Source organism: Cynocephalus volans, chromosome 1, assembly GCF_027409185.1.
Source record: "Cynocephalus volans isolate mCynVol1 chromosome 1, mCynVol1.pri, whole genome shotgun sequence".
Classification (NCBI taxonomy): domain Eukaryota; kingdom Metazoa; phylum Chordata; class Mammalia; order Dermoptera; family Cynocephalidae; genus Cynocephalus; species Cynocephalus volans.
The window spans coordinates 226676570-226964927 of NC_084460.1; the positions used below are offsets into that span (position 1 = coordinate 226676570).

At 39.4% G+C, this 288358-nt stretch overlaps 1 protein-coding gene and 1 non-coding gene across 4 annotated transcripts; both read right to left on the reverse strand.

Moving 5' to 3' along the window:
- Nucleotides 1-46997: 46997 nt before the first annotated feature.
- ACVR1 (activin A receptor type 1) lies at nucleotides 46998-164314 on the reverse strand. 3 transcript variants are annotated; one of them, XM_063087628.1, is made up of 11 exons: nucleotides 163835-164314; nucleotides 113263-113373; nucleotides 94431-94504; nucleotides 77380-77643; nucleotides 74992-75203; nucleotides 71567-71666; nucleotides 67893-68039; nucleotides 62133-62408; nucleotides 58096-58293; nucleotides 48913-49043; nucleotides 46998-48117 (listed from the first exon to the last, which is right to left on the reverse strand). In XM_063087628.1, exons 3-11 carry the CDS (start codon nucleotides 94495-94497, stop codon nucleotides 47983-47985), a joined length of 1530 nt encoding a protein of 509 aa, XP_062943698.1. In that variant the 5' UTR covers nucleotides 94498-94504; nucleotides 113263-113373; nucleotides 163835-164314; the 3' UTR covers nucleotides 46998-47982. The 3 variants fall into 3 exon arrangements, with proteins under 3 accessions (XP_062943698.1, XP_062943695.1, XP_062943690.1); XM_063087625.1 differs by having other exon boundaries at nucleotides 113201-113373; XM_063087620.1 differs by having other exon boundaries at nucleotides 113085-113373.
- Nucleotides 164315-260593: 96279 nt separating this feature from the next.
- LOC134365529 (U6 spliceosomal RNA) lies at nucleotides 260594-260696 on the reverse strand. Its single transcript, XR_010022117.1, has one exon. It is a non-coding gene; the product is annotated as a U6 spliceosomal RNA (small nuclear RNA).
- Nucleotides 260697-288358: the final 27662 nt, after the last annotated feature.

Here is a 288358-nt window from a genome sequence, read left to right on the forward strand (position 1 = left end):
GGGCTATGAAAAATTATTACATTGTATAATGTTAAATACACAAATATCCTGATTTAAGCATCACATACTGCACACAGGTATTGATAGTCAATTTGGTACCCCACAGATCTGTACAATCAACTATGTTTCAATAAAAATAAATAAAGAAAGAAAGAAACAAACTCAGGCTACCAAAGTCTTGCAGATTGAACTTCAGTAAGTGCAATTCCCTATGCTTCTGAATCTCCAGGAGAAAAAAAGCACAAATGCACAGAAAATCTTGGGAAACATGAAAAAAAAAAAAAAAAAAAGAAAAGAAAGAAAAAAAGAACCCAGAAAGAATTCTAAAGTCCTGTTGAACATACAAGTTTTCACTCTCTTCAACAGCACATTATCATTGTGAGTGCCATATTTGTTAATGGTAATAATTGGAGCTGGGTTCCCAAGTAGTAACATATTCTTATGAGTGGGGTTGTTGATGATGGGAAATACCTAGAAGATGGGATGGATAATTTATATATGTGTAATATCCCCAAATCCAGCCCTCCACTCTTTTGACTCTGTCAAAGTCAGTCAATCTGAAACTAAATGGGACAGACAAATTGAATTTGCTTATTGGCATAAATTAAGCTAAAATGAATTATTCCAGGTCAGTAACAACATTTGTTATTCCTCCCTTCTCAGTGCACCTTTTCACTGAGAAACTGCTCTCCCCTTATCCCATGTGATTAGGCCTGGTCAATCACCCTCTGTCCATCATGATTGGTCTACAAAGTAGGCAGTCAAAGTCCCTCCCAAACACTTCCTGTATATGGATGTTAAGGCTGAAGTTTCTCTAATCTTCTGAAATGGAAATCTGTATGGGCCACACAAGACTCCGGTTGACCATAATTCTTACCATGTGCAAAAATGCACCTAAAAATCAAGCCAACATATAGGGAAGAAGAGCCAAGAGTAAAGAAATTCCTGCTGACATTATCTGAGTATCTAGGTCCATTTGTACCTGAGCCATTCTACCAATGACCTTGTCAACCACATGGGTCAATAGAATTTTTCTTTTTTTGCTTGAAGTAGTTTAAGATGGGTTTCTATCACCAGAAGAAACCTGATTAATACAAACATATATAAAATATATATTATAGATATGAACTATGATTTTGAAATTTGGGAAACCAAAACTTTACATTAAAATATACTAATTGAAGCTACCATTGTATTCCAACTTGCTGCATCTAATCTACTCCCCAGAGTTCTTACTACCCAAGACCTAAGGATGAGTTAAAAAGTAAGAGCAAGAATAATTTTAATTAATTCCTCCTCCAGTTTGGTGGCTCCACCTGCCTCTTGAATGAAGTCTTCCTACCTCCTCTATATCATTCCTAAAGCCATTAACATCCCTACCACTAACGCAGCATGTACCTTCCTACTTGATACTTGTAGTTACATATAATGTCTTTCTCCCTGACTAACTTGTAAGACTCTCAAGGAAAAGGACTCCATTTCTCAAGAGCATTTTCTTGAGATTTTCTGAGTTGTCTCAGGAAGTATTGATTTTCCATAGCAGATTACTTTCGTGGCTTATTGTGATTCTGGAGTCTCATTAGACACAGCAACGGCAGAGCGATTACTAAAACAAATTCTGGGGAAAAAATAGTTTGCTGCTGTTGAATTCTGTAGACTCAGCTTCTTCCTACTGAGCACACTCCCTCATTAAGTATTCTGGGTAATTATTCATTTATTTACTTCTGTGCTATAAAGCTAGAATAACTTTGGAAAATGGAGCATTCTGGTGAATGGCTTATGGCTCACCTGAAATTCCTTCCCGTTATACTCTCATCGGTAAGACCTTTTCTAAAATGTTTAAGATTCCATTTCACTAAGTAAAGATAAAACGTAATCTAATGTTTGTTTGATACAATGTATTTTGATGTAGAATGTGGCCCCACATTTCCTCAGCCCCAGGATACATACTGGAATATTTATTTTTATTTTAACTAAATTCCTGACAGGGCTGTTACCTTTGAGCTTGTTTCTTTCACCTTAGAAGCTAAGTTCAGTGGGGGAAAATATCATTATCAGTTGAAAGATTTGTAGTTCTACTATACTTTGTTCGGATGGAGTAAAAATTCATGAATGAGGTTTTCTTTTATATGCTATACTAACCATACAGTCTTTTGTAGCCCCTCGGTAAGCCAGGGTTGCTATATTAAAACTCACAAAGCTATTATGGTATACACACATTGAAAGGACCTAAATTTTCCAAGGCTCAAGGAACAGTGGAATTGCCACTAGGCTTAATTTGGTCAACATCTATGTTTGTTAGAGTGGGAAAGAGCAAAGAGAGCTTCAAGTATATGTTTATACTCCATGAAAAAGATATTTGGAAAAAGATACTAAAAACAGAACAAAAGAGATACTAGCCACAAATTTTTGGAAGCTGGAAAACAAACAGAAGACTCAGCAGACCCAAGAAGTTAATTCCGAAAGTGACTATGAAGAGGGCTGAGAAAAAATTCATTCACACTGCAAAATCTCCGAAGACTCAGTAATTGCTGGCACTAGATACCGCTAAAGTCGTGAAAGCAGGGTTAAAATCAGGATGGTTGGTTGCAAGTCTGTTTAAGAAACAGCCCCCAAGATTCCCTCCTCCTCTTGGCAGAAGACTGGGCTTTATTCTCTGGCAAAAGTAAAATAGCGAGTCTCTGACTGGGATATCCCAGACACAATTGACAGCGGGTGGCCTAACCTGAAAAAGAAGAGGACGTATAAAAATTTGCATAGGAAATTGTGACCCCAGCCTTTTGCCCCACTTGGAATCCTTAGCATTGGCAGCTTATATATATCCTCCAGGTCAAAGATTGTAAAACTTTTCTCTAAGGAATCTGACCAGCCATCTTCAAGATAATGAGGTGGGAAGTTCCTTAATTAAATGGCTCACCTATACACAGAAAACTTTCAACTAGCTCTTCAGGGTTCCACTTCTAAATATAACCAGCAAATATCTGGAAAACACATCTAATATATAGACAGAAATCAAAGCTAACAAGAAAATGATATAACAGAGGAAACAAATAATTTATTTTCATGAAAGAGATCTAAAAAATAACACATTAGCTATAATTAATATCCAGAGAATTCAAAGACAAATATTGCAACCATTGAGCAAAAATGTGTGTGTGTACATATGTACATATATGCATATATTTAGAAACAACAACAATAAAAAATTTGGGGAAATTTAAATAGTAGTAGAAATGAAAAAGTACAAAGAAATGAAAAAGTACAAAGAACCAGAAGATAGAGTTGAGAAAATCTCCCCCAAAAGTAGGGCAATATGACATAGTATGGAAATAAGGGATAAAAAACATAAGATTTCAAGAAGTGTCCAGATGGTCTAAAATCTGGTTAACAGGTATTTTTGAAAGAGAAAAAAGAGAAAATGAGGGGAGAGAATAATCAAAGAAATAATTCAAGAAAAATTTCCAGAATTGAACAACATAATTTTCCAGACTGAAAAGGCTCATAAAAGCTTAACGTGATGGAAGCAAAAAGACCCATACTGTATCAGATACCTCTTGTGTATCACATCAGATCACCTGGTCTCCCTTGTCTCTTATTTTGGTTACTACAATGGCAACTAGATCTGCCAGGCTCTGCCAAGCTTCACATATGTCTCACCCCATGCCAGCACTGCAGGCTTCCTAACTCTTGCCCTGAGGCTCTTCTGTTGGCACTGAGAAGTGGGGTGCCCAAGAACCCTACATGACACTCACGCACGTGCCCATCCTGATGTTCAGGGCAAACCATTGACCAATGGGGAAGTAGAGGCTCATGACCAAACTTCTTTACCCTTTCTTTTCTCAAGTGGATGAGCTTCAGATGCATTCCATACTGGAAGATAGTTCCATGATATCACACCATTAAAACTAATCTTCATATTAGCTCTACTTCTTTTCTGCTTCACTTCTCTTATCCCTTACTCCTGATTTCTGGATTTTTATCCCCAATAAAGTAATTGGAAATTAGTCTTTGCCTCAAGTTTACTTTCTGGAAAACCAGTGTTAAAACACCGATTTATGAGAAAACTCTTAGCAAACAAGGAAAGAGAGGAAATATCCTTAATCAAATAAAAAACGTATAAAAATAGAACTAGCCAAACTATTAACCAAATATGCAGGTAAAATAAAGGCAAACAACTTCATAAAAAGCAAGCAAATAACAAAAACAAGACAAAAAGACTTCTCTTGTATCCTTTCTCAGGTAGTTAACAGAGAATTTGCTCCATCCAAAATGAGACAGAAAATGAAGAAGAAAGAAAACATATGACACAGGAAACAAGGAATTTAACCCAAGAGACAGGCAAAGGTAACCTTTAGGATAACAGTAAAGGAAGATACCACAAAAACTGTTGCACACAAGGCTCAGATAAAAAGACCAGATTAAAGTAGATCTATACTCTAGGATCTAGAAACTTTTTCAATAAGATGATAGATAGAGAATAACTGAAGTGTTTCAACATAAGAAGAAAAATAAACAACTAAAGAAAATTTGGAAATTAGCTATTCTAGGCCAATAAAATTAAACAAAGGAAAAAACAAGATAGATATCAATGCCAGGAAAACTAAAAAATGTGCACAATATATAAAAATGACTGTAGTATACTACAAGGTAGAATCCTAACACTCATATGGAAAAAACAAAAGACCCCAAATAGCCAAAGCAATCACAAGCAAAAATAAATAAATAAATAAAGCTGAAGGCATAACACTACCTGACTTCAAATTATACCACGAAACTATAGCAATCAAAACAGCATGATACTGGCATAAAAATGGACACTTGAACCAATGGAACAGAATAAAGAACCTAGAAATCAACCCACAGACTTACAGTCAACTGATCTTTGACAAAAGCAAAAGGAACATACATTGGGGAAAAGACAACCTCTTCAATAAATGGTGCTAGAAAATTGGATAGCCATAAGCAGAAGAATGAAACTAGACCTATATCCCACACCATATACTAAAATCAACTCAAAATGGATTGAAGACTTAAGCATAAGACCCGAAACTATAAACCTGTTAATGGAAAACATAAGGGTGACACTTCTGGAAGTGGAACTTGGCAGACGTCATGAATAAGAGCCCAAAAGCAAAAGCAGTAAAAGAAAAAAGTAAATAAATGGGATTATACCAAACTAAAAATATGCACTACAAAGGAAACAATCAACAGACTGAAATGACAACCTACAGAATGGGAGAAAATATTTGAAAACTATACATCTGACAAGGGATTAATACCCAGAATACACAAGGAAATCAAACAACTTAACAGCTAAAAAACAAATAACCCCATTGAAAAATGGGCAAAGGAACTCAATAGACATTTTTCAAAGGAAGACCTACAAATAGCCAACAGATACTTAAAAAAATGCACGGCATCACTAATCATAAGGGAAATGCAAATTAAAACCACATTGAGATATCATCTCACCCCAGTTAGACTGGCCATAATCAAAAAGACTGAGAATAACAAATGCTGGTGAGGATGGAGAGAGACAGGAACTCTCCTACACTGTTGGTGGGACTGTAAATTAGTATGGCCACTATGGAAAACAGTATGGAGGCTTTCATCACAGCTCTGTTTACAATAGCCAAGATATCGGACCAACATAAATGTCTATCAACAGATGAGTGGATAAGGAAAATGTGGTATATATACAGTATGGAATACTACTTAGCCATAAAAAAGAATGAAATTCTCCCATTCGCAACAATGTGGATGAGCTTGGAGAAAATTATGTTAAGTGAAATAAGCTAGGCACAGAGGGAAAAATACCACATGTCCTTACACATAAATGGGAGTTAAGAGAGAAAGAAGAAAGGAAAGAAAAACCACAGTGGTGTGTTGGACTTGCAGAGGGAGAAAACATATGTAGGGTTGCTGGGGAAGAGGGGGAAGGGGGGAGAAGCCAGGGAAATGTTGGGTGGGAGGCATGGGAAATAATTGCAATTTGTGGCAATGGGCATGCTGATAATATTGATATAATCACCACATCTTGGGCACAGGTGGTGACAGTCAGCTCTGTACCCTATGAGTATGCATAATCAATAATATATATATATATTATTATACATATATAATAATATATATATATATATAAATCAGAATTTCACCAAGGTAGATGAGAGATGCACTTTCAGCTGCTTCGTATGAGTAAGTAAACTATATTCTGAACTAGGGGGAAAAAAACAGAACAAAAAACAACAAAAATACACATACAATAATAATATAAACACTGAAATATTTATCCAACCAAAATGATGACATAATAATATTGTGAAGAAGGAGGTATTGGAAAAGTGTGTTTATGGGGTATGTATGGAGAACATGATAGAGAGCCAACTATATATTCCCTGGAAGAAAATCAATATTTAAAAGCTAAAGACTCAAGAAATAACAACATAAGCAAAATGGAGGTAAATGAGAAAACAATAATAAAAAGATTTGGAAGTAACTGACTTTGGCAGTGAGCAATAGGGTCAAAGATGGAACTGCCATTGCATTGTGTTGTTCTGTTTTGTTTTTATAATAACTCTGTAAAACTATTAGACCCTTTAAATTATGTGCTTGAATAATCTTGGATAAAAATTAAAATTAGGACTTCTGCTTCCATCCATTAGGAAGAAACAAATTTGGATTTATTACTAGGCCATAATCAACTAGAAAACAAAAAAATATATGAAACAATAGTTTTCAGATGCAGAACAATAGGCAGCAGAGGTCTGCGATGCTTGAGAGATGGAAGGCAAATTAGGTGAGCCCTGTGAGTGCCTATGAGTTCTGCCTGGAGGTAATTTCCAAACCTCAGTGCAGAAAGAGGGAACCCAAAGAGAATCCAACATTCTCACTGAGTTGAAGAGACAGAGTAGAGAATTCAAGAAGGCTGAGAGAGTTAGAGTGTGCAAGGAAAAGTAATAGAAAAGAGAAAGAAAAACAGCTTTAGAAACATAGGGGATCCCTGTAGTCTTTTGCCAAATATCAATCTGTATAAGCATTGGGTGAAATTTTACAAATCTATGCAAAGAACAACTTCTGAAGGGAAAACAATTGCTAGTTCACACATGACTGAGAATAATTTGAGTTCATACGAGTCAGAGTAAAAAATCCTTGTTAAATACAGAGAGCATTTAATAGAGACAACAGAAGGGTCAACTGTTAGTAGTGGTACCTAACTAGCTATAAAGTAAAGCTTTCTCTATACATGCCCTAATAAAGATTTTAAAAAATAATTCTTGAATGATTGATCAAATTGATCTGCCAATAACCTAAATGATTGGCAGAACAAAGCCCAAAAAACACTTTCTAAAGGAATACAACAAAATGCAGCAGTTAACATAAAATTTACAATATTCAAAATACAATAAAAAAATTACAACACATGTATGAATATTAAAAAAAGAGAAAATATAACAAATAAACATGAGGAATGTCAGTCTACAGTAACAAATCTAAAGGTTACATAGATGTGGAATTATTAGAGAGGAACTTTAAAACAGCTATGATCATTATGCACTAGAATTAAGAAGAAAATGAATACAAAGATGAGGGAAATTAAGGATACAAAAATTAACTTCTACAGATAAAAGATAAAACATCTGAAATAAAAACTTAACTGGATAGGATTAATAGCAGACTAGAAACTGCAAAAAATAAAAGTAAAAATAGTGAACTTGAAGACAATGCATTACAGACTCTCCAAAATGAAGCAAAGAGAGAAAGAAGATTTGAAGAAGAAAAAGAAGAAGGAGGAGGAGATAATGATTCTCAGTAACATGTGAAACAATATCAAAGCGTCTGACACAACATACATATAATTAGAATCCAGGGAAAATAGAAAGGGAGGTAGAGAAAAAACTATGTAAAAATATAATCACCAAAATTTTTCCAAATTTGAAGAAAACTATAAACCAAAACTCAAGAAGCATGGTGATCCTCAACCAGATCAAGCTGAGAAAACCACAGCACACCAAAATAAAATTGTTAAAAACCAGTGTTAAAGAGGAAAATATTAAGTGAGTAAGAGGAGGGGTGGCCATTATATGAAGCAGAATAAAGGTAAGAATTACAGCAGTTCCTCATCAAAAACTATGAAAGCCAAAAGACAATGTAACAATACTTAAGTATGTGGAGGGGAGGAGATTTTCAATCTAGATTTCTGTATGCAGAGAAAATATCTCTCAAAAATGAAAACATTTTTATATAAGCAAAAAGAGAGTGAATGCATTGCCAGCAGAACAAGAAAAAAATATATATCAGATGATAACTTAAATCTATACACAGAAATAACGGGGACTGAAATGGTAAATGGGTGAATAGAAAAGATATATTTCTCATTTAAAAAATTTTTAAGATAGTAAAGTGTTTAAAGCAATAATGAAAACAATATATTCAGGTGTTTATAATTTGGTGAAATAAAATATGTGGCAGTGAAGGCACAAGAGATGGGAGAGAGAAAATAAATTGTACTGTTGAAAATGTCTTACATTATATGTGAAATTTTGCAATATATGAAGACAGACTGTTAATTTTGAAATCCATATTGTAAATTTTAGAGTAAACATTTTAAAAACTGTAACATAGAGGTATAATTAATAATCCACTAGTGGAAATAAAATGGAAAAGTAAAAACAATGAATTAATCTAAAAGAAGGAAAAGAAAAAATAAACAAGAAAAAGGTAGGTCACATAGAAAACAAACTACAAATTGGTAGATTTAAAATGAGACATATAAGCAAATCCAATAAATGTAAATAGTCTAAACCCTACAATTAAAAGACAGGATAATTGGACTGGATAAAAAGCAAGATTCAACCATGGGCTATCTTTGACAAATTCACCTAAAATATGAAGACACCAAAACACTAATAGTAAAGCAAAGCAAAAAGCACATATCACAAATAATAATCAAAAGAAAGCTGAAGTGGCTAAATTAAAACCAGACAAAGTAGACTTCAAGACAAAAAAACCCCCAAAAAACACAAAAACACAAAAACCATACAATCATTTCAACAGATGTGGAAAAAGTATTTGATAAAATCAAACATCACTTCATGATAAAAACACTCAACAAGTTAGGTATAGAAGGAGTGTACCTCAACACAATAAAGGCTATAAATGACAAACCCACAGCTAGTAACATACTGAATGGATGAAAATTGGAAGCTTTTCTTCTAAGATCTGGAATAACACAAGGATGCCCACTTTCCTCACTCTTATTCAACATAATACTGAAAGTTCAGGCCAGCCCAATAAGACAAGAGAAAGAAATAAAGGGCATTCAAACTGGAAAGGAGGAAGTCAAAGTATTCCTATTTTCAGATGGCATAATCATATACATAGAAAACCCTAAAGACTCCACCAAAAAGATACCAAAACTAATAAATGAACTCAGTAAAGTAGCAGCATACAAAATCAACACACAAAAATCAGTAGCCTTCCTATACACCAAGAATAAAATAGGTGAAGAAGAAATCAACTCAGTAATCCCATTTACAATAGCTACTAAAAAATGAAATACCTAGGAGTAAATTTAACTAAGGAGGTGAGAGATTCTGTGATGAAAACTATACAAAATTGGTGAATAAAATAGAAGAGGACACAAATAAATGGAAAGATAGACCACATTCTTGGGTTGAAAGAATTAACATCACCAAAATGTCCATTTTATCCAAAGCAATCAACATATTCAACGCAATAGCTATCAAAATACAAATGACATTCCTCATAGAAATAGAAATAAAAATCTTAAAATCTGTATGGAACCACAAAAGACCCCATGTAGCTAACAAAATCTTGAACAAAGAGAACAGTGTTGGAGTCATCACACTTCCTGACTTAAAATATACTATAAAGCTATAGTAAACAAAACAGCATGGTACTGGCATATAAATAGGCAAATGGACCAATGGAACAGAATAGAAAGCCCAGAAATAAATCCACACACTTACAGCCAACTGATTTTCAGCAAAGGTGCCAAAAATTTACAGTGGGGAAAGGACAGCCTCTTCAATAAATGGTGTTGGGAAAACTGGATATTCCTGTGCAGAAGATTGAAACTAGACCCTTACCTCTCACCATACACAAAAATCAACTCAAAATGGATTAAAGGCATAAATGTAAGACCTGAAACTATGAAACTACTAGTAGAAAACATAGGGGGAACACTACATGAAATGGGAGTGGGCAGCACTTTTTTGAGTGAGACTATAAAGGCACAGGCAACTAAAGCAAAAATATACAAATGGGACTACATCATATTGGAACGCTTCTGCACAGCAAGAGACACTATCAATAAAGTGAAGAGACAACCTACAGAATGGGAGAAAGTGTTTGCAAACTACACATCAGACAAGGGGCTAATATCCAGAATATATAAGGAACCCAAACAACTCAATGGCAAAAAATAAACACAAATAAGCCAATTAAAAAATGGGCAAAGAACCTGAACAGACATTTCTCAAAAGAAGACATATGAACAGCCAACAAGCACATGAAATAAATGTTCAGAATCACTAATCATCAGGGCAATGCAAATTAAAACCACAATGAGATATCATCTCACCCCAATTAGAATGGCTATTATCAACAGGACAGGAAATAACAAATGCTGGCGAGCATATCGAAGAAAGGGAACCTTCCTACATTGTTGGTGGGAATGTAAATTGGTGCAGCCATTGCGGAAAACAGTTAGGAGGTTCCTCAGAGAACTAAAAATAGATCTACTTTATGACACAGCTGTCCCACTACTGGGTATATACCCAAAGAAAATGAAATCAATACATCAAAAAGACACCTGCATGCCTATGTTTATTACAACGCTATTCACAACAGCTAAGAGATGGTATCAACCTAAATGCCTATCAACAGATGAATGGATTTAAAAAACTGTGATATATATACACAATGGAATACTATTCAGCTATAAAAAGAAATGATACCCTATCATTTGCGGCAACTTGGATGGAACTAGAAACCATCATATTATGTGAAGTAAGCCAGGCACAGAAAAACAAACACTGCATGACCTCACTCATATGTGGAATCTTAAAAAAAAAAAAAAAAAAAAAAAAAAGTGGTCTGATAGAAGTAGAGAGTAGAATAGTGATTAGAGGTGGGGTGGCAGGGAGGGGGTAGGAAGGTACTGGGGAGGAGAAGTGGTGAACTAACAAGTAAAAAACTATGTTATCTATCCTAAGTGAATCATTGTTCAGTGTATGCATGTATTGAAAGAACACACTGTACCCCACAAATATGTACAAATAAATGTTAAAATAAAATTAAAATTAAAAAACAGTGACAACAACAATGAAAGACCATGATTATTTACCATGGATAATGAGGTTGATTTTATAACAATAAAGGGGTCAAGTCTTCAAGAAAATATTACAATCCTAAATGTGTATACACATTGTAATAGAGCTTCAAGATATGTGAGGCAAAAACTGAAAGGACTTAAAGGTGAAATAGAAAAACCCACAGTTAGACAATTAGAAGTTTAAAAACTGCTCTTTCAGTAACTGATAGAACACATAGACTCAAAATCAACAAGGAACCAAGGGATTTCAACACCAGCATCAAGCAAATCAACCAATTGACATACGTAGAATATCTTACCAAAAACTGCAGAGTACAGATTGTTCTTAAGTTCCTATGATAGATTCACCAAAGTAGACACCATGCTGGACAATAAAATAAATCTCAATACATCTAAAAGAGCTGAAATCACACAGCATATTTACTCAGAACAAAATGGTATTAAATTAGAAATAAATAATAAAAATGTCCAAATACTTGGAAATTACACAACATATTTATAAGTAACCCATGAGTTTAAGAAGAAATCACAAGGGAAATTAGAAAATATTTTTAACTGAATGAAAATGAAAACACACATATCGAAGTTTATGTAATATAGCGGTACTTAGAGATGTGCCTTCCAGTGCAGTAGCCACCAGCCACATGTGACTACTATTTTAATTTTAATTACATAAAATTAGTAAAATTAAAATGCATTTTTTTTCAGTCTTACTAGCCATATTTTAAGTTCTCAGTATCCATATGAGGCTAGTGACCACTTTATTGAACAGTACACCACCATCACAGAAAGGTCTGTTGGTCAGCACTGTCTTACAGGAAATGATAAAGCAGTAAATAATTATTTTAGGAAAAAACTGTCCAAAATATTATCTAACTTTACCCCTTAAGAAGACAGAAAAAGAAGAGCTTATTAAACTGAAAGTAAGTAGAAGGAAGGAAATAATGAGGATAAGAGTAGAAATCAATGAAATAGGAAACATACAAAGAACAAAGAAAACTCCATGAAATCAAAAGCTGGTACTGTGAAATTTTTAATATTATTGATAAACCTCTAGGTAAACTGAAGAAATAAAAAGAGAGATGACAAAATTTACCAATATTAGAAATAAAAGAGGGAATTTACCATATACCCTAGGACATTAACAGAATAATAAGAGAACATCATGAATAAATTTATACTGATAGATTTGACAACCTAGAGGAAATGAAAAATTCCTTGAAAGGCACAAATTGCCAAAACCAACTCAAGAAGAAATTTTAAAAACTTAAATAGCCCTCTATCACTTAAAAAGACTGAATTCCTAATTTAAAACTTTCCCAAATAGAAAACTTCAGGACCAGAGAGTTTCACTGGTAAATTCTGTCAAATATTTAAGGAAAGAAAAATACCGGTCCTACACAAACTTTTTCAGAAAATAGAGGAAGACAGAGAACTTCCCAACTCATTTTATGAAGCCAGTATTACCTTAATACCAAAACCAGACCAGCCAAGAAATTGCTAATGAACATAAATGAAAATGTTCTTACAAAATATTATCAAATTGAATACAGCAATATATAAACGGGATAATGAAACATGACCAAGTGGTTTTGCATGAATGCAAAGTTGGTTTGACATTTAATATTTTAAATATCAATTAATATAAATCATCATATTAATAGAATAAAGGGAAAATTTTTTTGATCATATTAATAGATGCAGAAAAAAATTGATAAATAGTAATACCCATTCACAAAAAAACTCAGCAAACTAGAAATGGAAAAAAACTTCCTCAACCTAATAAAAGCTATTTATAAACAAGCTACAGCTAACTTAATAGTGAAAGACTGTATTAGTCCATTGTGCATTGCTGTAACAGAATACCTTAGACTGAGTAATTTATAAGGAACAGAGGTTTATTTGGCTTATGATTCTGGGACACCTGCTTCTGGTGCAGGCCTCAGGCTGCTTCTACTCCAGGCAGAAAGCGGCAGACAGCTGGGGGCTACAAGCAGATCACATGGTGAGAGGAAGCAAGGGTGGGGGGAGGTTCCAGAGTCCTTTAAACAACCAGCTCTCACAGGAACTAACAGAACTAGACCTCACTCAGGGCCCCCAACCCCCAGGGAAAGCATTAATCCATTCATGAGGGATTTGCCCCCATGACCCAAACAGCTCCCAATGCTGCTATGTTGGGGATCAGATTTCCACATGAGTTTGGGGGCAACAACACATCCAAACTATCAGAGACCAAATACTTTGTCTCTAGATCTGGAACAGAAAAGTATATCCACCCCTACTAGGTCTCTTCAATTGTTGTACGAGAGGTTCTATCTAGCACAATAATGAAAGAGAGAGAGAGAGAGAGCGAGAGAAAGAGAGAGAGTGAGAAAGCAAACAGCATATGTATCAGAAAAGAAAAATTAAAACTGTCTTTATTTGCAGATTATAATTGTCTATGTACACATACCAAAAAAAAACTACATAAAAATCCCTTAAAAGTAATAAGTGAATTTAGCAAGATCTCAGGAAGCAATATTAATACACAAAAATCAACTACATTTCTACATACAAGCAATAAACAATTGGGATATGAAATGTTTAGAAAACATAAAATATTTAAGAGTAAATTTATCAAGATATCTACATTAAAGATTAAATTACATCACTAAGAAAAGTTGAGAATTAAGTAAACGAAGAGATATTCCATACTCATGGATAGTAAGACTCAGTATTTTTAAGGTGTCAATTCCCCCCAAATAGATTCAATGCATTCCCAATCAAAATCACAGCAGGCATTTTTGTGGAAATTGGCAAGCAGACTCTAAACTTCATATGAAAATGCAATGGACCTAGAGTAGCCAAAACACTATACTGGAAAAAGAAAAACAAAGTTTAAGAGCTTATACCTGATTTTAAGATCTGATTTTAAAGCCATAATAATTGACAGTTTGTTATTGACATAAGGATAGACATATCAATAATCGAACAAACAATAGAACACACAAATATATATGGTCAGATGACTTTGACAAAGGTGCCAAAGCAATACAATGGGGGAAATAAAAGACTTTTCAACAGATGGTACTGAAAGTAGCTACCATTGTAGAAAAATGAGACAGGTATCACATCCTATGAAAAAATTAACTTGAAATGGATTATAGGCCTAAATGTGAAACCCAAAGCTGTGACCACTTCTAAATATATAGATGAGGAACCTTAGGGCAGGCAAATATTTCTCAGATAGGACACAAAGAGCATGGATGATAAAAGAAAACATAATAAATTTGTCTTCATCAAAATGTAAAACTTGGCAGGTCCAGTCAAGATGGCAGAATAGACAGTCCCCAGCATCACTCTCTCCCACAAATCAACCAATTTACAACTATAAAAAAGCAGCAACAGCCAAGCTGGGGCCACTAGAGCTCAGGGGAAGAGGAGAAGAGACCTATGGAGTGCATGAAGGCAGGAGAAGCCACAATGAAAGACAGAAAAGACCACTCGGATCATTTTGTGCCATGGCCACTTTAAGGCTGGAGCTGCTGAGCGCACAGAGCAGGAGCTGGCAAAAGCCACAGCTGTGCCCTTTGGATGAAGTTGCTTGGAGGTGGCAGGGGAGAAGAGGGTCTTGGTGGCCCCCAGACCAGGAAGACCACTAATAGGGTTCCTGTGGACCCACATAGGAGCGAGGAGCCACAACAACTGAAAAAAAGGAGACACTCAGAGGCTGGTGAATCACTGCAAGGGACCAGTGCACAGCCTGTCCCATGGGAAGTGTTTGCAGCATGGGCAGTGGGGGAGATGGGCCCACCAGGGGAACACTGGGGCATGGCAAGGACAGCTGACCAGCACCCCATTCAGCAAAAGACCACTCAGAGGAGACTAGTCAGGAATATAAAATGGCAGGGGGTGCAGTTTGATGAAAAGACTCAGGCCCAGATCAGAGTTTCTACACAACACAGGTTCACCAGGTCTCTGAGAGCTGGAAGTACCTATAAGGTCAACCATTAAAACCTGAGCTGCACAAAAAGCCTTCCCTAGGAAATCAGCAGCAAAGCAATAATTTAGCTAAACCACACAGCTCAAGTACTGGTCCCCACAGGAAGTTCCCCCATTTTAGAAGTAAGCAAAGGACAAAAAATTAGTTCTGGCCCAGGTACACCACCAGCACTTCGGGGCCAATTGGGGACCTAAGACATGGATCTGGGGACTGGACCCTCCCCCCACCCCACAACCAGGCACACCACCAGCAACAAGGAGCATGCCAAAACACCACCTCCATGTGGGTGGCCCACCACAGCCACCACAATAACCATGGCTCCTAAGAAGCAGCTAGATGCCACAACCACCATGAAGATGGTCCACCAGCCACAGGAGTGCATTTACACGAGGAGAGCTACCAGCAGAGATCAAAGAATAGAAGAGGATGTCTCTCTCCACAAAGCCCATTCCAGAGTGACAGAAGCAGGATCCACTCTGATAATATTGGGAACCTGAACACACCTCTCAGCATTGGACAGATCATCTAGGCAACAAATCAACAGAGCAGCCATTACTCTGTCAGAAAGAGAAGAAATCTAGGGTTTTCAGAGGTGGGAGGAGGGAGGGAAAAGGGAATAGGGAGAGATTGGACAAGGGGCATAAAGAATAAATACAATTTGTAACATTATATATGCTAGTGATATTTGATTTGATCAACATATGTCAACATTGAACTCTCAAAATATATATAATAATGTCAATAAAAATTTTAAAAATTAAAAAAAATAAAATTTTAAAAATAAAAAAAAAAAACCAAAATGTTAAACTTCTCTTTGAAAAATGACCTGAAGAAAATAAGACAAGACAAAAATTGGGAGAAAATATTCATAATATATATACCTAAGAATGAACTTGCATCTAAAATGTATACCAAACTTATAAAACTCAATAATGAAAAGCAAACAACCCAGTTAAAAATGGGCAACATATTTTAACAAAATATGTACAAAAGGCCATTAAACCATGAAATCATGCTTAACATCATCAGTCATCAGAGAAATGCAAATTAAAATCACAATGAGATACTTTCACTTCACAACTACTAGGATGACTAAAATTAAAAGACTGACAATGCCAAGTGTTGGAAAGGATGAAGAGGATGTGGCGCAACTGGAACATGCATACTTTTTGGTGGAATGAAACATGATATTGGCATTTTCTTATAAAGTTCAACATACGCTTAACATATGACTCAATAATTCTCCTCCTACGTATTTACCCAGAGGAAATGAAGACATATATATCCACACAAATGCTTACACACAAATGTTCATAGCAGATTTCTTCATAATAGTCCAAAATTAGAAACAACCAAATGTCAGGGCTACAAATAGCGATGGCAGTGTATATTATTAAATATAATAATTATTCTGATTTGAGCATCACATGTTGCACGCAAGTATGGATATTCAACTCTGTACCCTACAGATATGTATGATCAACTATGTTACAATAAAAATAAAGTCCCCCCAAAAAAGAAGAAAAGAAACAACCAAATGTTGAACACCTGGTAAATGGAGAAACAAATTGTAACACATTCATACCATAGAATTCTGCACAGCAATAAAAAGGAATAAACTGCTGGTGCACAAAACAACCTGGATAATCTCAGCAACATTATGCTGAGAGAAAAAAAGCCAGACAGGAAAGAGTATGTATTATAGGATTACATTCATATGAAACTCTAGAAAGACAAATCCAATCTATGGTGATCGAAAACACATCAGTAGCTACCTAAGCTAGAGTTGCAGGATGAGGATTCAATGGGAAGAGGTTCATGGCCCCCTTTTATGGTGATGGAAATATTCTGTGTCTTGATTGTGGTGATGGGTCCACATGTGCACACATTTTTCAAAACTCGTTGCCTGCACAGTTAAAATGGGTACATTTTATATGCAAATTACACTTCAATAATGTTGATTAAAGAGCTAAATTAAAATTAAAAGGAAGTAGCAAATGGAAAGACAGAAGAGGAAAAGGAAAAGAAACCTGTAAAATAGGAGAAAAGAAAATTATGGCCAAATTAGGAAATGAAAGAGGAAAAAGAAAATGGAAGAAAACAAGAAGGTAAAATGGAGGGAGTCTCAAATGAACTCCTACAGGGCTCACTACTATGGGCTTGTCACATTGCTATTTCCCCTAATCCTTACAACAACTTTGCCAGTTAAAGATAATTACCTTCATTTCATTGATATGGAAAGTTAGACCCTGAGAGATCAAATAATTTTCCAAATTTTCATATTTTGTCAGTGGCTCCCAAACTCTCCATGTTAGTAACATCTTTCAGAAGTAAATCTTCACAGGGTAGATTCTCCCAATGCAAATGCCTAGATGGAGTTTGCATGCAGAGTATGTGTTAGGGATCAACCCCGTGGGAGAGATGCAGAAGAAGAGGACTGGGCAAAAGAAGATGTCAAACTGCAATACAGGCCAACAAAGCCTCTGCCAATACCAGGGTCATCACTGAAAACATATGGACCCTCAGAGTGTCCCATGTTGGGGCAAAATAGTCAGGTCTCACTACCATGGCTTTGGTCAGTCATTAAATATGGGATGCCCCAAGAAGGGCATAACCTTGGCGAGATGGCCCCTTGCAGCTGAAATCTGACATAGTTACAGCTGGGGTGCCAAGTTTTTCTTCGAATAAAAGTCTGGATGGCCTGCCTCTGTGTCTAGCACAACACTGAAGACAGAGGAAAAAAGACATAAAAGGGAAAATATTCAGCTTTTCCCAGCAGAGAGACTTGAGGGGGTTCATTTACAACCCTTCCTCCCCCCACCTCTCCATGCACTGTAGCATTTACTGTCATGCAGGTCTTGGGAGGGGTGGTCCTCTGCTAGAGACCACCACCTTTCACTGAAGTGATTCCAAGACAAGAACAGAAGGATAAGGGATCATATCAATAACTATAATGACAAAAACAGTTACCTAACATGGTTTATAGGCCAGGCATGTTCCAAAGCACTACACGTTTTAATGCATTTAAAACTCACAGCAACCCTCCAAAGTAGACACCATTTTATTTTTATTGGTTTCTATTTAATTTTTGTTTTAACATTTACTTGGACATATTTTGGGGGTACAATGTGTTGTTTCAATACATGCATATACTGCACAACGGGTGGATATCATAGTTTTGTACCCATTCGTCTACCACTTCTCCCTTCTCCCCTCCCCACTTCTGGTAACCATTATTCTACTCTCTACTTCTGTCAGAAGCACTTTTTTTTGCTTTTTGTTTGTTTGTTTTTTAGATTCCACACATGAGTGAGATCATGCAGTATTTGTCCTTCTGTGCCTGGCTTACTTTGCTTAACATAATGGTTTCCAATTCCATCCATATTGCTTCAAATGATAAGATTTCATTTTCTTTTAGAGCCGAATATTTCATTGTGTATATATACTGTAGTTTTTCTTATCCATTTATATGTTCATGGACACTTAGGTTGATTCCATCTCCTGGCTAACGGGAACAGTGTAGCAATAAACGTAGGAATACAGGTGTCTTTTTGATATATTGGTGTCATTTCCTTTGGGTATATACCCAGTAGTGGGACAGCTGTGTCATAAGGTAGATCTATTTTTAGTTCTCTAAGGAACTTCCATACTGTTTTCTACAATGGCTGCACCAACTACAATCCCACCAACAATGTATGAGGGTTCCCTTTTCTCCATAAGCTCGCCAGCATTTGTTATTTCCTGTCCTGGTGATAATAGCCATTCTAACTGGGGTGAGATGATATCTCATTGTGGTTTTAATTTGTATTGCCCTGATGATTAGTGATTTTGAGCATTTTTTTTTTCATGTGCTTGTTGGCTATTCATATGTCTTCTTTTAAGAAACGTCTGTTCAGGCCTTTTGCCCACTTTTTAATTGGCTTATTTGTGTTTAGTTTTTTGCTGTTGAGTTCTTAGAGTTCTTTATATATTCTGGATATTAGCCCCTTGTCTGATATGTAGTTTGCAAACATTTTGTCCCATTCTAGGTTGTCTCTTCACTTTACTGATAGTGTCCCCTGCTGTGCAGAAGTTTTTCAGTATGATGTAGTCCCATTTGTATATTTTTGCTTTAGTTGGCTGTTCCTTTATAGTATCACTCAAAAAAGTGCTGCCCACTCCCATTTCATGTAGTGTTCCCCCAATGTTTTCTTCTAGTAGTTTCATAGTTTCAAGTCTTACATTTAGGTCTTTAATCCATTTTGAGTTGACTTTTGTGTATGGTTGAGAGATAGGGGTCTAGTTTCAATCTTCTGCATGGGAATATCCAGTTTTCCCAACACCATTTATTGAAGAGGCTGTCCTCTCTCCACTGTATATTCTTGGCATCTTTGTTGAAAATCAGTTGGTTGTAAGTGTATGAGTTTATTTCTGGGCTTTCTATTCTGTTCCATTGGTCCATTTGCCTATTTATATGCCAGTACCATGCTGTTTTGGTTACTATAGCTTTATAGTACATATTGAAGTCAGGAAGTGTGATGCTTCCAACTTTGTATTTTTTTTGTTGTTCAAGATAGTTTTAGCCATATGGAGTCTTTTGTTATTTCATACAGATTTTAAGATTACTTTTTCCATTTCTGTGAAGAATGTCATTGGCATTTTATAGGGATTGGTTGATGCCATTTTTAAATTTCCACTTGCCATCACAGAAATGGAGGCACAGAGAGATTTAACTTCTAGCCTAAGGACACATAGCTAGTAGCTGGATATGCTAGGATAGGATCCCACAGGCTGGCTCTGGGAAGACCTAGCTTCTTAACCACCCCCACACACTGGCTCTCCTAGCATCAGAAAGACACCTACCCTTTTTTAATGATATAGTCTATATATACTTGATCAAGTGCCACCTGGAATCCCACTGCTCATTCTCAAAGAAAAACCACCCACCAGAATCCTCAGGTTGCTCTTCCATTTAAAGCAAGAATCTTCCGATTATACAGAGTTTTTCTCTTGGGCCATCTGTTCTGACCCACTTGGCCTTGAGCCAACAGCTTTGCACATAAGAGCCTCACAGAGTGGCTTTAAGCTATGTGTCATGTGGAGAGAAAACAGGGGGAATTTACTTTGAATTTGAAATGAAGGGTATTGGGGTGCTGATACCCTGCCTCCACCAGGATTGGTCTGTAACACAATTTGACTCTTGAATACTTAAAAATAGAGATAATTGAACACCCCACGCTGTGATGTGGGGCCTTGAAATTCAGTACTGAACTTGGTGGTGGGAGGGCTGATTTGCATTAACTTAGTCATGCCCACCTCATCAACTTAGATAACTGATGTTATGTCCCTAGAGTATCCTAGGAACCTAAGTGTGCCAAGGAACACACTAGACTAGGAATCAGAGCAGGATTTTATTTCCAGTTCTGCACTTAACTAGTTCTGTAATCTTAGATAATTCACCCAGTTTCTTGGGGTTTCAGTTCCTTCATCCAGAGACTTTGAGGCTTGGATTGGATAAGTACCCTTCCAGCAAATTCTGCAATTCTCAGAAATCAATCTGGAAACTTAAAGATGACTTGAGTGTAGGAACTAAAAGACTTTAATTTGAAAACTGTCCTTCTGGGACCTGCTTCCTTACTGCAGGGGCACAGTTTCTTACTTCACCCTATAATAAACCTCTTAAGGCAAGCAGTGTCCTTGACATGCCTACGTGGAGGTGAATGAGGTAACCAGCAAGACACAAAGGGATCCACCATTGCTGGGAGGCAGTGTGATTTGTGGGAAGAGCTGGGGTTGGAGAGAAGTCAGATGCAGCTCTGCCATAAGTCTTCTTACCTTCCTCTTTGTCGAACAGGCTTCCTGGGAGCTGTGTCCTCCCAGGAGAAAGGACAGGAGGGCAAGAAGGAAGAAGAGATGAAGATCTCAGAAAGTAAATTTTGCCATAAAATGATCTGAATGATCTGGGCTTACAATGAAAGAAAACAGAGTTTGCTTCACTGTGTGTAGGATGCATTTTGAGTTCACTAGATTTCATTCTCCTAAACCAGGAGGCAGGTATTGAGTATGGCTACCCTTAAAACAAAACAAAACAACAACAACAACAACAAAATTAAAGGAATAAAAGGGAAAGCTCACATGGGCCTTGTATAGACCAGATTCCCCATTTTACTGTTATGGACATTGATAGCCAGAGAAAAAACTGACTTGTCCAGAGTTATACAGAAAATTAGCTGCAGGTCTATTACTATGACCTGTGTCTGTATTCACTTATTCATTGTAACAATATTTATTGAACACCTAGATGGAACAGACACCATTTTATATGAGTGGGTGGGCAAGCAGATAATCCCATAGATAACACAGAATTAGAACTGTGATGAGTGACAAATAAGGCACACGATGCTATGAGAATACAGAGCAGCAAAAGAGGAAGCTGCCAAGGAATGTGGAAGATCACATATGATCGTACAGACCATAAAAGACCTTGTAGGTCATGTTTATTCATTCATTCATTCACTCACTTATTCTTACATCATTCATTAATTTGCTCAACAAAATTTTGAGCACCCACCAAGAAACATGTTGTATTAGTCCGTTTCTGTTACTTATAACAAAATATTTGGAACTGGGTAATTTGTAAGAAAACAAAAAGTATTTCTCACAGTTTTGAGTCTGGGAAGTCCAAAGTCCAGGGAACACATCTGTTGAGGGTTTTCCTTGGTGGTGGTGGCTTCAGTGACACAGGGTATCACATTGTGAGATGACGGAAGCAGAGAAAGAGCTCTTCACACATTCTCCTTTTAAAGCCCTTAACTACCACTAATCTACCAAGTTATTACTCAGTGAATGGATCAACCCACTCACTAGGCATAATCCTCACAGTCCAATCACCTCTTCAAGGCCCCACCTTTCAATTACCATAATAGGATTTCTCACCCTCTTTACACTGTCATAATGGGGACTAAGTTTTGGGGGGACATCAATCCATAGCATTCCACCCCTGGCCGCCCAAAACTTATGTCCTTTTCACATACAAATACATTCATTTTATCCCCCTAACCCTGAAGTCTTAATTTGTTTCAAATCAAAAGTCCAAGCTCTCAAGATCCCATCTTTCAAATCAAAACAAGTTGTCTACTTCCAAGATACAATGGTGGGACAAACATAGGGTATATACTCCCATCTAAAAGGGATGAAATAGGCCAAAAGAAAGGAATTACAGGTCCCAAACAAGTCTGAAACCCAGCAGGGCAGGTATTAAATCTCAAAGCTGGTGAATCATATTGGACATCTTCTACATACTGGTGCCGGGTTTGGGTCCCCAAATCGTCAGGCAGCTTCTCCTCATATGGCTTTCCTGGTCTCAGGCCACCTCAGCTCTCCCAGACCAGCACTGCATACTGGTTGCTCCACCTGTCTGGGGTCTCCATAGCAGTCCCATTCCCACAGCTCCACTAGACATGGCACTGATGGGGTTTCTCTGCTGTAACTCCAATCCCAAGTTTCCATTTGACATTGCTATAGGGAAGGCTGTCTGGTGACTCTGCCCCTGCAACAGATCTCTTCCTGGGTCTCCAAGCTTTTCCACATATCCTTTGAAATTGGGGAGGAGGCTCCCAAGCCTTCAAAGCTCTGGCATTCTGTGATCCTGCAGACCTAACACTATGTGGACACTGCCAAGGCTTCCAGTTTGTATTTTCCAAAAACGTGAGTCCAGCCACACCCGGGCCAATTTAGTATGGCTGGAGCAGCCAAAGCAGCTAGAATGCTGGTGCTGGAAGCAGCTTCTATGAAGTGGCCCTGGGCAGTGAGACTGTGGAGATGACCTTGAGTCTGTTCCCCAAGACCATTCTGTCTCCCTAGGCCTCTGAGCCTGTAAGGGAAGACATAGCCAGGCTGCAAGTTTTCCAAGTCTTTATTCTCTGCTTCCCTTTTAAATTCTGGCTTTATGTCATACCTTTGCGACCATAACTCAGCATAAGCTGTAATAAGGAGCCATGCAGCTTCCTTAATGCTTTGCTGCTTAAAAATTTCTTCCACCTAATACCCTGGTTTGGCACCTAGAATTTCCGCATTCCATAATACTTTGGGGTATGAACAAAATGCAGCTAAGTTCCTTGCCGGTTCATAGCAAGGATGATCTTTGCCCCAGTTTCCAATAAATCCCTTCTCATTTACATCTGAGATCTCAGAATGGCCTTGACTGTCCATATTTCTATAGGCCTTCTGTTCACCAACATTTAACCAGTCTCTAAGACATTCCAAACTTTCCCTAGTTTTCTTGTCTACTATACTATCACTAGCAGCTAGGCTTTTTCTAGCCTTCTCCTTCAAATTCTTCCAGCCTTTGCCCATTACCCAGTTCCAAAGCTGCTTCCACATTTTCAAGTATCGGTTATAAACACACCCCACTTCTCTGATACCAATTTTCTGTATTAGTCCATTTTTGTTGCTTATAACACAATGTCTGGAACTGAGTAATTCATGAGAAAACAAAATGTATTGCTTACAGTTTTTGAGGCTGGGAAGTCCGAAGTCCAGGGAATACATCTGGTGAGAGTCTTCCTTAGTGGTGATAGCTTCAGCAACACAGGGTATCACATTGTGAGATGGTGAAAACAGAAAGAGAGCTCCTCAGGCACTCTCCTTTTAAAGCCCTCAGAATCACACCCATGACCACCATTAATTTACCAATTTATTAATCAGTGAATGGATCAATCCATTCACTAGGCGTAGTCCTCACAGTCCAATCACCTCTTCAAGGCATCACCTTTCAATTACCATAATAGGATTTCCCACCCTCTTTACACTGTCACAGTGGGGACTAAGTTTTGGGGGGATATCAATCCACAGCACATTTATTGCACTGAGCACCAAAGAACAAAACAGTCCCTGCCCTCATGGGGATTACATTCTAGTGTGAGGGAGACAAAGATAATAAAGAAATCAATAAAAAATATAATCTGTCAGGTACTGGTAGATGTCATGAGGATAAATGAAGCAGAGAAAGGGTAATGAAGAGTGGAAGCATGAAGTGTATTTTAGAAAGTGACTGGGAAAGCCTCTTCATTGAGATACATTTTGAGCAGAGATAGAAGTGAAAGAGAGAGCCATTTAGCTATAAGAAAGAGTGTTTCGAGTAGAGAGAATAGCACAGACAAAGGTCCTAGGATGAGAACATGCTTGGAATATTTAAGGAATAGCAAAGAAGCCAGTGTGCCTGGAGCCCATCCAGTAAAAAGAAAAATAAGAATCTATGAAGGGATCTCAGAGGGGGCAGACTATAGGATCTTGAAGCTCAAAGTAAAGACTGACTTTGACTCTGAATGGAATGGTAAGTCTTTGGAGCATTTTGAGCACAAGAATAAGATGATCTGACTTTTGTTTTAGAAGGATGATTCTGGCTGCTGTGTGAATATGGACTGCAGGAAAGTAAGGGTAAAAACAGAGAAAATGGTTGGAAATCTGTTGTAATAATCCAGTTTAAAAAAAAAAATGACAGTGGCTTGGATGACAGTGGTGGTGGAAGGGGTGAGAGATTCTGGATGCATTTCAAAGTTAGAGACAGTATCATGTACCGACGAATCCACTGAAAGGGGTTAGAGAAAAAGAAGTCAAGGATGACTCCAAGATCTTGGCCTAAACCCTGGTTGAATGAGTTGCCATTCACTGAACAAGGGGAGGTCACTAAAGCATTTTAAGTTGGAGAGAAGAGTGACATGATCATATTTGTATGTTCAAATGATCACTCTAACTTCAATACAGAGAATGGGTTGGAAATGGATAAGGCTGGATATGAGGTGTTTAGTTAGGAGGCTATGTTGCTTCTCCAGACAAGATATCCATTCATGAACTTTTTTCCTATTTTAACACCTTCATTTAGTAGTTATAGAGAAATGTTAATGAGTATTAAAAAAAATAAAACACATCAAACCTGTGACTTCAGAAAATTGCTTAAGAAGCAGGGCAACATGGTCCCTTAAATTTGATGTAAGAAATATATTTAGTAAATAATGGGGTAGTTGGTACTTGGAAATGAAAAAAAAATTGTAATTATTATATGCAGATATTAAAGTTTGTAGAAAATATACATTATGTTGCCTGTTTGATGAACCTCATTGTTTAAGTGAGATTTTTTGAATGGGACATACTCCCAGCCCACAAGCTAAATTATTTCACATTGTCTTGAAAACTTTCCTTTACTTGAACTGTAGACATGTTTCTTCAGTGTGACCGAAATACCTGGGACCAGGCAGGAACCAATCTGATACTCTCTTCTGGAATGTGTACTTGAGAAAATAACAGCAAGCTAGCTTCTGCAGAGAGGTAGAAAGATAATCTATCATGTCAGGAGCTGGGGGTGGTCACTGTCTGTTCTGTGGTCTCAAGAAGCAGAAAGTCAAGCTGCAAAGCAAGAGAAGAAGAGGAACATGCATAGAGAGATGCTGAGAAAAGAGAGAAAGGACTGACAGATATTCAGTGTCTAGTTCTGGTTCCTTCCTGAGGCCCAGTGACTTGGTATGCTGCATTAGGTACTTAAGACAGTCTTCTATGGTGATAATAAATACAACTTTTTAATTTAGCTGTTTCAATAGTTTTTCTTACTTGCTACCAAATGTTAATTTCCAAAGTTAAGAAATAGGGGATTAAAAGCTTTATTTTTCTTTATGACCACCTACGGAAGTCTTGGAGTTCCTATATCTAAACTCATTGCTCAAACAAAAGAAAGTTCTAAGTTTTCCAACTCAGGGACAGAGGACTCATATGGCTTCAGAGTAGCTTACAGAAGTAGTAAAAGGAGGGCGAAGCTAATGAGTGAAAGTCAGTCAACACCGGCCGAGAGAAAAGTCAAGATGCAGCAATAATCCCATTTAGGAAGAAGAGAGAACAAGTGATCCTTAGAAAGAGATCAATGATGAGGTTTCAAAGGAATTATTTTAAATGAGCAATTTTATTAAAGTACACTTAAAAATTGCTCACATTTAAGGAAAATCAGAATACTTCACATAAAAGTTACTATTTGATTTCCCACATTGTATGAGACTAAAAGAAAGCATATCAAATTGAGAAGTCTATTCTCAGATGAAGCAGCGTTTTGATGAGACCTAAGAGTCAATATTTTTGCTTAAAAAATTATTATAAAGCATATGTAACTAGATGCCCTCCCTTTATCCTTGACCCCACCTGGTCCCTCTCAGCCATGGCTGTTTTCTCTCTTCCCACAATTGTTAGAGGAGAAAAAAATTGTGGCTGATGGAATCAAGACAGAGCCCACCAGAGTATGAAACTATCTACAGCTGTGAAATGTTAAGTCACAGATCTATTTCTCTACTACCAGTAAAACTCACATATTTTGTTTTGTTTGCTTATCAATATGGAAAATAGAAATGAAAGAGAAACAATGAGTCATGTTATTTGATTGACATGATGGGATTTAACATGTTAACCACAATTTTGAATTTTTTTTTATTTTATAAAATAACCCATTTGAGAAATATCAACCAAAAATATCTTTAATAAAATGTGCTATTTACCAATTGAACTTGGAGAGAGATCTATCACAACTACATCCCATGCTTGTGCATTGCCTGTGAGCAGACTTTGGGGATTGGATAGAGCAGTCCACGATGGGGTGCAGTGGGATGGTGTAAGTTTCAGGGATGGGATTGTATGGACTGTGGAGCATATTACCTGATCATTTTTTAAAAGCTGAAAGTTTAATGTTTTGTTTTGGGGGGTTACCAAATGGGTAGATGTGAACATCAAAATGGCCACATCGTCAAAATGACTGCACCAAAATGTCTCCTGCCCATTGCGTGCTAGGTAGTAAGTATTGTTAAGTCCGTGCAGAGTCTGCAGCCTGGTAGGCAGCAAGATAGAACTAGCTCACACATATGTTTTATTTTGTTCACATAGCATTATTTTTAAAAATGTGATCACCATATTTTTTAAATGTGAAGATTTCAATAAAATTTGGATTTTAAACTTCTCTTGGAAAACAAAATACTGCAACCCTGGGCGCTTATTCTCAGATGGCATTAATTGATTGGATCTGAGGATAGGCTATCCCAGTTTGGGCAGGGTACTCTCTTCAGTCTCCCAGTCTCTGGGTCTCCTTTTGACTCACTTCACTCATTTCTGTACCTGCCTCACTCTTCCGGGCACCTGAGTTTTTAACCCCCTGACAGTAAGCCTAGAGTCTTATGGTGAGGAACGTAAATATATCTCAAAGTGGGTGGGGCAGCTGCTACTTTTCTCTAACATGTGTATCCATGTGATGCTTCGGTGATGCCAGATTTTCCAACTTTTCAAGCAAAGTTGGAAATTGTATTTTCATGTAAAATCTTTCTATTTTCAAATGTTAGCTATCAATTTACTTTTTTAAATGCTCTGACGACCAAACACAATACCTGAGAACCACCAGGCTGTGCCTGCCAGGTGTTATTCTTGCCCGAACTGCAGGAAAGAAGTCTACATCAGAAAGCCTATATTTGAGCAGCCCTACCATGGCTCCATTTCTAGAAATGCTAATGTACGTGTTGAATCATGATTTTCCAAGGGCAAATCTAGTTTGACCTCAGCAGGCACGTCTATCAGCCATTTATTGTATATGGCTCTGAGTTAGGCACTGTGAAGAGAGTGGAGGTATAAATGGGACAAAAACCACACTCCCACCTTTAAGGAGCTGACAATCAACCACATTTGGCATCACAGACAAATGAGCTGTGTTCAGCCTCCTTGCTCCCCAATTAGTGTTGCTCCCAGAAAGTCCCAGAGTTCTCTTTTACTCCGATGCCCCTACTTCAATACTGCTACTACTTTACTTCTACTACCACTACTACCACTGCTAGTACTACTACCACTACTAGTACTACCACTACTACTACCACTACTACTGCTGGCAGCAACCACTATAACAAGTACTACTACTCTTACAACAACTGTTAACCACCATACTCTGTGTCTTTATTTTATGTTAAGCACATTATATGAATAATTTCTAATGTTCACAACATCCTAGAAGATAGGTACTATTACACCTATTTTACATATGGCTCAATTAAGTTAGTCAACTTTCTTGAGGCCACAGGTTAGTAATTATCAAAAATGAAACTAAATGCAGGATTACTGGTGTCTTTCCTTTACCCCATGTTGCTTCAGATGATGTCTACTCTCCCACTAAAACTTTCCATCTTATGGCCCATTCATTTAGGACATATTGCCCTTTGCGTTAATAAATAAATCAAGTAGGTTTTTTGGGTAGAATGTTAAACACTGATAAAGACTTAAATTATCATTTTTCCCTGGATAATACCTTAAATAAGACCTCCCATACCTCAAGTCCCAGAAGTGATTAATATAGGAATGTTAGCCATTACTGTGACTCTATTTTGGTACTATTTTTGCACCAGAGCATACAACAATCTGCTGAAGGCATGCTGAGTTTGTGGTCATATACTCTACTGGCATCAGACTGACTAAGCAGGCACAGTGGGATCTGGAATCTAAAAGTGGTGCCAGCAGATATTTTGTGTGTCAAAGGACAGATTGCTGAGATTTTTTGACTTTGTGGGCCATGCAGTCTCTCTTGAGACTTCTCTGTCATGACTAATCAGCTCTGCTGTTGTAGAATAAAAACAGCTGCAGACAATAGTATACAATTAGACATGGCTGTGTCCCCATAAAACTTTATTTATAAAAACAGTGGGCCAGGTTAGCTCACTTGAGAGAGTGTGGTGCTGACAACACCAAGTCAAGGGTTAAGATCCCCTTACTGGTCATCTTTAAAAAAAAAACAAAAAGCAGTGGGCCATATTTGGCCTGCAAACTGTAGTTCATCTACCCCTGGTCTAAGCTTGGTCTCAGACCAGCTCTGTGATTCCAGGGGAAGACACTTAAACTTTCTGCACCTTAACAAATATGAAATACTTTCTTCATTAATAAATATGAGGATAGTATTCCCACCTCAACTAACTTATAAAGATGATAAAGTTGTATTGAGGATGAAATTAAATGGCTTACATAAAATCACTTTGTAAACTGTCTAGTGCTAGTGTAAATGTTTAATGAGTACACAAAACACTGAGGCTTAACTACTATTGGCCTCCTGGCAAACTATCACCTTTGTTTTCCTTTCTTCTATCCCTCCACCTGATTCCATACGTATTAATCCCTGTTCACAATCCCTCCTACACACACATACACACACATACATTGACACAAGTACCACTTTCCTAGAACTATATTTCTACCTGCACCAGCTATATCCTAGGGCCCTCTTTCAACATCTGTCATTAAGTCCATACACGTTTATGATGTTTTTATGTCTTTTTGACAAATTGATCCATGTATAAAGCCTTTAGTATTAGTCTGTTTCTGTTGTTTATAACAAAATAAACTGGTTTGCAAGAAAACAAAGTTTACTGCCTACAGTTTCAGAAGTTGGGAAGTCCAAAGTGCAGGGAACACATCTGGTGAGGGTCTTCCTTGGTGGTGGCTTCAGCAACACAGGGTACCTATCACATTGCAAGATGACAGAAGACTCTCATGTGCTCTCCTCTTAAAGCCCACACAACCATGCCCATTATTCCAACAAAGAATCAATCCATTCACTAGGGTAGGCCTCACACTTTAATCACCTCCTCAAGGCCCCACCTTTCAATCATCGTAATAGGATTTCCCACCCTCAACAGTTAAAGTGGGGATTACGCTTCAATTACTTTGGGGGGCCATTCAATCCACTGGATATCCCTGGATATATTCCTTGTCCTAAAATCCACTTTATCTGATATTAATAAAACTATACCAAGTTTTTTCTGATTAGAACTTGGATTTATCTTTTGTCATGCTTTTACTTTGACCTGGTCTGTACCTGTATATTTAAAGTGCGTTTCTTGTAGGCAGCATAGAATAGGGTCTTGCTTTTTAAGTGGAATATATGAACAACGTGGACTTAGATTATTTACATTTAATGTAATTATTGGTTTAAACATAGCATTTTGGAGAATAGAAATGCTACTGATTTTTGTGTGTTGATTTTGTATCCGGCTACTGTGCTGAAATCCTTTATCAACTCCAAGAGTTTTTTTGTATAGGCTTTAGTCTGTTCGATATATAGAATCATGTCATCTGCAAACAGGGACAGTTTGACTTCATCTTTTCCAATCTGGATGCCTTTTATTTCCTTCTCTTCTCTGATTGCTCTGGCTAGTACTTCCAACACTATGTTGAATAGGAGTGGTGAGAGTGGGCATCCTTGTCTAGTTCCTGTTCTTAAAGGAATAGCTTTCAGCTTTTCCCCATTCAGGATGATATTGGCAGTGGGTTTGGCATATATGGCTTTAATTATGTTGAGATACTTTCCCTCTATACCTAACTTATAGAGGGTCTTTGTCATGAATGAGTGCTGAACTTTATCAAATGCTTTTTCAGCATCTATAGAGATGATCATATGGTCCTTGTGTTTGATTTTATTAATATGGTGTATCACATTTATTGATTTGTGTATGTTGAACCAACCTTGCATCCCTGGGATGAATCCCACTTGATCGTGGTGAATAATTTTATGTATGTGTTGCTGTATTCTGTTTGCTAGTATTTTAGTGAGGATTTTTGCATCTATATTCATCAAGGATATCGGCCTGTAGTTTTCTTTTTTGGTTATATCTTTACCTGGTTTTGGTATCAGGATGATGTTTGCTTCACAGAATGAGTTTGGGAGATTTGCTTCTGTTTCAATCTTTTGGAATAGTTTGTAAAGAATTGGTATCAATTCCTCTTTGAATGTTTGGTAAAATTCTGCTGTGAATCCATCTGGTCCTGGGCTTTTCTTTGTTGGGAGCCTTCTGATAACAGCTTCAATCTCCTTTATTGTTATCGGTCTGCTCAGATTTTCTGCGTCTTCATGGTTCAGTTTTGGGAGCTTGTGTGTGTCCAGAAATTTATCCATTTCCTCCAGATTTTCAAATTTGTTGGCGTATAGTTGTTTATAGTAGTCTCGAATGATTCCTTATATTTCAGATGAATCAGTTGTAATATCACCTTTTTCATTTCTAATTGTTGTAACCAACAGAGTGGAAGAAAACATTTGCAAAATATACATCTGACAAAGGATTAATATCCAGAATATACAAGGAACTCAAACAACTTTACAAGAAAAAAACAAGCAACCCAATTAAAAAACGGGCAAAAGAGCTAAACAGGCATTTTTCTAAGGAAGATATACGAATGGCCAAAAGACATATGAAAAAATGCCAACATCACTCAGCATTCAGGAAATGCAAATCAAAACCACACTGAGATACCATCTCACCCCAGTTAGGATGGCTAAAATCCAAGACTCTGAACGATAAATGCTGGCCAAGTTGCAGAGGAAAAGGAACTCTCATACATTGTTGGTGGGACTGCAAAATGGTGCAGCCTCTATGGAAAATGGTATGGAAGTTCCTCAAACAATTGCAGATAGATCTACCATATGACCCAGCTATCCCACTGCTGGGAATATACCCAGAGGAATGGAAATCATCAAGTCGAAGGTATACCTGTTCTCCAATGTTCATCGCAGCACTCTTTACAATAGCCGAAAGTTGGAACCAGCCCAAATGTCCATCGTCAGATGAGTGGATATGGAAAATGTGGTATATCTACACAATGGAATACTGATCTGCTATAAAAAAGAATGAAATACTGCCATTTGCAATGACATGGATGGACCTAGAGAGAATTATATTAAGTGAAACAAGTCAGGCACAGAAAGAGAAATATCACATGTTCTCACTTACTTGTGGGAGCTAAAAATAAATAAATAAATACACACACACACACACACACACACACACACACACACACACAAAACGGGGGGGGGGGCGGGGAAGAAGACATAACAATTGCAATTCCTTGAATTTGATACGACAAGCAAACAGAAAGGACATTGTTGGGAGGGAGGGGGGAGAGGGAGGAGGGAGGGAGGTTTCAGTAATGGGCCACAGTAATCAACCACATTGTATATCGACAAAATAAAATAAAATAAAATATTACTAAGTAAATAAATATAGCATTTTACTATTTTTTTTCTATTTGTTTTATTTGCTCTTTGGTCTTTTTTCCTCTTTTCCTGCTTTCTTTTTGATTATTTTCTGAAATTTTCTTTTAGCTCTACTATTGGCTTTTAAGCTCTATTTCTGGAGTTTTTGGAGTTGTTTGTTTTAGTGGTTACTCTAGAGTTTACAATACGCATTTTTAACTTATGATAAACTACCTTCAAATAATATTTTCATGTACAATGTACATTTACAAGATTTTATTTCCACTTCTATCCTGTTTTATTTGGGTCACACATTTTATCTCTATATATGTTAAAAACTCACCTATACACTGCTATTATTTCTGCTTTAAATAGTCAATCGCCTTTAAAGCAAATTTAAAATGGGAAAACCTCTTTTATATTTACCAACACATTTACCTTTTCCAGTGCTCTTTATTCCTTTATGTATTCAAGTTTCCATCAAGTATCATTTCCTTAGGTCTGAAGAACTTAACTTTTAACATATGTTGTAATGTGAGCTGCTCCTTATGAATTCTTTCAGCTTTGGTTTGTCTGAAAAAGTCTTATTTTGACTTCATTTTTGAAGGACATTTTCACTAGGTGCAGAATTATAGGTTGACATAGTTTTTTTTTTTAGCACTTTAAAAATGTCATTCCAATGACTTCTGACTCACATAGTTTGTAGTGAGAAGTCTTCATTATTTCTTACCCTTGTTCCCCTGCACATAATTTTTTTTTTCTTTCTGTAGCTGCTTTCAATATGCTCTCTTTATCACTGAATTTCAACAATTTGCTTCTGATACATATTGGTGTGGGGATTGTATTAGTATGTACTGGATTTTGTGTTTATTAGGATTTTGTTGAGCTTCATGGATTTGTGTGTATATAGCATTCATTATATTTGTACAATTTCTAGACATTATTCCTTCAAATGCTTTTTTATTCCTCTTTGCTTTCTGGGACACTTAATTACAAATATGTTAGACCACATAATATTGCTGCAAAATCACTGAGGCTCTCTTCATTGTTTTCAGTTTTTTTTTTTTTCCTTTCTGGGCTTCATTTTGGGTAATTTCCATTGCTATGTCTTCAAGTTCACTGACCATTTGATCTTTAGTGTCTAGTCTGCTATTATCTTAGCCAGAGAAATTTCCATTTCATATATGAATATTGTAGTTTTCATCTCTATAAGTTTCCATTTGGTTCTTTTCATATCTTTCTTTCCTCATTATGTTCACCTTTTCCTTTAAATTAATGAACATATTACGCCTATTTTAAATAGGTATTTTAACACTGTCGTCTCATACCATTTCTGGGTCTATATAGATGTCTGATTTTTCTCTCAGTAATGGATCACATTTTCCAGTTTCTTTGTGTGGGTAATAATTTTTTATTGGATGGTAGTCATTGTGAATTTTACATTGTTGAGTATGGGATTTTGGAGAATATTTATTTGTGAGTCAGTCTGATAATTAGGATGCTTGTTTTTATTACTTTTTTAGAGTAGGTCTAAAACTCTAGAGTAAAAAACTGTTTTTTCATATATTCATGGCAAGAGGGTAATTTTGAACTTTGTTATTTTCTCATGGTCAGAAGCAGAAGTCTGTACTATGTTTTATGTAAAACACACATGCTTTATTTAAAAAATAAGTGTTTATTTAAAAGATAAAAGCTATTAACAGTTGAAAACAAGTTTAATTTGACAAAACTGACTAATTTTAAAGTGTATTAATTCCCTACTCACTGCCATAACAAATTACCGCAAACTTATTGGTTAAAACAACACATATTTATTATCTTACAGTTCTGTAGGTCAAAAGCCCAACACAGGTTGGGCAAAAACAAGGTGTTGGCAGCATTGCAATCCTTTCTGGAAGTTCTGAGAGAGGATCTGTTTCCTTGCCTTTTACAGTCGCTAGAGACCCGCTTCCCTCCATCTTCAAAGCCGACAATATTGCATCTTTTATGCCTTTCTCCCATGTCACATCTCCCTCTGACTCTCCCCTTCTGACTCCTTCTTCCACTTTTAAGTACCTTCATGATCACATAGGGCCCACCTGAATAACGAGGATAATCTCCCTCTTTAAAATTCAGCTGATCGGCAATCTTAATCCATTCACACCCTTAATTTTCCCTTGCCATGTAACATAACATATTCACAGTTCTCGAAGTTGGAATGGAGACATCCATGAGGGGCTATTAATCTGCTTACCACAAAGGGCAAATAAATAACCCACTACACCATCCTCCAGTTTTGATCCTGGATTTGGCTTAAAACTTGAATCTAAAAAAAGTAATTTCTCATGCAACTTTAAAACCCTGCTGTTGACAGTCTTAAAAATACCATTGGCAATAGACTTTCAAAAGCATGAAATTAATTTTCATTTGTATTTTTGTCAACCAGAATATAGATGTAAAATTATATTTTAAATGATCATTTATAAATTTTTATACTGGTGACTTATTTTCTTATATATTTACAAATTATATAAAATATATAAATATAGATGTAGATACTGAGTCACTGTGTTTCATCTCACTCACAGTAGTTGCAGATTTTACTACAAAGCCATGCGGTTATATGAATGCACATCTTCCTTTCCAATGTGCAGGATCTTTCTGGTTTTTATTAGGTTATAATACTGATTTTTCAAGTATGTCGATATCTAATCTCCTGACCTTAGGTACAATATTCACAGTTGGGGACACGGTCTGAGAATGATGCTGCTCAGAGGCCATATTAAGTGTTTGCAGCAGTTGGCAAAAGTTAATAAGGCTGAGACCTTGTTGAGTATTAAAAGAAGGGAGTGGGGGAACCTGAGTTTATGTTTTGCAATATTACAGATTGCAAGAGGGTACAAAGTAAATAAGTCTTCATATGTGAGGAGAAATTGGCAGAGACTCTCAGTCAAAAGTCAGAATGCTTGCTCCCTTCTCTGATTTCTCTTGTCTCCTTTTCATTTTGCAACTTCCTTAAACATGCTCCCCTGTGGCTGGCTTTGATTTCTTCCCAAGTCAATTGTACATTTCTGAAGATACATATCACAGTTTTCATATCTTTTAACCACCGTTCCTCAGTAGAAGTTGCTATGACCACACCTGGTGCAAATAGGTGTCGAAGAAATTCATAAAATCAGCAAATGCCTGTCACTCTCCTGAAGATGGTGCCATCCTTCAGGAGATTCTTAACATTCCATATAAATATACGGTATTTTCAAAACCATCCTTTTGTAAAAAATTATCCTTTCAGAACTTGTGTGATGTTATGGGCTCATAGCAAATAGTAATGATTATGGGTGTGACTGCAGGCAAAAGGAGTTTCTGGAAAACACTTCCATAAAGCAGCAGATTCTCCAACAAGCAACCTAGCAAAGATATTCCCCCTAAGTCCAAAAGATGAATTTTTCACCACGGGATCATCATTCTTGTATGGAAGCAATCAGCTGGAAGTGAACCATAGTAACATCCATTGATTAGACATGTATTCTGCAGTAGGTCCAAGTCCCTAACAATTTCTCCTGTCTTACCCTCAGCCTACCTGATTTATTTAAATGTAAGGGCCCTGGACCAGGCAAAGCTTCAAAGGCAGATATACAGGAAGGTCTAGTAGCATTTATGACACCTGTATGCAGCGTCTACTAGGAAGGAAGAAAAAAAGGAGTTTTTATTAGGTATCAGGATCATGCCAAATAATCCCTGCTATCAAGTAGCTCACATTCTAGAAGAGACAGCCAAGGAAACAAATAGCCTGCAGACAATAAGATCCACACCAGGACCCAGGTAAGAAACAGCTTCTTGTATGCAACTAGCATTTTTCTATGTAGGCAATGGCAGAACAATTCCAGCAGCAAGAAGAATAAACTCAGACATGGAAATCTGCACTGAAAACAAAACTCCAAAGACTGGAGGAGACTGTCACTGTAAAGCAGGAATGAAGAATATCTAAATTTGTCGTGTGCAAATGTGAATAATAAAAGCCTTTCATTAGGTTGCTTTGAGAATTAAACGAGTTGATAAATTAGATGAGTTAATGTTAAGCCCTTACAGAGTTTTGGTACATATCAAATTGCTTATAAATGCTACTTATGATGATTTAAAACTATTATAGTAATTTTTAAGACAGGGCTCTAAGGTAAAAATTTGATTATGATGGTGGTGAGGTGAGGGAGTTGGGGACAGGAGACCAAGGCAGACTTGGTTACATAGAACAAGTACAGAGTGACTGTACTCAGACAAAAGAAACTATACATAGCATGCAAAAGCAATAAAACCTTCTGGACCAGGACTTCTGATATGCAGAGAGTACACTTTGCATTTCTGCAGGGCTATCTTCTTTGAAAGCAGGGAGGGTATCTTTTGTTTAATGTTTCCTAGCACCTTCTACAACCTTGGCTTTTATCATAAATGGTTATCAGATGATCATAAATGGTTATTGGGGGAAAAAAAGTATATAAACAAATTAGGAAATGTCAAACTGTACTGACACCAGAACCTTGGGAGGCAGAGACTAGTGGTGCAGGCAAAGGGACTCCAGCTGGGGGAGTGAATATCTCTATGGGCAAAGAATATATAATACCTATGTAAACAATTCCTGAATACTCACAACTTTTGAGCACTTATATCAACTGTGTATATTGTCTAGCCATAATCAAAATCAGCTTCTTTTTCTTTATATATATATTAGATTACTTTTTTGCACTACCCAAGGTGTTCTTTATGCTGCCAATCTTTCCTTCCCAAATTAGGGTTTGTTCAGGAAGAGGCTGATTATTTAAATATGAATACTTTTACCCTGTGGCAAGAAAGAAATGAATCACTTACAGAAACAAAGAGAGGGCAACTTTTGTCTTCTCTTCTCTGTCCTTGTCCCATCTTTGAAAGGCAGAGAGGAAAGGCGGGGCCATCATGTGGCCAACGGAGATAGAGCGAGAGGACAGAGTGAGTACTTCTGGATAAATCCTCTTGTCTGGGAACCTGGCCCATTGCTGTTAAATGGCCATTTTTCTCAACATAAGTGCTTTTGCCCAACATTGTTGCAACTCTTGTCCAGAGCACACTGACCTATGACATGAACTCCTCTCCCCTTTACTGATGCTGCCAACTTCCCCCTCTGGAGTCAATAGCCTGTTTACCAGACATGGCATCAGGGACCAAGAAATCCCAAAACCTGAGGACATGGTCCCTGAGAACAGTCCCTTAGCTCGTTTGCCTTGAAAACCTTACATGCACAATAGGATTAGTCACTGTCAGTGCCCAACTTTCCCTCATCTCTCAAATTCCCTCTGCTATGAGGGAAGAGGTAATTTGAAAAGAATTTTTCTAACTAAGAAATTTTCCAAAAAGAAAGACGTTTCTACTTCCTATATTTTCTTCAGCTTCAGTAACTCCTTTCTCTTTCAATTCTCTGCCTGATTAGGGTCAACCAGTATGCAGGTAGGACTGGCAGCTGCCAGATAATGAGGATTCATGAACATCTGAAATGTTTCCTAAGACTCTTTCCAGCACTTAGTCAAACTAGCACTTATCAGATTTACCTAGAGGACTTGTTAAAATACAAATTGCTGGCTCTATACAATGCCTCCCCAGCCTGATTTTCCAGTTCTATAGGCCTGTGACCTAATAATTTGCATCTGTAATAAGTTCCCAAATGATATCGATACCATTGATCTAGGGGCCACATTTTAATTACTACTGCCCAAAGTTATCAAGTCAAAATCTGAAAAATTAATCACTTAGCACCAGCGGGGGGGAAAAAAATGCATGCCACATAAAACTGTGGAAGGATTTCAAATGGGATCTTCCAGAGGCAAAGGCCGCTAATTGTATGACAATTATTCAACTGGGTACTGATCAGTGCATGAATGTGAAGAAACTACCCAAAGCTGGAAAAAGAACCACCTAAAAGGATTAGAGGCAACTGACCTTGGCCCTCACACAGGTCCAGGAATAATGCTTGTTCTACTCTATCAGCTAAGGTAGAAAAACTCATGATTCATGGAGCACTGGGTGAATTACATAGAAGTGTCTTGCCTAGGGAATAACTATACCTAGGCTGAGCATTGCTCCAGTCTCACCTAAAAATTGTTTAAAGCAGAACCAGAAGAATCAAACTGTTTCCAAGTAATTTAACTGCATCCTAGAACAAAGTTTAAAAATATGTGTAAGAATAAAAAAATCTGACACCTACTAAGGTAAAATTCACAATGTCTGGCATCTAATAATAAATTACCAAGATTGTAAAGAAGCAAGAAAATATGGACTTCTAATGAGGTCATTAAATGTTATTATAAGTATATTCCACATGGGCAAAACTTTAATTAAAGACATGAAATATATTTTTAAAAACACTCACATTGCTCTTCTATAGATAAAAAACTACAGTATGTGAGATAAAAAATACATTACATGGGGTTAATGGCATTTTCAGAAGAAAAAATTAGTAAGCTTGAAGACAGAGCAATAGATAACATCCAGAATAAAGTACAAAGAGAAATAAGAGTTAAAAAAAAAATCAGCAAACTGTGGGAAAACTTCAAGTGGCCTAATAGAATGTAACTGAAGTCACAAAGGAAAGGAGAAGGACATGGAAACAAAAAAATTTGAAGAAATAATGTGTTGAAAACTATTTACTCACAGATACAAAAAGTTCAACAAACCCCAAGTACAAAAAAGCCCCAACAATAAAAAAAAAAAAAAAAAACTGAAAAAACTACACAAAGCACATCATAATCAAATGCTCAAAAACAATTTTAAAAAGCCACAATCTTAAAAGTAGTCAGAAAGAGAAAAAAGTACATTATAAGTAGAGAAACAAAGTTAAGAATGGCAGCAGATTTCTCATAGAAAGTAATGCAAGTGAGAAGACAGTGGAATATCTTTAAAGTACTGAAAGAAAAAGTGTCAGCCAAGAATTCTACTCAGTGAAAACATCTTTCAAAACTGAATGCAAAATAACAACCTTTCATACATACAAAAGGTGGAAAAATTCATCATGCGTAGAGCCACACTATAAGAAATGTTAAAGTTAGAGAAAAATGACACCAGATGAAAGTATGGATCTACACAATGAAAAGAAGAGCACTGGAAATAGTAACTACATGGGTAAGCATATAAGATTTCTAATTATTATTTAAATTTTTAAAGCTTACCATTTGGTTTCTCTGGGTAACTAGAAGTTATCTACGTGAGTTCGTTTTCCTCAATTTCTCGTACCAACCCAGGGAAAAAAAAAAAAAAAGGAGAAAAATAAAGGGGTGGGAAAGAATTACGCATGCAGCCAGTGTGCCCTTGTTTTGGAAATGAAATAAGAAAAAATGCAGAATAGTATTGATTAACTTAATTAACAAGGGCCATGATTAAGAGTATAGCAGTCATTATGCAGTCAACTTTTACACTTAAACTTTTAAGAAGCTGCCCACTTTCTAGAAGGTTTCAGGTATGCCTTTTTGCTCTTCTGGGGAAATTATTTTTTCCTCCTGCTGAGCTTCTTATCTTAAGTCATCTTTTATTATTTATATCACCAATATCAGATGTTTCCATTATCCACACCCAGATATACTTTTATGTATATTGTTTATATATAATTTATATAAAACAATTATGAAAATTGTTTTAGCCTCTTTGTCAAATGACAAACTAAAGAAAATCTAAAATTCTTAAATGGTTTTTTTTTTCATGGAAAAGCAAAAGACAAACTCATTTATGAAAAAATTCCAGAGGGTTTCTTTCAATCTCCCCAACCCCAAGAGATAGCCAGAATCACTTCAACCATTCATCATAAACAGAAATAATACTGGTTTTCTGGATGGAGGAAATTTCCTCTTTCAGTCTAACCTCTGATATTTCATAGCTCCCTTTAGACTTGCTCAGTCTGTCCTGAGTTCTACAAATCACAAAATGACAAATCTAAAGAAACCATCCTCTGATAGGCAGTAAAGTGCATTTTTTAAGAACACAGGCTTTGGACTCAAACTGACCCTGGTAGTCAAGTCTCAGCCTGGCCACTTACTAGCAGTATCACCTTCAGCACCTTCCTAACATCTCTGAATCTGTTCTCTCATGTGTAAAAGAAGATGATAACCCCCTCTGTAGATTTCTAGCTTATTTCCAGTCATGAAGCATAAACTCCCTGCTGTTCCTGACTGTGCTCTCCCTAACTCCACTGGATCTGCATTTCAATCTTACTGTGGTCACCCTCACATTTCTGTTCTTCTAATAAGCCTCTGGGTCTCTATGTTTTCTCTTCTCTCTCCAGAATTCTTTGAGCTCTTTCTTGTAGGTGACTTATTCAGGGCCTTGCTCAAAAGCCACTGCCTTGACCAACTGCTCCCAACTTATGCCGTTGTATTGGCACAGATGAAATGTCTGTTGATTGACATTTTTTTAAAAATCTGTCATTGGATGATGAAAGGTTGATTGATGTCAGTAAATTCAGCTTAGGTTTAATTTCTGACCAGGGACTGACACACTGATGAACTCCTGGGCATTATTTTCTCTGGACCTTAATTTTTAAGTTTCTTTAAGGACAGAAATCACCTTCTGCTACAAATATCTTGGTCAATGGAAATGTTAATGTTAATTCCCATAAAGAATTTTCAACCAAATGAGGGAAACGGAAAAGACACGTTCTGCCATGTGGGTGATTAATGGAAAGTTAGCACTCAGAAAGACCTTGAACGAAAGATCATCACTCATCAAAACTTTTCATTTTACTCAATAGAGACATGAAGAGAAGTTAAATGCCTTCCCCAGGTTCACCTGGCAGAAAGGTACCTGAATTTGAATCTCCTGATTCCCTGTCTAGTGTTCTTTCCCTACCAGTGGTTCTAAAATGAATGTCAACAGCAATCGTTTTCTCTCAATTACTAAGGTGATGTCAAAAAATTAGAATCCTCTGAGCTCTAGCCAGAATGACATATCGGGAGTTATTGTCAGAGAATCAATATTTTTAAGCTTTTTAGTGCCAGAAACTCTTGATATGCAGCTACTTTCTAATTATTGCCTCCTAGCTGCCTGGGATCTGAGTTAGTTGGACCAGTGGTGATGAGAAAAGGAGTCTCCAAAGGGCAGACTCCAGAGTCCATGCATCACAGAGCTGCACACGTTGATCCACTGGGCTGTGGAAAGAAATTTCTACAGAATTTTCTATTTATTCTGCATGTATAAAAAAAAAGATTTTAAGCATTACTAACATAATCCAGGGGTGGGCACTGGTAGCCTTACTATGCCATACATCAGACAGAAGAGTGGGTGATCCCCTGTGTAGAAGAGCTGAGACCCCTCCCCCAAGCATTCACGTGCTTTCAACGTATTAAAACAAACTGCCCAAAAGGTTTATTCAGTTAAGTGGATTTGTGAATTACATATCTGCTTCTAGCCAAATTAACTCTGCAAAATGACAATTAACTTAAAAGGATTCATACAAGGAAACTGGAAGTTAAATGTAATACTAACAATGCAAGCAAAAGTGAACAAGAACTTGGCAGAGCTGACGCTTTTCCTCTTCTTAGTATGAGCTACCCATCAGCTACATCATCATGTAATAGCATAATTAGCAAATAAGATTACATTTTTAAATGAGCTAAAAAAAAAAACCATTATCCAAAAAATTTTAAAATATGGACTCACATTATTGTTATTAATGAACCTGACTATAACTCTTTCTTCCAATCAGCTTTCCAGTGTCTTAGTCTTAAATATGGACAGCCAAGGATCTTCTTCATGCAATTAAGAAATTCCTCTAATGTGAAACACTGAAACTAAATAAACAAACAGGAAAAAGAAGAAGAACCCTGAAGAAACAGAAACAAAGAAAGAGTTAAAGAAAACTTTTAAAAATCCATGATATTCTCTGAGGGATATGAGAAGATTTTGCATCCTGCAACAAGAACAAGAGTCTTTAAAAAGGTTCTTTCACAACCATTAGATATGATTATTGAGAAATGAAATAATATATAATACATATAATTAAATACATAATAATAATCTTGAGAAATTAAAACTACAATATAAATGTTGGAAGGTAAAACTGAAGAATTATTAATAATAGCTAATACTTGTATTTATTAAGAATTCACTATGTGCCACTGTTCTAAGCACTTTACAGGTATTAACTCATTTAATCCTCATAATAAACCTATGAGTTGGGCGCTATTATTATACCCCATTTTACAAAGGAGGAAACTGAAGTACAAAGAAGTAAAATGACTTGCTCAAAATTAGATAGCTCCTGAGTAGCAGGACTGGGATTATCATTGCCACATATGTTCACAGAGTCAATGTTCTTAATCTTTATGCTACACTGCAAAGACAAAGATCTAGAAAATAAGAGAAAAAAGATTGTTTTTAATTAGAAGATCAACCCAGAAGGCCCAACATCCAAATAATAGAAGCTCCAGATAGAAAAAAACTGTTGAGACAAAGAAAATATCCTAAAAATTCTGCTGAGAAAAAATGTCACTTACAAGGATTGATAATCAGAATACATAAGACTTCTCAACATCAACAGAGAAAGCTGGATGGTGTAGTAATACCTTTAAAATTCTAAGAGGTGCAACCTAGAATTCTATATCCCATCAAATTCTTAATTTGGTGTGAAGGTAGAATAGATATTTCATATTGAAAGGTCTCCAAAAATGTTCTACCCACACACTTTCTCAAGAACTTACTGTAAGATGTACTTCAACAAAACAAGAGTAAATGATAAGGAAGATACTAGGAACCAGGGTTCCTACATAAGACTGAACCAGGGCAATTCAGAAAATAGCTGTGAAGGGAGATCCCAGGAGAACCGTGGTAGCAGGTCTAGACAGCAACCCGTCCAGATTGGAGCAGGAGGACAGAGGGCTCCAGGAGGAATATCTTCAGGAAAAATACCAGTAGGTGATCCTGTGTGAATGGACTGAGAGATTAACACTCTGGTAGGTATTAAGTCAGAAATTAATGACAATACACTGAAAACCAAGCAAATGCAAAGAAGAAAATCATCAGCTTCAGGAAAAACAAAAAGCTGTGTAGGAAAGAAATGTAATCATTGGTGAACCATACTTACTGAAAAAAAATGATGAAATAAAATAAACAGTGGACAATGATTTAACCCAAAATTATACTCTATATCTGTAAGGGAAAAAATGTTTCTGTGCTTTGTTCACTGCTTTTTTTCTTGGCCATTAGAGCTGTGCCTGGCACATAATAGGCACTCAATAAATATTTGTTGAGTCCACGAATTAATTTAAGGAGGCAAGAGGGAGGATGTACGAGGGTATTTCAAAAAATTCATGGAAAGATTTGTACCCATATTATCTTTTAATTCTATTTTCTCAGAAACTTTGTGAAATACTCTCATATATATGTGTGTAGAATGAGAATGAGGTAAGAGTTAGATCCTTATCCTCCAAAGTAGAAGTAGACAATGTCTACAACTGAACAAGCAAACAAAATACAAAAGATAAAGGTGTGATTATGCAAAGACCAAAAGAGACCAATTTATAAAGTAGTCAGTGGTTGCCATTGGCAATTGGGAAAATGGTTGTAAAAAATAGCTGAGAATCACTGCTTTTTACTATAAACCTTGTAGAACTATTTCATTTTTTAAATAATGACACATATAACTTAGAAATAATTACTAATTTACTAAAGTAATTATTAGCCCCCCACCAAGTCAAGTGGTAATCAGCAGACTGACCTGACCTCCCAAACTAGCACAAAATTGCCATTCTTTCAAATTCCAAAATACATTCTTCTTATAGAAAGATTAAAAAAATACAGAAAATATAAAGAAATAACCCAAAGCAGCACTACACAAAGATAATCATGTTAAATATTTTGTATAACTGGATAGAATTTTTCTAGGCATTTTTTCAACAACTGAATTCATAACTGGCATGTAAATTTGTAACCTGAATTCATGTCTAAAAAGGTTGAAACTAAAGAGGAAAAGATCATTCACTGGAAAAAAGCCAACCTCTCACTACTCATAGCACAGCAATTCAGTATGCATATTCTACTGAAAAGAACGTCAGTGACATCATTTTCATGCCAAAAAAAAAAAAAAAAGCAGAAAGAAATGTGTAGATTGTTTTAAGAAGCAGCAACTTATAGTATATGAATGAAAAGTCCAGGTGCTGGAATCAGTTTACCTGTATTCAAATCCCAGCTCGACTGCTTTCTGGTTGTGGGATAAACACCATCACAACCTCCACAAGCCTCAGTTTCTCTAAGTGTCAAATAAAAATAATAGTAGTACCTACCTGCTAGTGGTTCTATGAAGAGTTCCTGTTCAACAGTGAGCAAAGGACCCAGCATGTAGTGAATGCTCAGGAAATGTTAACTATTAGTATTATTATGAGTATTAATGATTATGATTCATGACTATCTAATGGGCGAAACTTACACCACAAAATTACATAATACCATGCCGGATAAACAAAGGGCCTTAGCAAAGCCAAACACAAAGGGTCACCAGTGTGAGAGGGAAGATGGGATATGAGATGGGCTAATGCTTGCATCAGTCCAAGTCCAGTCAGGAGAAGAGACCTCGCCTGTTTTTCATTCTTTTTTCTAGTAGAGAGAATAGTAAACTAAGAATAACAAATTATTAATTGGGTAACTGAAAAAGCCTAAAAAACAACATTAAAGTAGCACAAAGGAAGCGACCAGAGGAAGCAGCCACTGTAGACTGGATGCTCCCCCTACCCCCACAGCCTCGCTGAAGCTTAAATCCCCACTGTGCCCGTTGAGAGTGAGAAATCTATTATGGTAATTGAAAGGTGGGGACTTGAAGAAGTGATCAGATTGTAGGACCATGCCGCAGTGAATGAATTAATAATGGTGGTCAGGGGCGTAGTTCTGAGGGCTTTAAAAAGGAGAGTGCATGAGGAGCTCTCTCTCACTCTCTCTGCTCTGCCATTTTCTGGCATGTGAGACCCCTGGGTCACTGTTGCCACCACCAAGGCCTTCACCAACGGTGTTCTCTGGAATCTGAACTTCCCAGCCTCTGAAACTGCAAGCAATACACTTCGTTTTCTTACAAAGTCCCTAGTTCTGTGTATTTTGTTATAAGTAACAGAAACGGACTAATAGAGTAGCTATACCCCTAAGGCTGGAAGAACAAAGAAAGAGGGTGGCATTATTGTAATTTAGAGGTTTAAAGGGAAGCACCTGCAGAGCTACCCTCCGACCTCTGGGGAGGGGGTGCTGTTGGGCTGGTGCTGGCATCTCTGAGTTTAGAGGCAGGGCCTCATGCAGCTGGGACCCTGCCCTCTGAGGAATGAACTCTGGCTGGTTGATGCTAGTATCTCAGAGGTGCGGACATAATAAAGCTGCTTCTGCAAATATTAGAACAACTGCAACCTGGATCCATTTGCTGTTACTGGAAAGAAACGCCAGGGTTAAAAGGGGAGAACAGGGTGAGGCTGACAGAATAGGAAGCAGACTCCATTCCACTTCTGGGTCTATCTATACCCAAAAGAATTGAAAGCAAGAATGCAAAGAGGTGTTTACACACTCATGTTCATGGCAGCATTATGCACAATAGCCAAAAGGTGGAAGCAACTTAAATGTCCATTAATGGATGAATGGACAAACACAATGTTATACATACATATAAGGAATACTATCTGGCCTGAGAAAGGAAGGAAATTCAGATACATGCTATAACGTGTATGAACCTTAAAGACATTATGCCAAGCAAAATAAGCCAGTCTCACAAGAGGACAAATACTGTATGATTCCACTTACATGAGGTACTTAAGAGCAGGCAAGCTCACAGTGACAGAAAGTAGAATGATGGTTACCAAGGACTAGCATATGGGGAGTGGAAAATGGGGAGTTATTTAATCGATACAGAGTTTCAGTTTTACAAGATGAAGAGTTCTATGGGTGGATCATGGAGACGGTAGCAGGCAATGTGAATGCACTTAATACCCTCAACTGTATACTTAAAAATTAAGACAGTAAACTTTGTTATGTGTAACATAAATTTTAAAAATTAAATGTGACCCTAATATATACCCTCCAAGTAAATGCATCCTTTTGAAGTTATTAACTTACCTCTGGAGGACATGACAGAATTTTCACACCTCTTCTCTCATTGGGCTACTCTAAACTCTATCTTTTCAATCCTGTTGTGCACGACAAGTAAAAAAAAAACAAGAGTGGACTCCCCCAAGCAGCACGGTGGGATGCATAAGACTACACTTACACAGGACCTTATACTAATAAAATGCTTTTTTTCTTTCCTCATTTATACTCATGACCCCTTGTGAGAGAGGCAGGTCAAAGAGATCTGTGATTCTCACTTTAAAGTTGGGGAAACTGACTGAGGGGAAAAAAAAAAAAAATCAGCCAAAAGAAGAAATAAAATAAAATTCAAATTTTCTGATACCAAACTCAAGCTGTAAGACATCCTCATAGAACCACCAGTTCATTACCAGACTGGAAAAGCAAATTCAATTTACAAATTAGTTTTGTGCTTCTATTGCTCCCATAAGAAAATGCTTCATATTACACAGAACTTTTTTATACATTTAAAAATAATTGCACTGTTTGACTTGAAAACAGTTTATTTAATTTATACAAATAACTACTAAATACAAAAAGTAGATTAAAACAAAATAGTTATTTTTTTTTTCTGGCAGAGTTTAAATGCACATAATGGATAATTCTGAAGAAAATGCATTTTCCCCACAGCGTTCAGGACTAAAATTCTACTGAAATCTTTGCTTCTAAATCAGTAATATATTCGGTGGTGTCACATGGGTAATGGCTAAATACGTTCTGCATATGAACTGAAAAAAAGTTACAGTCTACACACATACAAATGTGAAGCACTTAAAATGTGAATTTAACTGATAATAAAAGAAAATGTCCATTTCAGAGTATAGTGTTAAAAACAATTCAGTAATAAAATCATAAGACCACATAAAAATAAGTTTTAACATATGCACGAAGCAGTTTTCTAAAAACTGCTAAGTGCACAAGTAATAAATAATTTGCAAAGTTGTGTATAAACAATTCCTAATGTTCGGCATCATTGTAAACATCAGCACATGTGTAAAATGCAGCAAAGTCTGACATTACATTTTGTTTTGCCAAATTGAATTCCTATTATCCAAAGACAGAACAGTGAAGTACGCAGCCAACATTTTGGCAAGTTGGGTCTTTAAAATTAAGAGTAACAGTGCAAGTAAGGAATGCAAAGAATTCCTAGTGCAATAAAGAAGAGAAGCACAGGCAATATTGCTGATTAAAAATTCACCACCTCCTTGAGTTTCCCGTGGGGAGTGTCTAGGAGGCTTGTGAAAGATATGCAAAGCCACTGTCTTAATGCCCAGATCTCTTTTAGGATTTCTCTGTGTTCCTCCAGTTCCCTACCTTTGCAACAGTGTCTGTCCAACATCAGTCTCTGCAGTCTGAACAGTTCGTGAAATGCCCAGTTCACAGTCATTGAGCGAGGTTAGGGTGGTTTTTGTTTCTCCCCAACACATGGCTGGGTAGGATGTCGGCCTTGTCAAAGCAGCCATTTGGGGAGGATTCTGTTCTGACAACCAGTCAAGCCAGCATTAGGTCCCAGCTGGACAACAACAACAATGTCAAATCTTCCTTCTTGACACCATGAAACTGTCAACAGTCAGTTTTCAATTTGTCTAGGGAATTATCAATTTTGGTCAAAGTCTTTTTGATACGCAGAGCTGTGAGTCTTGCAGATGGATTTTGATACCAGCATTCTTTCATCAGCTTGGCCAGAGAGGTTAATGTCTAAGGAAAGAAAGAACAAACAACACAATGACAAATTGACATTTTAGTGGCCCTGGAACCTGGGCAGATTTCATGTAGCTGTTTTGAAGAACTCTGCAGTTCTTTTGAAGTTAAAGTGAAGTTACAGCCATCATCTTTAAACAAATAATCAAGGCCTAAACTACTGATAAAGAAGCCACTCTTAGAGTTTCATGAACTTTGCCCTTTGGACTCTTAATATGACCAAACATCTTACTTTATTGGGTAAATTACATAGGCCACGTTGGAACCATTGATGTTTTATGAGTACTAAAAGCAATAATACTAACCCAGTGAAAATACTGAAATTTGCAAATGGGGTCATTTTTCAATGTTTCAGATCAGCTACTACTTATGAGTAGTAGTATCTGCATCGTCAGCATTGAGCAGTCTGTGTCTGGATTTCAGATATGTGGAGATGGAAAGGAGGTTAAAAGAATCGCTCAGAGTCTCTTGGTTTGCACGTGAAACTGAGGTCTTAGGGCTAGCAGCAGTTGTAATGATTCCTGATTCCTGATTCCTGGAGCAGGCCAATCATAGAAATTCTTGTGAATATTATCACTCATTAGTAAGATCTATCAGATATGGCTTTTTTGAGAATGAGACCATTTTCTAAACCTAATCACCTAGGTCTAAGACCCTTTTATATAAAATAGGGAGAGAAAGTAATAAATGCACAGAGCAGATCACTCAGATACTATACCAGGTAAAACTGAAGAGCCAACAAACAGCCAACAGCTAAGGATAGCTCCAAAACTAAGAAACTGGCACTCTTACCGGGTCTGAGAACCATCTGTTGGGTATGTTTGGCCTCTGTTGATCCACACAGACTACTTTCCTCATATCTTCAAAACTTGGGTCATTGGGAACCACATCGTAGAATGGTGGCTTGTAATCCTCCACTATACCTGCACACAAGGACAAGAATTATGCTGGGTTAGCAAGAAAATAGAGTTAAAATGAGGGTTTTACTGGTGTCACAGGTTATAATGTGACAAGAAAAAGTACTAATCACCTTCCTCATACCTCAAGGCAATTCTGGAAGCTATGGGTAGGTCCTAAAATAAGTGGAGAACAAGGCAATAAATATATACCCTGCAGAAAATTGGAGGAAGAATAATTGTTAGAAGAAAATATGTGACAACTTCTCACGTAATAACAATGATTAACAAAATGCTCCAACAACATATTAATGGCTCTGCAATGCCCAATAGGGACTGGAGACCTAAGACAAAAATTCCTTTGGTGATCAAGAAAAGACAAGACACCTAAAGAAAATACATGAATCTAGTGGTCTCAAACCATAAACCAAAGCTAGAGACAAACAAATCAAGACCATGACCAAAATACCCTTTTTGTTACAAAATTATTTTGTCAAAAAAAATCGTTGTACAAAATAATCCTTCCTATCAAGAGGGATGCAAATAATGTACTATGAAATATTTCCTCATTCATTCATTGTATGTGTACTGAGTACCCTCTAACTGCCATATATTGCTGTCTGTCTGACAGCTCTACTACTAACTCTCAGGTTGAAGGCACAAAATAAAATGTAGAGAGGATAGCCATAGGGAAGGTAGAGGAATAGTAAGGAAGGATGAACTCTTCCTATCTCCCCAAAGCAAATATGAAAGTGGCTAATTTCAGCTTATGCCTCTGCATCATTTCCAATGGCTTGGAAAACTTTTTTTCCAGCTAAATTACATCAATTCCTTATTTTTCACAAAGATTAATTCTACAAACAAAGAAATTTAAAACTTCATCCCTTGGAATTAGAAAATTGACTCTTCCCCTCATAGAAATGAAACCAAGAAAATCTACCATTTCTCTTCCCTCATAAATGCTTCAACGAGGTCAGCAGATGACTTGCTTAATTTCCTTCTTCCACGTAACCTTCTTCTGTTCCTAAATGCATCAGAGGTTGTTGGGGGAGCAGAGGAGGCTGTGAGGAAAGTTATAATTAAGTTTTTCTAGTTCCTATAAGCCACCTGAAAAGCTTCAATCCCCTTTTCATTTATGACAGAAATTACTTAACAGTGAGAATCCATTCTCACAAATCACATATAAATACAAACCATTTATGCAAAAGATTAGATATGATAAGGAGCATCTGCTCAAGAAACGCTAGTTTTTTTTTAAACTTCACAAATTTAACTAAAGAGTTTATTTTTAAAATGAAAAGTAGTTTAACCAATATTTTTAAAAATCCTAGCTGATACTCTTTCTTAACTTTAAATAACTTATCCCCACTGCAAAACTGCATTTGTAATGTGTATCAGTCAATGGATTAAACCCTTTCCTGGCAAATCATAAGCAGCTCATAGTGGGCATAAATCACTGCTTTCAAAAGAAGACTTGGAACACCTCATCTCAGAGGCCCTACCTACTTCTCTTGTAAGGATCCCAGGAAGCATTCAAATAAAAATATTTTAATTCTTTTCAGTACTAGAGACCCCACCTAAAATACAATCTGGGCCATATGAATGTACAGGAAACAGTAAGAGATGTGCCCTTCACCATCTCTCAATCTTTTTGAGAGAGAATACATTTAATCACTTGCCTTAATTCTTCAAAAATCTAGAATAACCAGCTATTTGGGGTAATTTGTCCAGCAAGGTTGGGAAAAGTTATGTGAATGTGAACAAAGCTGGATTTTTGTGTAGATGCACAAGAAAATAAAGTATGGTAGGATTTTTAAAACACTAGATCTGGAGATACCCAACAATGAACTTCACTACATGAAGCTGAAGTTTTCCTTTGTGTTTCTGTCTCCCATATTTTAATCTTATTAAATGCCCTCATGTTTTAACAAAAGGAGTCAAGTTAAAAAAAAAAAAAGAAAGACCATTTAATTGATTATGCCTGGGGCTTAGTCACGCCACTCTTTCTCAACCACTGGCCAATTGTTGATCGTTTCCATCTGACACTGGCTATGCTCCTCCAAAATAAAATAAAACTGGGATTAAACTCTAGCAGTCACTTGCAACTCCTTCTGGTCATGGGAAGCAAGTATTTCAAAAGTCAATCAGTCAAAAGTACATTACATACCTACTATGTGTGGAACACCATATTAAATGTTAAGAGTGATAAAAGTATAAGACACGCTCTTGTTTTTTTAGGAAATCCAAATCTAGTGGAAGATCAGGACAAGTCTCTCTCTTTTTTCCTTAGACAATGAAAATCTTGTCAAAAAGAACTGCAAAATTTTTTTCACCCCACTATTTATATCTTGAAAGACAAAGGTAGATTAGAAATTCTCACTCTCTTTTTACTTATTAGCTCCTAAATGAACCCAATAACCATTTTGATTCCTTAAGCTGTGTGTGGCAGAGGTTGTGCTTAAAATGAAAATGTGATAGAAAAATGAAAAGGATGCAGTGTTGATAGATGAGGCGCAGAACAGCGAGAAGGGAGGAGGAAACAAATTACACACTAGCATTAGAGGCAGGCGCAAGGAGTAGCATGTGCAGTGGGACAGTGGGACTTAGCAGGGCTCACACGAGGAAACACCTATGTGGTTTACTGAGTACCATGTATAAACTGGGTGCCACGGAAGCATATGGAAGCTGCCCGGGGAGGAACAAGGGCTTGGGTGGACACAGAAAAATAAGGAGTTTGCAGGGCAGAGAAGAGGACAGGGAAGAGAAAACACCAAGGAGAGGAGGCATTCCAGGCAGAGGGAGGGCAGGGAGCAAGGACAAAAGGTACCAACGAGCCTCACATGTTGGAGAGATGTCTGAGATCAGGTGCACATGGTGGTGGGGAGTGTGGGAGGAAAAGCAGGGGGGCAGGGCAGGAAGGAAGGCCAGACTGTGAGGTGACTTGTGCTGTCAAGGTGGGAAGTGGGAAGTGGCAAGTGTTCCCCATTTCTGCCAGAAAGGGACCAACTATCATGGTAGCCAGGCACAAAAGGGAACATTGAGTCCTTCCAAGGCAGCCCATGAGCAACCCCCAAATTGTGAGCCAGCAAAGGGGGACAGCATGAATTCAGGAAAGTAGCTAAAAACACAGAAGACTCAAGTGGCCAGTGAGGGGCACAAACAGCAAATGATGCAGGGGTGCAGGGGAAAAGGGCTCTGCACAGAGTCGAGGAAGGGACACACTGAGCCAGGCCTTGTCTTCCAGTAGAAGGCAGCCAGGGTGACCCAAGGGGCCATGGAAAAGAAAGCAGAGGAATTATTCGTAATCTGCTCCCCACAACTTTTGGCATGTGTATCTGACTTAGACAGGAGTTTTTTCCTGGGCATTTGTCTAATTGAAAGTTTTCTTCCCTGTGCGGAAAACAAATCTTTACCAACCAATAACTCTACCTTTAATTTGCTACAGGATTTTGTGAAAATCCCTTGGTTGCCCGGCCTTAGTTTTCCAACACCTTGAAAGTACACCTCACAAAACTGATGTGCAGGTCAACACGAATGCTTTTCCTTCGGTTTTCTCCTAAAGATCTCACTGAAGGCATGGGGGTGTGATGGAGGGTTAGCAGGGGAGGACTCGAAGCAGAGAGACCTGTAGGTCTCACACGCACCCGTGAAGTGGGGAGAAGATGGGTGTCTGGGTCAAGGCCACGGTGGGCAGGACCTCAAGCGAGGAAGGTCTTGTTTCTGCACACTTGCCTTGTAGAGAGACCACTCTGGCATGTTATGCTTTTGGAAGTGCACTGGCAGAGGGTTAAGAGAATCAGAACCTCAGGCATTCCTGTAACCCCACGGCAGGAATTCCTTTCTTTTTCTTTTTTTTTCGTTACTGGTAACGGGATCGTAACCCTTGTCTTGGTGTCGCCCGCACGGCGCTCAGCCAGTGAGCGCACTGGCCATCCCTATATAGGATCCAAACACACGGCCTCGGCGCTCCCAACGCCGCTGCGCTCCCAACGCCGCACTCTCCTGAGTTAGCCACGGGGTCGGCCCAGGAATTCCTTTCTGAAAGTAGGAGCGGAGCTGTAAGGACACACTAGCTCCTTCCAGCTAGGTAAAGAACACACTGTGACAGCTGTGTCCTTATCCTCCACCCCCCACTGAACTCATGGGCACATGGAACCATGTGCATTACTTAAAGTCAAAACTAACTACATTCTCAGGAACCTGTGTTAAAATTATAAAATTAACTTCTATTATAGGGATTCTCATCAATGCAACAATGCAAAAGTAAATGGTTCATAAATTACTGTGTTGTCAGGCCCTGCTGAAAATACTTACTAATAGTACCTCAAGTTGTTAGAGGAGATGGCAAAAGGCCTGGGAGAGACGCATGACCACTCCCTGAGTTAAACTATAACCAAGACACCTTATATCTTGCACACCCCCAAAATCAAGAAAGAGAGAAGTCCTACAAGAGTTCCAGACATTTGGTAGCTATGAAGGCCTCTTAAGGAGAAGAATATCCCATTCACTGATGGTTGGGGCTGCTACAAGGTTTAAGACACCAAAATTTGTCTTAGTGGAGGACTGCTCTTCAAAGCATGTCAAGGAGACTACTAGGCAATAAACAGTATCCAATAAAGTCTGCTGGTTTCAGATTATTTTGTGATAAGGTCAGCTAACTGATCTCTTCTGTTCTGGATTTTTAAATCAGGGACATGAAATTCCAGGAAATCAGAGGGAAAAATCCTTCCCTCTCACCTGATCTCCATATTCTCTTTCCCAGTCACTTGCCTAAAGGTTAAAACAAACAAAAACCTGAAATTACCCTAAGGAATATAAAAATTTTTCCCTGATATGATTCATCTCTTTGTTCAAACTGAACATACACTAAAGTAATGAATTAAAATCATGAAACATGTTGCATATTAAGTTGCTGAAGAAAATAAGAGTTGTCATGGTTTCCGTTCACAAGCCCATTGTGCTTGGGAACAGAAGCACACGTAGTTTCCTGGCAAGGGCGAGGATTAATTAGAGGAGGTTTTTCCAAAGTATATGCACCAAACATAAGCTTATTCTAGCACGTATTTCCTAGTCCCCATTCCGTAAGAGGTGCAGCTTGGCCAGCAAGGATTTTTCTATGAGATACAATCATTTTTGACACATTTAGACACTGGATCCACCACAAAATAATCCAAGCCAGTGACAGTGCCAGAGTGTGTCCACAGAGCCTTCCTGTTGGCAGTGAAGGGGGGAAACAACCATAGGTACCACGGCGAAGTGGGAGCATAGCAAGAGGTGGGAAAGGGTGACCGAGATCTGCCAGCTCCCAGGTGGCCTTCGTCACCCATTTCCAGTGGAAAGGTAACAATGGCAAAGCACTCACTATATGCCAGATACACACTAGGTGCCTTCCACACATAATCTCATTTAATCATCATAACGCTTTCAAGTGGATACTGTTATCATCAATATTTTTTTGATGATCAAATAGATGTAAGTGATGTAGTCAGAGAGTACAATCTCCAAGCCCAGAATGTTCCCAGTCCCAATTCATTGCCTCCAGTGGGCCTAGGAGAAGCACAGTGCAGCTGTTGTGGGCGCCACTCACACAGGTTTCTGTGTGCAGTGGGATGGCCTGGGAAGAACCACAGCAAGGGAAAGACAGAGCACATCACAGTAAGAAGTAACAAACAAACACCACAGAGGAACGTATCTGTCCTGTCTCCTACAGGTGTTGGACTGTACAATCTGGATACACTGCCTTTTCAAAAACTCTAGTGTATATGCAGATAGAAACATTAGCATCACATTTTCCAGCCCTAGAACTACTAAATCACAAATTCTGGGGCTGGGGCCCAGCACTCTAGTGTCTCAACAAACCCGCTTAGGTGATTCTGATGCACAATCCGGTTTAAGAACTATTGATCCAAGCAAAGCCCTGCCTTGGTTCCTATAGAAAATTCAGAGGAAAAAGTGAGAAAAACATTTTCTTTCCTATCAATTCCACATTCAAAACTAAACACCAAGAGTAAATTCCAAAAGACACTACTGAGAAATTTTCAGATGTGAAAATGGACTTAACTCTCATTTCCTGTACAGAAACCGCATGACGTTTATTATTAGCAGCAAATAAATGTAAAATGCCAATAAAAATATAAAATGGAACATATTTTTATGCTCATGATTCACTTGAGGATCATATTGCTCCAAGAGAACTATCTGGTCATCAATTTTTATAATGGAGTCAAAAACTCAAAGGATGCATAATTATAATGACCGTCATAATATAAGATATTCATATATTTAAAGAGTACATTTCATATGCAATATTTTCAAAAATATATATTCTTTTAATGACTGTTCCTAAACCAATAAGAAAGTGAAATAGGTACATCACATCCTGGGGTGAGGGAAATATTGTAAATTAGTACAACACTCATGGAAAACAGCTTGAATATGTGTCAAGCCATAAAAGTGTCCATACTCTTTGACCTATTTTAGTCTACTTCTTTTCAGATTAAGAATTAATTCCCCAAATGAAAAAGCTATATGCACAAAAATGTTTACAACAGGCTCAAATGTAGGAGATGGGATGTCTAAAAATATGGAAATGGTTAGGTTAATAAAATATCATGTGACCATTTATAATAAAAACAGATTATTCAACTACATTAAAACACAAACACACACACACACACACATATGAAAAAGAAGATACAGATTATGACTATAGTATACTATGATTACAACTAAGTTAAAAAAAAAAGGTGCATAGAGAAGTGGAAAGAAACATGAAGGTTGGAATCTGAGGGCAAAATTTCTCTTATTTTCTTTCTGCTCATTTTTTCTGTTTTGGAGGAGTAATAATTTAAATATCAATATTAGTAAAGTAGGTTTGCAAGCAGCATAGAACATTTTCAAGTTTAAGTTTAGATAAACTGATTCCTGGTTGTGTGTATGTTGAGCGTGTGCACATGAATGTTCACATGAGAAGAGGAACTAGGGAAAGAGAAGGGAAAAATATCAAATTAGTCATTGCCAAAGGGTAGGAGCTGATTTAAAATGAAACAGGAGATATCCTTCTCTCTCTGTAAAAATCAAACCACATCAGAGAACAGAAGCTCAAACCACAAAATGTTAGGAACTAGCTAACAATCCAAATGATGAAGCAAGGGAGAGATCAATAAATCAAAAAACAACAAAAACATTCTCCCTTCCTCTGTCCTCCAGTATTCTTTTTCAAAAATAATGTTAAATGCAGGATCTAGCAAGCAACCTATCATTTGCTGAACTAAATTTTAAACTGATGACTCTAACTTCAAACTGACTATTAATCGCAACTGATCTTTAGAAGCCATTTGGGTTTATGCCTATGACACAGGGAGCAGGTTTGCAACATGAGTTCTTCCAAAGCCGAATCCCAAGCTTCTGCTAAGAAAGGCTGCTTGGCTATGCTCCGGCACACCCACAGCTGGAAATGCTACTGTCCTGGCTGCGGAATGCCAGCTTCCTCTTCATTTGGGGCAAGTTCCCCATCACACAGTTCATTTTGACACCAATCCTTCTCTAAATTGTCTGTTCAGACAAGCTAATCAGAATTAGATTTTCAGTTCCAAGGCACTCGAGAATAACTGAGGAGGGGGGTGAGGAAATGAAGTCAATGTGCAATTTCAGGCAAAGTTCAGAACTTTATAAAAAGTTCAGCAAAACAATCTCTGTTGCAAACAATTCTCAAGGCACTTCAATGGCACAAACTGCAAGGCAGTAGCTCCCCACGATTGAGAAACAATTACCGAGAAAATGCTCATGACTAGATATAAATTTTTTAAAAAGACTTTAAAACAACTGTCAAGCTATATTCATGTACGTTTAATCTAAAACACTTGCTTTGATACCCTTAGAAGGTTTGTTCAAAGCAGACACATTCTGCCATTAGGAAGAAAAGCTTCCACGAAGGTATGCCAATTTTATATTGAATCACCCCAATTCCACTTCCCTCACAGAATCTTCTAATCTCTGGCTGTTATTCATGAAAAGTATGATTCCCCACACATCTCAATTCCTAGAAAAAAATATCAGCGGACGGTAGGATGGAGCACAAATGTTAGAGACTTCACGCATTTTTCTTTATTACTCCAAATCCGGGATTCCAACGGGTCACAGGAGGGTAAAATGCAATGTATCTTCTAGAAACAAATATTAATCTAAATATATGGCAATTTTCTTCTGTTTTCCTGGAACAATTTCAGACACATGCTCTGTGAAACAAGATTTCCGGTTATGAAGATATGAAGAGGTCATCTAGTCAAATCACGGAATTCTGCTATAAAAACCATTTAGTAAGTAGTTGGGGCATGCCCAATTTGAAAGAGCATACTTAACACTTTCAGAATACAATGTACTTTAAGTAAAGTTCAACAATGTTTTTCAGGCTGATTTGGGTACATGAAAGAAATGAATGAGACCTCACCGTAGAGGACACAGTTTAAAAATGACTGACAGATGCTTCCTTAACTGCAAAGGCAACAAACACCATTTCATAAAACTATTTATAAACAGATCAACATGAGCTACCTATCCAGGGCTTCCTGAATTTAAATTTGACTCCTTAAAAAAGTACAGCCTGCTTCCTACAAAGAAGTGACTTCTGAGTGTGAAACCTGAGCCTTTTCTTAATAATTCAAACTTAAGAACTAAAAATACCTAAAATAGCAGAATTCAACCTTAGATTTACTTGCATATTCTCCCCAAGTTAAACCTATTTGTGAAAAGAGCATAGAAGATAGGAGGGTGGGAAGAAAGGCAAAATAGGAAAAGGGAGGAAGAAAGGAATAAAATATGAACCAATCAAAAGAAAAACGAAGGAATAACTAGTGTCTTGCAAAAATCTTGTTTTTCAACCATCATTTCCTCTTGTATATTTCAAACATAATGCCACTTCATGGCACCTATCAGTCATAAATCAAATATAAATGCCTATAGCTTGACAAGTATGAGTCCAGAAATAATGTGGATTTCAATATTCCCCTTTGCCCTTTTAAAGGTAGCAGGATCAGGAGAACTTGGATGAAGACACTGTCACATTAGATCAGATACTTACCATTGCTCACCATACGCCTGGCCACTTCCCACAACACAAGTCCAAAGGCCCAAATATCGACCCTCTTGTAAGAATCAAAACAATCCACCTGGATGGTTTCATCTAGAACTTCAGGGGCCATGTAGCGCTTGGTGCCCACACGGGGGTTGTTCCCCACATCCAGCTGATTGGTGCTCTGGGAATGCATGACTGCCAGGCCTAGGAGGAAGAAGACATGTCACACGATATGGTCAGCTTTCTTCCTTTCTCATAGGGGCTGCTGGAGGATTTCACATAACCCCAATCGAAAGCGCCCTCTTGTGGTATCCATGGTCACTACTGCATTACACTCAATTCCTGGAATGCCCTTGTGATGACTTCTGGAGGGAGAGCAGGAAAAAGTACTAATGGCAGAAACCATCGGAGGCTGTGAGGTTAATATATGACCCTCTGAGAAACACAAAGTTCTGGGTAAATGGTAGACCAATGCACTAAACCAATATGAGGCCAGTGTTTGAAGTCCACAGGAAAACAGGCTCACATGTTGAATGAGAGCCTCAAGGTGGCTTAATAAGCAGCAAATGAAGCTCCAAGCTCTATAACCACTCCCACTAGTCTGCAAACACAAATTCTGAACAGTGTGAGATGGACAGTGGAGGTAATTTATCACTACAGAAAGGGCAGACTGCCACAAGCACTGTTCCATCCCTAAGGAAGAGCTGCCCATCTGAGCAATAACACTGACCAAACCCACAGGTTTTTTCTAGAATCACAGGAAAATACAGCATTAAACTAGACCTCAATTCAAAGCCCAACTGTCACATTAAATGGCTTTGAAACACTTTCTTAAACTATGATTCATTTCAGAATTCCTCAGTCAATTAGAAAGTCCTGTCATTCCTCACTGGCAGACACATGCATGGTTTATTTGAGGATGGAATTATTTATTGATGCATATGCAGACCACCTGAAAATGATTCCTATAACACTCAGTATGGGTGAAAAGTTCCAAACTGGAGCAAGCTGCCCCTGTAAACCTTTGTAATCTAAAGATACCTTGGGGATCCCTCATGCCATTTACAGAGAATGCTTTTCCTCCCACTCTGTGGCTTTGAATGTGTGGGAAGTGACTCCTCATAATGCCAGGGTGAGGCACACATTATCTCAACCTTAATAATTAGCAAAGATATTGGCAACTGCATTCAACTAAAGCAGACTGGTTCTTCTTCCCCCCATTTTAATAATCAACCCCAAGATTTTATGGCCGCTGTGAATATTTCCCAAATCATACATGCCCTTCCACCATTTCCAAAACCAATGAGTTAAAATATCATAATATTTTTAAAATGCAGTTTAAATGGAACATGGAGATACTAGCTGTGGTGGTTTTAAAATATGTCCACAAGTTCTTTGAAACGTCTCCCTTCAACAGGTGAAGCTTAATTCCTCATCTCTTGAGTGTGGGCTGGAAGATAAAATAAAATTTGGCAAAAATGACAGTGTGTGTCTTCCAAATAAGAACATAAAAGGCATTATCAAATTATAAAAGGCTTCCTGTTCCTGTTCGTCCTCTCTTGGCTCACTCATTGTGTTATGAGGACCCTCAAGCAGCCCTGTGGAGAGGTCCACATGGCAAGAGACTGAGGCCTGCTGCCAATAACCACATCAGTGTCCCATCTTGGGACTGGATTCTCCAGCCCCGATCAAACCTTTGGATGACTGCAGCCCTGACCAATGGCCTGAATGCAACCTCCATGAGACCCTGAGCCAGAACAACACCACGAAATCATTCCGAGATTCCTGACTCTCAAGGGACTTGTGAGATAATAAATTTGTGTTGTTTTAAGCTGCTAAAGTTTCACAGGTAACTTGTTACCTAGCAATAGATAATTATTACACTGAAGAGACAACCAACCGCAATGTGCTTGACTGAATTCTTGTTTTAAAAAACTGGAAAACTTTGAAAATAAATATTAAACTATATTACAGAATTATCAATAATTCTTAAGTGTGATAAATGTGATTATGCAGGATGCATTTTGAAGTATTTTTAGGGGACACATTTTGAAGTATTTAAGTGTAAAGTTTTGTGATGTCTGCACCATAGGTTTAAATGAATTAGCAAAAATATGCACACAATCATACATAGATAAAGCAAATATGGCAAAATTTTAACAAGTTTTGAATCTAGGTATTGAGGATTTAAGTGAACATTCTTTCAACCTTTCTGTATGTTTGAAATTTTCTGTAATGAAAAGTTGGAAAGATAGAATAGTGCTTTTTTCACATACTAATAATAGAACACTTTCTAATGAATAATCCTTAATTCCTGTGCATAAAGTGAAAATTATACACAAATTATGGTTTTATAGGAGCTGTTTCCTGTACTTCCTTATCTATTCCTGAATAATGACTCCTTAACACAGATCTTTACACCAACGCGTGTATCTAATTGGAAGGCTACAGGCCAAAGAAATATAGCTGGACTCCACCTCTCTCTCTCCACCAAGTTCCATAAACCATAGCCAAGAGCTGCCTCAATTGGTCCATCCTCCCCAGACCACTGGATTATAACAATAGCTACCATAATGAATCATTATTATTTGTCTGGCATTTATAATAATTTCTGAATCTTATCAGAATCCTGTGAGGTAGGCTCAGTTGTTTTTTAGCTATATAAATAATATATGAACACACTATTAGGAAAGTTTCATACAATACAGATGTATAGTGCACGGCGTCAAACACTGCAGTCCCCCTTGGCTAAGATCCCTTGTCCCCTCTCACTGAGTGTAAGCAGGTTCTGCATTTGGGCCAGGTAACCAAATAAAATACAAAAATATAAGATGAATAATTGGGAAAACCAGAACTCAGACCCAAATCACCTTGTCTAAGAGCTATGAAATAAGCCATAAGTCTTCTATACCACAACTAAAACTGCCTGCAAAAAGCTTTAGGGCCATGCTCTTTCAATTCTCATCCTAAGCATTTTTCTTCTCATACCTGGGAAACACTGTAAAATAATTTCTCATCATGAAAGCAAAAACTTTAAAGGATTTAAAGGAAGTAAATATTCCTAACATGTCAAATTCTTTGTGTTTGAAAACAAACCAAAATAAATAAACTTTATTACTTACATAATTAAAGCTATTTTTGTTTAAACCTTTACCACTCTAACATAACCGTGATGTGAACATGATAGAAACCATTTTTTAATCAAGTAGAGTGAGGATTCTCAATAGTCCAACTGAAATGAATAACCAATATTACAATTCAGTTCTCATTAGCACAATTATTTAGCAATATTCTGGAGGTCTAGGATGAATATGATTTTATATAAAATGCCACTATAAATAAGAATAATCTTATTTGTAATGCAATTAAAGATATAATGACTCTTATCCTAATACCATAAGAATAAGATATCTCAGCAGGGCAAAGTATAAATTGGTTTAAGAATTATTTTCCTCTTTCTCAAATTGAAATTTTGCCTTGGTTGTAAAAGAATGATTTTACAAGCCATTTTAAGACAAACTCATTTCACTGAATATTTAATTGTGCACCTATGTCGTCTGAAGGTTTGTAAAATCAGGATGCAACAGTATTGGTTGCCTGAGGGTGTGTGGGGCAGGAACTGACACAACAAGCCTGAGGTGCCTTTCTAGAGTAATAGGAAAGTCTGTATCTCGGTAGGAATTTGGGTTTGACAGCATCTGTCAAAACTCTGAGACTTACTTAAGATTTCGGTATGTAAATCTTACTCAAAAAGAAAAAAGACTAAACAAATAATAACTAGTCAATGACTTACTAGTGTGTGTGCTGAAATCATTAATGGATAGATGGATAGGTACGTGAAAAGGCTTAAGAACAGTAAAGTGTTACTAGAAGAATCTAGGTGGTCGGTATACAGTTGTCCGTTGTAAAGTTCTTTCAACTTTTCTACATGTTTGAAATTTTTCATAACAACATGTTAGGGGGAGAAAGAGATGCAATGTGATTAAACACCAGAATACAACAAAAGTAAAAATGATAATTAAAAAATATTTTAAAAAACTTACCCAAATCTGCTATGCAACACTGTCCATTCTTTTTCACCAAGATGTTTTTGCTCTTTAAATCTCGATGGGCAATGGCTGGTTTCCCTTGGGTCCCAAATATTTCTATGTGCAAATGTGCAAGACCACTAGCAATAGACAATACTATTCGAAGGCAGCTAACTGTATCCAGAGTAGTGAGCTGAAGATAGTCATACAACGATCCCATTTCATGATAATGTGTAATTAACCACAACTGGGTACTGGAGTGTCTTGATGTCATGTCTGAAGCAATGAAACCTACAGACAGCAAGAACAAAATTGACACACATATTCCACATTGTAATTCTTAGTATCTGGAAATAATGACCTACATAGTAGATATCATCTATAACAAAAAATAACTAAACAAACCAATTGCCATGAGAGGAGGTTTACAGAAACATCAACAGGAAAATAAAATCATTGATTCCTTAAAAAGCCATTGCTGATGAATAGAAAAATTTGATATTAATTTCCACCGTAAGTAATTCTTTTAAAAAAGTATTACATTACATTAAGATTCACATGGGAATAATATTGTTGTGCTCACCCATAATGATAGTGCCAAACTCTTCCTCACATTGATATTTCAAGCACAGATCATTCATCAATCACCCTAAAAGGACATAAAACCTGGAACCTGGATACCTGTACTCTAGTCCTAACTCTGCCTATAATTTGCTGCATAATATTGGGCAACTCATTTAGGATCTCTGGCCCATGTCTGCTCAGATGTAAAATAAAGGGGTGTGTTTATACTTAATGACTGATTCATAATATAAAAAAAGAAACCAATCAAACATAATGAGCATTTATGATGCTTTTGTCACACAGAAAAACCACACTGATAGTGTTTGTTGGCTAGAAAAGAAGACAGATGTTAAAAGAAAAAATGACAATATTATGTGAAAGGTACTGTAATATATATCCACAAAGGCCAACATGAGCCCAGAGTATGGAATCATAATAATTCTGGATGTTACAAATAGGCCTCCACCAGGAAGTGACAACTGAACTGGACTTGAAGGAAGTGAAATACTGACAGATGTGGACAAAGAGGTAGGAAGCGGTTTTTCTAGATATTCTGAGGCAACTTTTTAGCACAAGGAAGGAACTCTAGAAGTCAGAGGCACTTCAATTCTATTTCTATGAAATAAATTATGATATGTGTCCTTGCCTTTTATGCTCCAGAGGTGTCTTTCTAGCATTATGCTTACATACATGAGCCATGTTAATGGACAGTAAAGTTTGGGACTTATAAAGAGAAGAGAACTCTTTTTATGTGTAATCTCTCAATTTTTTCATCTTTTTTTGAGAGAAAATTTTTTTAAAAGACAGATATGGCTTGAGAAAGAATAAAATGACTTGTGAAAATGTAAAAGAAAATATATAAAAATGCCTTACACTTGCATAGTACTTTATATAGAATTTGTGTCACTTTCACATATATTTTCTCATGAGATTTTTCTCAACAGACCAGTAAGACAGACATCATTATATTCATTTTTCAGATAATAAAGTTGCTGCTGGGAGATGCCAAGAATCACACAGCTATCAAGTTGCTACCAACTGCAAATTTGGTGCCTGCTGACCTGATACCTTGCACAGGAAGGCTCTGTGAGCAAAGAAAGGTCTCCTATTTCATTATCATCATCATCATCACAGACAACAGAAGCAGCTGATAATTACTGAGCACTAACTATGCACTGGGCATTTTATAAGCCATCCTCCAACAACCACATGAAGTACGTTATACTCTAGAATATACTCTTACCTGCTATACCATACTGCCCCAAACAAGTTGACTTCTACTCAGAGAAAGCTAATTTGAAACTTGTACCTTTAGGATATCTGCAAAGCAAACTGAATAACATTTCGACTTCTACACCGGCTTCCTCCCAATTTCTCTCTCTTCCTCTGAGCTGATTCCCATGCCAGCCCTTAGTCTGCCACTCCTTCCATGCTCTGCAGTCTGTCTTTGTCTCCCCATGGCTACTTCTCCTGGAGCCCTTAGCTTACCATCATATGAATCAAAATGTGATCTAAGATTATTAAAGAGAATGTTCCTGCTTTAACAATTTAAACCACAAGACATTCATCTCTAATGACTTCCTAAAAAATAAATACCCCAAACTATAAAAGCACCACTCAAAAGAAATTAAATTACTGTTGTATATGTGTGGCCTCTACTGATTTATCCTAAGGGAAAGCAGCTTCTGATTAAATAAATAAATAAATAAAATACATTTTTATTCTCTCACCTTCTGTTAAGTCCCATAGGTCTTAGAGAAGAATTCTATCTTGTTAATTATGCTCTAGACCTTCAGGAAAAATGGCTTTTAAATAAGCAGGATTTCTTTTAACTCTGTATCTTTTAAGTGTGAATTATATAACTACATTTGCTTCATAATGTTAGAGCACTTTTTTGTTTGAGTTTTGAGTCAAGGCACTCTGCGGTTAGTAGAGGTAGAACAGGTGGCTATAATTTGGGACTCTGGCACAGCCAGAGATGTGTTCATAACAGGGAGAGAAAGTGATCAGGGCAAAAGCCTCTACTTAACAGTCAAAGTCATCCCCCCAGGCTTCCCAAGAGCTAAAATAAAAGCCAGAGTCTTAAGTGAGGTAACCAGTACCCTTTGTAAGCCTCTCACTGGCAATGCTGCCAGGAACCAGGTACTGGGCAACTCTGAATGCTGAGATGTGAGGCCACCACACAGAGCACGGTTGTTGAGAGCAGTGGGACCCAGAGCCATACTACTATGTTTACATACCGGCTCTACCATCCCTGAGCTGGGTAACCTTGCCCAAGTCACAGAAAATCTCTGCGTTGGTTTCCTTATTTATAAGATGAGGATAATATCAACATATATCTTAGAGGGTTCTCATGGAAATAAAAGAGTTATTACATGTCAAGTGTTCACATGACGCTTAACACACACTAAGTGTTTAAGGATAGTTGGCTATTATTATATAGTATTGTACAAAATAGCGCAGGATTCAATTAAAACCACAATAACTTCGTAATTAGTATCTTTTGTGGGTAGTTTACTTCACTTACAAGTGGTCTCAAGATATGCTGACTGATTAAACAGTTAGGCAACACATATATTAAGACAGTTCTGGAGATGGATGGCGGTGGTGGTAACACAATACTAGAATGCACTTAATGCCACCAAACTGTACACTTCAAATGATTAAAATGGTAGATTTTAGGTTATGCATATTTTACTACAATTTTTTTAAAGAGTGTGAGACAAGACTTTGGAGTGAAATTCTCATATTAACTCAACCTCCTTCCTTTTAGTTATTAGGAGAAGAATGCTCAGAAAGACACAACTGTGACCCAAAGTCACACAGTGGGCCTCTAATGGTGCTCAGAGCAGTTTCCCAGACTTCCAGACTACTGTTCCTACTGTCATATGACACAGGCTCCTATTAGTCACCTGTAAACTTCCACACCAGACACAGCAGAGAAGGAGCAGAAATTCAAACTAGTCCATTTGAAAAGATATTGTTTCATAGGTCTAGTCAAGAAGATAAACAATCAGAGCCCAGAGTTTTACATGTATGTATATAAGTATACGTAGATATACGTGTGTGTGTGTGTGTGTGTGTGTGTGTGTGTGTGTGTGTGTGTGTGTGTGTGTGTGATTTAATTATGCATTGGGGGGCCTAGAGTTAGCAATACTCATGGGTTGGGGGCATCATGATCTGATATTCAAAATGTAATTCTTTGTTGGTAAAAAAAAAAAAAAAATCACACAAAACAAACTCTCTATACCCATAAAACTGGTAAAGCAAGGGCAAAAGTTTAACAAAAATTTTCTATGAGCTTTCTCAACTAGAAGGACTACACAGTAAGACCAATCCATATGGCTGTGACTATTATGACGGTAGAAAGATCCCATGAATTCAAAATTTCCACAGATGAAATGGACAATGTTTTACCCTATGTGATCACACTAAGGGAACCTAACTTCTTATACACAAATCACACTTACACTGCAAAGATGACTTTCAAATTTGCCTTGTGATTAAATCCAATTTAATAAATATTTATGGAGCACTTACCATGTGCCCTTGCCTTACCAGTTTTATGGGAAGGTGGGGAGGGGACAGCAAGTACTAGGGGTTGAATGTGTCCCCCCAAAAGTTCATGTATTGGAAATCTGACCAGTGTTAACAGCGTGAAGAGGGAAGGAAATCCTGTTATGGTATTTGAAGGGTGGGGCCTTTAAGAGGTGATTAGATTTTGAGGCCCTTCCCTCATGAATGGGTTAATTCATTAATGAGTTATCAGGGAGTGGTTCTGATGGCTTTATAAGGAGAACAAGTTAATGCTCTTGCTCATGCCATTCTCACCATGAGTTGCCCTGCATTCCCACAGGACCCTGCAGAGAGTTCCCACCCAAAAGAAGGCTCTCACCAGATGCATCCCTTTCTTGGACCATGAACTTCCCAGCCTCCAAAACGGTAAGAAATAAAATTCACTTTCTAATAAATTACCCAGTTTCAGAGATTCTGTTATGAGCAACAGAAAATGGACTAATACAGTGAGTGATCAAGAACAACGTGAACAAATACGTACAGACCTAGATGCAATCCCAAGGGATGGCAAATATTATGAGCATATTTGTAGATAAATGTTGGAGCCCCAAATAGGGAGTCTTGAATGCCACACTCAAGTCACAAAGGTTGCAGGCAATTTGGGAGTCATCAAAGATACTTTGAGCAGAATTATCTGGGCTCCTCAATGGAAGACAACTCCGTGTGAAGAAGGATTAGAAATGGGAAGCTGATAGCATCAGTACAAGTGAGGAAGATTAGGGGATGACTAGGGCCCAAGGGGTAAAGGAAAGGGAGAAATCAACAGCAGAAACTGAAACAATTCTAAGATGGAACATAACCACCACATCATTGAAGCAAAGCTTTGAACAACTATTAACCTTATTTGCAGACAACTTGACTCAGATTTAAATACTAAATTGGCAGTACAGGAATAGAAATAAATTCCTACCATGGCCTTTCAATAAGTCAGACCTAATCCAATAGCCAAAAGTGGCCAACACTATCCTATACAATTAAATTTTATATAAAATTTATATCCACTATTAAAATAGCACTCCAGGCAGCATTCACCATACATATTTAGAGAAACTTTTCAAAAATACAGAAGTCAACGGGCCCAAGGAATACGCTCATCCTTTACACTGCCATAGCGGTATTTCAATGGGCACTTTACATATTTCACAAGTGTTGCTAAGCTTTAGTTTCAAAATTAAAATGCATGCTGAATTCTTCTGTAAATCTGGGCTTTAAAAATGATGCCTAGTTTGAGGGAATGTGCATTTAATTACGATGTCCCTGGGAGCTGTGAATCTCTAGGAAATAGTCCAAAGATCTTTCTCAGTTTGATTCAAGTAATAAATATTCAAAAAGGGTGGGGTAAGTAGAACAACCAATGAAGCCTTGAAATGAACAATATGGGGCAAATTTTTGCTGCTTAAATAACAATCTGCAGATGTAGGAATAAGAAGTAGCAATAACGGATTTCCTTTTCATCGTCCAGAGAATCTTAAAACTTATTTGCAGATTTAAACAAGAAATTGTACGAATGCTGAGAATCCCTATATTGCTTTTCATGAGAGACTCTCAAATTCATATTCACCAAATCAGAGTGAGAAAGGCAGGCAATTATTTCTATCTAAATACGATTAATGAGGGGACTATCCTTGTACTTACCTAAAATATTTTCGTGCCTCAGCATCACAGTGTTGTACAGTTCTGTTTCCCTGAACCATGACTTCTCATCCCGGGAGGAGAAGATCTTCACGGCGACATTTTCCCCTTGCCAACTGCCCCTCCACACCTCACCATACCTGCCTTTCCCTAAGGGAAGTAAAACAGAGGTGACACTGGACACATGAGAGGCAGACAGCACAAATGACACATTAAAGAATGAACTGATAAACCAGTGCCTGCAATTCTTAATCCTTCCCATTGTTTACTCAAGAAACTCAGTGTGGGGATTTAAATAGCACAAACTTTTGCTTGTAAAGACAAAAAATAAGGTGGAACCATCCCCTCCCATCCACCCTATTGTAATGACGAATTAAACTGCTTTCTTTATCAGCATTGTACAGTGAGCTGATAATCACCTAGCTTACATTTAAATTCCTCTATTGAAAGGTTAAAAAATGCATACGGTTTTAAAAACACATGAAAGTTAGTAAATCATAGAAGATGGTACAGATTGTTAGATTTCAATGCTGTGCTGAAATCCAAAAAAGTGGATGGAGCTAAACTGAATGGCTTCTTTGGTTCCTTCCTGTCATACAGGATCGACATGAGCATTTTCTAAGCATTCAAATTTGTGAATTTACATATGCATTTTTTATTTCACAAAGGAAACTATTAAGTTTGAGATGTGTGTTCTGAGGATTAAAGAGAAAACAAAAACAAAACAATGCTGTGCAGGAGAGCAACAAGCAGGCCACTGCCATCCCTAAAGGACTTCTTGGCAGAGGATATATTTCAAAAGAGGATTTGCAAAGTCTTAAACACATAATCCCAGAACAGTTCTGATTTCTGACATTGGTCATGGGTATTTGCTAGACAGCCCCTGTGATGCCACAAGTGGGCTATACTGAAAAGGTCACTTGGAGAACCCATTTTGGAAAATGTGGTGACTTTGGTTGTGATCTGATCTGTTCGGTGCATGGGCCCCTCTTGCAGCAGCAACACACCTGTCAGCATGTCAACTACATGCTCCCTCTTCCATTCTTCTCTTTAATTATAGGTAGGGGTGATCAGGGAGGTTGGGAGGAGGAGGTAATTACCAGGAGACTATGAGGATCAACACAGGGTATAATCAGCCTACATAACAATGCAGCAGGAAATACAACTTGTAGGGGGCAGTGGGTTTCCACCCAGGCAAGTGGCTGCTGGGATCACACGGCTTCTAATAAGCAGCTGCAGCACCACCTGCGTATACAGAAATAAAGCTCTTTGCTGGAAAACTAAGCCACTAAGAACCCAAACATGGAGAAAGAAGCAGGTCTGTCCAGGTAACACACCTGAGACATAATCAAAAGCACCAAATCTAGATTCCCTCACGAGAAACAATGTCCCTATTAAATACCAGTGACTAATCCAAAGGGATGTTAAATGTGGTGATAAATGCTCATTGTGTGCCAATGTCATGTCACAAAAATACTATTTAGCACAGGATTCATTTCAGTATAGTCTTAGCCACTGCCCAGCATTTCCAGCTCAAGAAGAGGGCTAGTGCTAATATACTACAAAATGGGCTACTAGAAAAATGGTAAGCTAATCTTTTCCTGCCTTTGGTTCCATTTTGTATCTTCATTTTCCCTTTGTCCTCATTTTCTCATTAGAAAAGAAAGAAAAATATTCTGAGGAATTGTGGACATAAAGTTGCCTCAAGACCTTTTTTTTTTTAAAGAAAGCAGGAGATGGAGGGCAGGGTTGACAGACAAAATTAAAATAGAAATCTATTTCAATGGTTTTCAAATGCTTTTAAGTTGTCAAATGCTTTTAGCAATTGCAACCTTATGCAGAAGCCCCTAAAACAAAAGCAGAGCTGCCCAGAAGCCCTGGCCACACAGCCCCACAAAGAGGATCCCTAAGGAGCCTGAAATTTGGGGTTTCACTGTTCATCATCTGAAAATGACTCACCTAGTCCAACTTCCCATGTTTTTAAAACAAAAATAATAACCTATTATCCATGCAGTTCATTACATGTTATTTTTATTCATAGCTGTACCACATGAACTATAAGCTATCAGAAAAGCACTGCTTTTATTAAAGTCTTCAATGCTAACTCAACAAAATGCAATAACTGAATTTACACTAAGTCAAAAAATGCAGAATATCTACAGAACCAGAAAAGGTGTGATATTATTTTGCCCTCGGGACAGAGCCTGAGATCCCACACTGCTCTGTAAATGGTAAGTGGCCCCGGGACAGGAGGGTGGGGGTAGGCAAGACAGGTAAATAAATGCACCCATCACTGCCTTCCCACCATTACCCGGAGACCCGTGTTCATAATCAAATAGTATACTAGTTGGTACAAGAAGACAACTGGTTGTATGTAATGAGCACATGTGGGGCTTTTCCATCTTTACTTTCTCTATTTACAACCTGCTGTGGAGAAGCGTGGAGTGGGGAACAGTCGCAGTAGCTGCAGACCTAAAGAAAAGGCAGCAAAGCTCTTGCTAATCACCTGCGTGCCACAGGCAGCAGATGCTGCTCTCCCAACCTCTGCCCATCCCCCTTTCTACTCCTGAGTTTGGGGGTGTCCCTCTTTCATAAAAAGAAAAAGAAAATCCAGAGGACAGCAGCCAGGTGGTGGAGGTAGCTTCTGATAGCCAGCTACCTCCCCAAAACAAAGGATGGGATGGCAGGAGCTGCAAAGCCCAGCCCAAAGAAGCCCTGAGCACTAGGAGGAGAGTGTGAACCCACGATCGCTACCGCAGCCATCCCTGCACCCCACCTGAAGGAGAAATTAATGAAAACTGTTGTGGGAACTGCAAATACCTACCACACAGAAGTAAAATCAATAAAAATCAGGACTTTAAAAAAAGCATTTTGCACCATCTTCCTGGAGAGCAATTCAGCAGTATATAAAATAAGCCATAAAAAATTTACTAACTTTGGCCCAGGAATCCCCAATTCTTGGAAATTTATTCTGAGAATTCAAAAGAAAGAAGCAATATGTACAAAATCTTGTTCAAGCAGTATTGCTGAAGTTAAACTACTACTCAATGGACTATTATACAGTCTTCTAAATACTTGGGATGTGTACAAATACATGGAAATGTGTGTGAGCTTAAAACTGAAAAAAAGGGACACAAATTACATACACACCATGACTGCATCTACAAATAAATGTTTGTATATGGAAAAAATGTGACAAGCCATAGAAAAATATAGCTCTTGCTTAAATAAAGGAGTTATATAAGTACCCTTTGTAAAATTTATTTCATTATTTATTTTTAAAGGGAGGGGAAGAGTGAGAGGGATTGACGAACTGCAAAAACAACTTTATTGTCCAAAAGCTTACTTACTCCAGATCATTCGATACCTATAACAAGTAACAACCATATCAATTTATTTTCCAAGCATTCCCATCATCCCAAAGGGTCCACTTGCAACTGAAAGCTTTTGCCCATTCTCTATATTAATTAATGATGGATCCTTTAGCAACAGGTTCAACAAGTTCAAGAGCTCAAACATGAGTCGCAGAGAACAGGGACCGCAAGGCCACTTCATGTCTCCTAAATTTAGTGACAAAGCAATAGCCAACAAGAAATAGATTTTCCAACTTCCATCCTACTTCTAGAACCAGAACTAACATTGTGTATTACCCACAAAGGAAGGAAAAAAAGAATTACCAACACACTCCAATAGCGTAATCTGGCGAGCCACTGTTCTTTGTACCAGAAAAGGCAGACCAGAGCCACTTCCTGATGTGCATGAGTGATCCAATAAATCCTGTGGTTGAAGACAAGGAGGAAAAGAAACTAATGAGCAATAGCTTCCAGTTTGGAGTATTAGCATGCACGTCGTTGAAAATGACATGGAGGGCAGCAATCTGAACACGTGGACTGTTAGTGCACATGAAAAGCTCCACTGGAAGAAGGATTGGTTTTCTCAGGAAAACTAGAAGCTAACACTTTCCCTAATATTTGATAGGTTTTCCTGAGGGATAAATTGTCCATTCTTTAAAAATTTTAGAATAAAATATATAAAAATACATAGAAGTTGAGCAGACAAAGCCAGAGATGTAAAATAGGAAGTCCAAGAAGCAGGGCTCAGTACAAGAAGCAGTTAGAAAGAACAGCAGGTGGAATAAAAAGCGGGGGGGGTCTTTTCAACTCAAGAGCTGGGTATAATTTACCACTTTTGGCTATGCTCACTAAATATCAATCAAATGATCCACTTTAGTTGCCATACCAACTAAGGAACTCTTAATTAGAAAAAACAAATTAGGACTAAGGAATAAACAACTCTAGTGGCGTTCGTACTGACCATGTAAGTCATTAAATTGGTACACTCAGGCAGGAATGGGCTGCTTGGATGGCGGTTACCTTTTAGGTGGGTAAGGAATAAAAGGGTCACTAAATTAACACCTACTGGTCATAACTCACAAATCAGAGAGGAAAAAAATAAAACTTCCACTGAAAGGGTGCCCCAAATGGACTTCTACCATGAACACGCTCACAAAAAGATTTCTGGTTAGTTCATTCATGAAGTTTTCCTTCTTATTCTCAGCACCAGCCAGTAAGCACAAGTCTTTTGGTATCAGGCATGGATGATTTGTATTAAACAATATTGTGCCCATAGTTGATCTTGGTAAGGTTGCAGTAATGTTGAGCTAACATCCCCCCAAAGCTCATCTTTCCCTAACATTTTAGCTGGCCTGTTAAACAATACATTGATTTGTGTGAGGTTCATCTTCTTGCGCTTCCTCTGAGCAATGTACTGTTGTTCAGCACAATTACCAAAAGCTGAACATCCAATGAAAGAAATTTAGAACCCTTAAAAACCACAAAGGGATAATCAACAAGAAAAAGTGTAGATGAAGCAGAGTTTCACATCTAACTATTCACCCTCTTGCTGTTCTTTTTTCTCTTTATTTGTTCAATTTTTTTTGGAAGAATAATTCTGAAAATTAAACCAATGTGTTGTTTTTCCATATGTGTAATCCTGGTTCTAAACCCAGTTCATAGGTTGGGGGGGGGGGGGGATCAAACAAGGACTAATAAACATCTACCTTAACTCTTGGATTCCAAGCTTCTTTTTCAATGTAGAGGAGCAGTTTAGTAAGGGCATGCTTTATTAAATCATATAAATTTATACTCAACATAGTATCGCTTAAATAAACAAGTATGTAGGCCAATAACGGCAACTTGTTTAAAATAGCATTCTCTACTGTGTTGTTATATCATGATATACTGTCATCTGACATGGTTGAGTTTAGAAGACTATTTTGGCATACACTCCCATTCCTCTTTCAAAATTCAAAAAGCTATTTAAATGGTAATTTACACTAGATATTCCTATTATTGCCCTTGGTAATTAGTTATGTGAGCAGCTCCGAGGAATGAAGTTCTGACTAATCTATTTTAGAATCTTGCTTTGCAGAAGCTTTGTCAAGATTCATCCCCACATCTTTTAGCTGCTAACTCAATAAACTCATTTAATTTTCTTTAACGCCTGAAATAAACTTCTAAGTATATTTCTACAGAAAAACTGTATTTCTCTACTTTTCCAAATGGAATGTCCTTATATCCTCTTTCCCCAGTTCTATTGTACCACAATTTAAATAGGTAGGTAAAAGGGTGCTACACAAGATTACTTCTCACTTTTTCATAGTGATGGGGCAGGCAGTAGGATGGAATGTTTCCCAGCCTGTATCAGCCACTACCAAATGTTCTGACAACCTGCCAAGGGTAGGACCTGCGGTTGTCCAGGTATAGCACCTGAGTTACAAAGACGGCCATTGGCAAGGGGAAGTCTTCTTCAGCAAAAAAAATGAAGTTGCAGAGCAAGTGTAAGTGCAGAACTAGCAGAACAAGACTTAACACAAGATGGTTTTGGATGATATGTGGGCATGGCATTAGTTGTCTTTCAATTCAAGGGATTATGACAAGAAGTCGTCTCGACTTGGTATTGGCATGTCTTTCACACCTCTCCAACACCCACAAATCTTTGCCTTTTTCAGAATAGGCATCAGACTCAATATACTGTCCATGTAGAATGTTATTACCTTTTTCCTTTTGCACTTTATGGTAACTTTCTATTTATAGCAAGTGATATCCTTTTACCACTTAAAGTTTCTTTAAAATTAACACTTGACAAATAATTTTTAAAAGTAACTGAAGGAAGACAGTCACTTTTTAATGTTGTTTCATCATTTTAAAATATGCCAAAGAGTTGTTTTTAAATGCATGAATACATGGTTTCTAACTCTGTACTGTCCGATAGGGTAGTTGCTAGCCACATGTTACCACTGAGCCAGTAAACTGTGGCTAGCCTGAATTGATATATTCTGTCATGGAAAATACACACAAGAGCTTGGAAACTTAGGTCAAAAACAAGAATGTAAAATATCTCACTAATAATTTTTTATTACTGATAAAAATTTTAATTTTATTATTGGTAAAATTTTATGATAAAAATTGTATATATTGGGTTAAATATTTGTTAAAATTAATTTTCACTTGCTTTTTTTTTGTACTTTTTTGAAGGTGGCTACTTAAAATTTTAAATGACATAATGCTGGACAGCAATGGTTTAACCAAATGACTGCACTCCACAAGGGGGCAGCACAAGAGCATGAAACATTTAATAGCTGCTTTTTGGGGGGATGTCAAGTTTTAAAGTCTTAAATTACAGGGTGTTGAAATACTCTAGAAGGGAAATTGATTTTTAATATGAAGCAAAAGGTGGGTTTTTTCTTTTAAGCACTTTATTGCTAAAAATAGAGTAACTGAGTACCACAAATTCCAAACCCTCCAAAACTGCAGGCAACCATTCTCTGACCCTTTTCTCTCACTCCCAAAAGAAAAGTAACTGCCAAGAATCTACTAAAATACCCTCCCTTATTTAAATGTCTGTCTAAAATGGAGGTTGTGCTGTAGGGGAGACTAAACAGGTGCCAGCATATGCTTGCTTAGCACGTAAGTGACCAATATATCGCATGTGCCTGCATTATTCAGGCGTCCTGGTTAGTGTTTCACACTCAAAATAAGACGGTGTCTTCAGCCATCTTCGGTATGCTTGGGGTTGATTCCCTGTGGGGTCACAAACTCACGGCTAAAGTGCTGTCTCCAACATTAGTGGTGATGAGCCCTTCGATGGTGCCGTACTCCACATCTCTGGGATTGAGGCGTTCTTGATTGCGCCTTTTAAATTTTCGGAGAGCAACTCCCAGTAGGCAAGCTAGAAGGCATACTGCGAACACTACAGAGAGAATAATGAGGCCGACCTCCAAGTGGAAATTCTGTGTTCCAGGGAAGGATTTCCCTGGAGATGGGGGAGAAAAGGGTAATTGGCTGTAAGGATCACTGTTTATTTACTATTTAGCATAACCAATATCCTAACAAGTAGCTCCTGATGCTGACCACACAGTCTCACAAGTCACAAAGTGTTAAAACTAAAATACCTCCTAATACCTGGCCAATGGCCCAGGCATTTTAAACATCATTTAATTAAACACAGATGTAGTTTGAAAGAATTCCACTGAGAATCAACTGTATTTATGCATGTATGTGAGAGTGCTTTTACAATGTATAGTACTGTACAAATCTCTGATACTACTCTTATTAACTTGGATTTAATGTAAGAATTTTCATCATCAAGCCCTTACAGACATACACTACGCTGTAATATCCCTACGAGAAGGTGCTGAGTTAAAACCCAATTACCCAGTTGGTGTTCTCTCTTCAATATATCTTGGGTATCTGTTGCTGAATTCTCACTGATCTTTTTACATCATGATTTCTGCCTAGGAACCTATTCATTCATCTGTTCATTTACTCACTTATTCAAACATTGATTCACTGATGTACTCCCTCATTAAGACATCATAATATTATCCATTCAAACATGGGTGCATTCACTCAAACACTCCACACATTACTAGAGCAAATACTCACAAAAGCTTTCTACTTACCTAGTGAGCTAAATCAAAATTTCTTAGGTGGACAGTCAAGGCCCATAATTACAGGGTCCCAAAACAATAATCACCTCTGAATTTCAGACCCCGTCACAACATTATATCACCAGTCTCTGCTCTTCCCTGCTTATTCCTTGCTGGTTTCCATGTTCCTGGCTCCTTTAGCAATCCTAACTTCCAATCTAACTCAAGCCTAACTTCCCTTATATATTCCTTTAACTTTCCTAGCCCACATAATCAACAACTTGGCACACACGATAGATATTCCATGGTACACATCATTTGTACATAAAGTGCAAAACTAATGAAATACAACTTTAAATTATAGATATTGTGGCCTCCTTAATTAGATTAAAAATTTCTTAAAGAAAATATATATTCCATTAAAAGTTAGGATCTAGCAAATTCTCTGCAGATTAGGAACTTCATACTGTTGATAATCATAATTTTTGTGTGAAGGCAGTCATTTCTTCATATCCATTTACCCAATCAATAAAAATTTAACTCATAAAGTGTTAAAAGTTTATTCCATCAAGTACTCTTTTAGTTTTAACCATTTAAATACTTGATCTCTCATTTTTAAAACCTTCTTTTATTATCCAACCCTATTTGCTTACCAGAATTTAAACCTTTGTACATGCCTTAAAGTCATCACCATAACTTCAAAATTGCTATAATGTTATCTCTTGTCAGCCTTTTTCATTTTCCTGCCTCCTCCCTTGCTGGCTGACATATCTGGTAGTGAATGCTCCTAGCAGCCTCTCCTGCTCCACTCTTTCGGTTTGTTTCTTCTTTTGTGAGTGTAAAATTAAAGAATTATACCTATTGGAAACATACTATACATTAAGAGAATAAATTTGGCTTGGAGTGAGTCTACATTAATATTTGCAGAGACTTTGATAGCAACTTAGGGCTAATTTTATGAGGAAACAGTTCCAGAGGAGGACTGATGTCCATAGGATTTGGAATCTGTATTGAATACAGCAGGGAGAAAACTCCACATAAGCTATTTGGGTTTATGCGAAATCTCATCTGGCTTCAAGTTTCAGGGATGGGTTCAGACAGGGAAGAAGAGGGTATGAAGCCTTTCTCTGTCTCCGTCCTCATAAAAAAGGAAAGGCATTCCATTCAGACACCAGTCTTGTGTTCCATTTTCCTCCCACACACTGGACATATGGATGAGTATTTCCTAAGCAGAAATTATGAATGACATCATGGCTCCTTAACAGAAAAGGATGTGGGGAACCGTTCACCTGTTGTAGAGGCCAAGAAAGAACTGGTCAGCCAAGCCATCCCCCACGTGGATGTCACCACACACATTTCCCACTATGTCTATCCTGCTTTTAGAGGCCAAAAGGGCATGCCTTTCTCTTCCTCAGCAAAAACTACCTTCGTGGTCACCCAACGCCTCTGGTTCAAAGAGTAGGAAGAAAGCCTCGTGGCTACTTAAATCTTTAACCCACACAGACTCGGGATAACACTAACAAAACCCCTTGATCTAGAAATAGAAGAGTCCACAGGAACCTTTAGTGGGCAGCTGGGCCGTGATGTTCCTGTTACACCAGTCTCCTTGGCAGCACTCCACGGCTTGGCCAGGTGATGGTGGGGTCTTACAGGTCATCTTCCCCTGCTCATAGACCTGGAAGCAGCCTTTCTGGTAGACGTGGAAGCCATCGTTGATGCTCAGGGAGGAAAAGCACTGCTGGCCTTCGCAGTGGTCCTCATTCCCACAGGAGAGGCCTTCACACACACACATGTAAAGTTTGGGGTTGGCCTTGGGATTCTCATCTGCAAAGGACAGAGGGGAAGGAAAAAAAAAAAATCACTGCATGGGTTTTGCCTTCATTGGGGTAATAATAAAGTTTCTCCAGAACCATTTCAAACACATTCACCAAACAGAAACTCAAGCTACACGTCACCATTGGTTGGCCATGACGTACACATTCTGTGACCTTGTCACTAGACCAACTGCCAAATAGTAACCACTTTCAACATATGAATGCATTTATAGAAGCAGTGCACCCTTTTAGATCACACTAAGCCAAAGACTGGTTATCATCTGTCCACAGACTTCTAAAAATGAACTTCACCCCCTGTGGTTTTCATGTCGCCTTTGGCTTAATGAGCTCTCATATTCTAATTTCTGCATCAAAATAAAATGTTTTACTGAAATATAATGTGCATCACCTTAATTTTAAACCAAAAAAATGACTCCTAATTATATGGCAGCTGTTAATACCAGTTCCTACTAGCTCTGTACAAATCTCCATCATCTAGTAAAACAAGGAACTCTAATGTTCCTGCAGTTAACTGATTGCTTCAGAAACATACGAATATAAGTTACAAATCCATATTATCAATATTTCCAGCTAGATGCCTAAACTAACTTTTCAATATTAGTAACACTGAAGTTTTTATATTGATTATAATGGGAATTAATAGCCGCTTAAGAATTTTCAAACTGGCAGAAAAAATTTGGTGCCAAATATAGAGGCTGAGGGCATGAAGAGACAAAGTGAATAGAACAGTGTTTGAACTGCAAGGTAACAGGTAGGAAGAGGAACAGCCTACACCTGGTGAGTCCAAGGTGCAATGGAAAGACAGACAGAAACATATCATCAAAGAAGCAATCCTAATCAGACCTCCTAATTGTCTCTTTCTGAAAACACTTATTTACAGTTTCATTTTCACATCACTCTTTCCCCCTCCCTTGTTGGAATGATTAGTTCAGACTTGCAGGTCCTGACAGTTTCCACTGGTGGGGAAGGAAATTGAAGATAGAATGTAAACAGCTAAGACCTAGAAGCCACCGATTAGTTAGCTGAGGCCACTTTCACCCGGGCCCTGTTCATATAAGGAAATTCAGCTTTCAGAGCTCCTTCCGAAGGTCTACGACACAGAGAGGCTGCCTTCTAATCCTCAAACCCTCAGTAGTGGGTCTGTGAAATAACTGCTGCTTTCTTAAAATAACAGGTCAGGTGGCTGTGCTTTCAAGAGAAGACCTTAAGGTAAGGTCTTTGAATGTCAAGTTCATTTACACAGATTAGTGTAGGTGTGGGTACAGATGTGGGTTATCTCAAAAAGAAAAAAGCGTTCTTAATCTTTCTTCTTTCCTTTTCAAAGAAGTGGAAAAATAGTTCACTGCCCACTGTAATGTGGGTGCCTCGTCCCACAGAGTAAGTGCACGCAGACACACAGACATAAGCATTCTATTTATAATTGACTTGCTCGTTCTTTTGAAAACCACAAGGGGCTCATCCAAGAGCAAAGACATGCCTAAAGCAGAAAATCCAAAATAGCCGCTGACAGTGCTATGTATGTCACCAGTCTCACCCCTGAGAATCAAGAGCCCTCAGACATTTTTAATGAGCAAAAACTTTAACGAGCAAAGAGATAGTCTTTATTTTCCCTGCCTGGAGAAATCCAAGAGAAATTCCAGCAGCAATCTATTTCTATGAGGATGAGAAACATATATATCTGTTGACATAATCCAGCAAAAAGTTTACACTTGCCAAAGGAGAGCTGAAAGATAATATTTCTAGGGAGTCTAGACATGCTTGCCACTCTTGAGTGGCACAAAGCTGGGTGAGTGTTGCCAACTATGCTGCCCAACAGGTGATGATTCTTTGGAGGGAAGCAAATGGGTGGGGTGGGAAGGAGAGTTAACAGTGTCATGTTGATTTGTTTATGATCTACAGTAGGGAATTTAAAAGATTATACTGTAAAAACTGTGAAATAATGCAATTTATGTAAATTTGAAACACAAACATATATTTTAAAACCCTAAATATTTTTAAAAGATCATAAATATGCAAAGACATATATCTAACACATCAAAGAGTATGTGCCTATTGATGCCAGGTTGAGGATGAGGGATGGGGTTAGTGTTGGGACAAGAAGTAAAATGAAAATAAAAGAGGACAGTAGCTGTTCGTGGACTAATAGTGCATTCAGGAATATGATTTACTCAACTTGCAGCACCTAAGGTCCACTAGGAACAGCAATAGCCAACAAGTAACTACAGACTACAGAGGGCTCACTCATCACGGATCCTATAGAAATGGACAGTCCAGGGTACCAAAGGGTTAATGACACTTTGTGGTTCTAATAAAAAAATATCAACAGGTATTGATACTCAACTCTGTACCCCAGATAAGTACAATCAACTATATTTCAATAATTAAATTTAAAAAATTAAAAATCTTAAATTAAAAAAAAATAATAATTTCTCTAATGTGCTCTTAGAGTGAACTGTTTCTAAAGTTCCAGCCCAAATTAAACTCTAAGCCCACAGATGCAAGAAGGGCACTGCCTTTCCCAGGTCTCTAATTTTTGACAGGATGTGCAGACATCTGACAGATGTTTGGACTGTAACCTAGAGAATTTTGCCAGAGTGAACAGTCTTAAGTAAACACTGTCTTTAGTAAAATTCAATTCACTATACCCAATTCTTCAATGTATGTGGGCACAAAGCGGTACTGATCTTAATCAGATCCTAATCTTGTGTGACCATAAACTAAGTCAAAAGGATTCACTCATTAATTAAACACTCTCCTGAATCTTTTACATACTTCCTATAGTTGCATATAGATGACCAGGGGTTGACTACCTTTAAGTTGGTGATTCTTTTCAATAAGACGTCAAAAATCAAGGTTTTCATGTCCTACACTCCACAATCAGGAAAAAGAAAAATAGCAAAGACAGCTGTTACTGATATGGAATAATCAACTCAGTCTCTGATGTGTAGAACCCACAAGCTGAGTCCAGCAGTTACCTAATGGGAAAGTACAAAATCTTCACCAACTTCTCTTTCCTATTTTGCTCCTCACCCAATATTTAATCTTCTTAATTGGTATATTCCCATACAAGTAATTAGCAGAGTCTCTCACATATTTTTTCGTATTCATCCAAATTTAAATGAAGACCCTAAATTCATAAGAATAAAATAATTGTGTGTGGCACACACATGTTAAATGCCACCTTGGCTATTTCATCTGACAGAGTGAATTCAAAGAGACGCCAAAAGACTTTCTGAACTAGGATTACTAATTCAACAAGAAGATTAAAAGCAAAGTAGTAACATTCTGAGATCTTAGTATCCAGTATATAAGGAATATAACTGGCCTCAAAATAACTCACCTTTTTAATCTTGTCAAATTTAGGAATAACCAAAACATGTGTAGGCTTGTGATACTTTGAGGTGGGCCTGAAGTTCAATAATGATCATAAAACCCCTTTAAAGGCCACAGGTAAGGGTGTGTGGACCCCTAATCTCTCAGACTGTGATATAAATACAGCACACGTCAAGGACCAGCAAGGAATGGTTAATCACGTTCTGTGACTGATCTTCACAGTACAGACAGGAAGTCCTATATCTGATGTGAAATATGTTACACTTGCCTGTGCAAATAACCAGGAAGTGCCCTGGCAGAAGGCAGTGCGTCTACTCTACCTAATTGACATTCATTTAAATAATTCAGTAATTTAAATGTCAAGCCCAAGGTATTCCCTCTCTCCAGAGCTCACCCACATCATTTGTTCTAGAAGGCACCTCCCGGCATTACTCAATGTTACGGCTGGCACCATAAGCCCTTTCTATTGCCAGAAGCAGGGCCATGTGAAAGGGCTCACAGTCTGGGCTGGCTGGGAGAAGCAGGGACTTCTGACCCCAAGAGGGGGCCGAAGCCACCGGGGAGGACGGGGCTGGTTCCGGTTAGAAATCCCAGGAGTTCACCATGGCCAAACCTTTAAAAAGACTTTTCTTGTTCTGGGCAATACTCAGCTCACCATCTGGACACACCTACTCTGAGTCTAATCCCAGACTGGCAGCGAAAGAGGCAGAGCAAAGAGCATCGCAGAGTTTTTAAGACTGTCCACAATATGGAATATTCTTGTACTTCACAGCAAAAGGGCTTTTATGTTTAAGTGGGCCTTTAGCAATCTAGGCACAACACTATGGATTTACCTATCCCCATCTGCCCAGTCATGCACTCTACTATGCTTTAAGGCATTTAAACTGATTATCATTCTAACCGGTGAACAAAAAGCTCACATTTCCCACCAAGATCTTTGACAAAAAAAAGAAATGAGAAAGTGTTACAACTAGCTTGTAGCTGTGATCCATCCTAGGGGTCAGCAAAAGGAACAGGCTGGATTTTTTATACAGGCTCACCTCAAAGGAGCACAAATCATAATGTGCTAATTAGACCATAATTATAAAAGTCCAATAGCTCAGAATTTGCATAGGCTAAAAAAGGAACTCCAAACATCCCGGACTCTGTCCAACAGTCTAAACAATTTGTTCATTTGCAATGGAGCTTATATTAGGTTTATAGATTATGGGAGTCCTTCCATCGTCACCTAATCCGGGAGCACAATTTGGCACCTCTCCAGAATCTGAAAGCATTTGAGATCTCTAGCATTAAACAAAGGCTTAAGGAAGGATTTTTCAATGCCAGGTATCATTGCCAGCAAGCCTGCTCCTAAGACAGAAACACAAAGGTCCGTCCAGAATGCCTAGTGAACGGTATTTGATCCCCTGGCAAGAAGGCAAGCTATATGCTCAGGGATAAAAGACGCAAGTGCCTAAAAGTGCTCTCCTTATAAAACACTCATTCAGAAAACCTAGGGCTGGCTGTTTAGCTCAACTGGTTAGAGTGCAGCCTTACAACACCAAGGTCACAAGTTCAGATCCCTGTACCAGCCAGCTGCCCTCTTGGAAAAAAAAAAAAAGAAAACCCAAAACATATGTTTTTTTTTCCGGTCAGAAAGATTGATACCTAGGTAAAGTTGTAAAGCCAAGAAGAAAATGTATTCCAGGAGTTGACAGCATAGAGGCATTCAAATGAGACTGCATATAAATTAGAATAACAAAAATTTCCAAGATTTTGATGCCTCCACGACAAGTATGTTCTTTCTCCAGCATTCACTAACCCAGCAAGTGGCATCTTCCTTCATTCAGTTGCACAAGCCTGATTCTCTCTGGCTTCTATTACCTTCAAGATGGAGACCACTGCTGGCCAGTTGGCTCAGTTGGTCAGAGCACAGCCTTATAACACCAAGGTTAAGGGTTCAGATCCCTGTACCTGCCAGTTGCCAAAAGAAAAAAAAAAAAAAAAAATCTCAAGATAGAGACCACAGTCATTAACCTGGCCTACAAGTGCTACTGGATCTGATTCCTGCCTATGCTCTCTGCTCTTCAGCCTTCTCCTTAGTTCCCAGAAGGCCTCTTCCTGATTTAGGATCTCAGGTCCTTTAGGTGTGGGATTCCCTCCACACTGGATCTCTCTCCCTGCCAACACCCCATTCACCTAGTTAGTGTCTATCTACCATGCAGATTTCACTCTACATGTTATTTCCTCAGAGAAGCCTTTCTTCACACACCCAAGTTTAAGGCAGGAACCCCCTTCAGATATTCCCATACTTGGGTTTGCATGACTGTTGAAGGCCCAACCCTTTCCCTTAAACTAAGCACACAGAAAGGATTTAGAGGTGGGAAGAGACCCGATGTTGGTTTTCAGAGCAGACTGAGCCCATAAAGCATTTAAATGTCAGCACAGATCTTAAGGCGAGGCTTAGTCACCCAGCCGGCGTGTCTGTGCAAACCATTTCTTCCTAGAGGAGCTCGCCCCATCACATCTGTTCACCTACTTGGGCCCACAAACATGGAAAATTAGTACTTTGAGGGTATGGTAGGTTTTTTGTTTGCTTGTTTGTTAGAAGAAAAAGATAAAACACAAGGGTTCCTAAAACAAGGAGCTATTTAATACATTAATAGAATAGCGGGGCTTCTGTGGGGGGTCCTTCAGATGGCCGATTTGAAGACTTTGAGCTACTGTGATTCTCCAGTGATGAGGATCATCAAAACACAAAAAGCGCCTTCAACTCGAGTCAGTTTAGAGGGGTCAGTGCAGGACTTGGCTGCTTAGCAAAGAAAAAGCTGCCCCTGGTCTTCGCTGCCATTTTTTTTTTTTTTTTTTTTTTTCCTATCAGTGAAATAATGGTGCTTTCAGCAGGGAGTGGGGAGAGTGAATTACATCATTTTCCCCTCTTGCTTTAGGTGCTAAGGATTCCTAAGTCATCCTGTATTTGAACTGCTGAAGCTGAGAAGAAAAAAAAGTGCCATCTGTTTATTTTGTGTCTGGGCTGACTCCTTGTCTCTGAAATAATCCCTGTAAATTAAGCCTATTGCAGCAGCCACACCTTCAATTTCAAAGCCAAAAACCCAGCCTGTGTTCAAATGACTAACAAATTAAAGAACATTGTGGGGTAATGACCTAAGACAGTATTGGTCTGTCTTTTCCATGCTTTTTATGATTCTCTGAATGTAGCAAATACTTGGCTTTAATAGATACACCATGTCTGTGAAGCAACTCCTTAATATGGGAGAAAATAATGACCCCTTTCTTCATTTTTTCTTCAAACTTCTCGAACCTCTGCTTTAGAGAAACAAAGGATAACAAGGCCTAATGGGAACTGCATATTGAGGTATATGCCACTACCCACATCTGAGAGAAACACCAGTTATAGGGAGTGTAACAGAGAGGACCACAGCCTGCAGGAAGAGGGAAAACATTAGTCCCACTGAATTATTATAATAAACATTTCAAAGAAGTCACTCCTTGCTTAGATGTAGAAGATAGCCAGGGATGGTGGTTCTATCTATTGACCATCTCGGGCCGGAAGCTCTGTTAAAAAGTGTGGGTTCCCCCACTTCCCTGGGCTAACCAGGGAGGGCATGGCATCCAGTGAGGGTTTCCTGCCTAAGCTCTACATTGAAACTGTGGTTAAACAATGGGCTCCAGATGGGACAGAACAGAGAAGGAACAACGGCTTCAGTGCCCAGCTCTCCACCTCGATTTCTCCTTTTATGCCCTCTGCCTTTTTCTCCAGGATTCAGGGACCAGGTCTCCCCCCAGGTTGCCAATGTTGGCTCTGGTTACCATCAGCAAGACTCCACCACACTCCTACACCCTTTCAGGAAGCTTTCAAACCACAGAGATAAACCCTTCAAAAGGTGGGCAAGGCTCCAATTTGTTTAACAACAGTCTCGGAATGCATGCACGTGGCCTCCAGGCATGTGGCACCAAAAAGCTAAAGATGAAAATGTCCAGAATTAGTTAAATTCCCCTTCCCTAGCTTCCTACCCTTCCCCACCACAGAGAGAAGGTAACTTCTAGATTACTTTCTTTCCATCCTAGATAAAGCCAAAGGGAGGAAAAAAAAAAAATAGAAAAGGGTAAAAAATTGGAGCAGAGTCCAATCCTCTGATATTACTACTACCCCATCCCCCAATTTCCCAATTCATTTCCCAGGGCCCTACCAAGTCCAGAATTCCATGAAAGGTTAATGAAGAAAGGAAGCCCACGTCTTCGATCCCATGAGTACATGGCTTGTGCATCTGTACGCCAACCTTTATAACTTGACCTTTGCTCTGCATATCTTCTTTCTCCTATCAGTCTAACTAATATGGTCCAAAATAATTTATAACTTACAAATTCAACATGGCAAGAGGATTGGCTACTAGTCATTGAATAAAGATCCTACAGTCACCCTGAGATGGCTGAGTTTGGATCATTTTGAGCTTATTCTTTTTTATCCCTGAGCCCACAGAAAATCTCCAGGTGCCTACACTCAAGGTAGAAAAAGAAAGCATCTCTTCAGAGTGCTGTGAACCAGAACGGGTTTTTCAAACACAGTCCCTCCCCCTCAATCTCCGTGCCATGGCAAACCATTCCCAGCTTCCACAATAATCTTGGGTCTTGGCAGAAGAAAGCCAGCTAAATCTGAGATGTGTCACGAGGCCACTGGCTAGGGAGCAAGAATATCTAAACACAAACCCAGGCGAGAGCAACAGGCAAGAGTTTCCACAGATTCCCTTTGGCTCCTGTGGCTACAGATCACTGACGGCCTAAAGATAACCCAAGTATCTACAAAGGGTCACTTTTAAATAGTGCTTTAATACCACCAGTCATTTCAGAAGTATTTCCTTCCACAGCCTGCTTCCATCCACAATACTGTGCCAAGCCTGTCCAACAATGGCAAGCCTGCTGAAGAGATGAAAGCCCAAAGGAAATGGAAGGGGTCCCAACGGGGAACAGACAGCTCTTCACATGCCGTGATTCTGTTCTGTGAGCCTATGTGTGGACTACTGAGAATGTGTGGACTACACATTTGGACTACTCAGAAATGATAATCTAGCAAGGAGACACCTTGTGCAAGTGACCTACTGACAATCACTAGGGATTAAGGAGCAGGTATAAACGAAACAAAATAACTCAACTCCTTCTCTTTCTAAAGCTGAGGCAGCATAAACCATGGATGGCTATCATCCAGAAGTTTTTTAGGAAAGCCTTTCCCTCCGAGAGAAAACTTACACCTCTTAGTATATGGGACCACTGTTTGGCTGAGCAACGAGAACTGTATGGAGTCTTCAGGCACATACTATATATACATAGCCACTGTGGCCACTCACTAACCACAGAAGTGCCAAATGGAACTGCTCAGAAGCCTGCTGCTCTCTTTTTCCTGCTTTTAAGAAGGACCAAAGTTCCCAAGATCCTCCTAAGAACCATTAAAATCTGCTCAGCACCTCACCTGTCCACCAAGTGAGTCCGCATCGTCCTAAATGGCAGTCAGCCAGGGCTTCGTATACCAGAGACAGGTGCTCAGTGGGTTATTTTCAGCTGCTATCAGCTCAATCGGGAGCTGCACATGGTCCACAGAAAGCCAAATTTTGGTTGTGTTTCAAATTCTGGTCAGCCAAGAGACATGCACCTTTCACAGCTGCCAGAGTAACCAGCTGCCCAGTGCTCCTCCCAAGACGGGAGCAACGAAAACAGTGTAACCTGGCCGGCCAACATGCCAGTGAGCAAGCTGTACCTCTCATTTCACTGCCTGGGTTATTCTGAGCTGGGCTTATTGACACTCCATGGCAACACAGGAACAAAGGGCCAGCCACAGGGATTTAAATGTCTTGCAAAAGTTGCTAGAAAAGTCAGCAGCCCAGGTTTCTGTTTTCACAATAAAACTAGCAGTGGGATTATTATAGATAATTGTTGTTTGCCACTGTTGTTGTCATGATTTGTGAGCTATATGTAATAAATTTCTACTATTGGAACTAACGTTTTATTTTTGTGTTGCTTTTTGTTTTTGCTGGCCACCACTGGGTTGCTGTAGCTGGGATGCCTTCGAAAATGTAGCTTCAGGTCTGCCTGCTCCAAAACTACAGGAGTACTATTTTTTCTCATTCCTTTACTTCTAACCTTGCCATACCCTATGATTCACTTCCACTATACCACTCTTTCAAAACACAAATCATCTCTACTTAGCCTTTCAATAGCTCCCCATTGCCTTCATGATATGATGAACACCATTTGCGTAAGGCTCTGCCATGCTTGTAGGCCCCAGCTCTCAACCCTAATCCCTTCTCGGGACTTGGTGTCCCCCATGGTCTCACTTCTCTGGACTGTACCCTTCCCCGGCCTAAAACATCCTTCTCAGTCCTTCTGCTGTTCTAATACCTGTTCATCCTTCAAAACTCTGCCTCCTTGAATGGCCACACCTATTCCCAGCCCCAGGTGACAAGAAGACCTTTCCTGTCGATACCCCAGTACTGTGCTATAACTTTTGCTCTATCCAACTGGTCTGTGACTCCTTAACAGCAAGAACTGCTTCTAACTTATGTTTACATCACCAGTGCCTATCAGTGTTGTCAACTGGTACTCATGTCCACTTATCAACTAAAAGAAGGTAAGATCCTCTTATAACTGATTCTCCCCAAAATTATCTGAAAGGGTGTGTTATCTCCTCATCCCAAGTCAGTCCCTCTGTCTCTTATAATACTATCTTTTTTGTATTATAATAATTATTATTGTAGCCAATATTATTTATTCATTTGTCAAATACTTATTGAACACTAACTACATACCTAGACAGTGTCTTAGACACTGGGGATAAAACAATGACCACCACCAAGTCCCAGCCTCTTACACTCGAGGGATCACTGTGTCTGACACTTATCACGTAGTCCCCATAACTCCTCATGGCAAGCTGGGCACTGTTACTGTCTCCATCATACCGTGCAGTAACAAGCACAGGAAGTGAAGTAACATACACACAGTAAAAATGAAGACGGCTAATGACAATGTTTGGCTTTGTTTCTTTCCTGAAAAAGGCGTGATTTCTATGAACGGCCAAGAGCCTTTCCATAAGAAGACATTCTTTAACTTCTACCAGCAACACAACTTGACTGTCAAAAATCATCCTAACCCTTTGCAAAACTGAAATTGGGAAGCATTCTATGAACAAGGACACGAAGGTAAAGAGAAGTCATGACTGTGATTCTATGTGGCGTTCTGCAGGAATATATATACATTTCACAGGAGTCAATTCTAAGCTGAAATATGGGTATTTTTTTTTTTTTTTTTTTTTTCTTACCTATTCTCTATCACTTTCCTGAATGAACCTGGGGGCGGGGGCGGGGGGATTTTTTTTTTTTTTTGCTTTTTTTTTTCAATTGAAACCGTCTTTGTGTGGGTACCGGAATTCAGAAAACAAAACAAATGCAGCAGCAACAAATAAATAAAACAAAGAAACTATCCTCACCCCACTCCCCCCCACACCCAAATCACCATTTGAATGCAAAATACAGAGTTGGTTTTTGTTCAAGGTGAATTTCACTACTACCTCCGGAATTTCTAATTCTTCTTCTTATTCCTTCTCTTCCCACATCTCCAAAATATACATATCCTCATAAAGTCCATGTTTTGCTGTAACCCATAACAAAGAATTAGATGTAGCATTAACCATGGCTCTAGGCAACACCCTAATGCAGAGCTCAGAGTCAGCTGACAAGGATCAGGCAGCAGCTGTGCCAGTGTTATGACCAAAGCTGAGAAGGCACAGATGTAAACTTCCCTCTTCCTGTCAAATCACTGGCTTGGCAACAGAGGTCGGCCAGGCTACATGAAGTTGTGAAAAAATAAAGGGCTCTCGGCCAGCTTTGTTGGTGATACACCAGATGACCTGAGGTCCTTTGTCAGAGCTTTCACCTGAGGGCAGCAGGAACTTCTGGGCAGTGAACTCTTGAGAGTAGACTGGTGTCTTTTTTAAACTATGGGTTTAAAACCATAGTAGGACTCATTACTGGGTAGTGAAATTGATTTAGTGGTTCAAAACAAGATTTCTTCCTGTCTTTTCAATGAAATAAAAACTGAATAGAATAATAAAGAGAAGAAATAGGAGCACATTAAACATAGAAAGAGTAATTACTGTTTCATGGAATTTTCATTTCAGACATGCATGGGTCACATATACACACTGGGTCCTACTCTGAAGTGTTTCTTGCTGAGAGTCAGTCAAAAGTTTGAAAGCCACCCCTTCCTGTGTCTTACATTATCTCCAAATGACATGAGTTCTGAGTCATTATGACGATTACAAATAACCATCATCTATGGAATCTTGTCTGAGGTCATTTCAGGCTACAGAGGGAAATTCCAGAGGGCAGTTAGTAGTACTTTGAAATTTGCAAATTAATTTTTAAATGTGTTTTATTTCCCTTGGTGATTTTCATATATGACATTCCTAAAAATCTCCAGCTTTACTAGTTTTTCCATGAAGAAAAAATGGTGTCCATCCTCTTACTCTTGAGACCTATCTTTATGAAACAGATAGTTTAGAAGCTATTACACTCACTGCACACTCCCTGTTGACCACAAGGAAATCATTTCATGGGCTTGAGTACCAGACTTGTTTTCCCATCTGTTCAATACTTCACTTTGATTGAGTTTTTAGGGTCCTCCCACACCCTACTGCTATCCACCCCCCTCTGATATAGTCCACTAAAAAAAAAATGGCTATGGCTCTACCTTATTATCCACAGCTATAATAAACATTTCCCAGGAAGAAAAGGAAGCTTTGTCACAGCTCACCTTGCATCAACTAATATACAATCATTTTGTTATATAAGAAAATTTGATAATGAAGCAATGTCTTAAAAGTGTGCCATTTCATCAGGTATTTACACTTTAGGTCCTAGTAGCGGCTCATCACAACACATCTCTCTCCCTAAAAAATGTCTCTCGTGTGATGATGCGTCAAAGAAAAAGATTTTATTCTGAAGGAAAGGGTTAAATTATAGTAAGGAGAAATGAGAGCAACGGTTTAATACAGAGATTTCTCTTACGTTCATTCACCCCTTCAAGAACTTCCTGAATCTTCAATAATGAGAAATTCAAAGAAAGGTTTATTCTATTCTTCCCCCAGTGGCAAAGAGGGGCACCTTTGTGGATCCTAACAAAAAGTCCATTGAAGTTATGCCCTTCCTTCCCTTGTTGCGTAGTTAGGCTGGAAAGTCTGAGTGGTGATGGCTTTGGAAATACTGAAATCAAGTCAACTCAGAAAATAATTCAAGATCGAGCAATCTTCTGTAGGATGGACCAAAATCTTCTGCAACAAAGTGTGGCCTCCTTGCTACAATAAAATCTAACTGTGGGGCTTGCAAAGTTAATAAAATGTGTGTCATCTCAGCTTTGAAACATTTCCAAAGAAGCAATATTCCCTTCTATTTGTATCATGGTCTTGACCTGCAGATGAGTGCAGGGACAAAAACATGGAGGTTCTGCCATCTCCCTGGTGGCATAATAGTAGTATTAGAGCATGATTAGCCTTATTACTGGGAGGAAAAGGGAAGGATACACAGGTAATTAAGACTCAAGTGCCCTTCTCTGTGAGAGCAAATAAAACTCTTCCTGCAGCTAGAGTTGTATACATAATGAACATGAAAAATGATTACTGGAGGAGAGACTGAGAAGTAAAAACACAAACTAAGGTGAAGGAGTCTGCCTCATCATTTGCTATTACAAGCTCTCTTCCCATCTTCTCAAACGGACTGGATTGAGCTGGATTCTAGCATGCCCCAGACATAATGTGAATGTGGATGTAGCTAATTCAAGGCACAGAAAAACTACAAAATTTTAAAGAGGACTGATAGTGATTGAAGCTCTTAAAGGCCATTCCTCAAAATAAATCATTCCTTTTGTTGGCTGTGTAACCTTAAGCAAGAGCTTTAACCAATCCAAAACGACACCCAAAACAACCTATCATTAGGCAATGGTGAAGATTATGGGAAATAATGCATATAAAGCATTTAGAACAACACCTGGCACATATTAAGCACTCAATAAATATTACATATGATCATCAGAGGTGGTTATAGTAGGTGGTTTCTTCTAAACTTATTTGGCAAAAAAATTCTTTTCTGCCCAGAGCATTTAGGGTTCCATAGAACTTGAGAAATGTTCTGAAGTACATTCAAATTCTACCAAAATCACTGTTTAGGACCTATTATTCAAAGTGTTATCACTACTTCTAATCAATATTTAAGAGACATTTGGGGGATAAAGGGGTAAAAGTTGTTTTGTTTCGTTTTTTTGTAATGGACTAAGAAGAGTGCAATACCTAACAAATTATACATAACAAAATCTCTATGACTCTCTTATTTATGCCCTAAGAATGTTATCTGGCTTCATTGAAGCACAATTAATAAGGTGCCTTAGCTGATCTGTAAACATCAAATATGGGTCTATTTCCTTTCAAACTTGGTAGTCTAAAGCTCAGCACTCGACAAGCTGTAGGGCTATCACAAAGATTTTCATTATTTGCCCCGTTATTTACCTCTTTTGATTAAGTATTTGTACTTAACATTTGCTTTATAACTAACGCTGAGTATAGTTGAGTGTATTACAAATAGAGTTTCTCAGTGGTTTTTAGAAAAATTCCTAGTAAATCTATAAGAACAAAGTGCTTTCACAGAATATTTTATTGACAGTTAACAGGGAGTTAAGTCACCAAGGGGACACAGCACTAAGGCAACTGCTCTTATGATTAAAGCACTCTAGGGTGCAGCACTCACTGGATATTCTGCTTAAAATATAGCTATTGCAATGAGAGGATGATGTTCTCTTTCCCATACTCGTAAACATCCTCGTGGTGATGGCATATTAAATAGCAAATCCTTAGTGACAGTCCATTTCAGCCCAGACGAACTGGTTTCATTACATATCTTTGCTATGACATTTAAGAGGTCATTTGCTGGATTCTTTGGACAGCTTAAGAGCTGAAAGCAAGAAAAAACAACCAATGGCATAGTTGTTAACACTGATCCATAGTGCCCCTTTTCTCCCTCTTTTTCCCCATTCTTTCTCCACCTCTCCTTCTCTCTTCATACTACATTTTCACCTCTATTTCTCTTCCACTCTCCTTTTTTCTATCTTACCTACACCACAGGTCCACCCATGAAACCAACTAAAACCCAAAGGAACTGCTTAATACTGTACAGTACTGATATGGTACCTAGAAAAGGCTGTGAAGTCTGGGAAAACTTTAGCTCTCAACATTCTTTAGACTTTTAAAATAATAATCATATTGTTTAGCAATTTAAAAGAAAGGAAAAATCCTAGAAATCTGCCTATTGCAAATGTCTCCAAAATTGTCAAGTGTTCCCTGGGGGATAAAATTACCCCCAGTTAAAAACGACTGTTAACTTACCAAATCTTCCCAGCTTTAATATAAGCTCATTTCCTCTTATTAATTCCTTCAGCATTGCCATGCAGGATCCTTTTTCCATACATTCTTGACACTAATTGACACAATTGCCATATTACTGGAATGTTTTTAACAACATTGCTCAGAGCAGAGTTGAGACTCTAGCTATGTAAATTGGTCTATAACAGCACTGCCCAATAAAAACGTAATGTGGGCCACTTTATGTAATTACAATTTTCCCAGAGTAGTAAAAAGCAACAGGTGAAATTTATATTTTCGTAACTGTCTTCAAATACAGCATATCTCAATTCACGTTAGCCATATTCCAAGCGCTGTATGTGACTAGTGGTTACCATATAGGACAATGGAGATATATAATATATGTCAATGAAGATGGAAAGAAAGTAGGAACAGATCAATACTATAGCCCTAATGTATAACAAAACAGATTTCTGGTATATTAAGCACTGATTTTTCCACAGTGTTGGAAATACTACCTTGTCAAATCATATGTCTCCCAAACTCATCAATAAAGCAGACCACTATACCCCAAAGAGCCTGGAACAAGGGCATTAGTCTCACTGTCCCATCTAATCATAACCAGTCTGAGACTTGCACTATCAGCACCACTTTTCATGGAGGATCCCTGAAAAATAAAGTGACCACTATTCAGTGCACACTAAGGTAGAGTTTGTCTATGTGTTACCTGTCTAGAAAGATATATACCAACATGCTAGAAGCAATTATGTATAAGTACAGGGAATTGTAAGTTAAGTTTTCTTTTCTTTCTCTCTTGATTATCTATTTTGTGGTTTTCAACAGGGGTACTATACCCCTAAGCAGCTTTTCGGAAATGAGGGAAGTGGTAGTAAAAGTGAGTGACAAGGGCCAGAGATGCCCAAGGCCCTGAAATGCCTGGGAGGTACCAAATAACTAAGAATTAGCCTGCTATGCTCTGTATATTTGTTTCCCACCCCCACCCCCCAAATTCATGTTGATATACTAAATCCCAAGGTGATGGTATTAGGAGGTGGGGCCTTCGGGGGGTGATTAGATCATGAAGGCAGAACCCTCATGATTGAGATTATATAAAAAAGACTCCAGAGAGCTAGCCAGCCCCTTCCACTATGAAGGGACAGAAAGAAGATGCCATCTATGAGAAATGAAGATATTGAATATGCCAACACCCAGCCTCCAGAACTGTGAGAAATAAATGTTTATTTGTTTGTTGTTTATGAGCTACCTAGTTTATGGTATTTTTGTTATAGCAACCAAACAGGATAAAACATAGCCTATGCCCCAAAAAGTTTTGACTGTCCCACTGAACATTCATTTATATGAATAATCTCTGTATATAATTAATTGAACCTAGTACCTGTTATATATAAAGACAAAGCATGTCTTACACTACCTTAACATACACTAAATTCCCGCAAAATAAAACTGCTATATAAATCAAGGGTCAACAGTCTGTTTTGTTGGGGTTCTACCAAAATTTGTTCACCAATTCAGAAAATTCAATCACTGAAGGTAAGACCACTTACGATAACTAAGCCACCAATATAACACACCAGTACCAATCCATTTTCAAAAATGTCAAAGATTAAAACACATATGGGTACAAACATGTACAAGGGTACTTCAAAAAGTCTAAGAAAAAATGGAAATAAAAGATAATACAAATCTTCCTATAAAGTATCCTCATACTATTTCATTATATTTTCTAGTGTACTCATGCCCAACTACACTAGAATGTGTTATAATTACTTATAAATACTGATTTCTTGTTAATTACAGAATCTTCCCTTTATTTCTCCTTTATATTTATTTCAGGTAGGGCATTATATTGAATTTTTCAAAACTATGTATAGGGAAAAATCAAGATGTAATGTGTACAAGAATTTCACTTCAAAATAGTGAAGGGGTGTTACCAAATATTTATTATGAAAAGGGTGTGTTAAGTCTGATAGGATTAAGCCGAACAATACACAGTATATACATCCTGACCCAAGTAGCTGTGAGTCACTTACCTTCCATACTTGGGGCAGGGAAAGCAACCATCATTAGCACAGGAAGAATCATCACTCCATCTACCATCGTCCAACTGTGGAGGGAAAAGAAGAGAGGTAAGTAAAACAAAAAAAATATGGCTGCAGGATAACAAAGTAAATCGAGCATACCTTCTTCAAACTGCCATTCAAGGCACTTCTAACAAATCCTTCTCACATTATTTCTTAGCACATTTAAACTTATACCCTTAACATGGATCTAAGCAAATCATCTTAAGAAGTTAATCAGATTTACCTTCGACTGGTAGCCACTTTAAGGCTACTTTCTCTGAGTCTACGAGCTTACAAAGAATTCAGTAAAAAAATGAAACATTTTCAGTTGTGAGGCTGAAAATCCCAAAAGATTTTAGGTTTGAATTTTATCTTACCCTACTGAATGCAAAATTGGCACTAAATTAAAAACCCTGAGAGGCATGAATAGACTATTCTAATATGATGTTAAAGATTTAGTAACTGTATAATTCAAGCCAAATTACTATGTTTGAGCCTTCTGCCTTAAAAGGATTGAAGGTGGAGTAACCTACATCATCATACAGCCCAAAAGGAAAAAAAGCAAAAAACAAAAAACAAAAAAACTTATACCTGATCTATGGCAAAATGGTGCATTTCTACATTAACCTCAAATTTATTTAACAAAGGATAGACACAACTAAGGAAGACTTTTAAAATAAGAAATCATATAAATCTATAATATATGAAATTATCACTGAGAGAATAAAAAGACAGTATTTGACATAAATTTCAAGTTGGTGTTGCCATAAAACTACATTGGGAGAAGCTTGATTTTCTGAGTTAAAGGACTTCAACAAAGAACTTTTCCATTTGAATAATTACTGCAAATTTGGGAATAAGACAAGAATTTGGTTAGTTGCAATTTTCTGGATAAAATAAAGAAGAAAACTGGCAAAGTTTTTTAATAAATAGTCTGGTGTGCTATCTTACTTTTAACAGCTTCAAAGCAAACAGCAAAAGCCCGTTGCTCTCTATCTTGTTTGGCGTAGACACTTTCTGACCCATCTTCTTATAATCAAATGTTTTGGTTGGTGGTCTGATCGATTACTTCCTACACCCTCACCACATCTTACCACCCCTCATTTCAACTTATTTCTCTCTTTTTCCGCAATTACATTTCAGCCTATTGCTTCTCTAATAGCAAAGTGGGGGAGGAGGTAAAGAGGAAATTTACATACCTTCCTCTCCTACTTTGAAAAGTATATGAAACTTGAGTGAGCCCCTTTTACAGTTGTTTTTGTTGTTGTTGTTATTGCCATGTCCACACACACCTCTTCTAGAGTGGGGCCCTTTTGTGATACACAGTCCTCATCATGGCCCATCACAACCGGAGGCTGATCCTCCAACACCATCACTGTGCCTTTGAACAAGAATATGCTGTTTGTCCTGCTCCCCTCTGTCTGAGCTGCCCTGGGCCTCCTCCACCTCCTCCTCCTCCACCCCCCTCTCCTACCCGATTCTCTCCTCCTGTCATTCATCATCTAACTCCAAAGGCAAGCACTTGGTGAAACACCTCTCCATCAACAGTGATCTCTAACCCCCAGCACTGGCCTAACAGCTTCAAAATCATAACTGCTTATGGCATCTCCCCCACTAGCCCACTCATCTCCGAAACAGGTACATCCATCCAAGGGTCATGCAAGGGAACTCACTGAGCTATGGAATAGAAATACTGAAATTTCTTTTTTATAAAAATGTTTTATCTAATAAAGTAATAACTTAAGTCTTTATTTGGTTTCTATCTCAGTTCCCTAAGGCAGTCTGGTACAAGAGGTGTCTTTCAGAAAGAACGGGAGTTAAATATCGTAAAAGGTTGGACATGATCTGCTTCTAGAGCACAGCCATGTACAAAAGTTTTGAGGGTCATTTAAGTGGAATTATAGGTTATATTGGCTAGTTATAATGAAATGAGCCCTCCTCAAATGGCGAATGTCCTAAAACCATTAAAGAAACTAGAGGTTCAATATGTTATTAATGTAAGCACCAGAGCAGAGTTAAAAAAAAAAAAGGTGGACCTGACATGTCTTATTCCTAGTGGTTCTTCCTTAACCAATTTACTAGAGAAAAGTAACGATATTAAGTTCAATTTGACATGAAGCAGTCTCTCCAAATTCAAAATTAAAAAATATCTGAAAAATGGATTTGCATTCACTATCATATATAATTAACATTATCCTTAGTATCTTGAGATTCTCATCAATGATAATATGATGCCATCACCACTAGCAATACCTTAAATATTTCACCTTTAATTTTTTTAGATTTATATTTTATGTATGTTTTATACATACTTTAGATTTTATATAAAACATACAACTAACACACTTATTGTAGGTGCATCAAAAACTTTTTACCTGATGGGATATGTCATCAAAAGCTATTGAAAACCACTGGATTAAAACTATTTCTTATCTCAGTTTTATCTTTGAATTTCTAGTCCTTCATTCATTCATTCATTCAAAAACTATTGAGAGCCTACTATGTACCACACATTAGAAACAAAATGATAAAGACAAAGAAACATGGTCCTTGCCATGTGGCGCTTACAAGATCTGTCTGTGGTGGCAATCAAATAATTATCCAAAAGATTGTATAATCAAAAACTGAATTCAGTGTTGGGTAAGAAACATAGTTAAAGTAACACTGCTAACAAAACAACTTGAGATTTCTGAAGGGTGGGGAAGCTTCCCAGGAAAAGTTACATCTGAACAGGAACCAGGAACCAGAAAGATGAGTAGGAGGTACTAGTAAAAGGGCTGGCTGCAGCAGGGGGTGGGAGAGGGAGGAACTACGTGGGACACAGAAAAAATACCAAGAACCGCCAGGGTACGGAGAGCCTGGAAGAGTTATAAGAAGTTGGAGGGCTGGTTAGCTCACTTAGTTAGAGCATGGTGCTGATAACACCAAGGTCAAGGGTTCAGATCCCTGCACCGTCAGCCACCTAAAAAAAAAAAAAAGTTGGAGGGAGAAAAACCAAGAAGGCTGGAGAAACAGGCAAGGGTCAGAGCAGAGCTAAGGCACTCTAAGTCCTCTATTCACCTTATCCTCATTGCCATCAAGCCCCCTTAGCTCTCATCCTCTGTTCCCTTTGTCCCCATCACTTCATTCTTCCAGTCACTCCAACCAGCCTGCTTCCTGCCTCCAGACCGTTGTATATGATGCTCCCTGTGATCAGGCCCTTATTTCAGAGCCCAGCCTGGCGAATTCCTACTCATCCTTCAAGTCTCACCTTAAATGTCACTTCTTTCTAGAAGCTTGCCTAAACCCTCAAACACCCTCCTCTCACTCTCATATACCAACTCTGTTAACGTTCACTCATAGAAATCATTGTAATTAATAATTATATATTCATATCTGTGTGTGCTTTTGAATATCTGAATCTCTCTCTAGACTCTAGATTTTGGTAGCAAAATCTAGCCTAATTGCTGCCAGAGCCAAGTAGGTGCAAAGTTAATACCTGTTTAACTAGAATTTCCCTGAACTAATCAGCTCAATTTAAGTTTAAATTCTAAAAAAATTAGCAGCACCCCCTTCCCACCACACACACACACACACACACACACACACACACACACACACACACAGAGGAATGGCAATATTAACAGTTTTATCATCTCTGTAACTGTAAGGTTTAGTTCAGGTAATAGCAAAAGTCAACAGTTAACAAGCATCAAAATAAAGATTCCTCTGACTATTAAAGAAACTAATAATCTAAAAAAAAAAATCACCACTGGCATATTGTCCATGTCGCAAAGCCAACAAAAACCCACACCCCAAAATACCTATTAACAAATTATCATTGTGCAAGCAAAATTAAAAGACTAACTTAGGCTCATAAATAGAAGAAAGAGAAAGAATTATACATTCAATTCCCCAAGCCAATCTACTGTTTAAAGGTAGTTCAAAATCTGCCAAAAATCTTTGGGAAAAAAAAAAGTCAGCATCACTTACTGGCTACCATTTTGTTCAGGGTCTGGAGTGCCTCTGCAGACCAGTTAATTTAGCTATTAAAATAGCACCCCCAAAACAAAAGAAAGGGGAACGTTCTAGGATGTCTTGATCATATTTGAATTACAAGAACTATCAATACACTAAAGTCTCAAATTGAAGTCTCCAGGATCTATTTCTAATTGTTAAATACACTAAACAGAATTTATTGTTTTTAAAAGTAAACGTTTAACTCCCCTGCACTCAAGTATTTGTGCCTCAGGAGTTTTCATATGTGAGCTGGCAAGAAAGAGAGACTGGTAGTGAAAACTGGGAGTGGCAATAATTCGACAGTTCAGAGATGTATTTCTCCAGTAGTTTTAAACTCTTTATCCTCAGGATCTTTTTATACTCTTGAAAATTACTGAGGACCTTGTCTGTGTGAGTTATTCCTGTTGATATTTACTGTATTAGAAATTAAAACTGAGAATTTAAAAATGTATTCATATTAAAATAACAAACATATTATCCTATTTTTTATAAATTTAAAAAGAATTATACTTTTGAAAGAATCACGCAGCGAGAAAAGTGGCACTGATTCGTATTTTCATAAATCTTTGTTTGGCTTAGTAGAAGACAGCTGGATTCTCACATACGATTCTACATTCAATCTGTTATGACATGTTATATTGGTTGAAATACACATATATAGAAAATCCAGTCTTGTGCATGCTGTTGGAAGAAGTAGGAGCTTGCAGAACCCCTCAGAAAGTCTCAGGCACCCCAGGGGTTCTTGGACCACATTCTGAGAACCAATGCCTTACTTATGTGCAGTCCTCCTACTATAGCAGATAACCAGGTGGTACCAAACATTTTAGACTGAGCACTTACCCAATACCTGACCAAAATGTCACCGTTCCACAGTTTTACAAATCTCTTTAAATGTCTCTTACGTCAAAGAAGTCAACAAGTCTAATAGTCAAGGAAGAATGCATTATATGTTTTTTAAATATAGGAATGTTTTATGTACACAACTAATGATTTTTAAATGGGGATATAAACTTGTAATAAGAAGGTACTCACAACTGCTCATCTCATTTAGGTTCAACTAAATGCCCTAATGCCAAAATCCCTAACTGAAAAATCACGGGCTACTGTGGATTGTAAAGTATTACCCAAAGGGTTTAGATATGAATTTTTGCCTCTAGTGTATACACATCTCCCTTCTATTCTTAGATAAGACCCTCTATCCCTGGTAACTGATCTTAATACTTGAGTCATAAGGAAAATAGCTATCCAGAAAACAGTTAGGGACTTCCTGCTTTAACTAAGTTAAACTCTTTAAACCAGTAGCATCTCTTACAATGTCTCAGGCCTGCCCACTTGGGAGACAGAACATTCCCACGAATGTTCTACTAAAAACAGACACATCGCCAAGGCAGAACAGAACTGCTTTCCAAATCCCATGGTACTTTTCAAAGTCCATTTATAGAGCAGACCAATATCCAGTTAAGGAGCTAGCGTTTAGCTCAATTCTAACATGTGTGGGCTTGAGACCAAGTCTGGCACTTCTTTTGTTCATCTCAATTTTACAGCTGGATAAAGCCATAGACACGCTGCAATACTCTACCAAGAAAAATCATTTTGATATTACATTCAAATTTTGGGACCCATATTAGGCAGTCTGGTTGATAATCTATAATACAGCAATAAAGGGTATTTCTAAAACCCAGACTTATGAGCAGTATACAATTTTTTTATCTATAATATTGGAAATGAGGAGAAAGTTGTAAAATGAGCCCTAAGATTCTTTCCCATCAGAAAATTACACAAAATGTTCATTTGTCTGGCCTGGTGGCCTAAACTCATTTGGTTTGTCCATTCATTCAATGCACAATTTACTGAACATACCTATTGATTCAGTAGACACTTCCTTGACACATTTCTCAATTTGATTTCTAGCAATCTCTGAGTTAGAAAGAATCTTGAAAGATGGGTTGTACATGCACTCATCTCTAATTTAAATGACTTTTACACCATCCACATGAAGTCGTTCTCTAACCTACGCTTGCTCACCACTGGTAAGGGCCCTCATTACTCCTTTGCGACAATTTTTTTTTCTTTATATCTCTAGGAAGTTAATGCTATACCTTCCACAAGGAAAAAAAATCATTCTCTTTAATATGTAATATTTTTATATCTCTAATATTTAATCATTCTCTTTAAATTTAGTAGTCTCCCCATCCACAGTTTCATGTTCTGCAGTTTCAGTTACCCATGGTCAACCTTGGTCTGAAAATATTAAATGGAAAATTCCAAAAATAAACAATTCATCAGTTTTAAATTGCATGCCATCCTGAGTAGCGTTATGAAATCTCACACAGTCCCACTCTGTCTTGCCTGGGACGTGAATCATCCCTTTGCCCAGCTTGTCAGACACTGTATGCACTTCCCGCCAGTTAGTCACTTTGTAGCAATTTCCATTATCAGGGCTATCAGATCTACAGTGCTTGTGTTCAAGGAACCCTATCTGACTTCATAATGTCCTCAAAGCACAAGGGTAGTGATGATGCCAATTCGAATATGCCAAAGAGAAGCCATAGAGTGTTTTCTTTAAATAAAAAGGTAAAAGTTCCTGACTTAAGAAAAGAAAAAAATTGTACGCTGAGATTGCTAAGATCTATGGTAAGAACAAATCTTCTATCCGTGAAATGGTGAAGAAGGAGAGAGAAATTTGTGCTAGTTCTGCTGTCGCACCTCAAACTGCAAAAGTTACAGCCACAGTGTATGGGAAATGCTTATTAAGATGGAAAAGGCATTAAATTTATGGGTGGAAGATGTGAACAGAAACATGTTCCAACTGACAGCAATCTGGTTCAGTACTATCTGAAATTTCAGGCATCCACTGGGCATCTTGGGACATACCCCCACGGATAAGGGAGCACTACTGTATAACAGGCAGAGGCAAAACAGAAAAATAATTACAGTAATTCTGCTTCCTCTTAGTCATCTGTCAATGTTAAGTCATTATCACCATTACAATAGGGGCACATACTAATAAGCCAGACACTGTGCTTAGGGATCAATATGCATCATCTCATTCAACCTTCTCTCAAAAACACACCAACATAAATACTCACATTAATCCCATTTTACCCATGATAAAAGAAAATGTGAAGAAGTAACTTGCCCAAGGACACAATTTCAAACTCAAAACCAAAGTTCAGGTCTTAATCAACTACCACTCTCCACAACCTTCACTTAACTAGCCAGTGATAGTTTAACAATCTGGTTTTGTCATTCTTAACATTTTATTCAAGCTTCAATTCATTTGGGCCACCTTTCAATCATGCCCTCTTTCCACATCCTTAACCTCAAAATTGATTTCATATTCTCTGTAACCTCCAAATATCTCTTCCCTCCTCTGTCCCCCAGAAAAAAAGTCTTGATGTCAAAGAAAAAACAAGCCACATTGACAGTGCAAGTGGTTTCTAGCTCCCATCCCCCATCCACACTCTTCAGTTCTCTTGTAACTCACGCTTCAAAATAATAACAAAAATTAGTGTAAGGCACATTTGGGGGCAAAGTTGCCCCAGTAAGACAAATTCCAGACATGGAACTTTGAAGGAAGATTTACTTACCAACACCTCCAAGTGGGACAATGCAAGATTAGATAATGCGAGAACAGTTCTATCTCTTCTGTGCTCCATAGGCAGAGAGCTAACTTAAGGGCAGCTAGCTCCAAACTACCTGGGCCTTTTGAAGGCGTGAAAGAGACATGTGCTATCAGTAATAGCTGCAAAGAAAGCCTAAACCAAAGCCATCATACCATATAAGTTAAGTCAGGGTCTTTTCTCCGGTTCAAAAATGACCTGTTAAATATTTTTAACACTACACTCTGTCTAAACTGGCAATGTGCAAGTTGCCAGGGCTTGGTTTTATATAGACTTCACTGCTGCTGGAGGGTTCTGGTGGGGTGTTACTTTCAGAATATTAGCATGTAATTTGATCTTTGGCAATAGATGAATACAAATAGCTTCTTGGACAATTCCTACAGAACTGAAAACCAGCTCTAGATGGGTTTATCCTGTAGTTAGAGAAAATAATTACAGATTCTTTCAGGAAAGAAAGGGTTTTGACTGAAAGAGTTACACTACAAACATTCCAGCTGTGACAGATGGACCCAAGATATGGTTTGGGAAGGCTGGAAAAACAAAAAACAAAAAACAATATAATCTGTAAAAAGAGGGGAAAAAAAGATAAGGCTTAATTGAATGAAAAGAAGTAAAAGATATAGCTTAGGCTACCATGTAAGAAACAAAGAAACTCTAGTAAATTTACTTTAATTGTACACGGAAGGAAATTGACTCTGCTACACCCCTACGTGATAGACAACTAAGCTAAGCTTTGAGAATCCAGTGTTTTGATCACCCACTGCAGGCCTTACTGATACCTCAAAATAGGTTTTATTTTGACACGCTGACTACATGGAGACTGTTCCTCATTTTCCACTTCCTTCTCTCTGTATCAAATAGCCATAGTTCTCTTCCTTTGTTTCAACTGATAGGACCCCATCACTTCCTAGCGGATTTTTATTTTCTCCTAGGCAGCTCTGTGTCTACTCCTTCTCACTCTGGTTTGCAAACTGACCAGAACAATTATTTTTACCTACTGGTAGGAAGGGCCCTATTATTCCCTCCCATAAAACTCTTTTAGATAAACAACTCTGGGGTCCATTTAAAATCCCACATCCTCAGTTAGATACTGTCTCATGTCAAACTGTGCCTATCCTGAGGTTTCCCCTTTACCCTAACAGTGTAGACCTTTTGATCCCTCCCATCTCACTAGACAGTGTCACAGGCACCTACCATATGACACCACTGTGCCAAGTCTAAGGCAAACTAACATGATTAACCTATAATAATTTGAAGGTGGGAGAATAAGATGAAAGGATGTCAGGGCCAGGGAGGTACATTTCTCTCTCTCTCTCTCTCTCTCTCTTTTTAATGGGAGACATTAGAGCATATTTCTGTGGAGGTGAGAAAAACCACCCTTTACATGCTGGCCCAAACAGAGCCTTCCCTCTGACCCACACTCCAAGCCCATTCCTGTCTCATACCTCCGCATCCACTCCCTTGCATTACAGTACCCTGCTATACCTTCTTTGTAACACTTAACACTAGGTGGAATTCGTTGTTTATTTATTAGTTTACTTTTATTGTGTTCCTCCCCCCACCCCGACTTCTTCCACCCCCCAGAAATGTAGGCAGCATGGGAGTGAGAACTCTGCCTGGCTGGCTAATGACCACAGCCCCACACCTGGTATTCACTTGACATTCCATATAAATTAAAACACATTAATTTTAACTTCTTAGTCAATGCTACACTTTGGTTTGGTGGAGAAAGGAAGGTGAAGTTTAATTTTTACACAGCCTGGCAAGGAAATAACTGAAGGGGGAGGGGGTTGGGTGCTCTATGTCCTCAATACAATATAGTAGCAACAGAGTATTTGAGATAAATTAAAAGATATCATTTGTAACTTGGATTTCAGTTTTCGAGGGTGTCATCCAAGAGAAGCAGCCAAACAAAAAGACGGCTGGCAGACTCTGGGTATACCATACAACTCCCTGAGGGACAATATCCCATTTGGAAAGGACTGCTTGGATCTCTAGTTGCAGACACCAGCTGATATGCCCAGAGCCATCCCCAGTGACCTCTGAGACAGCTTCCCTTACAAAATACATCCCCTACAAGTCAGAAATTGACATATTATCTCTCTTGAAGTCTTCTAACAGTTATTGATGCTATTTGGAAAGCCACGCTTCCATGTCTATTAATAACCTTCAGAAAGAACCCCAAGGAAGTGTCAAGAGAAAAATAGATCCAGCTGATGGTAGCCAAAAACCCAACCAGAGGTTGCAGTTAGCGATTAATACATGGGGGGAAGGGTAGGGGGAGAATGTTGTAATGTCTTCTGTATTATATGCTATCTTTTCAGGAGGCTTAAAACGAAATACTTATCCAATGAATCAAGGAACATAAGTCAAAAACCCTGGTCTTTACAGATAGGAACTCTTTAAAGACCTCTTATCTATCTAAATAGACCAGCACCAGCAACTAACTTTATCTGCACATTGTTCCAGGAAATTTGCCTGCAAGGTTGATATCACTGAAACTTTTATAGTTATCTACACCTCTGTAAAGTTTCACCAGGTGACACATTAAATAGCAACCAGATCAACCTACTCTAAATAATGGAACTGCTAATTAACATTAATCTTTAAAAAGACTTTCCTTAGTGGTCTTTCTCCTCTCCCCTCCTCCAACTAGAATGTGATTAATGGAATTCTCTCACAATTTAGCTTGAATATGCTTTTGCGAGTTGAGCAGCTAAAGCAGAATCAGATAATTGTGGTATGACTCAACAAACGCACAGCTGTTCATTTAAATATATCCATCAAAAGTATAAATACGATCATGAGAAAGAAAATGAGCCATGGACCAGGGTCAGTGCACAAGTTGAACAGGTTAGCATCCAAGTAACCACAACAGAAAACAAGGAGATAAGAGAGGAGGCAGGGAGAGGTTCTGGATGGATACCCAGTGGAAAGAGACCAGAAAAGAGACATAACCAAAAAGCCACCCACCCAACCAACCCAAAACACTCACTGACCTAAATAGGACAACGTTAGAAGTAAAAATAAATGCACTATATTAAGAGGAAGAAGGAAAAACATTTTAATAGTTGATGCTCCCGAGTACACACAGGTAGAAAGCCTACAAGGTAGAAAATGATGAATCTGATCTGTTATTAAAAACAAAACAAAGCAAGACCCCAAGGCAGAGGAAAACGGGAAGAACTGGATTCTCACCTCAGTCCCCACCCCCAAACCTTTGAACACTGTGATTAGGAAATCCTCATGGATATATGGGAATCCTTCCAATAGTTCCTAAGTAAATAACTGAAAAACACCATTCCATACCAGACAACTCCCTTTGAAGACTGTATACATCCAAGACTTCCATTTAACATGAGTAAGGAAATGGAGAAAGAGAAAACCATAGGGGGAGGCCCTACATCCAGCACACCAGACCCCATTCCTTTCTTCCTCCTCAGGAATGGGCCATGAGGCCCAGGAAGAAGTTCAGAAGCAGCAGAGGCACTAAAAAGAACAGTGCCTCTCTTCTTTAATGCATAATTCAAAATGATAACAAATGAAAGGAACATCCAACCCTTGATGAGGCTATCCAAGCTTTCCATGAACCATTAAATATATCCTTCAAAGATACCTGCACTCCTATGTTCATAGCAGCACTCTTCACAATAGCCAAGATATGGAATCAACCTAAATGCCCATCAACAGATGAATGGATAAAGAAAATGTAGTATATACATTCAGCCATAAAAAAAAAAAGAATGAAATTATATCATCTGCAGCAATGTGGATGAACCAGGAGATCATTATGATAAGTGAAATAAGCCAGGCACAGAAAGACAAATACCACACAATCTCACTCATGTGCAGAATCTAAAAACTGTTCTCATAGAAGCAGAGAGCAGAATGGTGGTCACCAGAGGATGGGGAGGGGAGGGAGAAGGGAGGCGATGGGACAGATGGATCAATGGATACAAAGTCACAGTTAGATAGGAAGAATAAGTTTTGGTGTTCACTTGCATAGTAGGATAACTGGATTTAACAATATTGTATTGTGTATTTCAAAATAGCTAGAAGAGAGGTTTTTGAATGCGCTCATCATAAAGAAATAATAAATGTTTAAAATGGTAGATATGCTAATTACTCTAATTTGCTCATTACACAATGTATACATGTATCAAAATATCATGTTGTATCCCATGAATATGTACAATTAAAAATTTTTTAAAATAAATAAATATCTTTCCAAAAAATAATCTCCCAGGTGGTGGTAGGTCTAAGCACGTGCACAGCCTGACTATTCAGTCATCTTCACTCAGAACCGTTCACGTTCTCCCCATTTGTAGGTGACCTGTCTTGCATTATCATAAGCAACAATTACGTCAACCATCACCACCTCCCTCATCAGCCTCCAGTCATCTCACATCTACCCTCTTCATCCTTTTGCGGAAAACTTTCCAAAGAGCAACCTACACAGGCTCCCTCCACATCTTCTACCCAGTCCTCACCCATCCCAAAGAATTCACTGAAACACCCTTTGCTAAAGTTTTATCTTTTTAGTCCTCACCTTATCCTTCAGATTCACAGGGGCACTTCCTCAAAGCATGGATTCCCAACCCTCTCCCACTAGAGATTTTGATCTGATGAGGCCTCAGAATCCTCCACCCCCTAGCAATGTGGGGGACTCACTCCGTACATTATGAGGATGGTGATGTTCATGACACTTCTGCCCTTGGGTTCTGCCCTGGCTGGGGCTCACAGCCTCCATTTTCTGGGGTCTTTCCTGTTGTGCTTTGGTTTTTCTTGGCTTCCTTGGATAGGAGGTTCTGCTTCTGCCACCCATCCCTTAAATCATGATTTTATTCAAGGCCCCACACCTCAGCCTTTCCTTCTCACTCAATGTTATCCATTTTCCTAGATTCAGAGACCACTGCAGGTGACTGGCTGGACCACCAGGTTGAGAAGGAACAGCTCATTCTTTAGTCATTTCCCTCCCTCCCTGTCTATTCCTCATTACCTTCTTCCCCGTATGTTCTTGCCTTTTTACTGTTGATAAACTTAATATTTAAATTTTCTTATTAAAGATATTTCAAGTTACGTAGAATCAGAGAGAAAAGTATCATAAACCCCATTTTTGACCTCTTATTTTCAAAAATAAGCAACCTTATTTCATTGTCTTGTTAAGGTATTTTAACAAGAATCCCAGATGTCGTATCATTTCACCCAAAAATTCTCTAACAGACAAGGACTTTTTCTAAAAATAACTGCAAACCCAACATCTCACCTAATAAAGTTAAAAATTATTCCTCCTCCAAATATCATCTAAAAGCTAATCAGTCTTTAAATCTGCCCAATTCTATACAACTATGAACGATTCTTCCCCCCCCCCCAAAAAAAAATCTAGGGGAGAACAGGGATAGCATACAAAAAAGAAATTGTATTTATCAGTTTTCAGTTATCATAACTACTGGTGCAATATTAGTATTGTGGCAGTGTTGAGAATACTGTGTGTATAATGTAGAAGAAAGCAAATTAGTAACTACGGCATATTCTAATTCTATCATCTCTTATTTTTTTGAGAACCAGGATTCCCTGTGTAGAATAAAGGAGACAAAGATGTAATATAGAAAAAGCTAAGTAAAAACCTTATTAACTGAATTTGAATTGCAAGTATCAGTATCAACTCATCAAGAATTTTATATATATTTAATTCCCGGCTTGTCCATTTAAAAGGCCTAGAAATAATGACCTATCCAGTAGCAATGAGCATCCCTGGTGCCCAGATTTTGATGTTTAAATACCATTTCTCACTAAAAGAAAAACAAGCTGAGTTGAACCATGAGCATGCAATCACCAAAATCCAGCCAGTAAGAAATTAGAGATCCAATGGCCAGATTCTTCAACAGACAAACTATAAGAAAAAGAAAGGGCTAGAGGGGACACATGAAGCTTAAGAGAATTTTAACATATAAAAAGACGTGCAAGACTGAACTATAATGCTAAGTATGAACACTTGGGTGATAAAACCATTAAAAAAAGGCAAGGAATCAATCACTATAGTGTATATACAGATGATCCCCAACTTATGATAGTTCCACTTCATGATTTTTTGACTTTAGGATCATGTGAAAGCAATACACATTCAGTAGAAAGTATTAAGATACTCTCCCCAATGATGCTGAAGAGCACCGTGAGCTGCAGCTCCCAGTCAGGCACATGATCATCAGGGTAAATAACCAATATCCTACAGTGTACTACTGTGCTGCCAGATTTTGCCCAACTCTAGGCTAATGTAACTGTTCTGAGCACATTTAAGGTAGGCTGGGCTAAGCTATGACGTTCAGTAGGTTAGGTGTGTATTAGATGCATTTTCGATTTACAATACTTTCAACTTACAATGGGTTTATTGGGACATAATCCCATCATAAGTCAAGGAGCGATTGTACTACATAATATACTACTTCTTGACCTGAGTGGTGTTCACAAAAAATATTCACCTTACAGTAATTAACTAAGATATGTATACTCTTCATGTATAAATCTGTGTTTTATTTTACAATACAAAAGGTAAAATGAAAAAGACAAGAGCTGAACATGTTTTGTTACACACATACACACGGTAACAAGCATTGTGCATCATGTATCTCCAAAGATTTGCCTGGGTTTGTGTGTTACAAATAAGTTTACATGATAAACTTATAAAATATCAATTCTTCTTTACCTTCAAACTGACGAAAATTTTTTTCAAGTTCCAAGTTTATTTTTAGTAGAACAGGGAAATAAGTATTAGTTTCCTAATCACAATCAGAAATCATGTATTAAAATAAAATTAACCCAACAATGTAAAAGTTGGTCCTTTCTCCCACCTTCTTCAATTAAATAAGTTTCATTCATCAAAGGATATAGAAAGACAAGAGGTCCACATCAGTGTTTCCCAAAGGAAATATGCAACACTATCATCATATAAGAAAAAGCAACAGCATAAAGATAATAACTCTTTCTAAAAAAAGTTTATCTATACAGTTAAAAATCCCAATAATATTAATAAGTTTTGTTCTTGGGGGGAAGGGATGGTGATTAGATGCGATTATTTAAAAGTTCACATTTTTTAAAAAACCACACACAAAAAAAGTATGAAAATTCTGTAAAATAGGACTTAAAAGTGGGGGGACTACCCCTACCAAAAAGAAGAAAAACATGTTAAGCATCAAGAGTTAAAACAGTGTTATTCTAGGGTTGGCCAGCTAGCTCAGTTGGTTAGAGAGTGCAGTGCTGGTAGCACCAAGGTCAAGAGTTCCGATCTCCATAACTGGCGAGCTGCAAAAAAAAAAAAAAAAAAAAAAAAAAAAGCTGATTCTGGTACAAGGATTGGCAGACAGATCAATGAAACTAAATGGATACTCCAGAAATGGACAAAAATGTATATGGGAATTTATACTACAAAAGAAATCAAAGGAGAAAAGTTGGGATCATTATTGGAATAGCTAGCCAATGTGGCAGACGGCTAATTTTCAACTAAAATCCCTTCTTCTTTTCTTCTTGGGTGCAAGGTGACCATCAGAGACTTCATTTCCCAGCCTCTCGTAGCCAGCTGTGCCCATATGACTAAGTTTACTCATGTAAGCTGCAGTGATGTCTGAAACTTCTAATCACTCACCCTGAACTTTCTCCTTTGCCCTTCCCACCAAAGGGGCCCAGATAAGGCAGCAACCCAGCTATGACCATGGAGATAATCACAGTGACAGTTATAAGACAGAAGGAACCCAAGTCTCTAAATGAACAGTGGAAATGAGCTGCGCTGCTGACCTGTTCTGCTCACACTGGGACTGTTAAGTAAGAAAAAATTAAACTTCCATGTTCTTTGAACCATAACACATTTCAGTCCGTTACAGCAATTCAGCCTTACCCTAATTAATAGGGCACCTAGAGAAAAATTAAGTTGGATTCATACCTAACATTCCAAATGGATTAAAGATTTAAATGTAAAAGAAGAACTACATGACACTAAACAAAACCGGGAGACAGGTTTTTAAATCTAGAACTGGAAAAAGGTCTTTTAACTGTGATACAGAGTTTTTAATAACTGCCCAGCAAAGTAATTATTATTGTTACACGAATAACTAACTGGGGAAAAGCATAAGTAGCACACACCACAAGGAGAAAAAAGGGGACAATGAACTGATAATAAAAATCAATATTTTGATACTAATAATTGATAACCCCATAGAAAAACAGACAAACACAAGCATAAAGGGAATAGAACTGGAAATATAAATGGCTTTCAAACTTACTCAACAAGAAAAATGCAAATTAAAACTACATTAAAATGCCCTTTTTCACCTACTGATTTGGCAAAGAAAAAACCTATCAGTTTGGCAATCACACTGTGATTGACAAGGGTATGAAGCAGCAGTGTCCTTATCCATCACTGGTGAAATATAAAACTTTTCAAGTTCTATGAACAGAGCAACTTGGCAATAAATATCTACCAAAATTAAAATGTGCATACCCTTTGACCCAGCAATTGTACTAAAAATAGAACCTACAGATACGTTCACATACGTTTGCATGTACAAGGTTATCCCCTACAGCCTTGTTCATGATAATAAAAACTAGAAATGATCTATATGCACATCCATACAGTACTGGTTAAATAAATTATAGCACATCTCTACAGTGGAATACAAGGCATCTATTAAAACCAGAAACAGGGAACTGGCCAGTTAGCTCAGTAGCTTAGATCGTGGTGCTGATAACACCAAAGTCTAGGGTTCAATCCCTGTACTGGCCAGCTGCAAACAAAAACAAAATAAAAAACGTGGTACTAATGTGGAAGAAATTCCAAGAAATATTATTTCAGTGAAAAAAGGTGCAAAACCTTGTATACTGTTACCATTTGTGCAAAAAAATATATAATAATTTATAAGTTATGTGCTTGTATATTACATAGGCTCTGAAATCTCTAAAGGAATACAGAAGAAATTGGTAATGGTGATTGCTTTTAGAAGGGTAACTGGGTACTTGGGAGACAAGGAGGAGGATGACTTATTTTTCACCCCTCACCCTTTTGTGTTTTTTCAATCTTATATACATTAAGTATATTATCTTTCTAAAAATAAATACTTTATACATTTTTTAAAAACAAAACAAAACACACAAATAGGCACTCCCAACACCAGCTATCTGAAAACTTCTCTGGTGAGTCTCACCATTAACCACATTAGGAAACTACTGAGCTGAACAATTTTAACCCTGTTTTATAATCAGGAATCACAGGGTTAGCAATTAACTATAGCCATCATCTCCTCCTCCTCCCTCAAATAAGTATATGTACAAAAAAAGTCAGTCTCTTAATGCCACCCCCATTATTCATTACTTCCTCTTAAAACTAATTCAACCTCACACCATCTTAAACGGGCATGACAATATCTCAAAGTGCTCAAAGAATGGTAGCCAGAACTAACAACTATGCTACTACATTAACACAGCCTAAAGAAAATGAAAGTTTAACATAACTGACACCTCAGTAACAAGCCAAAGCAGTGCATCATCTGCCTTGGAAAATAAAAACTCATATTCTCAATGACTAAAAGTCCAACATCAACAGTCATGGCCTTGTTTTTTTCCCTAATGTGAAAGTCCCTCCCCTTTAAATTATAGGCTAACCTCTCACTTGAAGACTGGTTATTACTATATTATAGCCATATAAGGAACACTAAGCAGGCATTACTTAGACTGAGATTAAATTCTACTTAAAAGGAAAAATGTCCACAATATATCAAGCAGGGGAAAAAGCAAATTGCAAAACAAAATGTGTGGTCATGTTCCCCTAATTTTAAAACATAATGTACATATTTTGTTTGAATATAAAAATGTGTGTATATAAAGAGCTCTGTATGTGAAAGTGTGTTCAAAGCCATTAGCCAAAGGTGAAAGAGAGAAGAAATGAAGGAACTTTTATCTCTATATCTGTTCTTTATACTGTTTTGTACTATTCAAAATTAAATCATCAAAAATAAACTTTTACATGAAGAATATAAAGGTTTTTTTACATAATAAATTAGACTTTCCTTAAAAAACAAAGCACCTGAAAGCTATCAGAGACCTTCTCCAAAAGTGTTAAATCTTTGGAGGCTGCACAGACCAACCCTGGCAGGTTCTAATCCAGACTTCCTTCCTTCTGTCTCAACATAACAAATTTCAAATTACATCTGAGCAGTCCCAACATTAAATTCAGAGAGACATAAATACCAAGACTATGCACTTCAGGCTTCCCCTCATAGAAACATCTTACTGATCCTATTCTAAAGTAGGTATTCATATTACCCCATAGCTTATCACAACCTTAATAGAATTTCATTCTAGATAGCAAGACTTCTTTACAGAGATTTCAAAGTACTAAAATATAGTTCTGGAAAAGGTAAAAGTATGGAGACAATAAAAAGATCAATGAATGTCAGGGGTTAGTGGGAAAGGAGAAATGAATAGATGGAGCACAGGGGACTTTTAGGGCACTGAAACTATCCTGTATCATACTGTAATGGTGGATGCATTTGTCCCATAGTATATACAACACCAAGAGTGAACCCTAATGTAAACTATGGACTTCAGGTGATAATGATGCATCAATGTAGGTTCATTGATTGTAATAAATGTACTCCTCTTGTGTGGGATATTGACAGTAGAGGAGGTTGGAGGGGTGCGAATGGGAACTCTGTATTTTCTGCTCAATTTTGCTATGAAACTAAAACTGCTCTAAAAAATAAGGTCTATTTAAAAGGAAAAAATAAATGTACTGGCCCTGTGAGGTAAAAAGAATGGCACGAGTATTGTATAGGAAGGAAAATGTTGGTAGTATTTGAACAACTTTGTCAAAGTTAAAGAATAGCTGTGGAGATGCACCCAAAAGAAGCCTACCATCAAGGCAATGCAAGAACTGAGAACTACTAGACTGGTCCTAACTTTCTTATAGTGGGTGTATATAAAGCAACAGAATAATCATTTGTGGCAAAGAATTTACCCTGTAGATTTGATCTCTGCCAGAGAGCATTAGAAGAGGTGATTTGTTGAAATGGCTGTACTGCTGGCTCTGGCAACGCTGCTCTGAGAGCTCTTGGGAAAAGCTGACTCAGCTACCTTGAAGCTGGCTCCTGGTCACATCTGCCCACGGTCCTGCCCTCATTCAGAGCTCCACTCACTCTGTTCCTGGGGAGACTGGGAAGTGGGAGAGGCACTCCTGGAGTCTCCTGGAATGATGAGTTCTCCAGCAGCTCTCACTATGGCAATGCGAGGCTCACAAATGCTCAGGGCTGCAAAGAGAAAGAAGAAAGAAAACCAGCTAAGCAGAAGAAAATTCCACAGTTGTGAATGTGCTGGCTGAAGGAAGTGCACACTTAACAAGCCTTTCAATTTGGACCACAAAACTAAAGCCTATTTACAAGTGAAGCAAATATGGGAAAGTTTGAAAACACTGATATGCAGTGTGTTGAGGTCATAGATCTATACCATACTGGTCTTTGAATATTTTTCTAAATGACACAAAACCCAGTAAAATTTGTGGTTGGTAAATTTCAAAATCAATGTAACATGTACTCTAGACCTTACCGAAAAAAAAAAAAAATCAAACAAAAAACAATGACGTGTATAGTAACTACTACATGAACTTGGTCTAAAAAAAAAAATATCTGAGCAGTACAAAACATAGAATGAAAACTCTTCCTCCCTTTCCAGACCACTGGTCTCTCCTAGAAACATCCAATATACCAAAGTAAGCAATTTTTTGTGTATCCACTCAGAAATATCTGCTTTGGGTCCATTTTCAAGCAATATTCTCAGCAGTAGATAGATCTAGTTCAAAGACTCAAAAAACAATGGTGGGGAAGGAACACAAAGCAGAAGGGAAGGGGTGCTTTAGATAACTAACAAAAAAACAAAAGTCCACCTAAGCTCCCTTTTCTTTAGCAAGACTTGAAAAACATCAACATTTTTCAAAGGAAGAGGAAATTTTTATTAGAACCAAACTTTCCCATTCAAATCATTAAGTTAAACAAACCACTGAAGAACTTGTTCCTTTCGGAAAACAGCACCCTTTTATTTTTTAACCTCAAAGAGCATTTTGCCAAGAAAACTTTCATGTAAATAAATCTAAGCAGAGAACAAACCCAAAATAAAGCATTCCTAAATAATTATGAGGAAAAGAAAATCTCCCCATCTACCCTGGAATTCAAGAGAAACGTTTTACAGCTACTATCAAACCATTCCTCACTTCAGTTTAAAGGAAAGCTCATGATCTATTTGAAAAAAAATCTAGACATGTAAAAGGCACACACTAAAAGTAAGACATAAAAATACACAGACACACACACACACACACACACACACACACACCTGTAACAAGGTTAACCAGAAATTTGCCATTTTCAGCAATCATTTAGCAAAATTAAAGAGTAAAATTAGTGGGCATCTCTAAAAACAAACTCATCAGCTGAGCGGCACCCACAAACCCTTGGGTGGAAGAACTAACTGCTGAAATACTGGTATTTTCCAAGATACTGGGGCCACAGAAATTTGGCAGAATCACACTAAGGTTGCTTTCCCCTCTGCCAAAGACTGACCACGTTTTCGGAGGAGGCCAGTGCTAAACTGTTCTGACTAGGTCATCTATGTCTTTAACATATAGGTACTGTATCAGCAGGAGGTTTAGATAAGCATGAAAATAAAGCAACACTGTTGGATATTTTCCTGATTCTGTTTTTAAAAATCAGAGACTTTTTTTTTTTAATTACAAAGGCGCCTCTACTTCCCTTCCACCATCCCAGCCCTGCCGTCTATACTACATGCAATCTCTTCCCACCCTTCAAGATGTGTTCAGGTTCTCCTGCTCTGTTCAGCCTTCTCTAAATGAATCCTGTATATTCCAGATCTTTCTCATTCTAATTCCTCTGGTATTTATATTCTATATGACTCAAACTGGCACTTAATTCTCTGCCATGAACTGGGTTTGCCTCAAAACCAATTTAAAACTAGGTGAAGATCACATATTATTCTTCTATTCCATCTCCCCTTCATCATACCTAGCATATAGTTGGTGCTCAAGAGTTATTGGATAAAAATCAAATCTCCAAATTAAATATAATTACCCTTTGTTTGAAAATTCATTGGGCTCTCAAATAACCTATAAAGTGTAGTATTATAAGAAAGAACGGGTTGGCAAAATGGTAGCTACAGAGCTGAACAAGTTCTGGATAATTAACCCTTTAAATGTTCTACTTAGGACCCATCTCCTTATGAGTATCTTTCACGTTCAAAAGCAAGCTTGGCAGACCTGAAAAGTAGTGGAAAGCAGGTGTGTTCAAAACCCCAAGAGTAATTAAAAAAATAAAAACAAACCCCCAAAAAGGCATATGCACTAATTAAAAAACAGTACTATAAAATAAATATCTTATAAACAAACTCCGGCAACATGTCACAAAACTTTCATTGAACTGAGTTTTTTCCAAAAGTTTAGCCAACTTATTTATTTGGCTATGAAGTTTTAATTATTGGCAGCTACTCAAGCCACGTAAAAATCTGACCCATAAAGGTCAAAGGCATATAAGGGGGTTGGAGGGTAACTGTGAGGAGGGGGGAAAGAGAAATCCAATCAAACATTCTAGCTCCAAATTTTTTAAAATTTTTTATTTTTGTTTTTGTATTGAAACGTAATTGGTTGTACATATTGGTGGGGTACAGAGTTGGATATCAATACCTGTGTACAATGTGTGATGATCAAGTCAGGATAATTAGCATATTCATCATTGTAAAACATAATCATTTCTTTGTGTTGAGGACATTCGATCTCCTATCTTCTCGTCATTTGATAAAATGAGGTAAATTATTTCTAATTATAGATGCCTAGATTGACTGTACATCAATACAACTTGTTTTTCCTAACTAGCTGTTTTGTGTCCACTAACCCATTTCTTGGTATCTGCCTCCCCCCTTCTCTACTCCTTTCCTGTCTAGCTCCAATTTGGGGCCATCAATATAGAAGTACATTTTTCTTAATCCAGTTTAAAAGAATATGCATAGTTTCTTAAAACTCTAAATATGATAGGACCTGAGTAACAGAAAAACATAAAAAGCACTTAAAATCAAACAAATTCTTGGCAGTCAACATAGCAACAAACCAACAGGAAAATATCAGAACAAGTTTTCTCAACTTTTTAGTTATAACCGTATCCTTGGCTTCTGGAAATTGTGGCTTCCAAATATTTCAAGAACCCTGCCCTTTCAAGAACCATCCCATACCTTTCCTGTCTGTCCACCCAGCCCTGTAACCCAAAAAAACCATGGTATATCTTGCTGTGGAATTACCATTTACCAAAATTACTTCAAAAAGCAGGATATGGTAGCAAGAACATGGGCTTAGGAAACAACCAAACTGAGTTTTCCAACCTACTACATGTGGCCTTCAAAAATCATTTGACTTCTATCAGTTTCAGTTTCCTTCTCCATGAAACAGAGTAAGTACCTCCTATCTTTCAGAGTTGCTAATAATGTCAGCTATCATTTATTGAGGCCTTAGTTCTAGAATTGTGCTAACCACATTACTTGCATTGTCTGATTTAATCCTAACAACAATGAAATTGAGATGTACTATTCTCATTTTATATGTAAGAAAGCAATTTTCAGAGAGGTTAAGTAACAATGTCCAAGGTCACATTTTTTAATAAGTGGCAAAACCTGAAATCAACCCATGTTTTTCTGACTCCAAAATCTTGTTCCTAATTACCACGAAGTTAAATTGCCTCTTAGCTATAAGGATTAAACAGAATGCTCATAGTAGATATTCTTAGTTCCCTTTCTTGCCTTCTACCCTTTAGGATAATTGAAGTATTAAAAGAGTGTGGCAGACATACGACCCAGCTATCCCACTGTTGGATACCCAGAGGAATGGAAATCATCAAGTCGAAGGTATACCTGTTCCCCAATGTTCATCGCAGCACTCTTTACAATAGCCAAGAGTTGGAACCAGCCCAAATGTCCACCATCAGATGAGTGGATACGGAAACTGTGGTACATCTACACAATGGAATACTACTCAGCTATAAAAATGAATGAAATACTGCCATTTGCAACAACATGGATGGACCTTGAGAGAATTATATTAAGTGAAACAAGTCAGGCACAGAAAGAGAAATACCACATGTTCTCACTTATTGGTGGGAGCCAAAAATTAATATATAAATTCACACACACACACACACACACACACACACAAAAAAACCTGGGGGGGGGGGGGAGAAGATATAACAACCACAATTACTTGAAGTTGATACGACAAGCAAACAGAAAGGACATTGTTGCAGGGGAGGGGGGAGGGAGGAGGGAGGGAGGTTTTGGTGATGGGGAGCAATAATCAGCCACAATGTATATCGACAAAAGAAAATTTAAAAAAAAAAAAAAAAAAGAGTGTGGTAGAAAAACATAAAACATGGGCCGAGCCCGTGGCGCACTTGGTAGAGTGCTGCGCTGGGAGCGCGGCGACGCTCCCGCCGCGGGTTCGGATCCTATATAAGACTGACCAGTGCACTCACTGGCTGAGTGCCGGTCACGGAAAAAATAAATAAATAAAAATAAATAAAACGGCAGTAGTAATAAAAAAAAAAAAAAACATAAAACATGCCAATTCCAAACAATCACATAAATCATCTACGTGACACTATAAATGTCCTCTTGTTCTAGGTCCAAAATAATATTGATACAATCAAGCATATAAATATTGAGTATCCTTGTAGAATAATCTACCGCAGACACTTGAATATGTAGAAAAGACAGGTCTGATCTATGAGAAATTCTGGAGTAAGATGGGGTTACAGCCAGCGCCGAAGATTCCTGATCTCCCAGTGGAAAAAAAACAGGTCACAAGCCCTGAACACTGATAAACCCAGGTGTTGGAAAATAGAATAATTTAATCTGGCCCCCTCGCCTTAGGGATGGTTGCGGGTGGTGCAGTGCATTCTTTGTAAATAAGTTGTGGGGGGGCGGTGGGGAGTTAGTGCGCATGCACAGCAGCACCACAACCTGGCTGGCATTGAGTGCCTCGGGTGGGTGGCCACTGCACATGACCATGCTCTTGAACCTGCAGCTTCCAAGGACCTGTTTGCCGGTTACCTAGTTCATACACCTGTGCATGAGGGGTCTGGGGAACCAGCCTGGCACGTGAAGGGTTTGTGACCCAGTCTGTGAACGTGCTTGAGGGGTCTGGTGAGCTCCAGACCCAGCCCTAGCTCGACAATTGGCCCAGTCGGCAGGATTACGGGCAGGTAAAAGAGCACGACACCCGGGGAAACCACAAAGCCAGAAAAAAGGAGAGCCACATTAAGTTGAGAAAGGATGAGTGCTGACGGAAGCAGAGAGAAGCATGGTCGAGACACCGGAGCTTCCCATTTCTGGAAGTCTCCAAATTCCCAACAGATATTAATCTTTGTATTTGGGAATGAGAGATGGGAATTTCCAGAAATTTCTCCAGAATTCCCAAAATATGTTATTCTTAAAATACTTCCAAACATTCTTTACTCATGCTTATAGATATCTAAAATCATTGTTAAATAAGAAATATTAAGCTTAGTGGTGTTTACAAAGAACTGTAGTTTACAGAACACATTAAATTCTGGAAAGAGTGCTCGTTAGCTCCCAGTTGGTTAGAGCGTGTTGATAACACCAAGGTCCAGGGTTTGATCCCTGTTACTGGCCAGCTGCCAAAATCAGAAAAACAAAATAAAATAAAAACCTAGGAAATGCCAAAAACATTACAGGATAGTATTCCAGTAGTAGGCAAAATCCAGCCCGGTTTGTTTTTGTAAATAAAAGTCTTATTGGAACAGACACCCTTGTTCAGTTTACATATAGTCTACGGCTGCTTTCATACTGAAATGACAGAGTCGATAGTTATGACAGAGTCCATATGCAAAGCTCGCAAAGCCTAAAATATTTACCATCTGGCCCTTCAGAGAAAAAATTTGTTGACCCTTGCAATAACCTACATTTGGATCTACAAGCAAGGTTGACAGTACTATACAAAATCACATGCTGAAATTGCCAAAATAAAGATTTATTTTGGTGGCTGGCTGGTTAGGTCATTTGGTTAGAGCGCAGTATTTTAACACCAAGGTCAAGGGTTTAGATCCCCATACCAGCCAGCTGCCAAAAAAATGAAATAAACTAAAATTGGGAGGAAGATAGAAATCAACCTTATAAAATAAATAAAATAAAGACTTATTTTGCTTATGAAACGTATTTCTTAGAATACTACGCATAGGATTTGTATACAGTATGCTATACACATAAAGTTATTTTATTTGCAGGATGACTCACCAGTAGTAGCAAACTGGACCACAAACACACATTTATAACATAGCAACAGCTACAAGCAATCATTATCAACTCTCCCACATGTCCCTACCATGCCCTGGCTCCAAGAAATGTTAATCTTATCCTTCAGCTCTGCAGGTCAGCTTTTCCTGTTCTTGCTTCCAACTTGACATCAGTGGAATTCCTCCTATCTATGTCTATGCTGACAATTTTAATTCTCATAGGAGAATTATAATGCTTTTTCTCATTTACCTGATGCCTGATTTTTCTCAATATTTGGAAAAACATAAATTTCCCAAGAAATTCTGAAAAGAAACACTGCCATGGCAATACCACTGTCTCCAGCTATGTACATCTAGATACTGAATAGGGCTCAAACTTACTAGACTTTTCAAGAATGATGGAAAAAGAATTGGGAATGGATGATAGGGCATGAGGAAAACAAAATCTCCAGGATGTTTTAAGGAAAATACTGGGTTTGTCTCACAGCTTAGAGAGAAGACCAGCCAAAGTAGAGACACAAGGAGATGGGTTTTCCTAATGTTTTGGCCCCAGTGACTTATTTAAGTCCCAAATATCAGAGCACCTTTCTTCTCTAGAATTTAAAGTATAATTTAGCTGAGATGAGAGGGACCCACTGTGGATTACTTAATCACTTGGTGTAATTAAGTACCAGACTATACTTCTGAAGATAACCTGCTTATACTCAAAAAAAAAAAATACTTATTACCTCAAAACCCTGAACTGGAGTGGTTTGGTGGTCCATCAAAAAAATCCCTTTCATCTGTCCAGCCAAAGACTCATTTATTTGTGCTAGAAATATCAAGTAAGAGTATCAAGGATAAAACTTGAGGAAACAAAGGCTATAGTAGCATGAAGAGGGTTTCAGGCTTGAAATAATGAGTCTTGGGTTGAATCCCAGCCATGCCCATCACTACCCACGAAATCTTGTGCCAACTGTCTGCACCACAGTTTCTCCGATTGGCAAAACGGGCATGGTGACTTCCTTGCAGAATTGCCACGTGGGAAGTACACGGCATACAGTGGGCATTAATAAATGGTAGCTATTATTATAAACTCAATATTTAAGGAGCAGCTGTAAGAAGAAGAGACAGTGATGGTGAGTTAGGTTGAATTATTACGTTGAATCATAAGAAATTGCTGAGATTTGACCATTTCGACTCATAAAAAATAGCTATTTTTAAATAAATATTATAAAGGGCTCTGCAAGGAAGCCTAAGAGGGAACATGAAAGACTAATAGCCCCATACTCATTCCTCCATTGGTGGCAGCTTAGAAGAAATCCAGACACTGAATATTTTGGCCTACAGACTAAAATAGAATACTGCCTTGGCCAACTCCCCACTAGATATGAGGTGTGACTTCAGAGAAGAGCAGATTCCACAAAAGACAAACATACGGAAAAACATATACACACACAAACTCTCCTTTTTTTCTCCTTATTTTCCCTACACAAGGCTCAATGGTGTCTTTTGTTAACCAGTTTTAGAAGGAAATAGAAACAGTATTTCTGGTTAACTGATGTTACTAATTACAGTCATGCGCCTCATTAACGACATTTGGGTCAACAACAGACCACATGTACAATGGTGGTCCCTTAAGATTATGATGGCTACACCATATAACCTAGCTGTGTAGTAGGCTATACCACCTAGGTTTGTGTAAGTACACTCTATGCTGGTCACACAACGATGAAATAGCCTAGCGACACATTTCTCAGAACATATCCCTATTGCTAAGTGACACATGACTGTAAATAGCAAGCCTCTCTATCAGCCTTTTAGAGCAGTTGGTAGCTCAATAAAGAAATCCAATGGATCCATCACACTTTCCCCCTTATTTTTCTAGCTTTCCTTCATATCTTAGGTGTTATTTTTTTCAAATCCTGTCAGCTCTCACCCAGTTAATGGATCTGTGGTTGATACACACCGTCAGGTCAATTCTTCAGTGAGAACTGAGTTTCATGACACCCCCTAGTCTAAACCCAGTTAGCACTACTCTACTCCAGCTATATTTACATCTCAGAAAGGTTCTGCATGAGGAACCAGAGCACCTTGAGTAGAGATGGATTGACAGGCACAGGTAAGAAAGGAGGAAACTGTTACGTCTTCCGTCCTCCCAACCCAGTATTCCCTACACAAAACCAGACTTCACTGGTAATTAGATCCCCTTCCTCAGTGTGTTTGGTTCAGCTCCATTCCAGCAGCACTTCAGCATTCCCCATGACCATGACACATCCATGTTTTAACTGTTGTCTCACAGGAATGTAGCAATCCTTGATGATTACCCTCACATATAATATATGGGCTTTCATCAGCTCCTGATCTCAAAGCACTTTTATAAGAGTTTGCAGGGATGCCACCCACTGGGCCAGGACCAGATTTTCTGGTTTTCTAATGGGATGTCTGGCATATTGTTTCTCCTAAGCTTTACTCTGGGGTTCCTCCTGTATCTACCCCAGTAGAAAAATACGTAGCAAAGCTTCAATGAGCAGCCTCTGGAAAGAAGGACTCTGTGTATCCAATGTCCTGCAGTATTTCCAGCGTCTGATCTGATCATGCCAGACTGATTTAAATATTTGTGGAATGAATGAAGTTTAAAATTACAGGGGCTGGCCAGTTAGTGTGCACTGTTGATAACATCAAGGTCAAGGATTTAGATCCCCTGTACCAGCCAGATGGCCAGAAAAACAACAAAAAAGTAAATAAATAAATAAAAAGGACAAAAAAGAAAAAAATATATAGAAAAACCAAAAGGGTTAACAATTCCAAGCTCATAAACTTGGTAAAGAAAACTTCTCTATCATTAACTGGCTAAGCTTCTACCCTAAGCTTAAATTCAAAGCAGTAGCAAAAAGAACCATATACCCTTATACTCTCTTGCAAATATTTATGTCAGTTACCAACCTAAATAAAATTTTCATCAGATCTCTCTCCTTAATTAATTTTCTACAAGAATAAACTGAATAAAAGGCAATCAACATTCCTTTTCTAATTATTTGGTTGAATTTATTATTTGCCCATGGGCATATGGGCATTTCCAAGGCTAGTCGGGCAACTGCTTGTCCCCTGTGGAGACAAAACAAGGTAACAAGCACTTAAAAAAAAAAAAAAAATCTAATAAAGTCAAAAATGAAATGAAAAGTCAACAATGTTTTGTGTGGCCTTATTTTGTTGTTGTAATTTTGTGTGTGTGTGTGTGTATGTGTGTACTACATAGCCATACTGATGTCAGACAAGCTGAGTAATTTATAAGTAGTTGCCAGTCCTGTAATGAGTTATCTGAAAAACTAATCTGGCAAACTTGTGGAAGAGAAAAATAGCCTCTTATTTACCTTTGAGTTTTATAATAATTGGGGTAGTATCCCTTCCATACTAAATAGTCAAAAAATACTTGTTGACTTATGAACAATGAGTCAATTTAAAATAAGATTAAAGTCAAGAATTTAGGTAACTCTGGGTCTACCACTGACTGAGTAATCTTGAGCATTAGAGTTCTTCAAACTCTGTTCTATCATGTCTACACAATTATACAGCGAGTCATCAAGGTCCAATGGAGAAAACACTGAACGCATGAGCTAGACATGTCCCTCTACCATTGCTCTGTGACACTGGGAAGTCACTCACCCTCTCTAGTATCCATTTTTCCTAAGTATAAACTGAAGGTGGTGGCCCAAGTTACTAAGTTTCCCTCTAGCTCAAAGATTCTGTTAAGATATTTCTCTCATGATTGCTAGCAGCATTCCTCAAGAATTACACTAAAAGAAAGGGGTACTCTTAAAGATGGTTTTCCAATCTACTCCTGTACTGAGATGGCACCCAATACACTCATTAAAAAAAAAAAAAGGTAAAAATAACATTTTTCATTTAATTTAGCAGCTTAGTTCTTAACTCACAGAGGGCTGCTTTTAATTTAATTTGCTACCAATAATTTGCTTGTGAACTGAAGGATAATTGAGGAAGAAAATGCACAGAAAAACAGAGTAACAGTGGGGGTCTATCAAGAACAGTCTCTCAAAAGGCATAAGACTATATCCAGGTTCCCAAGACTAAAGTCATCCTGTCCAACTCACCTACCACCCCAAACCTGCTAATCTTCCTTTATGTCCTATCTTCTGCAACAGAACCACCAATGAACCTTGATGGCCAAGCCAGAAACCAAGTTCACCTTACAAATGCCACCACTGCCTTCATCCCAGCCCTTGACCTCTTCCACATGCAGATTCCAACTGACTCTTCTGTGGTCTCCTCTACATGCACCAACAGTACAGTCAATAGTCCACTGAGCTGACTCTCCATTGCTTAAAGTCATCAATGTCTCTCCCTAGCACGTGCAGATTCCTGATTTTCATGATCTGACCTGAGACACCGCCAACCTCCAAGTCATCCCCACAGAGGTACCCTCACCCTAACTGCACCTTACAGCTCCTTGCGGACACTATGACCTCATTCACCTTCTGCCTTTGCGCTTGACTGCCCGAAATGCCTTTTTTCCATCTGGCAAACTCCTGTGCTTCAGGATCAGCTCCAGCATCACCTCTGGAAGCTGCCATGTCCACATCCTCTCTGAGATACATGTCCCTTTTTCTGTTGTTCCCAAACTTAACTATCATGGCACCTAAAAAGTGCATTTTGTTTTTTTAATTTTACTGTCTATTTCTCTAGTAAGTCTGTGGATTCCTCAAAGATATGTAGTATTTTTCACCTATGAAACAACAGGTATGGTCTTATAAATAATATGTCCTTTAATAAATGCTGATGAATGAATAGGTATACCTGCATAATAAACTCAAGGCATAAGAGGGACTCTATAAGAGAAATATGAACAAAACAAAACAAAAACAAAAAAAAAAAAAAAAGAAAGAGGAATAATTATGCTAACAGCAAAAAAGGAGGTAAGCCTACCAGAACCCACTGTTAGTGTCATCATGGCTTTTAATTCAAAGCAGGAAAAAAAAAAAATCCCCCCAAGCCCTAAGTTATAGAGGCTAAGAGAGAACTACCAGTGTTTCTTATTTCATACAAAACAAAGTACTCTCTACTCCAACACTTTAAACATAATCTGTTTTCTAAATTACACACATATACACACACAAAGAAAAACAACTTCAGAGCAACACACAAATACCATGCTAACCATGTAATATTATGGGAAACTAAGATGTTGTCAGTAAAATGTAAGAAAGGAGATGCTTCCTCTTACAAGAAAAACGTTAGTTTTTTCCCAGAATTATTCCCGAGATGATCACTTGGAGTCATGCTCCCATACAATTCCTCTGGCTAAGCTGTCACTGGCCAGCCTCCTTCCAGATGTCTCAGTCAAGGTGAAGGGGCTGCAGTGGGGAAAGGGTGTGTTCTTCCTCTGACCATGGCAATGGTTCTTTCTAATGGTTCTTCCCCACCCCACCAGCTGTTTCCTAGCCCCAGCCTGTCTATACCACACAGTAGGAGGAAAAGAACAAGTACATAAGTTGCTATATTATGTTATTTAACTTTAATGTGCGTGAAGAAGGTACTAGAAGGAATATAATGGCCAAAGTAGAATGTTCAAGAAAAGAGTAGGAAGAATCAAGGAATAAAAACTTGCCTGTTATTACCATTCACTAGCTACGATCACTTTAATTTTACACATAAAATCGCTTAATACATGAGTCATTTCAAATCATGACTGTGGTGAATCATTTCATTTCATGTATTCCAGCAAACCTACGATAAAAATGACCTAGAAATCTCAAGATGCAGACAATTCTCCAATCAAAATAATGGGGGTGGCAGCAGACATATTTTAGCAAAATCAAAAAACATAAATATGTGTTTAGAAAAAATTTTAAATCTTGTTTTCATAATACAAATGGGCAGAATAATGTGAGATTTTTGAGTTTACCAAAATTGGACATGGGTTTAAAAGAAAAAAAATGTTGAGAATTCACTGTCCTGGAGGATTCAACGAGTCTCAACACTGCTGCCCACTCTGGCCAGAAACTCTGCTTCTATCCCGCTCGGTGCACAGGACGATTGGAAGCCCGATCCTTGACTTTGCCTCCAATGGTCTAAGCTTTAAAATCAGTCTTTTTTTCAGGGTGGTGAAAATATTCTAACATTAGATAATGGTGTTGGTTGCACAACTCTGAGGATATACTAAAAACCACTGAATTGTACACTATAAAAGGGTGATGTTTTGTAATACTGGTAGATGAAATAACTCAAACTGTTATTCAAAACATCAGTCTCAAAGCTCTCACAACCTTTTCTATACGAGTTGGACCTGGAGCGTATGCTGTGCTGTGCCTGTTAACTTCCTGGAGATACTCTGTCTTTCAATTTGTTTTTGTAGAAAGAGTCAAAGCTTTGGAATCACACAGCTTGAGAACTGAACCTCGGCCAGTCACTTCCTGGGCACTGGGATCTTGAGCACAGTACTCTGAGCCTGTGACCCATCTACAAAACAGGCAGACACCACCTATCTATCATATGGGGACTACCAAGAACCTGCAAATCACTACCAAACACACTGACAGTCAGTAAACAGCACATTATTAAAATGGAACAGGCTCTAAGCAAGCACATGTGAGCTGTCAGGACAAAATAAAAGGGAAGACAAAAAAGCAGGAAGTATTATGGCAAATGAAGAGTCAGGACAGAAGCCAGCCTACCTGGACAAACCCCTCTGGAACCCTCTTTTGATCTCAATGAGACGTTGGTGTGGTGGGTAATGTGGGGTGGGAGGGTGAGGATGGATCTGCTCCCAGAATTACATGCTATTATCAAGACTATGTCATCTATGATAGCTAAATCTCTGGATTCCTTAACTCAAGTAATTTCATATGAGTAACCACAAAGCAGAGACATTTTCTATATTTTAATTTCTCAAGTGTCATTAAGCACTCAGTCCACTAATGAAACCACAGTCTCTTGATTTTGGTTACTATTAATTAGAACACAAAGTTTTGTATTAGGACTCATTTTTTATAGATTAATTCTATAAAATAAAACATGCCCAAAGTTGATGGTGTTAGCAGTCTTTTCATCCCAAGCCTCAAGATTCCACACCTGTGATTAATTTACATCAGCACATGTTGAAACATCAGCTTTTCGATCATTTGTGATATTGCAACTCTTAAGAAGCAACTTACCTGACAATACGAATGATCTATATTTACCACCAATAACCCAAATTCCCAACTGGGCCAGAATTACTAATGTAAAATTAATTCTTCATGGTGGTTTTAAAACTATTCTGTTTTAAAATATGCTCTATTTGTCCAAGCAACAATTAAAGGCAAAAACAATTTAAACATCCAAGTGTGTGTATATGCACATTGTGTGTATATATATACATATACATATATATAAAATTTATGCCATACATGTTTAACTCTTAAAAAGCAATTCAAGAAGAGCTACTAGCAAATTGCCAGCCTTATACTCCCCCAGATAGAGGCAACACTACAGCCAGCTAAATTCTCTCACTAAAAGTTGCTCCAGAGACCAAAATGTTAACAAACTAGTCTTCAGGCTGCAGAGGTTGGTCGGCTTTGCATCCCTGATGTCCAACACATACATGAGTTCAGTGGACCAAACAGGAAGGGAAGGCAAGGACCGAATGAACTCAGTGGCTCTCACCCGTGGCTGCACATTCAAGCACCTAGAGACTGCTCTCTAGTGGAGCTGGAGGGTGGGCATTGTCCCAACTCTCCAGATGACTCAAACGAGCAACCAGAGTTGAACATCACTGAGACAGACGTGGTAAGAAACAGTTAATACCCTCAGGATTGTTCCAATAAGAGGACGGGACATGAAAGTACAACACAAATATAAAAAGGAAATAAAAACATTAGCAATGGCGTATGTTTACCATTCACACTGTCAACAATTCTGAGAAATATCCAGCTGAGTTTCAGGTCACTGAACCCTAATCCGTTTCATAAACATTTGTCTCCCTGATTTTGCTTTTTTACTTTCTAAAGCCTGGTGGGAAATAATAATTTTCTGTAAGTTTTAGAATAGCTTGTTTTCTAAAATCGGCAGAAAGGAAAAGGCTTCTATTAGTTACAATTTTCAATGCATTAAGTATTGGGAGAAAACTCAGATAATAGCTTGAAAAAAAAAAGTTTTAGATGTTTCATGCACAGCATTTTTGTTGGTTCTGCCACCAATGCTGTGCAGTCAGGTTTATTTTAGGACAACACATCACAGCATAAATTCAACTGAGTCTATTAGAACTTATAAGCAAATTTAGACTGGTTTCACACACCTGTGAGGTGTTCTTCCATTGCTTTTTACTTTGGACCTAAGACGAGCAGGTCACATACATGTCTAAAAGGTATTTTATTTTAAATATAATTTTGGATAAACTTTCCTAGCACACACACGCACATACACACACAAAATGCTTTAACTTATGCTTGTATTATGGTCGGCTCCTAATGCCTTTGACAAAGACAAGATCCAAAATGTAAGATGATTTTAAAAGAAAAGAAAGATATAAAATGTGAATATCCCACAGAAGTAGGGGCATGCCAGGGTCAGGAAAAGCTGCCGTAGCTTCCATATGTGAATATGCTCTCTCTCTAGAGGTAGATGAGTGGTTCCCAACTGTAGGGTTTATTATACATCAAACAACAAGAATGGTAAGGGAACTAAGCATCTCTCATACACATTTACTGCCATTTCTTGAATACAGTATGAATTTATGGATATATATATATATATATATCAGATGTATGACTATATTTATATATATATACACACATATAGTAATACACATTAAATGAATATATATATTCAGTCCATGATATGGTCTGAATATTTGTGGCCCCCCCCCCCAATTTTTCATGCTGAAATCTAATCACCAATGGGATATTAGGAGGTGGGGCCTTTGGGAGGTTCATGAGGGCAGCGCCTCATGAGATTAGTGCCCTTATAAAAGAGGTCCCAGAGAGCTGCCTTATCTCTTCCACGATGTGAGCAAGAGGATTTCACCTATGAACCAAGAAGCCCTCAGCAGACACTGAAGCTGCCAGCATCTTGATCGTGGACTTCCCATCCTCCAGAACCGTGAGAAATTTCTGTTGTTTATGAGCTACCCAGCCTCTGGTATTTTGTTATAGCAGCCAAACAAACTAGGACAATCCATACATAGTATACTAAAAATACAACTAAAACCTTTAGTGGGGACCCTAATGTTTCTTTTTTAGGAACTTTCCAGCACTCCACACCCCACCCCATATATCTTCAATCACTATTCCCTTCCTCCCCTACACTGTGGTTAAAACTCAGAGCTGAGCCTGACTGCCTGAGTGAGAATTCCGGCTCTGTCATTTGCTGAAAGCCTTAGGTCCTAACTTAATGTGCCTCATTTCCTTCATCTGCAACATTTAGATAAAAATTGCACCTGTCTCTCAGAGTTATTATAAGAAATAAATGAGTTAATATATGTAAAACACTCAGAACAGAAGCTGATATAAGGCACCATTCCAGGGTAAGTTATTACTGGTATTGATGCTGTTATAATGGTTATCCTGACTTTCATGATACTCATTTTCTTCCTTTTCTTAATAGCTTTTACCTTTTGCCAATTAAAAAATATAGTTACTTTGACTTGTCTTTGAATTCCCTTCTTTTCTCATTCTGAAAGACATAAAATAATGCATGGCAGAGTATGGTGCTGAATCACCTCTAATGTATGTCAAAACTTCTATACCTCAATAATGAATAATAAATTACTTGGCAATACTCACAATGGACGATCTAGCTCTGCCCCAAGGCAGGACTGAAAACCAGTGGTAAAAGCAAGGATCCCTCAACCCATGGACTTTACAGAATCACGGGAAACCTTCAGACTGATAACCAGTATACAGATTTCTCACTCTCACACACACACACACACACACACACACACACACACACACACACACACACACACACACACACACACTCCTCCACCAAGCATCGTCTAGTGAACAGAAAACTGAAAGCAAGTCACCACCAACCAACCAGCCAAACCACCTAAGGACACCTTTAATTTAATGTACACTACCATTCTTCATCAATACAGATGCACACAAGTATCTATGAAGAACACTATGGTGCCATTTAAACTTCCATAACATGTAAAAATGAAAACCAAAGTGTCACAACTTGGTGTTCACTGAAGTCCTTTATCATATAAAATTAACACAGTGATGGCCTAACATTTAGAAAAAGACAAGCTGACACAGTACTACAAGTATGACATGCTAAAGGCCATTCAATATCTAATATTAATCACTCAGGAGTCATATTTCCTCAGAATGGTTTCTTTAGTTTGCCATCTAAATAAAAACTATACCAAGAAAGTCCACACACTTTTTAAAAAATTCCTAATGGTAGATAAAAGGCATTATCTGAAAGAACACAGTTTGCCTGTGGACCTTACTTTGCAGTCTTTAGTCATAAAGGATAAGAAGCCACACTTGAGATGACACTGGCCACTTGGTGTGGCCTGGGAGGTCTGTAGCCAGGAACCTTGAGACAGCTCACAATCCACCTGTAGCTTCCAAAAAGGAAACACAGGTTGCACCTAAATGCATTACTTATTGTTCCTCCCTACACATTTTATCCAGCGTCTTCACCCTGCATCAGTGTTCTCCATTTCAGGAAGGGAAATGCACAAGCTTCACTCCCAGCCAAGCTCATTACCAGCCAAGGTTCACTTCCCCTGGGGTGCTTGGATACCCATCCTTGTTCTCCCCTCTCCAGGCTTTGCCCACCAGGAAATGATCGTCACCCTCTGACAGCAGAACTTTGTCCTCTTCAGCTGAGTCCCCAGCCCCTGGCTGGGTGCCTGACACCGCATGCACACTCAAGGGAGTGTGCTGGAAAATAAATGAATGTCTCTCCTCCTCCATGGGCCTTCCAGGATTTAAAAGCAGTGTGTGCCCCATGCCACCAGCATTCTGAAGTGTATAAAGAACACCCCACCTTCTCTTCTGTATGTCCTCTGCAATTAGTGCAGTAAATACCAGATTGCTGGTTCCTACCATTTGTTTCATTCCAGCTTCACCCATGAACAGGAAGAATAGACTAAGCACTTGAGTAAGTTAGTTCCTCAAGCTCCATGTTTCTTTCACCTGTAAAATGAGGCAACGAACACCAAATTCTAATCTATGTCTGTAGGATAGGACTTAGTACAAAAATAAACACCGTAATATCTATTCCCTTCCCCTTGTACTCTATGAATAAAAGTCAAAAAGTAACTTAGATTTAAAACTTATAGGTAAGAGAAACAGCTAGGTAGTTAGATCACCTGCCTTTTGAATTTACAGGGATGCTTTTCTACAACACTCAAACAGCACTTCTTTCCTTCTCTTCTTTGGAGATCTAAGGGCTTACCTGGCCGTTAGACAGTAAGGTCTCCTCTGCACACAGCCTTACCTGGCCCAGAGTCAAAGAAGAGGACTTTACTCAGAGACCGGGCTCAGGAAGTACACGTAAAATGAATGCTGACTAAACCAAGCCTTTGCCATTCTCCAACATTATTGTCTAAAATGAGATGCTTAAAAAAAAAATGCTTTTACTACTAATTGTGAACATGGAAATTCGAAGATACTGGGGAAAATACAGCATCACATCTGTGATACATGACTGTAACTCTTGGATACGTTTTATATAAATTAACAATTTCTATTGTCACAACTCCAACTAACCCAGACAAACAGGCTTGGAAACTAGCAGCCAACTTCATTCTGTGAGTAACCATTAAGTTTTCATCAGATGTGGCTCAATTTCTGGAACAGCCAGCATTAAGAGGGGCTCATCAAGGAAAACGAGCAAAAGAGGGGGGAGGGAAAGGAGGAGGAGAGAGGGTGGGGGAGAGGGGGAGGAGGAAGAGAACAAAAGAACCGCCCCCCAAGCGTGGACTCTTGACTGGAAGACTCTGCCCCTCTCTGCAGCTGTTGTCCCCGACAGTTGGCACGAAGCTCTGCCAGTCTGGGACCGGCTTCCAGTGAGGGCGGCATTGTTTTACTGGCTACTTAGGCAGTGCACACACCATTAATGGAGTTTTTATCTCTCCATTTTCCTGTCAGTACAGAACCAGCCTGTCTGACTCTGTTATTATCATTAAGAAAGCTTTTTCCCCCCCTCCCCCCACACACTCTTTAATCCAAACAACATCTGGGAACTTCAGCCTCTACCATGTAAAAGGGAAACATGTTAACAGGGAAAGGGGGGAAGGGGAGGGGACAGTTCCAGGCACAGGGAACAAGCGCATTCCAACAGGCAAACCTATCTTGAGCACCCCAGGACCTCTGAAATGCTGCTCACTCCAAAAAGGCAAGGTACTTCCCCCGCATGGCTTTAAACCCTCTCTAGACCCTTGCCATATGAGAAAAATAAATCTCATTTTGACATGTAGCTTTTTTTTAAAAAGAAAAACAAAATAGATGAAAAGTCTAATTGTGAAATGAAAGTAAAGAATAACATTTAAAAGATAATTTTTTTAAAGAATGCACTTTTTTTTCAAAAACAAAAACAAAAATAAAGATCCTTTATGAGTCATTACTAGTGAGCATATCTCTAGTGTATAAACTTATAGGAAAAACCTGGCGCCATTAAACCCAGAAAATATGTCCTCCTGTAACAGACAGCTGTCTCCGCTGCAATCTAAGTGTGCTTTTTGCTTAGATCATGCTCTGTAAGTCACTTCATGGAATCAATACAGGAAAGCACACAGGGCCAGCCACACTACAGATCATGTGGAGGAGCAGGTTCAAGCCACACAGCTCCTCTGTTCCTTTCCTCGCACTTGTTGCACCGCTCTTCCCAGGAAATGCATCTGATAAGTGCACACCCTGGTTTCTACTTCATGTGTGAACACGCCTCGTGGAGTTCCCAATGTTGGTCCTTTCAGCATAGCTTCTAGGTAAGTAGAACCTAAAGAAACAGACCTCCAACAGCAGGTGACAAGCAATCCATCCTGCACCTCACCCCACTCCTTTCTGAGTTTTCAACAATGCACCAGTAACAACTACAGTTAGGTTTGAAGGGATTTACTTCTCCAGAAATGCTCATCACTCTGTGGAAGACACCATCAGAACTGAACATTTGAGTGTCAGCAAAGGTTAACAGTTTATTTATTTATTTTTTTGTTGTTGTTCCATTCAACAAAAAAGGGGGAAATTACTAACTGTCTGAGCCACAGGCTCCTGCTCACTGGAAGCTGTTCCTCAGAGCCCCTTGCGTCTGTTATTAATGACAGTCTCAGTAACCTGATCCTTTCACAGTGGGAGACTTGAGTAAGAGCTGGCCTCTCTCTGGTCTCGCCTTTCTATTGTCCCACCCGGCAGGGCCAGCTGTTTCTGACAGCCAAATTGCTGCATGGTAAGCAATGAATGCTGTCAGAGAAGGAATTTTCATTTCTATAATGCATAGGCCTCCATGGACAAATTATACAGCTTATGGTACAGGGTACAGGATGCTGCTCCGGGCTTGAAGTGCTGCCAAAATACAGCCCATCCTCCCCTCTCCCCAGCCCCAAAGTGATAAGACAGTCACCCAAAATGAATCTGAATGGCCAGTGCGAAACGGAATGTGTGTGTTTTCAGTGACAGACAAAACATACGTGGAGAATAGCTGTCCAGCTACAATCTTTGATGTAATGGCATACAGTTAATTGAGCTAATGTCACACCATGGAGCTACCTAGCATGGCATCCATTAAGACCTACTGTAATTTGATACCCTGCAGTGAGCATCCCAGGAGCATCAGCAAGATGAGCAGTTCCCTGATTCTGGAAGATGCCAAACTTACCCAGAAAATACACCAAGAACTTAGTACTTCTTGAAAACCAAGCAACAATCTAGGAAGTCCCAAAACAGTGCTCTTTCATAATGAAGGACCCCAATATGTGCTTTATGGAATCACTTGATAGGAACTGTTTGCCTCCCCAGCTTCTCCACAGACCCCTCCCAGCAATTACCCCTGAATTTGGTCTGGGATACACACCTCCTATTCTGAGTCCATGCTGAGGGGAGAGTGGAGGGTCTAGACCAATCAGCACACTGAATTTGATTCTGGGATGGGATGCGACCTAAGCTGCTAGTCCAATCAAGAGACTCTAGGGATTTTACAGGAACTACTAGGAAAGAAAGTTTGATTTTCTCATTATACTTGAATATGGGAAAATACACAACTATTTTGCTACCATGAAGGGACAGCCTGCCTGTGAATGGAGTCAGCAAACAAAGAAGAATTAGGGGAAAATATAACAGGGTCCCAAGGACACTGTTTCAGCCCTGGGTCAACCCAGATCTGAAACCTGCCCTATCCTGTACTCTCTAGAATGGCAACCATTAAATATTTCCCTTACCGAAGCTAATTAGTTGCATTTTCTGTTACTTGCAAACGCAAACAAACAGATAAGCCATGACTCTACCCTAAAAGCAAGGGTCAACACAAATGCACATATCATACCTTATCATGTAAACAAGAAAAAATGTTTGCATTTTTGGTTATTATCTGTGAAACTTACTCTTTCACCTTTTCTTTCAGTCTTTATACCTTAATGTGAGCTAAAATGTGCAAAGCATTACCTAATTTTGGCCCGTTTTGCAAAGCAAGTCTAAATGCCTGACCTGAATTCAAGCAGACATGAGGAAGCCAAATTCATGATCTTCATTTTCTTTTGTTATTATAAATCTTAATCTAACACAGCACACGTATCATAAAGAAAGTGGACACTGATTAGTGAGTGGCCCATCACCTCCATGTCAATGAAGATGGCTCAGAGAAAGGCTAAGAAACCATCGCAGTCCTGCCCAGAGTGAGGGTAAGGGGCATCTGCTCTCCCCTGGGTGTTTAGATCAGCCAAAGCTCAAGCACCTGCAGGCTGACAGCCGCCAAGGCCATCACGTGCCACATCCTGCAGCCACCTACTTTATCATTAACTACTGTCTGGCCAACAAGGGCAGGGTCCGGTTCAAGAACACCGGGAACTTTGAGGCAGGAGGTGTATCCAGAACCACGGTAGGCTCACAGCCATGCACTACAGACTATAAATATCCTCCTGGCTGTGCTCCCGACAGCAACCACAATTCCTGTTCCCCTGTTGGTAATAGAACTGCAGGCTTCTTGCCCCAAGAAATTCAGAACAACCAGGGTATGGGAAAAATTGTGAAATATGCGTACAAGTTTACTCAAGGTGCTTGCAGCCCTTGTTTCTCACCCTCTTCTTGTCCAAACTTGGCTTCTGATCCCAACAAAAAGAAGAAACTTTAATGTTGAAAATGATGTACGTTAGATCTCAATTTGGTGCTGAGAAAAAAGCTAGAGAATACATAGGCTCAAAATTGCACTAGAAAGATAGGGAAGAAATGAGACCAACTCACTCTCAACCCTCTTCCTTCAAGATAGTCATAGGAATTTCAAGCCCTTACGTGTTATAAGGAGATGGAATGGTGGTGCTGGGAGTGGGGAGAATCTGCCCTGACTCTGAACTTGGGGGGAGCTAACAGAAGCTCAAGAAGGCCACTATGACTGCTGAGACAGGGAAATCCTGTCATTAAATTACATTTACCTAGCTGTTTCTCAGGGACAATAAGACAAACCAAAATTCTCAGGACTAACTCAGGCTTAATGGTTGACTCAATCCACTGAACCCACAGATCATTCTGCTACTTTAGAGAGGAGTCATCCTAGAGAATTATCCCTTGTTACAACCACTGTTTAAAAAAAAAAAAATAGAACCCCCAACAATCCAATACTGAGGAAGGCACTGGAGAAGGTCTTTTGTACCATCTCATCTCCACCGCTTGGCACATTGCTGGCAAAGAGCTGGTGATCCAACACGCGGACAGATCTCTCTTCCAACAACTTGCCTCAGCAACAGCCCAGCCAGAAATAATCTGCAGAATACAGGTGTTCTGAACCCCACCAAGTTCACTGCCTTTCCTCCCTATATTCACTCATGCCCTCAACCACGGTGTACTGAGCACCTCAGTGAGCCAGGCACTGATTTAGGCACAGGAAGTACAATAGTAAATGCAACCAAGTTCCCACCCTCACAGAGTTTACATTCAGGCAGAAAACTCCACATGGAAATTCTTTCATGCATCTAACCACAAAGGTATTTCAAAAAGTTTGTGGAAAAATAGAATGAGAAGGTAATATATTTTCATGGACTTTTAAAGCATCTTTGTATATCTCCTGCTGTAAGACCCCAAATCTGACAAGATTCCCTCCATGTAAGAGCATGTGCCCCTACGTAATGAATTCTTCAACTCATGAACCAACAGACTCCAACAAACTCTTCAATATTCAATCACAACATCAGTATTCAAGATCAGATGATGATGGAATTTCCTCAATTTCTAGCAATTCATATCCCCACTTTTTTTCTTTTCCTGGAAAACACCAAATGAGGGGATACACAGACAGACTTAAGGAAAGTAATTTTAATCTAAAATATTGACTCTGGGCAGGGGATTGTTCTATGTTTCATCCACTATGATTTTTTTCCTTTGATCTGAAAACCAGAGAAGCAGCATATGAATTCAAGCTTTCCTAGTACAAAGAACAATGTATTTAATTGCATCTCTATTATAAAAGTCACATGACACAGAATAAACCTCTCACACTTTAATAGTCACAAAATTATTCCTAAAAGTATGAATTTAACACTAATTAAACCATATTCTAAACTCTTTTCTCCCATTCAATTTGGAGGTAGACGTCTTGAACTATTGGCAAGTGGAGCTTTACATAGCTAGCATGATAAATGCTTCAGATCAGTATGAAAGTCAATAAGTGTGCTTTTATTCATGTCATTTGTCTTTCTACAGACTAACCAAATAAATACCATAGAGCCAGACCATAATAACTGACATTCGATACTGTATTAGTCAACACTAAGGATCTGTTTTCTAAATCCTGCAAGTTAAAGAGTCTTACTGTGGGTGACTTGGAAACATTCCTTAAGGCTAGTGCCTTGTTTTCCCTGAAAAATAAACAATTATAGCAACCACAACTTTTTTAACACTTCCCAGGTACCAGACACTACTATGATAGAGATCTGCATGTATATCACCACACTTAATCTTCCCAATACAAATAATGATACAATAGCAATTATCATTGCCATTTCAAATGATAAAACTGAAACTCAGAGAGGTGAAGTAACTTCCCTAATGTCACAAAGCTGGGAAGTGGCAGAATGAGATTCAAACCTACACTTGCCTGACAGCATACGTCATTCTTACCCATTATGTCATAATCTCTGAATTCCTTTCCAGCCACAATATCATGGGAGAGCATTAACATACTCCTATGGGCCAATCTCTCTACAGAATGCTGTCATGTCAGTAATGCTTACATTTCACGGACTTGAGCAGTTATATTAGGATTCATGGATACAGTAAAACTCCAAATAAAGGTAACCATTGAATACCAGCATGAAAATACCAAAAACACTGAAAATCAGTCATCTTCAAATACTTAGCACAAAAAACACCAAAGCACTACTTTAAACTTTAATAGGGTTAGACTATCAGCACCATTCTAAATGAGACTGAGACAAAAGAAAAAGAAAAAAGAAGACATTATCAGATAACCTTGAAATTAAGCCCAAATAAAGAAAAAGAGAGTAATAGGGAAAACAGATTAATACCTGTGCTCACTGGTAAGCTATAAACTGCAGCTGTGCTTATAGGGCAGGCAAAGGAGAGCCTGTGGCAGATGATACTGTAACATCTCTATAGAAAGCAAGGTTGGGGGCTGCCTCAGCATGGCCCTCCACTGTGCCGAGGGACATCAAGTTCAGGTGCCTACAAGAATGTCTTCTAGGTTTACAAAATCCACTGGAGAAGAATTCCAGTGAAGATAAAGATTTCCAAGAGACCAGGTAAGACAAATTCCCAAGTAATAGTGACAGATCTGCCTATAGGCAGGCCTCTAAGCTTTACCTGGCAGATCTCCAAACCCATTGTTCCCACTAGGTTAGCCCTTCTCCACTGAGGTTTTTCTCTGCTTGGCTACTCCACTATCAGCTCTGTTCCCTCTCAACTACTCAAGGTTCCAGAGAAATAAAAAGCAGTTAGTTACTCCTCCCAAAATGTAGAGTACCAGAGATTAACAAACAAAAAACTTTTAGTGAGAAAAATCACGGGCAGCTTTTCAAAATAATATTCTGATAATCCCCATGCCAGAATATTTTACTTGCCACCTTCATTTTATTCAAAAATATATCAATCATCTGATAAACATTTCTCAAGCACAACATGGCTAAGCACCCTGCTAGGAGATGAGGATTAGGAAGCAAAAGAAGCTTCTGAACTCAAGACCATATGGTCTGAATGTTGGTGTCCCCCCTAAAATTCGTACATTGGAACCTAATACCCAATGTGATAATATTAAGAGGTGGGGCTTTTGGGAAGTGATTAGTGATTAGTCATGCAGGATTAGTGCCCTTATAAAAGAGGCTCGAGGGAGCTCCTTTTTCCCCTTCTGCCGTGCGAGGATGCAGCAAGAAGTTGCCATCTTTGAGGCAGAGAGCAAACCCTCTCCAGACATCAAATCTGCTGGCACCTTGATCTTGAACTCACTCTCCAGAACGGTGAGCAATAAATTCCTACTGTTTATAAATTACCCCGTCTAAGGTATTTTGTTATAGCAGCCAGAATGGACTAAGACAAGGGCTTATGGTCTGGCCAAAGAGGCAAGAATTACCCAAAAATAATAGGTTGCCAATGATAGGGTCCAAGGAAGTTGTGTAGGTACACCAGTAATGTGAAGCAGTCAAAGAAATAAGCTATGACATTGGCTGAGGTAGTACAGTGAGCAGAATAATGGCCCCCTAAAAGATATGCCCGCGTCCTAACCCCAGAATCTGTGCATGTGACCTTATTTGGAAAAGAGTCTTTGTAGATATAATTAAGAATCTCAAGATGAGATCATCCTGGATTATCCAGGTGGGCCTTAAATCCAATGATAAATGTCCTTATGAGAGATGCATGGAGAAACACAGAGAGAAAGCCATCTGAAGATGAGGGAAAGACCAGAAGTATTCTGCCACAAACCAAGAGATGCCTGAAAGCACCAGAAGCTGGAAGGGGCAAGGAAGGATTCTCCCCTAGAGCCATGAGAGAGAGCATGACCCTGCTGGCACCTTGATTTCAGACTTCAGGCCTCCACAACTGTGAGAGAATACATTTCTGTTGTTTTAAGGCACCAAGTATGTGGTCATTTCTTCTGGCAGCCCCAGGAAATTGATACAGATGGTGAGAAAACGCCACTCAGGAAAGACCTTGAAGGGAGGGCCAGGGCCCTACAGGCAGGAGGAAGAGCCCGAGCAGCAAAGAGAAACAAGCTGGTGGTGGAAGAAACTACGAGGTAATGCACAGGGCTGCATCAGAGAATAAAAGAGGAGAAAAGCTTGAAATGTCACTTGGGGTGAGACAGCAACAGGAATGTCAATCAAGGTCCTATTAGTTTTATTAGCTAATGGGGAGTCACCAAAGATGTCTAAGCAGGGAAATAAAATGTGCGGCACGCTGCTTTAAGAAAATTAATCTAGATTTTAAAAAGAGAATGAAAAAGAAGCAAATATCTACGAGAGCTTCCCTTTGTGAGGAAAGATCCTTGAAAAACAAAAACCAAATATCCATATCCTAATCCCCAGAATCTGTGACTGTTACTTTATATGACAAAGGGACTTCACAAATGTGATTCGATTAAGGATTCTGAAATGAGTTGATTTATCCTGGCTTATCCGGTGGGACCTAAATATAATCACAAGTGTGCTTTTAAGAGGGAGACAGGGAGATTTAACTTCAGAGAGGGGAAGGTGATGGGGAGACAGAAGCAGAGACTGAAGTACAGTAGTCCCCCCTTTCCTCCATTGCACTTTCCGAGTTGTCAGTTACCCATGGTCAACTACGGTCTGAAAATATTAAACGGAATAGCGTGATGAAATCTCATGCCATCCAGCGTTGCACGTGAATCCCTTTGTCCAGCACATCCACACTATAGACACTGCCCACCTGCCCATCAGTCACTCAGTGGCCATCTTCGTGACCGGACTGACTGTAGTGGTATCGCAGAGCTTGTGTTCAAGTGACCCTTATTTTCCTTAATAATGGCCTCAAAGTGCAAGAGGAGTGACATCAGCATATTGTTATAATTGTCCTATTATATTACTAGTTATTGTTGTTAACCTCTTACTACAGTTGTTTCAGAACTCTGTGCCCTTCAAACTAAACATTATTACCCACATATGCCATATAAGGGCGTTGGACGGAATCTATTAATTTACTCACATACTCACCTTGTTCCAGAAAGGATTTAAGAATAAGCTGTTTTCCTCTGCAGTGATGAAAATGTTTTTATATCTTCATCTGTGATAACGCTTATATGAATGAATACAGTTGCAAAAATTCATTGAGCTGTGTACTTAGGATTTGTACACTTCACTGTATGGGTACTTTACCTCAAAAAAAATTCTTTAAAAAAGAATAAGCTAATTCCACCTCCGTTCTTCCTGACAGCAGAAGAGCAGGCTTAAAGTCTCCAAAGGAGAAGAGAGAAAGCAACATATGTCACACTGGGAAACTAAGGTTTATTATAAAAAGAGGCTGGATGGGTGAAGAAAAGATTGAGCATAAAGGAACATACAGATGGGATCTGTATGTAGATAAGCTCCTAGAAAGGACATCAAAAGGAATACGCTAAAAAAAAAACAAAAACAAAAGAAATGAAACAGAATAGGAGTTTAGAAGGGGGTTGCATAGGAGAGTGCTTTTCAAAATTTTTTTTATCTCTAACAATAACATAAGATATATTTTACTTTTCAACTCATTGCATGCATGCATATATAAGACTGAACAAAACTTTCATGAAGCAATTCTTAGTCTTGCAACATGTGGGTTTTTATTCAAAACTTATATTTCCTTTTATTTCTAATCCTGGATGCGACTCACTAAATTGATCCAGTGATGGACTGAGATCTTCAGTTTGCAAAAACACTGAGGCAAGAGCACATCAGGAATTGACCTGGCCAGGAAGATGTTGATAATATCAAAAAAGCTACTCTCCTCTCATTTAATGGCTACTGGGGGGAAGGTTTAAAAGTTATACTTTAGAACAGAAAGCCAATAAAAAAAGCTTTAAAATACAACACCAGGGCTGGCTCAGCTGGTTAGAGCACTGTATTGATAAGACCAAGTTCAAGGGTTTGGATCCCCGTACCAGCCAACTGCAAACAAACAAACAAACAAAACCCACAACATCAGAAATAATCTGTATTAAAAGTAAAGTTTTTAATTTTCTCATTACAATTTTCTACTTAACCACTGTTAAGTCCCATCCCATCTGGGTCCCAAATTTGAGACTGAATGTGATATTGAATGTTCAGTTCAAGAAACCTATCTGCTATGAGATATGGAAAGGTAAACAAGACATGGTTCTTACCTTCAAAGAATTTATAATCTACTAAGGAAGAAAAAAACTGAAAAATAATTGCAAAAGAATTAAAAACAATAATGCTATGGGTACACAAAAAAGGGAGAAACAGATTTTGGCCAGGGGATGAGGTATGACAAAGGCTGCATGGAGAAACAGATGGCATCTGAACTGGGGTAACGTCAGGAAGTGGGGGGGGGGGGACAGGAAGCAGTTGACAGATAGAGGGCTTAGACACAGAACACAGCAGAGGAAGTCTGGTGAATAGTAGGCTGTGCCATTTTTAAAACATGGCCCCCAAATCTCTCTGGCTCTCTTCCTGTCAGGAGGTGGGATCTATATCCCCTCCCCTTAAATCTGGGCTCTGTGATAGACTGACCAATACAATATGGTAGATAGAAGTGACATTAACAGTTTCTAGGATGAGGTCTTAAGAAACTGACAGCTTCCACTTCCTGTCTCTTGAGACACTTGCTCTTGGAACTCAGCTGCCATGCTCTGAGGAAGCTCAAAATAGCCCATAGAGACTACATGTGGGTGTTTGTACAGCCTGGCAGACATGTGAGTGAATGTGCCTGAGGTGACTCCAGCGTCCCAGCCTTCAGGTATTCCCAGCTGAGACCCCAAACCTTATGGAACAGAGACAAGCTGTCCTTGCTGTACATGTTCCAAATCCCTAACTCAATAAACTGTGAGCATAATAAGATGGTTGGCATTTTCTGCCACCACTGTCCATTTGGGGTGGTTTACCACGTAGCAAGAGATCGACTGGAACGGTAGGCAGATTAGTTGGGCTATTGTCAAGACTATAAGAGGACATGGTAGAAGTCAACCATCGGGAAAAGTTTGAAAGAAGGTGCCTAATATCTTAAAAGTCAACCTAATTGATAGGTTGAAGGTCATGGGAATTATATGATCAGATATTAAGGCAGATTATATTAACAGTAATTTACAGGGGGCATTTCCAGCAAGCTCAAAGAAATATTTGATGTAGATACAACAATCACGAGTGTGGCTCTCATAACTATACCCATTTTACAAATGAAGCACTTGACACAAAAAGGTAATCTAGAATTATCTGACATCTAATCCAGAAGCAAATCCCATTGTCTCTGTCTTCAAACTATACCCTGATTCCAGCCAACCTCTTCTCATACCTCCAAGCCTGATCCAAGCAATCAGTATGTCTTACTTAGACTTTATCCAACTAAATTTACCACACGCAATGGACCAATAGTTTTATAAAACACCTGATCGGTGATTTGAGTCCACTGATCACATGTTCAGTCACGGCAATGTCAAATTGACACTAACAGTCTCTAAATATTTAATCTGTTTCTGTACCTATCACATTACAGATGAAAAACAAACAGTTCTTAGGACAAGCACTATGGCCTATTATCACCAAATTCACTACAGATATCAATCTTCAGGATTTGGAAACAAGAAATTAGAATTCCCAGGAATTCCTGAAATCATTAATTTTTTAAAAAATGTTTCCAATACTCTTTACTCATTATTATGAATATCTGTTTAAAATTCTTTAATAACTAACAAATGTTAAGTTTAGTAGTATTTACAAAAACTAAGCTTATAGAAAATATTCAAACACTGGGAAATGCCTGCAAATGTTATTTTACAGTATTTGAATAACCCAGCAAGGTTAGCAGTACTACACAGAATCACATGTCAAAACTGCCAGTTTAAGGACTTATTTTGTTTCCAGAACTCATTGTCTCCTGGCACACTATTCATAGGATTTTATTTTTTTTTAAAAAAACTCTACACATAAATTTATTAATATTTTTTTTATTTGCAAAAGTGACTCATTGTTAGCAGCAGTCAAGGCCATGAACATATATATATAACCTGGCAACTGCAATAAGCAAGGCTAACTGGTTAAATTGCGACCACTTCTCTCCTTCACGCTCTTCTGTCGATTCCCGGAATAGTCGACCTTAACCTTCTACTCCATGTGTCAGCGTTTCCTACTCTGGCTTTCAGCTTGAAGTCAGTAGATTCCATAAAGCTAGTAACATCTCTCTGTTGATTACAGCTAGTGGCTACTGTATTGGACAATGCAAGTATAGAGAATCTTACAGGATGGAAATTGAAAAAGGGAGGAAAAGCAATCTCAGTAAATTCCAAAATTTTGGGAAAAGGAAGCCAGCAAAGAATGAACTCACCCCTATAATCAATTGGATAATTCAGAAAAGTCAAAATGAAAGAAAAATGCCAACACACTATAAAGACACAGAGCAAAGTTCCAGGCAAGATTTGAGAATGAATTTTAAACACTTAGAATTGGTAATCCCTGGGAATCCCAAGAGTAAGAGCAAATCATACAAGATTAAACCACTTTACTTTTTCAATAAGATTCCTAAGCTGGCAGTTTAAGGGAACGTACACATCAAGATATTAGCAAGGCATTTGACAAATTCTCTTATAAAACCTTTGTGGTCAAGACGGACAAAAAGTTAAACAGATATATCTGTTGTTACTACATTCAAAGTTACTACAGGCTATTTAGAAAGGACCCATACCTTCCCTAAAATGATGGAAAGAGAATCCAACACAGTCAACCGTCTACTGCAGGACCTGACAAACTAAAAATTAATCAAAATAAATTTAAGGTCCTACATGTAGTAAAGGAAATAAAAGACAAGGGCACAAGGAGACAAGTAGAGAGTGAGGGAGATGGGACCTAGCAGCAACACCTATGAAAAAGACTTTGGGATTTCTGTAGGTAGTCAACTCAGTAAGTAAGACAATGTAGCTATCTGAAATACAGCAGTTCAGGCTACATAACACAAGCACGGAAGTCAAGAAAACTAGAGGAGAGAAAATCCAGTCGATGACATTGCAATCAGCTTTAGATACCAATTTTTAAAGATTTTCAATCAAACAGAAGTATGGGCAGGATGTTGATGACCACTTGGAAGCTCTGGAGATATTCTGCTTACAAAAAGCAGTATTAGGGGTGACTATGACAGCTCTAATCTTATAAAAATAGTATTATACACTATTCTGTATAGCTGAAAAGAGAAAAACTATGACCAAAGGATAAACAGAAGTTGTATTTATTGTAGAGCAAGAAAACTTTCTGACAGTCAGAACTGTCCAAACGCAGAGTGGTCTCTTAGTAAACACTGCATCCCCTAACTTTGTAGAATTTCAGTGAAGGCTGGGGGTTTACTCAGAGGGTACAATGCAGGCACCAGATGGATGGACTAAATAACTCCTCCCAACCTCGTGGCTCTACCACTAAGAGGACTGAGTAAGTCATGAAACCCCACCCCTAAAACACCCGCACACACATGCACACGCATATGTGTGGTACCAACCTGACATTTGGTAGGCACTTCAGAAACATTTGATGAAGGGGAATAACTTCAGAAGACTATTGGGAGAGGGAGAGAGAATGTTATGTTTTGAATAAGACTAGGGGCTAAAGAGGCAACAGCAATAAATGTAATGTAGACTCGTTTTGTGAAATCCTTCCTCAGGAAGTGGCTTATGAAAGGTATAAGGTTCAAAACGTTTGTTTAATTACAGGGAAGACTTATGCCTATTTCTAGGCTCAAAGGAAAAAGCCAATAAAGAGGACAAACTGGAGGGAGTCAGGGGGACAGATTTTAAAAAATAAAGTGCAAGACCTTGGAAGAGGAAAAGGACTAGACTCAACCTCAAAATATCAGGCACCAAGTAAGTGGTGGATAAGATGTTTAAGATACACATCCACACGTACAAACAAAAGCAATGAAAAATATTTTATTTTCTTGCAGGGGGGAGTATATTTTTATTTTTGTTTTATTTTTTATTTTATCATTACACAATGTAAACATTTTGGGGGGGCTTAGGGAAAAATTGGAAAAATATTTTTAAATAGGTATTCAAACATACACAAGTTAGGTATCACTTTTATCACAAACATCACGGTCTGCCATAGTTCCATGACCCTCTAAATGATACTAATTCCCATGAATTCCTAAAACCACACAAACAGAAGATCTCTTTAAAACAGTAAAAATGTCATAGTATTAAAATTAGATGAAGGAAGGGAGGACTGTCTAACAGATTTAACCCTCAGACATTAGGTATTAGGTACTGATAACTGGGCTGTACCAACCTGTTTAATGAAAGAAAATAAAAAGACCCAAGGTATCTATGGTAAATGGCATTAGAGGATTACTTTAATAAAGGGTTGAGATGTTTGAGGGAGAAAGTTCTCCCATAAAACTTATCATAGCTAGTGATATCCTAACAATAATATCACAAAACTAGATTTTTTAAGTTAAAATGAATAGTTCTGTGCTCAAATATTTTTCAAAACAATAGAATAGCCAAACAATTGCTACTTACCTGAATTACTGTAATATCTTCCCTGCTGTAGCTTCACAATTATCCAAATAATAAATAGATTGGATTAGTCTGCTCAGGCTGCCATAATAAACACAATTGACCGGGTAGCATAAACAACAGAAATTTATTTTTTTTGCAGTTGTGTAGGCTTGAATTCCAAGATCAGGGGGGCAACAGGGTCGGTTTCTGGTGAGGGCTCTCTTCCTGGCTTATACAAGACAGCCTTCTCGCTGTGTCCTCACAAGGTGGAGAGAGGGATAGCAGTTTTCTGTGTCTCTTCTTGTAAGGGCATTAATCCCATCAAGAGGGCTGCACCCTCATGACCTCATCTAAATCTAATTACCTCCCAAAGGCCCAATCTCCAAATACCATCACACTCGGAGTTATGGCTTCAACATTTGAATTTGGGGCAGGGAGACACAATTCAGTTCATAATATAGATGGATAAATTAAATTTTAAAAGAACATCCTCAAAACTGCTGCCAGTGATCTGATCTAATCAGATCCCTTTCCTGCCTAAAATTCCCCAATAGTTAGCATAATTTGAGGATAAGATCTAAATTATTCAGCACACAATAAATAGTCTTCACAATGTAGTCTTCACCCACCTCCAGCCTTACATCATGTCAATTCTGCCACATACCCTGAGCTACAGTTCAATTAAATTACCTGTAGTTTCCAGCATGCACCTTGCTCTTCTTATGCCTTCTATCTATCATAGACACTGAATGCTGTCTATGCTAGAATACCCTTACTTTACATTGCCAGACTAACTTCCACTTACTCCGAAAGTCTGCACTTAATAACACCCTACATCCTTCCCCCCAAAGCAGGTTAGGTGTTCCCCTCTGGACTGCTGCTACATATCTGCACACCTGCTGCACTTGCCAAGCTGTACTGTAATCATTGATTCATGTGCTTCTCTTACTAAGCCATGAGTTCTCCTGAAACCAGGAATAGCAGCTTTGGTCTCCAGGTCACTAACACATATCAGCACAGAGCCTAACACATAGTTGGTATTCAAAACAAGCAAAATACTGAACAGATAAAAGCATGAATCAAATAGACCCTAAGAGAGTTTTGTTTAAAAAAAAAAAAAGAAAACACAGAAGTATTTTTCATTCCTAACCTTTCATATCCATCTCCCATAAACATATTTCTAGTTAGTTATCTACCTTGATTTGCACAAAGATTTGTTTATTATTTTAATCCCCAGCAAAATCGAATACAACATAGAGATCAATGAAAGATCAAGAGCAAAGATAGAGGGAGAGAATGACAGTGCTTTGCTGTATGTAGAATGGACAAATTTGAAAAGCACAGAAGTGTCGGCCTTCATCCATAAGACACACTTTACACTCTTCCAATGTTAAAGATGAATTTACTACCTTTGACATTTTTTATAAATGCCAATGAACAACTGAAGGGTCCCTCACAAATAAAAACTCTGTCCCTTCAGACTCACAGATGGCACTTTTATATTTTAAATCTATTAAATCCTTCCCTGGAAGAACTCACTTGTGCCCCACTCATCAGAAGTGCCAACTTTACATACACGAGCCACAGTAACTGCGGGTGGACTAACAGGAAAGGACTTTATAAACTGTAAAGTCTTCTACAAATGCCAGTGGTCGTTACTGTCTGAATTACACCCGCAGGGTCGATGGTCCTTCAGCAGGAGGATGGCTGAATCAAGTGCAGGGCAATGACTTTATGCTCTGCCTGACTCATATTCTGCCTGTTTCTCTTCCCAAGAGAAACATGCTTTTCATGACCAAACATTAACTCATCCGCCTAAATCTCTCCAATGACTAAAAAGTTCCTCGCTTCATAATGAACCCGGAGTTTAAATTTTTAATGCAAACACAAGCAAAGGAGTCAAATTTCTATTCCTCTTCCTCAACCTATAACACCCCAAAAAATAAAAACGAAATTTCGAGGTATAGTAGTCCAAAGTACAGATTCTTAGACATGACTCTACAAAAGAGATTAGACCTTACTAGCTTTTAACAGAGGTAGAAAAAAGAGCTATAATGTACTTTTGTCCTGTGGCTATAATTAAGATTGAAGAAAAGCCTTCGGTCTTCCCCTCTAAGACATCATCAGATCTGAATTACTCCCATCTCATCCTCATATCCCCTTGGTGTGCTCTTTTAAAAGTGCCTCCATATACTTTCAGTTTCCCTTGAGAGATTCCCTGCTTTCAACTATTCACCACTCAAAACCTCTCGTCTCTTGTCCTAAAACTTGCTGATTCCATTTTTGTATTCTCTTTCATCATTCTCCTTCCCCAAACCCTAACACTGTATCTTTAATGACCCATGGGAAAGATTCTTAAAAAAATTAAAAATCGATAGTGGTCCATTGTGATGAAATGGAGAATATGTGACACAAAATAACACCTTCTATTCAAAATAATTATTTTCTGCGTGCCCACTATGTGCGCTGTAATGGATATAAAACAAGATCAGCTTTACTGGACTGTGAGCTTTGTGAGAGGGGCTGATTGAGCTTCATGTCCTTCAGATAGACAGAGCCCCTGTGAACTGCAAAGATGTCGGGGCCTCGTTGGGGCCTCTTCCACTATAGATGATTTCTAGTACTAAAAAAATTTTTTTTATTCCAGAACAGGGTGGCAAAAATTGTGTATGTTTTAAATATTTACAAAACATGTCAGGCAATACTACTGGGCTGATCTCAAGATAATTACATGTTCCAGTAATGAGACACAAGTTCAAAGTTGTATGATCCATGACACACACCTTCTTTCAATCCCATTGGAATGTCCCTGGGACTACCATTCAAAGATAATGTCAAGATTAATGTTAAGCCCCCTATGAGTGGGAGGGTTGGGCCACCACCTACCACCCACTGCCACCACCACCCAAGATCTCTAAGCAGCAGTAAATGAATGAGCCAATAAACAACTCAACAACGAACACATGGTCTCTGCCCTCAAGGAATTTATAAACTAATTGAAAACAAAAATGGATGCACCTTCCCCCAAAATAATGGAAAAAATATTACACCAGGAGGGCAGGATTCCATCCTGAATCCATCACTAAATCAGTAATCATCAGCAAGTCAGCAAGTCCTCCTTAATATATTTTAAACTTCAAGGGTTTATTTTCCCCTGTAAAATAGAATAATACTATTTTCTGCCCTGCCTCCTGCACAAGATTACTAAGAGGATCACATAAGATGTAGTGTTGCTTTGGTAAACTACAAAGCCCTCCACAAATGTGAGCTACACAGGAACTAAGGTAAAACACTTTATCACATGCTGCCTTATCATCACCATTAAAAAGTCTTTAATGACATTTACAAACACACAAATTCTGAAATTGAGATTGTTGTGGACAGGGAATAAGAAGTGAAGCTTTGAGGGGGAAAGGGGAAAAAAGGTAAGTAGCTACAATTAGAAAGCAAAGGGATTTATGGAGCCCCAGAGAACTCTAGCAATTTTTCTGTGACTATCTGGATATTGCTTGTAATCTTGATACCTTGTTGAAATAACTTCCATGAATAGCCAGAATATGACTACTCCCCTAACAGACCTGGATTTATTCCCTAAGGTCCCATACCATCCCAGGCTTTTTCTTCAGTTAAAACTTCTAGAAGTCACTTGCTCTAGCCCAACCCAGTATAATCTGGTTTCCTCCTTCATGCTAAATTTACACAAACATTACTAATGACCATTAAATTACCAACACAAACTGCCCTCTTGTGCTCTCCTTTTCCTCCCTTTCACTCTCAGCTGACAAGACCCTCTCTTCAGTGTCCCTCCCAGGCTGTTCCCAGACTCCTCTCAAGGTCCTTCTCCAGGCACTCACCCCTCACACCCAGGGGGCAGATCCAACCTCCCCGCTTTCTCCCAGAAGAATGTGATCCCCACTTGAACTTCACTGCCACCTGGACTGGGAGAGGCTCTCACCTGTCTCCTGCCTAGCGCCTTCCCTGAGCTATGCTTTTTCTTTTGACTACCCATTGGACAGCTCCACTTGGATGTCCCAAGACCTCTCAAACACGATGTGTCACATTGAACCACTCCTCCCTATTCTATTCCGTGATCACTACCTACCCCGGGTAGGTGGTGATCATCACCTACCCTACATGCAGTTATCAGAGATTCTCCTCTTCCCACCAGATCACCGTATAGATCAGATCACTCATCACATCTCTTCAGCTCAGTGCCCCCAAACAGCCCCAAGATCTCACCATCCTTCCGGTCACACTGGTCACCAACAGAGCTCCGCCCCCCTCATTTCTTGCCCAGACTGCTGCTCCCCCTGTTCACCAAGGTGTAAAACATGTATGTGCTACCGGTGGTCCCTCGATATACAGCTAGGTGGTTCTTGGACTTTTATTTTTTTAAATGGTTGATGTTATTTCTATTATATATTAAAGTAAATCCACAAGTAGCACATCAAGACTGCATTTCCACAGATATAACTGCTTTGAACAAACCATCAATAACCTGGGGACCTTTTACAAATTCCACCTCATACCCCATGGGCCACACCCCAGACCAATTAAAGTGCAACCTCATGGGGTAGGTACCCATGTCTGTTTGGAAACTCCCCATGTACTTCCAATGCAGACAAATTTGGGAACCAGTCCATTAGAATGAGCCCAAACGACTGGGCCACCTAAAAAAAGATGAGGTTAATAGTCATATTATGGGAACATAATAGGTAGGAAGGTTGCCCAACTCACTGCAGTCTGCTCAGGACTTTAGCACTGAAAGTCCGGTGTCCCAGGACACCCTCCAGTCCTAGACAAACTGGACAGTCAGTCACCCTACTCAGATAAGGCAAAATTGTCTAAAGTTTGGGAAGCCATGCTAGCATTCCCAAAATGTATTCAGCAGAATGTTATCCACTGTCCCTGGCATACTAACAGCTGTGAGGCTACACAGGGTCTCACTGTGGAATCAATTTGGAAGACCCGAGGGATATCCCAAGATAAGTGACTAAGTTAAAGGTTTTCCTCAATGCCAGCTTCTCAGAACTTTCAGCATACTATGATACTTTACATTGTATCTGAGAGAAGGATACAGTGCCCTGCATTTCTCAAACTTATCTGAAGTCATTTTGTGGAGCACCTTTTGCACAATTAAGGTTTCCAGAAACATTCTTAGTAAATGCTGCCCTATGTATGTGTACTTCTAGACAATTTTTAGAAAATATAAATCTGATAACATTACTTCTCCATTACCCTGTGCTTTAAAAAAAAAAAAAATGAACCTCCTTTTCTAGCTCTCCCATCTTTTACCCCTGCTTGTGCTCCAGTCCAATGTTTCTCAAACTTGCAGAAACATTCAAATCACCTGGGGGTGCTGTGGCAAAGCTGAGTGTGATTCACGAGGATTCAAGGTAGGCCTGAGATTCTGCATTTCTAGTGATGCCATCACCTCTCATCCAAGTACCAGACCCTGAGTAGCAAGGTCTGGTCCTACTCAATTTTAAAGGATGCCATCTTTCCTATAAGTCCTCTTCCCACCTGATAACTTCCTACTCAAGCTTCAAGAGGCACAAGAACATCATCCCCCTAAGAAGGGGACCTCTGATGCCCTCTCAAACAGAACAACACATCTCAACTTTATTTCATATTTACAGCTCCATTCTGGTGCTTCTCTGTTGGATCTTGGCTATTTATTTTTCTGCCTCTGCCAAATTAACTCTCTGACAGCCTTCCTGTGTAGACACTCAGTGCCTGGCACATGGTAGCTACTCAATAAATTTATATAGAAGGAAGGAGCAGTCACGAAAAGGAGATAATACATGAACTTTGTCTAGGGAGACTTTTAGAAAATGAGGCTGTTATGCAATATCAAGTCTGTCAGTTTGGAGTTTTGTGGTTGGGAGAAATAAATAGAATCTACGTTAGCATTACAGAGAGGAATAGCACCACGGTTTTTGGGTTTTTTTTACACTATCCAAAAAAAAATAAAATAAAAGAAATCCCCCGGTTTCTTGAAATGAAAACTAAATCCAGATAATCTTCTGATTAACATTTAACAGACTAAAAATCAACAGGAACAGTGGGAAATGAACCACCATTTCACCTCTAAATCTGTGTTCATCCACTTTATGGAGAATCCTTCTGACAATTCCAACTTTAAACAAACCTTGTGAAAAGAGTACTACAGCAGATTTAACGCAGTCACAGCTGTCAAAATCATGGGCAATGTATCACACTTAAGAGGGCATTTGAAAATGTGTCAATAATTATAATTAGACACTTGTACCAGATCTAATATACTTTCACTACCCTTTAACTTCAACTGATGTGAAATTAAAACCAGTTTCTTAAAAGTGCAACTCTCAGATCATAATTTAATCCTAAAGTAGATATAAAACCTGTCACACTACAGAGATACAGTACATTTTACTCAAGAGGAGAAAAGGCCATGGTATTATAATACATCATTTTAGGTAAGGTGATCACCTTTAATGCTGAAAGGGTAAAATACATTATCGAGGTGACATATCTTCTAATATTTACTTCACTCGTTTGTATTTAAAGATTGTCTCTTCAATATTATGCATGACCCACAGTGCTGAAACAATAACTGTTAACATTTTGGTTTACGTGTACTTCCTATCAATCTTCTTTTTCTCTACATCCATACGTATATAACTAGAAATCTAGAACTGTACTATGTTTTATGTTTATGGAACTGTACTGTGGAATTGCACATAATTTATGTGAATGGAATTGTACTATGTTTTTAAGTGTCCTGCTTTTCCTACTTAATGTTATTTTGTGAACTCTCCATGGTCATTCATTCATTCCAAAAATTTCTGGTGCTTCTATGGATAAGGCAGTATACTAGGCACAGGATATGTACACACACAGACACACACACTCATACTGTACCAAGTAGACATAGTCCCTGTTCTCTCTTACTCCACAGGTATATTGACAGTATATATAGGGTAGTATATGTAAGATATAGAAAAAAGTCAAGGATCTAACTATATGGAATAGACAACAAAAGCCTCTTTGAGAAGACAGCTCTTAAAGTGAGATCTGTCCTTGAAAATTTTCTAAAATAGTGTTTTCAGTGATTACATAAGATTCCATTTTATGAATATATATAAACCTAACCTCTATTGTACAACATTTGTTTCCATTTTCTTTGCTACTCTAAAGCTAGATGAATAAATTTGTATACTTAAAGAGATTTTGTGATTTTTCAGTAACCAAGGGCTCAAAAATTTTCCAGAAAATTTCCAAATACATTGTTTAATTTGGGGGTAGCCAATTCTAAAGAAAAATATACAATACAGAAAATAGACATGAATTTTATACTAAGTTTCATTTACTTGGGTTTGAATTTTAAAATACATGTAATTTGGTAAACATCAGGAAAACCAATCACCTTATTAAACAATCCTGGTTAAATAACTCAAAATTTCCAATAATATCTACTTTGCCTTCTACATATTACAAAATACTTCAAAAGATAAAAGCTATCTGCTCTAGTCTGCTCCGAAGTCATAAATAAAATTTTGCTGTTTCTTAAAGACTGTCTATCACATGCCTATCGCTTTTTTTAAGCTATTAAAAAATAAAACTTTTTCCCTAAGTCTAAAAATCCATTGCCTCTATTCTTGATCAATAATAAAAAGCTGACTATATGAATTTCTTGGTCACTAAATGCCTACTTACCATTCACCATATTTAAAAAAAAAAAAATCAGCCATATAAGCTCTGCTTTTAACATAAAGTACAAACCCAGACATGATGCTTTAAAACAATCAAAGTAAAGCTGTGGTTAGCAAGGCTTCCAAAGCCCAGAGTTCTTTACAGACTCAAACTTATACAAGTTAAAAAAAAATCATCAAGCTCCATTTACTGGAAGTTCCAAAAAAAAGCGAGATGAAAAGAGAATCAACAAATGATTAAACTTTAGAAATAATTGAGTCTATGCCCTTCTTGATAGACAAGGAAAGGAATGCACGACAAAGAAAAAGGTTAAGAAGAAAATGACTTTCTTGGGCCACACAATTGAGAACCAGAGAACAGACAAGGACTTGAGTCTTACAGGTTGTTCTCTCATTCTCACCATGCCACGTTGCTTCTCAAATACAAAGCAAAAACCCAATTCAGGGTACAATCTATACTGAAATTTAAAAAGCAAATACCCTTTGATTCAGCAATCCCAATCCTTCATATTTATCCCCAGATATACAAGAGATAGACAGGTAGATAAATAGAGCAATCTATCTATACATATATAGTAGTACCGATGAATTTAGTCATTGCAACATTGTAATACATAATGCTATCCAAAAAAAACAAGTAAAAGACTGGTTAAATAAATTACGGTACATAATAGAATATCTTCCAAAAGAATGAGACAACTCTGTTCACAGTGATAAGAAAAAAAGTCCAAGATAAATCATTAAGTCAGAAAAGCTAGGTACAAAACTGAAATGTGCACAATAGGGTACAATCTATATAGAAAAAAACACATTAGCATATGTTTGTATATGTAAATACCATCACTGGAAGGAAACAATTCATTTTAGTGATAGTTTTTCCTCAGAAAAAGAAAGTAGAAGGCAGGAGGACAAAAGATACTTTTCACTGTACACCCTTCCTTTACTTCAAATTTTGTATTGTATACATATAAGTATTCCTTTTATAACATAAAGTCTCAAAAACAAAATATTTTAATAAAATTATTTGATTTCTAAGAAAAAATGTACAGAAACTCACATGAATGTGCACATGTAATGAAATAAACCTATCTATGAATTAAAAATAAAACACCAATTCGAATTCTAAAAAAAGTCAAGAGTTGTATGGCCCCAAAATGAGACAAGTCTCTATGAGAACCAAAGAAATGCCCTCCTGGAAGATTTCCATGGACAACACTCACATCTGAGATTGATTCACCCCACCTGTGCTTAGAATGTGCTAAAACAATAAGACCCTTGGGGATCAAAAGGGAACCAAGTAGGAGAGGGGAGAGCAGCTGAGGTGGGCCTCGCTGATTAAGAAACAATGAGTTGGGGAGAATCCTAAGCAAACAAGCCAAGAAAAAAATAAAAATAAAAACTTATCTGAATTTGAAAAGGACATTCCATTCTAAAATGGCTAAAACAAAGTAGCAGCAGAGGGTCACTCTCCTCTGGCATTTTTCCCCACATCAGGGCTCCAACAGCTTGTTTTTTTCTATCACCTGTGCTACAAAAAAATAAAAAATAAAAAAGTCACTGTTAGAATCAGTTTCACCTAAATAAGACTCAATGAAATAGGCACAAACATAAGTTACAGGTATCACTCAGCAAACAGCACATCTCTGCCTTTGATTCTATGAGTAGGTGTTTATCAGTTCCCATGTTCAAAAGTTGAAGACTGTTATTTTACTCCTTCATTAGGATAAACATTTGATTTATGTGCAAGGTAAGGCACTTGACCCAAAAAAGTCAATAAGAGATTTTGAACTATTTGTAATTGGCTCATTTTATCATTCAGACCTTAGCTTCCTTCTTTTTCCAGAATGGACCTCTCCCCATGGCATTCTCATCTTCTCACCATCACCGATATAGATCCAATCACCCGTACAAAGCCAAAGCCCCAAACCTTTAGCTCCAGGGTTCCAGTACCATATTCCCAACTTCTCAGAGGACCCAAGTAGGCCTTCTTCTATGTCCTTGTCCCCCCCACCAAAACCTCAATTTCAACCTGTACCCCAAACCAACTCCTTTTGCCAACTTTCCATTTTCTTTTAAGATCAACACCATTCTCCCAGTCATCTAGGTTCCAAAAGTCTCATATGTTTTCCCATCCCCCACCCTCCCTGTAATCACAAAAGTGACTTCGTCACCACCCCTATGGATTCTCCAGCCCAAGGCCAAAATTCTATTTCCAGCTATCCTCATTTCCTCCAAGCTTCCAGGCATCCTACCCTCACCACTAGACCAACCCTCTATGACCAACTGAAGGCTCTATGACAGGGGTCAGGGGTCTTAAACTCATAGACATATAGAGGCAATGCAGTTGGCACACAGGAACGAGGGAAGCTAAGAGTTAAAAAAAAAAAAAAATGTCCAGCCGTAGAATAAACAACTAATGCTCAGCTCAGTGTCTGGGGGAAAACAGGATGAGCTGGAACTGTGACAAATGCTGTGCACATGTCCCCTCAGACAGACAATCACCAGAGGTTTCTGCAGGAACACAGTCCTGGTGCTGCTAGAGTTTTCAGTGTTGTAGGGGCAGCTGGAAATTTGGATTTATTTTTAATGGGAAACCAACCCATTTTGAAATATAGGCAATCATTCACACCCCACCCCACCCCCAAAAAGTGTTTTAAATACGGTGTCAAATAGGACACAACTCTGAGGTATATTCACCTCAGGGGCCACCAGTTTTCAATCTCTACTATAGAACTTGGTGACTCAGAAATTTACAACCTGGGTTAAAGTTCAACTGTGTAACCTTAGACATCTTACATCACTTTCAAGGGTCTCCTTTTCTCCTTCTGTAAAATAGGAATAGGAAGAGTGATACTTCACATAGTGGATGTGTGCATTAAATGAGATAATGTAAGTAAGGGGCCTGACCACGGCCTGCTTCACTGTCATCTCTCAGTGTCGCTGGGGAATTGGTTCCAGGACCCCCCTTTCCCCAGGATACCAAAATCCGTGAATGCTCAAGACATGATATAAAATGGTGTGCTATTTGCATATACCCTATGCGCATCCTCCTGTATACTTTAAATCATCTCCAGATTACCTATAATACCCTATATAAACATGCTATGTAAATAGTTGTTACTGTTTAGGGAATAATGACAAGAAAAACGTCTGTATACATTCAATACAGATTCAATTTTTGTTCAAATATTTTCAGTCTACCATAGGTTGAATCCACAGATATGGAACCCACAGAGACTGAGGGCCAACTGCTCATGTATTCTACTAACCTGGCATTCAAGGTAAACCATAATGTGGCTCCGGACCTCCCTTTCTAAGCTGTCTTCTACAGTGCTCCCCTTAATGTACATTATACAATCTAGTCTATCACAAAGGCCTCTTACCTAAGAGTCTGCTCTTCCTGTGGTTCTCTCAGGTCGTGAATGAGAAGCTGCATCTCAGGACACAGAGTCTGATTCTAGTGTCTAAAAATATGTGCAACTATGTCTTGTACAACTTGACCCCTAAACAAAAACCAACTACCTCATGTTTACTTTTCCATTCCCTCTTTTTGGAATGTTGCCTCTTCCACAACCTATAAGCACAGAGATGTTATCAAAATAACACCAAAATGATAACCTCTTTTAAAGGCCAGCCAAACAGCCACTTCCTCAAAGGTGTTGGTTGATCCTTATCCCTCTGCATCTTGTGACCAAGATCTCAGCATTCTGCCATTCGCAATTCGGTGTGTAATTCTTCACTCCCTTACTCAAGTGCACCTTAAGATCAACTTGGTTGTACTGAGCTTTCCATGCCCAGCCCTAAAAGGGAAGACTTGATAAATGCTCAGTAAATGAAGGACAAAGAAGAGGCAGGAAGAGGAAGGATCAGGAAGGCAGAGAAATGTTAATGTTGAGGCCAATGAAAACAGTGATGACTGCTGCCACCAATTAAGCTCTTACCTCTCTGAATGCAAAGTCCCCAGTAACCTTTCGTTTGTGGCTTGTCATTTCTGAACAACATATGGGGTCATCTTCCCCATTCCCTCCTATCTTTTTGGTGACCTCAGCAGGTACTCCTGAAAGTTACCATCCTATTCAAATACAATCTAAATAAACAGGGAGCTAAGTTTAAATTAATCAGCCCCACCTTTGATGCTGATTAGGATCAAGACAATGATGATGCACTCTTGGAGCTGGGCCAAAGCCCATATTACTCATTCTAATCCAATTTGGAGAAAGAAGCAAAGACCCTTTTTACAAAGAAGAGAATGGGGGGGGGGGGTGCGGAATGACTGAAATCCATAAAAAAAGAAAAACAAAATTTTCATCCAGATTAGCAACTAATCAATAAACAAATTAAGGCTAATTTCCACAACACCTAGAACAGTTTTTTCTAACTGCTCATTAGGACCCATTAGCAAGTTGTGCAATCAATTTAGTAGACAGAAACCAGAATTTTTTAAACAGAAATTAGAAAGCACTACAATGTTGTTTTGTAAAACTTGTAATTCAACTTTATTTTTAATATGCATGTGTGTGTGTATGTTTGTGTATACTAGGTCATGATGTAAAATACATTGCTAAGAGCCAAAAATGTTTAAAAAAACACTGAAACAGAACATTTATATTTACATAAAGTAATCTTTGGGTACTGAGTTTGATGTTTTTTTTACTAGGCCATACTCATAAGATATTTGCTCTTACCACCTGTTGTTCACAACAGTTCAGTTCCTTCAAGTTCAAAAAAGCATATGAAAAATATCATTTGGCACACTTTTCCCTTACTATTTTCCTTATTCCCGAAAAGGAACAGCCACTCTAGATAACCACCTATACTTTTTCTTCCTACTGACTGTTCCTACATCTATTTCTATCTCGTGTAAGTCCCTGACATCAAGACAAGAGATACAAGTCAAAAAGCTCCAGCTTTCTTGGTGATGTTTGCTTATAAACATTAACTTACCACTTAAATAGAGTAGTCAAGCACATTACATTTTTCGCCGAGTGTAGCACCACTCATCAATAGCTGCAATAGCAGAAGATTCAGAACTTGGTTTAAAATACCAACTCAGCCCATCCCCTCTATTCCAGATCGCTTCTTCTCAAGCTCTCTTTGCTGCACATTTTTCTCAGTACCCACTCTCCAAACTCCAACTATCATCCCACTTCTAACATCCAGCTTTGTCCAAGATCACCCCTACCTTCTTTTATCCCCTCTGAACATTTCTCCTCAAACTCAAGGTTATTTTTTTTAGAGGTTCAATCAAAAATTCTTCCATAAGTGGCCAAAAAAAGAAACAAAAACTAGAGCAACCTTATTTTTCAATGGCATCTATTCTGCCTGGTGACTATTAATGGACAATCCTGTCTTTCACTGACAAGCAAAACACTCAGTCCTCAAACATTCAAGGTGAAAAGTTCTACATGGTATGCCCACTCAAATCAGCCCTTAAAACCTATCAAATGAGGAGTTTACTTAGGATTCCACCCATTTTCCGAAAAGTCATCCACATTCTTTCATCTCTCACATAAGCACTCCCTACCACTCAGTGTTTTCACTGTCAACTGTCTGAGAACACACGCAACAGGAGAAAGTCAGAGTAAAGGAGTCAACTCACCAAGTGTTTGGGTCTCAGCCATATAAATGTTAACGCAGGATTCCTTGCTCTCTGGGATATAAAAAATTAGTTGAGATATTCATCCCCAAAATTGAAATGTCATCCTTAAATACAAAAACCAAAAAAGGAAACATAAACTGAAAACAGAATAATGTTTGTTAAATTCACCACATGTAAGTTACAGTATCAATCATAAAGAAGGGGTATCAAAACAGTTCCTTCTATCTAGAGTGTCTTTTGTCCCTACATCCAAAACTCATCCATAAGGACCACGGTGAGTGGTATCATCTTCTTTGAGATTTCTCTGATTCCCTAAAGGAGGGTCCCTTTGCTCCCCTAACATGCAATCTTCCATTCATTCTCTCAGCAATTAAAAAATTATTTATTGGGGCCGACCCCGTGGCTCACTCGGGAGAGTGCGGTGCTGGGAGTGCAGGAGCGCTTCCACCGCGGGTTGGGATCCTATAGAGAGATGGCCGGTTCGCTCACTGGCTGAGCGCGGTCACAAAAAAGGACAAAAAACAAAAACAAAAATAAAATAAAATAAAATAATTTATTGACTGTGTGGTCTGGGCTAGGCATTGTGTTAGGTGCAAGAGATACACAAGAGATGAATAACGCACAGTCCCTGCCCTCAAGAAGACCAGTGAGAGAATTTGAAAGGTCTTAAATTGGTGAAGGGGAATGAATTGTGTGGAAAGAATAAATGGAGGAATGAATAAACTTGACATCCTTGTCCTCAAAGAGATCAATCAAGTCCCAGAATGGGGAGTAAGGATGATAAAATGCTAGGAGACCGGCAAAAAGCAAAATCCAGGAAGCATTCTTGCTTACAGTGACATTACTCTGAGCACTGAAGGATTTGGCTCTCCCCAAAAGAGAGGGGAAGGCAATGAAGAGGGCCAGAATAGCTAAGGCCTGGCCTTAAGATGAACCAAGAGCTGACCTCTTAGAGATCCATAAAAACGCCTGTGCTAAGTTGGTCCCTCACCCCATCCCGCCACCCCCCCAAAAAAGAACCTTCACCTACTGCATTAATCTCCACAAAATTTGGAAAGACTACAATTTAAAGTTACTTTCCCAGTCACAGAAATAAAGGCCCAATACCCAGAGTAAACAATGAAGCAACCCTAATGGGCAAAGTGGAATGTTGGTCAGAGACTGAAAACCAAAAATCAAACAACTGGGTAGTGGTGGTTCTGGAAAACAAAGCTCTCATGAATCACATAAGAGACTTTAGACATATAAACAAGCACAGATTTCCAGAACTGCCTAGAAGAACACAAGAATATTATTCAACTGTGCAGTCAGTTTGAATATTGGGAGCCAGGGGTATATCTGTTTCAACTTTGCAAAGGAAGCTGCTGAATCTTATTAGTTAATTTTGAGTGTGTAAGTTCAAACAGAACTACCTCCCATATGAACCAAAGGCCGTGATATGCCAACCACACCAACTTGATGATGCTCTTTCAAAAGGAGTCTTTCATTTGAATGTTCTTTCCAACAGACAAATCATGGTTTGGAACTCCTGATTTTTAAATGGCATGGCAAGCAAGAGCAGCCTTCCATTTGGTTCTTCTGAGAGCTGGAATTGGCCACAGAAAAAAACACAAAGTTTTTACTCCAAAAGATCAAAGAAGGCATTTTGTACCAGGAAACCCAATTCCAAATCCTCATTTCCAGGAATAAAGCCACAGTGCCCAATACTTGCTTGGGAAAATAAAACAGGAGACTGGATGCCAATTAAAATCTTGGATGGGTTTATTTCCCAGCTTCACCAGTTTAATGTTGTTAACATTTTACCCAGGCACAGCTTTAACTTAAATACCACTTCCAGCTCTGAAATGGCCACACTATACCACTGGGTAAAAATGAAAGATTGTTAACACTTCACACTTCAGAACAACATTCCATGCCCCATCCCAAGTACTAGATACATAAGACAAGGTGATGTTGAAAAATGCCAGCTTCAGCCCAGCCCCCATCTCCCATAACTGCAGTCAGGTAAAATCCCACTGCAGCCCATGCTATAGTTTTAGTCACAATGTTGGAAATGAGAGTGGAAGCAGGAGAAAAACAGAGGAAGGGATAAATGTCAACCTTATGCATGTATAACAATTAGCTTGCTTTGAAATTATTACCTGGGGTCTTGTCAATCAGCCAATAGTTCTTGTATGCCTACTTCATACAAGACACCAAGCTAAGTCTGTAGTGAGCACAGTGCAGTGAAATATTCCCCAAGTAATCATTATGTTAATGGTTATATGTTTAATTTTCTTTATTCTTTTACGAATAAAGTATGCATCGTGTATGTAGGTTATCAAGTCTAAAAATAAAATCAGCACCCATGAAACACCCATCACCCAATCCAAAAAAAGAGAACATAACCAATACTATATTATCTACCTCTGTACTCCATCCTTATCCAAGGTACCTACAACACACACACACATTTACACTCATACCAAGTAATCACTATCATGAATTTGGAGTTTCAATACAAATATGAATGCTTCTTTAGGATTATCTCCTACTCCTAACAAGTGAATCGGCTTTCCAAATATGGTAGCAATATACTGTTTCCTCTTAAAAGATTGTATCTCTGAGATTTTTTTTTTTTAAAGGCAAATCATTGCCTTAAAGAAAAATATTAAGTAATTAATAGACTAAGTACAACTTAGCTATGGCAAACTCATGAAGACAATATGTGAATGAATGACATTTGGCAATCACTGGCTAAAAGTGGCCAAAAGCATGGGCTTCGTAGTCTCATAGACCCCTGGTTCAAATTACCCTTCACCACTTCAATTTGCCAAGCCTCAATTTCTTATTGTGGAAGGGTAAAATAATAACAAAACATGGTGGTTGTGAAAATATAATGAAAAAGTAAATGTAAACTGCAGAGCACAGCATCTGATACATTTCTAGCACCTCCAAATTTTCCTATCTGTCATTAAATTCCCCCAGACATATCAGAGGATTTTGCCACCATCCATGGTTTACTTCTCCACAATTCCTAAGGAGCTGGGCATGAGATCTCTTCACATGAAATTAAAACAAGATGCAGGGCTCCAACAGCCAAAAAAGCCACATACAACAGCTTCCAGTCCCAGCATTGATTCCATCTTCACCTCATGACCTTGAAGAGCAAGATCATTTTTCAAATCCATTTCTGTCCTGTATACTGCCCTCCACCCCACCCCCACCCCCCAGAAGGCTGGACTATTCAACCTAACCCTGAGAATTACCTAGAAGCCTAACATGATCATCACAGGACTACTTCAGTCCAATCTAGGGTAAGACAGAGGCACTGTTATTCTTTCCTTGGATGCATGAAGAAAATTTGTTAACTCAATACTTTGAAATAAATCATTAATGCTATTAATCAAATTAGGTTCATCACTTCTGAAATTAATTCATTGCATTCCTGAATATGACGTACCTCTCCATCTTTACTCTGCATCCTTAATATTCTCTTAAATTAGTTAGAGATAACAAAAAACTTACTTGGATTCAAATGAACACTCTCTTCCAAGGTGCAAAAGTTGTAAAACTACTACCTAAATCAACTTTTATTTAAAACCACTCTCTCCATTTCAAGTAAAAATCACCAATATAGTTGGAAAAGGAAAGCATGAACCCAAACTGTACTCATCCTAGTTTTTGGTTTGTGTCATCTAGAATTTATCTCAACATCATTCTTCACCTTAGAGTATCTGCATGAGGGGTAATAGTAGATGGCTATTAGCCAACACACAATTACATCAACTTAAGGCCTACATTTCAGCTCCAAAAACCTCCATTTTTTAAATTCCAGAACAGAAAACAAAAACACAAAGTAAGTGATTTGGTCTTAGAAGATGGTGATCCAGGTCCTATCCAGACCTATGATAACACTCTGATGGTGTCCCCCCCAGTGAAATGTATGAGACCCATATTTCATACTAAGAATCTGCACACTGTAAAGCTGCATGGCAAGGCTAGTGTCTGAGGTCAGCACTAGTATAGTGTCTGCTGGCTGCCCAAGCCCGGGCCCCTAGCCAGCAACCCACCTCCAGAGATAAGTGCCAGGACATACTATAGTGTTTCCATTTAAGGCCCGCCACTTGGATCAGCCCATCTCTGAAATTTCTTAACACCACCTTTCCAGGAAGAATTTTGGGGAAAAAGGAGGTGGTGTCTATTTTTTGCCACCGCCTTCCCTGGGGCTGTCAGGGAAGTCTGCATCTCTGGGACAGGATTCTTTAAAATCACTGGGTTATGTCTCAACTCAAAAGCCTCTTTTCAAAAAAATATATAAAACATGTTACGGGACCAGTCAGTCCCTTTCCCCTTCATCTAACTCCTATCACATACATCTCACAAAAGAAAGAAAAGCCCAATAAAATTAACATCTCCAATGTATCACCTTGCTACCTCTCTCCAAAAGCCAAATTAATGAAAACTTTTTAGCCAAGACTTTTCTTCGGCTACAAAGTGGAACATTTTCTTCCCTAAGCAGCTTCCTCCACAGCTTCTCTCCCATGCAAAGAGCGTTCAAACTCCAGGGGAAAGGAGAGATTGGGGAGGGGGTGGGAGACATCTGGCACAAACTGGACAGAGCTAAGCCAGTCTAGAACCCGACGGAAGTTCCTGAATCCAGCGGCCCCAGAGGCCCACATCTCTCCCTAGGGCGCCCAGGGTTCCGGCCTCACTGTTTTGGTTACAGTGTTGAAGGAAGGGTTTTAAACTTGGCAAAGTACCGGGCAACATCTGTAACCACATTTGCCTTCTGGGGATCGGAAGATGAATCCCACATTCCTGGCTTTGAAGCTTTTTGAAACTGCAGCTAGGAAGAACGGAGGGAGGGAGTTGAGCAGAGTTTATTGGCTGACTCTCCAGCAGAAAATTCCTCTTGGAAGAGACGGATATTTTGAGGGTGGGGTGATTCGCCCATCTCTTTACTCTCCACCAAGCTCTGCTAGGAAGGTGAGCCCCGTGGCCGTGCGGCCAGATCGATTTACGAGTCAGAGGCGCACACCCTGAAGGAGTTCACTACACGCACACGCACACACACACACACAGCGCAAACCCGAGACCCCCACTCCATGTCTCTGGCCTCCCCCATATCCCACCAGCAGTTCAGGCCCAAAGCAAGACAGTTTTGTTCCGCGACCGCGTCCCCCACCGAGAGGGGATCAAGCTTGGGGGAGAAAGGAAGGAAAGCGAGGGGGAGGCACCGCAGACGCCCACCCTCCTACCCCCCCATCCCTGTCCCTTCTCCCCGCTAGGCTCCCTCCGCCCTCGATCCTCCGGGCTCCAGCAGGCGCAGCCGGCGACCTGCCCTCACCTCTGGTCCCGCGGCGGCCGGGGGCTGAGCCGGGGGAGGCGGAGTGCGAGGCGGCCGGGCGCTGCAGGTCGGCGCGGCGCGGGGCGGCGCGGGGCGGTGCAGCCGGCGAGGGAGCCCGGAACTCTGCGGGGCCGCGGGCCGGCGCCCGGCCCCGAGCGGCGGTGGCTGCAGCGGAACGGTGCGTGGGGCCAGGGGCTTACCAGCCCTCGGGCCGGCGCGGCTGGCCAAGGAGCAGGCTGGCAGCGGCAGCAGCGGCAGCCACCCGGGGGAAAGAGCCGGGGGAGGGAGGGGAGGCGGGGTGAGGAGGAGGAGGAAGGGGAGGAGGGCAGGCGGAATAAACTTCCCGAGGCGCAGAGGCTCGGCGGGGAGACGGCCGCGGGCGGGGCTGGCAGGCGGGCGGAGGCCTGCCCCGGGGGCGGCGGGGGAGACGGTCACAGAGAGTAGGAAAGTTCCCCCAGCGCCGAGGGGGAGGCTGCGGCGGCGGCGGCTGCAAAGAGCAGGAGCCGGAGCGGGAGGAGCGGGAGGAGGAGGAGGAGGAAGTGGCTGCGGAGCGCTCGGCCAATGAGTGTCTGGAGCTGTGATTAACCAGGCAGCAACACATCATTTCCTCCCGGCGCGGATCCAGGGAGCCGGGAGGGAGAGGGAAGGCGGCGGGGCGGGGCCGGCCCGCGCCCCCTGCAGGCGCCCGACCCGGGGCGAGACCGCCGAGCCCTGCCGAGCCTGCCCACGCGCGCCCGCCGCCGTCTGGCCGGTAGATCGGCCGGCCCTCCGGGAGGAGGCTGCGACCGCTCTGCCCGCGGGGCTCCTCCGAGGCGGGGAGGCGGCAGGGCAGGCCTAAGCCGGGCTCCCGTGGCCGGGGAGGGAGGAAGAGAGGCCGCACGGCGCGGGTGAGTGCCCAGGTGGGTGCGGGCGGGGCTGTCTGGACAGCTCTCGGGGGCGCCCGGGGCCGGCGGGCAGGAGGGCGGGCTGCCTCCGGGCCTCAGACTGCGGGCCGCATGCAGCTCGAGTCCTACTCGTGACACTAAGGCTGCATTCTCAGGCAGAAGCCTCAGCATTCTCATTCAGGCCATTTGTGACCTGCCTTCAAATCTCCTTCCACTTTGCTCATTTCTTCGCAAGGTCTGGGGTTATGCAAGAGCTTGCCGTTTTCTCAGTTGGCTTCCTTAGTAATAAAAATAAGCAGGAGGTGATGTGCTAGGGGCCTCTGCAGTAATCAGCCCTGTCCTAGGCGCCATGGGATCTTGTAGTGGGAAGGAAAGAATATTCTCCGCAGCAGAGAGGCTGACAGCCTCAGTTCTTAAATACGTAAAACCACCCAGTGTGCTAATATTATCCACAGCATCGAAAAAGGAATGCAAGGATCAAATTTTGCATGGTGCCTGCTGAATGTGAGGAAAGCACTAAGCCATTTTCTCTGCCCTCTAAAAGCTTATAATGTACAATCCTATTGTTGGAAAAATTCAAAATTAAGTTTTAGTGACCTGCTTTGCCTTAAAATAAGTACCTGCTTACTGCATCAGCCTAGCTGTTAATCAACTGCTGCCTGCATTCCTTGCTTAACCAAGCTTGCTTATCTGCTCAGACCACTTGAATTCTGAGAACATGGAACTTACTGCTACACTGGCCTCGTGAATGCTGAGAAAACAAAACTTAAAAACCCAGAAGAGTCCACCTATAAAAACCTAGTAAAAAGCCTGAGCTTGGGGTCCAGATCTTGGAGCACTAGTGCATTTGGGCCTGCCAGCATAATAAAATACCTGACTCTCCAACCCTCCAAGTGTCAATTGCTTCTCTGTCCAGTCCATTCCATAGCATTTTCTGGTGCATTGGCCATGAAGTGACTCAGACTGGCTCCTTGAGCCACTGGTCCGGGTGGTGCGACCTGGCAGATCAGGGACACCATGGAGAACTGAGGAGGTGCAGCCCGGACGTTTTGTTGGGACCTCAGAGAATGGGAGCTCGCCCATCCTAGGGAGCGCCTGTCCAACCGGACTGAATGGAGGGAAGGACCAGTCAGACCCCTGCCGCCTGCAGGACAGGTAGGACACCCCCCCCCCCCCCCCCCGCACTGTCATCAGTTCAGGCCCGCCTTTGGGCAGAAGGGGAACTTGATCACCTCCCAAAAGGGTCTCCCTGAGAACCCATCTGGGTTAAGGACCTTGTAGTGAGGCCCATCTGGTCAGGACCTTGTAGGTCCATCTGTGTAGGGCCTTGAAGTAAGGCCCATCTGGTTGGGACCTTGTCATGAGCTCCCTCTGTTCAATGTAGATCAGGATTGGAGGAGGGAAAAGTATCTTAACTTCTGTGTGTGTGTGAGAGTGTTTGTGTATGGAATCAAGGCTCTGCCACCGTTTCTGAGTGGGTCCTAACCTGCAGTTCTGTGGTCACATCCTATGGCATAACAGTGATTACAGTCCCTGGGGGACTAGACCAGGTTTGGGTTTATACAGATACACCTTAGCCAAGACAGACCAAAACTCCCTCAGGGAACATGGCCAGGCAGACTCCAGATTGGTTCCCCTTCCACAAGGGAGAGGGAAATCCCCACCCCTTGTCTGTTTGTATCTCCAGTGTAGGGAGGGATCCTGCAGGGGTTCCACACATAGTGGAGAGAAAGCCCTTACCCATATCTGGGCACCCTCAATGCCCCTGGAAGAGAGAAGATGTTTCTTCTTGGACCTGAGTGACATTGAGGGTTGAATCCACCTCCCAAACCCTGATTGGCCCAGTCTATGTCAGGCCAACCGTTTTACCCCTGGAAACTGGGGGAACGTTTCTTTGAAGTAGTCACTGAGACTTATTTTGACCTCCTCACATTAGACCTACTCGGCTGCCTCACCCTACCACCTCATCACTGCCCCTTTTGCACCAAGGATCAGAACTCTATTCCATTGCAACAAGTTGACTGGCCTCTTGGGCCCAGACCTCCCCGGAACCTGTTTGTTTCCTCTCCGGATCCAGTTACCCTTGTGATCCATCTCTTCTGCCACAGACCAGCTTTCCGGCTACCTCTCTTCCCACCACCACTAAGCTACCATTTCATAAACCCCCAGGAGGTTTTTGTTAGAGGCCCTTTGACTTTCCTCCATGCTCTCACGTGTCACCTGTTAGACTCCCCCTTGTTAAGCCAGTAGCCTGTAGGTTCCCCCGAAAGTATCTCTCCCCCCATATTTTGGAGGTCAGACCACTGCAGGACCTGGCCTTCTTGAGGCTGATCAGCTTCCCCCTCTCTCAAGCCCAGTGGGAACTTTTTGCCTTTGAGGAGTGGAGGCACCAGTGTTTCCTGGCCTACAAGCCCCGCTGACCAGCCCAGCCCAAAGGCAGCACAAAGAATTCCTGCCGCCATGGGAGCGGCCACTTCTAAACCCATGGTTTTGGACTGCATGCTAAAAAACTTCAAGAAGGGGTATTCAGGGGACTATGGGGTTAAGATGACCCCAAGGACCCTCAGGACCCTATTTGAACTAGAATGGCCTACCTTTGGCATTGGGTGGCCTCCAGGAGGGACCCTAGACCTCCCAAAGGTTCAAGCAGTTTATGAGGTCATTACAGGGGAACCAGGGCACATGGACCAATTTCCATACATAGACTCCTGATTGGCAATAGCTCTGACCTGCCACCCTGGGTCCAGTTCTGTGTTCATAAGGGAAGGTGTAAGGTTCTCACTGCACAAACAGTCCAGAAATTGGAGGACAACCAGCAAGAAACAAGATAGTCTATATATCAAGGAGATCCAGATGAAGAACTCTTGCCTCTGCCGTATCCCACTCCTTCATGGATGCTTAACCCTAGGTACCCCTTGCCAGATAGCCGCATGGCTTTGGTTCCATCAGCCCCACTGGCATCATTGCCAGAGAGTCCAGGGAGTCCTGAACTGGTGGGGAGACCACTCTGCTCTATTCAATATGTTCCAGCCCTCCAGATACCCCTGAGGGAGACCCAAGGCCCACAGCAGATCAATCCAGATGGTAATGTACAGCCAGGGCACCCCCTCTTATACTACCAATCCTTCACAACCAAAGACCTCTTGACTGGAAACTTTGTCATATTCAGAAAAACACCAGGCTCTCATCAGTCTCTTGGAGTCGATTTTCCTCACTCATCAGCCCACCTGGGAAGACTGCCATCAACTACTCCTCACCCTCTTCAGCACTGAGGAATGGTGACACATCCTGACTGGAGCTAGAGGTTACAACAGCAGGCACCTGCAGCTGCCATGGATCCTGAGAACTGGGCAAGAGATGCTGCATCAGATGCTTCACCAAAGTGGGACTTCAATGAGGAAGAAAGGAGGAACCAACTTCGCTGGGATAGAGAGGCCCTCCTCCAAGGGCTGAGAGCAGGGGCTAGGAAACCCACTAATAAGTCCAAGACAACCATCATGACCCAGAAACCGGATGAGCCACCCACAGAATTGTATGAAAGGCTATGCGAGGCCTTCTGAATCTACACACCATTTGATCCTGAAGCAGCAGAGAATCAACAGATGGTCAATGCAGCCTCATGCCCCAGTCTTGTGCCAACATCCATTGCAAACTTCAAAAGCTGGAATGTTTTGCTGGGATGAATGCCACACAGCTTCTGTAGGTGGCCAACAAGGTATTCATCAGTTGAGACAAAGAGTCCCAAAAGGAAGCAGACAAATGCCTAAGGCAAAAGGTGGCACTCTTGGCAGCAGCACTCAATCAAGACTAGAACTCTGCATCAAAGAAGAAAAACCCCTGCTGGGAAGGATGGGCATCCCTGCAGTCCAACCAGTGTGCTTACTGTAGGGAGCTTGGCCACTGGAAAAATGAATGTCCAAAAAAGGGGGAAGAAATCCCAACTGATGTTCAAGGGCAAGACACTCTCTGCAAAGAAAACGTATGAGCCTGAACCATCAATCCAAGAGTTCCAGAGTCTCGTTGGCCTTGTATGGATAGACTCAGATTAGGGAAGTCTGGGGTCCCTGTTCCTGGGCCCCCAGGAGCCCATGGTCAAAATGATGATAGAGGGTCAATCTATGACTTTCATGGTGGACACTGGGGCAGAACATTGTGTAGTTACCAGCCAAGTGTCTCCATTCTCAGGTCAAAAGGCCACCGTTGTTGGTGCTACAGGGGCACAAGCAGACCAGCCATTCTGCAGGGCCCAAACTTGTCACCTCAGAGGTCACAGGATGACTCGTGAATTCCTGTATTTGCCCAATTATCCAGTACCCCTACTAGGAAGAGATTTGCTGATAAATAATCTTCACACCCAGGGAAGCAGCTCATTTGACCTTAAATAACCAGAAGACCTTAGTGATGGCTATACCAGTGCCCAGAGAAGAGGAGTGGTGCCTATACACCAAGGCCAAAGAAGACTCAAACACAGGACCATCAGACCTCTTAAAAGACTGCTTCTTTAGAGACTTTCTCTCCATCTGGACAGAATTGGGACCCCCCAGGTATGGCAAAGAACCATGCCCCTATAATTATAAAGCTAAAGCCAGGGGCCACACTGGCTGGTGTAAAACAATACCCAGTCCCGTGGGAAGCTCAACTAGGAATCCAGGAATACATCCACCAGTTGCAATAAGCAGGAATCCTGGTGGAATGCCATTTGCCTTGGAACACGCAATACCTACCCGTCAAAAAGCCCAACGGAAAGGTGTACCATCCAGTCCAGGACCTGTGCGCTGTGAACAAGGCATCTGTCACCCTCCATCCCATGGTGCCCAATCCTTGTACACTCCTGAGCCTACTCCTTGTACAGGCTAGATGGTTCTCCTGTCTCAACCTCAAAGACACCTTCTGCCTCCAACTAGCATCCAAAAGCCAGCTGCTGTTTGCCTTTGAATGGGAAAATCCCTGCACAGGAAGGAAGGCTCAACTGACCTGGACTAGGCTGCCACAAGTGTTCAAAAACTCACCTACAGTCTTTGGAGAAGCACTAGCCTAAGACCTAGCTGTCTTCCCAGGAGACAGGTTGAATTGCAACCTGCTGCAATATGTTGATGACGTCCTCCTGGCCAGTCCCACACAGGAAAACTGCTGGAAAGGAACAAGAGCCCTACTGAGCCTGCTCTCTAACTTAGGATATAAGGCGTCCTGGGAAAAAGCCCAGATATGTCAACAGAAGGTCAGGTATCTAGGTTACCACATCTCCAAAGGATGCCACTCACTGAGAATAGAAAGGACTTCAACCTCTTTGTACAAAAGAGAGATCACATGGCTGTGGGGGTCCTCACCCAGACCATAGGGCCCTGGCAGAGGCCAGTGGCATACTTGTCCAAACAGCTGGATACCATGGCAGCTGGCTGGCCACCCTGCCTGTGGGCCTTGGCAGTCTCCTTCGCTGTAATCCAAGAGGTAGAAAAACTCACTTTGGGACAAGATCTCAACGTAAAGATTCCACATGCAGTGACCACCCTAATGAACAGTCAGGGATACAAATAGTTGACTAACTCCAGGATGACCCACTATCAAGGACTCCTCTGTGAAAACCCCTGGGGGTGCCTCAAAACAGTGCAGACTCTGAACCCAGCCACACTACTACCTGCTGAGTTCGGCTCCCTGGACCTTGACTGTGAAGAACTAATGGATGAAATATACTCCAGCAGGCCTGATTTGACAGACTTGCCCTTGACTGACCCAGACATGGAAATGTTCACAGACAGGAGCAGTTATGTTCAGGAAGGACAACAATGAGCCAGGTATGTGATAACAACTCATACAGAGGTTATAGAGGCAAAATCCTTGCCCTAAGACTGGTCAGCACAGCAAAGCAAACAGAGCTATGGGCACTAATCCAAGTGCTCAGACTCTCGAAAGGAAAACAAGTCAACATTTACACTGATTGTAAATATGCCTTTGCAACCTTACATGTCCATGGGGGCCTATACAAAGAAAGGGGCCTGCTGACAGCAGGAGGAAAGACAATGAAAAATAAGGAAGAAATTCTCCAGCTCCTAGAAGCAGTATGGGAGCCCACCCAAGTGGTCATTATACACTGCAAAGGACATCAAAAAAGCACTGACAGAATCAGTGAAGGAAACTGGCTGGCCAGTCAGATGACCAGGAGAGTAGCTGCTCCAACAGAGCCTACTAAAGCCCTAAATGAGACTGCTAAAATCCTGCTGGTGCCAGAGACAGCACAGCAGCTGAAGTACACAAAGAGGGAGGCTTAATGGGCAGAAAAGAAATGTGGAATTACAACCCCTGACAGATGGTGGAAGCTCCCAGACCACAGACTGATGATGCCTCAACAACTGGCCCACCAACTGGTCCTGGAGAATCATGAACTGACTCACTGCGGAAAAACGGCCCTGAAGACCATGCTGAGTCACTAGTATTTCATCCCAAGATTGGCCTCCCTTTGTGCCCAGGGATGCCTGACTTGCATCCAAAACAATGCCAAGCAAGGACTCTAGCTGGCCCCTGGAGTCCAGCCAGTTGGGACATTACCCTTTGAGGACCTGGTAGTGGACTTCACCAAAGTAAAAATCCTGCAAGGGCTACAAATATTTGCTAGAGATGGTAGGTACATTCACTGGATGGACTGAGGCACTACCCACACTTTCCAAGCAAGCCCAGGAAGTCACAAAGGCCCTTTTAAGGGAAGTTGTCCCAAGATACAGACTCCCTCTGACTATAGGGTCAGACAGTGGGCCAGCATTAGTCACAGAGGTTGTTCAAGGACTGACCAAAATGCTGGGGATATGATGGAAGCTCTACACAGCATACCAGCCACAGAGCCCAGGGAAAGTAGAATGTGTGAACCAGACCCCAAAGACTACTTTAGCCAAGCTTTGCCAGACCGGGTTACCCTGGGTAGATATGCTTCCCTTAGCTTTGTTACGGGTCCAGTGTATGACAGTGCTGACAGAATATTCCCCTTTTGAAATCATGTATGGGAGACCACCCCAACTTATAGCTAGACTGCAGAGGGCTCCTCACCAGTTGGGGGGGATGGAAATATCACAGTACTTACAGTCACTGGCCAGGACCTTCAAACAGATAACGAAGACAGTTTTAGAACGAGCTCTCGTTCCTTTAGGAAATTGGGCTCACCAGTTCCAACCCAGTGACTCATTATGGGTAAAAGATTGGGAAAGGGCTCCTTTAAAGCCAACCTGGATGGGGCCACACATATTTGTACTAAATACCCCTACTACAGTTAAAGTTGCAGGTTTCATTCCCTGGATCCATCATACGTGGGTGAAACAGGCAGCCTCCCCAGATGACACCACCTCATGGTCCGTGAAGACTGATCCCTCTGACCCACTCAGGGTCCAGTTCCAGAGACGCCCCACTAATCATCACTGCCCTGCTCTGGTCACACTGGAAGCTGACCAGTCCATGCACAGCTGAAGCCTGAAGAATTGATGAGCCCTGCTTCAGCCACTTCATGGGCTGGCTGATCCATGCACAGCAGAAGCTTGAGGATCTTGCCGCCATGAGGCATAAGTACACTGATTTATTTTATGAAATGATAAGCATATGTCACCCCTTGTTTAGTTTTTGCTATATTGCTTGTTTTACGTTTTGCTATAGGATTTGCAGCAGTAACCCCAAAGGATTGGAATAGTATAGAGAAGTTTTTGCTAATACTCCTCTATCTCCTGTCAACAGGGTGTTTCTTAGGCATCTCTTGGTGGCAATGTGCCTTTTAAATTAACCCTTCCTTTACTCCATCTGTCTGTTGGGACTGTTAAATTTTATTTGGGGATTAATGGTATTTTTCCTTATTTTGCTTACCATTGTGTAGATCATATTACCATCCCTGGTAGTATGTCCAGGGGCCCCCAAAACAGGCGATATGCCCCTTCTCCCACAAAACATGGATTTTAAGCTACTACTGTCTTGACCCTGATTATCTGGAAATCTGAGGGGAGTCTCCCAAATGCCATTGTCAGTTATCCACTTATAAAATGCTCAAACCACGATCAGAATCATGCTACCAGCCACAGACACCCCAGGCATGTAATAATGGCCTTACTAGGGGAGGTCAGGCCCCTTTGCAGGTTGATATAACAAAGAACAAACCAGGATGTGACAACCTTCCCACTCCATACTGCTGGTACAGGGCCTTGGGATGCAGATGTACAGTTATCTCAGCTGGAAACCCTTTTCACCTGACTAAAAGGTCATGTACGCATATAGACTTCCAAGAAAGGACTCAAGAGGTCGTGGTTAAGCCTACCACCTTGGCCACCCAGATTCCCAGAACCACCCCAACTGGCTACCAGAGACAGGATTCCTCGCCCAACTCATGGCCTCCCTTGATAAGATCCTAGACTTATCCACAGTTGGTGAGAACCTGTTATACTACTGGTGGAAAGTATAGCCAAAACCCTAAACATATTGAACTTTGGATATGTGGGGGAGCCCTCATGAGTGAAACCTAGCGATGGAAAAGATTGAGTTTATAGGTTCCTGAAATTCTCCTATGGAACAAAACCATTACCCCACAGGTTCCTGCCCCCCTTCTCAGTTGGATTTTATCTTCAGAGGTTATAGGACAAAATTGCCTGAGCAGGAAGGGCCAAAGTTTCACCCAAAAGGTTGGAGAAACCCTCTGCCAGAAGGTATACTCCTTAAATGGAACAACCTATAGCTGGTGGCCAAACTTCAACCCCTGTATTAGTCAGGGTTCTCCAGAGAGACAGAATCAATAGGATATGTTATAATTATATGAGAGGGACTTATTAGGGGAATTAGCTCACGTGGCTATGAAGAAAAGTCCCACGATAGGCCTTCTATAAACTGGATGCCGGTAGCATGGCTCAGTCCAAGTCCAAAGGTCTCAGATCCAGGGAAGCTGATGGTGTCCTTGGTTTAAGTTCTGGAACCCAAAAGCTGAAGAGTCTCAAGCTCTGGTGCTGTCCACGGACAGGAGAGAAGAGTGTGTCCCAGCTCCAGTGGATCGAGAGAGACCTTTACCTCTTTCCTCTGTCTTTTGTTCTCTCCAGACCCCCAGTGGATTGGGTGGTTCCCACCCACACTGAAGGTGGGTCTTTCACATCCAGGCCACTCAGACTCTCACACTAATCTCTACTGGAAACACCCTCATGGACACATCTAAAAAGATAGCTTTACCAGGTTTCTCAGCATTCCTTCATCTAACCAAGTTGACATCTAGAATTAACCTTCACAAGTCCACCCCTTGTCAACTTGGTGTCCATACTATCTCCTTAAATCACACTTAATTTCCAAAAGTTACAATAACATAATAGTTTCGCCTAACATGATACATTATCCTGCGTACAACCGGAAATGCATTAATCCCTTTTCAAGAAGAAAAAGGTAAAGTCCTTAAGTGATATTCACCCTTCTCCCAATATCCCATAACTTAAAATCGCAAATACTATGAAGTAAGGTTAACAACATTTAAATGCTGGTATAAAGTCAGTAAGTCTCATGGTACATGATAGAGAACAAGAGGAACAAAAACAAAAATAGTTGCTTAATATGTGTACAGTATATATACATAGAGACATATTCTTAACACAACAGAGAGAACAATTACAATCCTCATTTCTGTAACTGGTCACATGGTCAAAGCTGGTATTTATAACTACTTTTTTCTACTATCCATTCTGTATTCCCTTTGCCTTCAGCGAGCACCTCAGTGAGTCGTGGTTCTTTACCTGGTGGAGTGATCCAAACCTTCATCCCTGAAGAGTCTGGGCCATTTGTAGTCTTGCCTGGATTTGGTTGTTGTAATTTTCCATTGACCTTAATCACAGGGCATGGTAGTACTAAGAGATGTCCTAAGGGATCTCCTGTATTCCAGATATAATCTTCGTTACCTCCATTGTGAAGTAGTAGTCCAACTTCCCCTTGGTAGTCTGGGTCAATCACCCCAGCCAACAGTCACTCCTTTCTTAGCCTGTTGGCTCAGAGGCATGAGGAGCCCAAAGTGGCCAGGTGGCAGCCTTAACTTCCAGTTCAGTGGGATCATTTTTGTGTCTCCTGATGGAAGCATTCCTCCCTCTGGAACTAAGACCTCTAGACCAGCAGAGCACAAAGTTCCGGGGACAAGAAGCAAAAATTTTGCTAATGGGTCCCGAGGGGAAATGGTTAGTGGTGCCACTTCCGTTTCCACCCCACACCTGGTACCAATTTTCTGTTTTAGTCCATTGTGTTGCTATAACAGAAATACCTGAGACTGGGTAATTTATAAGGAAAAGAGGTTTATTTGGCTTACGATTCTGGGACAGCTGCATCTGGCATGGGCCTCAGGCTGCTTCTACTCATGGCGGAAAGTGGCAGGCAGCTGGCGGGTACAAGCAGATCACATGGCAAGAGAGGAAGCAAGAGAGAGAGAGAGAAGGTGCCAGGGTCTTTTTAAGCAATGAGCTCTCGCGGGAACTAATAGAGCGAGAACTCACTCATTACTCCTCCTCCCCCAGGGAGAGCATTAATCCATTCATGAGGGACCTGCCCCCATGACTCAATCAGTTTCCAACACTGCCACATTGGAGATCAAATTTCCACATGAGTTTTGGAGGGGACAACACATCCAAACTCCATCATTCCGCCCCTAGCCCCCCAAAACTCATGTCACTCTCACATACAAAATACAATCATTCTATCCCAACAGTTCCAAAAGTCTTAGCTTGCTCCAGCACCAACTTAAAAGTCCAAAGTCCAAAGTCTCATCTGAGACCAAAGGCTGAACTCCTTCAGGCTGTGAACCTGTAAAAACAAAACTAAATTTATCCACTTCCAAGGTATAATGGTGGAACAGACACTGGGTATACATTCCCATTCCAAAAGGGAGGAATAGGCCAAAAGAAAGGAGAAACAGGTCCCAAACAAGTCCAAAACCCAGCAGGGCAGGCACTAAATCTTAAAGCTCCAAAATACTGTTCTTTGACTCCAAGTCCTGCATCCTGAGCACGATGATTCATCTGGGCCCCCAAAGCATCAGGCAGCCTTGTTCCCACAGCTCTGCCAGGCACAGCACACCCTCAGTATTTGGTCTGACTTTCAGCCAATAAGACAGCTTACAACCATTCCTGCATCCCAAATACCACATACCCTCAGTTACAGAGTTGTGCAGGATCTTGGCCCTTCCGGGGAATTCCTAAAATTAACCAGTACTGGGAAAATTTGAATTCAACTGACCTCCAAGTTTGGGGAGCACCCAAGGGGTTATTCTGGATCTGTGGGAGGAAAACTTACACCCATCTCCCAAAAGATTGGAATGGATGCTGTACTCTGGGAATTATTCTATCAGGTTTTTTCCTTTTACCTCAGGAACGGGGCCCACAATTGGGAGTCCCTCTGTATGATGACTTCAGATCTAAATGATCTATCAATATAAAAAACATAGGGGGAACTCAAATCTTGGGAGAAGAATGGCCTCCCCAATGAATAATACAATACTATGGCCCTGCTACCCGGTCTCAAGATGGTGGCTGGGGGTACAGAGCCCCCATCTATATGCTAAATTGCATCATGAGATTACAGGCAGTTTTAGAACTAATCACCAATAGAACCGCTACAGCACTGGAACTCCTGGCCAAACAACAATCTCAAATGAGAGTAGCCATTTATCAGAATAGGCTGGCATTAGACTACGTCCTAGAAGGAGAAGGAGGAGTTTGTACAAAATTCAACTCTTCGGACTGCTGCCTTGAAATAGATGACAACCAAAAGGCAGTGACCAACATAGCCACACAAATAAGAAAATCAGCTCATGTTCCCATACAAAAATGGTTGGGAATAAACTTCAAGGGGTTTCTTGGTAACTGGGGCAACTGGTTTGATACATTTGGAGGATTCAAAACATGAATAGGAATAGTCATATTCATTTTAGGTATCTGCCTGATCTTACCCTGCCTACTTCCTTTGCTGATTCGTAGCATACATGCCACCATAGAAACTCTGGTCAAGAGAAAAACAGCCAGTAGTCCACTAGCCTGAATGGACTATGCTTCCCTCAAACCTCTCTTAGATCCCAAAAGTGTTATTGAATAAGATGATGCTCACCCCAGTGTTTAGAGAGAACATCCAAGGGGGGAAATGATGGAAAAATTCAAAATTAAGTTTTAGTGACCTGCTTTGCCTTAAAATAAGTACCCGCTTACATTAGCACCCTAGCTGTTAATCAACTGCTGCTTGCATTCCTTGCTTCCTTAACCAAGCTTGCTTATCTGCGCAGACCACATGAATTCCGAGAAAACGAAACTTACTGCTGTACTGGCCTCGTGAATGCTGAGAAAACAAAACTTAAAAACCCGGAAGAGTCCGCCTATAAAAACCTTGTAAAAGCTGAGCTCGGGGTCCTGATCTTGGAGCACTAGCTCGTCTGGGCCCGCCAGCATAATAAAATACCTGACTCTCCAACCCTCCGAATGTCGATTGCTTCTCTGTCCAGTCCATTCCATAACACTATCATAAAGAAAAATAAAAGCATGAAACCAATAAATGGGAATACCATAAAGTATTTTTATCTTTACAGGTTCATTCATGCAGAGGGCATTTATTGGCTCACTGTCTGCAGTGCTGCAGAAAGCTGCAAAGGAAATGGAAGATCTGGTTCCTGCAGGTCAGGAGTTTACAGTCTAATTAGGAACACAGAACATGAAACAGCTAAAAAATAATTCCCAGGTATGATATAAGGAAGAGGATGGAGAAGCTGGGTGCATTTTGTTCACAAGGAGAAGGGTTTTGTACCTATATGATTGATGGTGATCAGGAGAGGAAATTCCAGGTCTAATCAAGGCAAGAGTTCCTATATGTATCCCTATGGAACAATATAACAGGGACCTTAGAGTCACTTGGCTGAAGTGTCAGCCCTGCCACTTACAAACTGTTCTGACTTTGGGCACAATTTTAACCTAAGAAGGAAATAATGCTGTCTCATGAGGTTGTTGTGCAGTTCTTATGAGATTACACACATGTGAAAGCTTTTCGAGTTCAATCATGTATATCTAGAGTCATTGTACAGACCGGCCTCTTGATGGTAACCTTCTTTATAGTCCCCTCTAGGTTGTAAGCTCCATGAGGGCAGGAGCCAAGTTTGGTTGTGTGCACCATGTGTCACTATGCCTAGCAGAGTGGTACATGTGGGTGCTCACGATAAAGGTTTGCTGAATAAGTAAATAAATGAACTAATGAATCTGGTTATGCTTTGAACTGCTTTATTCCTTAGCTAGCACCTTTGGTCATAGTCTCACTGTGTGTCTGGTTCAATGTAAAACCCTCTAACTTAACCCTCCTGTGACTAACTTGTATTCCAGGAAACTGTCTGGGAGGATTCTGAGTGGTAATTGTGGCCTGGTAACATAGATTGTGTGTGGGTGTGTGTGTGTGGGTGTGTGTGGGTGTGGGTGTGTAAAGCAAGAGAATACACTAGGATACAGCCCTCCACACACTCCCTGTGCACACTAGGATACAGCCCTCTGGCTTGGACATCTTAATCCAAGTTTTCTCAACCTTGGCACTACTGACATTTTTGTCTGGATAATTGTTGTGGGCACTGTCCAGTGCATTGTAGGATGTTAAGCAGTACCCTTGACCTCTACCCACTAGATGCCAGTACGACACTTCCCCCACAGTTGTGATGATGAAGAATATCTCCAGACATTGCCAAATGTCTCCTGGGGAGCAAAATTGCTTCTGTTGAGAATCACTGCCTTGCCCAAAGATCCACAGATTTAACTCTGGTAGAAAGTCACACCAGTAATTTAACTTGGAGGAAATATATCTTCTGTTATTCTAAGATTCTCAGATCTCCTCAATCGCATGTTTCAAGGAGCACGACTCGTTAATTAATTGCCTGCTGCATTGTGAATTGGCATCTCTTCTGTTTTCTGCATATCCTCCTCCTTTACGCCCAGATCAACATGTTCATTTCTAAAAGTCAACAGCTTTCAAAAACTATTAGGAAACAGGGTCTTGATCAAGAGTCCTGTATGATATTTTCCTATAAAATTTGGGGAATTTATTTTATAAAATTTTGCAGACAGCTTCTCTGTTATAGTTAAGCTCTTAAACAATAACCACATCCTCTCTGCACTCAGATTGTACAGGATATAAATTGTAATATTTAAAATTATTTCATTTATGATATTTAAATAGCTACATCATTGAGTAACTTTCTTTCATCTTGAAACTTTCATTTTAGTTTCAGAGAGAGTTTTCATTTCATAATGGGATAAGAACATGTTTTATTAAAACCTATAAAGAAAAAATCAGCTTAGTTATACATATCAACTTCCGGATGTAAATTCTTCAGAAGAATATTGGTGCGGTGTTTGAGACTTGGTGTTATTGATGAAAATCCTGATTGGTCGATGTGCTACGTTCAATTTCTAAAGATTTCTTGAAGAGAAATAAAAATTAATCGTAAGGAATGAACAAATTCAGAGAAGTCTGTTTACTCAGAAATGGGCATATAGAACCAAAAAAAAAAAAAAACCCTGCTCCTAGCAGGCCAAGTTCGTGACGTGAGCAGACATTTTTGTTCAGCAAAATAATGTCATCTGTCTCACTAGATAAGGTTATTTGGAGCATTGGTTTTATAGTTTTGTTCATAATTAGTTTTGGTTTTATAGTTGTGCAGTGGTTACAAGAACATGCAGATTGTTTATGTCTAATTTAGTGATTATTCACATTTAAATTGAGCACTGAAGACTGGCTAAACATTCAAACAGCTTAGAAAAAGGCAAAGTTTGAGGGTTGAATGTGGTTTATGGTAAAGTGGTTCTCCAATTCCAGTTTTATTAGACTAAAAACAGGATACATACTCTTAGGGGACCTCCAAGTGCTCTATGGATTCATGAAATTTGTGCTTTTGCTTCAATTGCAATGTCTTTAAAAGAATTACTATCATTAAATAAATTAATATCATGCATATTCTGGATCATATGAATGTCTACCATGCAGGCATGACTCGCTGCCCGTATGTGTACCTATAAAGACATGCAATTTATTTAAATGATACTTTAATAAAAATAACTTAGGGCATCACTGAAGATCTATGGGAATTTTTTCCTTTTTAAAGATGTCTGTATATTCCTCAACTGTGAGAAATACTGGCCAAGCCACATCGTAACTATTCTCGGAGAATGATGAAATAAAAGACCTTGAAGGGGCTAACCAATTAGCTCAATTGGTAGAGCTAGCTGGTGCCAATAATACCAAAGTCAAGGGTTCAGATCCTCAGACATTCCACAGCTGCCAAAAATAAATAAATAAAAATTTTAAAAAAAGGACTTGAGATCTAAAATCTAGTCCTAATCTTGAGGCCCATAAGAAACCAATATTACTTTCTCAAGATTGAAGTGAGTAGATCAGAATAGTAGGGGGTGTAAGAGAAAATCTTAAGCTGAAGGGGTCACTAAAAATTTTGTCAGGCTTGGCACACTTTTTCCTAAAAGGTAAACGTTAAACCAGTCAGGAGAGACATTTGCTTATCTTCAAGTTAAACTTTCCCAGGTATGTCAATAATTTATTAATTGACCATTTCATACGAGAGTTTATTGGCCATGTATTAATTCAGGGAACTAGGGGAGCTAACCAGGGAGTCCTGGAGCTGCCTACAGTTTAAGTGGGAATATGATGCAGTCACTCCTGGCACAGCAAGTTTCATGCACAATAGTGTGTGACTATGGGCCAAACGTGGTAAAGAGGCATTAGAAAATCGTGCCAAAAGGAAAGGCTACTCATTAAAGCATGTGCAGGCATGTGGAAATTGTCAGTGCCTCCCCTCACCCCATTTCTGAGAATAAATCCAGAAGGAATAAAGAGTTAAATATTTTTTAAATCATAAATTAACTTAAAGCAAATATAGGTAAACACTTATTTTTAGATAGGAAAGGGACTTTCTAAAAAGCTATAGAAGAAATAAAGATTGGTGGCTTCACTATGTAAAAACATATTCTCTAAAATTTTTTTATTTGCCTAAAATTTTTTTAGGGAACAATCAAACAAAAGAAAAAAGAAGTGAACTATTTACAACATATGCTCGAAAGGTTAAAATCTTTAAAATTAAAAAAAAACAACAACCCTATTACAAATCAACAAAATGCACACTCTAATAGAAAGTTGGACAAATATCATGAAAAGACAAAGAAAATTGAAATTATTACATATGAGAATTAGAAAAAAGTTTACCCTCTCTAAAAATTGAAGAAGAAGTAATGTGAACAAAACTGAAACAAAATATTTCACACAATTATTTCACAAAATTTGTCAGCAATTGAGCATATTCTGTATTGGCAAGATTGAGTTTACAAAGCACACAGTTGCTGTGGAGAATGTAAACTGGAAAATAAACACCTTAAAAATATTTATACCCTGAGACACATTAATCCCATCTCAAGAATTTATGCTGTGAGAATAATCACCAATCGCACAAAGATTTGTGTAAAAGGATAATCATCATCAAATGACTTTGGAAATGCCAATAATAAAGTGTAAGTTAAAAAAAGAGAACACAAAGGTAATAATATTCTAATTTTGTACCTTATAAACACATTTTCCCCTTACACTCACATATACACAAAGAAAAAAGACTAAAAATATTGCGGGATGTTCAGTACTTATCATGGATTATGGGTGACTTATTTTCTTCTTTACATATGACTGTGTGTTCCAATTTCTATAACATATTACTTTTATAAACAGAAATAATAAACATTATGAAATAGAAATGCACATCTTTTTAAAAGGTCTGACAGTCATGGAACAAACTCTAGCTGGTGAGGAATGCATATGGATTTTTATTTGTGAAGTGAGAGATGCGGTGTTAAGAGTGGAATTCAAATTTGGCATTTTTGTGCTCTGCTGGTAAGTCCTTTTCTTTCAGAAGAACATTTCCCAGAGGACTCAGAGCTTTGATCTGCATCCTATGGGGGCATCTCAGGCTCTTAGCGACCCACTTCCTTGTAGCCTCCAGGGCTAGATGCCCTTCAGGCCTTTCCACGGTCTGTGCTCACATTCTGAAGCTCCTTGGGTTTCTAATATACTTAGCTACGGTTAATTTAGCTACATTTTCTAGATGTGGATTTTAAAAGCTAGTATCATGGATGAATGCCCTCAGGAAGATCAAATTAATTTCTTCCTCAAATTAAACAAAGACATTTCAAATATAACTGTGCTGTGCTTGGTAGAATCCAGTATCACAGTGGCTTTTCATTTTTAGGAAACATTCTTTTCCCCATTGGTTCCTCTGAGCCTTGGCATCATGAAGACATTTTAATGCATAAGAAATCAAATTAATTTTCTAAGTCCTAATCTAGCCCCATTCTACCAATATCTAAAATCCAAAGGCTTGCTTTTTATTAACCTACTTTTATTGAATGAAACTCCAGAGAGCAGCTGCTAAGGTTAATTACACAAAGAGGAGATCGAGCTTGTGTGACGTCAGGCAAGGAACTTCTGATTTTGGATTCTAGTTTCTCCTCAGGTATAGAGTGAGGGGTGGGTTGCCCCTTGGAGGTCTCTCAGTTTTGAAATTTCTCTACTTCAGTGGAAATTCTTAAGAAGCTAATTATGTGAAGCAGCTAATGCTGCATTTGACATTAGTGAGGATGAAGAACTGAAAATTTTGAGGACCTTAGAGAAGGCCAGTGTGACTGCAGTGTGGTGAGCATGTGGTAACATGGCCACAGAGGAGGACTGAGGTGGCCTGACCAAATCATGCAGGTCTCACAAGTCACGGGCAAGGGCAGTGATTAAAAGGGTTTAAGCAAAGAAGTGAGTGACAAGTTTGCTTAACGTCATTTATCAGTACACCCAAGACATCCATATGCTTTGTTAACAAGACTTTTTTCCTAGTAGTTATTTTATTGTTTAAAAAAAGATAACAAAATACACTAATAGAAAAGGATATATTATATGGTATAAAGTAAATTCCAGAACCACCACTGTTTCCCAGCCACCTAATTCCCTCATTAATGCCAGCTTCTGTGTATCCTTAAAGAAATGTTCCAGACATATGAAAGTATACAAGTATTCTCTTTTGCCTTTACACAGAGGGCAACACACTCTGTTATCCTTTGCTTTCTTTTTTTAATTAACATAATGGTGTATCTTGGAGATTACCAGTCCCGCATCAATGAAATCTTTACTATCACAAGAAACTTGTTGCACACGGGTTTTTACCATTGCTATTGTGCTGCCTCCTCAGGGAAGCACAGAACTCTAACTTGGAAGGGTCCACAGATCTAGTCCCAGCCCTGCCTTTTACACTTGCAAAAAGTTTGTCTCTGAAAAGTCAAGTGACTCTTCAAGGTCTCATAGCTAGTTAAGGCAAGGCTGGGACTAGAAGTTGGTTCTCTTAACTACCCTACAATTTGATTTTACTTTCCGATTATGAAGTTATACATGTTGTAATTAAAAATACTTTTTAAAAACTATGCATGGTGTGATCCAATTTTTATTCTTTAAACAAGCATGTCTGATGCACAGAAATGCATTGGGAAGGCTATGCACCAAGATGCTGACCATGTAACCTCGGGGTGGTGGCACTGTTGGTGATTGATGGAGTTTGGATGTGTTGTTCCCTCCAAAACTCATGTGGAAATTTGATCTCCAATGTGGCAGTATTGGAAACTGATTGAGTCATGGGTCAGATCCCTCATGAATGGATTAATGTTCTCCCTGGGAGAGGAGGGGTAGTGAGTGAGTTCTCGCTCTATTAGTTCCCACGAGAGCTTGTTGTATATAGGACCCTGGCACCTCCTCTCTCTCTCCTGTTTCCTCTCTCTTGCTTCCTCTCTTGCCATGTGATCTGCTTGTACCCACCGGCTGTCTGCCACTTTCTGCCATGAGTAGAAGCAGCCTGAGGCCCGTGCCAGATGCAGCTGTCCCAGAATCATAAGCCAAATAAACCTCTTTCCTTTATAAATTACCCAGTATCAGGTAATTCTGTTATAGCAACCAAAAACGGACTAAGACAGTGATCTTTATTGTTTTTTTGGTTTTGACAGTAACTTTATTGAGATATAATACCATACAATTACATACCATACAATTCACCCATTTATGGTATACAAGTCAATGATTTTTAATATAGCACAGAGTAGCACAACCACCACTACAATCAATTTTAAAACATATCATCACCCCAAAAAGAAACCCTGTACCTATTAGCAGTCTCTCATCATATTTATACTCCTTATTCTTGTGTTGTATTTCAAAAAAATTTTTTGGCAATAATTGTTACTTTTATAATAAAAATAAATGTTAGAAATAAAGTTACAGTAATGTAATATTCACTATAAAAATAAATATACAGAGAAAATAGAGAAAAGTATTTCAAATAAGGTAAAATCAGTTAGTTTTACTGTCCAGTGTAAATAGGTTTGATATTTTGGATAATTTTCTCTTGGTCTTTTCTATTCATATTCATATATTATATATAGATACACATGGTTTCTGTCTTAATCTTCTTAGTTATATCATGAGTATTTCCAAAGTCATCTGATAATCTCTAGAAATATGATTTTTGACTGATTAAAATTTATGGACCACAACTTTTGACACATCTCATTATTTCCTTAGGATAGATTTACAAAAGTAGGAATCCAGATCATATTTCCAGTTGCTAAATCACTTGAACTCTTTCCATTGGTTTGTCCATTTCACCATACCTTGTACAATGTCTGTCACCACACCTTCTCTTCTTGCCAATTGGGAAATTTAAAAAGTTTTCCATTTTAGTTTGCATGTATTTGATTGCTAATGAGGTTGTACCTTGCTCATAAATATATTAACTGTTTTGTATTTTTCTAACTTTCTTTTCAGTTAATGTCCTTTGCCTATTTTTCCATTGGAATGTTAGTATTATTTTTATTGATAAGAATATAAAGAGATTTTTGTTTGGGGTTTTTATTTATTTATTTATTTTCCTTTCCTGCTGAAGAAAGACCAGGTAGAAATTCCAATCTATAAACAACTCTTAAAAATTAACTTCGTTCCCACTTATTACTCCCCACATCTTTGCAGTGGGACCAGCTGCCTTTCTTTTGGACATTCTTTCCATTTCTGTTGTACTGAAGAAATCACTAAGGATGACGGAGAGACAGTCTGAGAAGTTCCTTATATTTTGATAAAACTGTTCTTTGCCAATTTTTTTCTAGAGCTCCCAAAATAAAAATATTTTATTCTGTTTATTTATTTATGTATTTATTTATTTATGTCTGCCAGCTGGTACAGGGATCCGAATCCTTGACCTTGGTGTTATAACACCATGCTAACAGCTAGCCCCCCAAAATAATATTTTATATACTACTAATAATATAAAAACTGCATTAAGTAAGGTTTGGTTTTCCTAGTAGCCAGATAAATTGTGTTCAACGAAATCCATCTATTTCTATAAAGGTTAACATTAATACTGAGCCAAATAGTACTACAGTATAAAATGGACCAAAATCTCACTTTATTTTTCTCTTTGACAAACATGAGTTGTTAAACCAATGAACAGTCTGAAGTTTGACTATGACTCAGTTCCTCCTAGTGCTCTACCACAGAGTACAAAAGGTTACCAAATCCTGCATTTTCTAACACAGAGATCCAATTTGGAATGAGGGAAATAAACGTCCCACTCCTTAACAGCTAAAGATGTTACTGATCACATCTAAGAAACTGGAGTTTCAAAATGTGAAATGTGAAAACATTTGAATCTCCTCATAATAGAAAGGACTTGGAATGGAATACCCATACAACAAAAGAAAAAAATTGTTGGTGGCAGTAATTATTCCTGGGTAGAATATGGCCACATAGCCTATTTGGTAAAAAGAGAGAGGAAAAAGGCAATTTATTGATCTGAGTGAACACACAGCAAAGGCCATTCCACACAACCTCTCATAGAGCTGAGATGAGATTTTGATTAGAAAAGCTTACTCTATTGCTGCTAAAGTTCGAGGCTCCCTCTTGACAAATCAAGTGTTCATTAGAATTTTTTCCACTGTGAATTTGTCTGCTTGCACCCGATTCTCAGTCAGTTACATATTAGGTACCAGTGAAATTCAATAATCAGAACTCAGTCTTAATTCAATACTATTTGATTTTGAAAATAAAACAAAAAATTCCTTTAAATTTTTACAGTCATCACTATTCAGCCTTTGAAATAGAATGATGGAATTTGCTATTTTGAAGAGAATTTAGAACTAAGTTGATACAGCCTCCAATTTTTTTTTTTTTTTTTTTTTTTTTTTTTTAAGGATTTGGTGATGTTAGGGTTTCTGTTTAATAGTCTAATGAAAGCCATGTATCCATCATCAGGTTGAACAATAATCAAGATCAGGCCAGGCATGATTCATCAATCTCCCACTTCCTTTTTTTTTGAAAGTATTTTAAAGTAAACTTTAGCCATCATGTCATGTCATCTCATCTCTATGGTATATTTCAATAAGCATCTGTAACACATATGGACATTTTTTTTACACAACCATAATGCCATTGTTGCATCTAAAAAAATTAGTGGTTCTTTGTATAATCTAATGCCCAGTTCAGATTCTAATTGCCTGGATTTTCTCATAAGGGTGTTTTGCCAAATCAGGGTCCAGACAATGACCACTTTGCATTTGGCTGTTTGGTTTTTTATGTCTCTTTCAATTTGGGGATCAGTTAGTCCTCCCCAGTCCCCTGACCCTACCCATTTTTGTTGTTGTTGATGTTGATGAAGATGCCCCTGACTTGATGAAACCAGGTCAGTGGGCTCCACCTCCATTTTACTTCTTCTCTCCCAACTGTTGGAACAATAGAGGCTTAAACAGCTTGAATGAATGCCCCCAAAAGAGTTCATCAATACAGAGTAGTTAATCAACACTGAAGAATTCAAGTCTCCAAATCCCATTCTGTCATGCCCTTTCCTATATATCATATCGCCATGCTGTAGTTTTACAATGTCTATGATTTTAATGTCTGTTGGTTCAGAAAATATTAGAAACATTTTAAACTCTCCTTCTTTTATGTTTGTTTACATTTAAATTTTCTAGTATTTTCTCAGTGTTAGGATTTAGAATTTGCAGCTTGCCTTTTCTTTTTTTTTTTTCTGGTGCAGCTGGCCGGTATATAGCCCACTGAAGTTACTCTGTAATTGTTATTTTCTGAACATATACCAAAATTAATTGAAAAATGCAAGTTGTCAAAATACCCAAATCAATCAATAAATAAACTTCATAGTAAATGAATAAAAAGTACTAGTGCTTTCACCCAGATTTTGAAGCAAAACTCATCAAACAAAAATTATGACCAAGCATTAAAAACAGAAAACTTCAAAAACAAATGACAGTTTTCATTGACTTACTGTACTGGATCTTAGTTAAGCAGGTGTATGGAATGAGTGTGGTGTGTGAAACAAAGTCTTTCTATGAAGGCTTTCCAGGGAGCACAAAGGTGGAGGAGACACATCCTTCCTCATCCATTTCTTAAAGTCTCCAAAGAAGACTGAAAGAAGCAAAAACTTAAATCCATGTCAATGGCTCCAACTTTGCCCTTTTTGACTTTAATAAAGTCAACCAACAAATAAATCGTTTTTTAAAAAACAAGTTTTAGCTAACAGAGACTTTTATTTGCATGTGCTCTATTTAAAAAAAAAAGCAAAAGTGCTTTTGTGTTCTAGAATTCCGATTAAGATTTGTTGCTTTCAAACACCATAATGTCCTCACATAAAAATCAAAAATTCTTGGCCACACTTTTGTCTTTAGTCGTTGCAAGGCTGTTATAACCAGGGATCACCTACCATGCGCTGGTGTTTACTTCAATCCTCAGATATATCTAAAGAGATTTTAAAACATTATTTGTTACAGTGGAGTAGCTAATAGATTCTGTATGGTTGCTGCTGAATATTTTTCTTTCTTTTTCTTTTAGAAAGAAGAACAAAACCACATTGTTTTGAAAAACATGTTTTAAAATAATTTTATAGATTGCAGATTTTGTAAATGATCATGTTAATTGTTGGGAAGGGGTTCCCAACCTTGCTAATGTCCCCTTAGCATTAGGCTTTTGTTCCCCATCGTTGAATATGTCATTTTCTCCCACAGACTGCATTTCTAGGGGTATAATTGCTGTCTCCATGTAAAAGACAACTCATGTGCATAAATTTCCACTCACTGAAACGAGACTCTGCCTCCCCTCATTTTAATGCAGATGTGATCCAGGGGGTAGAGTTACACTTACTTCCCCAAGCAAATGAAACAGATTACACATTAAATATTGTCTTTGGAACCAGGTGCACAGAAACAACCAATTACCTAGACAGCACATCAAGTCCTGATATGTTTACCATATTGTTTTTTGTTTTCTCTTTAAACATTTGGTGAATTATTCTGAGGCTTTCATTTCTCTATAATGAACAGAATATGCTTATTAATAAAGGCCCTTTTTTGTGTGACTCACTCACAGTTGACTCACAAAAGCTTTTAAAACCATGTTAGAAAGTTTCTGAACTGAACTTGAATTCCTATGAAGACAAAGCCTTATTACTACAAGAGGATATTGTTTCTGGTTCTTCTTGTCTAAATAATTGATATCTAAAGCAACTTAAAAGAGGAGAAGAGATATGAATTTGTGGAGAAGAGGAATAGAGTGGGGGATGTTCCTGTTCCTTCTTTAGATATTTTTTATTGTGTATAAAGGGCAGTATCTGCCTACATTTATCAGATTTTGGTCACTGCTCATTATATTATCTTGAATTTTTATGCATATCATTGTTTTGAGGGGGTTTCTTAATTAACCTAAAATGCAGATGATCTTAAGTGCTCTTTTAAGACTTGTTTCTGTTATTCCAAGAGACTTTTACCACTTCCTGAGGAGGGCTGTTTTAGATTTCCACAAAGTCATTAACCTCCCAAAGAATGTGAAGAATAAATAGTGGTGAGGCCTCAGAGATGTAATTGGTGCAAACTATTAGGAAGGTTGGAGACAGGAGGCTTTGCGGTGGGGATGCCTGGCAGTAAGCTGATGGGAAGGAGAGTTGGGGATAGGGAGCAAAAAGATGTTGTTGGAAACCCCACAGAAAAGCTTAGTGGTAAATGGCTTGGAGACCAACCATCTGCTGGCTGAGTGGTTAAGCAGGACTGAGTTGCTGAGAGTATCCCAAGTTTTTAAACCATTTATCCTCTGAGCTTCCTTTGAAAGTTAGGGGGAGCTCTAAGCAAAGTAGGTGGAAATGCACAACAGAAAATATTCTGTGCATGTGTATGGGGAGAGAGGAGAGAAACAGAAACAGAGTGTAAGCCTTTTGATTTTCTTTTTAATAAAGCAATTTGAGACATTTTAGAGAAGATGAAACTTCTAGATGTGGGAGTGGAGTGGAAGAACTTGAAATCATCAAGAATACTGCAAGTTACTCTCATACATTATGGTCAAAGTAGAAGTTGGGACAAGGTGTGTAGAGGACAATTTGACGTTCTCTTGCAAAATTGTAAATGCACATCTTCCTTGACCTTGCAGTTCCATTCTAGGGATATTTCCTACGTATATCCTCATTCAACTGTGAAATGGCATATGTACAAGGTTTTCATTGCAGTACTATATATAAAAGCAAAAGATTGAAAACAACCTAAATGTCTATAAATAGGGTACTGAGTCAATAAATTATGATACATCCTTACGGTGGAACACTATGAAGATTTTTAAAAATATTACCAATAAGGAAGTTCTTAATCTATTGATATGGACTGAGCTCCTCAAAAAAAAATCCTGCAAAGTTCAGGAAAATGGGTCACATGCTACCATATGCTACCATTTAAGGAAGAAAACAAAGGAAAGGATATGCATCTGGAGTAGCTAGTGTAATTGGATGAAAATTCCTGGAGATGGGGTGGGGGGCATGGACACAGCAGGAAGGAAAGAACAGGGCAAGATGTTTCCTTATTTTGAACAGAGGAGAAGACCAGGTGAATAAATTACCTATTCAAAAATTTAAAGAAGGAAGAAGTCCTTGGGTCTGGAGTAAGACAGTCTTGGTTCTGTATACTGTATACTGGTTCTACCACTGTGACTCTACAACCTCTGTTTCCCTACCTATGAAGCAGAGCAGATAATACTACCTGCCTCATGGGGGCACCAAGGTTATTAAATAAGAGCATACAGATATCATGCAGTAGAGGTGGTTCAATGTCTCTGACATACTCGGCAGATGCCAGTGGTTACCATTATCCTTCGATTAATGTGATCACCACCCTTCTCATAAATAACCGGGTTTTTGGAGAAAAGAGTGGAGAATGATGGTAGGAGTTATGGAAGTGATCATTAAAAAAAAAACAAAAAAAAAAAACTTCAGCTCTGAAGGGGTATGCTAAAGGAATCAACATCATCAAAAGCATTTATAGAACCCCTGTCTGTACCTGGCACTCTTCTCTGCAGAATTAACAAACAAGGACCCTATCCTGAGCTTCATATCATGTACCTCTCTTTCCAAGTTCTGATGTGGAAGGTGGAAAGATGCTGATTGATCTGGCTGGGGGGCAGGTACCTGTCTCTGGACCAATCAGCAACAGTTACATGAGAAAAGGCAGCTCTCACAGGTACCACCCTGTTGAAGTGGAGAGGAGGAAATCCCAAGGGATGAGGAGGTGAGTTGGGCAAATGCAACAACAGATCCCAACTACAGACATTTTTGTAGTAGTTCTGTTTTAAAAAGAAGCCGGGGTTCAGGGTAGGGGTGGGAGAGTGGATATTTTCTGTAATATCTCTACATGATGGCAGTCAGCAGGCTGGGTGTTTTTTCCCTGGGCCTGCGGTGAGAGTAGGTGGTGTTCCTTGCAGAAATATAGAAGGTGTGGCTTAAAGGCTTTACCGATGACCTATGAACTCAAAAAAGCAGAGAAGCAGGTGGACACAACCTTGAATGCATGTTCTCAACACCTCCAGGAGTCCACAGATGGACTTCCAAAGTCCCGAAAACACAGAAATTCTATGTAAGTTTGCTTGTATATGTGAACATACATTTTTTCCAGGGAAATTTATAACTTTCATCAGATTCTCAAAGAGGGAATCTGCTATCTAAAAAGGATTATAAGCCCATGCTAGATCAATGCTGATGACAGGTCACAACCCAAGGGTTATGATTAACCCAACACTGGGAACTTGAGGCCCATACAAAGTTTTTCAAAAACAAAGAAAATAAAAGAATCACTGCTCTGCTATAGTTGCTTCCTAAGGAACCATTCTTGTACTCCTGTTTTTGTTTTCCCATATTCATTTTTATTATTTAATGAATACTCTTCTTTAAATGTGTTCACTTTTTAAATTTAAATGCCTAGGTTAGCCTCATCTTAAGCAAAAATATATGTGAAATCAAGAATATATTGTGCTGTAGGCAGTTTTTTTTCTAGTATATATTAGGAGAAATGTATTACTATTAAACCTTAAAGATGTTTGTATCATTTCCAAAATCATTCAGTGCATTCACAGAGGCAGGCTTATGGCAGTTCAAAAAATACTGTCTAAATATTCTACAGTTCCCATCAGGCATCCATTTTATAGAGAAGGAACCTGAGGCATGAAACAATTAATGTAACTTATTAGAGATTCTAAGCAAATGTGGAAAAATTTTAGATCAGGTACTGGGCAATGTTGTATCTGCTAATGACTCAGCCATGCTGTCTGTCGTATTACTATGCAGACAGTTTAAAGAGATTTTTTAAATGCTCTCACATTTCCCCACTACCACATAAAGCGAATCAACGAGACTAAAAACTTGATCAATTTAATACTCTGGTAATGATCCCAGCAACTGAGGAAGGCGGGGGGGAAAGCCAGTGAGTTTCTTTCTACTCAAATTCCATCTCATTTTTATTTTCTCTTAATGTTTTTTTGAATCCCAAGTTCCAAAACCTGTCCCCTATTATGCAGTGCAAACGAGAACAGATGGGAAAAAGTTATGTTGGAAAGGGCTTTGGAGGGCCACAGAGAAGAGAAATATGACTACTCAATGTGTCACACACCAACTTGCAGCTGCCACCAGCCCTTCTACACAAGAGCTGCGTATGGAACCAGCCTGCGGTGCTCAGAAGGAGCAGGCTTACTGTAGGAAGGGAGTGCAATTAGAGAACATTCGCTTTGCTTGTGTTGCCTTGAAAACATGAATAAAGAACACGGCAGCAGCACAGCCAACAAAAGAGAAATAAACCCAATGGCTAGCTTGGAAAATGGTTAGCTGTACCCCAAAGTTTCCCAAAAGTTATCCAGCCTTTTTATATCAAAGAAATGCCTTAGAATTCTCAAAGTCACCATTCAGGTCTTCACTCTGTCTAGAAATTATTATTCTAGAAGGTCATACTAGCTTACATGTACGATGTGGCCTTCCAACAAATATTTTTTGTTATTGACAGGGCACTTGTGAGTTTACTAAAGAAAAAGAGTGAGGTTGCTCACCCGGTTTCAAATTGCAGCTCTGCCAGTTACTAGCTGTGAGGCTTCAGGCAAGTCACCTAACGTCTCTGACCCTGGGGTCCATCATGTGTAAAACAGCTCACATGACTTACTTTCAAGAGTTTTTGTATTCAAGGGAATGTATATAAATGCCTGACACAAGAGCATTGCTTAATATATGGCAACTCTTATTACTGTGATTATCAGAAAGCATAAAAATGTTCTCTCTTTATATTGAATACAATATAAAGATACTAAGAATATATATAATATCTATTATATATACTTATTATATATTTATAATATATATGCCTATTATATACATAAATAATACCTACTATACATACCTATTATATATGCTTAAGTATCTTTATATATGTATGTGTATATATATATAGCACTAAGAATCCCTGAGAATCTATGTTGAAAGTAATTATAATGTTAACATGGTTTATATTATTTGATTTGAATAGTGATTCAGGCCATACAAACTATCTGTGAACAAATTTTAATGTTTAAACTGTTATGTTATAGAGTCCTTCAGGGACTTCCTCTGAAATTGTACCTGTCTTTGTATAGTGAGTGTGCAAAGACTTTATATCCTAGAGTGCAGTTTTTCTTCCCAAGGTAGTTCATAAATTGCTTAGATCAGAATCTTTACAGAAGCATGTTAAAATGCAGTTTCCCAGGCCCACCTCAGACTATATTTTCTGCATCTCTAAGGTATAGAGTTCAGGGATTCTCATTTTAGATAAAAATGATAGGTGATTCTTAAGTATGCTGAAGTTTGAGCACAACTTCCTTAAGGAATGGGGATAATGATAATTCTAATTATGAGGGATTTTCAGCTACCTTCCTTCTTTCGCTACCTACACCCAGTCCCAGAAATGCAGCAATTTCTAGCAAGACAAAGAGGTTGGGGTCTGGTAGATTTAGCTTCTCTTCCCCACAACTAGATTTAGCTTCTCTTCCCCACAACCTCAGTTCTCTTGTTTTGTACAGTGGTTAATTAAGGCTGGACTATTCATACCCTTTCTGTCCACAGGAGACATTAGCTTGGATATAGTTTGTCCTAAATGGGAGGCCATACATCCCAGTATGCCCAGCATAGCTAATTATAGCATTCCGTTTCATCTCAGAAGTGCCCCTGTTTGGATGATAGACCATATGATTACCCTAAGCCTAGATGAAATTTGATTAGCACATGTAGGACATGAATGAAGACTAGCAAATTTCTAAGTTTTGTTATTCATTAGTGTAGGGAAGATATACCTAAATATCATTGGTAACAAGAAGGTGCTTTGAGCTGAAGTGACATAGGAATAATCAGAGAAAATTATACTCTTTCAAGTTATCCCATAAATTGGCATCAAGAAAAGCAGGGCATGGAAAAACTAGGGAATCTAGACTGGCTAGCATTTCCTCTCTCACCGAGCAGCTGAGCAAAAAAAGCATGAATTTTGGTACCTTACAGAGTTAGATATTTTCCTTTCTGCTTACTGGCTATGATCTTGCACAAGTTATTCAAAATCTCTGAACCTCACTTTACTATGTGTAAAACAGATAATAAGGCTTACTTTGGTCATGGGGAGTTAGTAAAATATGGGTGTAAAGCACCTGGAACTGGGGTGAAGTGCTCAATATTGGTAGTTCCACCATTATTCTTTTCATCCTGGCCACTCTGCACTGTAGTTACACCAAAGTCATGTGCCTTTTGCAATAAAGAGTTCTTGTGAGGGGAGGCATGAGGATGCTGTGGAAATGGGAATAGATTCTTGAGTACAAAGACTTCTCTCTATCTCTCTCTCTCTCTTTGGCAAATTCAAAGTCATAAGCTCATAAATGGAAAAGAAAGTGAAAAGCTAAAGGGACAATTAGTGACTTACGACTGATCAGAAAAGGTACAATTATAATCCTAGGTGAGAAGAAAAAAGGGAGAAAGGAGAAGGAAAGAAAAAAGAAAAGAAAGGAAAAAAGAAAGAGTAGTGATGAGCTGTGCTCTCCAGTCAGCAAAACCTGACTAGAATGTGACCTGAGAAATTCTGTAAGGGGTCTGCTAGTCTTGGAGGGGTGTGGGTAGGGTGGAAAGTAGCCCATCCTATGGAAACGATGCTACTGTTCATCTAGCTGTTGCCTCTCAGCCATCCAAACTGCTGTTTGGGTGGGCGGGATGGAGAAATACTATTCTGTTAAAACTAAGAGCTTTGAAGTGGAGACAAACACAATCTGGTAGTATTACAGAGGCATTATTCACCCTGATGACTCACTCTCTGGCTCCCACACAGCAGAGGCAAGAAGTAACATTAGTGACCTTGAAGATATTGGCCAAGTATAGACCCAGCCTTAAGGCCTGATTTTTCAAATGAATACGTGTGTGTGTGTGTGTGTTTGTGTGTGTGTGTGTGTGTGTGTGTGTGTGTGTGTGTGTGTGTGTGTGTGTGTGTGTGTGTGTAGCAAGAAAGAATAGAGGAATACTTGTTAAAGAGTAAGAATGTATGGTGAACAATTCTAAAAAGCCAGTATAAAAACTATTAATATTTAAACATCTAACACAACTAAATAACAAGTCCTTATAAGGAAATATATATTGTGTGAACAGGTCTCAGCTCAAAGCATTGATAAGGTAGTTCAATGTGGGAACATTTAAAATAATCATTCTTTTCTACGGGATAAATATGGAATGCAGTCCCTATTCTTGGGCTCAAATCTGTCTTCATTTCTCTTTATCATGACTCTTCCTTGTCCAGTTTGCTGAAAGTAATGTTTTCCGTGTTTCCAGCCTCCGCTGGGAGCGCTATGGGCAAAATTCAAACATGCAGTCTCCAGGCCTTGGATAAGATGCAACGGAAAGCGGACAATAATAAAGGGTGCAGCAGAACCTACAGATGTGCAGGCAGCTGCACGAATGGCAAACAGAGTTGTGGCCTTAGACAGATGGCCCCTGTAGTCTAGTAAAAAACTATCAAATCCAGCCATAGCTTCAGGTGGTAGAGATAGCTAGATCTTAGACTTCTACACTGAAACCTCAAAGAAAAATAAAAGCAAAACTATAAAGTCATTTGAAGCTGATTAGAAAAAGAGAGAACGCCAAGAATTATGTACTCAACGGCTAGAATAGAAAGGGTTTCCAGTTACTGAGTTTGCCACATGGAAAAAACTGAGAACAGTAGTGGAGCACAGCATGTAAACCTTGAAAATCTCACTGATCACCATGTTTGTACCGACAAAGAAAGACAATTGGCTTGAAAGGGTTGTAAAGGATGGCTTAGAGGTAGACTTAAGACAACCAGGCTCATACAGTTTGTTTCTCACATAAGTTTTATGGTAGTGTCTTGGATTATATTTGTCCCTCAGTGTTTCAACTTTATTTAAGGTGTTTACTTTTCATGGGTGCATATAATAGTTATAAGAACTAAGGTGTGGTTTGCTCAGAATTCATAGTTATAATTAAACAAAAAAAAATCCTCTTAGGATCTTTTCTCTGCAGGAGCCCAACTCAAAATAAGCCTACGGAAAAAGGAGACTTTATTATCAGAAAATTCATGTTTCCTAGACCCCAAGAACTGCAATGTAGGTGGGTCTCAAAAACCACACTGCAACTATACTTAAATCCCAATTCCTGGGAAAGGACTAAGATTGGGCTAGTTTAGGTCAGGTACCCATCTTTAAATGAATTAACTGTAGCCACAGGGTCACACTGTATAACTTAGCTCCCATCATGCACCTAATTTTTGTAGGTAAGGAGGGGACGGTTTCTATAAAAGGAAGGCACTGTCTAAACAAATGGTATTTGTGTGTCAACATGCTTTTGGCTACAATAGGAAATTTATTATCACATACAACAAAAAGTCTTGCCTGAAATTTGATGAGTCTGAGATTCATGTCAATTCAATTCAATCAATATTTATTGAGCACCTACTATGTGCCAGGCACTGTTTTAGGTGCTGGAAAATGTGTGAGTGAATAAAGCAGACAATAATCCCTGTCTTCAGGGAGCTTATAGTCTACCGTTGGTTCATTCAGTGATTCAACAACGTTAACAAGTTCCCAGGTTTTTTGTTCTTTTTCTTTTTAATGCTGCCAACTCTCAGTATGTTAGCTATAGCAAGCTCTGACAAGAGGAATCAAACTGCACACAGAGTTTTAGTAACTTACCTAAGATCACACAAGTACTAAATGAAGGAATCCTGAACGCAGACTCTTAACCACTATGTAGTGCTGCTTTTTACCATGGGGCTGGAGAGAGGCCAGCTTTCCTGAAGCACATGGCTACCTGCTACCTGGACAAAATCAGGGGTCCATGAATCAGGAATAGGAAACGGCTTCTAGAGAGGGAACTGCCATGACTTCTACGCCTGCTGCAGTGGGACTTCTTCAGTCAAATGTATTTCCAAACTTAGAATTAACCAAATTGGTAAAAAAACAAATTGGTTTATAGTCTGGTTAGAAGCTCTCATGGTTAGGAGATCAGGACAGAACCTGAGGTAGGTCACACCAAATCAAGGTGCTTTTAAATCACGATTTCTATTTGCAAAGGTGTTGATCAGCACAGAAGAGATGGGGCTAATGGCTACATCAGTAGACAGTTTTCTTAGACTGCAGAAAAGTCACTTCGATGTGGCAGGAAGCATGTGAAGGCTGGAATTTAAAGGCTCTGGGTATCAATCTCTATAATCTAACAGCTAGAAAATTCTTAAGATCGATTGGGGTATCATTTTGGCTGAGATTGAGAAATATTGCCTTTATTTGAATTTAACCAGGAAAGGTGCTTTTGAATTTCAAGTTTCCAACCTTGGTATAGGTGACTACTCTTCAGTGATAGAAACTAGGAGATTCTGGCAAGAAAAGGCGTAAGTTTAAACAGAATTCAGATAAACTTTAATAATGCAAAGGAAGAGAAGAAGTAATCATAGAGAATTACTTCCATGGAATACAAACTGGAGACATAATATCCTATATAAAGAGAAAATTAATAAATCTTCACATTAAGAGACAGGGAAATCATCAAGAAGGCTTATAAATACACAAAGAGGACTTCGATTGCATTAGCAATGTTTTATTTCATATACCAAGAGGTGGGTACATGAGTATGTGTTCTAGTATTCTATATGCCTTTTTCTTCCTGAAATATTTAATTTTAAAAAAAAAAGCAAGCTTGGTATCATTTTGCTTTTTTGGAATCTTCATTTATAATTTGATGAATTGTCATTAGTGAGTGGGGAGGTGGAGAAGAGGATCTGAGTTCTGATGTCTTTTTCCTTCCAGCAGGAAGAGCATATCTCAGGTCCCTGATCCTAGATCATCAGCAATATTCCTCATATTATCTTTATGGTCATGGTGCTGCCCTCCCCTCCCTGTCTCCTACCCCCTTGCAATTTTTCCCTTTACATTTGGGACCTCAATTGCATCCTGCAATTTGCTACTGCCCCAGTTGCTCTAAGGAGTGGGTGTAGTAGAAATTCAATATCCACTGGTATGTGTCATTGTTCCTGAGTCAACTTTGCTTTTCAAAAACACAATATGTTATTAAACAAAATCTCTCCTCTGTGCTGAACAACAGACTAACAATTGGGTTTTTTAATATATATGTAAGAAAATAGTATACATGCTTAGTCCACTCAAAGGCTAATCACCTGCCAGGGTTTATTGGGAGTTGCTAGGGTGGGTCCCCCTTCCCCTACCCAGTACCAATTCTTGAATCACATAATGGCAACATTTTGCTATAAAAATGCTAACTTCTTTTCTGTTGTACTTCTGCTGTTATTCAAAAACAGCCAAATGGATGTTATTGAAATCCGGTCCCAAAAAAAGGTTGAAATTGCTCCCCAGCTGGGCCTGAGACCCTGTGTGCCAAATTTCAGCCTAAAGAGAATTCTTATATTTGAGTCACTGTGAGCAGCTGAAAATACGAGGTTTGGGGTGGAAATGCTAACAGACTCTTAACTATCATTTTGCAAAGCATGTGATTATAACACAATGCAAACCTCCTCTGGAGCAACTCTCTGGCAAAAGCAACAGAAACAAGATGTCTGGGCCCTGAAGTTTTGCCTTTACAAGCTTCTGCTGGGCTAGCAGCAGACAGGGGAGGCCTGGAGATGACATGGTCTACACTGCTGTTCTTGCTGAGGTTAAAAGATGGGTCCCATTGGTGAATTTCTGTTAAATAACATGAGTGTGTGCAGCTCATTCCTTTACAGGGCTCCTTGGAACCCAGGTTTATGGTCACCCTTGCTTGTTCTGGACGTGTTATTGCCAACACAGTGCTTGATTCCAACCAGACATGAATTGTTTGCCACCTCTAGTCCCATTGGCTTAGTCACACTTGCTACCATTCCAACTTGGCAAAAATGCCTGCACTGCTTAGCCACTTGCTTCTATCATCTGGCATTTAAATGTAGGCTGAATCTCTCTTCAGTAACATTCAGGGCCGCAAAGATGCTTTGGTTCCAGGCTTCAAACACATGTTCCAGGCAGCGAGTGCCCGATATAGGTAGAGTTTCCACAGGCCGATCCATTCATGGAGTCCTCACATGACGAAGAGGCAATCAGAGCTTCCTGAGGGCAGAACCCACACAGAGAAAGCAAATTGCTCCCAAACCCAGTCAGACTGTGGCCAATCTGCTTCTGCCACTTACCGTCAGTCTGCTTTGGGCAATACAATTAACCACACTGAGTCTGTTTCCTCACCTGTAAATTGGAGACCATACTTGCCTTTTGTTCACTTGTAAAGATCATGGAATGTGAGAGTGTTTTCTAAACTGCAAGGCACTATACACCTTTTTGTCTGTGTTATTATCTCCAGAATCTCATTATAACTTCAGAATTTTAATCTGGGGAAATGTAAGAAAACCTGAATGGAGCAGCTCCTAAAGGAGTTTATTAGAAATAAGTAAATTAAGTGGATTATTAAGGGTGAGTCCAGTTTGAGAGTGTCTTCAAACTGGATAAGAGTTGATGCTTGATTAGGAGGAAAGAAGGAGTTTTTTTAAAATAAAGAAAAACTGCATCTGTTTAAGAGCAAAATTTTAAAAGTCTGTTGTATTAGTCTATTCAGGCTGCCATGACAAAATCCCACAGACTGGGTGGCTTAAACCACAGAAAGTTATTTTTTCAGTCTGCAGGCTAGAAGTCCAAGACCAAGGTGCTGGCAAATTTGGCTTCTGGTGAGGAATCCCTTTTTGGCTTGTAGACAGCCACCTTCTCACTGTGTCTTCACATGGCCTTTGCTTTGTGCATATGCAGAGAGAGCGAGTCTGGTTCTCTTCCTCTTCTTATAAGAACACCGATTCTATTGGATTAAAGCCCACCCTTATGACTTCACTTAACTTTACCTCTACAGAAGCCCTGTCTTCAAATACCATCACATCAGGGGTTAGAGCTTACCATGAATTTTGGGGAGACACAATTCAGTCCATAATGTCTGTCAAAACTAAGAGTAAGAGAAAATAAAGGTGATGGGGACACTCATACACAATAAGTAAGAGGGTATGTCATCACAGCTACATAGGAGAGAAACCCGGCAAAATCTAGTCATGCTAAAACATGCATATGTGAGACCCATCAATTCCACTTTGATTTTGGTAAATCTTTCACTTCTGTGCACCATGACATACACTCAAAAATGATTTTTACAGCATTATTTTTAAGAGTCAAAAAATTGGGAGCAACCTGAATATCCATCAAAAGGAAAAAGGAAAAATAAATTCTATTGCATTCATACAATCAACCCTATATAGCAGACGTGAAAAAAACTCAGGAATATATGTATCAAAATGAATAAACCTCAAATATAATAAGGTTGAGTAGAAAAATCAAGTTAATGAAGGACACATAGAGCATAACACATCATTGGGGTGCTGGAGCTGGCTTACACCTATTGGGCTCATCTGTTCCCAACTCTTTGTTCACTGGTATCATGCAGTAGTTTGAAATTGGCCATGGTGGGAGTATTACACCACGGAAACTGGCAGATGCTTTAAATCAAATCTTTTTTTTTTTTTTTCCCTTCCTGGAGAGCCAGTTGTTAAACATTTATCAGGATATCACTGAATTACATTTTTATAAATATTAAAATATCTAAAACAACAAAATATACCATAGTATCCATATAAAGACAAATATTTCGTATAATAAACACCACATTCAGGATAATGATTACTTCTGGAGAGGAAGGGCAGGAATGTGATTAGGGAGGGATATTCAAGAGCTTAAATTGAATTCAAAATTGTTTTATTTCTTTAATTGAGGAGCAGGTACATGAGTATTAGTTGTTATATACTTTGTACTTTTTGTTTTTCTGAAATATTTAGAGAATCGATGAAATATGGAAGCCAGTCCTCTCATATAGCACAGAGTCACTAGGGCAAGGCACTAGACATAGTCTCTATCCTTGTGCCATCCCACTTCCTCTGCAGTAAGGAGTAGGTCTGTGGCCTCCAGCTCCGGCTATGGGACGACCAGATGAATCTGCAGTATCTATGGGCCTGCATGCAAGTTTCCCATTTGGTTCTGAGGTTCCCAAAAGAAAAAGGATTGAATACCAACACAATGAAGAGGCAAGAGAATCTGAGCGGAATCCTTCAGGTGGTTAGCACGATCATTTCAGGATGATCCTTCAGCTCTAACCAACTGTATTTGTCCATTTCTGTTGCTTATAACAGAAATACCTGAAACTGGATGATTTATAAAGAAACAGTATTCATTGCTTACAGCTTCAGAGGCTGGAAAGTCCACAATCCAGGAGGTGCATCTAGTGAGGGCCTTGGTGGTGATGGCTCTACAGCAGCACAGGGTATCAAATGGTAAATGGCTTGAGCAAGACAGAGAGCTGACCTAGTCACTAGCTCTCATTATAAAGCCATCATCATCATGCCCATGACCACTCATTAAACCAGCAATGAATTAATCCATTCACAAGGGTGCAGTCCTCACAATCCAATCACTTCTTAAAAGCCCCACCTTTCAATTACGGTAATAGGATTTCCCACTCTCTTAACACTGTTAGAGTGAGCATTAAGTTTCTAATACATGGACCTTTGGGGGACACATTTAACCCATAGCACCAACCTCTAGAGGCTGCCCAGCAGGCAGGGGTAGATATTTGGTTACGGGCAGCAAGCAGAGCATATACAGGTGCCTATTTCTAGTCAACCTGGGTCATAGAAGAACTCAGGTTCTCCTAGAAAGGGGCATGAGTAGGAAATATTAAGGGAAGATCTACAGCTAACATAGGTCAGGAGATGCTAGGAGGGGATAACTTTGCTCCTCGGGGAAAGATCTTTTAGCCCTTCTATTGGGGTTTCTGCCATGTTTTCATTCCTGGGTGAGGTGTCCTACAGTACCCTATTTTACTTCTCTTTCTTCAAGCTTTGCCTGTGTGATGGCTTTCCTCCCACCCTCCCACTAAACTACATAAGTATAGTTTATTTGTGTCTCCTCTGGGCTCCTCCTTCCTAGAATAGGCCTTCATCATTTCTCATTACACACAGCATGATAGTTACAGCCCACATGTCCACCTCTCCTGCTGTAGTGTTGAGCTTCTTCCAGACAAGGGTCCTGTGGTATTTAACTTTGTATCCCCAGGGCCTAGCATAGAATCTGGCACAGACATTAAGTGGAGAGAGGAAAGAAAGGGGAAGAGAAAGCCAAAAAAAGGACCTGACTCTTCTCTTCTCTTCATTAGACATCCTCTCCTTTATCTTTCCTCTATAAAAGTACCTGCTAACACCCATGCACAATTCAGTTGTAGGCAAAGAAACAAAGCAAGAAGGGTGAGGCACGCCAAAGATATGGAAAGAAACACAAATGGCATAATTTCATACTTCTATGGAACTTTGTTTTATCTAGTGCAGTTTGTAGAAAATAAACCACCCAATATGCAAGGGCTCAAGGTGCACAGAAGGTAAGGGTCAGGGATGATAACAAAGCTCCTGGTACCTCTCCTTCCCCTTAATCTGTGAACCTCTTCTGCTCCTTTATTTTTGTGTCTCCTGACCTGGTCTGAAATCTACTGAATTGTTGTCAACAGCTAGCTATCTCATGTGTGTTATGCCCTGAATTCTGTTCTGAATACAACTATAGTAGGTTCCACTAATTAATTAAATTGTACTTCACAGACTTGGAGTCAGGTCTTTTGAATACAAGATGCAAATTTATGCAACATATGCAAATCACTCATGTTCTCAAATTCCATGAACAAAATCTGGTAGCCTTGAGATAAAAAAGCCCCTGCCAAGCATCATTTCTCCTAATTATTGCTTAATTTCTCCCCCTTTAACATTGAACTAACACTTTCAGGCTTGGCAGGAACTGGAAGAAACACAATGCGAGCTGGTTAATAAACAGGAAGTTCCTTAAGGGCAAAGACCCTGTAATCTATTTATTTTATGTTCTCCCGCAGCTCCTAATATACTACTAAGCACTCAGAGCCTTGCTTAGTGTACACCGCCAGTCCCGACAACGAAGTTACGGCTATTTCAGATGAACAAAGGTTGAAGGCCCTAAGAGCTTTGCAAAATGTGGCATTTAAGACTAGAAACAGGAAAATGATGACCTGTGCTAATACATGTGGCTATTTAATTTATTTTATTAATATAAAATTAATTCAAATTAAATAAAATTTAAAAATTAGTTCCAGTCAGACTAGCCACATTGCAAATGCCTAACAGCTACATATGGCTATTGACTTTCCTATTTAGCAGCACAGATACAGAACATTTTTATTATCATGGAAAGTTCTATTGGACAGCACTGATCTAGACACCTGCTATTCAAAGTCTGGTCCTTGCACCAGCAGTATGACATTACATGGCAGCTTATTGCAAATGCAAAATCTCAGGTCCTACTCCAGATTCACTGAAACAGAATTTGCATTTTAACAAAATCCCTAATTCGTTTACACACATATCAATGTGAGAGAGGCATCGGTCTGGATCTAGAATAGAAATCAGTGGTTCTCAAATTTTCGTATGCATTAGAACAATCTGGATTATTTATTGAACACAGATATCTGGGCCCCGGTTTCCTAGGACTGCCTAACAAATTACCACCAAGTAGGTGGTTTAAACAAGAGAAATTTATTCTCTCCCATTTCTGGAAGCTAAAAGTTTGAAATCAAGGTGTCAGCAGGGAAACCTATGTAAAAAAAGTTTGAAATCAAGGTGTCAGCTCCTAGGGAAACCTTGAGAAGAATCCTTCCTTGCCTCTTCCTGGCTTCTGGTAGTTTGCTGACAATCTTTGGTGCTCCTTGGTTTATAGCTATATAACTCCAATCTCTGCCTCTACTGTCTTATGGAATTCTCACCATGTGTCTCTGTGTTTCTGTCTCCTCTTTTAATAAGAATACCAATCATATTAGATAAAGGGCCCACTCTACTCCAGTATAACCTCATTTTAGCTTAACTAATGACATCTGTAACCACCCTATTTCCAAATAAGGTTACATTCTGAGGTACTGGGTGTTAGGACTTCATTTTATTATTATTATTATTATTATCGTAACATAGTTGATTATATCAACACATTTTTGGGGTGGGCACAATTAAACCGATCTGATAATCTGCATTTTAACAAGTTCCCAGCTGGTGCTGATGCTGTCCCAGGGACCACACTTTGAAAACTACAGGTCAAACTACCTGCAAAACAGGATTACACAGAACTAAAAGTTGGATTATACCATAAAAATAACTGTTCAAACATTTCAAAACATACTCGAGAGATGGTCATCCAGTCTGTGCCTCAGTACTTCCAAAGACAAGGTTCCCATTACTAGCAGAGCAGCGTTCTGTACAGCTATGCCTGTGAAAATTCACACTTTTCAAACTTTCTGAATATTCTAGATATGTGATGGCAGCCAGCTGTCCCAATATTGAATTCTACATTTCCTCTTGTGTGACAGAGTTCTCAGAATCCTCTCGATTCTGGTTATCTCCTGAGGGCCTACTTGTTGAGGTTTTCAGGGGTGATAATCATGCCCCCCACCCCCGGTTATGAATTAAGTAGAAATAAACACGGGAATCCAACAGATGAAGATCAAAAGATCAACTTTATTTCTGGTGAACAGACTGGAGAGTAGCATTTGGACCTTAACCAATCAGCCTTCCTACTGACCCCTACCTAATCGAATTTATCTGACACAGTCACATGCAGAGGAGCAGTACAACTGAATCTCCATCACTCCGCAAGGTTCTGAGGGTATGAGTTACAGCTACTATCACGTAAAGAAAGGCAACAGCATGAGGAGAGGCTGGATTTTCCTGAGAGAAAGGAAGGATGCCTAGCTTCTCTTCCCTCAAACCCAGCCATCCAAGAAGACCTGCCTTCTCCTAGGGCTGCCTATTTAGCATCCTTTCCCGCTATTTTCCTCCTTTCAAACAGAACCCTAATAATATTTCCAAAGCCCCCCTCTTTCATGTTGCCCAAATGTCTAAGGAAGCCGACCCAATCCTCAATTCCAGCCAGAATGTGGGCTTCAGCCGGTCAGGGCATAGCACTGCTCTAGAGACGGATACTGGATCAGGGGTGGGTGTGTGATACAAACCAGCCTAATGAGACTGAAGGTGCGAACTTTTGTTCAAAGTTTGGAGGAAAGAGCTTAGGAAGAAGCCAGTTGTTCCAGGAGCTGATGGCAATCATCTTGTAACCACGAGAGGAACCATTCTGAAGAAAAAGCCTCCACCTAGAGGGTGGAAGAGATCCAGGAACAGCAGAGAAATAAATTGCTGGCTCCACCTTTGGATTTTTTGTTTACTGTTGTTATAAAAGATATTAATTTTCTATTGCTTAAGCTAGTTATGTCAGTGTCTCTGCTGTTATCATCTAAAATAATTCTTACCAATAAAATACTCAAATATTGTTCCTATGGGTTAGTAGAAGTTGCCTCATGGAAATCTGAAAAAATAGAAGTCTCCACATACCAATGCTCCAGTTTAATTTGTTAATACTGCTCTTAAAGTATGTTCTCTTACTTGGACAAATTACTCCAGACACTGTGCTACTTACCATTAACATTCAGGACACAGAGCAGTACCTGCTATGGACTACATGCTAAAAATCATTTGTTCAACAAATGCAGCTGGAGACTGCATTTACATTGGTAGCAGGTGCATAATAGTTGTTTCATATTAAGTTCAGATGAACTAAAACCCCTAGAATATTTTTATATACATTGATGCCACTGCTGTTTGTCTCCACCCTGTATTTGAGCAATTACCTGGTATATGGAGTTTTCCTTTTTAACTTTTTTAACCTGAATAAAAGCCTTGATGTTTATTGCTGTTCAATTGTACCTAGGAGATTCTAGCCTCAGTTGCACTCAGTTGAGATCATTTTTAATTTGATCCCATCATTTGTCATATCAGTTATTCCTCCTATTTTGGTATCAACTTCAAAAAAGATGTATATTCCTTCTATATCTTCATATTAACCAAATAGTAAAATGTTGACTGTAACAGCAGCAAGAAGAGAGGGCTCTAGTACTCCGTTGTTTGCTAGAAGAAATCCACTCTGTCCTTCTCCATACATTCCTAACTTGGCCCATAAGATAGGAACCTCTGCCCTTCCAGACATGCCAGGATCCTAACTTCTCATCCACTCCCTCCCCCTCCAGCCATGCTTGGTGGTTGGTGAATTTTGGAGAAGGAATTGAAAATGCCCAAACAAGCCCTCTCTGCATTCTTCTTTGAAGCTACCTCTGTACAAGACACACCCATTCTCCTCCACCAAGCACTGATCTGCCCCTGAGGGGTAGATCTGCAGTGGGCCAGCTGTGTCTATGACTGGAGATGGAAGTTTAACTATGTGAGGGTTGAAGTACTAGGAAGTATTGGGGAGGGACCAGATTGCAGGCACATAACAAGCCATATTCTCCCCTCAGATTTACCAAAAACAAAGGTGAGGTTTTTTCCTCCATCCGATTGACACCTGTGTTTATCTATCCATTATTCAGAACTTAGACAGGTAGGAGCAATTTGTTACTGACTGTTCCCAAAGCTTAATCTTAATCAATGCTAAGTTTGATTGTTCAACAGCTTCAAATACATGAAAATATATTATTATTGAGGCCTTCAACATATTTCAGATGAAGCAGTCTTTGATATTCCCCTAACCTGACAATTTAATAGTCCAAATAAAAAAGGAAAGTAAATGAGCTTGACTCATTTTGGCTCAAAAGTATGACTTATTTTGAGCAAACATATCATAATATAAAGTGGTTATTATGTTCCTTTTAAAAAGTTATAAATTATCTGTTGATTAGTAAAATCTATGAGAATTAAAAGAATTGGCCTCCAACTTACACATTTGTAGTTTCCATGGTTGCCACGTTCTCTCCTTTCTGACAATCAGACTCCTTCCTTATTCCTTATCTTTTGAAGTCACCCACATGAGCTACAATTCCTCTGAGGTTGCCCACTGTGGTGTTCGAACGGCACCTGAATTTTCTGCAGCCGCATGGAGTGTATTTCCCAAGGTCTGGAGACCTGAACTCATAAAAACCACCAGGTGAACTCTTACCAAATATTGTCTCTTTTGGGCAAATCAAAACAAACTATGGCAATTGTTGCTTAATATTTTCAACTATCTACAAGAGATTCAGAGATATATGGCAGGTAAGATTTGTTATTTTGCTGAGGCATTTGACTCTGGCCCACTGTCATAATTGTGAGTAGCATCAGTTGCCCGGCTAGTGACTGAGCCTAGCCAACTGCCTAACATCCCCATCTCAACTGTGTGTTCTGTGTTCTTACTCTTTATCTCTTCACAGTGATTATAACTGCCCTGTCTTTATGAAAATGATGCTGAAAAGAAAGCTATGTCCTGTTGTGATGGAAGTAAAAAAAGGTCTAAAAAATGACATTCATGAATTTGGAAGTTTGTGATGGTCTTGAGTCAAATGGCTCATGGGGGTTCACGTACTTTGGTAGCATGATGATTATTTGAAAACTTCTTTGTGTTGTGCTTTCTGTATTTTTTTCTCCCTTCATTCCAAGAAGGGGCTTGGACCATTGCTTTGTTGAAGTGGAGATGGTTTGAGGGTAACCTTGCTTCTCATTTTCTATGAAAGACTGAGCTTGTTGAAAAGTTATACTAGGAGTCCTAGAGGGAGACAGAAGGAAGCTTTAGAGGAGAGAGGAAGAGATTTTTCCCCATACAGAGGAGGGTTAGGGTTTGATGAGTTCGTGATGCCCCTCTCCAAGAGAAGCAGCAGGACCAGAGAGGGTATGGTTCTAGCCGCACTGAGTCCCACTGAGAAACAGAGAGCACCAGGCTTCTATGGACCACATGGGGTGAACAGAGAGAAAACAGAAAAATCCATGTGGCCTGGAGATGAGATACCTTGGTCGAGATTGCTAACTTTTATCACTAACTATTTTTCCTTCCTGGGAACACAATACATTCTACTTCTTGGCCAGCCCCCTTGTGTTTACATGAAGCCAAATGACTGAATCTGACTGATTGAATATGGGCAAAAGTAATGTATACCATCTTGAGGCCTGACCCTTAAAGATGTCCTTATAATCTCTCAGTCTCTACCTCCAATCCCTTTCTGTTGTGAGCAGCAGGAAGCAAAGGATTCCAAAGCCCAGCTGATGGCAGAGCCCCATGAAGAAGGGTCCTGGATCTCTGAGTTATTGCTTGGAGGACAGCTGCTCAGGATGGCTTCCTAACCAGAAACATCCACACTGGACTTTATGTAAGCAAGGAATAAACTTTCTATATTAAGACACTGAGATTAGGAGTTTTTTGCATTTAATTACCCTAATTCAGATAACTTACAGCTCTTTGCCATGCAACACATATGCCTCCCAGATGCTTATATCTGGGAGCAGGAAAGAAGACCCAGATAATAGCCGAGATTGAATTTCTCACCAGCTCAGTGGGCTCTGAGAAATGCATCTCATTTGATTTAAAGAAAATAAATTACTTTGAAATAAGATGACATTGTAGACTAAGTGTTGTACCTCATTTCTTCAACTGAACTCCTTTTTCTTAATGGAAAAGACATAAATTGAGGAATTCTGGCCTCTCTGATAGATAAGGTTCCCCAGCACATACCTAACGGTGGTTCTTCCCATCAAGGTAAATGTCAGTTTCCTGACCTCTCCACTCGCGTTATTTTACTCTCAGGTCTTCTTGGTCCTTCCATGGTATGGACACAAGTCTCAGAGGGGTGAATAGCAAAGAGTTAAGCCTTTCTTTCACGTTTTTCCTCCTTCAGTCAATTAATTAGATTGAAATTTCAACTTCAGTCTGCTCTGCTGGTCTCTAGATAGTGCTGTCACCCAGAATACTGCCCACCACACATGAGCTTTTGACAGCAAGAGCTGCTCAAAAGCCTCTCCACGCCTCTATTCCAGGAATAACCCAAGGAAAGGGTTGATATCTGTGAAAGCTGAGTGCTGAAGCCCTCTCTGTCCACCGCATCAAAAGAACAACTGCCATCGGTCGGCCTTTATTTTGTATTGCAGCTCTTCTTTGTCAATGAAAAGTCCCTGCTCTCTATTCATTATAAAGAATAAAGAGCTTTTCAAGTGTGAGTTGCTAAGCTCAGAAGGGAACAGAGCTATTTTTAAGAGGGTTTCAACTCTGAGCTGTGACACCAGGCCAGCCTGCCAGCAGCGGAGGTCTTCCAGGGAGGCCGAAGGCAATCGCAGTTTCTCTTCAGGAGGGTACATTCAGGGAGGAATCTCCTGGGGTGGAAACATTCTAGCTCTCTGGCCCACAGACAGCCCTGGTGCCTTCCTACCTGGCTCTTCTAGACAGAACCTGCAAGGGGGTGGGGGAATAGGTTTTATTCTCACCCATTTGAGGTTTGCCTGCTGTCTTACATTTCTCACATCCACTTCCTCCACATAGGAAACAATCTGCTTGGTTCTCATCGGGGACACAGGGAGAAGGGGGGGTGCCTTTCTGTCTTCTCCTATCTTTGTCAAGCCATATGCAACTGGCAGCCACCATGCTTCTCTCTGTGGGAAGAGGATAATCAGAACTGGATTCCAGAATGAAAGTAGGAACATGCGGAGTTGGTTGCCTCCTGTCCAACAGTAGTGAAAACCTCTTGGCTTGGGTCTGTCCAGAGTGCTTCAGAAGTCAGTGTACTGTAGGGGCCAGGCTGGGCTCTTTGCCTTAGGGTACAATGAAGATAATAGTATTTTTCTCTCACGGGTGTTGGATATGGAAAGGTTTGTCAACCCTGCACTGATACATGCATGGTAATCACTGCTCTGAGGGTGGGCGAGATATGTGCTCTAATGTCTTTCAGGGACAGAAAATGGTGCCGCTGCATGAGAGAGGAGATATTGAAAATTTGATAAAACTATTAACAGTTCAGAAGAACTGTTTCTATCCTACCATTCCATGCAACTTCTCCCCCAGAGAAAAGGGGCAGGGAATTAAAACTATTCCATTATTCTGATAGCTTTTGGGAGTAAAAGACATGCATGTATACTAAAATGGTGAGAGGGAACCAAAATGATCAATTCATTTCGTGCAAAGAATGGCAAAGGAAATAGAGAAATTTATTTGATTATAATATATTTTGTACCACAGAGGATTTATGAGAGCTTACAGAGATACAATTTAGTAGCAACTTTGATTTTTGTTTGTTTTGTTTAAAGGGAAAAGTTATAGCCAGGAAAAATATAAGCAAAATAGGATGATTAGATCCAAGGGAAAAGATAGTGCACATATATGCAGGTGATAAGTTTCTACTGTTATAAAAGTGGGGCAACCAATTAGGCTCTGAGCTTCCAGGAGGCCAAAGCAAAAAGGAAACTATAATCTGTCACTAGATTTACATTTTTCATGAGGAACCCCCTGCCACTATCAATTCCTCATCTTTTTTTTTTTTTATCATAAGGCTCATAAGCATAGCTATTTATCTTCAAGAAGAGAATACTTAGGAAGTTACATTATGGCTTTCTTTAAGTATCTGATGGGCTGCCAAGTACAAAAGGAAAGATTGCTTTGGGTAATTCTAGACCACAAAACTAGAATCAATGAATGTAAGTTAAGGGGAACAGATTTTGGTTAAAAATAAAGAACTTTCTAACAATTAGAGTTGTCCATAAATGGAATAAGCTGTCTGGCAAAGAAGTGAGCTCCCTGTTACTGGAAGTGATCAAACAGAGGCTGGCTAACCATCTGTTAAGGATAAGAAGGATTTATGCATAATGAGAGAATTATGCAACAACATAATACAAGGCTCTTCATGACAGTTTTATTTATAATAGTAGAGGAAAAAAGTAGAAGTCAACCTAAATGTCCAACAGTAGGGGATTAGGTAAATTATTTATGGTATGTTCATGTGATTTTTTTAAACAGATTTTACAGATATTAAAAACTGGTAAAACATGATATGGGGAATTGCTGATGATCTATTACTAAGTGAAAAAAGCAGACTACTAAAGTAGCATATATATTGTGATACCATTTTGTAAAGAAAATGTTTGCATGGAAAGATAATTCTTAAGTGAGTACATACACAAAAACATTAATAGTGATTATCATTAGTGTTTGAGTGATGGTGATTTTCTTCCAGTATGCTCCTCATTGTTTTCCAAGTTTTCTGCTTTGAGAACTTACCACTTTAGTTAGAAAAAAGAAAAGAAAAAGTAAAAAACAAAACAGAACAGCCCCATTAGTCAACAGTTTCAACTAGATGATCCCTGAAGTTTTTTCAAACCTAATATTCTATGATTTTTATTTTAAACTTAGGTTGATTTTTTTCAATTATAAAATAACCTGTTTTTTAAAAGACAATCAAATACCAATACCTCCCAAACAAAGAAATATTTGCTTAAATTATGAAGTTTAGGTAAAATCTAATGCATTTCTGATTGCTAAAGCCATTTTCATCTGAATTCTATTTTGGAAATATGTGGGATAAAAATTAAAAAGTCTGCATAATAGAGTGGAAAAAGCTTTATAATTGGAATCAGACACTCTTGGGTCTCAGATTTTGGCTCCACTATATATACTAACCTTAATTTCTTCCACTTTAATATGCTCCACAATTACTATGGGATAGTAATAAAAGGTAATTTAAGATTTGTAGAAGATTTGTAGAAAGATTTGTAGAAGATTCAGTATATGGCAGGCACTGTTTGTGTTTTACATGCAATGGAATTCTCAGAACAATCCTCTGAAGTGAATTCTATTATCCTTATTTTTCAGATGATAAAACTAAAGCACAGAGAATTTCAGTATTTTGCCAAGTTTATATAGCTAGAAAGTGGTAGAGTAAAAATTCAAACTCAAACAGTCTAACCTTAGGATTCATAGTGGTAACTATTATACTACGCTGCCTTAAAGAGGTAAGGAAGTAATAATTAAATTAAATTAACATATATAAAGTGCATAACAGAAAAGTGGGTAGTCAGTATGTTAGTTTGCTCCCTAAACCTTTTCATAGCTATTTGGCTGCAGAAAGTCTTTTGATTACCTTCCCCAAGACTATATTCAATCAACACACTGGGGAAATGAGCCTCTGTGGTAGGTGATTTTACAAGGAGTTCACTATCAATGGCACTCATGTCAAACTCAGGGATATTAGAAATCATGTCTCACAGGACTCCATTCTGGAACTGGGTCTTTAATATTTCATCAATGATTTACATGGATAGAACAGAAAATAAGTTCCTAGAGCTGACAGATGATAGCATGCTGTTAGCAGATGACACCCATCGTCAGTTAGGAAGGCGAGCATCCAGGACAGGATTAGAATTCCAAATGGCCTGGCAAGATGTAGAAGAGGTGGAGGCAAAAGAACGAACTTCATTAGCAACTATCACAGAGTAATACATTTATTAAGAGGGAGAACAGATTATACCAACATAGCAAGGACAGTGACTAACAATGAATAATTGTTGCTAGAAAGAGTTAATGGTAGAAGTTACTCATAACTGGAAATGAGACAGAAAGTCAAGTACGATTCTATAAATGTACTGACAAATAAGACTCTGATGGGGTCTAGATCCTAGACAGGGAGCTGGGAAATGAAAATATAATTAGCCACAGCCATGCAGTGGAAAGATGAAGGTTGTTTGTGAGAAAGGAACCATGATAGGTTCAGGGGCAGACAGGCTGCCTTTGTTTTGATGGGATGTATAAATAAAAGCCATATATCCAATGGGGAGCTAGGAACAGATTTCCTAGATCATTCTCACAGGGGTAATAGTGTGTTTTGGACATCTCCACCTGTGTAGCCACTGAATCACACTCTACATGCCTGAAGACTGTACTTTACAGTCATTCATGACACAGAGCTTAATTTGTCTTTCTCTTCAAAGTTAATCATGCTTTTAAACACCCAGGCATCAAGCTCAGAGTCATCATCTCTGGCACTTTCCTCTCCCACCCTAACCCCTCTCACAAGAGACTAGTCACCAAAACAAGGAATTATAAGAGCAAAATGTGTGTATCAATTCCTACTGCCATAATTAATGCTTTCATGATTTGTTCCCTTAACTACCACAATAGGTTTGTAATAGGTTTTCTTGCCACATAAGTGTGTTTTTCTACAGCTTAGAAAATGGAATTCAGAATCTTCCAGGAATGAGCATACCTGTCTAACCTAATCACCGAGAATTTCAATACATACCCAACACAAAAGCCCTGCCAGCTCCTTGTCTTTCTTTCATGATGCCAGGTATACCCGTGCCTGGGGTGCCTCCATTGATTCTGTTTCTTCACTTTCGGATATCTTTTTCCACTTAAGGAGAATATCTTTCAAGTTCTAGGTCACGTGTTAGTCCCATTGTGAGTGCCTCTCCAAGCTCCTGTCACTTGTCTCTCTTCACTTGTGTTGCTTTTTTGAAAGCAAGAGCCTGGAACAGGGAGGTGAGAGTAGACATGGGAAGAAGCAAAAAATGTCATGAAAAAAATCTAAGCAGAGGATAGTGGGGCACAGAGAAAGGAAAAGTCAGAGAAAAAAATGACGGTGTTGGCAGGCCGTGCTTGACTGGAAAGAATTACAGTGTACCAAAAAGAAAAAAAAAATTAATTTGGCTTTGAGCATGTTGGGTTGAAATACCAGCAATGAACCTACATGGAGCTCACTGATCCTTGAATAGTTTTATAAGAGTGGTTGAATAGAAATCTCCAAAAAAGAGCCTGTTAGAGAGAAGACTAGGTCTGAAGACAGAGCTATAAACATGTAATCAATTTCAAATAAGAGAGGAGGAAGTCCCACCAGCCAAAGAGCCAGGCAAAAACTGGCCACTGAGGTAAAATTACATATTTTAGCTTTCCTATATGGTGACTTTTTTATTGGTCTTTAATCTTTTATGAGAAACTCCAGTTTCTGAGATATTGTACTTCTGATTTGGGAAAACTGCTGATTCTCTGCTCAAACTGAGTCCCTTTTGATTATAAATCTTGATAATTAGTGGTGTGAAAATTATTTTTTCTTTCAAAAGAGGTATTTCTTTCTTGGATGAGGGTACCTAACTAAAATTCTCTAAGAAACAAACAAAAAAACCAAACTAACAAACAACCCCCCCCCCCAAAACCAGAACTAAAAATCAGGCCATAGAATTTAAAGAGTGGATGAGTAGGCCTGGTTTTTCACATGATCTGATAACATATTGGAGGTGGGGGGGTGACTAGAATAAGATAAGTTAAAAATGGATTTAATTTGGCCAAAACATAGCTTTTAAAAGAACCTGTCTTTAGCACAGATTCTTTGTTCATTTTTAGAGAAATTTATTAAAATAGTTATTGAAAAATACATATTTATTGTAAAAATCATCCAAGCAATTCACAAACACAGAACTAAATATGAAAGTCCCATTACCATGTACGAGGGTACTTCAAAAAGTTCATGAAAAAATGGAAATAAAAGATAATGTGAATCTTTACATGAACTTTTTAAGGTCCCTCATACAATTTGGAATATACTTTTTTAGACTTTTCAGAATACATACACAATCATATATGCATATATCTTTTCTGTAAGTCACTTGCCCAAATTCTACCATCCTATTTCCTATTTCCCTTAAAAATGCCAAGCTATGGCAATTAACAATGACATCAATAAGTGTTACCTTTGTACAGCATATCCACACATATTACATTTCAAGTGCATTATATCCTGGATCCTCACTCTGAGGTTCTGAAGTAGGCAGGGGGGCATCATTGGTGTCATATTATAAGGATGTCATTTTCCCAAAGTCTCATAGCTGCTTGTGCTAAAGAAGATGTGACTGGACTCAGGTCCTCCACACCAAACAATTAGTTTATTTCCTACGTCATGCTGTTTCCCACAGGGAGATTTACACAACTCTGTCTCTCCAGCCTGTACTAAGATGTCCTACAGAGTATGTCAGCTTGAAACTTGGATTAGGGTTCAGTTGAACACCACCATGCAGTCACCTAGTGGTCTTCCTTATGTGAGGAAAGGATGACCGAACGTGGATCACATCTTGAAGTGATTGACAATGGAAGGTATAATAAAAACTCTACAGTGCCCCACACTGATGTCTCTATGTAATGCAGCTAATAAATAATGCTGGCAACAGGCTCATCCACTGCTGGACAGTGTGCTGGCGAAGAGAAATTTGGGGGAGAGAAGCAAGATGCAGTGTGCTGGAAAGAGCACTATCATATTTCGTTTCTAAAACACACATTTTTCACTACATTTTAATACTTGGAAATAGGCATTCCTGGCTCTTTGATTCAGTAAAAAGCAGTAAATAGAGACCCATGAAAACTAGCTTTTTGTCTGAATTCTTACATTTCTCCATCTTGGGCAGGTCATTTAACCTCCCAGTTCTGTGAATGTGAGGTGACATAGGAAGCTCACTATGAGCTACACAGGAGGTGGTCTTAATAACAACTAACATTTACCCTGTGTCAGTTACTGTTCTTAGCACTTTGAGAGGATTTTCTTATTTAATACTCACAGCAAAACTCTTAGGAAAGTTTATGAGGTTTTTAGTATAAAGATCCCAGTTTCACAGATGAGCAAAGTGAGATTTGCAAAGTCCGAATATAGCTATAGGTTAAACACTGGTAAATGGCAAAGCTGGGGGTTGAACCATGTAGTACAAGCCAGAGGCTTCCAACCGACCCCAGTACTATTGGCCTGCTTGCTGCAGATCAGTTTACATCATCATCTTTTTTCTTCTTCCTTTTCCACTCCGCTACAGGTTTCGTAGCTGATTTTGATTTATTATGAACTTAATGCCTTCAGGATTATAAACGAGGAACTGGTTAGGGACGGTAGACACTAGGGATAGTAAGCAGTACAATTCTCAGCCTGTACACACACACACACACACACACACACACACACACACACACACACACACACACACACACACACACACACACCCCAGACTGACCTTTGAATTACCTTTTGCACAGTGGCAAAAAATTAAGCAATAAGTCAAATTAAACAAACCAAACCAAAAAGAAAAAGAAAGAAAGAAAGAAAGAAAGAAAGAAAGAAAGAAAGAAAGAAAGAAAGAAAGAAAGAAAGAAAGAAAGAAAGAAAGAAAGAAAGAAAGAAAGAAAGAAAGAAAGAAAGACAAAAATGCTTGGACTGGCTCTTTAAAAAGTAAAGGAAAGAAACATAAAAAAAATAATAGATCTGAAACACAACCAGCACCATCTTAGACAAGCCCAAGTACAAAATGGCGCCATCCACCTTTTCACCTCCCTTTCTCTGTCCTTACAAGAAGCCTCATGGTTTCAGAGAAAATTAAACTTTCAGTGTTTCCACATGTGCAGAACTCTCCATCCCCATGACCTAACTCAATCCCCACCCTGGAATTACATCACCCAGCTCTTGGTGCCAACATAACAATATAAGCTCTAACACCCCCACACCTGATGCTGTCCCCCATTTTCAGGGCAGCCTCGGGCTGTTCCCCACTCTGAGCACAGCCTGGCATATTTCTTTCTTTAATAAAGCTTGAACAGTACCCAGTATCTCAGCTCAATTTCTTTCACTATGGTGCCAAAACCCAGGAAGAGTCTTGGCCAGACCATCAGCTGATCCCCTCTCTTGGGTTGACTGGCTCCCAGCTGCCCTTCCCGGACCTGCCAAAACCAGATGCCTCCAAGACTCTCTACTTTTGCCGTTTCACACCAATGCATCCAACACTGGTCTCAATTCAGGGTGAGTCAGTGGGTCTCTCCTGCCTACTTCTACAGGTTCCCCTGACTACTCTCTACAACTCCAATCCCTACAAAGCCCAGGCGCCTGGCTGAGGGAACTCTTCTTGTCCCCCCCAGCTATTGGAGGATGCTCCTCTAGCCGCTCAGTGGCTTTTCTCTCAAAAAGAAGGTGGACAGCAGAGAAGATGCTCTTTGTTGCTTCTTCTACCAGGACTGACTGCCCTTTCTCACCCTCTAAATGGGATCCCCACAATCCAAACCTCCATTCTCTACACCCTTGGGCCATCTCCTGGCCAATTTCTCAGCCTCCAGGAAGATATTAAAACTCAAATGCCTCATTACAATGGATCCCAGTGGCCAAAGATGGCACTTGATTTAGACACTCACCGAAATGGCAAAAGCTGTAGAGATTCCTTCTTCAGGCATTTTCCTATCTCTGAATGTGTTCTTCTCTCTGTCAAAACTGTCCTATGTCTCGAATTCTCCCAGCTCATGCTTGACCTCTCCTTCCAGACTCAGATCAGTCTTCTGATCCATCAGCACTCCACCTTTCTCTCTCTTCCCCACAGCTTGCCTCCAGATGCTTGTCCTCAGCCCAACTCCTCCCCTTCTCCTCCTTCATCAGGTAACAACCCCACCTCAGCTCCAGCTTTTTATAACCCTTCTGTGAAGTGGCTGGGATGGAAGGAATTGTCTGAGTCCATGTACAGGGAGCAGGTCTGGATGGTGGCTCAGGTACATGCTCAAAATAATAGGTGGCTGTGGGAGCCATTGCTGTTCCTTGCATGGACCCAAATTGGGACCACCAGGCCTGCCACAAGGATTGGGATCTCCAGGATGATATGATCATACACCTACTTCACAGCCTCCAAAAGGCTACTCACAAGTCAGTCAATTATGACAAGCTTAGAGAAATCACATAGATATCCACTGAAAATCCCAGCGAGTTCCTAACCCATCTCTCTGAGGTTTTACATGAATACACACATATAGATCCAAACTCCCCTGCAAGCATGGCCCTCTTACACTCTCATTTCATTACCCAATCAACCCCTGATTTTGAAAAACTATAAAAGAGATCAGGTCAAATACCAGCTCCTAGCTAATGCCATCCAGTGCTCACATACTCCAAAGCTGGCTGCCTCTAGGGGCAAGCCACCTGGGAACTGCTTCAAATACAGGGGCACTCGGCATGGGCCTGTCATAACCTATCCACACTGCAAACAGACAGGTCACTGGGGGATTGACTGTGCCACTCGCCAGAGAGGGAGTGGCCCAGTCCCCAACCTACAGCCTTTGGATTCATGGTCATCCCTACTGGAGCTTCTCGGCTTTGCCCAGGAGGAGGACTGGCGATGCCCAGGAGGAGGACTGACGATGCCCAGGGCCTGAGGTCCCCATGGAGATCACCATGTGTGAGCCCAGGGTAACTTGCCTTGTAGCAGGTAAGCCGATCTTTTTTGTCATCAATACAAGGGCCATTTACTCTACCGTTCCTGAATATACAGGACCAACAACCCCATCCTCTATCACAATAGTAGGGGTCACGGGATCAGAATACTGCCCATGGATCACTCAACCCCTTTCTTACACTCTACAACATACCCAATTCACACACAAATTCTTAATAATGCCTCAATGCCCAACCCCCTTACTGGCACAGAACATCCTTTTCAAATTCAAAGCTACTTTTACCCTGAACACTTTAACTCCAGCTATAATACTCCTGTTACAGGCCACACCCAGACCTGGCCCCTGAGGCTTCCACCTTCCCCTCCCCCTCAGACAAGGTTAATCCCTGGTATGGGATGCTTCTCTCCCTCCATTGCTATGTACCATTCCCCTATCCTTGTTAAATTGCAGAACCCCTCTTTGTTCCCTGATGTCTCACAGTACCCCATCGCTAACAAACACCTAGTAGGCTTAAAACCCATTGTACACAAACTCCTTTCTTCTCATCTCTTATGGCCTACCCACTTGCCTTTTAATACACCCATCCTTCTGGTTATAAAGCCTAATGGCTCATACCATTTAGTATAGGACTAATCCTGACTTGCGTCATTCCCAACAATTTACTGAGACAGTACTACCTCAGGGGTTTTGGGATGGCCCCTACTTTCTGGCCAGGCCTTAGCTCAAGACTTATCTGAACTTCCCCCCTCAACCTCTAGCACTTTAGTCAATATGTGGATGGCCTCCTCCATTGTAGCCCCTCCTATGAGGATTCACAGGCCCACACTGTTGCTCTCCTTAATTTCCTGGCCTCCAGGGGATATCGAGTGTACCCCAGGAAAGCCCAAATTTCTTCTCCTTCAGTTCAAGAGTCTAATTTCTGAACCCCCTACTCCTACCACAAAGGGTGAAATCCTTTCTTTCTTGGGGCTTGTGGGGTATCTTGGCTTATGGATTCCTAACTTTGATGTGCTAGCAAAGCCACTTTACGGGGCAGCCAAAGGGGATCCTGCCATTCCCTTAGATCCCACAAAGCCCATTTATTCTCCCTTCCAGTGATTAAAAGCTGCTCTCCTCACAGTCCCAGCTCTATTTCTCTCAAACCTATCTCATCCTTTTATCCTATACATCACCAAAACCCAAAGATTGGCAGTTGGGGTTTTGGGACAAAAGGCAGGAGATATTTTCTCTCTGGTTACAAACCTCTCTAAACAACTAGACGCCACAGCTCAAGAATGGGGCCCTGTTTATGGGCCTTAGTGGCAGCCGCCCTTTTAGCACGAGAAAGCTCTAAACTAACTTTTGGACAACAAACAGTCAAGACCTTCTCAGCCATAAGGCCAAGTCAATTCTCTCCCCTTCCCACCTACAATTTATTCACCTTACTTTCATTGAGAATTCAGTTTTCCTTCAAACCTTGTCCTTCCCTTAAATCCAGACACTCTCATCCCAAAACATTCACGACCCTTAAAACATAATTGCATGGAGGCTTTAGACCTCTTTCTAAATCCCTTTCCACACATCTCCCCACATCCCATTATATGGTTCATAGATGGGAGCACCACCTCCATACCCGCCCCCCAGGTGGGTTATGCCATAGTAAATCTGACACAAGCTATTGACACTGCACAACTCCCAAAGGAGGTTGGGGTTATACACTGCAGAGGACACCAAACCTCCAATGACCCCATAAAACAGGGAAACAAACTGGCAGATCTAACAACAAAACAGGCTGCTCAATCACCAGGCCCCCACTCTTCCTCTCCTGCTCAGGTCTTTCTCATGACCCCTATGCCTTTATCCCAATATACACTCCAAGAAATATAACACCTTCAACAGTTGGGGGCACAGAGAAAGGACAACTGGTATACCCTCTCCGGTCGCTATGTCCTCTCTACTATGCAAGCTGAGCAAATCCTTTTAGATTTCCATAACTCAGTTCATATAGGCTATGAACTCCTATTACGCCTTCTTCAGCCCTTATGCTACTCTCCGCACAAAAGAACACACTATCTTCTAACATTAGTAGATACCTTTTCAGGTTGGGTTGAGGCTTTTCCCTGCACTTCAGAGGATGCTACAGCAGTAGCCTGCTCTCACCTCAGAAATCATCCCTCGTTTTGGCCTCCCCACCAGTCACTCACTCGCCTACAGGCTGCCCCCACAAGCCCACAGGCCTCAGCCCCTTTGAACTTATGTACAGCAGACCCTTCACCCTCACATCTCTCTCTTTTCCAGCTCATTACCTTTAGGCCAGTATCTCCCTACTCTTTTGCTCATTAGGGATCTTCTTCAGAAACAGGCCAACTTTCTACTACCTCGTCCTTTCCCTATCATCCCCTCAGACTTTAAACTGAGCCAGAGACAGCAAGTCTATATTAAAACCCAAATCCCAAAGCCTCTCTCACCATGCTGGGAAGGGACTTATACAGTACTTCTCACCAGCCCCATGGCAGTAAAAGTACTAGGAAAGGCCCCTTGGTATCACTTATCCTTGGTAAAACTAGCACCCAAGGCATTACCCAGAATCTGTTAACACCAAGCTAGAGGGGTCCCTCTACTCAACCCCCAACCCAACATTTCCTTACACTTTGTCCATTTTAGGACCCACAAAACTAAAAATCTCCAGGACCTTTGCTCTTCCCCCAATCCCAGAAGAAGGATGATCTTTCCCCTGGTGATTATCCCCTCACTCTTGCAGGCCCGCTTTGTGTCCTTCACACAAGAGCTACTCCAAGACTGGTCCTGACCTGCTATCACAGGTCTGCCATCATGGGACATGATAAGTATATGCCAGCTCATGTCCCTAACCTTTATTATACTGTCTGTTTTAGTACTTGCTACAGGATTAGTGAGTGCTGCCCCAAAAGACTGTAACATTATAGGAAGATTTCTCCAGGCACTCATTTACCTCCTATCAGTAGGATGCTTCTTAGCAATTTCATTGTGGCAATGTCCCCTTTAAATTCTTTTGGCTCCATAACACTTTGCATCCTTCACATGTTTTTCCTCCTAGCTCTCTGTTCCTCCTGGATCATGGAGGTTCCAGGTCCACAGGGACGATGCAGTCCTCAGTGAATCAGACTGGTCCCCGAGTGACTCATCTGTCTCCCACTTCATGAGAAACTTTTTTTGGCCACCCCGCTCCCTGTCGATGCAGCCTGCAATGTTTCCACAAACATCTCTTCACTTTCCTCTAATCTCACCTCAGTGGGGACTGTCAGCGTTCTGCAGGACCTGCCCAGACTCTGCCTTACACCAAACGCTACCACTCACTTACCCCCTCCTCATCCATGTCCTAAAACCAGAATATGTTTCCTTTGTAAAACTACGCTATCCTGTTGCCTGCCCCCCTGCAACATGATTTCTTGCATATTCTTTCGGCTTGTTCCTGACATCACCCTCCAGACAGATGGAGAGATGGAGATGGGACTGGGACTAACTTCAGCCTCCCCCCCAGGAAGTGCCCCCCGCTCCCATAGGGCACTAATTGTACCTTTTAATTGGGGCAGGGATCCTTCCTGCAACTGGAACTGGCATAGTGGGCCCTGCTACTGCCTCTTAATTCTATCAAAAACTCTCAGAAGAACTAAACATAGACAGCATCTCCTCCCTCCAGTGACAGGTCACCTCACTCGTGACAGTCGCTTTACAGAACTGTTGGGCCCTTTACAGCCAAGAAAGAAGGCACCTGCCTCTTCTTGGGGGAGGAATGCTGTTATTACATAAATGAGTCCGGGGTGATCCAAAACAACTTGAACCATTTTACTGAACCCTTGGATATCCTGGCTTATGTCCCTACTAGGACCCCTAACTGTGCTGGGATTGATCCTACTTTTTGGCCCCTGTCTCTTTTGGTGTTTCTCTAATTTCTTGCAGAAACATATACAGGCTTTCACCAACCAAAAGGTCACCGAATTGTTCCTGTGAGAAGGATATCAGCACCTCAGAATCAGTGACCCTTCCCCAGAGGAATAGTCTCCCCACACGAAACCAATACCCCACCACCTAATTGTGTTCCCTGACAACATAAATCTTTTATATTTTTCCATATCTTTGCCCATTTCCAGCAGGAAGTAGCTTCAGAAGAATGAGACCTCCTCCCTTTTTCCCTTTTTCCTATACTTAAAAGGCAGGAATAATAGATCTACAACATAACCAGCACCATCTTAGAAAAGCCCAAGTACAAAATGGGGCCTTCCACCCCCTCCCCTCCCCTCCCCTGTTCTCTCTTACTAGAAGCCTCATGGTTTCAGAGAAAATGAAACGTTTGGCATTTCTGCACGTGCAGAACTCTACATCCCCATGACCTAACTCAATCCCCACCCTGGAATTACATCACCCAGCTCTTGGCGTCAACATAACAATATAAGCTCTACCCACACCTGGTGCTGTCCCCCATTTTCAGGGCAGCCCCAGGCTATTCCCCACTTTGAACACAGCCTGGCATATTTCTTTCTTTAATAAAGCTTGAACAGTACCCAGCATCTCGGCTCCCTTTCTTTAAAAAAAAAAAAGGAAAATTTAAAAATTAAACAATAGAAGTAAAACAAATTAAATTTATTTAAAAATCTTGTGATGTCCAAAAAATGTGTTGGCTTCAGTAGTCAGTCTTCCCTTAAGTCTCCAGGTAATAATACATATTCCAGATGGCTTACGCCTGTAAAGAAAAATGTAACTTTAATATACGTAGTTTTGTAACAAATGCTTGCTAAAAACATTTTAAGTAAAGCAGCTTCTAAGGGGCCATATAAAGGTCAGGCCTGAGCACACTAAACATTCCAAGGAAGGGAAAGACCCCCACCCAGTTCCAGGAACTGACTAGTTCCTTATCTAAAGGCCACCTGGCCAGACCCCGGGGAAAATAACGATTGAGAAATGCGCTGTTCCTTATCGGGGTGCCAGCCAGCCTCCTAAAACCTACCTGTAAATCTAAAGGCACCACAGATCTATCAGGGTACCAGCCTGCTAAAGCCTACCCATAAATCTAAAGGCGACACAGATAACCAACAACTCATCCTGTCACTAAAAAACTGTATAAAAAGTGCTTGTATTGTAAACTCAGGGCCGTTTCTGTCCTGAAGACGGAGCGACCCCAGCATGCTGGAAATAAAAAAACCTCTTGGTGGATTGCAGCGACCTCTGTCTCATGGTCTTTGTGAAGTGAGCCATCCTGGTGTGTGGGATTTGTGCATGGTGCACAGGTCTTACACGCCAATACCTGCAAAAACTTCAGTAAAGCTAAAGGAGGTATTAATGGGAAGGAGAAGTTAGCTCAGAATGAATTTGTCAATTCCCAGAGAGGAGGTCTCCCCAATGACATTTTTATTAAGCCCTTCAAAACTAGGTGCTTTCTCTATCACTGTATCAGGTGTCTTTATTTTACTTTATTCTGTGTGGCGCTAAGCTAATGTTGGCATCCTGCGACGTCACCAATTGTCGCGCACTTTCTCTTTTATCTGCCCGTAATCCTGCTGAGTGGGCCAATTGTTGAGCTAGGGCTGGGTCTGGAGCTCACAGACCCCTCAAGCCTGTTGTCCAGATTGGGTCACAAACCCTTCACACGCCAGGCTGGGTCACCAGACCCCTTACATGCAGGTCTATGAGCTAGATAACTGGCAAACAGGTCCTTGGAGTCTGATGTTCAAGAGCATGGCCACGTGGGTGGATGACCAAGGCAGTCTCCAGCCAAACCATGGCACTAAGCATGTGCACTAACTCCACCCACACACAATTTGTTTACATAGAATATGCTGAACCACCCCCAACTGGCCCTGAGGCAAGGGGAGCCTGATTAAATTATTCTATTTTCCCAACATTCTGTCTCTGTGGAGGAGGGATTGAAGGCCCCATTTCACAGCTTACCCAGTTAAGGCTTCTAGGCAGTGAGTCACTTGTCCAAGAGCTTAGCAGTCTCCTCAGCTTTTCCAGTACAGTTGGCTGGGGGGCAGATGTGGATGGATTATGAAGCCAGGGAAGGCCCTCTGTTGCACTGGATCTTTCCAAAGCCCCATACCTGACTTCATTCATTATTTTATATTCTCTTTCTCGATTTTGTGAGCCTTCCAAATTTTATAAACGTTATATTCCCCAAACCTGGATCTATGCCTGTATGCAAGTCAAAGACTAGGATAACATGCCATCTTGAGCAAGTTAACCTCTGGAGAATGTCAGGAATGCAAGGATCACTGGCCACCTTTGGGACTGTGGGACTGGATACTCCACCTGGAAGTCCTCCCTGTAAAGTTAGCACTTAACTCCCGTATGCTGACTCATCTTGCATAGATGCTTGGAGGGGAATGTTGACTACATTTTTACAGCTCTGGTTTTTCTATTAATTGCAAAGTTACTCCTAGCCCACAGGAAATGTGATGCCAAAAGGAAGGGGAGTGGATCCCTTCCAGACCTCCACAACTCTCAGATTATACTAAAATGGGAGCAAAAACCCTCTTTAGCATTTGAAAAGGAAGGCAATTGTATTACTAAGCCTCACTCCACCGCCTCCAGACTTTTCTCAGCCAGAGAACAAAGGGCAAAAAGCAAACACCACTTCATACCCCTATTCACTGGAGGTTGAAAGAGACCTCCCACTATACAAAAGTCCCTCTAAAGGTCAGCTTGGGAGTGTATTGAGGAGGAGGGGACTGGCCGGGGAACAAAATATTTATCATCACCCTCAGGCGGGCTGCTTCTGTTTTCCGTTCAGCAAGTGCACGGGGTACATCTGTCAGAATTGGACATTTTCATCCCTAATTAGCTTGCTGGTGGTCATATTATACTTTCTTGGCCCTCTGCAATCTTTTTCAGATTCTTGATTCCAGTGAACCAAGAAAGCAGGGCCACCCTGAGCCAGGATAACTCCCCAGGGACTATTACTCATTCATATTCATGAAGTCAACAGATACCGATTGTGCACCTAATGTGTACCCAGCTCTGTGCTAGGTGCTGGAAGGAAGTAATGATACACAGAGAGAATGCTATTTTCTAGTTGGGAAGACGGACATTGAACAATGAAACAGAAACTTTGCTACTGAAATACAACTGTGATAAATGTTTGAAGGAGCATGGTGTACAAAGAGAGCTTAACAAGAGAGGCTGATCTCAGTTGGGCTGTGAGAGGGATCTTTTTTGAGGAAGTGAGGGAGTAGGAGTTAGTTATGTGCCAGGGCAGTTGAGACCATGCTGAGTGTAGGGGGGCAGCAGGCACGAAGGCCCTGACTTGGAAAAAAATATGGTCTGGCACAGAAATTGGAAGATGAATGTGGCTGGAGTCCACAGGGAAGGACAGAATGGAGCTAGAGACCAGGCAGGAGGGAAACTTCCACAGGGCTTTGTATTGGTAGACTTTTGCATTCTGTTTCCAAAGCAATGCAGAGCTAGTTAGGGGCTTTAATGAGGGAAGTGACTTATGAGGTTTTCAGTGTAAGGAAAGTGTTTTAGGGGACATGAGACTGATGCAGGGAGACCAGTTAGTAAGCTAAGTGACAAGTCAACAGGAGAAATTCTAAATTTTAATGAATTGCCTGGGGATCTTGTTAAAATGCAGATTCTAATGCTGTAGCACTGGGGTGGGGCCTGAGATTCTGCATTTTTAAGGAGCTCCCAGATGCCCGGCTGCTGGTCCATCCACATAACAAATAGTTTAGTAACAAAGTTTTAGATCAGGGTAGTTGCAATGGAAATAAAGAAAAAGGGACATACTTGAGAGCTATTATGTGGTAAATGAGTGAAAGTATCAAGATATCTTGCAGGTCTGGCTTGGGCAACTGGATGGGAAGTGAAAAGCTTAGTTTTGAACATGTCGATTTTGATATGTCTTAGGTATTGACCTAAAAGAAACTGAGGCCAAACGTATAAAGTGTAGGATTTATTGAGCCAATATAGCAATTGCAACCAGGGCAATGCATAGATCAGGTGACCCTGAGAAATGCATTCAGAAGGGGGCCAGCAGAACATAGCATTTCATAATCACAAGAAGAGGGAAGAATCAAAGGAGGGAGAGGACAGCCCTGTCTAATCACTTTATCAGTTTTTCTATTGGTTGTGTATGATGTATAGATTTGGGATTGTTACTAGGTTACATCTTACATGCAAGGAACTAGGATAAGGGTTACAAGAAACATTCTAGGTTATTTTATGACATTTTGGTGCCACATTGTCTGCTTCTAAGTAAAAATGGTCTTATGATAACATCTTTCAGGATATGCGGATGTGACTGACTTATCCCAGGTCTCCCATGGCACTACAATTCAGCTGACCTGGTAAAAGCAGATTTTTTTGTTATCATAGGGCTATCCAAGAAGGTAATGGTATATGTGGATCTGAAGTTCAAGACAAAGGGGAAAGCTGAAGATACAAATTTAAGAGTCATCAATATGTAAATGATAATCAAAGCTTTGAAAATGGATACTATCAGCCTAGGGAGACAGTATACAGCAGGGGTTACAAACTCAAATTTGGCCTAGAGTTCTTTAAAATTTCTTGTAAGAACCATTACAAGAGATGCTTCTCATAACCCATACCTAGATCCTTGCATGTGGGGTGTACATGCAAGGGCCGTCTATTGGCCCTCTCTCGAGTATCTTGGGAACATAAGAAGCCCATGACCAAGCAAGAATTTAACAACTGAGTGGGGAGAAGCCAGCAAAGAAATCTAAGATACGAAGTTGGAAAATAAAAAAATTTTAAAAACCCCACATTGGTATCTAATAGTTGTTCCCTCTTTTTCTTGCTAACAGAAGGGTTTTTACACGGAGATGGCTTGATGTATGGCTGCAGGGCTAATGTCTGAATCCTGCCGATGTCACCAATAGTAGTGCTCTTAATCCTGTTCACGACACCAATTGTTGAGCTAGGGCTGGGTCTGGAGCTCACAGACCCCTCAAGACCATTGTCCAGACTGGGTCGCAAACCCTTCACATGCCAGGCTAGGTCACCAGACCCCTTACACGCAGGTCTATGAGCTAGGTAACTGGCAAACAGGTTCTTGGAAGCTGCAGGTTGGAAAGGCATGGCCACCCGAGGCAGTAAACTCCAGCCAAGGTGGTGGTGCTGTGCAGGGACACTAACTCTGCCCACATACAATCTATTCACAGCAAATGCTCAGCAAGATTCTGAACATCTGAGGGGCCCTGACCCTTTTCCCAACAATCCACCCCTTCAGGGTCCCTCACTGTATAATCTACACATTCAGAATCTTCCATGACATTCCCTTAGTGAGGATAAATTACCATTACATTCACACATTTCACATTCCATCCCAGTCCCAAAAGTCTTTAGCTTGTTGCAGCACCAACTCAAAAGTCCAAAGTCTCATCTGAGACTAAAGGCAAAAGTACTTCCAGCTGTGAACCTGTAAAGAGTCAAAGACAAATTTATCTACTTCCAAGGTACAGTGGGGCAGATATTAGGTACACAGTCCCATTCCAGAAGGGATGAATAGAAAGGAAAAACAGGCCCCAAACAAATCTAAAACCCAAACAGGGCAAATGTTAAGCATACTGGGGCACCTGGACCCCTAAAGCATTGGGCAACCTCACCCCTACAGCTCTGCCAAGTGCAGACCATTGAGCTGCCGTGGTGCCTGCAGCTTTTCCAGACTGGTGCTGCACACTGCCAGCAGCCCCATGGTTCTGGGCTCCTGGTGGCTGTCCCGCCATCCTGGCTCCACTAGACATTTCCTCAGTGGGGGTTCTCTGTGGGGGTTCTGAGCCCACTTTTCTGCTCCACATTGCTCTGTAGATGACCTCCACAGTGGCTCCACCCCTACAGCAGGTCTCTGCCTGAGTCTCCCAGCTTTTTCATACAGCTTCCGAAATCTAGGTGGAGGCTGCCATCCCTCCACTGCTCTCACATACTGCTGGCCTGCAAACTTAACACAATGTGAACACCACCAAGGTTTTCAGCTTTTTTTTTTTCCGGAGGTGCTGAGGCAGGATTGCTCCAGCCAGAGTGGCTGGGATGCAGGGAGCAGTTTGCCAAGGGCAATGACACCTCAGGTCTGTCCTCCAGAACAACTCAGTCCTTCTAAGATGGGAAGGGCACTCTCCCAAACTTCTTAAATGCCCTCATGGCCTGTGATGGGTGGGGCATCCTTCCAGACTTCTCAAATGCTTTTAGGCATTTTCCCCATTGTCCTGGTTCTTAGCATCTGGCTGCCTCATCCCTGGCTCCTGAGTTACTTCAATCAGCTCAGCTTATCCCAACTATTCACTCAGTCTCAGACAGTCCAGCAGCATTCACCCACACAGTTCAAACAGCTGCATTCGCCCACTCCATCAAGGAGTGGCTGCCCTGCCCCTGTGCATATCTGCGGCTCTCCTGTAACCGCTTCAACAGAGACAGGCGCATAGTAATGGAGACTAAATTTTCCACCTTTTCACCAGGTGAAAACATACTTGAAATTCTGCAGAGACACCTGTCCTCAGATCATCTGCCCATCTGCATGTGGCACTCTTTTCTTGGGTTTATACAGCACCCAGCTGGCCATCAGGTTTAAGTGGCACCCTTCGAGCCTTTTGCCTTCAGACAAATGCAACATGTGTTTACTATATTGTCTCTAAAGCACATTGCACCATCTACCCCTAGGTCTCATAGTTGCAGCAGCCAGGGGCTCTCCCTGTTTCTCCCTGTTTTTACTGTCTCATTTTCTGATGCAAAACAGGTTGTGCCTGGAGATGCATGGTTTCCCCCAACTCAACACTGGGTTGGTCATCTTCCCTGGTGTGAGAAGTGGGAGTGGCACATTATCCTCCAGGACATTTACACGCACTTCCAACAACTCTGCTTTCTGTTGCAAATCTCAATCAGTTTGCAGCATAGTGATCAGCAGCCAGGCTCCAGTCAGCAGAAAAGTGGCCATAGGGCAACTCATGCTCAAAGACAGCCACATTTCCTCCCTCTCCCAAGGGGTTTTCCACTGTAGTGCCTGGTCTATGCTGCCTTGCAATACAGTGAGCAGCACCCAGATCCTGGTCAACAGGAAGGTGGCCATAGGGCAGAGCATATTCAAAAGTAGCCACATTTCCTCCTTCTTCCAAGGGCTTTCGGCTCCTGTATCTGCTCAGAATCTTGCTGACTACATCAATTGTATGGCTAAGGGGCTAATGTCGGAATCCTGCCGACGTCGCCAATAGTAGTGCTCTTAATACTGTTCATGACGCCAATTGTCAAGCTAGGGCTGGGTCTGGAGCTCACAGACCACTCGAGCTCATTGTCCAGACTGGGTCGCAAACCCTTCACATGCCAGGCTGTGTCACCAGACCCCCTACATGCAGGTCTATGAGCTAGGTAACTGGCAAACAGTTCCTTGGAAGCTGCAGGTTGGAAAGGCATGGCTGTTTGTGTGGCAGCAGCCGCCTCCAGGCAGTAAACTCTAGCCAAGGTAGCGGCGCTGTGCAGGTGCACTAACTCCATCCACACACAACCTATTCACAGCAAGTGCTCAGCAAGATTCTGAACATCTGTGGGGCCCTGACCATTTTTCTATATTTTCCCAACACTTGAGATCCAGGAAGGTATGACCTTCCTGTAGCCCCAGTGGCTGAGTCATGGTTGATATAAATCAGATGTGATAATCTCATTCCACTTTGCCCAAAGATTGTCCAACAGTAGACTCTGATCAAACTCTGATCAATGAGATTTTTTTAAAAGGAAGTAAGCTGGGACAAGTGAGGATTCAATGAAGGCATTTTTGCTCCTGATAAAAAGAACAAGAACAAAAAAAGAGTGTCATCATGCCATTGTTTTCCCCTTTTTTCCTGCTGTAAGCTCAGAGCTGATGTCAGAAAATGTCAGCCTTCCTAGGACTGAGAAGAGATAAGATAAGGGTGAAAACTCAACAGCTAAGGATGGTGACATGAAAAGCTAAAAAGTATCTATCTATGGTGCCAGTAATATAGCTGAGCAGTTGACCTGCTCTGGAACCACCTTCCACTGGTCTTTTTTGTTAAGTGAGTTGGTACATGCCTATACTGTTTCAGCTACTGTTAGCTGTTTCTTTCATTTGCAGGTGAATGTATTTCAAACTATTAATTAGTAAATATGGTATAGTGACATTATATAGTGTAGTTCTGGAGTTAGATAGACATGGTACAGATAGATATGGTGTTTAACTTTGGGCATTTTGTGTGTTTTCTCAGTGTCCTCATCTGCAAAATGGAGATAATAATATCTATTTCAAGACCTCTCATGCACTGTTGGCGTGTAAATTAGTAAAGCTACTTTGAAAAGTAACTTGGCAGGACTTACTAAAACTGAAAATGCATGTAGCCTAAGGCTCAGCAATTCTGCTTCTAGGTAAATGTTAGAGAGACTCTTGCACAATGCATTGAAAGACATGTACAAGATTATTCATTGAAGTACTTTTTGTAATAGCAAAAAATTATAAACAGTCTAAATATTTCTCAGGAGGAAATACGTAAGTAAGGTGTAATATATTGATATGATAGTATCCAGCAGAGCAGTTCAAACAGATGAACTAGCTCTCTCTCTATATATCAACATGGATGGATCTCAGAAACATAATGCTGAGTAAAAAAAGCAAATTGCAGAGTGAGACAGGCAGTACGAGCCATTTATATACATTTTAAAAGCAGACACTATACTACATATTTTTATGGATCTGTAAATCTATGGAAAGTAGATTGGAAGGACACACATTAGACACACCTGGGGATGAGGAATAAAGAAGATAAGAAAAAATAGGGTCATGTCTAGACAGATGATTATATCATGCCAGTAATGGAAAAGAATGACTGATTGAATTAATTCAGTTCTTCGCCTCTGCAGCTCAACCTTAGAAACAAAATAAAACAAAATAGTATTGCTCTTCTAAGATTAAATGACACAACAGCCCAATGTCTGGCACATACTAAGGGTTTAACAAATGGTGGTCATTATTATCATGCTCACCTGCTACACTCTGACTTTTTCCTTTTCATAGGCTCTTTACATTATAATAATCTTAGAAAGAGGGGAAGTTTGGTTGGAAGCTTCTCTCTGCGCCTAAATTTTCAGTTCTCATTTATTGGCTTGAGGGCTGTAAAAGCAAAGGACTTGTTTTGGGGCCAGGTATTGATGTGCACTAAGGCAACTCTAATGGGTTAAAAAAAAGTGCTATCAAGCACGTACCCATTGACAGCCACAGCCAACCAATTCACCAAATAACACAAAAAGAAAAATACCTTACTAGCGTAAGTCCTTGCATTTTACATAAGTAGTAATTAATCAGGACTAGATTGAGCAAAAAAGGATTTATTGGTGTATGTAAAAATTGGGAAATTCAAGAAAAATAACTGCTTAAACTTTCTCAACTGAATTGGAGAATTCTCACTGTTTTACATCTACCTCATTCTGCTATTTCCACAGTGAGAGTCTATTGCTTCCAGGGCCCACTTCCATGTACCAACTTCTGACCTAGTTCTGCAAGCAATTGAAAGAAGATCTGACTCACCTAGGCAGAAAAGAGAATTTATTGGAAGGATACTATATAGCTCATAGAATGAAAGGAAATGCTGAAGATCCAGGTCTTGGAAAGAAAAAGAAATAGGAAGCTACATGATCTTAGTCAGAAATATACATACCTTCTTTCTTTAGGTCATGGCATGAAAATAACCTTATTCTACCCACCTAAAGTCCCTCTGTCATTCTCCCTGGAGAGTCTGATTGGCTTAGTTTGGGTTATAAGGGGGTGTGGTGGGGGAAAAGCTGTGATTAATAGTCTTATTAAAAGTACAAAGAACTGGGAAAGGGTAGTTTTAAAAAAGAATATCTTTTTCCAAAACAAGGGAAAAGAATGCTGGCTGTTTTAGTTGGCTTGGGCTGCCATAACACCATAACAAAACACCATAGACTGGGGACTTAAATAACAGAGATTTTTCTTATAGTTCTGTAGATTGGAAGTCCAAAATCAAGTGCAAAATCAGCCAGCATGGTTGGATTCTCCTAAGGGCTTTCTTCCTGACTTGCAGAAAGCCACCATCTCACTGTGTCCTCACATGGCAGACAGCTCTAGTGTCCCTTCCTCTTTTTATGAGGGCACTAATCCCATCCAGAAGGTCCTACCCCAAAGACCTCATCTAAAGTTAAACATCTCCAGAAGGCCTCATCCCCAAACATCATCACATCACAGGTGGGCTTCAACATATGAATTGGAGTGGGGGCAGAGGGCAGGGAGAAACAGAATTCCATTTCGTTAGGCACTGGCCTAACAAAAACAACAGATGTCTACTATACAGCTAAAGGTAGTTTGCATCTTATCAGAGAGTTCCGAAGGTCACAGACTGAAAGTTGTGATATGATAGCTTCACTATAAGCTTGGTTAGTGACTCGGGGAACTTAACTTCACAATTCTATCTCTTCACTCTTCCACACTTGCAAAGTGGGTTTCATGATGCACACTCTCTTCTTATGTCACCAGATGTTAGGTTCAGTAAATTGACAATAACTCAGAGCCAGAAAGGGTCTCCAATCTCATCAGGGAATGATTCCCAACCTTGCCTTGGCTAAACATTAAAATCACGTGGGACACTAAAAAGGCACACATCCAGATATTCTGATTTAATTGGTCTGGAAGGAAGAGTTTGGGCATCACTATTCTTATTTTGTTTATTTTTGCTCTGTCTTTTCTTTTTAATTTATTGAAACATAATTAATTGTACACATCTGTGGGGTCCAGCACTGAATATCAATATCTGTGAGCAATATGTGATGCTCAAATCAGGACAATTAGTATACTCAACATTACACACTGTAATCATTTTTGGGGCCCTTACCAATTTTTCTCTAACCCCTGTTCCCCTTCCCCTCTTCCACCTCTGATGGCCTCAGTTCCATTCTTTCCTTTTGAAAGCTCGAGGAATAACTGCAATTGTTGTGTCTCTCTTTTTATATATAATTGTTTATTTTTTTAGCTCCCACTTATGAGTGAGGACATGGTATTTCTCATTTTATACCTGGCTTGTTTCACTCAACATAATTTGTCTCTAAGTTTATCCATGTTGCTGCAAATGGCAGAATTTCATTCTTTTTAATGGCAGAGTTGTATTCCATTCTGTATATATACCACATTTTCTCTACCTAGTCATCCATCAATGGACATTTACATTGGTTCCAACTCTTGGCTATCATAAACAGAGCTGCAACAAGCATGAGAGTGCAGGTATCCCTTTGACATGAAGATTTCCATTCCTTTGGGTATATGTATACATATGGGATTGGATTGCTGGATCATATGGCAGTTCTGTTTGTAGTTGTCTGAGGAAACTCCATACTGTTTTTCACAGTGGCTGCAATAATTTGTAATCCTACTAATAGTGTAGGAGGTTCCCCTTTCTCTACAGCCTCTCCAGCATTTGTTATTATCTGTCTTTTTGATAATAGCCATTCTAACTGGAGTGAAATGATATCTCAGTGTGGTTTTGATTTGCATTTCCTGATGCTTAGTGATGTTGAACATTTTTTCATGTGTCCATTGGCCATTTGTATATCTTCCTTTGAGAAATGCCTATACAGCTCCTTTGCCCATTTTTTAATTAGGTTACTTGCTTTTTTACTAAGTTGTTTGAGCTCCTTGTATATTCTGGATATTAATCCCTGTTGGATGCATAGCTTGCAAATATTTTCTCCCATTCTGTAGGTTGTCTTTTTACTCTGTTAATTGTTTCTTTGCTGTGCAGAAGCTTTTTAGTTTGATATAATCCCATTTGTTTATTTTTTCTCTTGTTGCCTGTGCTTTGGCGATCTTATTCATAATGTCTTTGCCTAGTCCTACTTCCTGAAATGTTTCCCCTATGTTTTCTTTTAGGAGTTTTACAGTTCCAGGTCTTATATTTAAGTCTTTAATCCGTTTTGAGTTGAATTTGGTACACAGCGAGAGGTACAGGTCTAGTTTCATTCTTCTACATATGGATGTCCAGTTTTCCCAGCACCGTTTATTAAAGAGGCAGTCTTTTCCTCAGTATGTGTTGTTGATGCCTTGGTCAAAGATCAGTTAGCTGTAAGTATGTGGGTTGATTTTTGGGTTCTCTGTTCTCTTCCATTGGTCCATGTGTGTTTTCATGCCAGTACTATTCTGGTTTGGTTACTATAGCTTTGTAGCATAAATTGAAGTCAGGTAGTGTTATGCCTGTAACTTTATTTTTTTGCTCAAGATTGCTTTGATTATTTGGTGTCTTTGTTTTTCCATATGAATGATAGGATTGTTTTTCTATTCCTGTGAAGAAAGTCATTGGTATTTTCATGGGGATTGCATTGAATTTGTAGATTACTTTGGGTAGTATGGACATTTTCACAACATTAATTCTTCCAATCCAAGAGCATGGAATGTCTTTCCATCTTTTTGTGTCCTCTTTGCATTCTTTCAGCAGTGATTTGTAGTTTTCATTGTAGAAATCTTTCATCTCCATGATTAAATTGATACCTAGGTATTTTATTTTTTTGGTGACTATTATAAATGGGCTTGCTTTCTTGATTTCTTTTTCTGGTAGTTCATTATTGGAGAATAAAATTGCTACTTGTTTTTGCATGTTGATTTTGTTTCCTGTAACTGTACTGAAACTGTTTATCAGCTCTAAGAGTTTTTTTTGGTAGAGTCTTTAGGTTATTCTATATACAAGATCACATCATCTGCAAAAGGGATAGTTTGATTTCATCTTTTCTAGTCTTTTTTTTTTTTTTTTTGGACTGTTAAGGGGATCGCAACCCTCGGCACGATGGAGCGCACCGGCCATCCCCATATAGGATCTAAACCCACGGCCTTGGTGCCACCAGCACCACACTCTCCCTAGTGAGCCATGGGGCTGGCCCTTTTCCAGTCTTGATGCCCTTTATTTATTTCTCTTACCTGATTACTCTAGCTAGTACTTCCAGTACTGTGTTAAATAGGAGCAGTGAGAGTGGGCATCCTTGTCCTATTCATGTTCTTAACTCAGGATGATTTTAGTTGTGGGTTTGTCATCTATGGCTTTTATTGTGTTGAGATACTTTCCTTCTATTCCTAATTTGCTGAGTCCTTATCATGAAGGGATGTTGAATGTTGTCAAATACTTTTTTTGCATCTATTTAGATAATCATATGCTTTGTTCTTGATTTTGCTGATGTCATATATCACATTTATTGACTTGTGTGTATTCAGTCATCCTTGCATCCCTAGGATGAATCCCACTTGATCATGGTGTATAATTTTTTTGATGTGTTGCTGTGTTCTGATTGCTAATATTTTGTTGATGATTTTTGCATCTGTGTTCATTAGAGATATTGGCAAGAAGTTTTCTTTTTTTGGTGCATCTTTTGTCTGGTTTTATTATCTTGGTGATGCTGGCTTCATAGAATGAATTTGGGAAAATGGTCTCTGTTTCAATTTTTTGAAACAGTTTGAAGAGAATTAGTATTCATTTCTCTTTAAAGGTTTGGTAGAATTCAGCAGTAAAGCCATCCAGTCCTGGGCTTTTCTTTGTTGGGAGACTGCTGATCACTACTTCAATCTTGTTACTTGTTATTAGTCTGTTCAGGTTTTCTATTTCTTCCTAGTTCAGTCTTGGTAGTTTGTACATATCTAGAATTTATCCATTTCCTCCAGGTTTTCAAATTCGTTATTGTATAGTTGTTTTTAATAGTCTCTAGTGATTCTTTGTAATTGTCTGGTATTGGTTATAGTCTTTTTTTTTTTTATTTCTAATTTTTGTTATTTGTGTCTTCTCTCTCTCTTTTTTTTTTTTGGCTAAGCTAATGGTTTGTCTATTTATTCTATCTTCTCAAAATCCCAACTTTTTGTTTCATTGATCTCTTGCATTTTTTATGGGGTCTCTATTTCATTTAATTCTGCTCTGATCTTAATTATTTCTTTCCATCTACTAATTTGGGGATTGGATTTTTCTTGTTTTTCTAGTTCTTTGAAGTGTAGCATTAGGTTGTTTATTTGAAATCTTTCTATTCTTTTGATGTAAGTGTTTACTGCACTAAACTTCTCTCTTAGTACTGCCTTTCCAGTCCCACAGGTTTTGGTATGATGTGTCTTTATATTCATTAGGTTCAAGAAATTTTTTGATTTTCCTGTTTAATTTCTTCTTGGACCCATATGTCATTCAGGAGTATGTTGTTTAATTTCCACATGTTTGTATAGCTTCCAGAGTTTTGCTTGTTATTGATCTCCAGTTTTAATCAATTGTGGTCTAAAAAATACTAGAAATGATTTCAATTTTTAGAAATTTGTTGAGATTTGCTTTGTGACCTAGCATGTGGTCTATCCTGGAGAATGTTCCATGTGCTGATGAGAAGAATGTATATTCTGTAGTTGTTGGATGAAATGTTCTGTAGGTATCTGCCAGGTCCAATTGGTCTAAAGTGTAGTTTAAATTCTGTTTCTCTGTTGATTTGTTGCCCAGATGATCTGTCCAATGTTGAGAGAGGGGTGTTCAGGTCCTCAGCTATTATTGTATTAGGGTCTATGTCTTTCTTTAGGTCTGATGGTATTTACTTTATATATCTGGATATTCTGGTGCTGGGTGCATATATATTTATGATTGTTATATTTTCTTGCTTTGTAGATCTGTTTATCACTGTACAATGGTCTTCTTTGTCTCTTTTTCTGGTTTTGGTTTAGTTTATTTTATCTAAGAATAGCTACTCTTGCTCATTTTTTGTTTCCATTTGCATGGTATATCATTTTTCCATCCTTTCAGTATTAGTCTGTGTGTGTCTTTACAGTTGAACTCTCTCTTGAATGCAGCAGATAGTTGGATCTAGCTTTGTAATGCAATTGGTTAGTTAGTGTCTTTTGAGTGGAAAATTTATCCTATGTACATTTAGGGTTGTTTTCAAAAGATATTGTCTTACTCCTGCCATTTTATTGATTTTTGTTTTGATGGTTTAAATATCTTTTTTTCCTTTCTTTCCCTTTTACTGTTTGTCTTTTGGGTTTTTTTGAGGTGATAAGATTTAGTTTCTTTCTTTCTCATTTCCATTTTTGATCTGCCAGTACATTTTGTTCTTTCTTGTGTGTTATGGTAGTGATTATCATTTTTCAGATTCCAAATGCAGGACTCCCTTGAGGATTTCTTGTAAGGTTGGTCGTGTGATGGTGAACTCCCACAATTTTTGTTTGTCTAAGAAATACACTATTTCTTCCTCATTTCTGAAGGATAGTTGCAGCATATAGTATTCATGGATGGTAGTTTCTTTTTTTAGTATTTTGAATATGTCATCCCATTCTCTTCAATCCTATAAAGTTTCTGTTGAGAAGTCTATGGTTAGTCTGATGGGGACTCCATCATAGGTGACTTGGCATTTTTCTCTTGCTGTTTCTATGATTCTCTCTTTGTCTTTGAGCTTTGCCAGTTTGACTATAAAGTGTCTCAGAGAGGACCTTTTTGGAATAAATCTGTTCAGGGATCTTTGAGCTTCCTGGATCTGAAGGTACATGTCTTTCCCTATACCTGGGAAGTTTTCCATTATTATTTCATTGAATAGGTTTTTCATGCCTTTTTCTTTCTTCTCCCCTTCTGGAACATCCATGATTCAGATGTTTGTGTGCTTAAGGTTGTCTGCTAGCTCTCTTAGATTTTCTTCATTTTTTAAAATTCTTTTTTCTTTTATCTGCCTGGGTTATTTCTAAAAGACCGTATTCAAGATCAGAAATTCTTTCTTTTGCTTGCTGTAACTGGAGCTTAAGCTCTCATTTGTGTTTTTTATTTTGTTGAATGAATCCTTCAGTCTGAGGAGTTCTGCTACATTCTTTTGTAAGGTATTAATTTCTTTATAAATTTCCCCTTTCATATCCTGTATACTTTTTCTCATTTTGCTGTGTTGTCTAATTGAGTCTTTTTGTAGCTCTTGAGTTTCCTTTAGGTTGTTGCTCAGAATTCCTGTTCAGTCATTTCAAGGGTTTTCATGCTATATGGGGTCTGGAACTTGAGAAGTATTATATTCCTTTGATGGTGTCATATTTTTCTTTTCTTTCTTTTTATTTTTTTTCATGTTTCTAGTATCTATACATTGATGTCTAGTCAACTGGTAGAGAAATTGCTTCTTCTATTTTTCTAGAGGAGGCTTTGAGAAGAGAGACTTCCTCCTATAGATGTGTTTTATATTTACCATTAAGCAGGGTGTTTTAGTATTGGTTCTGGTTAGATGCAGTAGTGTACTCTCCATGTGGGTACTTTGGCAGTATTCAGTGTTGTCCATTGAGGACATGGGCAAACTTGAGTGCTTGGGGGAAGTACCTGGGTGTCCTGTCACTCTTTGGCTGGGGTGGTGTCCCTGGGTGGGTTTGTGTGCACCCCAACTACTATCCCATGACCCTGATGGGTGCACTGGGATATACTGGAGTTCCTCAACTTGAATGGGTGACCCTGGGCAGGGTTTCTCTTTCCTCTTCACTACCAGCAGAAGCTCTTCCTTGGTCTTTGCTTCCCCAAGTTGGGGGATGTGTTGGTGGTGATTGGGAATTTTCTTCCTTACTCTATTTGGGTATCCTAGGTTTCTGTACTCTCAGGGGATTCTGCATATGTCTCTCCCCAGATCAAGGCAGTTGTGTGGACTGCACACATACCTCCCACCCTCAGGTGTGCTACCACATGTAGCAGTAGATTTCTCGCTCTGGATTGGGCCACTGGGTCACTGGTCTGTACTCACTCATCTCCTCCCCCAGGCTTCACTGATGACTCTCCTGTCAATGCAGTTGAGCGGTTGGCTGGCTGCCTGCATGGCAGCAATGACTACTGTGGTGGCAGTGGCTGCTGCTGTGGCTGTGAGCCACCCATGTGGCAATGAGCTGCCTTTGTGGGAGCAGTGGCTTTGGCAGTGGCTGTGGTGGACCACCTACATGGCAGCAGTGTCTGTGGCACTTGGCTCTTTAGGTCTGTTGAGCAGGGGCTGTTAGGCATCAGTATTTTTAAAAAGTTCCCCAGGTGATTCCAATGTCATCAAGGTCGAGATACCCTGGTTTAGAGATAGTTTTCTCTCACTCCACTTTCTTCCTGCAGAAAGTCCTTCTGTATCTATGGGAGGTCTCTGTCAGCTTGTGTTTTAATAATTTAAGTGAGGGGAGTACTAGTCTGCTCCGGCTGCCATAACAAAATACCATAGACTGGGAGGCTTGAGCAACAGAAGATAATTTTCTCACAGTTCTGGAGGCTTGAAAATTCAAGATCAATGTTCTGGCAGGGTTTGGTTTCCAGTAAAGCCTTTCTTTCTGGCTTGCAGAAGGCTGCCTTCTCTCTGTATCCTCATGTGGCAGAGAGAGAGAGAGGGAGCTCTCTAGTGTTTCTTCTTGTAAGGACACTAATCTCACTGAATCAAAGCTTCACCTTTATGACCTCATTTAACCCTCATTACCTTCACAAAGCTCCTATCTCCAAATACAGTCACATTGGGGAACTGGGTGTCAACATATGAATTTGGAGTAGGGAGAGGGGACTACTAACATTCAATCCATAACAGGGAAGTCACGGCTCGTTGGATTGTAGAGGGTCTCAAATTGTTAGAAAGTTCTTCATAATAATCTCAAATCTGTCTCTTCCTAAATTCCATCTCTTCATTTTTATTCTGCAGAAAGGGGTAATGAAAATGAGAGGCAACTAACGTAACAACTATTTTGCTAGGCATTTTGCATATGTTATCTCTCTCAAGCCTCAGGAGAATACTGTGGAGAATATATTATCCCCAATTTACAGATCAGAAGACTAATGTTCTATGAGTTCATTTCTATTGCTTATAACAGAATACCTGAAACTGGGTAATTTATTCCTTACAGTTTTGGAGGCTATGAAGTCCAAGGTCCAGAGAACACATCTGGTGAGGGCATTTTTTTCATGTTGACTCTCCACAGCAATACAAGCTGTCCCATGGTGAGAGAAATGAGCTGAGCAAGAGAAACTAAACTTTTCACCTGTTCTCTTTACAAAGCTATCAAAACCATGCCCATTACTCCACGAGTGGATCAATCCATTAACAAGGGCACAGTCCTCACAGTCTAATTACCTTTTAAAGGCCTCACCTTTCAAATACCATAATTGGAATTCCCATCTTCTTAACACTGTTACAATGGAGATCAAGTTTCCAATACATGAACTTTTGGAAGACACATTTGACCCATAGCAACTGATGTCAGAGAGGATGAGTCATCTGTCTAAATTAATAAAGCTGATAAGTGGCAAGATGAGAACTCAAACCAGGCCTTTCTGCCTCCTAAACCCATGCTCTTTTCACCATGATGCTGCAGACATATTCTCTTCTACACAGAAACCCCTTGTCTATATGAGGGTAGAGTTGCCTCATAACTTGGAAGCTCTGTCTGACTCCTGAGAACATGTCTTGTCCACCAAATGTGGCTTCTGCTACTACTTGTATTTTCCTTTTCTTTCTTCTCCTTTCTCCTCTTTATTTCATTCTTTTATCTACTCTTCACCCTGGCTCTGATTTATTTCTGTTACCTCATAATCTTATTCAGTGTCCTTACTGAAATTACTTTCATTTTATAGACTCCAGTATAGGCCAAACTTTAGCATGTGTAGGAATCACACAGAAAGATTCTGATTTACTAGGTGAAGTGGGACCAAGAGTTTGCATTTCAAACAAGCTCTCAGGTGATGATGTTGCCGCTGGTTGGTAGATTTGGGGCAGTCTTTCAAAAATATAAGATTGAATATTCTATCAAGGATTTGATAAATGGCATGAACTCACTACAAGTATGGATCCTAGAGGTATGGAAAAAATGATGGTCTATACTAAATGAACTTGAAATCCCATAATTGCTATGGCAGGCAGTAGAGAAAAGGAATTAAAGGGCTTAGGGAAATGCGCATGCTGAGTGAGTATCTACGTAATGCTGGAAGACTCACTACCATTACATAGATGATTATACACCGTGGGAAAGACTATTGGGCACATCATTATCAAAGCCATAAGTAATGCATTGGTGAATGGGCTACCAGCATCACTAAATAGTTTAGTGGTGGATATCCTTTTTAAGACAGGGATAACAGTAGGAGAGGCCATTACAAAATCAGGCTCAATGATAGCAATGTGAATATTAAGACTTCAAAACAACAGAGGGTGGGTAATGGTATGGAACTGCCAGAAGCTGGGTGGACATAATTATCTTAATGAGTAGTAGAGTCATTGTGGTAGCCAAGAGGGCCTGACCTGCAGAGAATAATGAAGATGGTTAATGGAACACAGTATTCCTAGCAGCAAAATAAATGGGCAACCAACAAGGGTACAATTCAGCTTTCCCTATCAGAAGAAATCAAAGATGGGTGACCACTAGATTGAGGGCAATTGCCCAACTTAAAGGATGTCATACCTTTCTTAGCTACTGGGTCTGAATTATTTTTCTGGTATAGAACCCATTGACTGAATAAGGGGCCAAGTTTCCAGAAGGAAGGACCCTAACAGGTTAATAATTCGGGATAATATACAGGTTAACAATTCCTGCCAGTCTTTCTTCAAAGGGACCTATACCCACTTAGGTATCCCAAACATTTTGGAGACTGTGGGACACAAAAGTCTGATTTGTCATTGGTATCCAGAAATCCAAGCAGCATTTTATTAGTCCTTGTTAGAGTAAGGGCTTATGAAGTTGTGACCAAGATCCTGCTTACAGTTGATATATTGGATTTGTTTACCCAACCAGCAGTCATTTACCTGGTTCACAGATGTATAGTTGGGACTGCCATGTAGTAGTCTGCACAACACCAGGTGTGAGTCTGTGGCCTGTGCGGTAAATACTTTCATAGTGAAGAAGGCTAAGTGGAAGCCTCTAAAAATACCCCATCACCCCCTCCATCCTATCTGCTATGGTCTGAATGTGTCCCCAAAATTCATGAGTTGTAACTTAATGGTCAGTGTGATAGTATTGAAGTGAGGCCTTTAGGAGATGACTAAAGTGACAAGGGCAGAGCTGTCCTGGATGGGATAAGGTCCCTTATAAAAGGGCCTGAGGGAGTGGGTTATTTCCTCCCATCTCTTCTTCCATGTGAGGACATAGCAACAAGGTGCCATCTTGGAAGCAGAGAGCATCCTTCATCAGACACTGAACCTGCTGGTTCCTTGATCTTGAACTTCCCAGACTCTAGAACTGTGAGAAAATAGATTTTTGTACTTTATAAATTATGCAGTCTGTGCTATTTTGTTATAGCAGCACAAATGAACTAAGACAACATCCAAGGACCAAAACCACTATTGCAACCCCGGGGTAGGGAAAAGACAGAAATGAATGCCACCTTAAGCATTTAAAGGATGTGGGGATGATGGACTCTCTCATATCTCCATTTAATTTTCCTTCTGGCCCAGAAGAAACCAGATTGATCCTGGAAAATAGTTTACTGCAAACTTAAATAAGTTGCTGCCCTATTTGCAGCCACAGTATTAGATTTGATTATTACCTTTGCTAGAGCAGATTAACATGGTTTCAGATACACGGTACATGACCATTGACTGGGCAAAAATATTCTTTTATATTCTGCTCAGAAAATAAGATCAGAAAGAGTTACCATTCACATGAAATGGGTAACAGTGCATATTTATGGTTTTGTCCCAAAGCTGTGGTAATTCTCCTGCTTTCTGTAATAATATAGTTCAAAGGGATCTGGGCATCTGGAGATCCCACAGAACTTCACAATGACCTATTATATCAATGATACTATGTGAATTGGAGCTAATGAGGAAGAAGTGTGCTAACACTAGAGGATTTAGTAAGACACACATACTCCATTGGGTATGAGATCAACCCTATAAAGAATCAGGGGCCTGACACATAAGTAAAATTTTAGGGGTCCTCTAGTCAGGAGTGTGCCAAGGCATACTTTTTCAAAGTAAAGGCAAACAATTACATCTGGTACCTCTCACTGCAAGGAAGAAACCTTTATCCCTAATAAGCTGCCCTCAATTCTGGAGACAGCATATTAGACACTACAGAATACTTTTCCAGCCTATATTCCAGGTGACAAGAAGTGTTGCCAGTTTGGAGAAGTTCCCAGAGCAGGAAAGAGTTCTGCAGCAAATCCAAACAGCAGTGCAAGCGGCCCTAGTGCTTGGGTCTTATGGCCCAACACTGTGTGCCAACATGGTCAGATTATGGTGAGGGCTCTGTTCTGTGTTGCCGGCTGCTGACTCTCCATTGCATATTTACATGGCAGAAAAAGAACAAGCTAGTTCTCTGGCTCTGCTTATAAGGGCACTAATCCCATTCATGAGGGCTGTACCCTCATGACTTAATTGACTCTCAAAGGTTTCCCTCCAAACACCGTCACACTGGGGATTAGATTTTAATGTGTGAATTTTGGGTGGACACAAACATTCAATCCATAGCAATTGTTCATATATATTCTAGAGCTCCCATTGGAGGCAGGCAAGACTTTGCCAAGACTGCACTGTTGTTCAGCTTCTCCCTCTGCCCAGTCATACCCCTTTCCCTTTCTTTCTTGGGAGGATTCCTGATAAATATCCTTCACATTAAACTCTGTCTCAGAGTTGGCTTCCAGAGAGCCCAACCTATAACCCCACTCCTGAGCCTCTATCCTGCTGTGTGATGTGAGCAGAGCATCCTCAAGGTGGCAGCAGAGTGGAATGAAGAGCCAGAACTGATCAGGGAGAGGAAAGCATAGATGTGGAAGACAAAGTGGCAGTAGAATTGGGAAATTCACCAATAAAGGAGATATAGGAGAATTAAAGTAAATATTTTAAAGACGATGGAAGTCGGTTTTCTCACTGTAGGAGCATGTAGGTACAAACACAGAAAAGAACAATATTAGAATAAACTTTATGGTATTGGAATAGTATTGGAGACATTGGTGTAAACTCTTGATTTTTTAATATATATAGACAGAAATAAAAAAATAGATGTCTCTCGTGTGTGTGTGTGTGTGTGTGTGTGTGTGTGTACCTAGCTGTGTCCACTGAGAGGTACTGGGAGCAGTGACAGGCTAATAGCAAGGAGCACATCTAACACTCAGATGTGCCTCTTAAATGGCTTTTCTACTCATAGGACCTAGGGCTCATGAAATAAATAGTGGATTCAAGGGTTGGAGCAGCAAAAGTAGATGATGGTCATAAAACATCTTGTTCTAGAAAGCAAGTGTTTGTTAAGAATTGTGAAGGGGTAGAGAGTTTACTCTACTTGCAAACTAACAAGTTAGATTGCCATGATTTCATGGATGCCCACAAAAACCATGAAACTCCTGGGATAGACACCAACAACTTTATTAGTCATGGCACATCAAGCAGCAGGAGGTTCATGTTTGTGTCATTTCTCCTGGTCTCTCAACCTCTATGGGGCATGACACAGAGGTGGAGGCTGCACTTGCAGTGAGTTTGCATCAAGATGAGGAACCTCGAACTTAGGGGAGCTGGACTTCTATAATGGGCAGTAAGCAACCTGCCTGACCTCTGCTCTGGAGGGAGTTACTATTTCTATCTTCCAAAGCTCTTTGCTATAGAAACATCCTTGAAAAGATCCAGAACAGAAGAGCAGTCAGAGTTTCTGTGAGAGACCCGTGGCAGATTATCTGGTAATGTGCTCAAATAATGTTGAAGACATATCAAAAGGACACAGAAGCTAGCTTGAAGAGGTGTTCGCTGGCCAAGTTAGGGAAAGTTTGAGCATAAAAATAATAAGTGTAAACGATTCTAACCCATTGAGTAAAATAGAAAACTGTGAATCTATACATGTATAAATAAATTGTCTCTTTTTCTTACTTTTCCCACATTGCTGTCCTGTGGGTTTGAACTCCTTAATAACATAGTTTGATGTAAACCTTGGCCTCAGGCTCTACTGTGGGGGAAAGCCATGCTGTGATGATATCCACTGTCCAATTTCCCCTGAGCTTGCTACCTTACATTTTGATTTATAGTTGTTCTTTATCTATACTAGATTAATGTTTTATCAGTTTTAACTTCCTACTTGGTCATTAACTAACTTGTCCAAAAGTATCCTTTATTTAACAGAAAGACTCAATTTAGATATAATCAAATTAATTTACTTTTTTTCCCTTTGGTTATAGTTTGTGCCTCTGAAGTTTTGTATAAGTAATTCTTCCCCACACCTGTCACAAAGATGTTCTCCTATATTTCATTCTATTACTTATAGTTGTACCTTTCATATTTATTCTTAAATCTACCTAGAGTCTATCTTTTTTGTTGTGTTATATAAAGATCGAATTTTATTTGTATGCATATACCTAATTTTCCTTTCATGTATCTTAAGTTCCCACATAAACATGTCCCTGGCATCCATTTCTGTTTCTTTTTGTCTCTGTTTGTTCTTGAACCAAACCAACAATAGTGTGGTGGCTTTGAACTATGTCAAATTAGGTACGCTGCAATTACATTTCCTATAATTATCTTTCCTGTGTAGTTTTGAGCCAGTGTTGTATATGTCATTTGAAAGGTGGTGAGTGAACAAATACTTGAAGTTGATACGACAAGCAAACAGAAAGGACATTGTTGGGGGGGAGGGGGGAGGGAGAAGGGAGGGAGGTTTTGGTGATGGGGAGCAATAATCAGCCACAATGTATATCGACAAAATAAAATTAAAAATAATAAAATAATAAAATTAAAAAAAAAAATAAAATAAAAAAATAAATAAAAGAAAATCCCATTGAACACAAAAAAAAAAAAAAAGAAAGAAAGAAAGGTGGTGAGTGAAGGAGCAGCCATTCATTCATTCATTCATTCATCTAAATGCTCTAAGGTCAGTGGAAGTGGCCAGGTCCAGTGATATCTTGCACACATGTTCACTGTTCCACTGGCTTATCTAGTTGAGTCAACTCAGACATTCATCTCCTCCATCTCCTTTCAAATCTCCTCCAGCTTCTCCAAGTTCTGCCCCAAGTGTGTGGGCAATTCCATGGTGAAACGTGCTATCTTCTCCTACTGATTGCTCATAGCATTGAGAGTGGAAGTGATGAGAGACATATATTGGTTTTGATTTGTCCTGTGGGTCCCAGTTTGTCTTCGTGCGTTCCAGTTTGTCTATCCTCTTATCCACACCTAGATTTCCTTTCTACCTGAAGGTCTGTCTGACCTATAAAGACATCAGGTTCAATCCTAGATATAGATGCAACAGCTTACATAGACTCTTCTGCCACCTCCCACAATTGCATAAGATCTAACACTATGAAAAATCCATTATTCTATACCACTGAAAGGTTCACTCCTCTTTTTAATACCTCATTTATATAAACACCATCATGCTTCTTAGCCTATTATTTATAACATGTTTTAATATTATAAAGTATTACTCTACTTTTTAAAAGGCAACTTAGTTATTTGAAAATATTATTTGCCATATAAATTTTAGACTACGAATTTCCTGACAAAACCTAACTGGAATTTTAATAAATTGCAATCAATCTATTAATTAATTTGTGAGGAAACTATATCTTTAAAATATGAAGCTTGACAGCATAAAGTCTTTTTAGGTATTAAAATCATATCTATGCCATTTATTAAGATTTTAAAATTTTATAGGTGTCTTGTGTATTCTTGGTCAATTGGTTAATGTAAACAAAGTATATTGGTTAATTTTAAGATACCTTGTTTTGGTTGCAAAAATAAATGGCATCATTTTAAAACTACTTTTATATGGTTATTGAGACTAAAAGGAACCAATTTTTGGTAAAATCTGTTTCTGTCAACCTTGTCAAAATCCCTTATTAATTCTGACAGTTTATTCATTGTGTGTGTGTGTGTGTGTGTGTGTGTGTGTGTGTGTGTGTGTGTGTGTGTGTGTTTTAGGCAGATGATCACATTATCTGCTGAAATGAAAGGATTTTTTTTCTAATTGCAAAACATATAATTCATATATTATTATTATTATTATTTCTTAGTTTTGTACCTTTTTGCTTTGTATTTTATCCCTATACCCTTCTTACTTTAGCTTTGGGCTACCTCCACAGGCAAAATAGGAAAAAGATTACATCACCAAAGCCCTTTTGGACTCTGAGTAGAATCAGATGTCTTTTTCCCTTTATCCTCCACCTAAAATTGCAGGCAAGTTTTTTTTTTTTTTTTAAATTTTATTTTGTCGATATACATTGTAGCTGATTATTGCTCCCCATCACCAAAACCTCCCTCCCTTCTCCCTCCCCCCTCCCCCCAACAATGTCCTTTCTGTTTGCTTGTCATATCAACTTCAAATAATTGTGGTTGTTATATCTTCTTCCCCCCCCCCCGGTTTGTGTGTGTGTGTGTGTGTGTGTGTGTGTGTGTGTGTGTGTGTGAATTTATATATTAATTTTTAGCTCCCTCCAATAAGTGAGAACATGTGGTATTTCTCTTTCTGTGCCTGACTTGTTTCACTTAATATAATTCTCTCAAGGTCTATCCATGTTGTTGCAAATGGCAGTATTTCATTCGTTTTTATAGCTGAGTAGTATTCCATTGTGTAGATGTACCACATTTTCCGTATCCACTCATCTGATGATGGGCATTTGGGCTGGTTCCAACTCTTGGCTATTGTAAAGAGTGCTGCGATGAACATTGGGGAACAGGTATACCTTCGACTTGATGATTTCCATTCCTCTGGGTATATTCCCAACAGTGGGATGGCTGGGTCGTATGGTAGATCTATTTGCAATTGCTTAAGGAACCTCCATACCATTTTCCATAGAGGCTGCACCAATTTGCAGTCCCACCAACAGTGTATGAGAGTTCCTTTTTCTCCGCAGCCTCGCCAGCATTTATCGTTCATAGTCTTTTGGATTTTAGCCATCCTAACTGGGGTTAGATGGTATCTCAATGTGGTTTTGATTTGCATTTCCCGGATGCTGAGTGATGTTGAGCATTTTTTCATATGTCTGTTGGCCATTTGGATATCTTCCTTAGAGAAATGCCTACTTAGCTCTTTTGACCATTTTTTAATTGGGTTGCTTGTTTTCTTCTTGTAAAGTTGTTTCAGTTCCTTATATATTCTGGATATTAACCCTTTGTCAGATGTATATTTTGCAAATATTTTCACCCACTCTGTTGGTTGTCTTTTAACTCTTTTAATTGTTTCTTTTGCTGTGCAGAAGCTTTTTAATTTGATATAATCCCATTTGTTTATTTTTCCTTTGGTTGCCCGTGCTTTTGGGGTTGTATTCATGAAGTCTGTGCCCAGTCCTATTTCCTGAAGTGTTTCTCCTATGTTTTCTTTAAGAAGTTTTATTGTTTCAGGGTGTATATTTAAATCCTTAATCCATTTTGAGTTGATTTTAGTATACGGTGAGAGGTATGGATCTAGTTTCATTCTCCTGCATATCGATATCCAGTTATCCCAGCACCACTTGCTGAAGAGGCAGTCCCTTCCCCAGTGAACAGGCTTGGTGCCTTTGTCAAAGATCAGCTGGCAGTAAGTGTGTGGGTTGATTTCTGGATTCTCTATTCTATTCCATTGGTCAGTGTGTCTGTTTTTATGCCAGTACCATACTGTTTTGGTTATTATACCTTTGTAGTATAGCTTAAAGTCAAGTAGTGTTATGCCTCCAGCTTTATTTTTTTTGCTCAGCATTGCTTTGGCTATGCGTGGTCTTTTATTGTTCCATATAAATGTCTGAATAGTTTTTTCCATTTCTGAGAAAAATGTCTTTGGAATTTTGATGGGGATTGCGTTGAATTTGTATATCACTTTGGGTAGTATGGACATTTTCACTATGTTGATTCTTCCAATCCAAGAGCATGGGATATCTTTCCATCTTCTTGTATCCTCTCTAATTTCTCTCAGCAGTGGTTTGTAGTTCTCAGTATAGAGATTTTTCACATCCTTGGTTAACTCAATTCCTAAGTATTTTATTTTTTTGGTGGCTATTGTAAATGGGCAGGCTTTCTTGATTTCTCTTTCTGCATGTTCACTATTGGAGAAAAGAAATGCTACTGATTTTTGTGTGTTGATTTTGTATCCTGCTACTGTGCTGAAATCATTTATCAATTCCAGCAGTTTTTTTGTAGAGGTTTTAGGCTGTTCGATATATAGGATCATGTCATCTGCAAACAGGGACAGTTTGACTTCATCTTTTCCAATCTGGATGCCCTTTATTTCCTTCTCTTCTCTGATTGCTCTGGCTAGTACTTCCAACACTATGTTGAATAGGAGTGGTGAGAGTGGGCATCCTTGTCTAGTTCCTGTTCTTAAAGGAAAAGCTTTCAGCTTTTCCCCATTCAGGATGATATTGGCTGTGGGTTTGGCATATATGGCTTTAATTATGTTGAGATACTTTCCCTCTATACCTAACTTATAGAGGGTCTTTGTCATGAATGAGTGCTGAACTTTATCAAATGCTTTTTCAGCATCTATAGAGATGATCATATGGTCCTTGTGTTTGAGTTTATTAATATGGTGTATCACATTTATTGATTTGCATATGTTGAACCAATCTTGCATCCCTGGGATGAATCCCACTTGATCGTGATGAATAATTTTTCGTATGTGTTGCTGTATTCTGTTTGCTAGTAATTTACTGAGGATTTTTGCATCTATATTCATCAAGGATATCGGCCTGTAGTTTTCTTTTTTGGTTATATCTTTACCTGGTTTTGGTATCAGGATGATGTTTGCTTCATAGAATGAGTTTGGGAGATTTGCGTCCGTTTCAATCTTTTGGAATAGTTTGTAAAGAATCGGTGTCAATTCCTCTTTGAATGTTTGGTAAAATTCTGCTGGGAATCCATCTGGTCCTGGGCTTTTCTTTGTTGGGAGCCTTCTGATAACAGCCTCAATCTCCTTTATTGTTATTGGTCTGTTCAAATTTTCTACGTCTTCACGGTTCAGTTTTGGGAGCTTGTGTGTGTCCAGAAATTTATCCATTTCCTCCAGATTTTCAAATTTGTTGGCGTATAGTTGTTTGTAGTAGTCTCGAATGATTCCTTGTATTTCAGATGAATCAGTTGTAATATCGCCTTTTTCATTTCTAATTTTTGTTATTTGAGTCTTCTCTCTTCTTTTTTTTGTTAGCCATGCTAATGGTTTGTCTATTTTATTTATCTTTTCAAAAAACCAACTTTTTGATTCGTTGATCTTTTGAATTGTTTTTTGGTTTTCAATTTCATTCAGTTCTGCTCTGATCTCAATGATTTCTTTCCGTCTGCTAACTTTAGGTTTGGATTGTTCTTGTTTTTCTAGTTCTTTAAGGTGAAGTGTTAGGTTGTTCACTTGCCATCTTTCTATTCTTCTGAAGTGAGCATTTAATGCAATAAATTTTCCCCTCAATACTGCTTTTGCCGTATCCCACAGGTTTTGGTATGATGTATCATTGTTTTCATTAGTTTCAATAAACTTTTTGATTTCCTGCTTGATTTCTTCTTGGACCCATATGTCATTAAGTAGAATGCTGTTGAATTTCCATGTGTTTGTATAGTGTCCAGAGTTTTGTTTGTTATTAATTTCTAGTTTTAATCCATTGTGGTCTGAGAAGATACATGGGATAATTCCAATTTTTTTGAATTTATTGAGACTTGATTTGTGACCTAATATGTGATCTATCCTGGAGAATGATCCATGTGCTGATGAGAAGAATGAATATTCTGAGGTTGTTGGGTGGAATGTTCTGTAGATTTCTGCCAATTCCAATTGGTGTAGAGTGTTGTTTAGATCTTGTGTTTCTCTACTGATTCTTTGCCTAGATGATCTGTCTAATATTGACAGTGGAGTGTTCAGGTCTCCTGCTATTATGGTATTAGTGTCTATTTCCTTCTTTAGGTCTAATAGAGTTTGTTTTATAAATCTGGCTGCTCCAACATTGGGTGCGTACATATTTATGATTGTTATGTCTTCTTGATGGATCAGTCCTTTTATCATTAAGTAGTGTCCCTCATTGTCTCTTTTTATGGTTTTTAGTTTAAAGTCTATTTTGTCAGATATAAGAATAGCTACTCCAGCTCGTTTTTCTTTTCTGTTTGCATGGTAAATATTTTTCCATCCTTTCACTCTTAGTCTGTGTGAATCTTTATGGGTGAGGTGGGTCTCTTGTAGGCAGCATATAGTTGGGTCCTGCTTTTTGATCCAGTCAGCCAGTCTGTGTCTTTTAATTGGGGAATTTAAGCCTTTAACATTAAGAGTTGTTATTGAAAGGTGTTGATTTATTCCTAGCATTTTATTGGTTGTTTGGTTGTCTTAGGTGTCTTTTGTTCCTTGCTTTCTGACTTACTGTTTGGTTTCTTTGTTTGTTGGTTCCTTAGGTTGTAGATAGTGTTTTTGTTAGCTTGTTTTCTCTTCATGAATGCCATTTTTATTATACTAGCGGATTTAGATTTTTCTTGGGTTTTTATGGCAGTGGTAGTTATTTTTCAGGAACCAAACCCAGTACTCCCTTGAGGATTTCTTGTAAGGGTGGTCGTGTGGTAGTGAACTCCCACAGTTTTTGTTTGTCTGAGAAATATACTATTTGCCCCTCATTTCGGAAGGATAGCCTTGCAGGGTAGAGTATTCTTGGCTGGCAATCTTTGTCTTTTAGTATTTTGAAAATATCATCCCATTCCTTTCTAGCTTTTAGGGTTTGTGATGAAAAGTCTGATGTTCACCTGATTGGGGCTCCCTTATAGGTGATTTGACGCTTCTCTCTTGCAGCTTTTAAGATTCTCTCTTTGTCTCTGAGTTTTGCCAATTTGACTATGACATGTCTTGGAGAAGGCCTTTTTGGGTTGAATACGTTTGGAGATCGTTGAGCTTCCTGGATCTGAAGATCTGTGATTTTTCCTATACCTGGGAAGTTTTCTGCCACTATTTTGTTGAATATGTTTTCAATGGAATCTCCATTTTCCTCCCCTTCTGGAATACCCATGACTCGGATATTTGAGCGCTTGAGGTTGTCTGATATCTCTCTCAGATTTTCTTCCATGTCCTTGATTCTTTTTTCTTTCTTTTTGTCTGCTTGTGTTATTTCAAACAGCCCATCTTCAAGTTCAGAGGTTCTCTCTTCAACTTCGACAAGCCTGCTGGTTAAACTCTCCGTTGTGTTTTTTATTTCGCTGAATAACTTCTTCAGTTCAGCAAGTTCTGCTACATTTTTTTTCAGGACATTGATTTCCTTGTATATTTCCTCTTTCAGATCCTGTATACTTTTCCTCATTTCATCATGATGTCTAGCTGAGTTTTCTTGTATCTCATTCAGTTTCCTTAGAATTATCACTCGAAATTCCTTGTCAGTTATTTCAAGGGCTTCTTGTTCTATAGGATCTAGAGTTTGAGATTTATTAACTTTTGGTGGTGTGCTTTCTTGATTTTTTGTATTTCTGGTATCTTTTTTTTGGTGTTTATTCATTGTGGCAGGGGGTTTCACAGTCCACCGGTTTGAGACTAATGACTAACTAGGATGTTGCTGTGGTTGCCAATTTGGTATGGCTCCCACCGTGACTGCTCAGTTGGCCTCTTGTGTGTGTGGTTGCCTCGGGTCTTGGGCTTCTCCGGGGATCCACCTTTCTGGTCAGCTTGGACTCTGCTGGGCTGGTGGATCACGTACCACAGGGTGTGTGATCTCTGTTGAGCTTTCACTTCCTGTACAGGACTTCTCCCTGTTCCGTGTGCTCTGGCCCAGGCTGTTAGATCATGCAGTGGCGACCCCACCGGGTGTGTGGTTTCTGTTGAGTCTCCGCCTCCCTGGCCGCACGTCTCCCCCCTCTGTGCACACTGTGCTGGGCTGGGGTGTGTCTTCTGCACCCCTCGTCTATCAGCTGGGCCTTCAAGACCCTGCTCGGCACCGCCTCGCCCAGGAAGTCTACCAGGTTTCTGCTAGGCACAGATGACCGGTCTCTCTGGGTGCCTTTGTAGCACTGTGTAGATCTTTCTCGGGTCTTGTTCACCTTTGTATCCTCCCGGTATAAACCGAGTCTAGTGCCCGCCTGCAGCCTGCTCTCTGGCAGGTTCAAGCGGACCTGGGAACTCTCCTACCACACTATTCCCAACCAGAAATTCGTTAGGCTTTTTTCCAAACTGGTGGTCGCAGAGATGGTATCTGCCTCCCAGTAACAGGAAGTTTACCGGGGCCGGAGTCCAGGGTGTGGTGGAGTGACAGTCGGCCTGCCCGTACTTCCTTGCCCTCCCAACACTGGTCGGGACGCCCCGCGCCCCCAGCCCCGCCAGAGAACCACGGAGGGAGTGGGAGAGAAGGCCGGCCCGCAGGCTCTGGAAAGCCCCGCGCCAGGCCAAGCAAATGGGCTCAGTGATGGCCGAGCAGGGCGGAGCTGCCCGCACCTGGGAAAATGGAGGCAGCACCGGGGCGGTGAGTGGCCTGGTGGTGCAGGCGGGAGCCCCGTGGACATCCACCCCCCGAACAGAGCTGTGCCAGGGATCACTCACAGTGCTGTGCCAGGTCGGGTGTTCGCTCTCTGTCTCTGGTTTGTCGCCTTCCGTGTTCTCGGCACTGCCGCCTTGGGCTGTTCAGTCGCGGCGCGGCTCGGGCGCTCCCAGGAGTCTTCTTTAATGCCGGCCTGAAACCTCGAATCCTGAATAGGGCAGCTGGCCGCCTTCAGCGCGGCCCCGGCCTCCGGGATCCTGGCTGCATCCATAGCAGCCCTAGTGCCGTGTTCCCTGTTTCAAGACTCGCTTTTGCAGCTAAGAATCAGTTCTTTTCCTGCTCCACACTTCAAAGCTGTTGCCTGTAAATGAGGCAGCCTCTCCTGCCGGGGGCAAAGTGGCGTTGAGCCCCCACGACCGGCCAGCAGCTGTAGTCCTCCCTTAAGAGATGGTGAGAGGAAGGTCCACAAGTTTCCCGGCTGCCTGAGGCCCAGTGGCCGCCTTTTACACCTCAGCTACTCCGCGCCAGCCGCCGCAGCCGCCGCCATCTTGAAACTCTGCAGGCAAGTTTTACATGACCAATTAATACCTGGGATATTATAACCCTGTTGTGGGTATTAGGAACAAATAATCACAGATATGAAGCTATAATGAACTGGGGTAAGAAGAGTTTCAGACATTTGCACAAGTCTTAGACTAGTACAAGTGTTTCAGTGTCCTTGAAATAAAATTTGTCTGGTAGAGCCAAACAGAAAAATTCCAGTATAAGAGGGGAGAAACTTTCATCTACCTGGTAAGAGAGATGAAAGTGAATGAGTAGGGGGTGGTGACAGAAGTATAATTGGGTAATGAGGACATTTTAAACCAATAATAAGAGGTGAACATTGACTACCTTTATCAATACTTCATATCAAAGAAGCTTGGCTGGAACTTCAGGGAGCTTGTCAATTAATATTTCTGTGACTTTTGAAATTTTCCTTCCTTCATTCTCCTCACTTATAAAATGGGGCAATGGGATAATTGTGAGACTTGAAGGAACTTATACCTGTGAAATAACTTAGAAAAAAAATTCCATGAGAGAAGCGTAAGCTACCTTTTTTTCCAATTCTTTCTTTTTGTAATTGACAAATAAAAATTGTGTGTATTTATAGCATACAACATGATGTTTTGCTGTATGCATACAATGTGTAATGACTAAATCAAGTCAACTAACATAATTAGTAGCTCAGTAGTTATCTTTTCTTGGTAGTGAGAACACTTAAAATTTAAGCTCTTAGCAATTTTCAAGTATACAAAATATTATTAACTATAGTCACCATGATGTACAATTGATGTCTTGAATTTATTTCTCCTGCTTAACTGAAATTTTGTATTCTTTGACCAAAATCTCCCATAATCTCCACCTCCTATCATCAGGTGACCCTTGTTCTACTCTCTGTTTCTATGAGTTTGACTTTTTTGGATTCCACACATAAGTGAGATCATGTGGTATTTGTCTTTTTGTACCTGGCTTATTTTACTTAATGTAATGTTCTCCAGGTTCATCCATGTGGTCACAAATGACAGAATTTGCTTCTTTTTTTAAAAGGCTGAATAATATTCTATTGTATATTTATATACCAGTTTCTTTATCCATTTGTATGTTGATAGACACTTAGGTCGTTTCCATTATCTTAGCTACTGTGAATAATGCTGCAATATACATGGAGAGGAGATATCTCTTCAACATAACTGATTTCATAGCCTTTCGGTATATACCCAGAAGTGGGATTGCTGGATCATATGGTAGATGTATTTTTAATTTTTTGAGGAACCTCCATACTGTTTTCCATAATGGATGTACTAATTTACATTCTCACAGAGAGTGTGTAAGTGTTCTCTTTTCTCTGTGTCCTCACCAACCCTTATCTTTTGACTTTTTGATAATTGCCACTCTAACAGGTGTGAGGTAATATTTCATTGTGGCTTTATTTTGCATTTCCCTGATGATTAGTAATGTTCAGCATTTTTTCATGTACCTGTTGACATTTGTATGTTTTCTTTAGAAAAAAAAGTCTAGTCAGGTCCTTAGCCCACTTTTTAATTGGAGTATTTGTTTTCTTACAATTGAGTTGTAGGAGTTGCCTATGTATTTTGGATAGTAACTCCTTATCAGATGTTTGGTTTGCAAATATTTTATACCATTCTTTAGGTTTTCTCTTCACTCTGTTAATTGTTTCCTTTGCTGTGCAGAAGGTTTTCAGTTTGATGCAATCTCATTTGTCTATTTTTGCTTTTGTTGCCTGTGGTGAGCCACCTTTTTAAAGTTATTAAGCTCCAAGAAGAGAGAGATCTTTGAACCACTCACAGATAGTCTCATCTTCCTTTTTTTCCCCAAAATATAAGACATGCACTAGTGAGTTAAATCTTATTTAGCCCCAGGAGTCAGAAAATTTGGATTTGATTCCTAGCTCTTAATACTCGCTGCTTTTTGCATAATATTAGACAAGTCACATTTCTCCTGTCATTCCTTCATTGTAAGTCAGTAGGTCTTCCTTACTTGTGTTCTCCCCTTCAGAGGAAAAGTGTTAAGTTTTAAGAGAAATAAATCCAAGTTCTTGCAAAGATGACTTCACAACCCTCCCCAGCAGGCATCAGGAGCTGGGAGAGTGGCAGGAACTTCTGCTGCCTAGTAGAGCCAAATGCGATCTGAGTCAAACAGCCATACAACATAAACTCAGATATTCAAAATCCACAAGCAGGCAATTCTTGCTGAAGGTCAAGTTTTCCAAACAAGGAGGAATTTTTTTTCATCTGTAGACATTTTTTTTGTCATCTTGAATAAAAAATACTAAATACTATTATAACAATTTCTTATAAAAATTTCTTAAAGATATGGGATTACTATTAAAATCAGTGATTCTCAATGCTTTCTAATCCCAATTCCCCTTTTTATAATAGATGTTTTATAAGACCTGCTTACAATTGTCATTAAATTAATAGATAATGTAATCTACATATGAATATAGTTTCAAAAAATAACATAAGACCTAATTATAATATAAAGGAGTAAAAAAGCAATGTTTTTAATAACAAAATAGTATGTATTTCAATAACTAAATGTCTAGCTATGACTTGGCAGACATAATAACATAATCGGATGCTTGCACCTATATGTAGAATCAGTGTAAATGAGACAGCCGTAAATGTGGCCTGATACAGTTGTGTTATATTGGAAACTCTAAAACCACATGCAGCATTGCTACTGGTGATATGATATTCCTAAATGTTGAACGACTTATGGTGAATCTCTGATAAAATGGATCTATTAAACTAATGCAAGAAATACTTGGTGTTTATTTGCAAAATGCAGTTAAGCTGTAAGTTCAGATAATTCAAAATACCTTTTTCAGCTATGTCTTCAGTAGACATCAAAATATATGTAGAATGTGGGACAATACTTACTGCATGGGACAGTCTCATACATTTTAGGAAATATTGTATTCCCAGTACCAACCCACCTCATGCCAGTAGCCTCCAGTTATTGTGTCAGCACCATGCTTACCCAGTGAGCTAACCGGCCATCCCTATATGGGATCTGAACCCGTGGCCTTGGTGTTATCAGTACCGCACTCTCCCGAGTGAGCCACGGGCGGCCCCAAGTTATTGTGACACTATAAAAACATTCCCATAAATTTTTAAAATGCTAACTAATGGTAATTCCACTCCTACTGAGAAACTCTGCTACAAACAGTGCCTGGAACTTGGTATGTGTTTAACATATGCTTATTGATCAGATGGATGATGAATGATTAAATATTACATACGTAAAAATAACTCTAACTTTTGACCATAAGTAACAGAGAACCCAACCAACAGTAGTTAGAAAAGTTAGGGTATGTAACTTTTTTTTTAACTAAAAAATTTGGAGTTAGGCCACCTAGGCTTGTTCATTCAGCTCATGATGTCAATGTCTACGGTTCCTGTTTTCTTTCCATTTTGCCATCCTTGGCAAATCTTTTATTTCATCATGTCATGAATTATGTGGCTGCACCATCCGTGGGTCTCACATCTATAGCCACCGCAGAAAAAGGGAAGGAGGAGGAAAGGATCATTGCCAGAAAACTTCCTTTTCTATCTTATTGGCCAGAACTGTGTCACATGCTGAGTGCCAGCTACAAGGGAAGCGATAATCTTCCCCCTCAAAGCAATAATACTGCCACATAAAATGTAAAACACAAGCTACAACTTTCAAACACATTATCGAGCTGCCAAGAAAGTAAAGATTCCAAGAGGCCAAAAGTCAAGTTGACACGGAACTCCTTAAGAGGAGAGGAGAGTGCTATGGGTGGCTTTTCCTTAGGGATTTTATTAGTTCGGTTTCTGCTGCTTATAACAGAATACTTGAAACTGGGCAATTTATAAAGAAATGAAATTTATTTATTACAGTTTGGGAGGCTGGAAAGTCCAAGGTCCGGGGGTCATATCTGGTGAGGGCCTTCTTGGTAGGAACTCTTGACGGAGTCCTATGGCAACTACATGGTGAGAATGGTAAGAGCTTTTTCATGGGCTCTCCTTATAAAGCCACCACTCCATACTCATAATAACCCTTTAATCCATTAACCCATTAACAGATTAATCCATTCATGAAGGCAGGGCCTTTACCTTCTATCACCTTCTAAAGGCCCCACCTTTCAACATTGCCACATTGAGAATCAAGCTTCCACATGAGCTTTGGAGGAGACAAACATCCAACTCATATCAGAGATATTTGTTAAATTCTGGTGATCTTGATATTTCATTTTTAATGGTTTCACAGCAAGTGGGGATGGAGGATGGAAGATAAAGCTTGAAGGCTTCCCAGTGTGGAGAGTCTAATAGGTCTTGACTCAAAGTTGGAAATGAATGGCAAGCCACTAGTAGAAGATATTCACAAAGACTTGTGTTCAGAATATAGAGAAATTCCTATGAATCAGCATTAAAAAAATCCAGTTTTAAAAATGGACAAAATCCTTGAAAAGACACTTTGAAAAAGTAGGTATACTAATAAACAATAAAGGCATGAAAAGATACTGAACATCATTAATTGCCAGGCATGTGCAAATTAAAACTGCAGTGAATTTGAATCCCTGTACAGGCCAGCTGCCAAAAAAAAACCCCTCCCAAAACAAAAAAACAACAAAAACCCCACAATGATGTACTATTACCCATCCATTAGAAGGGTTAAAATTAAAAAGACTAATCAAACCAACTGTTGGAGAGGGCGTAGAGCAACTACAACTTTCAGACATTGCTGTTGGGAATATAAAACACACAGTCACTTTGGAAACTGTTCAGCAATTTCTTATAATGTTAAACAAACACCTACTACATATCCAAGAGAAATAAAAACATATGCCTACTCAAAAGCCTGTGCCTAAATGTTTATAGCAGTATTAATAATAATAGCCAAGACATGAAAACAATCCAAGTGTCCATCAACTGATTAATAGATACACAAATTTTGTGACATATTCATATAGTGGAATATTATTTAGCCATGAAAAAAAGTACTGATACATGTTACAATATGGATGAACTTTGAAAACATTATGCTACATGAAAGAAGCCAGACACAAAAAGCCGCATATTATATGATACCATTTATATAGAATATGTCAAGAAAAGACAATTCACACAAACAGAAAGTAGATAAGTGGTTGTCAGGGGCTGGAGGAGGGTAAGGTGGGGAGTAACTTCTAGTGGGTAAAAATTTCTTTTTGTATTAATAAAAAATATTCTGGAATTAGATAGTGGTAACGCTTGCATAACTATACTAAAACCCAATGAATTGTACACTATAAATGGGTGGATCGTATGGCCTGTGAGTTATATCTCAATAAAGTTGTCATAAAAAACAAATATATCTGTATATGTCACCAGCATTGCCACCATCCCAGGATTACCACTTTCAGCATCTTGGTGCTTAACCTTCCAAACTCACTTCTGTGCACCATATATACTTGTTTAATGAATAAAAATTGGGTCATACCATGCATATCATTTAAAAAGTATTTTTAATCACAACGTATATAATTTTATCATCATAAAGTAATGTCAGACTGAAAGGTGGTTGTCTTGTTCCTGATCTAAGAGGGAAAACTTTCAGTCTTCTTTTTTATGATGAAAGAGTGTTGGATTTTGTCAAATGCATTATCTGTGTCTATTGAGATGATCATGTGGGTTTTTTGCCTTTAGTCTATTAATATTGATTGATTTGCATATGCTGAGCCAACCTTGCACTCCTGTGATGATTCCCACTTGGTCATGATATAAAGTCCTTTTGTATGTTTTGTTGAATTTAGTTTGCCATTATTTAGTTGAGAAATATTGCTTCTATATTTATAAGGAGTGTGGTGTGTAGTTTTTGGGGTTTTTTTTCCTTTGTATTGCTTTTATATCAGGGAAATCCTGACCTCTAATAATGAGTTAGAAAATGTTCCCTCCTCTTTGATTATTTGCAAAATTTTATGAAGAATTGGCATTAATTCTTCTTTAAATGTTGGTAGAATTCACCAGTAAAGCCATATAGTCTTGGGATTTTCTTTGCTGGACATTTTTTGATAACTAACTCAAGCTTTTTACTTGTTTTTTTCCTATTTCTTCTTCAATCAGCTTTGGTAATTTCTACAAATTTGTCCATTTAATTTAGGTTATCTACTTTGTTGGACTATAATTGTTCACTGAATGCCTTATGTCTTAGTCAGTTTGTCCTGCCATAACAAAATATCATAGACTATACTGTGTGGCTTAAACAACAGAAATTTATTTCTTACAGTTCTAGAGGCTGGGAAGTCCAAGATCAAGGTATCAGTCAGTTCAGTTCCTGGTGAAGTCTCACTTACTGACTAGCAGACAGAAGCTTTCTTGCTGTGTTCTCACATAGCCTTTCCCTGGTACATGCACCAGTTAAAAATTGTTCCACATCCTGCATACTTGTTGATGTCTACCAAAGACATATATTTAGCTGGGAAAAAAAAAAGTTTTTAGTTATCTGAATGTAGAACTTAACTTCATTTTGCAAATAAATACCAAGTATTTTCTACACATGTTTGATAGATCCATTTTGTTAGAAATTTACCATAAGTTGTTCAACATTTAGGAAAATCACATCAGCGGTAGCAGTGCTGCATTGGTGTAACTCCCATTCCGGAGAACTTGGGTAGAGTAAGGGAGTGCTGGTATAAGTTCTGGAGTCTGAAGACCCAAGAACCAGGAGCTCCAATGTCTGAGGGCAGAAGAAGATGTTTGTCTCTTCTCAAGAGAGAAAATTAACCCTTGCTCTGCCTTTTTCTTCTACTTAGGCCCTAAACAAATTAGATGATGCGAATCAACATTGGTGAGGGTGAATCTTTGCTGATTCAAATGCTAACCTCTTCAGGAAATACCCTTACAGGCACATCTAGAAATAACACTTTACCAGCTATCTGGACATCTCTTAGGCCAGTTAAGTTGGCATATAAAATTAGTCATCACAGGATGCTAAGAGGATCACAATTACATTTTAATTTATAATAATCCAGTTCAAATCAATACCAAATTAATTACAATTAGTTTACAAAAACTTTTCTCCCATATGATTTATTCCCTCTCCCCTCATATGTGCTGTTATCATCATGTAAATTACACCTTTATATATTGTGTGCCCATAAACATAGAAAAAATATGGAATGCTTTATAAATTTTTAAGTCATTCTTGCACTGGGGCCAGGCCAGTCCTCTCTAAATTGTTCCAGTTTGAGTATATGTTGCCAAATCAAGCACAGTATGATCTGAATTTACCATTAAAAACTTCAGTATGGCTTCAGTGTGAAAACTGGATTAAAGAGGAGGCCAGTCTGGAGATGAAAAGACTATACAGAAGATGCCGGAATAAAGGTAAAAGATGATAGCGCTGTAAACTATAGTTCAGTACTGAAGTGCTGGAGAAAAGGTATAAACAACTTAATAAACTTGAAGGTTAATAAAGAGATAATATTAACTAGCTACAGTGATTGATAGGCTGTAGGGTTGAGGAAAAGAGAAGAGTAAAAAATGATTAGTTTTCTGTATCACATAACCAAGGGTAATGTGGTTGAAATAGGAGTTTTGGGGGGAAATGCAATGAGCTCAGTTTTAGACTTTTTGAATTTATGATGCTTGTAGGCTGTTCAAATGGAGATAGGAGATGTTCAGTAAGAAGGATATCTCGGTTCAGAACTAAAGTGAGCAATATGGGCTGCAAGTAGAGATTTGGTGTTTAGTATGTATCCTTGAGAGTTTATTAGAATGTCCAGTAAGAGTTTTAATAAAAGAGATAATAGTGATAATAGAAGAGAACGAAGAGTGGAATCCCAAGAAACAATAATATTTCGAGTTAGAGAAAAAGAAGAAAATTCCTCACAAGAAAGTGAAAAACCAGACCTGAAAAACCAAGCAGACTTGAAAAACCAGACGAATGTGTTGTCATGGGAGTTCAAAGAACAAACTATTTCTGGAATGGAGATTCCACAAACATAAGGACTGCAATGTTTTCCTTGGATTTAACAACGAGAAAGGTCGTTAATATCATGGTACATGGAAGGTAGTTGCAGAATCTTTGCTGTTCTCCCTATTAAGGAATGAAAACTTTTTCTCTTCCCTTGAATCTGGACTGGATTGTATCGACCAATAAAATGTGGCAGAAGCTCGGTTGTTTATCTTATGAGGCCTGGCAGCTCCTACTTTCGCAAAGTTGTAACTCTCTCTCCTGCAATCTAGTTCTGCTATGGGAAGCCCACATGTAGAGAGGCTGGGGAGAGAAGGGCTGACTTCTAGCTGAGTTCCCAACCAAGCACCAATACCATCTGCCAGGCCTGTGAATGAGCCGTAGTGGATATTCCAGCTCCTCCAGATGATTGCATCTCCATGTGGAACAGAAGAATTGTCCAGCTGGGCCTAGCCAACCTGCAGAATCATGAGAGATCATAAAGGAGGCTATTGTTTTAAATGACTAAGTTTCAGGGCAGTTTGTTACTTAGTAATAGACAACCTATTTTACCACTATTTTGTGATGTCTATAAGAGCCGTTGTTCTGTTGGGGTATTACAGGTGTAAATTGCCTTGGGTTGAAGAGTGACTTGAAGGAGAGGAACCGAAGACAACTATTTTAAGAAATGAATTGTGAAAGAGAGAATATACTTAGAGTGGTATTACATGAAGTTCTGTATTTGACAAAGGATGTTTCGTTAGTTTTTAATATGAAAAATTGAAATGGTTTTTAAGAAGGTGCTAGCATAAACAGAAAACATTGAAGATGCAGAAGAGAGATGGGTTGAGAGAAGTTCCTGAGGATGTAAGAAAATGTTGTTACTCAGACTCCCCCAGAAAGGATCTGGTTGGTTTCATTAGACATGATCCAATATCAATAGATACCCTGATGGGTGGACTCTCATATCCCACCTCCTTGGCAGTTACTCTATGGATGGCTGCCTTTGGCTCAGGCACTAATCCCTTTTCTTGTCACCTAAAGTAACTAGGGTAGTTAGGTTGCATTAGTTCGGATATTTTGAGCTACAAGTAATGGAAGACTTATGTCAAAGAGGCTAAAACATAAATCGAACTTTGAGGGGTGAGTAATTCAGCAGTTCAACAGTATCATCAAGGCCCCAAGTTCTTTCTGTCATTCTGTTCTGTCACCCTCAGACTTTTATCTTGTTGTCTTAGGTTGGATCTCATCATTGTGTCAAGATGACTGCTGCACTTCCAGGGTCGATATTCAGAAGACAATGTCAAGAGACAGAAATGAGAAGTTGCTTCATGCATGTCCCATTCCCAGAAGTCTCACAGCAGACTTTTCAAATGGTCAGAATCTTCATCATAAGCCCAGTCAGTACCAAGGGTGATTCAAAGTAGGTTGTTTAAGCTTTCTGCACTTCAGTTCTCTCATCTGTAAAATGGGTAGCATAGCACCTATCTCAAAATTATTGTAAGGAATAGTAAAGAGAGTGTTATATCAAGTGCATAGTGTAGTGCTTGGCCCACATCTACTCCATCCTCTATAATGTGTTTACAGTTCATTTTCTAAGAAGCAAACTTGGAGTTTTCTCCTCCCACTTAAAAGACCACAATTGGCTTAAAATAAAACTGATTCATGTGCTGGTGCTGGAGTCTACTTTTCTAGAAACAATCAGAAGAGAGAAAAAACAATTGGACATCAATTAGAAAGGAAAAAGGAGAGATGGACAACTGACAGTGTCTGTTATGCAGGACCACCAATGTGCAGGAAACTGCGCTTGCTGCCTTCACTCTTGGGGTGTGAGGATTCCTGGGTGCCGGGCAGGAACTGGGATGCCAGAGTTTCCTGTCTGGGGTAAAGGGGAAGATCCAGTGCACAGGGTGGAGATCCAGGGCACAGATGGAGTACAGATGCTGAGTGATAAAGTAGGTGAGCATTCAGAGTGATTTATTCTTATCCCAACTACATTCCTCATAGGATGGCCCTAGGCTCCACCATAGCCCTGAGTCTGAGCCAGAATAACAAATCATAATGTTCCTTGAGCTCTGAAGAGAGTGCTAACATGAATACTGAATATTATTTATGTTATCATGTAGCTAACTCAGAAAAATGCATGCATTCTCACATGCAGTGTGCTTTCTCTAGAAACAATTAGATTTCCCATCTAGATTCTTCCTTTGCTTATCTCAGTAGACACAGTGCCATCTACTGAAAATAAAGCACCAATAGCCATGGTACCCCAAGGGATTCCCAGGAGCCCCCCTCTGTGTGGGCTCCCTTTCTCACCCACTTTCCAGATGGACTGGAGGGAGTAGGCGGAATCCACAGGCTGTTCTCCTGTCACAAACTGTAATGCATCTGTTCCCTGGTGCTTTCTGTGAGCAGCAAGAGTAAGACACTCTTGTAGAGACCCAAGGAGACTGGCAAGACACTTACAGTGTAAGTGAATGCTCTTTCAGGCAACCCTCTTGCCTTTGACCAGGTATAAACTTAAGCTATCCCATATAGAGGAGGCATGCTTTTATATTAAAACATTACAAGGATGATTGATATGTCTTCCTTTGGGTAATTATGAGATGTTTCTTACCATGTAATAGTGTAGCAGTGTATTTAAGTACATTTAGTCTTTGGTGAAATTTATTTTTTTTTTGGCAGCTGACCAGTACAGGGATCAAATCCTGGCCCTTGGCATTATCAGCACCATGCTTTAACCAACTTAGCTCACTGGCCAGCCCCATTCTGTGAAATTTTTAATGGGTACAATATATAAGAAATTAATAACAGAATCCCAGAACATTAATGGAACAGCTATGTCCTGGAAATATGTGGATAATCTATGTTGCCATAAAAGTCTCTTATGCCAAATCTTACATTTTAGTTAACTGTGTCCTCTCCCGGCAGCAGTATCTCTTGGTTTCATAAATGGAGAAATAGAGAAATGAAAGAAAGATTGTTACTGACATTCAGGCACCACAGTGATAAAACCAAAAAGGGAAACTCTTTACAATACACATTCTTCTGCAGGGCACACACTCAGCTCTTGCCCTAACCACCGGTCACTTCACCTTTCTTCCTCCCTAGGAACCCTGGCTTAGCCTGCCAGGTAGCTCTTCAGGGACCATGTATAATTTAAAGCTCTGGTTTAAATTGTTTCTGCTTTGGCTTTTGGTAGTCAGACCTGGCATTCCCTTCTACTTGCCCCTCCAAATCTGGCCCCATTTACTCTATTGCATTTGCTGTTCATTCTTTCTGCTTTCTTTTTATCAGATTTTCCAGAGCAAAACTCCCTATAGTTAAGTCTGTGGTCTGGTAATTTATCACAAATATTCTTGAAATTGCCTCATTAAAAGGGGTATTTGAAGCTGAAGCCTAAGTGTCTGTTACCACGGAAACCACTGACAACTATTTAGAACACCCTGCTTAAACCAGAGGGGTGAAGGATTGCTGTTGGCAGGAGAAGATTGAAGGCAGCAACTAAAGACTGCTAGTCAGGGCAAAAGGCCCACAGATTCTGATGTGGAATTCTCAACCTCGAGTCAAATATTCTTTTATGCAGTAAGACAAAATTGATGTGTGCTATCTGAATTCTCCACATCATGTAATCTAGGAACTTAGGAGTTGGAAGTACTTTTCACCAGCAGGTTAACAAGTGGAGTTTGAATTCAAAATTTATACATCAAAACGTACGTGATCACATTTTACGTGTTCTTGAGCCAGTGACTTACCACTCTGTGTCTCAAGTTCTTTGCCTGTTTTAAAAAAAAAAAAATAGTCCCTATGTGTCAGTCTAACAAAATACCTCAAACTTGGTAATTTATGAAGAACGGAAATTAACTCATTACATTCTGGAGGTTGAGAAGTCCAAAATCAAAGTGCTAGCATCGAGGGCTGCTCTTCGCTTCCGAGATGGCACTTTGTTACTGTGTCCTCACATGGAGGAACATGGATGGCAAGAGAACCAAACTCACTTCCTCAAGCCCTTTTGTGAAGATGCCTAACCCCATCCATGAGGGCTCTGCCCTTATGACTTAATCACCTCCTAAGGGCTTCACCTCTCAACACCGTCATCTTAGGAATTAAGTTCCAGTATATAAATTTTGGGGAAACATGCACATTCAGACCATAGCACTATGTCACCAGGTTATATGAATATTGGTGAAGTAATAAAAGTAAAGCTTTTTATTAACTCACATAGATTAAAATGCATGTTTTGAGTATAAAATTGTTCTCTCAAACCTCTTGTGGGTTGCCATCAGTCAACCTTCTCTCTCAAAGGAAAGAAAGGTTTCTCCAATAGAGTAGTGTCAAAATAACCTTACAGACTCCCATTTCCAAGCCAGGATTCTCCAGGCTTTTCATTATTCACTGGCCCGATAAAAAAGCTAACAGTGGCTGTTAGGTATGCATTGTGCTACAAAGGTGATTATAAAAAAAGCGTATGTGATAAATAGTAAAGATTACAAGAAATACAAATCACATTTCTTTATCCTCTGTTTTCTTGGCTTTCCAGTTGCTATTTTGGACAGAATATTAAAGGGACAAGCAGGAATGCTGAGCATTGTATTATAATAGAGAGAAATGTCAGGTCAAGCCAAATATGTGGGAAATGTAGGAAGATCTATTAAAAAGTAGTTATATGTCTGGGAATATTTGTATGTATTGTCTTCTTGGTAGAAATATAGTGCATTGAATTAATAGGATTAGACAAATATGACAGATGAAAAAACATATTTTGATGAGCAAAGTATGGAGGGATGCAGACATGATAAAGCAGAAAACACTGCACAATGTTTGACATTCTTGTGACCCAAAGTGGGGAGGTGCACCGGGATGGAGTCCTGGTAGGAAATTTTATGGAAGACAATAACAACAATAACTAAAATCATACCGAGAAGGGGTTGAGTCACAGATATAAGTGGACACATCAAATTTGCAAGATATAAAACTCATTGGACATTGTACCCTTCCTTTTGTTGTTTTTCTTACTAGCACAACTGCCATCAGCATGAATAATCAAGTATAGTGAATTCTGATGACTCATTCATATCCCTACGTGAAGGAACAGGGATAGGCAGAGCTTACTCTACTTATGTGTTCCTAAGCAGGCAGTCTGCTACCTCAAATGTTCTAAATTCTTTCTTTTCATCAAGTGCCTAGGGAGATCAGACCTTCCCGGATATAGGTGGGGTATGTTAGAGTTCACAGAACATTGAAGACATCCAGATGTTCAAATTAGCATGGGTTCACCATCAAAGAGATGACTTGCATATGTGTTGAGAAAAGATGGACAAAACAATTCCATACAGAATTGCTAGTTTTGTTAATGAGAAATCTCCAGAAACATACCTGTTACTGTTTCTCTCTCAGACCTCGTGAATTGTGAAATGTAGTTTCAGACTGTAGTGTAAGACCTGTAGAGTAACGTGGGTATTGCTGTTAGCTGTAAATACGGTTCCTTATTATGGTCGCAGCTTGTTCTCCCTAAAATAAAATTCCGCATGTGCTGAATTTAAGTTTAGCTTGGCTTCCTTTTCTGCCAAATAGAATTCATGTATACTGGATATAATACTGTGTTAGCTTTCTTTTCAACACTAACCTAAATTTTGAAAGTTCTTATCAGTTTATTATTAAATTTTCATGCAAAAACAAAATGGGAAAATTTAAGAGCATAATTTTTGGCATTAGATAGACCTGTTCAAATCTTGATTATGCCAATTACTTGATTGCTAGTCCTCGCTTTCCTTATCTGTAAAAATTGGATGATAAAAATGCTTATCTCAGGGCTGGCTGGTTAGCTCAGTTGGTTAGAATGCAGTGCTGATATCACCAGGGTCCAGGGTTCAATCACTATACCAGCCACCAAAAAAAATAAATAAATTTTTAAAAAAATGCTTATCTCATGTGGTAGTTATGAGGTTTAAAGGAGATAATGAATGTAGACTGTGTTGGGAGACTTGTATAGCTTCAGTAAGTAATACCCATTCTTCCCACCCAAGTTCTGAACCTGTCAAGAAATAAACAAGAGTAAGTCAGACAGGAGACCATTATCATTGATAAAGCTAATATTGGAGAGCTTAGGCTTCTTGACCCTGAATACCAGAAACAGACAGGCTTACCACCTGGTAACAAGCAGACCTAGACAGTAAGTCTCCCCATTGGATAAAAGTCTTTACCACTAATCTTACAGCATACCTAAAATCAATTGAGAGCATATGTTGCCTATAAGATTTTCAACTAAAAGAGAAAAAGGCTGGATTACCAATATCCGGTTTCTTCCAAACTCACCAGTGAGATAAATCACTCCTTCCCAGGGGAGCATAAATGAGGCGGTGGAAGTATTCAAGAGTGTTACAGCTCACACACCTCCTTCTCGCGGGAGGAGATGTCAGGAGTGGAGAGTGAGTATTCCCTCCAAAAGTGCCTGGTACAAAGAAGCATTTATTATGTTATCTATGCCTATTATAATTCCTGACCCTTAAGGAAAAGCAAAAATAATCGCCAATTATATTTTTGGACCTTGATACATATGGGAGAGTGGTAGGTGGTGAGTCTAGAGAGGTAGATAACACCTGAATACTGAAGGTCCTTATATGTCATAATATGCATTTTCATTTTGATTTGTAGACAATGGGTAACCAAAAATAATTTTAAGAAGGGAGAGACCCTTAAAGCTTGCATTTTTAGAATATAAACTCCAACTACAGTACACAGGGTAAAGAAGATGGGCAGTCTCCATGAGCCAGGTACTATGCTATGCACTTTATAGAATGCTCTCTCTTTTAATCTTTACAGCAATCTTGAGAATGATACTATAATCACATTTTGTATAATGATACTGTAATCATATACCTCCATTTTACAGATGACAGAACTGAAGCTTTGAAAGTTTAAATAGGGTCTGGATGGTTAGCTCAGTTGGTTAGAGTGTGGTGCTGATAACACCAAGGTCCAGGGTTTGATCCCTGTACTAGCCAGCCACCAAAAAAAGAGAAAAGTGATAGTAATAGCTTACCCAATATAAAATAATAAATAAGGTAAAATAAATAGCTTACCCAAGATACCCAGCTTGTGAACGAAAAACCTAGAATTTGATCCTGTGTCTACTCGATTCCAAGACTCGAGACTGACTTCATTTTTCACTGGGTCCCTCAAATTATGTAACTAGTCCTGCCGAGACATCTTTTCTTTCCGTTATTCCAGTCACCACTTTCACCAAATCTGAAGGATTCTGATAAATGCTTGATAAATAAAACTCCCCTTTTCATCAAAAAGCTATGGAAAATCAACTCCTCTAGGTGGAATATTAATATGTGGATGATTACAAATGGATGTTTCTGCTTTTACACATATAAATATCCAGAATTCAGAGCGAAATCTCCATCACCAAACAATCCTTTCTCAGATTTTCTTTGGTTCCTACGGACTTCTCCAGTGCTGCCATGCTGGCCCCAGGTTGTGAGGGGGACCCAGGCCTGAGGTTTAGTGGGAGGTGAATACATGTCTGAGCACATATCTGCTCATATTCCAAGTCTAAGTAGAAATTAATTTAGGACTATCTTGTTGATGTTTTCCATATTTCAGTTTCCATCAATTGGCACAAATAATTAAAGAATGATGGAACACATATTGGCATAATTTCCCAAATTATTTGCAGCTACAGGTCCCCTGAAAAGCGGGCAGCTATTACAGACAACGGGGGAGGGTATTTTAGAAGAACATGTTACGTGAGCAGCTCTGCACTAGTACCTTATTTGCAAACTCCTTATTTAACCATTAGGCAGTTGACTACTCTAAATACCTCTTTAAGAAAAAATCTTTTTAAAAAAACTTAGAGAAAAAATTGAAACCACAAAAGGAAAAACCCTGGAAAATTATTCTAGTCTTTTCATATTTTTTCATGTACACACACACATACATACACAGGCTTACAAAATGAAAAAGAATGGATACACTGTTTTCTAATTTGGATTTTTTTTTTCTACTTAACATACCGAGCATTAATAGTTTTCAAAATGACACTTTAATAGTTTTCTTAGGCATCTTCTTTTCTTTTTTTTTCTATGAAGAACTTTGTTGTAAAAAAATCTATTGATTTCCTTAAACTAAAGTGAAATATCATATCCAAAAGACATGCACGTTTTTAAGGCCCTTGATATATACTGCTAAATTGTCCTCCAGATTGGTTTTACCAACATACACACACACACACACACACACACACACACACACACACACACACACACACACACACACACACAGCCCAGCTCAGTGTGGGAATGCCTGTTTTCATAAACCCCTTTTTAAAAGTTTGGATATTAATCTATTTGGTTTTCTTTTTCCAGCTCTTCATCAAACCAAGGTGTTTACTGTGACTCTTAAGAAAGCAGAAGATGCCCTGCCAGTAGACTATACTCACTGTGCCCACACAATTGTGGAGACAATGTAGTCTCTTTCCTTTGGAGAGAAGAGTTTTCTTGGTTTACCAAAGCTTTGACTGTGTCTTAGTTTACCACAGCTCTTGTTAGGAGACAGAACTGTTGTCTAAATATCTTTTTTCTTTTAAACATAGGTTCCAATTTGTTCTGAGCTCTTCTTTTCTTGCTAAATGATGTTATTAATTTATTCTCTCACGTTACTCTAGAACTTGTTTACCCCCCATCAAATGGATGGATCGTTTCCAATCTGAAGTCAATGTTAGTCATGTTGTCGTGTATTGTTGCCTAATTTTGAGTCCCTAAAAGTAAATTGTAGATAAGAATTAGCTCCTAAGGAAAATTCTTTCAGTTAATCCTAACCCTTCAATAGCCATTTTTTATGCTTGAATTATATTCTGTGAGTATTTGCTGTGGCTAATAACTCCTTCTAGTGCTTTCTAGAATTCAGCAGAGAAGAAAGCCTGAAAACCAGCCTGTTGGGTGAGCTACTACTCATAGGAGCGCAGATACTTTTCCAACTCTTAGGTTTCCTTTACTGGAGGCAATTAGAAGTTTAATAGGGAATTGTTATAAAGAAATCCTCTCTGGCTAGAAATTAAATAAGTAATTTTGTGGCAATGTGACATGCTTTTGAATGATAAAGTAGATTCTGAAAAAAACATTTATTTAGTCATGCTAACAAGGTAACCATAATTCTTTTCATTAATTGCTTCCCTCTCAATTAATATTGTTTAGTCAACTGTATGAGGACCAAGAGAGTAACATCAACTTGACCTTTAACTTTTAACCTCAATAGTGTGTCCTCACACCACCGAATAGTAGAGTGCTGCTGGCTGAAGGACGAACTGCATGCAGGAATCCTTTCCTAGTGTTTGCTAATAACATTTCTTTGGAATAGTGCCCTAAACTCTAAGGGTAATTTGTCTGCCTGTAACATCAGGGAACTGCTTGTCTGATTATTAGATCAAATAAAAGGATGAGCTAGAGGGATTATCAAGGAATCAGGAAAACATATTTGGGACACCACATAATATTTTGTGTTTGGCTCTCTTATTTTTTGTTTTGCTGCCAGGCACTATACTGATCATTTTGGGAATCTTTGCTCATTTCTTTTATTATAAAATTGTCATTTTACAATATACCATTGAAAATGTTAAAGATCCCCAATTTTTAGGTAACTCAAATTCCCTTGGATTTCAATATTTTTAAAAGCCTGCTAGTAGTAATGGAAGAAAAGTATGATTAGGAACTGGAAATAGCTATTTTTAAATTGTTTGCAAATTCTCATTTATTTAGAGGTAAAATTTTGAATTTACTTTTTTTTTTTTTTGGCAGCTGGCTGGTGCAAGGATCAAACCCTGGACCTTGGTGTTATTAGTGCCATGCTCTAACAACTGAGCTAACCAGCCAGCCCTGAACTTACTTGGAAGGCAGATTGGCCCTTTACCTCCACACCTTGATTTCCAGACATATATTTTGATTATGGAGAAGATGCTACCATATTATGGTCTCTAATTCAAAGTGTATATCTCACCCTGTAAGACAGAACTCCATCCTTTCAGGATGTTGTCTCCCAGTTGGTGCTCCAGCTGAGTCTTTAATAAGCCATTCCTGCTTTCAGATAACCCAGCCATTTCTGAGAGATGGGGTATGTGGTAAGACATACCACGGCATTGAGCCTGTTGCTGGGAAAACCCTCATCTGGGGAAGATGCCTTTAAAGGGGATGTCCATTCTCCTTGACTCAGCACAATCACCCCCTCTTACCACTTGGACATTGGCTCAGCATGTTCCAGGTGGAGAAAAGTACCTACTATGCCCTGGGAGGAGATAACTTAAAGGCCACAAGAATTTCGAGACCTTGCTAATAATATGTAGCAACAGAAATCTAGGGAAGTATGTGACTGCATCCTGAGAGTGTTTAAAGAAGGCGTAATATTAGATTGGGTTGAATTCCTTGGTATAGGTGTGCTTACTAGAGTTTCTGGATTTAATGTAGCTCATGTAGCTGGAAGGCTCTAACATCTCTCTCATCTGATTGACTAAAACTGGGACTCATGGTAGCCTACATTTAATGAGGAAGATATACCAGAGCTCCCCTGGCATAATGAGGAAAAGGGAATCCACAGGCTTAGGGAGATAAGAACATTGGACTGAATTTATCAGGTGCAACCTAATGCCCCACCCCTGTAATGGTCCACCAGAAGGCCCAGGAGGCATTCCCTTCACTCACTGCGATACTGAGAAGTACATTAGTGAAGGGCACACCTGCATCCTTGACATACTCTGTGAGTGCTCTCTTTTGAAGGTCAGGTGTGACTGTCGTGAGTGCTGCCCATTGAGATGGCCTCCCTGATTTGACTATGATCTGCCTTGGCGTGGTTTCTTCCTGTTCCTTTCATTAGGGCTTATTGAGTTTCTTGGATTGGTACGTTTATGTTCAACACGGTAGGAAAATTTCCAGCTATTATTTCTTCAAACATTTTCCTGTCCCTTATTCTTCCTCTTCTTCTAGGAGGCTATGTTCACATGTATAATAGGCTGCTTGAGACTGTCCCACAGCTTACTGATGCTCTGCTGATATTTTTTCAGCCATTTTTCCCCTCTGTGTTTCATTTTGAATGGTTTCCATTGACAAGTCTTCTTATTCATTAATGCTTCTTCTGCAGTGTCTACTCTTAATTTTATCCAGTAGAGTTTTCATCTCACATATTGTATTTTTTCAACTCTAGAAGTTTGACTTGTGTCTTCTTTTTTATCATCATCTATGTCTTTCCCTAACGTGCTTATTGTTTTCCCTACTATCTAAACATATGTATTATAGTCAGAGCACCTGTTTTCATGATCATGACTATTCTAGTTCTAATATCTGTGTCATTCTGGGTCAGTTTTAATTGATTTTTCATCATTATAGGCCATATTTTCCTGCTTCTTTGTATGCCTGGTAATTTTTGATTGGATGCTAGCAATTGAACACTTTACATTTTTAGGTACTACATATTCTTGTATTTCTGTACATATACTTGAGCTTTGTTCTAGGATATAGTTAATTTACTTGGAAATAGCTTGATCCTTCCAAGGCTTGCTTTAAAGCTTTATTATGCAGAATAACAAAGTCTAGGACTGGTGTTTTTTCCTTACTACTACTGTAATATACTTCTGAGTATTCTTCTTGTCTCATGTATTGTAAGGTTTTTCCAATTTGGCTGGTGGGATTACAAAGTATTTATGGATCTCTATGAGCTCCGAAGATTGTTCCACCTGTTCCTTTTGTGTATTTTTTTCCACAACCATGGGTAGTTTTCTCACATGCCTGAGCTGATCACTACTCAGCTGAAGAATTTCTGTAAGTAAGTCTCAATATATTTACAAGATTTTTTTTTATTATAGATGACAGAAACCCAACTTAGATTAAGTATAAAAAAAAAGAGTATTTGTTTGCTCAGAAGACTGAACCCAGGAATGGAACTGACTTGAGAGATAGTTGATGTATAAACAAAATGAGATCATCTCTGTTGTGTGCTCTGTCTTGCTCCTTCTCTGGTTTTCACTGCTTGATACTATATGAATTCTTGCTGGAGGTGGCTTCCTCTGAGCAATGGGAAAGGTGACCTCAAGCAGTGTCAGATGACATTACCATCCTTCTAGATCTTTCCCTAGGCCCATATGTCAAATCTCAAGGGAGTCTTACTGATCTGCTTGGATCACATGTCCATCACTGAACCAAACATTGTGCGTGGCAAGAGGAGTGCTCTGAGTGGCAAGGTCAGGATCAGCCCTTCTTAAAACATGTAGAATGAGTTCCTTGCAGTAAAAAACAATTTTATTACTGAAAAATGTTGAGGGAGGGATGTTAGGTAGACAAAACAGCAATAACCGTTACTATACTCCCAGTTTCCTCATCTTAAAAGTGGGTAAAATAATCTAAAATGTGATAATGTATTTATTAGGTGTCTGGCCTATAATAAGGGCACAGTAAATGCTATCTTATTATCAATAATCTGAGCTTAGTACCTCCAGCTGTCAGTGAATTCATTCACTTCTCTGCATTACTAATCCTCAGTAAAGATATTTCTCCTTTGTCTCTCTGTGCCAAGAGATGCTCTAATTCCTACCTGTGCGTCTCAGTTTCCAGGTAGCTAAGTTCCTGATTACTTACCATTGCAATTTCTCAAATATACCTGATTTTGCCGGGCCTAAGCAGAGATCTTGTGTAAGCATCAAATTAACAGCAGGAGACAGATGGTTCACTCGAATGGGGTGATTTGAGGAGAGTTTAATATAGGAATTATTTATTAAGAAAGGCGTTGGCAGGTTATAGGGAAATCACAAGGGGCAGTACAGTACCCTGGGCTAGTAGAAGGGAACTGTTACTCCACAAGGCCTGAAAGAACAAAGGACAGAAAGGTGATGAGCTGGAGAGAGAGGGCCACCTGTCAGGAGGTGGGATATTCAGCCAGCCTATAGGGACCCCATGGAGAGAGAGCCAGTGAATAAGTATTCCAGCCTCCTGACCTCACTGCTCCACCCTCTTCCTGATCTCCAGTGCTTCCCATTGGATGAATCCAACCAGAAGCTATAAGGCAAAGGAGCCTGTCATTACAGCCTAACAGGTCAGCCCCTTACTTAGGGCACAGGGAAGGGTGATGAAGGGAATAAGTAGACTAGAAGAACACGTGGAAAACATCCAGCATGGTCTAGATCTTGGATTTAGTTGGGATGCTTTTCTCAGGGTGACACAGCATCCTTGATCCTATTCACACACTTGTGGCTGCTCAGGATTTCTCTGGTCTTGAGGTAGGGATCTCTGAATTTCTATACCCTGGAATAGGGAAATAGATTGCAAGCCACAGTCTGGTATTTAAAAAAAGCAAAATGCTGGTTACAAATGCCTGGAAATTTGCAACCTCATAAAAGGAGGTTTTATTCTTTACTTGTGTCCCTTGAGTGGATCCTAAATCAAGCCATTTCTTGGAGGGGACCTCTTTACTGGTTGACTGGAGAGAATTAGCAGCAAGAAAGGAGGGCTTTTACCTTACGTGGACTCATGTGGGAGGAGGAGACTGGGGCTGGCTTTAGGAGATTTGCCTTTCAGCATCTTCTACTGATGCAAAATTCACCGCATTTTCCAAAGTGCTTAGGGAGGAAGCCACGGACGTAAGGCAGGAGAAATGAAACTTAATAGTAATACTAAACGAGGGAGATGAGGTTAAAAACAGGTTGCTAGAAAATATGCAGACAGATAAGAGTGAAGACAAGGGAACAGGCGAAGTCATAACAAAATGGAAAGTGAGAAGCGCTGAAGATAAACTGTCAACCTGGAGTCACAGGCAATCCTGCTGTTGGAGAGAAAGAGCAGGCCTTAGTCCAGCTTTGGCTGTGGCAGAGGAACAAGGGGCCAAGCCACCACTGGTTAACGCAATAAGAAGAATGCAGGCCTGGCTTGGGTACATGCTCTTTATTTTGAATCCTGCATTTTGCTTTCTTAGACACCTTGGAAGCCACCTAGCCAAGGCAAGCAAGGAAAAGAGAAAGCCAGCTGTCTGGCAGGACTGTGCAGATCAGAGCTGTGCAGGGTCATTGGAGATTGGTGGGTGATTTCAGCCAGACTGGTACCTCAAAGGGTGATCCCAGTGGCAGTTTGAGTATTTTCATTTATTACCTAATATTGCAAAAGAAATACCACAACTCAAATGCCCCTTGGCTTGAGTGCATGTTTATTTTCACAGCTTTTATCTTTCAAAGATCAGCACTCATTGCTGTGTTGCTATTGTAAGGATGGAAAAAATAGAACCATTTTAATGTTGTGCTGTTTGCATTTCCTGACAGTTAAGAAGCAGCCCATTATTAGCTGGCAACACTGTTGTGACATCAGTGGTGACTTTGCTGCTTGGGATTCAGCTCATGAAATATCTTCCTCCATCATGCAATTTTTTTTCCCCTTTTTCCTTTCTTTCTTTTCTTTTCTTTTTTTTTTTTTTTCTTTTCTTATTCCTTATATTTCATTCTCAGGCAAATGATTGGCTAAGTGGCCATCCATGCTTTCAGTCTAACTGCTGGTCCTTTAAAAAATGGGTTACTGAAGATATTAGCATACGAAGTTTGATGAAGTTGCAAAATTCTGGAGCCCCAGGAACCAGTTTCATAAGGCCATCCCTGACTGGGCAAGGGGGCTGTCCTTGCCTGGTATGGGCAGGGGGTGGTGAAGTCACATTCCAAAGGGAGTAGGGAGGTCCTGTGCACAAGAAGGAGGGCCTCTGTGTTGGTGTGGGATGCCAGAACCCTGACAGGGGGAATGAAGTCTTGTGGGGGAAGGGGAGACAAGAGGGTCTGATATGGAGTGTTGGAGACTAGCAGGAGGAGAAAGACATCCCTGCCGGGGATGGGGAGGTTGAGGCAACAAGACGTTGGATATATTCAGAAGGATTGATTCAATAAGTAAATACATTGAGGCCAATTGAAGCCAGGCTTCTCATTATTGGAGAAGAGAAATAGACATATAAGAAAAAAAAAAAAAAAAAGAAAAGAAAACTAAAACTTTGTGGTATAGCAATGGAATTGTTGTTATAGGTGCAATTTCATGGCTTTCAATATACAGAGATATAGAAGTAAATATAGATGTAAAATGTACATACGTATGTGTGTGTGTGTGTGAGTGTGTACTTTGCATGGGGTGACATCTCTCTAAGTTCTGGATTGTTTCAAAATAAAAATGAAAAAAAAATATTTAATATGGGGGTAATAGTACTACTTAAAATGGGGGTGTAGTCCTAACAACATGACATTGTGCAAAGGATTAAATGAGAGAGTACAGTGCCTGGCACACAGTAGGCTCTCAGTAGCCATCATTACTATCCCCTGGGGAAAAAAAGCACACCATGAACACTATTCTGCATCTTGTGCTGTTGTTTCACTAAAAATACATCTTGGAAATCTTTTCATAATAGTACGTACTTTGCTTCTTAGAGTTAGTAAATCTAGCTTGTGTTCTTTACTATATTACTTTTATAATTAGAAAAACAAAAAAAAAATCGTAGGGGGATAATCTGCCTTAGTATGTCATCTGCTGATGACTCATAATTTAATTAATGCTTGTTGCTAATGGAAACCTCCAGTTGAAAAAGGCATAGCTGTATTTTAAAAGCGGTACCTTAGTGGAGAGAATAAGAAAAAATTTTTGATACCAAATCTATGAGCACAGGGATATTCACATTAATTTTTCTTACTTTTGTAAACCTCTGAGTCGAATTCACTGAGTGATGAAAGCAGGAGTCAAACTTCATTTCTTCAATCTATGAACAAATCCCTCCTTAAGGTCTGCTGTGACCAGATGCTATTCCATGTGCTGAAGGGAGCTGTGGACAAAACAGAGGCCCTCCCCTCATGTAGATCTCTCATCTTAGTGGCGAGAGACAAGCAGTAAACCAACAAACACCCAATTTTATATGCTACAGCAGTTAATGATAAATTAAACATTAGATTTGTCCCTTTCCTTCATGAAGAAAGAAAATTTGGTAATTTTTAAAAGCGTATGCCCTGTTCATCATTTGACTTTTAGTAACCTTTTTAGCCTCAGTTTTCATATATCAAAAATAGAGATAATAATAGTAATTATCTTATAAGGTTGTTGTAATCAAATATGTAAAATGCCTGGCATAAAGCCAGCCCTTTAGCAGGTGCTTGATAAATAGAAGCCATTATTATATGTAAGCTGTACAATTTTGGGTTCTTTTTAACACTAAGATAAGGAGGGTTGCTTTGAGTTACAGTGAAGCCATTTCCTTCCCTAGATTGGGTGGGTTGCTGATATATCCCCAGACCTTATCAACCTACACCATTAGTCACATGTCCTTTATTATCTCATCACAACCTTTCACCACTAGGAAGAGGAAGTCCATTCTTCTACTGGGTTCACTTCCAGAAAGAATCCCAAGAAGTGTGTCATGGTCTCTGGTCACCTACCCTGCAGCCCACACTTTGGTCACTTTGCACTGTCCTATAATTGACCTTTCCAGGCAGTTTTTCCCAGAGGCCAGGGCTCTCACTAAGCTCTCTAAGCTCACCAAGAACAGACAAGGCCTTGCAGGGCATGCTAAGTATCTTAGTCTTTATACTGAGAACACTGGGAAACCGAAAGGCTTAAGCAGAAGAATAACTTGACTTTATATTTTAAAAGGAATCCTCATGTTGCTCTGTAAAGAATGGGCTAGAAGGCTTAAGAGAGAAAGCCAGGAGGTGCGGGAGGAGGGTCCTGCTGTCATCCAGCTGCGAACAGCGGAAGCTGGATCAAGGCCATAAAAAGGAGAAACAAGGGCATGGGCTTGAGCTTTAGTCTATCTGGAGACGAAATTGATGGTACTTACTGATGAATTCAGTGGAGAAGTGGGAAGGAACGGTGAATTCAGTTTTCAGTTTGAACATCTGGGTGAATTTATATGGCCATGCCATTTACTAAAAATGGGGAAAACCATCATGCTTAATAAAAACTCTAAGTGCCAAAGGAATCAAGTTGAGTACTTGAAACAGCAGAGACCAGTCTTGGGGCTTACAGCTGGCCCTAAACAAACTTCAGGGTCCCAGCCCGGTCACTGAAGGACTCTGCACGGCCAGGACCAACTCAAGCTTCACCCACAGGTCTTCCAGGCCTCTGCAAGCCTCAGTCCCATGGCCGTCCCATCAGTCCCTTTCAGCAAAAAAGTTTCTCTCCTCCCCTAGTCTGAGGCATGTTCATCTTCCACCTCAGGATGATCAAGGAAGGAAAAATTCATCATTGCTCTCCCCTGCCCCACGCCCCCACAGGCAATGGCCTCCATTCCACTGCCCGGCCGAAGCCATTCGCAATATGCCCCAAAGTCCATTTCCCAAAGTCCGGGCTCTTCAGTTTTAAAGTACAGTAAGTTTGGGGAAATTCAGTTGACAAACAACATTTTATGGTAAAAAATAAAAAGATTTCTTTAATCTTCAAGAACACAGTCCAGTTAAAAATGTTCATATTTCCCATTAACATGCTGCCAGACTGCAGCACCTGCTCTCAGATGATGGAAACTTCACCGTCTTCTCCAGGAGCAAGAGAGAGGTACTTCATATTTTTTCAAATAGAGGAGCCATTCACATGAATAAAAAATAAATTTAAAAAAAACTTCCAAGAATCAGTTGTTTTGGCAAACAAGCTAACAATCTCCAGTGGGTGCCCTGCTGTGTGCACCTAAGGAAGGCTTTCTCTGGAACAGGCTTCTCAGTCCCCTCTTATTCAAAAAATACTTCTAAGATAACCGGGTCTTGATCTGAAAGGACACCAGGTTTGCTTTCCAGCACAGCTCCTAGACATGACTGGATCCAGAGCAAGGTTTCTTTAAGACAGGGTGGGGATAGGTGGACATTCCCAGAGGACAGATTTAAGTGTACAAGATTTTAGTGTATAAAAAGCCATCAGCTCAACTCAAAGTGTAGTGAGGAGATTTCTCACCCTCCTGGTTCCCTTTGCCTTGCTTTCTTCACCTCCGTGGCTTTGACTTCTTAGAGATAGCTTTTTGCTTCCTTCTCTGAGGCTGGCAGTCCGCTTTTCTTTCCCAGCCTCTCTGGTAGCAACAGCAAATAATAATAATAGCTCATAAGAATATTTGTTAAGCCCCTTTTGTGTACTGGTAGGCAATGTGCTAAGTACTTCACATGCATCATCTTATAACTTTGTAATAATTCTTCCAGATGGTAATAAAATTATACTCATTTTACACGTGAAAAACACCAAGTTTGAGAGATTAAGTCCTTTCCCTGAGGTGACACATTTTGGTAAGTGTGAGAAGTCAGGTTTTTGTGACTTCAAAGACCAGGCTCTTTCTGCTTTACATTCAGTCTTTTTTTGTTCCCTTTCCTTGCTTCTCCCGTCTTCTGCTTCCTGTAACCAGCCTCTCCATGCAGCTAACTTGCCCCAAATAGATTGACACTGCCCATTTCTCGGGAGCCTCCACCTGGTCTGGAGGTCCTCTAACCCTGCCATTCCAAGTGCTCTCTGCTGCCCCCACCTGGCAAACTTTAGCACTGACTAGTTCCTTAGTCAATACGTATTTGTTGAGAGGAACATTTGTTTTTCACTTACATACCTCTATTTTCATTAATAAGATGCGTGTGTGTTACCATTTAAATTAAAATAAGAGTGATCAGTTTTCAAGCTCAGTATCTAAGAATACATTGAAAGCCTCAAAACTAGATTTAAAAGAATGTCAATTTAACTTGTAACTGGATGTGTGGGTCCTCCAAAAAAGTTAACAGGAAGTAAAGATATTTCAAATTCAAAATCCTTTGAGGCTTTTCTTAGAGATGAGACATTATGATTTTCAAAAAGACTTTGTGTCTCTTTAATGTATTTCCTGCTTATAATTATGTTTGTTCATGGTAATTTGCCAGAGATTTTCAGGACTGCCAGGCTAAAGTGTAAATTTACTATTTCAAGGAGGTCATTACTTCTTTAGCTTATTAGAAATAAGCCAATGTGAGATCAGTAACTATCTTTTAGAACGCTAAATTATTTATTTGGTTCTCTGGTGTGCCAGGCATACAATAGATGTTCAGTAAATGTTTGATAAATTATAAAGAGTACCTAAATAGGTTTTACAAGTTTCAGAGTAGAGAGGACTGTTATCTGAGTTGGATTAATCCTGAAAATTTTCCTAAATACGTAGTTATTTGAAGGCTTTACTCAGTAAAATACTGTACTAGTACAATGAAATGGGTTTCCTTTCCCCCGAAGCTAATGACTTTCTAAAGCACTTGGCTTTCTTGCCATACGATTAGCACTATTATTTCCAGGCCAATCAATAGGCACAACTCCAAGATTAAGAGTAATTTGGATCATTATTCTCCTTTCGTTACATATTCATTATTTTTCTGTTTGAATAAGACCTGTAATCAGTGTTATTTACCAATCTTTATGGTGAAACTTTAAACCACTGATTGTTCCTGTCTTTGCAGGTATTAAATGCAATTTCAAATATACTTTCAGTAATTTTGTAGCTGCTAATGAAGTCCATTTTTCCAGATTTTTCATTCTGCTGAAGGAACATTGAATCCCCAAGTCTTTAAAAAGTATTTGTTGTTTAATTGGTGGCAGCTGTTCCTTAGAAAGTTACCTAAGTACATGTGTTTTTCTCCCCATCTTTAATAACTTTTTGTTGCAGTTTAAAAGTTATCCTTGAAATATATGTGAAATACATATGAAGGTCCCCTGAAATTCTTTGATATTGAACATTTTAAGTATTATAACTCTAAAATACACAAAAGGTTATAGGACAGTACCCTTTAATTTTGGATTTAATTACTAAAACTATAAAATAATGTTTTCTTGACTTTTTGGATAGATTTCTTCAAAAAGAAATCATTAGTTTATTGTAGTTAATTCTAAAGCTTGTACATTCTGTTTTCTTTTAATGCAACGTTTTTCCTGCCTTGTCCTTGAATTCTTTCCAAAAATCATTAAGTATTGGATACACACAGTAATAGCAGATTTGCTTAAATGTCACTATTAATCCAGTTTATAACCTCTAACATTTTGTACAAAGAATTTCAGAAAGAAACCCTTACACAGATATCTAATGTCCAGAATAACCAGAGCCAAACATAATGACTTTACAGTTGAAAGATGGCCAAGGCACACATTATCTGAGTGTGGTTTTACTGGGAGTCTGTATGCAGATGAAATATGGATTTTAAGAACATAATCTGCATGGAAAAAGTCCTTTCTTGTCATCGCACTGGGCTGACGTCAAGCCAAGGTCAAAGTACTTTCTGCAGGCCTATTTTTAGGTTTTCCATTTCTCAAAAGGACACTTCCAGTTTTGAGTTAGTGCAACGCAGCCTGCACCGTGCCCTAGAAGGAACAGGAACGCCTGCTTTCGGCAGCTTGCCTGCATCTGTGTGGAGACTCCCTGCCTCATGCATCTCAAGGGTAGATTGGCCCTCTGCAGCCGGTCACCTTCTGTGGTCCCCCTGCCCCAGCGAATGGTGTGGTCTCTGAGAAGGCAAAGGCACACTTGGGGGTCACTCTCCTTTAGCTTCTTTCGGATTTTCTGAGAGAGTGACCACCTTGTTCTCATTATTAATCAAGAGTTGTTTAGATCTTCAAATTGTGAGTCTGAAGAAAAAATAGTGAGAGCAAAGGGATTTAATTTACATAGAGGTGGAAGAGACCAGGAAACAAGAGTATGTTGATTGAAAATATCAAATGGTATTCATTTGTTTTTGAAATTAAACTAACTAAATAAATGCATTTTAGTTTTATGGCTTTTCACTGAAAGGAACAGAAGAATGAAGATGAAAAAAATTATGGAGAAGGGCAAACAACCTTGGTGGGGACAGAATCCCTGAGGGGAAAATATCTAATATCATAATTGCATATTATTTTCCCAAAAAGGAATGACTAGATTGTTAAAAAGAGTAATCTCTGAATTTGTTACAAACACGTTTGATTTTATAAAAAGTTTAGAAGCATATATATTCTTAATATATTTTCTTTCTTTATCTTCTAATGAGAAAGGATTTAAATATTCTGTCGTGAATGTTGGAAAATGTCGCATCCCCCCAGCGACCATTAACTTTTACTTCCTTGGCGTAACAGCTCCCTCTTGTGGTTATTTGTAACATTTCCACTGAAGCTATGTTGCGTTTTCACAGTTACAGGCATACGTGGAGTACTCTCTTTTCACTTTCTCTGCGGGCTGAATGAAATTCAGTAGGAAAGAAGAATGGTGAGGCATCAGTTCAGTTTAAAAGGCCACAGACTAGTGAGGAGAGTCCATGGTAGGTATTCAGTAAATACTGGTTGCATTAATAGTAAGTGAAGGGAGAATTGTGTTAACAGTAAGAGGGAGTGCAACGAGGTGCCTTCTTTGGGAGGACCACAATCCCCCTCACTACCTTGATGAAGCATTTGACCTTGTACCTGTCTGCTTCACTGGGCCTGGGAGGCTTACCACCCAACACAGAGCTCTGCAGTGCCAAGTTCCTATGTTAGGGAGCAGTCTTTGGTTTGACATGGCAGAAATACAGTTGGAATTAGCTTCAGAAGAACAGGAAAGTAATGGCTCATGTTATCACACAGCCAGAAGGACAGAGGAAGTGGACAACTCAGGGAGCTCTAAAGCAGGGATCTGAATGCCAGCAGGGCTCTTTCTCCATCCTGTGTTTCTGAGTCTTCTTGCTGGTCTTCTCATTATCTGCCTGGCTTCCTGTCTGTCTGGCCCTTGCAACTTTTCGGCTCAAATGTGGACTCATAACTCTCTAACTGGAAGTAAAGAGCCCTCTTTTCCCAGCAAAGTTTTGAAAACACCAGGGAAGAAGTCTGGTTGGCTTGCTTTGGGCCACATGACCACCCTTTGTTCGGCTGCCATGGCCCAGGGAGTGAGCTCCATCAGCTGGTTAAGTCTGGAAAGTTGTCTGCAGCTGTAGAGAACCAATCACTGCAGACGAGAATGTAGGGTCATGCGAAAAGGTGAAGGTTTCACACAGAACACCTGTAAGAAGAGAGGAGCAGAGTCTTCCCAGAAGGAGGAGACCAACAGACCAACAAGCCTCGCTGACACAAGCAGCCTCCCTGCCTTCCCTCCTGGCTATGTCTAGCGCACCAACCTGGGCATAGTTTGATAAACGAAAGGTTTTCTCAATGATAGAAGATCCCAAGGTAGGTGTAAGTCGTAGTGGCATGGGGTTAGGGGTGAGTTTGTTATTTCTGGAGCTGACGAAACCACAAGGTTCCTTCCCTTCTTAAACTCTAGGGTCTTTTCCCCTCCCTGACTGTGGCCATGTATCTTGTCCCTTCTTGCTGGGAGCTTACAGCAAGAATTCTGGTTTTTGTCTACTTGTCTTTGTAAATATCTTCATTATCCTTTGGGTATCTTCTCCTCGGTTCTGGGTTTAGAGTTGTGCCCAATCCCTGAGCACCCCTGTACTTTCTGCACATACAGACCAGTATATAGGCCTTTTTTAAAAAAAAAAATTTATTGCTAATCACTCTGAAGGAAAAAAAGAGAATAAAAAAAAGTTTCAAAGGTTCAATAATCTTACCGAATTGTTTCTATTTATAAGACATTTGAAAAATGCACATAATCAAAAGGAACTTTCCCCCCCAATACGTTGCTTTTTTAATTTAAATATGAAGCAGCTTAGGGTGCTAAAATAATTTAAATTTACTTTTTGCTTTTCTCTGTAACATTTTGTTTTTAGCATTTTGTTTTCTTCGATTTTGAAAATATGCTTTTGAGTCTTTATAATATTTCATTCGTTTTTTCTATAACTTATATAACTATTATCTGGTTGGAATTTAAGTTATTTAAAATTTTTATTATTATAAATAGCACTGTGATAAATTTCGTTGTGATATTTAACCGCATCTTTGTTTTTTTCTTAAGAGATTTCTGGAAATAGGATTATTAGATTAAAATATATAAATATTTTTATTATAAATTTATTTCTTTTCCATCATTATTATAATTGTTTTTGGAAAATACTAAAAATACATAGAAAAAATAAATATGACTTATAAGATCGCTACACAGAGACAGTAACTATGACTATTTTACTGGATATTTTTATTTTCATACTTTAAACAAAATAGTAACTACAAAGACACTTTAATAATCTTTATTCACTTAATTCTCAAAATAACTGAACAATAATGTTAATAATATTAAGAATTTTAAATGTGACGTCATGATTATTCTGTTATATGGAAGGATATTATAATTAATTAATGCCCCCTTGTTGAAGAGTTAGATTGTTTTCAATTCATGCTATTTTGTTCTATTATATTTATTTTAAAAAAATTTTTTTGGCATCTGGCTGGTACACGGATTGAACCCTGGAGCTTGGTGTTACCAGCATCATGCTATAACCAACTAAGTTAACCAGCCAGCCTCAATTTATGCTATTTTAATAAATTTTTATACAGGTTGAGCATCGCTTATACAAAATTCTTGGGACCAGAAATGTTTGGGATTTTGGAATTCTTTGGATTTTGAAATATTTGAATATACAAAATAAGTTATCTTGTGTATGGGACACAAGTCCTAACATCAAATTCATTTGTTTTATCCACTCCTTATGTACATAGCATGAAGGTAATTTTACACAACATTTTTAATGATTTTGTGCATGAAACATGTGACCACATCACATGCAGTCAGGTGTGGAATTTTCCACTTGTGGCATAGTGTCAGCACTCAAGACATTTCAGATTTTGGAGCATTTTAAATTTTTGATTTTTGGATTAGGGATGCTCAAATTGTACATAAATCTCAGTGCACATAGTTTACATGGACATGAAGTGCCATGTTCAAAGGGATGTTATTACTTTTAAATATTTACGGTGGACATCCGTTTGTGCCCTAGCCTGGGCCCCGCAGGTGTATAGGGGTCAGTCTGGCTAATGAAGCTCAGATATTTAGTCCGAAGTGTGGAAAGGCCTGGGGGAGAAGGGATTAGTATAAAGTGAGAAGACAGTTCATTTGTGATTTTTTTCTCTCTCTCTCATCCTGGTAGAATAAAAATAGAAGCAAAATCTCAGGTTGGGCAGCCAGAAGTGTAATTTGGTCAATTCACTAGGAGTCGATATGTTTGGTGAAGAAGAGATGGGTTAACGGATACAGAGTTCCTGAGTGGTGACAGGCACTCACTACATATTACTTATTTTTCCTGAGAAGGAGACGGGCTAGACACCTTTACGTATCTGGACAAAAACACCTTTATGCAGCAGTTAAACCTAAAGGAAGAACAGCAAACTAGTACGTGCATGTGAAGGAGAGCTTTATACAGCTTGTTTGTGCGAAAGACAAGCCCAGAGATTTTGTTTTATGTTGTTGACGTAGGAAAATCACAGACGGGGGCTTCCCAAGAGACTGCCTTCTGTTAGCCACTGTCTGCTCCTAACAGTTCCGAGAGCTGCCTCTTCCTTCCACAGCTGCGGCAGAAGTCTGCTTCTGCAGGGTCCCTGATGGGGAAGAGCTGAGCTGTTTAGAAATGAACTGCCCACCTACTGTTAAATAATGTTCTGTCTCTAACACAGTATTTCCACTTAGGAAAATGTGCTGTGCACTTGGCTGCAGCATTTACTACGCATCTGCTTGACAAGCCTGCACTGCAGCTCCAAGGCCCAGCTCCAAACTGGCAAGTGCTCTCTGAAGACTTTGTCGTCATTAGGAGCCAGACTAGAGTTGGTTGGGTTAGCAGCTAGGCTGCTAGGAGGTCTAGTGGAATCAATTAGGAAAGTTAAGCAGGGGAGCCCATCGGTGGAGGATTGCCTCTCCGAGAACAACCCCAGCTAGCAATGTTCCCCAGAGTCATTCAAGCAACAGTGGGTCTGTAGAATGGGCCTGGTGGCAGAATTAAGCTGGAAGGTAGTAAATTTTTGTTATGGAATTCCTAGAATCCAAGCTAAAGCCACAGTTTCCTTAATTGTTTTCCAGTAGAACTCCACCTCTTATTAAAGAGTACAGTTAATCTGGACCTCTTTTTCCCCATAATGTCAGAAAAGAAATGTGTTTCTGATAATAAATGTTTCTTTTGCTGCACAGCGACATTTCATCAGGACTGTGGTTAGCAAATTGCTGGTGCACAACATAAAACTAAGCAATGAAACATAAGACATGCACCTTCTGTTATTTGCTATTGATTGATAATTATTCTCTATCATCAAAAACACAAAAACAGCCCCCAAATAGAGATGATACCAACTTTCACCACATCTTTCCCACCCCCCAGCACAATGAACACCCAAATCATTAAATTTCCTAGGGAAGTTTGGTTCCGAGTAACTCTTGGTTCACAAGTTACTTTTTGAAAATGATGCTTATATTCCAAAAGAATTCTTATGGTGATAGATTACCTCAGGATGCTTGGCCACATTGATTTGTAGGAGGTAGAAAAGTTGGTCCAGTAACAGTGTGGACAATTAAAGTACTTGCATTCCTATCCCACAAAGAATCTTCTGAGCATAATTTAATTAATCCTGATTAGGGTCATTAAAAAAAACTAACAGATTTTTAAAAAATTATTATTAAAGAGAAACAAGTAACATAGTATTTACCATCTTAACCATTTTTAAACGTACAGTTTAGTAGTGTGAGGTGTATTCAAATTATTGTGAAACAGATCTCCAAAACTTTTTCATCTTGAAAAACTCAAACTCTATACCCATTAAATAACTCCCCAATCCCTCCTTCCCCCAGGCCTTGGCAACCACCATTTGACTTTCTGTTTCTATGAATTTAACTGCTTTAGATACTTCATATAAGTGGAATCATACAGTATTTGTCTTTTATGAATGGCTGATTTCACTTATAATATCCTCAGGGTTCATCCGTGCTGTAGCATGTGACAAGATTTCCTTCCTTTTTACAGCTGAATAATATTACATTGTATGTATTTACCACGTTTTGTTCATTCATCTGTTAATGGATATTTGGATTGCTTCTATCTCTCGGCTGCTGTGAATAGCGCTGCTATGAACGTGGGTGTGCATGTATCTCCTTGAGACCCTGCTCTCAATTCTTGTGGGTATATACCCAGAAGTGGGATTGCCAGATCATATGGTCATCTATTTTTAATTTTTTGAAGAACAATCATACTGTTTTCCACAGCACTTGCACCATTTTACAGTCCCACCAATAGTGCACAAGGGTTCTAATTTATCCACATCATGCTGACACGTGTTATTTTCTGAAAAACTATTTTTAAAACAGATTTTTTAAAACAACAAAAATCTTTTTTTCTTGATGTCAATTGAGAAAAGTTTTTTTTTTTTTAATCAGTCCTTTCGATTAAGACCCTCTTTAGTGTCCTTGGTATTTATTGAGTCCTTTACATAGATCAAGTTGTCAATTAAAGGCTTCATCTTGTGCTGAAGTCCATGGGCGATTCATGTTAGCAAGAGAAATTCTTGTGAACTAGATAACGCTGTGGAGTTCTTTCCTGTTGGTGTGTTTCTGCCATTTTATTTTTAAAAACAGAGTTCAAAAAACACATGCTGTGGCTCTAAGTCTTGATCACCCTAGCCCCTCCCCTCTTTCTGTGGAATTTGAACTTGAGATTAGCTGAGGCAACCTTGATAATTGCTAACCCTTGTCCTTAATCCTGGAGGGAGATGGTGGATTTCTCAATCATTAAGTGTTGAGAAGGTCCCCCTTCTCTTCTTACCCCATGAGCTGAATCTGTGGTTGATGTTTCAGGCACAGGTCCAATCCCCTTCAATTTTTCCCTCTGAACAGAGAGTAGAGCCAAGGAAAATGAGTGATGAGACTTTGTAACTGCTCATTACAGGGCCATCTATCGTGGTTTTTAGTATGCAGTATGTTAATAAGCCAAGATATTATGGCGGAAAGTCCATAGCTAATCTGCCATAATAAGTAAGTTAGAAGGGCAGTGGTACTAGTATATTCTGTGGATATAATGTGCTGCTTAAAATGCATGACATTTTAAATAAACTTTATTCTTGATGTCTTTAAAGAAACATAAAGTCAGTAATGAAATA

Coding starts and splice junctions, on each gene's coding strand:
- ACVR1 (XM_063087628.1), bottom strand. CDS start 94,497: ATGGTAGATGGAGTGATGATTCTTCCTGTGCTAATGATGGTTGCTTTC. Junction 68,040..71,566: donor TACGCTATTGGAGTGTGTTG/GTAATTCTTTTT, acceptor TACTTCCCTTAG/GGAAAGGCAGGTATGGTGAG. Junction 48,118..48,912: donor ACAGATGGTTCTCAGACCCG/GTAAGAGTGCCA, acceptor TTCTTTCCTTAG/ACATTAACCTCTCTGGCCAA.